General features: G+C 43.7%; 1 protein-coding gene, 2 long non-coding RNA genes and 1 other non-coding gene across 6 annotated transcripts; 3 read left to right on the top strand and 1 right to left on the bottom strand.

Annotated features, from left to right (window-relative positions):
- Nucleotides 1-26,542: 26,542 nt before the first annotated feature.
- SHROOM3 (shroom family member 3) lies at nucleotides 26,543-148,373 on the bottom strand. Of its 3 annotated transcripts, none has more exons than XM_060147978.1 (10): nucleotides 148,339-148,373; nucleotides 88,255-88,386; nucleotides 71,238-71,369; nucleotides 61,701-64,857; nucleotides 54,928-55,001; nucleotides 49,440-50,234; nucleotides 47,880-48,389; nucleotides 45,161-45,311; nucleotides 31,541-31,813; nucleotides 26,543-27,513 (listed from the first exon to the last, which is right to left on the bottom strand). In XM_060147978.1, the coding sequence occupies exons 3-10, from the start codon at nucleotides 71,294-71,296 to the stop codon at nucleotides 27,148-27,150; spliced, it is 5,385 nt and encodes a 1,794-aa protein (XP_060003961.1). In that variant the 5' UTR covers nucleotides 71,297-71,369; nucleotides 88,255-88,386; nucleotides 148,339-148,373; the 3' UTR covers nucleotides 26,543-27,147. The 3 variants fall into 3 exon arrangements, with proteins under 3 accessions (XP_060003961.1, XP_060003960.1, XP_060003959.1); XM_060147977.1 differs by lacking the exon at nucleotides 148,339-148,373 and adding an exon at nucleotides 107,136-107,245 and having other exon boundaries at nucleotides 47,880-48,386; XM_060147976.1 differs by lacking the exon at nucleotides 148,339-148,373 and adding an exon at nucleotides 107,136-107,245.
- On the top strand, nucleotides 26,746-31,850 carry LOC132519766 (uncharacterized). Its single transcript, XR_009540284.1, has 3 exons — nucleotides 26,746-26,935; nucleotides 30,638-30,795; nucleotides 31,724-31,850. It is a non-coding gene; the product is annotated as an uncharacterized LOC132519766 (long non-coding RNA).
- Nucleotides 39,603-42,344, top strand: LOC132519767 (uncharacterized). Its single transcript, XR_009540285.1, has 3 exons — nucleotides 39,603-39,720; nucleotides 39,987-40,141; nucleotides 40,251-42,344. It is a non-coding gene; the product is annotated as an uncharacterized LOC132519767 (long non-coding RNA).
- A 100,136-nt stretch (nucleotides 148,374-248,509) lies between the features above and the next one.
- LOC132520113 (small nucleolar RNA SNORA3/SNORA45 family) lies at nucleotides 248,510-248,637 on the top strand. Its single transcript, XR_009540478.1, has one exon. It is a non-coding gene; the product is annotated as a small nucleolar RNA SNORA3/SNORA45 family (small nucleolar RNA).
- The last annotated feature ends 15,851 nt before the right edge of the window (nucleotides 248,638-264,488 follow it).

The following is a 264,488-nucleotide window of genomic DNA, read 5'->3' on the forward strand; positions in this document are numbered from 1 at the left end:
AGCAAAGCTATACAGACAAGATCTCACACAGAAGCATACACATACACATTCACAAAAAGAGGAAAAGGGGAAAAAATCATAGATCTTGCTCTCGAAGTCCACCTCCTCAATTTGGGATGGTTCGTTGTCTATTCAGGTATTCCACAGATGCAGGGTACATCAAGTTGATTGTGGAGCTTTAATCCGCTCTTTCTGAGGCTGCTGGGAGAGATTTCCCTTACTCTTCTTTGTTCTCACAGCTCCCAGGGGCTCAGCTTTGGATTTGGCCCTGCCTCTGCGTGTGGGTCGCTGGTGGACGTCTGTTCTTTGCTCAGACAGGACGGGGTTAAAGGAGACGCTGATTCGGGGTCCCTGGCGCACTCAGGCCGGGGGGAGGGAGGGGCACGGCGTGCGGGGCAGGCCTGCGGCGGCAGAGGCCAGCATGACGTTGCACCAGCCTGAGGCGCACCGTGCGTTCTCCCGGGGGAGTTGTCCCTGGATCCCAGGACCCTGGCAGTGGTGGGCTGCACAGGCTCCCCGGAAGAGGGGTGTGGACAGTGACCTGTGCTCGCACACAGGCCCCTTAGTGGCGGCAGCAGCAGCCTTAGCGTCTCCCGCCTGTCTCTGGGGTCCGTGCTTTTAGCCGCGGCTCGCGCCCGTCTCTGGGGTCAGCGCTTTTAGCTGCGGCTCGCGCCCGTCTCTGGAGCTCCTTTAAGCAGCGCTCTTAAACCCCTCTCCTCGCGCACCGGGAAACAAAGAGGGAAGAAAAAGTCTCTTGCCTCTTTGGCAGCTCCAGACCTTTTCCCTGACTCCCTCCCGGCTAGCCGCGGTGCACTAACCCCTTCAGGCTGTGTTCAAGCCGCCAACCCCAGTCCTCTCCCTGCGCTCCGTCCGAAGCCCGAGCCTCAGCTCCCAGCCCTGCCCGCCCCGGCAGGTGAGCAGACAAGCCTCTCGGGCTGGTGAGTGCAGCTCGGTACTGATCCTCTGTGCGGGAATCTCTCCGCTTTGCCCTCCGCACCCCTGTTGCTGTGCTCTCCTCCGCGGCTGCGAAGCTCCCCCCTCCACCTCCCAAAGCTTCCGCCCGTGAAGGGGCTTCCTAGTGTGTGGAGACCTTCCCTCCTTCACAGCTCCCTCCCACTGGTGCAGGTCCTGCCCCTATCCTTTTGTCTCTGTTTATTCTTTTTTCTTTTGCCCCTACCCAGGTACATGGGGAGTTTCTTGCCTTTTGGTAGGTCTGAGGTCTTCTGCCAGCGTTCAGTAGGTGTTCTGTAGGAGTTGTTCCTCGTGTAGATGTATTTCTGGTGTATCTGTGGGGAGCAAGGTGATCTCCGCGTCTTACTCCTCCGCCATCTTCCCAGCTGCCTTCCTCCCTTCATTCTTTTTTCTTTATTCTGTTCTGTGGCAGTGATTTCGACCATTCTGCCTTCCGGATCACTTACCCATTCTTCTGCCTCATTTATTCTGCTCTTGATTCCTTCTAGTGTATTTCTCATTTCAGTTATTGTATTGTTCAACTCTGTTTGTTCTTTAAATCTTCTAGCTCCTTGTTAAACCTTTCTTGTATCTTCTTGGTGTGTGCCTCCATTCCTTTTCCGAGATCTTGGATCGTCTTTACTATCATTACTCTGAATTCTTTTTTCAGGTAGATTACCTATCTCTACTTCACTTAGTTTTCTCTTGGGGTTTTATCTTGTTCCTTCATCTGGAACATATTCCTCTGCCATCTCATTTTGTCTAGCTTTCTGTGTTTGTGATCTTTGTTCTGTAGGCTGCAGGATTGTAGTTCCTCTTGCTTCTGGTGTCTGGCCCCTGGTGGGTGAAGCTGGACTAAGAGGCTTGTGCAGGCTTCCTGGTGGGAGGGACTAGTGCCTGCGCACTGGTGGATGGAGCTGTGTCTTGTCCCTCTGACACGTCAAGGGGTGTGTTTGGAGGCTGCTATGGCCTCAGGCTGACTTTAGGCAGCCTGTCTGCTGATGGGTGGGGCTGTGTTCCCGCCCTGCTGGTTGTTTGGCCTGAGGTGGGGCCAGACCTTGGTTTCAAAATGGCAGCCTCCAGGAGTGCTCACCCCAATGAGTACACTCTGGTACCTCTGCCACCAGTGTCCTTGTCCCCACAATGAGCCAAAGCCACCCCTGCCTCTCCAGGAGCCTCCCCAAGACCAGCATGTAGGTCTGGCCCCGGCTCCTTTGAAGTCATTGCTTTTGCCCTGGGTCCCAGTGTGCACAAGACCTTGTGTGCGCCCTCCAAGAGTGGAGTTTCTGTTCCCCCCAGTCCTGTGGAGTTCCTGTTATCAAGCCATTCTGGCCTCCAAAGCCAAATGCTCTGTGGGCTCCTCCTCCCAATGCCAGACCCCCAGACTCGGGAGCGTAATGCTGGGCCCAGAACTCTCACTCCTGTGGGAGAACCTCTGAGATATAATTATTTTCCAGTTTGTGGGTTGCCAACCTGGCAGGTATGGGATTTGATTGTATCACAAAGGCACCCGTCCTACTGACTTGTTGTGGCTTCTTCTTTGTCTTTGGATGTAAAATATCTTTTTTGGTAGGTTCCAGTCTTTTTTGTCAATGGTCATTCATCAGTTAGTTGTGATTTTGGTGTTTTCGTGAGAGGAGGTGAGCTCAAGCCCTTCTACTCCGCCATCTTGTCTCCAACCCAGGACATGTTAAAAAGCCAGTCTACTTCATTTTTGAGGCATTTCAAAAATTCTTTCTCTCCAGTACTTCAGCATGTATATCATAAATCAGAGACTGATATGTGTTTACGGTTTTCTTTCTTTTGATGAAAAATTTATGTGTAGCAAACTGCATAAATCTTAAATGTACATTTGCTAAATTTTAATGAACACATATGCCTGTGTATCTCAAACCCCTGTAAGGTATAGAACATTACTATCACCCCAGAAAGTTTCCACATGCTCCTTCCCACCCAACCCCTGTCCTCAGTTGCCCCAGAAACAGTCACAGTTTTAATTTTTTCCACCGTAGATTGTGATTTGCGGTATATACTATTTCGTGAAAGGCTTGTGTCACATGGTGTAATATTTTTGAGATCCTTCCTGTTGTTGCTTGTATCAGTATTTCATGTCTCTGTATTACTGAGTAGAATTCCATTATATGAATACACCAAATTGTTTGTGTGTTCTCTTATCGGTGGATACCTGGGCTGTTTCCAGTTTGAGGGATTAATGAGTAAAGATGCTATGAACCTTCTTCTACAAGTCTTTTTGTGGACATATGTTTTCATTTCTCCTGGGTAAATATGTAATATTGGAATGGCTGAGTCATAAGGGTAGGTATATATTTAGTTTTAAAAGAAACTGCCAGGTATTTTTCCTAAAGTGATTGTACGATTTCCCACTCCCATCAACAGTGTATTTGAGTTCCGGTTGCTCCACATATCAACATTTGGAATTGTCAGGTTTTCTAAGTTTAGCCGTTCTGATGGCTGTGTAATGATACCTCATGGTGTTTTAAATTTGCATTCTCTGATGATTAGTGATGATGAGCACTTTTTCATATGATGATTGGCCGTTTGTATTCTTTTGTGAAGCATTTGTTCAAATCTTTTGCCCATTTTAAAAATTGGTTGTTTGTCTTCTTATGTTGTAAAAGTTCTTTATGTATTCTGAATATTCTTTTTTTAAACATTTAAAAAATATATTTAATTAATTAATTTATTTATTGGCTGCTTTGGGTCTTCATTGCTGTGCGTGGGCTTTCTCTAGTTGTGGAGAGCGGAGGCTACTCTTTGTTGTGGTGTGTGGGCTTCTCATTGTGGTGGCTTCTGTTTGTTGTGGAGCACAGGCTCTAGGGACGTGGGCTGCAGTAGTTGTGGCATGTGGGCTCAGTAGCTTTGGCTCACGGGCTCCAGAGTGCAGGCTCAGTAGTTGTGGCACATGGGCTTAGTTGCTCCATGGCATGTGTGATCTTCCCGGACCAGGGCTCGAACCCATGTCCCCTACGTTGGCAGGCAGATTCTTAACCACTGCACCACCAGGGAAGTCCCTGAATATTCTTAATATTATATATTTAGTCTTTTGTTAGATATACAATTTGTGAATATTTTCTTCCAATCTGTGGCTTCAATATTCATTATCTTCATGATTGTATGTAATGAACAGAACTTTTACATTTTGATGAAGTTAAATTTATGTTGGGACTTTCCTGAGGTCCAGTGGTTACGGCTCTGCACGTCCACTGCAGAGGGTGTGGGTTCAATCCCTGGTCTGGAGCTAAGATCCCACATGCTGCATGGCCCCCAAAAAAAAAAAAAAAAACCAAAAGACAAAAAACAAACCCCACTATCTGCATTAAAAAAAATTTTATGTTTATTGCGTTTTGTGACCAAAACTTTGCCTACCCCCAACTCACAAAAATATTTTCTTAGGTTTCCTCTAAAAACTTATGATTTTAGCCTTTGCATTTAGAACAACTCATTTAAAATTAACTTTTGTGTATGGTGAAGAGGGGCTGGATTCATTTATTCCCATATGGACCTCTGGTTATTATAGCATTATTTGTTGAAAGGACTTTTCCCCTTATTTAATTGTTTTGGTGACTTTTTTTCCCCTCCAAATGACCATATAAGTGCCAGCCTATTTCTGGGCTCTATTTTGTTCTATAGATCTGTTTGTTGATCCTTAAGCCAGGACCACACTTTCTTGATTCATCTAGTTTTATAGCAAATTTTGGAGTTAAGTAATGGAAATACTTCAAATTTGTTATTTTCCAAAATGCTTTAGGTATCCTAGGTGCTTTGAATTTCCATATAAAATTTAGAGCAAGTTTGTCAATTAAAAAAATGTTTCCTGGGATTACGATTGTATTGTATTGTATTGTATATATGATCAGTTTGGGGAGAGTTGACATCTTTCCATTTATTTAAACTTCTTTAATTTCTCTTAGCAAAGTTTTATAAGTATGGAGGTCCTGCATGTCTTTGGCTAAATTTATTCCTAGTTTTTTTTTCTTACATAATTATAAATTAAATTTTCTAGTTCAATTTTCTTTTTTTCTGAGATATAATTGGCATGTAACATTGTGTAAATTTAAGGTGTACAACATGTTGATTTGATACATTTATAGACTGCATTATGATTGCTGTTGTAGCATTAGCTAAAATCTCTATCATATCACATAATTACCATATCTTTACTGTGAGGAAACAATTAAGATCAATAAGTTTGATGTTTATAATAATACAGTATTGTTGTTTATAATCACTAGACTGTGCATTAGATCTCCAGGACATTTATCCACTAGTTCTAGTTCAATTTTCAATTGTTTGCTGCCAGTTTATAAGAATACAATTGTTTTTGTATATTTACCATGTATCCTGAAACACTGTTAAATTCACTTATTAGTTCTAACAGTTGTTTGTCAATTGCTTGGGATTTTTTGTGTAAACAATTTTGTTAAATGCAAATAGAGATAATCTTATTTCTTTGCAAACTTTTGGCTTTTATTCTTTTTGCTTTGTGGCACAGACTAGGACCTCCAGTACGATCTAAAATAGAGGTGATTACAGTGGATATCCTTGCCTCAATTCCAGTTTTAGGAGGGAACATTCAATATTTTATCATTACGTATAATGTTAATTATAAGATGTTTGTATGAGTTGCATTTTTCAAGGAAATGTTCATTTCATCTATATCGAATATTTTGGCATAGTTGTTCATAATATTCTCTTATTATTCTTATTTATAGGATCTGTATTTATAGGATCTGTAGATCTTTCTTGATATAGGTAATTTGTATTCTCACTTTTTTTTCCTGGGTTGGATTATTGGGAGGTTCCCAATTTTGTTGCCTTTTCCTTTGTTAGTTTTCTCAATTATTTGTCTGTTTTCTTTTTTTGTTGATTTCTACTTTTGCCTTTTTATTTCCTTCTCCTTACTTTTATTATACAGTTGCTCTTTCTTTAGCTTCTTAAAGTGGAAACTTAGGTATTTTAGACCATTCTTCTTTTCTAACATAAGCATTTAAAGCTGCATTTCCCCTGTTCACTTCTTTCAACATGTCACACGATTTTTTAAAATACATTTCATAATAATTTAGTTTAAAATATTTAAATATTTTTCTTATGATTTCTTTTTTGACCCAGCTGTGATATAGAAGTATGTTGTTTAATTTACAAGTACTTGGGGTTTTCATAAGTATCTTATTAATTTCTAATTTAATTCCATTGTCAAAGAACATAATCTGTATGGTTTTAATCCTTCTAATTTTATTGAAACTTGCTTTATGGTCATATACACATAGTCTGTCTTGGTGTATATACTACATGTAATTGAAAAGAATTATATTCCTCTATTGTTAGGTGTAATGTTCTATAAATAGCAGTTAGGTCAAGGTGGTTGGTAGGACTCAAATTATCTAAGTTCTTACTGAGTTTTTGGTCTAGTTTTTCTGTTAGTTGATGAGGGAGAGATGTTATGATTATGAATTTGTATTCTCTCATTAATTATGTCTGGTTTTGCTTTGTGTATTTTGATGTTCTAATAGGTGCATATGTATTTATGATTATTATTATTTTTCTTTTTTAACAGCCTTATTAAAATATATTACATATACCATAAATTTCACCCATTTAAAGTGGACAATTCAGTGGTTTTTAGTATATTCACAGAGTTGCACAACTATCACCGGACACTTTCATGACACCCAAAAGCTACCCATATGTATTAACAGTAAATTCTCATTCCCTCAACCCCCTGACAACCCCTGTATTAATCTACTTTCTGTCTCTATGGATTTGTCTACCCTGGATATATCTTTACTTTTTTTTTTTTTAACATCTTTATTGGAGTATAATTGTTTTACAATGGTGTGTTAGTTTCTGCTTTATAACAAAGTGAATCAGTCATACATAAACATATGTTCCCATATGTCTTCCCTCTTGCGTCTCCCTCCCTCCCACTCTCCCTATCCCACCCCTCCAGGCTGTCACAAAGCACCGAGCCGATATCCCTGTGCCATGCGGCTGCTTCCCACTAGCTATCTACCTTACTACGTTTGTTAGTGTGTATATGTCCATGACTCTCTCTCGCCCTGTCACAGCTCACCCTTCCCCCTCCCCATAACCTCAAGTCCGTTCTCTAGGAGGTCTGCGTCTTTATTCCTGCTTTATCCCTAGGTTCTTCATGACATTTTTTTCCCTTAAATTCCATATATATGTGTTAGCATACGGTATTTGTCTTTTTCTTTCTGACTTACTTCACTCTGTATGACAGACTCTAGGTCTATCCACCTCATTACAAATAGCTCAATTTCGTTTCTTTTTATGGCTGAGTAATATTCCATTGTATATATGTGCCACATCTTCTTTATCCATTCATCCGATGATGGGCACTTAGGTTGTTTCCATCTCCAGGCTATTGTAAATAGAGCTGCAATGAACATTTTGGTACATGACTCTTTTTGAATTATGGTTTTCTCAGGGTATATGCCCAGTAGTGGGATTGCTGGGTCATATGGTAGTTCTATTTGTAGTTTTTTAAGGAACCTCCATACTGTTCTCCATAGTGGCTGAACCAATTCACATTCCCACCAGCAGTGCAAGAGTGTTCCGTTTTCTCCACACCCTTTCCAGCATTTATTGTTTCTAGATTTTTTGATGATGGCCATTCTGACTGGTGTGAAATGATATCTCATTGTAGTTTTGATTTGCATCTCTCTAATGATTAATAATGTTGAGCATTCTTTCATGTGTTTGTTGGCAGTCTGTATATCTTCTTTGGAGAAATGTCTATTTAGGTCTTCTGCCCATTTTTGGATTGGGTTGTTTGTTGTTTTGTTATTGAGCTGCATGAGCTGCTTGTAAATTTTGGAGATTAATCCTTTGTCAGTTGATTCATTTGCAAATATTTTCTCCCATTCTGAGGGTTGTCTTTTGGACTTGTTTATGGTTTCCTTTGCTGTGCAAAAGCGTTGAAGTTTCCTCATGTCCCATTTGTTTATTTTTGTTTTTATTTCCATTTCTCTAGGAGGTGGGTCAGAAAGGATCTTGCTGTGATTTATGTCATAGAATAGTTTGATAGTTTGATAGTTTATGTCATAGAATAGTTTGATAGTTTGATAGTTTCTGGCCTTACATTTAGGTCTTTAATCCATTTTGAGCTTATTTTTGTGTATGATGTTAGGGAGTGATCTAATCTCATACTTTTACATGTAGCTGTCCAGTTTTCCCAGCACCACTTATTGAAGAGGCTGTCCTTTCTCCACTGTACATTCCTGCCTCCTTTATCAAAGATAAGGTGTCCATATGTGTGTGGGTTTATCTCTGGGCTTTCTATTCTGTTCCATTGTTCTATCTTTCTGTTTTTGTGCCAGTACCATACTGTCTTGATTACTGTAGCTTTGTAGTATAGTCTGAGATCAGGAAGCCTGATTCCTCCAGCTCCATTTTTCGTTCTCAAAATTGCTTTGGCTATTCGGGGTCTTTTGTGTTTGCATACAAATTGCAAAATTTTTTGTTCTAGTTCCATGAAAAATGCCAGTGGTAGTTTGATAGGGATTGCATGAATCTATAGATTGCATTGGGTAGTAGAGTCATTTTCACAATGTTGATTCTTTCAATCCAAGAACATGGTATATCTCTCCATCTATTTGTATCATCTTTAATTTCTTTCATCAGTGTCTTATAATTTTCTGCATACAGGTCTTTTGTCTCCTTAGGTAGGTTTATTCCTAGATATTTTATTCTTTTTGTTGCAGTGGTAAATGGGAGTGTTTTCTTGATTTCACTTTCAGATTTTTCATCATTAGTATATACGAATGCCAGAGATTTCTGTGCATTAATTTTGTATCTTGCTACTTTACCAAATTCATTGATTAGCTCTAGTAGTTTTCTGGTAGCATCTTTAGGATTCTCTATGTATAGTATCATGTCATCTGCAAACAGTGACAGCTTTACTTCTTTTCTGATTTGGATTCCTTTTATTTCCTTTTCTTCTCTGATTGCTGTGGCTAAAACTTCCAAAACTATGTTGAATAAGAGTGGTGAGAGTGGGCAACCTTGTCTTGTTCCTGATCTTAGTGGAAATGCTTTCAGTTTTTCACCATTGAGGATGATGTTGGCTGTGGATTTGTCATATATGGCCTTTATTATGTTGAGGAAAGTTCCCTCTATTCCTACTTTCTGGAGGGTTTTTTATCATAAATGTGTGTTGAATTTTGTCAAAAGCTTTCTCTGCATCTATTGAGATGATCATATGGTTTTTCTCCTTCAATTTGTTAATATGGTGTATAACATTGATTGATTTCCGTATATTGAAGAATCCTTGCATTCCTGGAATAAACCCCACTTGATCATGGTGTATGATCCTTTTAATGTGCTGTTGGATTCTGTTTGCTAGTATTTTGTTGAGGATTTTTGCATCTATGTTCATCAGTGATATTGGCCTGTAGTTTTCTTTCTTTGTGACATCCTTGTCTGGTTTTGGTATCAGGGTGATGGTGGCCTTGTAGAATGAGTTTGGGAGTGTTCCTCCCTCTGCTATATTTTGGAAGAGTTTGAGAAGGATAGGTGTTAGCTCTTCTCTAAATGTTTGATAGAATTCGCCTGTGAAGGCATCTGGTCCTGGGCTTTTGTTTGTTGGAAGATTTTTAATCACAGTTTCAATTTCAGTGCTTGTGATTGGTCTGTTCATATTTTCTGTTTCTTCCTGATTCAGTCGTGGCAGTTTGTGCATTTCTAAGAATTTGTCCGTTTCTTCCAGGTTGTCCATTTTATTGGCATAGAGTTGCTTGTAGTAATCTCTCATGATCTTTTTTATTTCTGCAGTGTCAAGTTGTTACTTCTCCTTTTTCATTTCTAATTCTATTGATTTGAGTCTTCTCCCGTTTTTTCTTGATGAGTCTGGCTAATGGTTTATCAATTTTGTTTATCTTCTCAAAGGACCAGCTTTTAGTTTTATTGATCTTTGATATCATTTCCTTCATTTCTTTTTCATTTATTTCTGATCTGATCTTTATGATTTCTTTCCTTCTGCTAACTTTGGGGCTTTTTTCTTCTCCTTTCTCTAATTGTTTTAGGTGCAAGGTTAGGTTGTTTATTCAAGATGTTTCCTGTTTCTTAAGGTAGGATTGTATTGCTATAAACTTCCCTCTTAGAACTGCTTTTGCTGCATCCCATAGGTTTTGGGTCGTCGTGTCTCCGTTGTCATTTGTTTCTAGGTATTTTTAAATTTCCTCTTTGATTTCTTCAGTGATCACTTCGTTATTAAGTAGTGTATTGTTTAGCCTCCATGTGTTTGTATTTTTTACACATCTTTTCCTGTAATTGATATCTCGTCTCATAGCGTTGTGGTCAGAAAAGATACCTGATACAATTTCAATTTTCTTAAATTTACCAAGGCTTGATTTGTGACCCAAGATATGATCTATCCTGGAGAATGTTCCATGAGCACTTGAGAAAAATGTGTATTCTGTTGTTTTTGGATGGCGTGTCCTATAAATATCAATTAAGACCATCTTGTTTAATGTATCATTTAAAGCTTGTGTTTCCTTATTTATTTTCATTTTGGATGATCTGTCCAGTGGTGAAAGTGGGGTGTTAAAGTCCCCTACTCTGAATGTGTTACTGTCGTTTTCCCCTTTTATGGCTGTTAGTACTTGCCTTATGTATTGAGGTGCTCCTATGTTGGGTGCATAAATATTTACAATTGTTATATCTTCTTCTTGGATCGATCCCTTGATCATTATGTAGTGTCCTTCTTTGTCTCTTGTAATAGTCTTTATTTTAAAGTCTATTTTGTCTGATATGAGAAATGCTACTCCAGCTTTCTTTTGATTTTCATTTGCATGGAATATCTTTTTCCATCCCCTCACTTTCAGTCTGTATGTGTCCCTAGGTCTGAAGTGGGTCTCTTGTAGACAGCATATATATGGTTCTTGTTTTTATATTCATTCAGCCAGTCTGTGTCTTTTGGTGGGAGCATTTAATCCATTTACATTTAGGTAATTATCGATATGTACTTTCCTATTTCCATTTTCTAAATTGTTTTGGGTTCGTTATTGTAGATCTTTTCCTTCTCTTGTGTTTCTTGCCTAGAGAAGTTCCTTTAGCATTTGTTGTAAAGCTGGTTTGGTGGTGCTGAACTCTCTCAGCTTTTGCTTGTCTGTAAAGGTTTTAATTTCTCCATCAAATCTGAATGAGATCCTTGCTGGCTAGAGTAATCTTGGTTGTAGGTTTTTCTCCTTCATCACTTTAAATATGTCTTGCCACTCTCTTGTTGCTTGCAGAGTTTCTGCTGAAAGATCAGATGTTAACTTATGGGGATTCCCTTGTGTGTTATTTGTTGTTTTTCCCTTGCTGCTTTTAATATGTTTTCTTTGTATTTAATTTTTGACAGTTTGATTAATATGTGTCTTGGCGTGTTTCTCCTTGTATTTATCCTGTATGGGACTCTCTGTGCTTCCTGTACTTGATTAACTATTTCCTTTCCCATATTAGGGAAGTTTTCAACTATAATCTCTTCAAATATTTTCTCAGTTCCTTTCTTTTTCTCTTCTTCTTCTGGGACCCCTAAAATTCGAATGTTGGTGCATTTAATGTTGTCCCAGAGGTTTCTGAGACTGTCCTCAGTTCTTTTCATTCTTTTTTCTTTATTCTGCTCTGCAGTAGTTATTTCCACTATTTTATCTTCCAGGTCACTTATCCGTTCTGCCTCAGTTATTCTGCTATTGACCTCTTCTAGAGTATGTTTAATTTCATTTATTGTGTTGTTCTTCGTTGCTTGTTTCCTCTTTAGTTCTTCTAGGTCCTTGTTAATTGTTTCTTGCACTTTTTCTATTCTCTTTCCAAGATTTTGGATCATCTTTACTATCATTTTTCTGAATTCTTTTTCAGGTAGACTGCCTATTTCCTCTTCATTTTTTAGGTCTGGTGGGTTTTTATCTTGCTCCTTCATCTGCTGTGTGTTTTTCTGTCTTCTTATTTTGCTTATCTTACTGTGTTTGGGGTCTCCTTTTTTCCAGGCTGAAGGTTCGTAGTTCCTGTTGTTTTTGGTGTCTGTCCCAGAGGCTAAAGTTGGTTCAGTGGGTTGTGTAGGCTTCCTGGTGGAGGGGACTAGTGCCTGTGTTCTGGTGGATGAGGCTGGATCTTTTCTTTCTGGTGGGCAGGTCCACGTCTGGTGGTGTGATTTGGGGTGTCTGTGGCCTTATTATGATTTTAGGCAGCCTCTCTGCTAGTGGGTGGGGTTGTGTTCCTGTCTTGCTAGTTGTTTGGCATAGGGTGTCCTGTAGCTTGCTGGTCGTTGAGTGAAGCTGCGTGTTGGTGTTGAGATGGAGATCTCTGAGAGACTTTCGTCATTTGATATTATGTGGAGCTGGGAGGTCTGTTGTGGACCAGTGTCCTGAAGTTGGCTCTCCCACGTCAGAGGCACAGCACTGACTCCTGGCTGCAGCACCAAGAGCCTTTCATCCACACGGCTTGGGTAATTCACTTATGTGTTCTAGATTTTAGCTTTGTCTTCAAAGCCCAGGAAGTAACATCACTGCACCCATCAGAGCCAGTTCCATAGTTTCAGTTGTTGCTATACATCCTGCGCCAGTTGTGTCTAAAGTACTACTACCGTCTGTTTGATGGATTTACTTTATATCACTGAGGTTCATCTCATTTGGCATCCCTGCTAGTGTTGGAGGGTCTCCTGCAGAGTTGTGGGGTGGCTGTGGCTCACCATGGGGACGAGGACACTGGCAGCAGAAGTTCTGGGAAGTACTCCTTGGCGTGAGCCCTTGCAGAGTCTGCCATTAGCCCCACAAAAGAGCCCAGGTAGTCTATTTATGATTATTATATCTTTCTGATGAATTGACACCTTTATTATTATGAAATGTCCCTCTTTATCTGTGGTAATACTTTTAACCTTGAAGTTTATTTTATCTGATATTAATATAGTCACTCTGGTTTTATGATTAGTCTTTACATGTTTTGTCTCTTCATCTATTACTTTCAAACTTTATATACTTAAATGTGTTTTGCAGAAAACATAAAGTTGGATCTTGATTTTTATAATTTATTTGGACAATTTCTGTCTTTAAATTGTAGTGTTTAGGCCACTAAAATGTAGTATAATTCTTCCTAAATAACATACGTGACTACCATGTTATTTGTTTTCTCTTTGTCTCTTCTGTTTTTTGTTTCTTTGTTCTTTATCTTTCCTGACTTCTTTTGGGTTGTTTGAATATTTTAAAAATTCCACTTTAACTTATGAACTGGCTATATAGTTATAGATTTTAAGAAAATTGATAGTCTAGGGATTACAATTACAGATCCTGATGCTCAGTAATTTATTAAAATCCTTTTTTCCCCCTGTCATTCAAATTGGATCATTTCTACTGATCTATTTTCAAGTTTAGTGACTCCATCATCTCTATTTTGCTTTTAAATTCTTTCAGTGTATTTTTAAATTTCAGGTACTGTATATTTTAGTTTTATCATTTCCATTTGTTTCCTTTTTATAGTTTATCTGATGAGATTTCCTATCTTTTTGTTCATTATGAGCTTTCATTAATGAACATTTCCTTTCTCTCACTGAGCATAGTTATAGTAGCTGGCATGATTTTTTTGTGTGTGCTGATTCCAACTTCTGGATTATTTCAGGACTGGTCTTTGCTGATTGTCTCTTCTCTCGAGATTGTGTCACAAATTCCTGCTTCTTCCTGTGTCAAGCAATTTTAGATTATAACTTGGATGATGTGAATATTATATCCTGAAAACTCTGCATTCTGTTATAGATTCCTCCAAAGAGTGTTGATATTTTTGTTTTCACAAGCAACTAATGTGGTTGGAATCATATTACTTATTTTTCTTATTTATTTTTGGCTGCTTTGGGTCTTTGTTGCTGCGCGTGGGCTTTCTCTAGTTGTGAGTGGGGGTTATTCTTCGTTGCGGTGCACAGGCTTCTCATTGCGGTGGCTTTTCTTGTTGCAGAGCATTGGCTCTAGGCTCACGGGCTTCAGCAGTTGCAGCACACGGGCTCAGTAGTTGTGGCACGTGGGCCCCAGAGAGCGTGGGCTCAGTAGTTGTGGCTCACTGGCTCTAGAGCACAAGCTCAGAAGTTGTGGTGCACGGGCTTAGTTGCTCCACAGCATGTAGAGTCTTCCTGGACCAGGGCTCGAACCTGGGTCCTCTGCATTGGCAGGCAAATTCTTAACCACTGTGCCACCAGGGACGTCCTTATAGTATAGTTGTATTAACTGTAGTCACTGTGTACATTCCATCCCCAGGACTTATTTATTTTATAACTGCAAGTTTGTACCTTTTGACCACCTTCACACATTTTGCTCATCCCATTCATCCATCGATCTATTGATGGACCCTTAAGTTGTTTCCATGTCTTGAGTATTGTAAATAATGTTGCAGTGAACATGGGCGTGCTGATATTTAAGATTCTGATTTCATTTCCTTCTGTTAAATACCCAGAAGTGGCATTACTGGATCATATGGTGGTTCTATTTTTAATTTTTTGAGGAAACTTTATACTATTTTTTGTAGTGGCTGTACCAATTTACGTTCCCACAAACAGTACATAAGTGTTCCCATTTCTCTACATTTTTGACAGCACCTCTTATTTCTTATCTTTTTGGTAATAGCCATTCTAACAGTTGTGAGGTGATAGCTCGTAGTTTTGATTTACATTTCTCTGATAATTAGCGATGTTGAACACCTTTTCATGTGTCTGTTAGGTATCACTATGTCTTTGTTGGAAAAACATCTGTTTAGGTTCTCTGCCCATTTTTAAATTAGGTTGCTTATTTTTTTTGATGTTGAGTTGTATTAGTTCTTTGTATATTTTGGGTGTTAACCCCTTATCAGATAAGTGGTTTTCAAATATTCTCTCTCATTCTGTAGGCTGCCTTTTCATTTTGTTGATGTTTCCTTTGATGTACGGAAGATTTTTAGTTTGATGTAGTTCCACTTGTTTATTTCTGCTTTTCGGTGTCAAATCCAAAAAATCATTGTTGTGATCAATGTCAAGGAACTTACATAGATTGTAAGGTTTCAGGTCTTACCTTCAAGTCTTTAATCCCTTTTGAGTTGATTTTTCTGTGTGGTGTGAGATAGTGGTCCAGTTTCATTCTTTTTCATGTTGTTGTCCAGTTTTCCCAGTACCATTTATTGTAGAGACTATCTTTTCCCCATTGTATATTCTTTGCTCCTTTGTCATAAATTAATTCACCATGTATGCATGGGTTGATTTCTTTTTTTTTTTAATTTTATTTATTTATTTTTGGCTGCGTTGGGTCTTCATTGCTGCATGTGGGCTTCCCATTGCAGTGGCTTCTCTTGTCGCGGAGCATGGGCTCTAGGTGTGCGGGCTTCAGTAGTTGTGGTTCATGGGCTCAATAGTTGTGGCTCGCGGCCTCTAGAGCGCAGGCTCAGTAGTTGTGGTGCACGGGCTTAGTTGCTCTGTGGCATGTGGTATCTTCCCAGACCAGGGCTTGAACCCCTGTCCCCTACATTGGCAGGCGGATTCTTAACCACTGTGCCACCAGGGAAGCCCTCATGGGTTGATTTCTGAGCTCTCTATTCTGTTCCACTGATCTATGTGTGTGTTTTTATGCCAGTAGCATATTGTCTTGATTACTATCACTTTGTAATATAGTTTGAAATCAAGAAGTCTGATGCTTCCAGCTGTGTTCTTATTTCTCAAAATTGCTTTAGCTATTTGGGGTCTTTGTGGTTCCATATAAATTTTAGGGTTGTTTATTCTATTTCTGTGAAAAATGGCATTGGATTTTTTTTCATATACATGTATGTATTCTTTTAAAAATTCTTTTCCGAATTAGGTTGTTACGGAATATTGAGCAGAGTTCCCTGTGCTATACAGTAGGTCCTTGTTGGTTATCCATTTCAAATATAGCAGTGTGTACATGTCAATCCCAAACTCCCTAACTATCCCAACCCCCCACTCTTCCTCCCTGGTAACCATAAGTTCATTCTCTAAGTCTGTGAGTCTGTTTCTGTTTTGTAAATAAGTTCATTTGTATCACTTTTTTCAGATTCCGCATATAGGCGATATCATATGATACTCTTTGTCTGACTAACTTCACTCAGTATGACAATCTCTAGGTCCATCCATGTTGCTGCAAATGGCATTATTTCATTCTTTTTAATGGCTGAGTAATATTCCATCATATATATGTACCACATCTTCTTTATCCATTCTTCTGTTGATGGGCATTTAGGTTGCTTCCATGTCTTAGCTATTGTAAACAGCGCTGCAATGAACATTGGGGTGCATGTATCCTTTCGGACCATGTTTTTCTCTGGGTATATGCCCAGGAATGGGATTTCAGGATCATATGATAGCTCTATTTTTAGTTTCTTAAGGAACCTCTATACTGGTCTCCATAATGGCTGTACCAATTTACATTCCCAACAGTGTATGAGGGTTCCCTTCTCTCCATATCCTCTCTAGCATTTATAGTTTGTGGATTTTTTTTTTTTTTTGCTGTACGCGGGCCTCTCACTGTTGTGGCCTCTCGTGTTGCGGAGCACAGGCTCTGGACGCGCAGGCTCAGCGGCCATGGCTCACGGGCCCAGCCGCTTCGTGGCATGTGGGATCTTCCCAGACCGGGGCACGAACCTGTGTCCCCTGCATCGGCAGGCGGACTCTCAACAACTGCGCCACCAGGGAAGCCCTGTTTGTGGATTTTTTTGATGATAGCCATTCTGACTGGTGTGAAGTGGTACCTCATTGTATTGATTTGCATTTCTCTAATAATTAGTGATGTTGAACATCTTTTCATATGCCTCTTGGCCATCCATATGTCTTCTTTGGAGAAGTGTCTATTTAGGTCTTCTGCCCAATTTTTGATTGGGTTGTTTGTTTTTTTGTTGTCAAGTTGTCTGAGCTCTTTGTATAGTTTGGAAATTAAGCCCTTGTCAGTCACATCATTTGCAAATATTTTCTCCCATAGGTTGTCTTTATGGTTTCCTTTTCTGTGCAAAAACTTGTAAGTTTGATTAGGCCCCATTTGTTTATTTTTGTTTTTATTTCTATTGTCTTGGGAGACTGACTTAAGAAAACATTGGTGCAGTTTACTTCAGAGAATGTTTTGCCTATGATCTCTTCTAGGAGTTTTATGGTGTCTTGTCTTATATTTGTCTTTAAGCCATTTTCAGTTTAGTTTTTGTGCATGGTGTGAGGGTGTGTTCTAACTTCATTGATTTATATTCAGCTGTCCAACTTTCCCAGCACCACTTGCTGAAGACACTTTTTCCCATTTTACATTCTTGTCTCCTTTGTTGAAGATTAATTGACCATAGGTGTGTGGGTTTATTTCTGGGCTCTCTATTCTGTTCCATTGATGTGTATGTCTGTTTTTGTGCCAATACCACACTGTTTTGATTACTGTAGCTTTGTAGTATTGTCTAAAGTCTGGCACAAAGTCCTGCTTTGTGTTTTTTCCTTAGGATAACTTTGGCAATTCCAGGTCTTTTATGGTTCCATGTAAGTTTCAGGATTATTTGTTCTAGTTCTGTGAAAAAATGTCATGGGTAATTTGATAGGGATCGCATTAAATCTGTAGATTGCTTTGGGTAGTATTGCCATTTTAACATTATTAATTCTTCCGATGTAAGAGCATGGGATATCTTTCCATTTCTTTGAATCATATTTAATTTCCTTTATTAATGTTTTATAGTTCTCAGCATGTAAGTCTTTCACCTTCTTGGTCAGGTTTATTCCCCTTTATTTATTTATTTATTTCGTGTGATTTTAAAAGGTATTTTTTTTTATGTTCCCTTTCTGCTATTTCATTGTTAGCATTAAGAAATGCAACTGATTTCTGTACGTTAATTTTGTATCCTGCTACCTTGCTGAAATCATTTATCAGTTCTAGTAGTTTTTGTGTGGGGTTTTTACGGTTTTCTATATATAGTATCATGTCATCCTTAGCTATGTGATTTCTGTTTGATATTTTCTTGTATATCTCTCTCCTTTTACAAATTCTCACTTTGTTCACACATTGGTCTCTTGACCTTGGTGAGCATCTTTATGGCCATTATTTTAAACTCTTTATCAAGTAAATCATTTATCTCCACCTCATGAAGGTCTTTTTCTGGAGTTTTATCTTTTGTTTAAAACATGTTCTTCCTTTTCTTAATTTTCTTCGACTGTGTTGGTTTCTGTGCGTTAGAAAAAACAGCCTCCTCTCCCAGTTTTAAAGGGTTGGCCTTGTTTATCATTCAACTGTGCCCTGGTTCTTGGTTGTCTCTCAGATGTTTGTGATTGTTCAAGCTGCTTTCTTTGTGCTTAGTAGCCACCAGTAGTTGACGGTGTGCCAAGCCCCATCAGTGACCCAAAGGGAGGATCTCAGTCAGCACCTAGATGCAGGCTGACTGGAGCCGGACCCTCAGGCAGTAGCTTTTAAAGTATGCAGAAGTACCTCTTTCAGGGGAAGACTAGGAGACGGACATTTCTGTCTCTTTCCTCTGCACTGAGCCCTGGGGTAATAGCTGTTAAGAACTGTTTCTTGTTTGCTACCATCCTGTTGAACCCTTGAACGGAAGCCCTGCTGGCCACCAGAGCCAGGCTATCATAGGATGTGTCCTCTGGGCAGCAGCCATGAAAGCCAGGATGCCAAGTGTGTGTACAAGATCCTTTTTATGGAGATACGGGCAACGTGGGGCAGGGCAGAGGGAGAGCATGAAACTAGTACCCACTGGCCTCCCTGGTCTCTGGACAGGATTGCAGTAGCACCCCCCCACCCCCACCCCGCCGCCCATATGTGGTAAATTAGAAGCCTGACCCTCAGGCCACAGCTTTTAAGATCTGCAAATAGGCCTCTTTCACAGAAAGACTGGGCTCTTCTGTCTGCTGCCTCTGCACGGTGCCCTGGTGAGGACAGCTACATTGAGTCTGCGCAAGTCCCTTAAGAACTGTTTCTTGGTTCACTATAGCCTTCTGAGTCTTAGGGACAGAAGCCCTGTTGGCTTTCAGAGGTAGATGTTTTGAGGGGCCATCTCTCAGGTGGAAGTCTTAAAAGTTGGGGCACCAGATGTGTAATCCAAACCCTTTACTCCTCAGGGAGAAGCTGGGAGTTATGACTTCCTCCCCCAGTTGTTGTCAACTACACCCAGGGTGGGGTTTGGTGAGATTGTGTTTCAGCCTCTGCAGCCTGTTTTCTTCGTGTTCATCCAATGTATAGGAGTTGCTTGGCTAGTTTCTGGATTTTTTTTTTTTTTTCAGAGGGAATTGTTCTATGTGTAGCTGTAGATTCAGTGGGAAGAGGTGAATTCAGGCGCCTCCTATGTTGCCATTTTGAACTGGACTCTGTTTTTTAAAAAATCTAGTTGTTACAGCAACTTGGGCTACACCCTAACCATGATAAAAAGATCCCCGGGAGTTTCTATCATCATGATCTCCAATAATTGTATGAAGGATAAAAACCAGTTACCTATTTAGTCAGTATCAAATATCTAATTTGCCCTAGTTTCTCACTTTTCCTCATCACTGTTTTTTAAACTGAGGTATAATTAACAATCAGTATTATGCACAGATCTTAAATGTTAAGTTGGATGAATTTTGATGATTTCATACACCTGTGTAACCACAACTCAAAGCAAGATATAGACTATATCTGTCACCCTAGAAAGTTCTCTTTTGTTCAGTTTGAATCAATCAGCTGCCCTGGATCCCCAGGCAACCACTTTATCATTTCTAACAACACAGGTTAGCTTTGCCTGTTCTAGAACTTGATATGAATGGAATCATACAATATATACTTCTTTTGTGTGTAATTTATTTTGCTTAACAGTGTTTTTCATCCATGTGGTTACATGTATCAATAGTTTATTCTTTTTTAAAAAAATGCATTGATAGTATTCCATTGTACTAATGTACTGCAGTTTGGTTATCTGTTTACCTGTTGATGGAGATTTGAGTTGTTTTCAGTTTTTTTGACTATTGTGATTCAAGCTGCTATAAACATCTTGCACAAGTCTTTTTTGTGGAGACATATTTTAATTTCTTTAGAGTAACTACCTAAAAGTGGAAGTGCTAGATCATAGGGTAAATATATATTTTTTGTTTTGTAAAGAACTACCAAACAGTTCTCTGAAGTGGGTTACTCGTTTAGCAGAATGCGTAGGAACTCCACTGGCCCCGCATAGTCACCAACACTTGAGTTTAGTCATTCTAGTGAGTGGGTAACAGAATCTCATTGTGGTTTAAATTTCTGTTTCTCTGAGAAATTTAAGATGTCCATCGCCTTTCTATGTGCTGATTGGCCATTCATAGATCTTCCTTTGTGAAATGTCTCATTGATTCTTTTGCCAAGCTTTTCAAATTGGGTTGTCTTTTTATTGCTGATTTGTATTCATGTATTACGTATATTTGTGTTTGTGCATGATGGACAGAAGTCCTTTTGTTGGCCACCTCCCACTGATTCCTGATCCATTCGACCTGAAGAGCTGTGGTTCTACTTTTGTTAGCAGGCCTATGATATACCTTCTCAATTAGCCATGCCAGTGCACATATTGAAGTTCCCAGAGTAATGATAACCATGCACATTTCCTGCTGTACTTCCCAAAGATGCTTTTCTCTTATCTACCTGTGGAGGCACATTATTTAACCACAACTTGAAATTATTTCCTTAGTTACTTATTCCTAAGCACATTATTCCTTCTTTAGCTTTTAACTGACATTTGCAAGAAGGCCTTATTACAATTTGTTCGTCAGCCTTGTCATATCACCTTCAAAATTTATTGTTCAAAACCAAGAAGTTTTTGGTAAGATTTGTAGAAAAGGTCAGGAAAAAATGGAGGAGGAAAAGGATTTGCATTCTCACTGTAAAGAATACATGTCTATTCAGGGTTTCAAACATGGATTAAAGTAATTACTCCTTGATTTGGGGGAAGTTTCCTCAGAGTATTAAATAATAATATCAAAACACATCTAGTGATGTGTTCTTAAACTGAGTTTATTATTAAACTCATTATTAAACTTTCTGAGTAAAAAGTTTTGGAAAAATGTCTGTTTATATCCTAAGCTGCAATTCACTTTCTGCCCACCTACCTGCACAGAACCCTAGCCTTGAAAGGGATGTCAGACTATCTTCCTGCCTTTTGACAAATCTGCTTCCAAATCATTTCATACCAGGTAGATCTATATTCTATTTTTTTTTCTTTTAATTGTCAGGAAGGAAGATTAGTGTTCTTAAGTTCTCAGTCCAGTGCCTATGAGTCCTCTTTGTTGAGTTGTTCCTTATCCCCTCAATTCCTATTACTGAAAAATAAAGCCAATTCCTATACTCTGTTCTAATTAGAGAAGGGAAATAGCTCTCATTCACTCTTATACATATTTATACACATTGCCAAGTTTGCAAAGTCTTCCTTTACCTGTCTCTCTCTTTTTTGAATGAGCTTGAAGGAGGTGAAAACATTTCCCTAAATGGGAAAAAGAGCATTCTTCACTTTACACTCAGGTCATCTTCCCTTCTAGCTCTTTATTTATTCCCATTATCCTTTCTAAATCACCCCTACCCCCCCCCAAAAAAGAAAAAATATAACTGGAATTATTTGGGAAATGAAAGAACAGAACAGAAAGATGACAGCCCTAGAGTGAGGTAGACAAAAACACACAGAGACAGAAAGGTATGCGTGTGGAGACACATCAAGAGACAGACTCACAGAGGTGTACAGAGGCAGAGCCAGACAGAGATCGACAGGTACAGAACTTACACGTGCTCTTAAATAGGCCTCATTCTAAATCTATTGCTTTAGGTACTTTGAGGAATATGAGTGTGTGAAGCACATTTAAAGAAAACAAATGAGAAACTGCTTTCCTTTTGACACCTCTTTCAAGAGATAGAAATTGTCCATTTGATATGTTTTTTCTTTATTATCAGAGAAAGTTCTTACAGAATCAACAACTACAAAATTCTATATGATACCAGAAGATAATGCTAGGGTAATGATCTAGAAGAATAAATCTGTGCCAGTTATCAATTTATTGCCTCTTAGCTCCACATTCACCCTTCAGTATATGCTCTGTGACAGTGGACACTTGAATCTCCTTCACAGTGAGCATGACGTTAAGCTTTCTCAGTAGAGGGCGCTGGAGGGCAGGAAGGAAGGGACGGACTACCCTGCTGTTTGCGCTGCTGCCTGGTGCAGGAGTGGCGTGGTGTGAGGATATCTGAGGGAGTTCTGCCCCAACCATGGGTCACCTCAGTGACCTTGCAGCCTCAGCAGGGATAACCTTTTCCCAGCTCTGTGGACTTGAAACGACACACCTTGAAGGATTCCTGCTTGCATCTGTGCCCCAAAGGCATTCTGCCAATACCCTCTTCCCTCAGGCCCCTAGCAGATAACCTGACTCAGAGGGTTTTCACTGAGCTGAGCGGCCAGCCCCTCCGCAGGCCTCCACTACCTGTGCACGTCTATGCTCTGGGTTGCCTCCTGCTTGCCCAGGGACTGCAGACCGGCTTCTGGCCTGGGCAAAGAACAAAATTCTCTGCTGTCAGTGGACTGAGTTCTCCAAAAAGCTCTGAACCCCAGCCTTTGTGAGGGCGGCCCTTTCCAAGTTTATCTTTTCTTGGGTACTCTTCCTTAGCTCAAGGGTATCAAACAGAATTTCCTTATATTCTATAGATACTTGTTTATCAGAATACAATAATTTCTCATACTAAACTTCCACTGTGTAAAGCGATAGCAATACTGATGTCTTAGCAAGAAATGCAGCTGCTTTTCCACTTACAGAAGATTTGAGAGGAATTTATAGAATGAGGCAGGACTAAGGGAACCAGTTTCTTTCTCCACAACTTTTTTCCTGCCTAATTTTGATTTTAGGCTTTTAAAATCAGTTGGTGGCTCCTTTCACTTCTCAAAGGAAAGGAACACATTTTTGTTTCATTACCTAGACTGTCAGATCCAAGCCAAGAGAAATTCTAACCCATAGGTAGCACGAGACTAGTGATGAAGCCACAGAAATCTGAGTACGGTCCCCACTGCAAAGGTCAGTCGTGATTTCAGGTGAGTACAGGTATCATGGCAGCACTTCAGATTACTGACATTGTTTGATAAGCTGATTCCTTTGGGGGAGAAATAATTAGTGCACTTAGCCTGAATAAGTACTTAGTTTGTTTAAATTTAAAACAGATCTAGGAGAGAGTGAGCGGGGGCTGGGGGGGAACCCATATCACAACCTTGGGGATGATTTAATCGTGGGGACAGTATTAACTCATAAAAATGTAGTTAATGAGAGTAAATGTGACAGGGCTTTGAATTTCTGGAATTATTATGATATACATTCATGCCAGTCTAACTGTGATCCTAACAATAAAAACTGTACAAACGACAGGGGTAAGAGGCTCTTGGATGTTAGAGTACATCAGAATAAACTGGGGAACTTGTTAAGATGCAGATTCCCAGCCTACTTGTTTGTGTCCCAGCAACTGGCCTTTTTATAACAAGTACCCGTTACTCTGATGCAGATGCTACCTTGACTGTACTTTGAGAAACCATGATTTGAGTTAGTGTCTGAATGAGCTCCCTTAAGAAAAGTAAGGTTTCACTTAGAAATAAGAATAAACTAGAACACTGTTCATGTGTCCCTGATACCAAAATGGCCTTTATCATTTTATTCCATGCTTCGTCCCAGAGAGTTCAGGCAGCAGTGAATACCTTGGCCCCAATAATCTATTTCTGTGTAGAAAGGCCCCTTCACATTCACCTGGCCACGTCTTGCTGGAGATGGAGAAGTTATTTCTCGCTCAAGTTCTTCCTTTTCCTCCTAGCAGTAAGGTGAATAAAACTCATTTTATTCTAAGAAAGGAAAAATAATTCCAATGTAACAGAATAAAGCCAGTAATATCATAGAAAATTAAACTAAAGAGAAAAATTTGGAATCATATAAGAATAAAAAGCCAACATTTTTCAAGTTATCCAGAAAAAAAGCCCAATATTTTAATAAAAGATGCTTGAATAAAAAACAAACTTCGCGGTAGAACTCATATTAGGAATGACTGTGATCTATCAAACTCAGAAGTGACTTTGGATCAGATATTAACAACGGAGTAATAGGAAAACTGGGATTTCCCAGGCTGGTTTCTGCTTTAATATCTTTTTTTTTTTTTTTTTTTTTGCCATGCCCTGCAGCATGTCGGATCTTAGTTCCCTGACCAGGGATCGAAGGCGTGCCCCCTGCAGTGGAAGCGCGGAGTCTTAACCACTGGACCGCCAGGGAAGTCCCTGGTTTCTGCTTTATATGCCCCAAAGAACCTCAGTTAAGCCCTCCCTCCTCATTTCAACAGACTCTTGGGAGCTGACCCAAACTTGCTAATCTTCAAGTCTGAAAACCAGTTGATGGTTTTCATCATCATAAAAGGATCCCCTTGGAGCAAAGGAAAAAAATGTTTGGTTTCGACAGTGCCTCTGGGAGAAACTCAAGACGCGTTGACTGTGGACCCTCCCTGCATTCTTTGGGCTCGAGCAGCCACCGCAAGATGCAAAGCAGCATGAGAAAAGGCTGAGTCAGGCAACATGTAGCAACAAGCCCAGGCACTTCTCCAGGGGCCCAGGAAGTTGGAAGCCTCCCAGTTACGTCGTAGGACATTGTCCTTTCTTGGAACTTTGAAGGATTCTTGAGTGTCAGCAAGCCCATCCCACTCCCACCTGACTTCTCACAGGACGTGGTATCTCTGAAAGGATCATATCCACAGGGACGATTATTGACTGAACGGACATTCCTGGCGATGTAATGCGTGTCCTGCAATCCTGACCAACAACTTGCTCTTGGTCGCTGTGCCCATGATTTTGGCTGAGAATGCTATTCGGAGGGAAAAGGTGGCTTCTACTACGGATGATTTTTTTAATAATTTTTTTAATAGTAGAGAAAGAATGCAAAATAGGAAAGGGATCAAGAATAGGCTTATTATCTAGTTAAAGTTAACGATGAAAATTAGGTTAGTGATTTCTTCTCATCAGAGCACAGAGGTCAAAAGCCCTGTGATAAATATCACATCCGCCTGAGAATTAGATTTCACAGTCCTACTCGGTACCTCATTCATCTCACATAACAGAACAACATTTCAATGGAGCAAAAGAAGGGGTAACTATCCTCAGAGCATCATAGCTTTCAGGTGCTTGTGGTGCCTCGCAGTATATCACCTGCTCTTCTCTGGGGGGTCACTTACTTTGACATGTATAAATTAGAAAAGTGATGAAAAAGACTGAATGTGTAAAACGTTCCCAGTCAAATCCTTAAGGATAATTTAGAAGAGTGTTGGGAATGGGGAGCCCCAGAATCCCCTGAGGAACTTCACTAAGAACTGCTGCAGACATTTGCTGGCTAGCTTCAACCTGCTCTGACCTCAGGGAAACCACTCCGTATCAGCAAGACACACCGATTGGAGTTGATCTCAGGCTCCTGTGTTGGCCTAAGTCTGATGAAAAGTCAGTTGGAGGTACTGTTTTTCTTTACTTCAAAATGACCATGCAGTGTGACTACTGAATGCTGTCCCTGGTTCTACTGATTCCCTGGGAGATGGAACCTCTAGATATAAGAGAGAAGCTTTTGAAAACATTCCTGGGAAACCAAGGTGCCGTCTTATAATGCAGTCTGACAGTGTAAAACCTCCGAAGAATGAAGCAATGGCTTTTGCTGATGGCTCAGGAGAAATCTGTGGGTGGCCTAGTGATTCTAAGTTCATCAAATACATCTGTATTGGGGGTCAAAACTACGTTTTTGAAGTTCTTAACCAGAAAATTTTCATTAATTAAAATGTACTAAGAAAAACGAGCATTTGATACCCTCCTAAGAACTTTACTCTCCCAGTTCTCTAGGACTGGCTGCTATAGTACTTGTAGCCCAAATCAGCACAGTTGGCCACCCCCCCACCCCGCCCCCGAGGATTCAACACATGTAAAAACAACAACAGAACTAAAGCACAGCCTGGGATTCACCACCTGCTTAAAGTATGGGTTGTTGCCATCACCGGCAGCTGACAACATAGCCTGGTCGCTGGCCCATCATCTCCTTCCATCTTCCACTCTCTATATTTTAATAATATTTACATCTTGGGCTCTCGAGTACCCTCTCAGATGTTATTATTGAAGCAGAATAGTGCAAAATCAGTCTTCAGAGGTTAAGGAGGGAGTTTTCAGTGAAAATGTAGTTGATAAGTTTTGACATTTTAGGAAAAGAAACTTTTTTGAAAAGCATCATTAAAACAGCCTGCTAAAATATCTCACCAAAGAAGTTGTATTTAGCTCAAATCTCGTATAGGAGGACAGCATGAATTCAGTTTTGAATTGACTTGGGTTCCGGCCTCCTTATCAACAGGTTGGAGAGTTGTCCTTGTTAGTAAAATTTAGCTTTCTCTCCACCCCAGTGATAATGATAGGAAGCACTAGGAAAGGATACGCTCGCCATGCTGCATAAAGCCTTCTTCCTGGGAAGGCGTGTGTGCTCCCGACTGCTGTGGGAGCACAGTGATGAAGACTGGCAGCAGTGGCAGCCGGGGCTCCCCCATACTCAGCTTAAGACAAGCACTGAAGGTCTACTCACTGTTGAGAGTTTAAGAAAAAAGTCTCCACACTCAATGTGACTGTCTTTGGAATTCTTCGTTTCATTAAGGTTCTCACAAAATACAAAGCTCAAATGTAACCGTCTACGTCCACCACAAAACAGAATCAAGTAAGTGGTTAGCACACAAACAATGATCTTTTTCATTTTTAAAAATATAAATAACAACGTTCAAGGTTTGACAGTTTTCTCCTGTGTGTGTTTCTCTTTAAGGCTTTATGTTGCAGACCCTTAAGTACGCGTACCTGTCGTCAGGATACACTGCCCACAAGCAGGGAAGGCCACTGTGGGTACATTCCTGAGGGTGACACGCACTTATCCATGTTGCCTCAAGCCTGTGGAAAACTAAACAGACACCCTCCGATCAGTTCGCACAGTTTCATTAATTTTCTTCCTACCATGAAGTGACAACAGAAAGGGGTAAGTTCCCAGCAGCATTCAAGCTCTCAGAAGATCAATCATGAAGGGCGAGAAGGAAAAGACAGGCTTTTTCCTGGATGGAATTTTTTCCTTTTATCCAGAAAACCCCCCATAACCCATAGAGTTTAAAGGCTGGCTTGTATTGAAACGTTTTTCAGATTAAATAGTGTTGAGAGAAGGGGTGGGCTTTTCGTTGGGTCCTGGAGAAGAGGTTAAAGTGGAGAGGTTACTGTTGGAAAAATACTGACAGTCCACCCTCCCACGGCAGTCACGTCACCGGCGAGGCCTGGGGGCAGAGCCAGGGCCCCTGCCTTGGGCACGAAATCCGAGGGAAGGCTCTCCAGCAGACACTTGACCTGCTCCTGGCCCAGCTTGATCTTGTCGTCCAGCTCCCGCTGCTCGATGAGGAGTGTCGACTTCATTTTCACAAAATGCTGGTAATCCTGGAGTTGCTCCTTGGAAAGGTAATGGGCCAGGATGTCCAGCACCACGCGCTGCCTCCGGTCCACATTCTCCTTGAGCTCCCGGGCGTCCTCGTGCTGCGCAGCCAGGACCTTCCTCTTCTCGTTGAGAGAGCTCTGCCAGGGCGAAACAAGCAGATCAGCAAAGGGCCAGCAGAACGGGGAAAAGAACCGAACTGCCCGCAGAGACCTTTTTCAGGACGGTGCAGTGTCTAAGTTTCTATTTTGATTGTCGCTCTAAAGTAAGGAGACTCGGTCGTTTGAAAATCAGTTCATTACCCTTACGTTGCAGATATATGGTTCTCTAACTTATAAAGTCATGTGGCGGCTTTAATTTGAGAGATTATGTTAAAATTGGCTGGGGTACTGGCTTTACTTTAAGGCTTCTAGACTTAGAAGAACAATCAGGATTCCATTTATATGAGGTCCTTAGAATAGTCTACAGTCATAGAGACACGAAGCAGAATGGTGGTTGCTAGGCTCTGGGGGAGGGGAGAAGGGAGGGGGAGTTGCTGTTTCAGTGGGTATAGAGTTTCAGTTTCGCAAGATGAGAAAAGTTCTGGAGATCTGTTACACAACAATGTTAATATAGTTAATACTACTGAACTGTACAGCTAAAAATGGTTACGATGGCAAATCTTATATGTAGTTTACCACAGTTAAACAACTGAAGGGAAAAAAAGCCAGTCATCAAGGTACCTTGAGTGTTTACAAGTATTTCCATCTTATAGTGGTTCTCAAAGTGGGTACCAGCAGCATCTCCCGGGGATTTGTTAGAAATGCAAAATTTCAGGCCCCCTTCCACCTACCAAATCAAAAGTTCTGGAGGTGTGGGGCATAGGGGTCTGTGGTTGAAGGAGCCTTTCGGGCGATTCTTTGCAGTTAAAGTTTGAGAACCTCTGCCCCAATCCATAATCAACAATGGGAACATCATATTTACCATCTCCGAAAAAATCAGTTTCCATTTTTCCGGCCTCTGAATCTAACATGAGAGAAATTCTATTTGGCAATGATGGCAATTTCATATTCTGAGAGTTTCTCATACAGACCCAATGGGAAGACAGCGTATTATCTTCAGACCTTATAGAAGTCTGTAATGTGGCCTTTTACTCAACACGCTGACATATAATGTCATTAAAATTTTTAAAAATTTTACATTTAACCAGACTCTTCAGGCTAAAGTGAATGAGAAACTTTAAAGTGGAAATTAATCAAGAAATAAGAATATTTAAATAGATATCTCAACACAGATTAGCTTAGGTAGGGTTATGAAAGGCTCATGTGTCTCTGCCCTAAACTCCCCTTGAACTGGCCTGTCAGGTCTTACCTAATAACGCCTAGAGGAAAAGTGCAAAGTTAATAGGTTAATCTTACAAATATCTCCATTTTCATAGGCTTCCTTCTCCTAATCAGAAAAACACACCTAAAAAAGAAACCCTTAGGGACTGAATTTGCAATGAAGACATGCTTCAAAATACTGTAGGGAAGTAAGTTAAAAAGTGAGAACCTCTTCCTCACCTTTAAAAAACTATGAAATATTTTAAACATCAGTATTGTACAGAGAATGGTATAAGATCTGTGTGCCCATCATCAACAGCGCCAAATCTTAGCTTGAACATGTTTCATATTTGCTTCAGTTTAAAAACAAAATATTCAGTTGAAGCGTTATATATAGTTCTCCCGATGCCCCTCCTCCCCTCATTGGTAACTATAATCCTGAATCTGGCATTTACTGAACCATTTATTCTTCCTTTCCTTATTCCTATTTACACTTGTATTTAACAAAGACTGATAATCATGAAAACGAATACAGATGTGTCTTGCAGGTGAGCAGGCACCTGTATGTACCTGGGAGCGTGTGCGTGCATTTAAGTGCTGAGTGGTTCCAGAACTGGATCCAACTTATCTTCCCACAAGAACTGCTCCAGCCTTGCTTAGCTCACATGCCTGTGGCATCCACCCAAGTGACCGAGCAGGAGACTGGGAATTACCTTCTGTTCTATCCTTCCCCTCATCTAACACGCCCTGCTAATTCAAACTCATTCTCTAAGTCACTCCCTATTCTCTATCTCCATGACAATGGCCCAAATGGACAGCCTAAACCCATCTGGCTAGACCATGACAATAAGCCTCCCAAGTGTGTAACATCATTCTCACCCCTCCCCAGGCTGATTATGTCACGAAATTAGTTCATGGCTCTCCAGGCCTACAGGCTAAAGTCTAAAGTACGACCCTTAGGTCTTCGTGATTATTTTCTGCACTGGATACTGTTTACCCCTTCAGATCCACCCTCCTCTGCCCTGCTCTATGTCTAGGGAAGCTGCACCCTGCTGGCTGCTGGTTTTGGCCAGGGGCAGTCATGGGCAGGAGGCTGGAAGCTGGGAGGGAGAAGAAATTGAGGCCTTTATCCCTGGCTCCCTCCTTGCCAGGGGGTGGTGGCTACAACTTTTCACCCGGGCCTCAGTGCCGCAGGTCAGCTACAGCTAGAGTTCTGATAAGGGCCCCTTCCTCGTGCTGCTCCAGGTCCAGAGGTAGTGATGGCTTCCCCACTGATGCTAGCCCTGGGGGGACAGTGGCTTCATTATCCCTTGTTGGTCTCCCTTAAAAACAAGTAAATCAAGGAAGCACTCTGCTCTAGACATACCAACCACATGTAAGCCAATTCTTAAACACGCCATGGTATGTCTGGACTTTGTCCATGACATTCCTCCTAAATGGTAAAGCCCTTTCCCTCTCAGCCCACCTGGAATTAAGAGAGTCCCCTAGACTCCATTCAAGCGGCACTTGTGTGAAGTCCTTCCTGACCACACCACACCGCATGAGGGGTGCGCTCACGGCTCTGAGTTTATCGCTGTGCTGCAGCATACTAAATACAACTGCCGCTTCTACACTGGTTACGTTGGTTTTCCTCACTAACTGCTGAGTTCCTTGAAGGCGGGCCTGTTTTTAGGCAGCGTTCAGCCCTAGCACGCGGGGCACCTGGCATCTGACAGGTTCTTGTTAGCTGCTTTCTGGATGAAAGGAAGGTGGAAAGGACAACACTTTTGAGTCAAACACAGTCAGACAGTTTGTAGGTGAGGAAGTGAAGGCCCAGAACATTTACACGAGGAGGGCACCCGCCGGGAGAGGGGCTGCAGAAAGTTCCTGGATGCTGAGTCACATTCCTAAATGCTTACCGCCTAGACTTCTTTCAGTCCTTTAAAAATCTATTTGACAAGAGACACCTTTCCTTTTAATGCAGTACATTCGGAGAAATAATTGGGAAATCCCTGACAGCACTGAAAGAGAGAGCTGTAGCTAGAAGGAGCCAGAAAGCCAAGGAACCACTTGACGGCTGCAGCGCTCATCACCTCGGCACATATATGAAAAGTAGCTACGTTGATCACCTGACCTCCCTTGGTAAGTTTGTTCCACGAGGGTGGGGATCTGACTGCTTTGTTCACAGAGTATCCTAAGCGCCTAGGTCAGAAAGTGGCATGTACCGGATACTCAGTAAATATGTGCCGCACAGAGGAGCACATGAGGAATGCTCTGTAGCTCTGGAATTAAGTTCAGTGAGGCGAATAACGCTTGGGGGCTGCAGCAGGACTCCTCCTGTCCTGGCGCTGCTGCCTACTGGCCTGTTGTGAGGATTCTATGAGACTGCACCTACAGTGTGTCTAAGCCCACAGCGTCTGACCCAGAGGGAGGACTTAGATTCTATCTGGGATCGCCACAGCTGTCACTACCAGTTATTCCGGTAAGGGCTGCCATGGACACAGCGGGTGCATCTTCACCAAGTGCCCGTGGCCCCTCGCCTGCAGATTCCCGGGAGCCCTGTCCTCATCCCGAACAGTTGTGTCGTCCCTCTCCCTTGTTTTAATGTCAACCCCCATCATGCTTTTACCTTTCCTTTTTCTGGGATAAAAAGGAAGGAAAGAAACGCTGGCACCCACATTTTTAACTTTCCTAAGTATCCCTGAGGCTGAGGGGTCAGCACGACATCTTGGCGTGCAAGATCCTTCTCCTCTGTTCCCTGTACGTTGGGGTCTCTCCCTGCCCCGGAGAGATGGTGACCGTCTCTAGAAAGGCTCCTGTCTAATCATGCTTCTCTGGGTACATGGGCTCGGGCAGGTAAAGTGTTGAGCGGAATTGTTAGGCCTACCCTTTCCTCGTTACTGGCGTCTTCACCAAGGCCGCTGAGGACGTTCTCCACGCGGGCCAGGCGTCCCGAGAGGGAGAGCAGCAGGTTCACCACCTTGTCCAAGTCCCCGATGAACATCTTGTACTTGTCGATCTCATTGGGCTTGCAGAGCTCACTGATCCAGGCCTCTACCTCTTCCCCCAGGGCGTTATTGAGCTTGATGTCCGTCAGCAGGCTCCCCTTGGCTTCCTGGAGGGTCTCAAGCTTGTGGGTGAGGCTTCCAATCAACTCCGCCTGGAACGAGAGGGGAGACGCATAGCAAAACTTAGCCAGCTGACTGGTAAGTGAGGGCAGGATCCACTTCTCTCAGCTGCATCCTTCCTGTCTCGTCTTCGAGGCTCAGCTGGAGGCCCCCCTCCCCCTCTGCGTGGACTGCCCCCAACATAAGGCCACAGTCTGCCTTCCTTTCCCTGAATGTCTACAACTGCCTTCTCTGAACCTGTTCAGTCCTCACAGGCCAATGCGTGATTACACATTGCCTCGGAATGTTTTCCAGTTGTGTCGTGCTGTGTACAGCGCTCTCTTCCCAACTGGTTTGTTAACTACTCACTTTTAAAAGTCTTTTCAATACGTGTTCTCATTTGATGCTCACAACAATACCGTAGGCAGGCAGGGTAAATATTCTTGTTTAACAAGTGGAGCAGACAAAGTCAAAGGAATTAGGGAATTGCCTAAGATCACAGAGCTGAGTATTAGTCACAGATACCATTCGTGGAGGAAATACCATGAGCCGACCACTGCGAGGAAGTCCATGGATTACCTCACCTGGTCTTCCCGGCTGTCTCGTAGTAGATACTACTTTAGCTGCATAGTGCGCTGGCCGAGGAAACTTCGACTTAGGGAGGTGAAGTGAGGCTAAGACACCTGCGCTGGTGGGTGGGGCTGCCGTGAAGTCAGGCAGCCTGACTTTGGGGCCACCCTTGTGCAACCGTTGTAAATATTCATGAGACCTTTCTTCAGAATTCAGTCCCTTGTTCTGTCCTGCACCCACTGTCTCCAGTGAGCAGGGCTATGTAATCTGCCACCTTACTTACAAACCTCCATACTGTGAAACAGGATTACACAAATACCCAGTATGCTTAACTGAAGGAACGAAGCAGAGGTCTTAATGGCTTCAACTTTGACTTCATTTGTATGAAGCATCGACTCTTACTTTGTTGCAAGAGAAATTAGACTTCATGGCTCTTTAGTCATTTTTCTCTTCGCCTGAGGTAGCCATATGGAAAAAGAACATCATCTTTTTTTGGTTAAAACCTACTTCTTTACCACTAACAAGGTTCCAGCTCAAAATTTATATGTATGTGTGTGTGTGTGTGTACATAAACCCAAGCTGTGTGAATTCAGTTGGAAGAAAACAAAGGGTCACAATTTCTACGTTAGAGTAAATCTTCATTTTAAAGGAAGGAAGAAAAAAAGGGAAAAAGAAATATTTTTGAATAACCAAACTGAAGGGTACTGACAGCTTTGTGTACTGTTTCTGCAACATGTGCACCAGAGAATACAATAATCACAATGATAAGGAAAATATTTATTTCTCCACCATCTGCCCCCACCTTGGAGCTGGACTACCAGAGGTACTTCAACTAAGCAAGGTTCCCAATGTCCTTGAAATGTTCAAGTTCTGGCTTTGATGGTGACATCTTACTGTCTTCTCAACTCGCCTAATCCCAGAGACTGAAGGGGGCTTAAAACATTCCCATCTGCTGCACCGACTCATTATGGGTTATAATCTTTGGCTTTCTACAAGCAGTTAAGACAAAGTGGATACAAAAGACAATTTTAATAGTGGAAAAAAAATGTGCAGTATATATTATTCCTTAACTGAAGAGTCTGAGCTCAGAAAAATGCAGGTGGGAGAGAATATTGTTTAATTTTCCTTATATTCCCCTGGAAAACTCATCATTTTCTAAACAACAATTCTGGCTGGCAGCTATGGTATTTGCCTGCAAAATAACCTGCTAGATACCTCCAGGAAAATGCCCAGCGGGGGTGACGATCTTGCACTGTGCTCTCTGTTCCTATGAAGAGAATGACAGGGATACTGGAATGGAGAGAAGGAGGGAAAATAAATAGTACTTGCTGTTACATCTCCCAATATCCCTGCTGGACAGGGTTCCACAAGTCAAATGTCACCATTCCTGTCTTTCAGATAGACGATGAGAGAGACTGACATCTACGTGAAGTCAGCCTAGGAGATTTTAAGCCTCGTAGCTTGCATTTCCTCGGCTTGCCACTCTGAATGTTACCAGAGGGTACTTTCTTATAGAAAACAGGTTATGCCAAATCCAAGAGCTAGTTAACTAAGCAACAACATTCTTATCACTTCAACCTCAGGAAAAGGCCTTCTGCTTATTCCAACGTTTTGAGATCCATTTCAACCTCACATCCTGAGTAGTACACTTTCTACAAAAGGAATTTAAAAAAACCAAAGAGTAGAAAGAAAAGAAAGCAACGGCTTCATGTTTTCCGTTATTCCTATAAATATGACTTCTTTTGAAACTAATATTGTGTCATTTCTGGAAGAAACTCCATTCTAAAAATCCTCATTATGGCTCTCAGTAGCTGGCATTTTAAGAAATAGATGTGATGATTTTTAATTTGCAAATGACCTTAAACCAGTAAAGGTAAGTCTGTCCTCACATGGGGTGAGTGGTGAAGAGGGGGGAGAACTCTTCCTCTAAGTTTCCACTGAACTCGGTGCACTAATTTTCTCAGGCTCCTTCAGTCTAGGGGTTCATAATATCCTTGAAATGTCCAAGTCCTGGCTTTAATTAAAGGTTATGGGTCAGCACTGCTGGAAGGGCAGCCACCAGGCGAGCAGGGTTTGATGGGTAAGGACGGGTCAAAGAATTTGACACAGCTGAACAGCCATCAGGTTCAGAGTCTAGCCCATTCAGTCTTTCCTCTGGAGACCCTGTTGGGTGTTTTTGGTTTTTCGTTTTAATTTTATTGGAGTATAGTGGATTTACAGTGGTGTGTTAGTTTCAGGTATACAGCAAAGTATTTCAGTTATACATATATTCATTCTTTTTTAGATTCTTTTCTCATATAGTTTATCACAGAATATTGAGTAGATTTCCCAGTGCTATACCAGTAGGTCCTTGTTGCTTATCTATTTTATATATAGTACTGTGTATATGTTAATCCCAAGTTCCTGATTTATCCCTTCCCCCCACTTTTCCCCTTTGGTCACCATAAGTTTGTTTTCAATATCTGTCAGTCTGTTTCTGTCCTGTAAATAAGTTCATTTGTTTCATTTTTTAAAAATTAGATTCCACATGAGTGATATCATATGATATTTGTCTCTCTGTCTGACTTACTTCACTTAGTATGATAATCTCTAGGTCCATCTATGTTGCTGCAAATGGCATTATTTCGTTCCAGTCTACGTCTTTTGGTTGGAGCATCGAATCCATTTACATTTAAGGTAATTATCAACATGTATGTTCTTATTGCCCTTTTGTTAATTGTTTTGGATTTGTTTTTGAAGATCTTTTTTCTTCCCTTCCTCTTTTGTTCTCTTGTGATTTGATATCTATCTTTAGTGTTGTGTTTGGATTGCTTTTCTTTTCTGTGTGTGTTATCTACTGTAGATTTTTGGTTTGTGGTTCCCATGAGGCTTTGATATGGCAGTCTATATATGTGCAAGACTGTTTTAAGTTGCTGGTCTTTTAATTTGAAATGCATTTCCGATATCCTGCATTTGTACTCTCCTCACGATTGCTGGTTTTGATATCATATTTGTGTGTGGATGATTTCCTACCTTTATGTTTGCCTTTACATACCGTGAGCTTTCCCATTCATAATTTTCTTGATTCTAGTTGTGGCCTTTTCTTTACTGCCTAGAGAAGTTCCTTTAGGATTTGTGGTAAAGCTGGTTTGGTGGTACTGAATTCTCTTAGCTTTTGCTTGTCTGTAAAGCTTTTGATCTCTCCATCAAATCTGGATGAGAGCCTTGCTGGGTAGAGTATTTTGGGTTGTAGGTTCTTCCCTCTCATCACTTTAAATATATCATGCCACTCCCTTCTGGCCTGCAGTTTCTGCTGAAAGATCAGCAGATAATGTTATGGGGATTCCGCTGTATGTTATTTGTTGCTTTTAGTATTTTTTCCTTTGTCTTTTTTTGTCAGTTTGAGTAATATGTGTCTGAGCATGTTCTTCTCTGCATTTATCTTCTATGGGACTCTCTGCTCTTCCTGGACTTGAGTGCTTCCTTTCTCATGTCAGGGAAGTTTTCAGCTATCATCTCTTCAAATATTTTCTCAGGCCCTTTCTCCCTTCTCCTTCTGGGACCCAAATAATGCAAATGTTGGTTTGTTTAATGTTGTCCCAGACATCTCTGAGGCTGTCCTCATTTCTTTTCATTTTTTCTTTATTCTCTTCAGCCGCAGTGATTTCCACCATTCTGTTTTTCAGCACACTTATTCATTCTTCTGCCTCAATTATTCTGCTATTGATTCCATTTGGTGTATTCTTCATTCCAGTTATTGTATTGTTCGTCTCTGTTTCTTTGTTCTTTAAATCTTCTAGCTCTTTGTTAAACATCTCTTGTCTCATCTTGATCTGTGCCTCCACTCTTTTTCTGAAATTTTGAATCATCTTTGATATCAATACTCTAAATTCTTTTTCAGGTAGGTTGCCTATCTCCACTTCATTTAGTTGTTCCTGTGGGTTTTTTTTTTATCTTGTTCCCTTGTCTGCAACATAGTTCTCTGCCGTCTCATTTTGTCTAATTTTCTGTTATTTGTGGTCTCCTTCCCACTGGCTGCAGGATCATAACTCCTCTTGCTTCTGGTGTCTGCCGTCTGGTGGATGAGGTTGGTCCTGGGGCTTGTGCAGGCTTCCTGGTGGGAGGGACTGGTGCCTGCCCACTGGTGGGGGGAGCTGGGTCTTGTTCCCCTGGCGGTCAGGGCCATGTCAAGGGGCGTTTAGAGGTGGCTGTGAGCTCACTACACATTTAGGCAGCCTATCTGCTGGTGGATGGGGCTGTGTTCCTTTCCTGCTGCTTGTTTGGCCTGAGGTGTTCCAGCACTGGAGGCTGTAGACTGTTGGGTAGCACCAGGTCTTGATGCCAAAATGGCGACCTCCCAGAGAGCTCAGGCCGATCATTATTCTCTTGGACCTCTGCCACCAGTGTCCTTGCTGCCCGCAGTGAGCCACAGCTGACCCCTGCCGCCCAGGAGACCCTCTAAGATTCGTAGGTAGATCCAGCCCAGGCTCCTGTGGAGTTACTGCTTTGTTTTGTGTCCCAGTGTACGTGAAACCTTATGTGCACCCTCCAAGTGGGGAGTCTCTGTTTCCCCCAGTCTTGTGGAGCTCCTGCACACGAGCCCTGCTGGCCTTCAAAGCCAAATGCTCTGGGGGTTCCTCCTCCCGATACCAGGCCCTCAGGCCGGGGAGCCTGACGTGGGGCTCAGGACTCTCACTCTTACGGGAGAACCTCTGCGATATAATTATTTTCCAGTTTGTGGGTCCCCCACACAGTGGGTATAGGATTTGATTATGTCGCGAAAGCGCCCCTCCTACCATGTTGTTGTGGCTTCTTGTCTTTGAACGTAAAGTATCTTTTTTTGTAGGTGCCAGTCTTCTTCGCCGATGGTTGTTCAGCAGTTGGTTGTGATTCTGGTGTTTCCGTGAGAGGAGGTGAGCTCATCCTTCTACTCTGCCATCTTTTTCAGAAATGAGGAGCTGCTTTTAGTTTGGATGCTTGCTGTCTCTTTCCTCAGCATGCGCTGGCTGTTATCCCCTTGATACGAGGTGTGCAGGTGCAGTGGGCCTTGTGCGCTCCCAGGACCGTGGGGTCAGCGCCTGGCACCTGCTCTGTTTTGGTTTTCAAAGACATCAACAGTGGCAGAAGAACCAGAAGCCTGTCTGTACAGGAGCTGATGTGTACTCTGGGCTTCAGGGGACAAGGAAAGGACAGAATAAGGTGAAAATGTCTAGGGGTGATACAGGGAGGTTTCTGTGGGAAGGACCAATATACATTTCGCGGCATTCTGACTTCCGAAAGCTTGTTGGCTGGGCTGTAAACGTCATACATCACGGCTCGGCATATCTGCTGATACCCGTATTACTGAGCAGTCACACCAGTCCCTCCTGGCTCAAAGGTTGTACATTCGGATGGTATTTGAATTTTTCAAATTTACCAAGCCCTTAAAATATGGAGATTTGGATTTTAAAATGTAGTTAAGAGGGATTTGAGTAACTGAAGGCAGCAAGGGAAAGTTCGCTGTATGAAATAGCCATTTCTATGTCAGGCAGATCTCTTAAAAAAAAAAAAAAAACACGAAAAAACTACCAACTTACACCCATAGAATTCAATGGGGAGAGAGAAGAGGTGTTTCGATTTAAAAAAATAACTAACTAACTTATTAGTCTCTCAGGAGCTAATTAATTTGCAAAATCATTGCCATGTATCCACTTCTTACCTGGCAGAAACTGTTAACTCACCCTATGTGAGCTGCTACTTCTAAGGGTTCTCTCTGTAAACATGGCTTAACAGATCCTCCCTCGCACCCCACCATCTGCATGCAGAAATCTTGCTGGGTCCTGTCCCACCTCCTCCCTGCTCCAGCACCAGCTCAAACGAACACTGGACCAGGAGTCAGGAGACCCAGCTGACAGAAAACTCACCGTCAGGCCAGTCCTCTGACCTTTTGTGTCTGTTTTCTCATCCGCTGCAAGGGCATCCTAATGCCTGCCTAAAACTAATAATAATGTTTAGTTACAGCGCTCTCTGTCTGTGCCAGGCACTATTTAGGGGTTTTCCTATTCACTTGCTGCTCACAACAACCCGATGAGACGGGTACCGTTATTATCCCCCTTTGGCGGATGAGGAAAGGGAAGCGGATGGAGGTTCTGTCGCTTGCCCAAGCCCAGGCAGCTAGAAAGCGGCAGCACCGGGCTTTAAATCCAGGTCCTCCGGCTGCAGGGTTCAGGCTTCTGATCGCTACATTGAAACGGCTCAGAGGAGTGTTGTGAGGCTCAGCTAAGATAAAGCGTGTGCGAGCACTCTGGAAATTATAAAAGTATTATACACATCCAAGTTGTTATTGTTAAGATGAGGCAACACCTGGAAGAACACACACCAGTCATTTGGGTAGATGTCCCCCAACCCGCCCCCCCCCCCAACACTGCTTTGTCTTCTGCTGGGAGGACTTGTGCTCACAGGGTTGCCAGTAACATCACTACACACACAGCTGGCCTCGACGGATGGCCTGTCTTGATCTCAACAGAGTAATTCAGGACCCTCAGCCGCATGGCTAGGGTTTGGGGCCAGAGTGGAGTTCAGGCTCCAGCTGGTAAAAACTGGGACTAGATAAAGACATTCAGTGTGAGGACCCAGGCAGCAGCATGTGACTGTTTTCTTTAGCTGCATTTCACCCCCTAGAGAAGTCAGGGGCAGTTTCTGTCCTGAGAAAACCTGCATCCCACGCTGTGGGACCTATCAAAGCAGAAAGGTTGCGGGGGCCTGACTGCCACTTCAGATATTCTCTAGCACATTCTCTGTCAGGAGTGGTTCTCATTTCCTCTCGGGAAGGCTTGTGACCAGAAAGTTGTTCAGTCTCTTGGTTCTGGGTGACAGGAATCTCTCTCTGACATACAAGAAACGTTATTAAATTTCTTTAAATTCGACAAAACATCCTCCTCCCTCCCCGAATGACCTCCTTGTTTTTCCTATGTCTGGTACCACAGGCACCGAGGCCAGGAACTCGGGAGCCAGCCCTCCTCCTTCCTCTCTCCCAGGCTCCGTGTCCAATCTGCTACCGGATTCTGTCTCTTTCGCTTCCTTTAAAAAAAAAGCTAAATCCATCTGTTTCTCACTGCTCCTACCGCAGCTCCCTTAGGCCCGCCTCGTCGCTTCCAGGCCCAGGCGGCTGTACCTCCCTCCCCACTACCTCTCTTCCTCCCGTCTCGCTGCGTGCACAGCTTTCCTAAATGTAAATCCGCTGCATCTCCCTCCCCACTGGTAAACCCCCGGGAGAGGGACTGATGGTGGCCAGAAGGCGGGAGCCCACGCCAGCCTCTCTCCCCTCCCTCCTACAGCGAACACCCCTGGACCCTGAAGAGGGCTCTGCAAGGTTAGCTGTGGCCGTGCGCCGGGGAGGGGAGCCATGCCTGAAGTACGACCCAGAACAGGGGTGAGTTTCCTGCTTCTCCCCCTTTTATGTTCTGGTTCTGCCCTGGAAACAGCCTCAATGCTGAACTGCACAGAGGGCGTGGCAGCAAAAATGCTGCTTTCTGTGAGATAAAGCAGGTGGGGGAATCCTGTTTCTTCCTCTTCCCTCTCTCCTTCCCGCCCCCTTTCCCAGCCCTGCCCCCCAAAGTGACTCTCCTTGCAGAGTGCACGGTGCAGTGGTGGCACAGGCACTTAACACCCCAAGAGAACACCCTTCTTTCTGTCCAGAGGAACGGGGACAACGACCCCATGGACCGAAGAGTGTGAGGGGAATCCGCACTATTTTTCTCTACTGAGGATAGTCCCAGCTATGCAGAATGGCACGGCCGTGCAGGCTGCCGTGACACCATAAGAACTTGTCCTATTTCTAGCCAGAGGCCCAGGTAAAGGGGCCGCTGGGAGCTGGGAGTGGGGTGGGAGGGTCAGGTGGAATACTGGACAGGAGAGAGCAGGAAAAGGAGACCCCCTAATTCGGTGTCTGAACTGCCTTAGGTCCGGGCTCACCCTCAAGCTGCACGTGTGTGGGACAGACCCAAAGAAGCACGGCAACGGCTTTGAGAACTGAACTGTGACAGAACAACTCACCCAAGTCCCAGGCTCAGCCCTGGAAGGTGCCTGTGTAGGACAGTCACATATAAGGCAGCAGAGGCTCTGAAGACTGAATTGACACTGGAACCAACAGCTAGAGGTGGGACAGAACTTGTAGCCTGAACCTAACTAGGCTGCCTGCTAAAACAAAACAAAAAATCAACCTTCTTCAGAGGATTTTTCACAGAACCCAAGACTTATACCATAACACTCAAAATGTTCAGCTACAATATTACCCAGCATGAAGAGAACCAGTAAAATGTGAACAGCTCTCAGGGGAAGACAACCAACAGGTGCTAACCCTGAGATAACCCAAACGGGACGATAAGCGCCTTTAAAATAGCTTTTGTAGCTATGCTCCGTGGTGGAAGTAAACACTCTTGAAATGAACAGACGGACACTACAAAAAAATGAATGGAAATTTTAGAACTGGAAACTATAATATCTGAAAATTAAAAAAAAATCAGTGGCAGAATAGAGGCAGGAAAGTCAGTGAAACTGAAGATAGATCAATAGAAATTATCCAATCTGAATGAACTGACAGAAGACATTAAAAAACATGAACAGGACTTCCCTGGTGGCGCAGTGGTTAAGAATCCACCTGCCAATGCAGGGGACACGGGTTCGAGCCCTGGTCCAGGAAGATCCCACATGCTGCAGAGCAACTAAGCCCGTGCGCCACAACTACTGAGCCCGAGCACCCTAGAGCCCACATGCCACAACTACTGAAGACTGCGCACTCTAGGGCCTGCGAGCCACAACTACTGAAGCCCGCGTGCCTAGAGCCCGTGCTCCGCAACAAGAGGAGCCACCGCAGTGAGAAGCCCGCGCACCGCAATGAAGAGTAGCCCCCGCTCGCCGCAACTAGAGAAAGCCCGCGTGCAGCAACAAAGACCCAATGCAGCCAAAATAAATAAATAATCAAAAATAAAAAAGCCCTAAAAAAAAATGAGCAAAGTTTCAGAGATTTGCAGGACAATATCAAAAGGTCTAACATTTGTGTCACTGGAGTCCCAAAAAGAGAGAAAGAGATTAGCACATAAAAAAATATTTGAAGACATACTGGCTAAAAACATCCTGAATTTAGTGAAAGACATAAGTTTACAGAATCAAGAAGCTTAGTAAACCCCAACAGGATAAATCAAAGAAAGTTAGGCCCATACATATCATAACCAAACTGTTGAAAATCAAAGATAAAAAATTTGAAAGCAGCCAGGGAAAAGCAACACACTGCATATAGGAGGAACAAGTATTTAATGGCTGTGCGTTTCTCATCAGAAACCATGGAAGCAAGAAGAAGTGGGACATTTTTAAACTGCTAAAAGAAAAAGAATAGTCAACCCAGAATTCCATATCTAGTAAAAATGCTTTAGAAATGACAACAGAATATAGACATTCTTAAATGAAGAAAACTAAAAGAATTTGTCACCAGCAGACAAATGCTTCAAAAAAGAAATGCTAAAGGAAGTTTTTCAGGCTGAAAAGACAGACCAGAGGAAAACTTTAAGAATAAAGCAAGAGCGACGGAAATAGGCAGCTGAGAACCATGTGGGTCACTAATGATCTCTTGGGGAAAGCCAGTTCTGAGGAATAACAGATTTTTTTGCCTTTTGAAATATTCCACTAAGTCTCTAAGCCAAAGCCTTTTGGCCTTCAGAATAGAGAATCATGAGATCTGGTTAAGCAGATTTTTGCCCAATAGATATGGCAGGGTTTAGCCAAAGAATTGAAAGCCCTAAGTATTAAACAGTCTTTAGATTTTATGTATGTCAGAAGTTCAGAGAGTGATTGTTTTATATTTTAAGTAATACTTATATTTACTTGGAATATTACAATTCATCATCTAAGATATATAAATAGAAAGTATATTAAAGTAGAACTGATTGGAAATGCTAGTTTCAAAATATCAATAAATCAGGATTCTAGTTTCCATTCACCCTTAGTTTCACGCGTAGAAATAATCTTAGGTTTACTAACTTTAAACATTAGGCAACAAATTATTACTTTGCAGAAGTTGGTAGAAGGCTACACTCTGCCTTTAGAACCATCTTGATTGACCAAGCATCATGGTTTTTGTTTTTTTTTTTTTTGGCAGTACGCGGGCCCCTCACTGTTGTGGCCTCTCCCGTTGCAGAGCACAGGCTCCGGACGCGCAGGCTCAGCGGCCATGGCTCACGGGCCCAGCCGCTCCGCGGCACGTGGGATCCCCCCAGACCGGGGCACGAACCCGTGTCCCCTGCATCGGCAGGTGGACTCTCAACCACTGTGCCACCAGGGAAGCCCCAAGCATCATGTTTTAAAACCATCCTTAGGGAAAATAAAAGCTTGTTATATATTGGGAAGAGAACTGCATTTTCAACTTCACACTGAATATATTAATAGATGCCTTCAACAACATCAATTAAAGCCTGCATATTTTCTCTCTTTCCAGATCAGATATGTAAATGCAAGTGACACACAAAATCTGTTACACGTTAATAAACCTGTAGTTGCTTAAAACAAAAAATCTCATAGGGTTCTCCACTACCACACGGTAAAATCCAAACGCTTTGGCATTTCAAACAAAGCCCCACGTGACCTCCATGACCTGCCCCCGTGGATCCCCCCAGCCTTGTCTCCTGCCATTCATGGCCTTTCTTTGTTATTCTCTAAATTTGGTAATTTCTAATTTAATCATGAGAATTTATTTTATAATACATTCCCAAATATCAGACCTCCTGGAAGTATCTTTCTTCAATACACATGCGCTCTCCATGTTTTTTCACACAACTACCTCTTCTCCCACGCTGTTCCCTTTGTCTTGAGTGTCCCCTCCTTCTCCTCTTGTCCTGGCTCACTCTGATTACTTCAGCGTAAAATGTGACAATATTGGCGTCAGAGCAGTTTTGTGTAAAGAAGGTAATAAGGCACTAAGTAAAAAAAACCATAGCCCACATCCGGGATTAAGAAATGCTTGACAAATGGTACCTACTGTCATTTCCTGTGAGGACTAATCCTCTTATTCCTTCGTGTTCTCAGGCTAAAAATACTTCTTGCCACATAATCCTCAGAGTGGGAGGGTGATAATAAAGTGATGAAAAAGCAGTTAAAAAGTAAAATTAAGATGGGGAGGAGAAAGCAACAAGTAGTTTGCCACACTGCTACTGTAGAGCAGGGTACGTCTACGTGCAAAAAACAAAACAACAAAAAACTGTAAAATGTTCAGTTAAAGATGTCCTGGCAGGGCTTCCCTGGTGGCGCAGTGGTTGAGAGTCCGCCTGCCGATGCAGGGGACATGGGTTCGTGCCCTGGTCCGGGAAGATCCCACATGCCGCGGAGCGGCTGGGCCCGTGAGCCATGGCCGCTGAGCCTGCGCGTCCGGAGCCTGTGCTCCGCAACGGGAGAGGCCACAGCAGTGAGAGGCCCGCGTACCGCAAAAAAAAAAAAAAAAAAAAAAAAACAGATGTCCTGGCAACTTGGTACTTACAATGGTGTTTATTATAGCTCCCTCTCTGGGATAAATATAGACAGACTATAGCAACGTGGTTTTTTCCCCCCAATCCCATTAAGTGGGAGCCAGGAGGCGTGCTATGAAGCAGGCGTGTACATGGGGAAATTGGGCTGGGAGAGCATGCGTTACGAACAGCAGCTGCATCGTATCAGCATGTCAGCCATGCACCTGTGAGCCCAACGAGGCTGGGACTGTAGAAGGGAGAAGAATACCACTGACGGAGGTGCTTCTAAAATCCTTCAATCCTCCTGCCCCATTGCTCCCTGCTCCCACAGTCTATATCCTGTGGTCTCATTCCAACACATAAACAAGAGAGCTTAGGACACATATTATAGAATAAACGAAACAGAATCACATAAGAAAGTTTCTCCTGGAATTGGCACCACTGAGAAGCCCTTACATTCCCAGCTCAGCATCAGGCAAGCTTTAACAGAGTCCTTTCCTTTTCAGCATGCAGGCCTGAGTTGTATGAAGAGCTGTGAGCACAGTGGCAGGCAACCCATCTGGGGCTGTAGGGAAAGCAGCCGGGCAAGAACTTTCTCCCCTTTGGGCACAGCCAGGCTTAGATCTCCATGGCGTATGATCATTCTTAAAATGCTTTACATTTAAAATTTCTGTAGGAGCAGCAAATGCTAACAACTAAATTCCAATACTGTGCTTTCAAGCTGTTTATTGAGGTATGACAAAGAGAGTTGGAAAATCTAAAGAGGAACACTTCTTTTTCTTGGAAGCGTCTTTTGACAATCGGTCTCTCTTTCCTTAGAGTTTCTAGGTTTTCTAGTTTTCCTTTTGACCACGAAACATGAAATGAAAATTATGCAGACCACTGACATTGGCTGGTCAGCTGCTTAGAACGGTGTTGGGGTCCCTGTGTTAGACCGGGAAGCAGCTATGTGACTTGTACGAAATACCTTAATCCCTCTAACCTTCACTTTTGTCATTTGTAAAAACAAAAATAACAGGAGAGCTGTGAGGCAATTGCTCCAAGTGCCCTGCAAGTCGAGAATCTCGTGATGGTCTGGCGAGGTTGGTGATGTGACAGGCCTTTTCCCCTCCTGCTGTAAGGGGCCAATAACCCTGCTAGGACCTCGACTATCTTTCTGGGGGAAGCAGAACAAAGGCCCCCATTTCTTTTTTTTTTTTGCGGTACGCGGGCCTCTCACTGTTGTGGCCTCTCCTGTTGCGGAGCACAGGCTCCCGACGCGCAGGATCAGCTGCTCTGCGGCATGTGGGATCGACCGGGGCACGAACCCGTGTCCCCTGCATCGGCAGGCGGACTCCCAACCACTGTGCCACCAGGGAAGCCCCCCATTTCTTTCCTTACCTTCTTTTCGTTGATGTCTGCCGGCTCCTCTTCCTCATTCACCTCCTCTGGCATAGCTTTGATTTTGTTCAGAAGCTCGGCCTTGGGAGCAGACACGCTGTAGTAGACAGGACAGTTGACCAACATGCCCGCTGCTTCCTTGTCTTCACTCCTGGGTCAGAAAGAACAAAAAGTACAGCCACACGCAGCTTAATTTCACCATATGTTTGTCCATTCGGAAATGTGTAAAAAAATTATATTCGACATCTTCCCAGAAGTTAGGATGGACTAATAGGTGTTTACTAGTGACTGCCTACTAACGTGTGGGGCTCTTGAAGCCAGCATACTCGGGATGGAAAACCACCAAGGGCAATATTGGGAAGGGGAGTGGGAGTCAGGACTACGGACATTTAACCTCTCTGCATGTTTCTCCTTTTGTGAATGATACTGACTCCCTGTTTCACAGAAAGACAACAGGGAGCCTCGACTTAGTCACTGTGAAAGCATTTTCAAGGTGCTGCACAAATCTCAGGTTTTAGGTTAATTATTTCCTACTCCTCCATGTTGCCCATAATGTTTCTGACGTCTACTATAATTGTTTGGACACCTACCAATTTTCCTTTTCATGTAAGCCTGAGGCTCTATGTAAGCCTGGAATTTGGAGCTTGCTGGTCAACGGTGAACGGATACAAGATGTAAAATCTACTCACTGATTACACAGCAGGGGGATTTCAAGGCTGGAGAACAAACTAGAAGTTGGGAACCTGAATAACTATGCTCTTTGTTTTACTATAGTCAAGCTGCCTTTCATACTCTATAGGTAAAGCCCTACTCACTGAATAGATGACTCTATGGACATAATTAGGTTCTCTAGGAGAGGTAATCTTGTGACATTGTTTAACATCTAGACCATCATTTTACTATGGAATAAAGAACCACCAAAAAGGTGTTTTTACTAGTTTCCCGCTTGCTGGGGTTATTCCTCTAAACAATACAGTCATATTAATCCAGTTAATTGAAAAGATGGGGAAAAGGTCTTCTGATATAGTCCCCCCCCCCAACATATATTCACTGCCTCACGAACAGGCTTCTTGGACATCTATCTGATTAAACCTCACAGTGGCTATTGGCGCAGTCTCATGTACAACAAGGACAGTGCTCATTTTTACCAGAAGATGGCGATGCCATCCTTTTGCAATTCCTTAGGAAGCTCTCAGTGCTGCAAAAGCTACATGACCATTTCACTTCTAAACCTAGGTTCTCATGGATAATGCCAGGAAATGCTTTTCTAAGCATGTGCTTGTAAATTACTTTGGTCTTCCCACAGCGAGTGATTGGAGGACAACCACCCGTGGTGAACCGACTGGCACATCCACAGAAACTCATCTGTGGGTCCCTCGTGTACCCAGTGGATTGCCTTGCACATTGTAGGTGCTTAAGAAGTGTTTGCTAAACACATGACCCTGGATAAGTCACTTCTCCTCAATTAGTCTCTGTTTGCCACATCTGAAAAAGGAGGGGCTGGACAAGGTGACTGCTGAGGGCTTGTATCAGGAGAGCCTCCGATAACCTATCAGATAGCCTGTAAGTACCACGCAGTTCTTTCCTTTCTCCCCTCCCCTGTGTTCCTGTTAGTAATTTAGCGAGGATCAGTTGGACATTTCTAAAATGCAAGCCCAAATTCAGATGGAATGCTCTCCGCTTTTATGTAGTCTGGAAGCCACTAACTGGAGCTCCGGACTGTTGATCCATATGGTTTTCATTGAAAATTTAAAAGAAAATAAAAACCATCCTAAATCTCTCCCATAGTAGCCCCTTAAGGAAATCAAACATGCAAGAAAATATTGCAGTAACCCGGGAGAAATCAAAAGGAGGAAAAATACAGACGGCTCACGTTCCTCTCACCGGCTGTGGGCAGGCGCTGGGATGCACGTTACAGGACGGGAAACGCGCTGCTCAGGGAGCTTCGGGTGCAGGCCCACGGCTGAACAAGACCATGGACGCTCTCCTGTTCAGCCCCTTCCTGATGTTCAGGATGTGAACAGACGCCCACCCTACCTCTTCAAAGGTGAATGTCAGCGGAGTAAGTCAATCTGTTTCTCTAGGCTGTCACGCTTTTTACAAGACCATGTTCACCTCGGCCGAGGGGAGGCCCCTGTGTGCTCACCACTTCCACCTGCCCCTCCCTCAGCACCGACCCGTATGGGGCTCTGTAAGGGCAACTCTGGCAGAACGGGCAGCTGCACGTGTGCTGAGTTTTCAAGGGCACTGTATAAGCACTGAGAGCGCACAGACGCCATCACTCACACGTTCTATGACTTCAGCTGGGCATGGTTCTCGCGAACATTAAATGAGATAATGCTTACATAAAGAATATAATGCCTGCTTCAGTTTCCTCTCTGCTTCAGTTTCCTCATTTGTAAAATGGAGATAAAATCGGTAGCTATCTCAGAAGGTTCTCGCGAACATTAAATGAGATAATGCTTACATAAAGAATATAATGCCTGACGCAGAGAACGTGAACGATAGGTTATAAACAGTAATTACTATTACTACTTGTTGCTGGGCAAACAACTCAAGGTAGGTCAGAGCCATTCCCCTAAGGCTGAGATGGAATGTCAGTCTGGGGTCAGGATCTTTGGAAGTGGGAAAACCTCAGCTAAGCAGTTCTAGACTTATCATCACCCCCATGGAAGGAGTTCAATTTTAAGTCTCTTTGGGGACATGACCGGGGACTTACCTCTTAGCTTCACATCCTGGGAAGCTGACAGTTCTCTGCATGGCCTTCCTCTTTATGCTGTTTTCCTTCAGCAGATTAGCATCTCGTGGAAACAAACCTTCCATCAGGTCCATAGTTGTCTTCATTCTGGAGTCTGGATCCAAAATGTCTGCCAGAGATTTGTCTTGGTGGACAATTTCCTTGGCCAGAGCCTCTGTTCTCATGTCTTCTGAGGTCTTCTGAGGGCCAGAGCTGACATTCTCTTCTAAACTCTGAGTCCCACTGACTGGGTCGTGGCTGAGGCTTTGGGTCTGGATGGAAGGGGGCTGCCCTGGGCTTGGCTGCTTGCTAAGAGACCCGGCAGGCTGGGGCGGAGCACCAGTGGTGGAGGGTGGGTTGGTCTCACTGGCCTCTGAACTCTTGATGGAAGTCTGGGATCTGGAAGCCAGTATCTGACTATCAACCAAATGGGCTGCACCAGGGATGGGCCTTTCCTTGGCAACTGTCACCTTGGCAAGTTTGCCGGAGCTGCTAGGGGTATTAAAAGAGAGTGGTTAAGAGAAGAGTCAGCAGGAGGGTGAAGGAAGGCAGGGAGACGTTTGCACACGAGGGCTGCAGCTTCCCACACACATCAGGAGTTTCTGGGGTTGTTATTCCCCACCAACGGCAGGGTTCAAAAGGGCCTTCAACTAGGTCCACTAGTTGGTCACAGGGGGGTTGTGTGACCTTTTAAGGGGGACAGATGTAGCAGGAATTCAGTTTTGGTGAATGTTGTTCTCGGATTCCAGAGCTTTATCAAAGTGAACAGAGGGTAGTGAAAGGGAACAGGTGGTGTTTAGGGGAAGTTACGACAAGGGTGCTATCAGACAATTTATTTTAGTGCTGTCCTAGGGAGTATGTGTTGGGAAATGCCTCTTCCTCATTCTCCTGGCTTCCAAGCAGAGGTCTTCCCTAAACGTTAATGACCTTCAGCCTTACTCTTTATTCCTTCCTATGGACAGAGAGAGTGACTCTGCAAAGAGAAGCTGACCATAGCCCGTTCCTAGTCCAGCCTCTTTCTTTAGAGAGTAAGGTTACCTCCAGGCTTGCTCTTGCGTGTTCACACGTGTGCTTGCTGTGTGTGTGTCCAGCACAGCCTGTGACTAGGCGGGCACCCCTGTTTAATTTGGGGCTCAGTATCAGGAGGCCCACTTATACTCAGATAGAAGCCATATGCTCCAGGATCAGCTCTCTCAGTAATAAAAGTGATTTTTTTGGTCTTCTGAATGCCTTTTTCTTTTGCCTTATTTCTTAACGGGTTCAGAACTCTGGGCAGGGAAGAGGGATGCTGGTTTATTTGGACTCTTTGAACCTGCCACATCCACAGAAATGAACCACACCTCGGTGCCCAAGGACGACTAAAATGACGACCACCAAGGTCAACAAATGGAACAGTTGTGCCAGTTTCGTGAGCTGGGCTCCTGTTAAAAAACCTCCACAGGGCTCTCCAGTGGCCAGCAGAGGCAGCTCTGAGAAGCGTGGAGCGTGGAAATCTCTTCCTGGGGACGGAGACCCTTAACCTTGGCGGAGGGCTGCGCTCACCTGGCGTGGGGCTCCCGGTAGCCCTCGCTGTCCCACTGCTCCGCGCACACAGCTTCAGGGGGAGGCGGAGGGAAGCTGTCCAGGTTCTGGGCCGGGGCTTCCCAGCTGGGCGGGGGCGGCGCTTCGCAGGCGGGGCCGGAAGAGGCGGTGGAGCCTAGGTCCCTCACGAACACCTCGTCGTCGTCGCCCTCCCGAGGCGGCAGGGAGGCCAGCGGGGCCGACCCAGAGATCCGGAGGGAGACCCTGCCCAGAGTGCCCGGGGCCCCGAGGGGCGTGTCGGGGTCAGTAGTGCTGCTCGGGCTGGGGAGGGCCTGCGGCTTGGGGTAGTGCTTGGGGCTCGCGCACCCAGGCGAGGCGCCGTCCTCGGGGAGGCTGTCCTCTCGGACCGCGTGGGCCCTCTTCACCCAGGGCGGGGAGGGCCGCGTCCCTGCTCCCTCCTCCTTCCTGCGCTCGGGGCTGGGAGGCTGGGCCAGCCAGTGGCCGCCATTTTTGGGGGTCCCGGCTGGGGTGCAGGGCTGGGCGGCGGCGGCCTGTGAGCAGTAGCTCGAGGGGCCAGGGGCAGGCAGGGCTGAGCTCGGCGGTGCAGCCCTGGTGTCCGGGAGGTGCCCTTGAGCTCCTGAGGGCAGGGGCCGGGGGCAAGGCGTTCTGCTGGCCTGCCTTGGAGGGTCCAGCGGTCCCAGACCCCTGCCGGGAATGGAGGCACCACCACCTGCTTTGCCGCCCGAAACCCCGCAACGAGGGCTGGGATGGTGTTGGAGCAACAACATCTCTTCACGGCTGGAACAGCTGAATGGCCTGGAGTGGGATACAGACACATAGGTTAGCTCTGAAGAAAAGGGGCAAACACTGAGCCCAAGGTGCATTACATGGACGGGAAAAGCATTTGATGGGGAGAAGGAAGCCCGGAGAAGCTGCACCCTGTCTTCCCTTGGCTGCTCATACAAAGAACCAAGTTTAAATGAGATGCCAAGTAGGCATAAACTCCTGCAGGAAAATGTCACACGGCAAGCCTGGGGTCACAAGGCATTTCTTTTTATTAACCCTCTCATCACCCCATCTACCTCCCCCCATGCAAGGCAGCTTTTGAGGACAGGCTTCAGGATATAAAAGGCAGGAGCAGGTATGTTTCTTCTGCTCCTTTTAGGACTAGTTTGGGAACCAGCTCCTGCCTCTGGGGAAAAGAATGCTGCCTCGTTCTCCACAGGTGTGAGCCCCACGGGGGAGGTCTGTTTGGAAAGTATTTGCGTGGGCTGCAGAATCTGAAGGGTTTATTTACAACTTTCTCTTAGTCTCCCAGTGTTTTCATTTCTTAAAATGGAAAGTAAGAAGGAAAGGGAGAGTCTCACCTAAGGAGCTAATAAGCAGTTACCTCTGGAGAAAGAGACTGACCATAACGAGCAAATAGGGTGCATGGTCGTTTAAACAGCTGTCCTCTAGGCTCTAAGGAAAAACCCAACAATTTCCAATACGTTTGTTAACGTGTTTGAAAGGAAAAAAAGGAGAACAAAAACAAAGAAAACACGTCTCTAGCACTGCCTGCCTGCCTGCCTGCCATGCAAGAGTTAATGTGAGGATAGGGGCTTCCCTGGTGGCACAGTGGTTGAGAGTCCGCCTGCCGATACAGGGGACACGGGCTCGTGCCCCGGTCCAGGAAGATCCCACGTGCCGCAGAGCAGCTGGGCCCATGAGCCATGGCCACTGAGCCTGCGCGTCCAGAGCCTGTGCTCCGCAACGGGAGAGGCCACAACAGTGAGAGGCCCGCATACAGCAAAAAAAAAAAAAAAAAAAAAGTTAATGTGAGGCTAAAAATATCTCCAGCAAACAACCATAATAATTTGTAAATCCCACATTTGTAGCTCCCTGACTAGTGTGCAAGTGAATCTGGAGAGCAGATGGCATTTTTCATTTTACAGACCCACATCCTGAGAGAGCTGTGGCTCAGTCCCAAGTCAGAGCCCCAGCACAGGCCTGCCACAAAATCATCTAAGTGCCAGGTGATGGCAAAGCAGCATAAAGAAGGAAAAGACCACAAAGAACCAAATTAGCTTTTCTCCTGCCATTATTTTTTCTTTACTATAAATGCAAATGGTTGAGTAAGAGGCCCATCTTCCACTCAGATGCATACCCTCCCCTCCCATCACAGATCCTTTTCATCTAGAAGCAGTTTCTTTACCAGAAGCCTGTCAATATTCAAGAGTGGCTATTCTGTCCTCCTTGGTGGGTTCCCAGATGGGTACACCAGAAACCCAGGGGCAGGAGATGCACTGGGGGGTGCTCTTTACCCCCATGTCTTATTCATTTTGCTATCCCCAGATCCTGGCACAAAGTACCCTCTCAGTAAATGTCTGTTGAACAAATGACGTCTCTTCTGCCCAACTGCTGTTTAGACTGCAGGCCATGAACTATTTTTAAACTTAGCATCCTCTAATAGGACATGGAGTAACTGGAATCTGATGTTTTAAGGACCAACTTAGGTACCTTCATTTTGCTTTTTAAAAAGGGGAGACATTGGGCTTCCCTGGTGGCGCAGTGGTTGAGAGTCTGCCTGCTGATGCGGGGGACGCGGGCTCGTGCCCCGGTCCGGGAAGATCCCACATGCCGCGGAGCAGCTGGGCCCGTGAGCCATGGCCGCTGAGCCTGTGCTCCGCAACGGGAGAGGCCACAACAGTGAGAGGCCCGCGTACGCAAAAAAAAAAAAAAAAAAAAAAAAGGGGAGACATCACTAAAACACACAATAAAATAATATTTATCTTTTAAAGATGTAGCCCAAATAAACTTTGATATAACATTTTTAGTTTATGTTTAATCTTCCTAGTTTACAGGAACCATACTGTAAAAAACTATATTTTTGAAGGTAATAGTTGAGTTAAATGCTTAGTTTGGTTGAGAATACTTCTTCCTGGTAATTGTTTTCCAAGAATAAAGACTAGTATCATAAAGATTTTATTTCAGTCTCTTTTATAATAGAGTGTGAGAGACAAGCATCTATTGACATGTATCCAGGAATCAAGTTTGATTAGTCTCATTTTTTTCCTTCATAGCATTTTTTAATGTGGTTTAAAAAAACCCCACATAACATAAAATTAACTACTTTAAATTCATTTTAATTTTAAATTTAAAAATGTTCAATTCAGTAGTGTTAAATACACCAAATATTGTTGCAAAACAGATCTCCAGAACATTTTCATCTTGCAAATCTGAAACTATATACCTATTAAGCAACAACTCTTCTTTTGCCACTCCCCTGGCCCTTGTAACCACCATTCTACTTCTCTATAAATTCGACTACTTTAGATACCTCATACAAGGGGCATCATAAAGTATTTATGACTGGCTTATTTCACTTAGCATAATGTCCTCGAGGTACATTCAGGTTGTAGCATGTGACAGCATTTCCTTCCTTTTAAAGGCTGAATAACATTCCACTGTATGCATATACCACATTTTGTTTATCCACTCATCCATCTGTGGACATTTGGGTTGCTTCCACCTCTTTGCTATTGTGAATAGTGCTGCCTCGAACATGGGTACGAAAATCTCTCTTCAAGACACTGCTTTCAATTCTTTGGATTTATACTCAGAAGTGGGATTGCTGGGTCATATGATAGATTTTTAATTTCTTGAGGAACCTCCATACTGTTTCCGTAGCAGTTATACCATTTTGTAATCCTACCAACAGTGCACAGGGCTTCCAATTTCTCCACATCCTCACCAACACTTGTTCTTTTATGTTTTTTCGATCGTAGCCATTCTAATGAGTATGGTTTTGACTTGCATTTCTCTGATGATTAGTGATGTGCAGTATCTTTTCATGGTCCTGTTGGCCATTTGGAGAAATGTCTATTCAAGTCCTTTTTGGAATCCAGCAATTATTTTTTGTGGTTGAATTTAGTTTCACCTTAGACTTCAGACCAGCTCTCTCTTTTTTTTTTTTTTTTTTGCGGTACGTGGGCCTCTCACTGTTGTGGCCTCTCCCGTTGCACAGCACAGGCTCCAGATGCGCAGGCTCAGCGGCCATGACTCACGGGCCCAGCTGCTCCGCAGCATGTGGTATCTTCCCGGACCGGGGCTCGAACCCGTGTCCCCTGCACTGGCAGGCGGACTCTCAACCACTGTGCCACCAGGGAAGCCCTGCCATGCGTTCTTATACCACCATTTGTTTGTGCTCTTATTTCCTCCCGACCCCTACAAGTGGACTCCATTATATAAATTTCTAAGTTCACGTCACTCTTTTTTTTTGTTTTTTTTGCGGTACGCGGGCCTCTCACCACCGCAGCCTCTCCCTCCGCGGAGCACAAGCTCCGGACACGCAGGCTCAGCGGCCACGGCTCACGGGCCCAGCCGCTCCCCAATGTGGGATCTTCCCGGACCAGGGCACGAACCCGTGTCCCCTGCATCGGCAGGCAGACTCTCAACCACTGCGCCACCAGGGAAGCCCCAGACCAGCTCTCCTTTGGCAGAGCTCTAGTTCACTGTTAGTCTTCCCTTGTCTCTAGCTTTGAATTAATGCAGCCAAACTAAAGTCCTCAGCCTCACCTTGACCGCTTCACTTTAGGCACAGCTCCAGGAGCAAGACCAACTACAGAAGGCTGCTCTTGGCAGTGAAGGAGGTAACCTAATACCCACTTCCTGACCATGCTGGCACTATTAGGTTGAGCTATCGAGAAGGTGAATGCCAGAAAAAGAGAGAAACAATGATTGAATGAAACAGTAAAAATTAAGGAACTGGCTTGAAAAAACATGGACGGTAGTAGGGAGGGTTTAAATGTATTAACATTAGTAATAACAGATGACAGTAGATAGTCCTATAATGCTGCATTAAAACTACATACAGGCATGTGGTTCAGAGGAAACTCTCTTTGGAAATTTCTACTTCTTAAGCTCCAAGTGAATAGTTTAAAGATTCTAATTCTGAAAAACTGTCCATTATATTTTTTCTACCAAGGAGAAATGATTTTGATGGCAACTTTAAAAACATGAATTTCCTGCTATTTTCTATCTCTAAGTGCCTAAAATAATGATTTTAGAGCTTTATTTTTTACTTCAGGTGATTCCTGCAAGTTTGTCTTGTTCTGTGAAGGCTGTTCGTGATGCTCATTCTTCCCCTAGTGCTTTACTCAGCAGACCCGATCCTCTGGGACAGAGCCAGAAGAGATCAGCCACGTTTAAGAGAGGCCCCACGTGTGAGAGCCAGAGGATAGACTTGAGAAGAGCATATCCATCAACTATTCTGATGCCAAACTTACTAGAAGTCAACCGTTGCCTCAACAGCACACATTCAAAACCTATTTTGAATAGTATCATTCTTAGAGAAAGTCATCTATCAATAAAAAAGAAAGCTCCCCACGGCCTAGACAAACTGAAGAGGTGGCACACGACACTATGAAACATCATAATATCACACTTCGATTTCTGGCAGAGAGGAACAGCAGCATTTAACTCCAGCAGCATTCATAAGGTAGAGGGCATCATAAATACAGATACATACCTGGATGCTGGGCCAGCCAAATAACAGGGATCCTTCACAAGACCAAAGCCATTGTTTTCCCCCAAAAGCACATCCTTAAAACACAAGAGGCACGGCGTTATTACCAACAAACGGGTATTTAAATTTACCAAGGGGGTGGAGGTATAAAGGAGAAGGGACACTTATTGGAGGTCCACTATTTATTATCAGGTATCATGGTGGCACTCTTACATACTAACCCATTTCATCCTCAAAGCCCAGGAAGTACTGTTAATCCCACTGCATTGATGAGGACACAGGCCCCAAGAGGTTAACTTTCCCAAGGTCACAGGTGGCAGAACCTCAGTCTACCTCACTGGGTGCCTCTCCTAACAAAGACATTTTCTAAACAAGAGAAGGCTGATAACAATTATCTCCGGACTTCAGACAACTATACTTGAAATATAATGATGAAATTAAATCAAAAGGCCAAGCTTTCAAAACAGCAATAGGGAAATATGCGAGATGACAGGAAAAGGAGAGTTTATTGGATTCAGCAAAATCTCAAGAATTAGATATGAATCTGGCTTGTAATCAGGTTGAAATACATCCTCTCTGGGAAAAATATCTCACCCACATGTAATGTCAGTAACTCTGGGGACACTTCAAGGGTAGTCATTATTTGTTTTTGTTTTAAATAAGGGTACATATTAGTTTCCTGAAAGGGTTGTAGGTCAGTTTTTGTTAGTGTAAAATCAGTTCATATGTACAGGTCCCTGATGAAGATAATGATGTAGCTATTGATAAAACTCTCAATTATTTATGATAATAGGAGACAGGTAGAAAACAGGAAAATTAAATCCGCATGTAATCCGTAAACTTAATTTCAACAATTTATTTCACCATTTATTCTGTCCAAAGGGCCGATTGCTTTTCATCACCCCACCTCACTCTCTCTCTTTCTTTTTTTCCCCCCAATCATTGGTAGAGGTACTAAGAAGCAATGAAAAGAGCCAAAGGTGGGTGGGAGAAGGTCCAAAGAAGAAACAACCCTGAATATTATTAGTAACTGCAGCTTCCCCCTACTCGGCATTTACTGTGTGCTGGACACGCAGCCAAGCTCTTTAAAATCCTCAAATGATGTGCCTGGAGCTGTGTTAGGCACCTGACATTTCTTCTGTAATTTAATCTATAACAATGGGAAGAGGGGAGGTAACTGCAGCTCAGAGAGGATAAGTATCTTACCCACAATTAAGTAAGCAGCTAGGATTCAAACCATGATTTCCTCAAAGCCTAAGGTCGACCTTTGGAATCTTAAGTTGAATGGTGGCTGAGCTGGATACAATCAGATGTCAGTGCTTTGAGAAAAAGGAATTCCATGTGTCCCTGATTTGCTCAAATATCACTAGAGGGAATGGGAATTCCTACTCTCCGCAAAACCCTATGGTCCCTTTATAACCAACAAGGACCTACTGTATGTATAGCACAGGGAACTCTGCTCCATATTTGGTAATAACCTAAATGGGAAAAGAACTTGAAAAAGAACAGATACATGTATGACTGAATCACTTTGCTGTACACCTGAAATTAACACAACATTGTTGATCAACTATACTCCAATATAAAATAAAAAGTTAAAAAAAAAGTCTTTCCCCACTCCACCCCTTCTGTTGACATGAATGCTCACCTTCGCCAATAATTAACTGGAAAAGCCTATCTAGGTCCCCTTAAAGCTCCTAACCTAGTAACGTTCAAATATATATTTCTACTCTATTATTTCCTTTGAATTACAGTATGAGCTTGATATTTCTGTGGGTGTATATAAACTAAAAGAACTCAGACCCAGCAATAGGCCATTGAGAGAACTCTACATCTCCTGTCAATGGAAATACCATTTGGACAGAAGGAAAATGCCTTCCCAACCTAGCAGAAAGCCCAAGGAGGATACATTCCTGTTGCATTTATTTGCTTAGATGGGGCACGTATGCACTTTCAAAGAAGACTTGATTTTCTATAAACCGGTAAGAAGTATAAACTATTATGACAATTTAGGAAAAAGCAGTGGCAATGGGAGAAATACCAGGTATAGAGTTATGCCAACAGAAACTTAAGTGTCTGTTTTGGTTAATCGTCTCTAACTTCTTTTGACTGACTTAAAAGTACACCAGTTCTTACTCTTCATTAGGCACAGTACAGTTAGAACTGTAAACCTGAATCCCATCCAATTCCGATTCTCACTCTTCCTTTGGATTCTGAATTAAATATCCTAATATCTCTATGACCAATGAAATATGAAGACAATATTCATCTACTTTGTAATATCAGCTTCAAGTATCTGCCAAAATGAATTAGAAATTCAGTTAAAAAAATTTTAAATGTTATTTAAATGTATAACAGTAATTGATAAATGTTAAAATGAAATCAATTCACTGGCTGGAGTTTTCAGATATAAGATGTTTAACTCTCACCTCCCTCCAGTCACCCAGTCTTTTTTGATACCGGGAGGCAGTGTGGTATAGTGACTTAAAACCTCTGGAGTCAGACAGTATGGGGTCAAAACCTTGCTCCCACTATGTTGGGCAAATTTCTCAGCCTTTCTGTGCCTCAGTTCCCTCATCTGTAATATGGCGATAACAACGGTATCGCCTCCTTTGCATAGATGTAGGATTAACTTTAAGCTTATAAAACACAGTACAGTGACTGGCACATAGTAAACATTTGATTATTCGTAGCTAGTTGTAACTTTACATTTTGTGGAAAGTTGATTCTGTTATTTATCCCCAGGCTTGTTGAGAGGTACTAAAAATGACATACAAGTTGCATCCTACAGAATCAAGACTACATCCAACATTGTGGGGTTCCATGCACTGAGCAATTTCCTCAGCAATCAAATGTTTGTCACATCATCACATGGTGACTGTGCTACATATAAGAAATGAAGATCTCTGAAAATACAGTGAGAACCAGAGAAGACTCTAACTCAGCATTTTGAAAAAAAAAAAAAAATACCCCACCAGGAATCTCATTTCTCCAAAAGCTTTCTTTTTATAGCCTCTGCTATATTTTAGATCTATGACAACGAACAGGTGTAAATTTCCATCTCCAAGACAGAAATGTCTGGATTTTTTCCTGCAGCTTTGCAGGGCCTACCTACTTTAAAACAGTTAAGTTTTCTAAAGTCTCACAGAAAGTAGGAAATAGCCAAGAATTTGATGTGCCCTTCAGCTCCGTCACTAATATCCATTTGTTCTGAATTACACCTTTAAAATTAAGAGGAATTGGGGCTTCCCTGGTGGCGCAGTGGTTAAGAATCCGCCTGCCAATGCAGGGGACACGGGTTTGAGCCCTGGTCCGGGAAGATCCCACATGCCACGGGGCAACTAAGACCGCGCCACAACTACTGAGCCTGCGCTCTAGAGCCCATGAACCACAGCTACTGAAGGCCACGCACGTAGACCCCGTGCTCAGCAACAAAGAGAAGCCACCACAATGAGAAGCCCGCGCAGTGCAACAAAGAGTAGCTCCCATTCACCGCAACTAAAGAAAGCCCACGCACAGCAACGAAGAGCCAACGCAGCCAAAAATAAATAAATAAATAAATCTATTAAAATTAAGAGGAATTAAAGGAGAGGGAATAGGAGGCGGCTTGTTCAGAGACGACCACAGATGGCTAAGGAAAGGCCCAGGGGTGCTGAGTGTCTGAGCAGGTCTCAGGCTACAAAAGGTGGCAGCCTTCTACAGTCATCGTTTCAGGCCCAAGAATGATCAAGTTTTATAAACAGAGAAACTGATTTCCATGCTGACCTTGTTTTGGAAGCAAAAACTATCCTCACTAATGGACTTTTGAAAAGGAGCTGAATCCTTGCCCAAAGCTTGCAAAATCCTGCTCTATTAGTATCTACCTGGCAGGAGCAAGCAGCGTTTGTTCCGGATGCCTCGGACTGAGCCAGCACCAGAAACAGACTCCATATTTTGGGTTTAACTCAACCAGATGATTTAGTCGCTACAGGGTCACTTCATTTCTCAGAGTCCTCTAAAGCTGGGATGAGAAAAATTGTTATTTAACACCTTCACTAAAGCTTAATGGTAAAAGTTCCTGGAATTTATTCCAATAAATAATAACATCTTAAAATATTAACCACAATAATTATGTGGAGACTAGTTTTATTTTGTTTTTCACTAGTTCTACAACTAAGGTAGATAATGGGTGTATGAAGAAGATGCGAGAGGCAGACCTTGCCATGGACCAGTCTCAGGGCAGGCACAGTGCAGCTGCTGAGCCAGGGAATGAAGGAGGAAGCCTAAGAACACAGTCTTGATGCAGTTGCAATCTAGGGGATTATAACCTATTTTCAGAATTTGTAGGAGCAAAGCAGCGCAGATAAAGTATTTCACGTTGAAACATTTCCCCCCTCTGGCATCATATTCCCGTTAAATAATTTCTAAATATGGTACTCCCTTTATTAAAGAGAACATAAATAATGTTCTGTATTTAGCTGTCTTTCTAGAAAGTTTTTCAAATAATACCAAATAATTGGGATTTAATTGGGATCATTTCTCTATACTGCCTATATTTTAGCTCTATTTCCCAGTTTACCAGGCTTGAGAAATATCTGGAAGGGCAAAATAACATTCATAACCATCCAACAAATTCCCCAAGAGAGAATAATGACATCGATCAGAAGATGATTTAGTTTTCACCTAAGCATTTCTATTTTCTTCAGGACATGGGGAGAGAAATAGAGAAAATGTTTGTTCTGCTACGCGGTGAGCTTCCGAAGCCCATCAAACTGGCTGAAATGGCATGTTACACATATGGATTTTAAAAGCGTCTTAGGTGTAGGATAAGGACTGGAAATTAGCTCTGTTCTTCACGCTAAGGGGTGAAAAACAGCTACTGAAGGCTTATGGAGGATTGCCTCTATAGACTGTGTGTGTGTGTGTGTGTGTGTGTGTGTGTGGTGTGTGGGTTATATTGGGGAGAAAATATTTCTGAAGAGAAAATATCTGGGAGGGAGCAGTATTTTCTCACAATGCTGTGCGTATGTGTGTTGCAGAAGCAGTGCAGCAGGCAGATGTCTCAGACAGTAATGGCTAACTCTTCTCTGTCCGAAGCTGTTTCCTCCAACTCAATGCCTCCCCCACACAACCTCCAACTCTTTGTCAACATCCTGCTCATCCTTTATAGCCTGGTTCATATCCCTTCTCCTTCAAGAGATGCTCTCTTAGATCCTCTCAGAATTACTATCCCTCCCATAGCATATTATTTATGACCACTCCCAAAGTATTCACTATTCGTGTTAGTTATTTATATGTAAGTTCATAGTCCTTTGCTCAATTGTGAACCCCAGAAAGGCATGACCCTTATTTTCCTTTACGTTTCCTTTAAACCTATAAGCAGTCCTTTTCGTAAAACACACGCTCTACAAATGCTTGCTGAATGATTACATTCTCTGCTGGGGAAAACAGAATCTGAGAAGGGACGATGGAGGGGTATTCTTCCCTGTGGTAACATATATGTGAATTCCTCGCATCTTCTTACCCGGCAAGGGAACCATGAGGCAGGACATCGACTTGCAGTGCACGTGGAGCTTGAGAATGGGCTAAGAATTAGGGGAATTGATAGACTCCTGGAGCCAGAGTGCTCGGATTTTACTCCTAGCTCCGCCTAAAATTTCCAGCGGAAAGCGCCTCGTGATCTTTTCATAGTCTGGAGACTTTATGAGAGAATTGGAAAGTCTGACATTCTCCTATCTCACCACGATAGTACACAGAAAGAGGCAGAGAGACATGGATTTGATATGGATAATATACTCCACCACATAGGATTATTTTGAGGATTAATGAGATAATAAACATAAAAGCATACTTAGTTGAAGGCCTGGAGCTCAATAACCAACAACTATCAAAGTCAATAACTATACTTACTTTGTAAATGCAAAAGTCCAATAGAAACAAAGAAGGTATGAAGCTAACGTCTTTAAAATACTGAGACACAGCCTCTATTGCATGAACTTAAAAAAAGAGAAAAGAAGCAAAACAAACAAAAAAACAAAACGCAAAAAAAACCCCGAAACAAAAAGATATCCCCTAAATTTTCCTAATCTAATTCTTACACTGAGAAGTGGGTGACACTAAAATGAAATTATTATATATATATATGTATATACTATATAATACATACATACTATATATGTATGCGTGTATATATATTATATACACTTGTCTTCCCAGTATCCCCAGGGAATTGGCTCAAGGACCGCCCCCCCAGGGACGGATACCAAAATCCACCTGATGCTCTATACTGATAAAATGGCATAGTATTTGCATATAACCTACACACATCCTCCTGTATACTTTAAATCATCTCTACTTACAATCTAAATACTACGTAAATAGTTGCTGGTGTGCTGGCAAATTCAAATTTTGCTTTTTGGAACTTTCTGGAATTTTCCCAATATTTTCCATTCCAGTGCAGAACCAGGAATACGAGGCCTACTGTGTGTGTGTGTACACATATACATCTATACCCACTGATACACACTCATATATATGTATAGATATCTATATTGGTATACAATACATGTATCTACATAAGACATCTACACAACTGTATCGATATCTACGTACTATATATCTGTATCTCTGTAATGATCTCATCAGACAGGGGCACTGAGAAAGACAGCACCTTATGAAAACGAATGCTACTCTATGGCGTGTAAAAGGAAAACGAAGGGGAGAGGAGGGGTTAGAGAAGTCGCACTAAGGCTTCCAGGATGCAAGGGGCAGTGCTAGGACCCGCTGACTGCACATACCTGGCGCTTGTCTGCGGTGGGAGATGACCGTGACCTCATGTGGACAGGGATGGCCTGAACGCCTGAGCGCTCCAGCAGGTCCTCGGCCGACATGGACTTCCCGGCCCTCCCGGCTGCGGACCCCCACGGGGAGGGCTCCCCAGGGGTCCTGTCCAGCCTCTGGGGGCCCTTTGGACCGCCGTTAGCTCCACTGAGCAGTTCTCTCGGGGCTTGGTCTCCGCGGCGCCGTTCCCCGAGGTGGCGGCCACCGGCAAAGGAGCTGCTGCGATCTCGGGGGGCCCGTGGCGGCTCCCCGCCACCCCCTTCCGCGGTGGCCGGCTGGAGGGCGGCCTCCCTGCGGGGCGGCAGGCTGGGCTCCCGCAGAGAGGAGAGACTGGAGGCAGCAGCGAGGCTGGGGCCCTCGGGCGCGGCCTGGAGGTAGGCGCTCTGGACGCGCTCCCGCAGCGGCCCAGGCTCCTGGAGGCCGCAGCCAGCGGCAGCGGGCCGCTTGCCGGTCTTGCGCTGAATGTAGTCGGCCAGCGCGCTCTGCTGGAACTGCTTCAGCTCGGGCCCCGAAAGGCTGAGGGTGGAGCAGGCCCTGCCGTCTCGCTCGAAGATGCGGCGCCGGTCAGCCACCGAGCTCTCCGCGAACTGCGGCCCCTTCCTTGGCGGGCCCGGGGGCGCCGGCTCGGCCTCCTCCGAGACCCCCACCTCATGCATCTTCTCGGGTTCCGAGTACGAGCGCTTCTTCTGCTCAGGGGTCAGGTGCCGGCGCGGCCCCCTCCGGGTGGCGGGGGGAGCGGGCCGGGCAGGGTCGCCCTCGGCCGGGGTCACGCTGTGCCGCTCGCGCGGAGTGTGCGGAGAGGCGGAAGTCGGCGCTTCCGGGCTCCGCAGCCCCACGTGGGCGGAGGCGGGTCGCAGCCGCCAGGGCCTGGCAGCTGTGGGCGTCCCCGGCTCGAGGTCCCGGCGTCGAAAGGAGGTGGCGCCCAGGACGCGGGACTGCGCATCCTTGATGCTGTTCCGGTAGGCGCGGCTGAAGGGGGCATCCTGCACGGGCGACTCTGGCGTGCGGGGCCGGTCATCGGGCCACACGGCCTCCTTCTCCGCCTCGCTGAAGAGCTGGAAGGTGCTCTGGCTGCGGAGCAGGCGAGCGTCCCGCCTCAGCTGCTGACCACACGGCTGCCAGGAAACCTCTTCCGACTTCGGCTCCCCGTTTTTGCAGTGCGGCTCCCCATTGCCTAGGGGTTCAATGGATTCGGAAAAACGGATATGGGCCTTTGTCTCCTCCAAGTCATTCCCCAAAGTATTAGAAGTTGGGAGTGTCCGGTTGGGCCTGTGGTTATAACCGTAACTAGAGCTGCCCGCACTCGGGGGTCTCTGGCTCCCTTGCTCTCGCTGCTCAATCTTGGAAACCTTCTCCAGCACGGAGCAGTGGGGCTTCCCATACTGAAAGCCCTGCAGAGCCGAGGCGCTGCTGGAGCTGAGCCTCCTTCGGCCCAGACTGGATGTCTCCTGCGGGGGCGGGGAGGGCAGCTCTTCATACCTTGGGTCTGAACTGTGGAACGAAGCCAAGGCACTGGTTCTCCCCTCAGGCCTGGGATAGGAAACTGACCTGTCCAGCTGGCTCCTGTGATCAGGAACAACAGTCCTTCCAGAGTCCTCTGCCTTGGTGCCGACTGTACAGGTGGATGTGCCTTCCAGGTAGATCTCCTGGGCTCCCCCTCCTAGATCCAGGCTGCTTTGCCTTCTTAGACTCTCAGGAATGTTTTGGAGGGAGGAGAAGGCAGATGTGGTCTTGCCAAAGTTGCCTGGCATGCTCTGGCCCAGGCTGCCTCTGTCGAACCTCCGTCGGAGGTTGGCATTGTGGTCTTCATGGAAATCCCCCTCCCAAGGCTCTGAGGGCAGGAAAGATCTCTTGTCTTCACCCACTTGCCAGGCCTGAGCCGGAGGGGATTGGAGGCTGTGGTAATTAGAATATTTGTTGCCCTGGGTGCTCTTTCTCTCACTGGGATGTGGGCTGTCGCCTTGGAGAGGTGTGAGAAGTCTCTTCAGGGAGGTCTCCTCCTCGTTTTCAGGCACTGAGAGGAAATGGACTTTGTAGGGGACACATTTGGCTGAAACTTCAGGTTTCCACTCTCCCGGGGACACTGAGTCATGTTCTAGGGGCTGGCAGAAGGCAAAGCCAGGCCTGCTAGATCCACTTTGGTTCCCATTCTCATCAAGGGCGGTCGTCTTGTCGCAAGCTCCCTGCGGAGCTGGATACCCGCCCTCCTTGGCCAGCGCAGGGTAGAGGGTGCCGTTACCACTCACGGAAGGCCGGGGCACTTGGGCAAAGTGTGGCTCCAGGGAAGGTACCGGGTAGATGCCAGTCGGCAGCAGAGGTTGGCCAGGTTGGGCCTTCTGGGTGTAATTATGCTTGGGCTTCACTGGGGGGCTGTTTTCTGGACTTTTCTCCAGCACAGTATGCAGCTGTTCCTCTATGAAGGGAGATTTCAGGGTGCCTGCAGAGTTTGCCTGAGGCCGGCAGAACCGTTTCTGATCAAGGCTAGACCAGGAGCCAGGCCGCTCTCGCTGCCGAAAGGCCGCATAACTGTCACTCCGAGCCGGGGGCAGGGGCGCACCCACTTTAGGAGGCAAGTTGTCCGCGGTGGTCTCCAAGGAGCTGGGGCAGTGCTGGCTCCAGGAGGGGGGTGGTGCTTCCTTGCCCCGAGGAACACTATGCCATTTCTCATAGCCCTGACCATCTGCCAATGCTCGGGCCTCCTTACCTTGCAGGAGCAGGCCTGAAGAGTTCACCTCATACTCTGCTGAGACCCCCCTCCGGGGATCATAGACTGTCTTAACATAGCGAATGTCTGCCTGCCTCATCCCTTCTAGGAGGCCGCCTCGAGCAGAAGTGGTGTCCACGGAGCCTGAACGCTCCCGGCCAGAGGTGCCGGGGGCCGGATATTCGAGGATGCTAGAACTGGCGGAGAAGGAGCTGTAAGCCGAGTCTCTCTTGTTATGGAGGTGGCCAAGCTGCTCAATGCTGCTGGTAGACTTGGCCGGGGAGAGAGGGTGGCAGGGCGGGCATCCCCCGCTGGGCTCCAGGCTGTCCGTGCTCCCCTGGGAGCTGCACCGGTCGGGGCTCCGCCTCAGATAAGCATGGTCATAGCCAGAGAGGTCCCTGGTAGAGGAGCTGGAAGAAAGGGAGGCAGAGCGGTCAGCAGGGAGTCTGTATCATTCAGCAGGCTTACAGGCACGGGACCCAGCCTATAAACGTACCCTCGGGAAAGATGTTTGGTTTCTGGAAGGCTGGGGGGAAAGGGCCATATTTGGGCCTTGCTCAGCCTCCCTACGTGTCGTCACTAGGAGTAACTGCCCGACGCCGCAACCCATGTGCCGCTCATCAATCACCAGGCTCGCCGGGGGAGAAGCGGGCAGCACGAGGAGGCCACTTGGCCCTTGGACACGGGCGGCACACTGACGGGATGTGCTCCATGCCAGGAGTGACATTCTGCACACGCCAAGAAATGAGAGAGGTGGGCGAAGAAGGAGGAGGAAGGGTGACGGAGACCGACATTTTATGTCCCTTGGGGCGTCCGCGGGGAGAAGGGGAGAGCTTAGTAAGAGACCAGGCACGTGAGTGGGTGAGGGAGACTCTGCACGTGTCCTTGGTTTTAGTTAATATCTTTCCTTTGTACAGAATTGGAGGGCTACTCCCTGGCCATCTTCCTGGAATCTCAACTGTACAAGAGACAGTTTGTTTGTGGGGAGAGAGCCAAACACAAAACTGAAAGAGAGAAATACTGAGAGAATATTATAGAGTTAGAAGAAGCGGATGAGAGAGAAGGAGAGGCAGGCTGGATAAGAAGCTTTAATCATAGGAGACTCTTGGGTGCTGGGAGCCAATCACCCACGGACCACTTCCCAGAACCTGGGCAAAGCCTCATACACCGGAGGGTAAAACCTCCTTCACCAGCTCGTCCAGGTGATTTTCAGAGCCTGCCTGGGGGAGGGGGAGTGAGTCTCACTCCTGGCATCATACACCCCAGAACGTTGCCATAAGACAGAATTACTTATAATTAGATTTAATTATAAAATCAAAATAGACTTCACCCCAGCATGTTGGGGGAGAGAGGACATGGACATAGGAAGGAGTAAGTAGCTCAAAAATCAAACCGCAGTCTCAATAGTTCAACATTTGGGACTCACTATTCTCTAAAGAAGAGAAAAGAAGAACTGAGCGTTCTTGCCTGAGGTTTTCCATTTTTACATGAATAGGCATTTAAACACTATTAAAATTCATGGAGCTGTTATTATATTTCTAGATCTCATGTAAGTAAATATGGTGTCTTAATGGCTGAGTATGCAATAATGCTTTGTGGCTGGACTGTCTCCAGAGTATATGGGAAGAGACTATAGAAGGATCACCTGCTGAGTCAAAACTGGTGCTGGAATTCAAGGAAAAGAAGACTAGATTTTCAGCAACTCACCCTAAGAATAATTTTCTCTATCAAGGGAAGTGAACTTACTGAATGGAGCATCCTGCTTTGGGAGGGACAGGTATAAATTCAAGGGAGAAAGGAAGGGAACAGCTCCTGAGCCAACCAGATTAGGGAAGTCAGTCCTGGCACCCAGTGGCATGGCATATGTCACTGCCAGTTTTTACTCCCACTCCCCTCTAAATGAGGAGGCTGTGTTGAAAATGCACATGACACGGCTCAGTTGAGGATAATCCCATATGACCCGCTTGTGCTTCCCTTTATCTCCTCTAACAGAAGACTCAGAGCTAATACTCTGAGGGCACATGGAAGCAGTAGACCCCACAAGGGCTGTTTTGCTCATCAATTCCATGCAGGTGGTAGACACTACCTAATCCTCCTCCCAACTGCTAAGAATTTTAGCAGTCTTTCACTAAAAGGGTAATTCAAATCTAATTTAGGAGCATGCAGAAAAAAATCAAAGTGAATAAACTGATGGGTTTACTGTAACACTGTTGAGTGGGAGGAAATGCCACCACCAACATATCTCAAAATACAGATGGTGGGCTTCCCGGGTGGCGCAACGGTTGAGAGTCCGCCTGCCGATGCAGGGGACGTGGGTTCGTGCCCCGGTCCGGGAAGATCCCACATGCCGCGGAGCAACTAAGCCTACGTGCCACGACTACCGAGCCTGCGCTCTACAGCCCGCGAGCCACAACTACTGAAGCCCGCGTGCCTAGAGCCCATGCTCTGCAACAAGAGAAGCCACTGCAATGAGAAGCCCGTGCACCGTAACGAAGAGTAGCCCCCGCTCGCCGCAACTAGAGAAACCCCGTGCGCAGCAACAAAGACCCAACACAGCCAAAAATAAATAAATAGAGAGATAAATAAATAAATAAATAAATGACCCATGAAATACATTCCCACGTCAGGGTCTCAGGGCCTTTGTACTCGCTGTTCCCACAAAAAAGGAATCCTCTTCACCTGGCGCAATCCCTTTCCCTTATTCAAGTCTCTGCATCAGAGAAGACTTCCTGCTACTCACTGAAAAGCACCTCTTCTGTCCTTACTCCCTGTTACTTTGCTTTACTTTCTTCGTGGCACTTACCACTACTTGACATCACATCACCTCTGTTTGAAAGTATTAATATTTTCTAAATACTTAAACCACAGCAAAAAGCACAAGTGTATGCAAACATTTCCTAAAGTGTACTCCCAGAATATTAATTGCTTAGGTGACCAAATATGTTTGGAAAATACTGGGCTAGATGACTTAAATAATTGTAATTACTTTAAGACTCCTGAGTCCTTAATAAACTCGCTCATGTGATGTTCTTAAAGGAAAATATACTAAGCAGTGTTTTCTAAACTTATGTGACCCTAGAAACTTTTTCCCAAGGAGTATCTAATGGATTATTATTCCATGGAACACACCTGGGGAAACAAATACAGCAGGTTGGGGGCTTTTTATGTCTCGTTCAGTCTTGTACCCTCAATAATCAGAACTTATCTGAGACGTAGTGGGTATTCCACACATATTTGCTGAAGGAGTGAATCAATGAACACATACTGGTTCTTTAGTATTTTGATACTGTTATTTCAGCCTCTTAGGAGGGGACCAGACTACATGACTTCTCAAGGTTTCTTCTAAAGTACATAGGACTTTAGAAGTCCTAATACTTTAGGACCATTGTGAGATTTCTGTATGACAGCAAAAAGGCAGTGACAAGGACCTGACAGAAAGAGGCTGAAATACAATTTCGGTGGAATTCCAGATCCAAGCTAGCTTGCGGGCAGTGAAAATTACGTCTCCAGTCTCTCTGAACTTCTCTCTCCTTCTCTCCTCACTCCTGCCCTTCCCCAACCCTAGAGCTCCCTCTTTCTCCTGCTTCTTAATGAGAAGCAGATCCACACATTTAGGTAATATTCCTGGTTTCTGGAACTGTCAGAAGGCTGTCAGAGGAATGCCGCCCACCAGACCACTAGATGCCACTGTGTTCCTCAGAAACGCGCCAGGAGAGCTTCTCCGTCTACAGCTGCCAAGGGCTGACCCTCTGAGCAGAACTCAGAGCTGCAAGACCGAGGCATGGAATGAACAGACCACAGGATGCTCTGGGCTGCAGTAGGAGCTGGGTAACCCGAGCTTCCCTTTCTCCCTCTCTCTTCCTCCACAGAGCTTTTGTGCTGACAGTCATTGTGTCAGCGGGAGGCTGTGCTGAAGCTTGAATTAGAGGACAGACTGGTAGGTACAGTACAAGATCCACCTGCCTCTGGAGGTTGGGATGAGGAGGAAACAGCAGGTAGAGAAGCAGAACCTTCAGAATATTGCACTTCTGATGCCAACGCCATCTTTCTCCTGAGGCCTCTTGGAGCTCACCTTAGTTACTGTGAGCACTTATTCTAAGCACTGATTGCAGTCGTCTTATTTCTGCCTTTGGACAAGCTTGTATTTTAGGTCACAGTATGACTTCAGATTTCGGGCCTCCTAAGGCTAGCGGTTAGGAGGCTCCAAAGGGCCCCACCGTTTAGGGGTACCCTGTTAATACACTCGTGCATTTTGTAAGTGTGTGCCGGTTTATGCCATTAACCTAGTCCATTACTAGGTTTCACTGTACCTCTGACAAGTCTTCAGCCTAATTATTATAATTAGTTTTCATAGTTACTGAGTGCTCACTATGTTTCAGGAACTACACTAAATGTTTTGCATATGTTATTTTGCTTAATCCTCACTACGAGCCAATGAGATCTGTATTATGAATTTCATTTTACAGACAAGGAAACCAAGATCAAAGAGGTGAAGTGATTGGCTCAAGCTCATGCAGTAGGTGGTGAAGTGGAGATATAAACCGAGGTCTCACTTAGGAGCCCAAGTAGCTCACCACCGTGCTGTCCTTCCTTCACACTCTTAGGCCCCTGCATCTGACCTTCTAAAGGCCTTCAACACCGCTGTGCCCACAGAGCAAAAGCACTGTGCCCGCATGGGGCGTGGGCACTGCTGGCAGCTCTGTTCCCAGAGCACACATGGCTCAGATGGTGAGAAGAAATTCTTTCAGGGTTATTGGGAGGGACACGGGCAAGGGAGAGGAGTGCCTGTAACAAGGAGGGTAACTAGGAAGGTATTCTAACGTGGAGGGAGCCATGCCCACCAGTCAGAGCTCTAGGATTTGGCCTTTGGTTTGACCAGACATGAGTGTTAGGGGTTCTGAGTCCTCGCCAAATGCGTACCCACCGCCTGGTAGTTAAGGAATCCTTCCAGAAACATCCTCCACTCCCTGACACAGACAAGCCCTTGCATCTCATTTGTATGCGGGACCCATATTACCTTGACTTTCCTACCTCCCTACCATAACCTATATATCCAAGTACTTCCAAAAAAGTGGTAAGTGACAGAGCCTGCCTCCCTGGGCTCAGAAGATGGATTCCAATTTGCATGGCTCCAAGTCTGTAGTAAATGTAGGGGCGTCCTGACTTGGTTCTTTTTTTTTTTTTTTTTTTTGCGGTACACGGGCCTCTCACCATTGTGGCCTCTCCCCGTTGTGGCCTCTCCCGCTGCGGAGCACAGGCTCCAGACGCGCAGGCTCAGCGGCCATGGCTCACGGGCCCAGCCACTCCGCGGTATGTGGGATCTTCCCAGACCGGGGCACGAACCCGTGTCCCCTGCATCGGCAGGCGGACTCTCAACCACTGCGCCACCAGGGAAGCCCCTGATTTAGCTCTTTAATATAAAGAACTAAGTGGGTGGTCAGGCTTGGCTCCCTTCTCCCCAGTCCCCTTCACTTGTGTAAGGTCTGATTACTATAATAAATCCCTTCTCCTGTAACACCCATGATGGCTTTGCTTTTCCCTGACTGGACCTTGACAGAGTGACTAGAAAAGCAGAGGAAGAATAACTAGTATAACTGGTGTAGAGGAAGTATAGGAGATTACATGCAACGGCTTTGAAACCTAGCTTGGATTTGAGTCTTGACTTGGGTACTGATCAAATGTTTGACCTTGGACAAAGCCATCTTTCCAGCTTCAATGTCCTGTCCTGCGAAATGGAGTTAAGAACACTGTATCTGTTTCAAGGGCATATAGGAAGGACCACACGAGATGATGTATACACTGAGCAATCCTCAGTGTGTTAACTGCTTCGACTGGAGCTAAGCTGGATAAGTGGCTTTAACAGAAGGAGAAAAACCAACTGGGGAGTTCAAATACTGAATAAAATCATTCAGATAAAAATCAGATACAGAGGAATGGATAAAGAAGATGTGGTACATATATACAGTAGAATATTACTCATCCATAAAAAGGAATGAAATTGGGTCATTTGTAGAGACGAGGATGGACTTAGAGATTGTCATACAGAGTGAAGTAAGTCAGAAAGAGAAAAACAAATACCGTATGCTAATGCATATATGTGGAATCTAAAAAAATGGTACAGATGATCTTACTTGCAAAGCAGAAATAGACACAGACATAGAGAACAAACATATGCATACCAAGGAGGAAGGGGGTGGGATGGGAGGAATTGGGAGATGGGGAATGACATATATACACTATTGATACTATGTATAAAATAGATAACTAATGAGAACCTACTGAATAGCACAGGGAACTCTACTCAATGCTCTGTGGTGACCTAAATGGGAAGGAAATCCGAAAAAAGAGGGGATACGTATATACGTAGAGCTGATTCACTTTGCTGTACAGTAGAAACTAACATAACATTGTAAAGCAACTATACTCCAATAAAAATTAATTAAAAAAACCAGATACATATTTGAAGAAAGGACATTAAGCACTGAGGGAGGGAGTTGTCAGTTTTTCTACTATAGTGTTATAACGTGTAATTGAGAAATGTCTGACTGAGAATCAACAGGCCCCATAAATATCTCAAATGAGCAGTCAGTGCTCAAAATAATCCTGTCCTCCCTTCATGCCAGTCTAGCCCAGGATATGAAGATGACTCGTACACCATTAGGGGTTTTAAAAGGATGAGGATAGTGGGAAGAGAGACTTAATACTCAAGGTAAGTATAAGAAAACAATCTTTTCTGGGAACAGGACATTTGAAAGTAAGAAGCCCCTGGGTCTCAGCTGTGACCACTTACCTGGAATGGTAGCTCTGGGGCCAAGGAGTGCCAATCGTGCCCTGAGATATCTGCATCATGCTGGCATCGGGTTGGTTCTCCCCAAATTTGGTTGAATGCCAAGAATGAGGTCGGCCCGCAGGTTCACTGCGCCTGGGGAGACACAGGAGAGGGACCCCCAGCGTTAGGAGCAATCTCAGCTGATCGCTTCACCAATGAGATTTATGGACTTGGAAGCAGAGACTGCTGTATCCTCAGAGATGGAAAACAATCAAGTAAATACTGGAAAATGGATCTTACTGCTCACTTCTCTTAGTAACCATTGGTTTTTTTCCTGCTTTATTAATATGTTTATTTTCCCTTTCATTTTGACATGATTTCAGTTACATAAAAATACTGCAAACTTAGTTTAAAGAATTTCTGAATAAACCCTAGTGCACTGTTGGTGAGAGTGCAAACGGGTACAGCCACTATGGAAAACAGTATGGAGTTTCCTTAAAAAAATTAAAAATAGAACTAACAGTGTGATCCAGCGATCCTACTTCTGGGCATATATCCAAAGAAACTGAAATCAGGAACTTAAAGATATATCTGCACTCCCATGTTCATTGCAGCATTACTCACAATAGCCAAGATATAGAAACAACCTAAGTTTCAGTGGATGAATGGATAAAGAAGATGCCATATATACATACAATGGAATATTATTCAGCCACGGGAAAGAAGGAAATCGTGCCATTTGCAACAACTCGGATGCATTATGCTAAGTGAAATAAGCCAGACAGAGAAAGACAAATACTGAATGATTTCACTTCTATGTAGCATCTAAAAAGGACAAACTCAGAAAAACAGAGTAGAGTGGTGGCTATCAGGGGTTGAGGGGGTGGAGGAAATGGGGAGATTTTAGTCAAAGGGTACAAACTTCAAGTTATAAAGATTAACAAGTTCCGGGGATCTAAGGTACAGCATGGTGATTATAGCTAATTCCGTATCATATACATACTTGAATGTTGCTAAAGGAACAGATTTTAAATGTTCTCACCAGCTAAGACAGAAATGGTAACTATGTGACTAGATGCAGCTGGTATCTAATACAGTGGTGGTAATCATTTTGCAATTTAGAAATGTATCAAGATGTTCTACACCTTAAACTTGCAGTGTTATGTATCAATTATATCTCAGTAAAGCTGGAAAAAATCCCACATAACCTTCACCTAGCTTTCCTACATGTTAACGTTTCATGCTTTATTAATTTAAGGCACATGGAGTTGCCTTGGTCTTTCTTTGCACTACTTGTCCATATATAAATATGGGAGCAATAATTCCTGCCTACCTCTCAAGGGACTTTCTGGGGATTTTGAAGTTCTCTGTGACATTCTGATGCTGGATAAATGCTATTATTTTAATATCTTGGTAAGAACGACATAAAAACTACCAGCTACCTTGGTGTTAACACACTCTGATCTGCGGAGTATAAACAAGATGCTCTCCAAAACAGTTTCTCATTTTGCAAGTCAATGACTTCACCTTTAAACTTCCTGCCCTTATAACACAAAGAACTGACAAAGCCAAAGGGGAAAAGTGGGTGTTCTTCAGACTGCAATACTGAAGGATGGACGAATTTGGTAAGGAGGATTACACTACTATAGAAGGTCAGAGTCAAGAGAGAGTGGCTGAACTTTATTTTTGGCAGAAAAGTGAGATAATGTTTACCAACACCTTCAGGGATTTCTAGACTGAAATCTCAATGGAGAGAAGAGAGGAGGTGCCCTGAAGCATTGACAGAATGTAGCTACCTAGGCTTAATATCAGTTGGTACACCTCCTTCATGAAGGATCAGACACCTTGCTGAACGTTCTGAATCAGACTCTGAAGTATAAAAGGGGGCTGTGCAGAGGACAATGGAGATACGCTGTTTCATCTAGGTTAAGTGAAAAAAAATTTCCCTTTGTGCTTTAAAAACAATAGCAAGGGGCTTCCCTGGTGGCGCAGTGGTTGAGAGTCCGCCTGCCGATGCAGGGGACACGGGTTCGTGCCCCGGTCCAGGAGGATCCCACATGCCACGGAGCGGCTGGGCCCGTGAGCCATGGCCGCTGGGCCTGCGTGTTCGGAGCCTGTGCTCCGCAACGGGAGAGGCCACAGCAGTGAGAGGCCCGCGTACTGCAAAAAAACCAAAACAATACAAAAAAAACAATAGTAAGGCTCCCTTTTAAATGTAAGGTATCCAGACCTTTCCTCAATTTCCTTCCCATTCATTCAAGGGCATCCATAGAGACTTTCTACGTGGCAGCCACTATGCTGGCACTGGGGATCCAAAGAAGAACAAAGTATCACTAGACCCAAATAATTCACAGTACAGAAGAGACAGCCACGTAAACTGCTATAAGACACTGAGATGGGTTCCGTAATCGAGACTTGTACCAGGTGCTCAGTGAACTCAGAAGAGGCAGTCACCGAAAACATGAAACCATGAAAGATCTCTCCAGATGGCAGGGGGCGGGAAACGGAAGGGAAGGACAACCAGGTAGAAGAAACAGCGCGATGGGCTTCCCTGGTGGTGCAGTGGTTCGGGGTCCGCCTGCCAATGCAGGGGACACGGATTCGTGCCCCGGTCTGGGAAGATCCCATATGCCGCGGAGCGGCTGGGCCCGTGAGCCATGGCCGCTGAGCCTGCGCATCCGGAGCCTGTGCTCCGCAACGGGAGAGGCCACAGCAGTGAGAGGCCCGCGTATCGGAAAAAAAAAAAAAAATAAGAAGAAGAAACAGCACGACAAATGCATGGAAATGCAGAAGAACACGGTACAAGCAACTTAAGTAGGTGGAGAGGAGATGACGAGTGAGAGAGGAAGGCAGCAGATGAAGGTGAAGAGCTAGGAGGGTCCAGGTCTCACTGAAGGGTATGAATAGTATCCTATGGGTTTGGAGGCCACCGAAGAACCTTAGCCAAGGAGGGCCATGTTCAAATTTGAGTTTCAGGAAGATATTGCCAATAATGAGAATATATTTGAGAGAGACAAGATCGGAGGCTATCGTCTTGGCCAGGGTAAGAGATAATCAAGACCCGGCACTAAGGCAGGGGCAGTGACCTTAAAGGGATGACAGATCTAAGAACCAACCACCGAGGAGGCGAAATGCCCAGCCTAGTGAGCGCTTGGATGTGGTTGGTGTAGAAGAGAGTATAGTCAGGAGGAAGGACGGTCTTCATGTTTGTAGCTTGAACTAGAATGGTAAGAACTATGAGATGGAGGGACGGGAGCGAAGGGAGGAAGGGGGGAAACAGAGCGGGGAGGCAGATGGCTCACTTGGGGCGTGCAATGTGAGGGGCCCTGGGGACTGCAGTGGTGGACAGGAAGCAGTGGGGCCCACAGGGCTGGAGTCTGGGCTGCACATACACATTGAGGAGTCATAAAACACATGTCCTCTGAGAAAAGATAAGCTGCTTGGGGAGAGTGCATAGGAGACAGAAAGGAAGTGCTTTCAGGATGGGCCTCCGAGAACTATCACAGTCCGGGGGTGGAATGGGGTTGGGGAGAGTCCAACAAGAGAGTATGGGAGTTTCACAGCATCCTAGCGGGGAGGAGGAGGAGGAACTGTCAATCATTCCAACTGCTACCGAGAGGTGAGTGTGATGTGGGTAGATGCACGTCCACTGGATTTGATGACTGATGAGTCTTTGCAATGGAATGACAGGGGCAGAGGCCTGATTAGGATGGGGTAAGAGGTGAATGAGAGACAAAATGGAGACAGCAAGGACAGATCATTCTTTCAAGACCTTGGCTCTAAAGGGGAGAAAGAAGGTGGTAGCTAGGAGGCTAGAGGGGGCCAGGGAGTGAAAAGGATTTGTTCTTGCTGTTTTGTTTTAAATAATGAGAAGTATGAGCAAATCTGTATGAGACAGGGAGTGCATACACGCACAGCCCAAGACACCGGATGAGGAGAGGCTGACGCTCCGTAAGACTCATGAGGAAGTAGGCAAGGATGGGATTCTAGAGCACACGACCTTAGGCAGGAGTAAAGGCAGGTCCACCGAAGTAAATGAGAAGAAAGGAGGAGGTAAGATGTCGATGCTCATATGAAAGGGAGTGGCTGGGAGGACAGCTGGAGGGACTTCACTGTCCTCTGTCTTCATTAGGAAGCCCTCTGTCTTCATTAGGAAGCCTCTGTCTTCATTAGGAAGCCTAATGTCCTCTGTCCTCTGTCCTCTGTCTTCATTAGGAAGCCCAGAGGGAAAGGTGAGGGGCTTGATGTGGTGGATGGGGCTCATGGGCACCACAGATGAGGACTGAAGAGTCAAAACTGATTAGAGATACTTAAAAGATTTAATAACTAAGATATGGTCGCTGCCCTTAGGGAGCTTACATTCTGGTGGGGAGACCAAATGAAGTATTCCTCTAATAAATAATAAATCATAAAGAAATAATTCTTAAAGATAAAGTAAGTGCCCAAGACTTGCAATGCCAAGACAGGACACCCAACTTGCGGAGCTGCTTCTCCGGAGTAGATTGTGGAGGTTAATTCTTTGTCCTGGGGTAGAGGAAGATTTCATCCCAGGTGTAACATCGATACATTAAGAACAGGGTGCTTGTGAAACAAACAAATCAGTAGGCTCTGAAAAACATACCCCTTTCTTTTGGATGCAGAACATATGTTGGGAGGTTTCAGAGATAAATCTTTGTTTTATAAGATTCTTCCAATATGTACAATTAAGTGATGAAATGAGGACAAAGAACAATGAAAAAGATGACCAAAATATAGCCCACCAACTCTCAGACCTTGCTGGAGCAGGGTGGGTGTGTAAATCAGTGCACCTGAATAAAGAGCAGTTTGGCAACATTCAGCAAAATCATTTTAAAAGAACATATCCGTCAAAAGATTGAAACACAACCAAAATACTCATCAGTAGCAGACCAGTTAAGTCAGTGTGGTACCTCCACACAACGGAATATGTATGTGGCCATTAAAAGAACTGAGTAGTTCTATACATATGGATATGGACAAATCTCCAAAATATATGGTTAAAGGACAATTGTAAGATAGAGAACTGTGCGTACAGTATACTGCTGTATGTGGGGAAAACCATACAGAATCACTTACGGTTATTAATGTAAAGAGTATTTCTGGAAGAATACTTGAGAAACTAGAACCAATGACTGCCTCTGGGGAGGAAAACTTAGTTTTCACTGTATTTCCTTTTCTAACTTTTGAATTATGTCTATGTACATGCGTTACCTATTAAAAAAGCCAAGTATTTTAAAAATAGCCTCTCATTTTGAAAATATAATTCACTGTACCTGGAGATAACCAAAAAAGTCGAACAGCTGTTTATTGACTTTTTCAATGATGCAAATAATTTAATAAGCATTCCTAAAGAGCACAGCATGCCTTGACATTTTAGGATCACTCTGATCTTAACGAAGATAAGGAAATATTTTCCTAAAGCATATTACATCATGAGCATACCAATAAGAGTCAGAAGACAATTTAATTTTAAAATTGAGCCAACTAAGTTTTGTGTGTGCATGTAATTCAAACAAAGCCCTTTTGTTGCATTCCTAACCACAAACAAGGAAGCTTAATTGCATGGGATGGGTAGGCTGATGAAACTGGAACTAGCAAGTGGCACGATGTCCTTCTTAGATGATTTTGCCCTAACACACAGAGAGATTCAGGAATGAAAGCATATTTTGGAGAAATCTACAATAAAGCAGTTCACGTCTTTCGAGCAGTATTCACTGATCACCTACTATGCGCCTTCTACCCTGCTGAAGTACAACTGGAGCTCTGGGAGGTCACAGATGCCCTCAAGGAGTTTATAATCTTGTTGGGGAGCCTCAGATGCAAGAAAAAGTATTAAAGAGCATCTAAGTATTACTCATTCACTCGAAAAATATCTGAGTGCCTACTGAGTGCCAAGCATCATTCCAGGCACTTGACACACATTTTCTCACTTAACCTTTAAACTGTATCTTTATGACATAGGACCATTAATGAGAAAATGAGGTAATCAAGAGAGACTAAGCAACCCATCCACAGTCACATGGGTTTTGAGGAGCAGAGCTGATATTTAAACTCAGGCATCTGTCCCCGGAGCCTGCATTCTTAACTTCTGAGCAATGAGCAGTATAAAAGAGGTGAGGTGGGCAGAGTAGAGAGACGGACGATTAACAAGTAAGCAAAGAAACAGGGAATTTTCATGTAGTTATAAGGGCTCTGGAGGAAATAGAACTGGGTAATGTGAGAGTGTGACCGGGGATCAGGGACAGCCTCTTTGAGAGAGTAACACCCGAACCAGATCTAAATGATAAGAAGGAATCAACCTTGCAAAGAGCTGGGGGCAGAGTATTTAGCGCACAAAGCAAAAAAGAAACACAAAGGCCTTGAGGCAGGAATAAATGTGCGGATTTCAAGAAGCAGAACAGACTGTAGCCCAGAGCCTTGGGAATGAAGAGCGGATGGTAGGAAAGTCATGAGATCATACTGGGCCATGCTAGCTCCTGAGGATTTTGGTTTAAGCACCAAAAAGCTCCCTTGCTGCCAGTGATCGAGAATGGGGTCTGAAGTTGGCCAAAAGGCCTGGTAGTAGAGTGGGACTTCGGATGACCTTGAAGCATTGGTATGCTTTGGATAAATGGAGAAGGCCACAACCACCACTTGGATAATAAAAAATTCTAAGAGTTGGAGTTAATTTTTTTGTTGATGCTGTTCTTTGATGAGCTGTTATGACTGAGACTTTGCTTGGGCTCTTCTGGGTGCACTAACTTTATAAACCATGCTAGTTATCAACTGGACATGAGTTGAACATGTAAAAATACCAAATACACTCAATACCGGCACTACCAAATAAAACATCATGTTTCTTAATTCACTTACTAACCCCCATCTGCCATCATTTGTTTAGTGCTATAATAGACACAATGCTATAATAGACAATGAAGTCCATCATAACAAGATTCTAGTCTTACCCACTCCCCCCAAAAAAGAAAGAAAAACACTAATATCAATGTATTCTGTAAATTAGGTTTATCAGAATTAACATATCATGGATTTGGGTTGAGAGCCTTCATGATATAATTACTGAACACTTTGAGCTTAGCAGGGGATAAAACATGTTTCTTAAGGTTCTTTCGTGTATCACCGTTATTTCTTTTCCTATTTTTCCTCATCTTTTAAAAAATTATGAAATACTTCAAACACACATAAATGCATTCAAGTGAATATAAAAAACACTCATGTGTACTCATTACCAAAATTTATCAAATCTTAATATTTTCCCCAAATTTACTTCAGGTATTGTTTTGAATAGGTAATTAATTCACACAGTTTAAAGAAAAAAGATCAAAGCCATTAAGAAGTCTTACTCTCCTCAGCCCTCTCCACCCATATCTCTTCCCCCAACGGCAAACCTCTGTGGTTGATTTCTTCTGTATGTTTTCCAGTGCTTTGTTATGCAAGTATAGGCAAATATGAACAAATCTCTTTTCACCCGCTTCACAAAAGGAAAGCTATGTGGTGTTCTACTCCTTGCTTTTTTGAACTTAACAACATCTGTTGTAGATCATTCTATATCAGTACTTACAGAGCTTCCTTGTAGCTTTTTTTTCCCCCCTTTTAGCTGCCTGGTATTCCATCGTGTGCATATAACATATTTCTTCAACCAGATCCTTTTTTGTGGACACTTTTTGATTTCCAGTCTTTTGTTATTACAAATAATGCTTCAATGAATAACCATGTCTACACACTGTTTTCTGTCTGTGTCCACATATCTGCAGAAATTCCTAGAAGTGGAATTGCTGGCTCAAACTAAAATGCACTTGCAATTTTGGTAGTTATTGCTAAGCTGCCCCTTTCATGCTTTAAAGGGGAAACAAACTTAACATGAATAATTAAATGTCATCGTGCAAGTGATTCTTAGGGGGGATATTGGGGATATTATAATTACACCTTCTTTAGTATAGAAGAATAGATGATTCATATTGGAACAACAATGCCTTTCTAGGCATTTCCTGTTATAGGAAGATTATGTGCCCCAAACACTGACGATAAAAATATACAGCCACTGAAAACTAAGACCAAGTTAAGATGCACTGGGCTGTACTCATAGCACTGTTTCATTCATAGATCCAGACGAAACTCTCTCTGGAATAAATGAAGAATCACCCTATGTTGAGATATGTTTTTTTTGTTGTTGTTGTTTTTTGTTTTGTTTTGTTTTGTTTTGCAGTACGCGGGCCTCTCACTGTTGTGGCCTCTCCCGTTTGCGGAACACAGGCTCCGGACGCGCAGGCTCAGCGGCCATGGCTCACGGGCCCAGCCGCTCCGCGGCATGTGGGATCCTCGCGGACCGGGTCACGAACCCGTGTCCCCTGCATCGGCAGGCGGACTCTCAACCACTGCGCCACCAGGGAAGCCCTGAGATATGTTTTCTACATGTTCACAGGAGACGGACAAGCTCTCAAGAACTTTCAGGGTTGAAAACACCCATTATCTTCCAAAATGTAAAAAAAGGTGTAATTGTCCCTTAGCACATGGTTGGCAAAGACATTGCTTTTGAGATATCCTTTGGCCCTTTTCAGCATCCCTAACCTCTAGTTTCTATGACTACTGGGCTACTCAAGGCTATACTTCGACTTTTTGGATTCACAGAAAAATCTAACAGGCAAACATTTCTGAGGCTTTTATAATGGCCTAATGTCTGTGTCTTTAAAAAGTGGGCTTCCCTGGTGGCGCAGGGGTTGAGAGTCTGCCTGCCGATGCAGGGGACACGGGTTCGTGCCCCGATCCGCGAAGATCCCACATGCCGTGGAGCGGCTAGGCCCGTGAGCCATGGCCGCTGAGCCTGCACGTCCGGAGCCTGTGCTCCGCAACGGGAGAGGCCACAACAGTGAGAGGCCCGCGTACTGGAAAAAAAAAAAAAAAAAAAAAAAAAAAAAAAAAAAGTGGTTCAGTGGGTAGAAAGGTATGCATTAAGTAATATAACCCCATGGCAACACACAGTCCTGTCTGGAAAGAGAAGTTCTTTTCAAAGGTCACATCCTGATAATATGCCCTGGGGACTTTTGGCTTTGGCAACTGAATCACAAGTAAGAGTGAAGTCGGCTAACAGACAGACCACGTAAGACTCTAACATCTAAAATTTGCATAAAAGGTAAAAAAAAAAACCTTTTCTTGTAAGATACTTTTTTACCCCATTCCTCCACACCGGCTCCAACATCATTTCACCACTAGTTAATCTCCTCCTCACTCTCCATTTTGAAACATTTTTTTAGATTAAATTTTATTGGGGCTTCCCTGGTGGTGCAGTGGTTGAGAGTCCACCTGCCGATGCAGGGGACGCGGGTTCGGGAAGATCCCACATGCCGCGGAGCAGCTGGGCCCGTGAGCCATGGCCGCTGAGCCTGCGCGTCCCGAGCCTGTGCTCCGCGACGGGAGAGGCCACAACAGTGAGAGGCCCGCGTACCGCAAAAAAAAAAAAAGATTAAATTTTATTGATGACCACACAGAACTATTACCATAAAAAAGAGGGCATAGCCATGGGGGTGGGTGTTTTTCACTTAGCCACCAATGGGTGATGATGTTGAAATGCCTTTTTTCTCAATATGCCCCCCTTTCTTCCCTCCTCCCCTCAACTTTGACATCTACAGAGTAATCAGAATACTCAGATCTCCTCCCCACGCTTCAACATCTGCCTATATGTCACGGCAGAAATTGACACGAACACTATAACATCTTTGCCCTGTAACAGCATTCATGTTTGTTTTTCTTTGATTTTCAAATTCAATTATAATAGAATCGCATAGCATACGTAGACTAGCATAAGCGCTAATTATCAACAATTTCTTCTTGTCAACTCTCAATTTGCAACTGGGCATTTTATTTGTTGGAGGAAGGAAGGAGGGACTGGTTTTTACTGATTTCTTGAGATATCAGATATTATGATTTAAAATTTTTCTCCTCTACTACTTCTCTGTGTCATAGAATATGTTGCCAGGGCTGAAAGAGAAATCCCTTTCATGCTGTTTGTTTTTATCTTCCACACAGAGACACATGCAGACATCCACAAATATATGCTCACGGATCTCAGAGAGAATGAGATAGTTACTGTGTGTGCCCCAGAATTGTTTGGAGGCTCTCCCAGAGGACCGCTGTTGGGCAAATGGGGAACAGCTCAGCAGGACACGATGAAGGTGCTCAGGGCTCTTGCCCTCCACCCAGGGGGCTGCAGGGCTGAGGGCAGGAGGCGCAGGGTACCCACCACTATGGCTGGACACCCTCCTCCTCCGTGTGTAATCCCACAGAAGATTGTCCTTTGAGGGTTTAAAGGATACCCTTTACACCACATACCAACCAAGACATTTCAAAATCAAGCTAATTAACTTTTATGCAATGCTTAAAGTATAAGCTAAATTTCATTTGCCAAAACAGTAACGAAAAGTTTTTGTGAGGCCGACGCCTTACCTTTTGGTAGTGCCTTTTTTCTAAACACCATCCCATTCAACAAAAACAAATAAATGCTCCCCAAACTTCTAACACTAAAGACACTGAATTCTCTTTTGGAGTAAGTCATGCATTGTATCATGTTTTTCTCTTCTCTATTTCACTTTCTCCTCATTTAGAGGAATAGGTTGCAAGTGAGAAATTAAAGGCAACGACAACAAAAGAAAACAAAAGAAAGGACAGAAAGCATTAATTTTAGATAGGGACCTTAAACAATGGTCAAAAGAAGGATCCATATTTTAAAATCATACCAGAAAAGACCCGAATGAAAAGAATAGTGAAGGTTTTAAGGCAAAGTGGATGAAAACTTTATGAACACTTGTTCCAGCCCCTCAGTTCCTACCTGCCAGCATTTCCATAACTAATTTCACAACAAGGAGGAGTTTAACCACCACCACGATTCACACATAACCTGACACTGCTGGGGAGAAAATTATAAAACTCAGAAGAATGCTCTCTCTTATTCATTCGCCTTCAAGTGAAAGGATGCCAAATTAAACTTGAAATACCAGCCCTGGATGCCTCTCTTTATAGATGTGTTTTATAATCTAAGCAGTTCCTATTTTCTTTTTTACCTTTTACATGGTATAATAACAAAATGAATGCCCGTAATAATAAAATAAATATTCAAGTCACCTGGAGATCCAGAACATTACCACTACTGGTGCAGCCACCGGTCCTTGGCCATATCATATTTCCTTTTAAGTAAAAGCATCTAGGGATGCAACCACTGGCATTAAGTATAGCTCTGAACAAAAATTTCAAATCAAAGATTGTATAAGGATAAAAGCTGAATTCAAATTATTGTGAAAAAGGGAAAAGATAATCAAGTATCTAAACCTTCAATTGTGATGGAGGTAAACACTGTACACCCAGCAATCTCAATACGCACTTCTTTTCATGTAAACTCAAATGAGAAGACCACACCTTTTCTTTAATCCTGAGACTACATTTGCAGGTTCCTTTTCTTTATACAAACGTTGGCAATGAGAATAGAGAATCTGGCTACTAGTACATAGATAAGTAGCCATTCCTTGTGAGAGAAAGAAATTGTTTATTTGAAATTCCCCGGGGAAATGGGGAAGCAAAACCATGAAGTACACAACAAAGAGCAACTGCTAATCTGAATGAGATAAAAAGCCACTCTAAATACGTACATCATAATATGGTGACTGTATATATAGGAGAGAAAATGATTGAAAATTCCCACACAGAAATATTAATAGTACACTGAATTACCCGAGGTGCTCAAATAATGAGAATTTTCATGACAATTTAGAGAAATGGGCTTAAATTTAATATGTCATTGATTATTAATTTTTCTTTATAAATAGACATAGCACAACATCAGAAAGATATCTGTGAAAGGCTTATCAGTTGAGAATCCTGCAATGCAAGATTCAAAACCTCATTCTAACATAATAGTGGGCTTACCTTGTGGCAAAGAGAATCATCCTAGATAACAACCCTCTGGCCAACTGCATGTCATATTCAGGAGAGGGATAAAAAGCCATTTCACCCTGTTAACTGCCCTTTCTGCTCCTCCCTGGGCTGCAAAGGCTTCTCAACGATTCCATGCAACTCCCATCAGACAGCCTGAACCGCCTGGAACTCACTAAGCTCCATGCAAGTGGGAGGGACTCATTCCCAGCCACCTCTGTAGATTGCCAATAAAAATTCAATTCCTGCTCTCTAAGAGGGAAGAAGAGAAAGTGACCCTTAGTAACTTTCCCGGAGAAGAGCCACCATCTTAGACAATAGCACACAGCTTGGGAATGCCAGAATGCTATTCCGTGGGCAGGAGGAGGAGGGAAGCAAGGAAAATCATCTGCTGATAACATGCATCAAACTGCAATCAGGAAGTTTCCTTTTTCTTTTTTTTTTTTTGCGGTACGCGGGCCTCTCACTGCTGTGGCCTCTCCCGTTGCGGAGCACAGGCTCCGGACCCGCAGGCTCAGCGGCCATGGCTCACGGGCCCAGCCGCTCCGCGGCATGTGGGATCTTCCCGCACCGGGGCACGAACCCGCGTCCCCTGCATCGGCAGGCGGACTCGCAACCACTGCGCCACCAGGGAAGCCCAGGAATTTTCCTTTTTAACTGCTCTTCTCTGATAAACCTGCACCCTCCTCCACGTGCAAAAATGCCGCTGTCTGCAAAACTGCGTGTTGATTGCTTTAAGCTTCCCACCCTTTGGAGGCTACTGAAAGAGGTCCTACAGCAACATCCACTGAGGCTTCCTGAGACACACTGTCCTGAGCTCACTAAGTCAGGAGGACGAGGACAGAACTCACTGCCAGTGGAAGTGCAAGTGCCAGCTGCTAACCCTGCTGCCCAAATAAGGGTGAATGAAGAGTCAAAGCCTGAGCGTCTATGACCCATTCATCTCAATGTACTTTACAGAGCACATATCACCATGTATGGTAAGTGCTTACTGATTAGATGAGATGGTCATTATAATGATGGCGGTGACTGGTGGTGGAGAATGAGGATGGGACAGGAAGCTCATGGAGGAAAGCACTGGCTTGGAAAATCTTGAGTCTTAAGCTGGAACATTTTGTCTCTTGAACTAACTCATTGAACTACCCTAGCCTGAGGCTTGACAGATTTTAGGGAGAAGTTCTGCCGAGATAAGTTAGATCATAGGACTCCTACTGACAAGTCAGACAAGAGAGAACTCAGGGATCCAAGCACAAAAGGAAAGGTGGGATTGGATGTGTGCGAACATTAAGCCCTGGACCACTAAAAGCTTCTCTCTCTCTTTACCTTGGTGGTTTGGCTGGTCTCTGTATATACCTGGAGTGAGGGTGGAGGGGAGTTTCTTCCTTTTGCTCTTTCCTTTTTCTTATAAATAAGTGAGAAAATCCTTTCTGGCTACTTTCTCCATGAAAAAGGAGCTACACATACCCATGACCCACTGGACTTGGAATTAGCTCATGAGGTGATCCCAGCCCTTTTCAATTTCAAAATCCGTGTAGGCTTCTGTGACCTGTCATGAATTAGACTTGCTCAGTGCCCACTACTAACCTTCCACCTCAACACCTGTGAGACTCCTCAGATGATAAGCACATCATGTCTGCTCTGTCTAAAGACATCAGCACCTCACCCCTTCCCATATTTCAAAACAGGACTTAGACCACAGCCAGCTTGGAAGAATTCTTAGTGGCCAAAGCTGGAACAATTTGAGCAATAAAATAAATAACAGTATTGGATTATAACCCACAGAATAAAATAATAGGAAGGAGTCCTTACTGATATAAATAGTTGGATAAATAAATAAGTGGAGGAAAGAGACAGCTCTTCCTTACAGAAGACTTCCAATTAATAAATGTGGAAGGAATTAAGGAAATACAGACTCACCTTTAGAACATTACAGTAATAACTGTCACAGACAATATCCGTTGATAGATGCTAAAATCAGTGGGAGAAAGTTTGAGGAAAACCAGAATATTTGTACAGCCTCAAAGCTATCTTCCCCCTCAAGATATGTGTTCGTTTACAAGGAGACAAACAATAACTTTACAGTGAGGAAACCTGGCAACTTCACCTTAACCAGGTAATCAAGGTTAACATCACCAGTAGTAAAACACTGACACCATGTAACCCGGGAGAGGACACACTAAGAAGGACACATCACTTCTCTGGTATTCTTGCCAAAAATGCTCAACCTCAATCCAACCATGAGATAGTATCAGACAAACCAAAATAGAAGGCATTCAACAAATTAAGTGGCCCATACTCTTCAAAAGTGTCAAGGTCATAAAAGACAAGGAAAGACTGAGGAAGTATCACAGATTAGAGGAGACTAAGGAAACATGACAATTAAATACAATGTAGGATCCTGGAATGGAAAAAGGACATTAGCGGGGGGTGGGGGGTGGGAGGGAAGGTGAAATCTGAATAAAGTCTATAAAGCCTTATAGTCTGTTGATAGTATTACACCAATGATAATTTCTTAGTTTTAATATTTACACTATGGTTTTCAAAGATGTTAGCATTAGAGAAAGGTGGGTGATGGGTGGATGGGAAATCTCTGTACTATTTTCACAGCTTTTCTGTGAGTCTAAAATTATTTCAAAATAAAGAAAAACAAAACGGGCAGGATTTGGGATCCGAATAAATTGGATGAGAACCACACCAATTTCCAAGTTTAGTCCAACGTCAGTAAGACCTGGGTTGCAGAGACCTCAGAGCATAGGGAAGAGTTATGAGATGGACTATTGTAGGGGCTTATGATATACTTTTGGAGACAAGACACACACAAGTAAAAATCTTAGAGTATAAGTAGAGTAAAAATTCCAGCCAATAGGACATGAGCGGGCGTGAGGTATGCAACATCCAGGTCATGACGTTTTGAAAAGGAAATTGCTTGCCTATCTGCTCCCTTACAGTCTCCCTTCACACAGACACAGCATCATGAGCCAGTTTCGACCACGCTGATGAGGGCAACCCCAGCTTGTTTTAAAGATCATCGCTTCATGGTTCTAACCACAATCTCTGCGTGGTTAGGATGCCAACTGGACACACATTGAGGTTCATTTGTTTCATCCAACTGTTAAGGATTGTTTTATGAAATATTTCAATTGTTTCAAGCTCAAACCCAGGTCTGTGTGATTCCACTCTTCATGCTCTTAACCTGCTCTTGATCTGTCTCCTAAATTCAAACCAAATCTGTTTCATCTCTTGTCCCACCACCACTTGCTAAGTTCAAGCCTCGATCATTGCCCACCCAGGCCAGGGCAATAACTTCCTAACTAGGACTTTCTGGCCTAAAGTACTTTGGCACTGATGCTACATCAACCTACACACCTCAGTGGCGTCTTGTTAAATAAAAGGCTCTGACCCTCTACATTTTGAAGATCCTAGGAGGCTGAAAGGAATAGCAGTAACCTTGGGGATTCTTCTTCTTCAGGCTGTCCCTGGAGCAACCTTTTGCCAGCTGCTTCCCTTATAGATGGAGTTTTCTGCAAATCTCAGCCTGTCCTCAACTGGTATGTTCAAACTTCTTTGGAATCCTTTTTTCAAAGAAAACCTTACAGAGAATCTTAATGTAGATACCATATACAAGTGTTGTTGGATTATAGGAAATACAACAAATACTTTAATGTATATTTGCATATCCATAAACATGGGTAATTGCACAAATCTAAGTTTATAATGTTTATTTATTTCTAATCCAAGCCCACGTGTCTACATGAAAGAGCCACGACCCCCAAACTGAAATCAGGATAATTGAAAACAATGATAACCAACATCTACTGAGCGCTTATGATGGGCTAGGTACCACTCTAAGTGTTTTATGTATATTAGCATTTTCAATCCTTTCAGCAACTCTTTGGGGTAGATTAGTTATTAAACTCATTTTATAGATTGGAAACAAAGTTTAAATAACTTGCCTGCAGTTACCTATTAAGTGGCAGAATCAAGATTTGAATTCCAGGTAGCCTGATTCCACAGACAACCCCCGCCCCCACCTTACTCACTATATTATACTGCCTTTCATGCTGGCGCACAGACTTATGTGACAGTGATGAAAGGCATGATGAGAATGATAACCGGAACATCATTATACCACCACCTAATGTTTACTTCACCTGACATTTATTTCTTGTTCCGCAGGAGCGGGGCTCTGTGCTAAGTGCTGAATACCTTATCTCATTGAATTCCCACAGTTGTCCTAGGAAGCAGGTTCTGTTATGCTGATTGCTGAGGCAATAGGGTGGAGTGGCTGTGAGCTCAAACTGCCTGGATTTGAATCTACTGCCTCCTAACGAGATGCCTTTACACTAGTGCAAACCTCACAGCACTGGTGTGAGAATCTGATGAGGTATGCAAAGCCCTAGCACATAGAAAGCACAGATAAGTAGCTTCAAATTTTTTTTTTTTTGCGGTACGCGGGCCTCTCACCGCTGTGGCCTCTCCCGTTGCGGAGCACAGGCTCCGTCCGGATGCACAGGTTCAGCGGCCATGGCTCACGGGCCCAGCCGCTCCGCGGCATGTGGGATCTTCCCGGACTGGGACACGAACCCGCGTCCCCCGCGATGGCAGGCGGACCCTCAACCACCGCGCCACCAGGGAAGCCCGCTGCAAATTTTTATTAGACCAACTTTGTAATCTCAGGACATGCCTCAACTAGAGATAAGACGTGTTCAGTGAATATCAGTTCAGAGATGAATCAATCTTGTTGTACAATGTAACGCATTAGTCATTTCCAAAGAGCAAGATGTTGGTGTATCTCTTTTAGTGTTTTAAATTATAGCTTTAAATACAGTTGCCAATGTATTTTAAAAAAGATATTTTCATCAAATGATTTGAGGGACCCCCAGATTACCTCCCAGGAACTTGATGCTCCTTCGGAACCTAGTTTGAAAACTATCATTAGGTGGTTATCCTCCTGAACCCTGAGCTTCCATCTGACCCCCTCGTCTGGGCCCTCCTCAGCTCTCTCACTCGTCTGTGCTCTCGACCAGCCTTGCCCCCCAATTCCCTCTTCCAGCAGCCAAGTCCCTCTTCCGAATCGCTCAGTGCAGCCCTCCCTGCCTCTTACCTGTGCTTCAGTCGAAGTTTAACCCCTCCTGACCATGCTGCTTTCCTGTGCTGGGGGTCAGAGGTCAGGTGCTCCGGGCTGAAGGACTCAGAGGTGCCTGTGTCTGCAGGGTCCGGGTCTGCACACGCATCTCTGGAAAAAATAGGAAAACAGGAAGTTGAGCATGATGGTGTTCCTGGGCAGGGGGCACAAATGAATCCGACCTGGAAAATGTATGAGAATTAACCCTGGGGTTAGAGGAGAGCAGCACAGCTGAGCGTAGAGGTCTAAGCCTGCACCCACCTAGGCGCTCTGCCCGAAGGAAGGCAAATGCGCTCCTGGGGGTCTTCATCCTCCCCTATCTGTGTTCCTGTGAAGCAATAACGTGTACTTCCCAATCTTAGAATACCAGCTTTTTCCAGCCAAGGGGGAAAGAAATATATATTGACTGTTATGAAGATGAACCCTCCTATAACTCAGTAGCCACTGGTAAGTAAGTGAAAAACTGGCCTCACTGAAGCAAGCTGTCCAAGAAGGTGGTTCCCTCAGACAAGTCCCCACGGCCTCCTGTCTCGGTTTCGCAGGAAGGAGCGCAATCCTCCAGTGCAGCAGCCCTCACTCTGTTCAGTGGGTGGCAGCTCAGGGGCACATGCCAACTCTTGAGGCCGAGCTATTTCACATTGTTTAGATTCCACCGTGCTGCAGGCAAGCCTTCTGTGTGTCCATTTAACCCCACCTCCCACACAGTCCCTAACACCATTCCCATAGCTGTTTCCCTCCATACTCCCAGGCAAGCAGAGAAAAATGTTAAGCCCCGAGCGCCCAGGGCGTCCCACCATGGGAACACAGGTATTTCTTCTCCGGAGGAGAGTCTTGGCTCCTGAATTTCCAAACTCCCTGACTGCACCTTCAAGGCCTCCTCTCGATCAGACTGTCTGTCCCCTGCCTCAGGTGCTGAGGAGGGCTTGCCACACTGGGTACCAGTGGTGTGTTTTCATGTCTGTCTCTGAGAGCCGACTGGTAACCCCCTGCACCACGTCCTCTGGAGAAGGCGCAAATGCCTGCTGTTTCTCCTCTGCGTTGGCCTTGGCCGAGAAGGGGTGGGATCACGAATGGTGGTGATCTCTTTGTATTTCAGGACAGGGAGGGAGATGACCAGGCAGTTGGCAGGGAGCTTCTACTTCTAAGCTAAAGTTTTCATCTTTAGTTTGATCTAAGCATCATTACCTCCTCTGTTACTTTACTTTTCTCACCAAACTTAAGATTCCTGGCTTTGAATATATTCGATATTCCCCTAGACTTGAAGTCTGAAGACCTGGTTGAGGTTCTGTCACTTGTGAGCTGAATGACATTGGGAATGTCAACACTGAGCCTCAGGGAATGTGAGAATAAGAGGCAGAGCACACGATGTAGGAGCCTGGCCCTGGAGTCTGCTGCTGAGTCAGAGTCCCGGCCTTACCCTCTGACCAGCTCGGTACCTCGTCCTCTCTGTGCCTGTTCTCTTGTCTCTGAAATGAGTGCAAAGGACCAATGGCTTTCATAGGTTGTTGAGAAACTTAAACGAATTCAGATAAAGCACTTAGGATAGAGTCTGGTACATATTCGGCCCTCAGCAAATCAGCTCCTGTTATTGTATGTATCCTGCAGAGTTGCTATAAAGTTTCTAGATAACAACTATTAACTGTCTAGCATAGTGCCTACACATGGGGTATGTGCTTAATTAACGAATCATTTTCATTACCGTCTTCAACAGCACCTTCATTTTAGAGCACCTTTCAGCTAAGATGTCATGTAAATTAGACACAATTAAAAAGACCTAATTTATGCTGGAAATAACAGCAAAAAGAGTTTTGTCCAGAGTTAGCATGTCAGAGCCTTTTGCAGAATTCACCATGTGGTCTCCAGTTAGGATTTCTACAACCCTCAGAGGCACCAACCCCAACGGCCATCAGGCTTAAGCTGAGATGGAAAGTATACTCAAAGGCATCTCATCATCACAGGAACATAAAGGTGACACAAACATACACAGCACATCCAAGACCACCCATTGGTAGAATCCATTCCGACAGCAAGCTTGCCTTTCCAGCTCTCCTCTAGACCCTGACGTTGTCTGCTGGGGAAAAACAATAAAGACCAGGCCTGAGCTTTCAGAAAAACATTGTGGCATTTAATAACCTCCTCTTTTTTTTTTTTTTTTTTTTCCTAAACCACAATTGCTGGCTCTGTCCTTTCTGCACAATGGCTGAGCCCTTTTCTCTCTCCTTACCCCCTCCCCCCTCTCTGGGAGGCACCAAGGGACGGGAAGTCCAGGGTGAAAGCTGTTGGAGTAAAGGGCTGGCAGGAAGAGCAGGCAGATGGGAAGGAGATGGAAGCAAGAACACGAGACTGTCTTATCTTTTTAAGGATTTTCAGTGCGTGATCCTTTTCAACCCTAGCAGGGATGAGCAGCCCAGCAATGCCCTCCAGGGGACCAGCTGACGTTAACAACTGGGTGCAAGGGTTCATAAAACCAGGGCTGGGGTTGATTGTTGCTGATGGCGGCCCCCAGGCTAAGTCACAGCACAGCCTCCCCGCTAATCTTCACCTCCCCCCACCCTGGATGGGCTGGCTCCTGAGTGACCTGTCTGGATGCACAACACCAAGGAGGAAACAGGTGGGAAGGAGCGCAGGAAGAATCACCAGCACCCAGAGCACTCCTTTTCTGGAATCACCTCTTTCTGGAATCACCTGGACAACAAATACACATTTTTAAACTCACATGTTCTAGTGAAAAGAAATTCCATAGTGAATCTTGTTGGCAAAACTTATGAGATGTTTTTGAAGGCTCTTTTTAATATTGTTTCTTGCTGTTCTCCAGTCTCAGTATCACCAGCTATGAGTGAGGAAACAGGAATCCGAGCTGACTTGAGAAGATTTAACGGGGGCTAAAAAAAAGACTGTGGGGCTTCCCTGGTGGCGCAGTGGTTGAGAATCTGCCTGCCAGTGCAGGGGACACAGGTTCTAGCCCCGGTCTGGGAAGATCCCACATGCTGTGGAGCAACTAAGCCTGTGCGCCACAACTACTGAGCCTGTGCTCTAGAGCCCGTGAGCCACAACTACTGAAGCCCACGCACCTAGAGCCCGTGCTCCGCAACGAGAAGCCACGACAGTGAGAGGCCCACACACGGCGATGAAGAGTGGCCCCCGCTCGCCGCAACTAGAGAAAGCCCTCGCACAGAAACGAAGACCCAACATACCCCAAAATAATTAATTAAAAAAAAAAAGACTGTGATCCACTATCCCAGTATCATCTTTCTTTGCCAGATAGTTAAACAAAAGATCCATGCCAACCACCTACGTATTTCTACTTTCTATGATGAGTACATTCATATTCCCAGCCCTCACCAGTCATAATTCATGAATATATACGGACTGCTTTACTATTTGGTATTTTAATAGAGTCCTTAACTGCTTTCTGAACTGAGTTTCAGCCAATACTGAAGAAAAGGTTCTGGATCGTTCTGTTCCTGTAGCTCTCTTGAGCACCATGAAAACTGGGGAGGGTCCGGGAAAGCTGGAGAGAAAGACATACAGAGCTGGGCCGGGCCCAATATCGTGGTCTCTCCAGATCCCTTGTGCTCCTGGTTTCTACTGCGTTTAAATGGGGATGGGCAGGGGGGCTCCTATCTCCTTAGCATGGACCGTTACAACCTTAGGAAGAGCTTGGTTCTCAGAATCAGCAGTTTCATCCTTTTGGTTGTGTTTTATCCAGGAACAGCTTCCTTGACAGTCACATCCATTCCTGTCCCCACCAACCCAGCACCTACCCAGCAGCCAGCACTACGTTTAAAAAATAAGTGGATTACATCATCTCTAGTAATAAAACTTGTGTAGCTTCCCCATGCACTCTGGAGGAAATCCAACTTGGCTGTGAGGTCTCCAGTGACCTGGCTCCTGCCCACCCTTTAACATCTCCCCTCTCATTCACCCTGTCCTCACTGGCCTGGCCTGGGCTCCCCAAGCCTGCCAAGCTCTCCACTTCACACATGAGGTTCCCTCCACCTGGAACAGCCTTCCTCCCAATTCTCTGCTTGGCTGACTCCTCCTCAGTCTTCTGGTCCCCGGTGGAACATCACCTCCTCAGAGATGGCTTCATCCACCTCAAAGAGTCTCTTCCCGGCACCTGGTCTTTCCCTTGGTTGCACGTGGAGCCGCATGTAAATGTTCATTTGCACACGGTATGTACTGGACAATAAGTGCAACAGGGCCCATGGCTGACTTTTCTTCAGTTTTGTGCTTTTAAACCACTACATACCCAGGGCCTGAGACAGTGGGTGGGTCATGGGAGGCACACAACACAGACTTACAGAATGAATCATAGTTGATTGTAAAGGGAATAATTGTGGAATGCACCCAAGGTGGGGCTCTCTGCCCTTCAACCCTTAAAGGCATTAAATTGTTTCCAATACATGTTTGGGGGAAGGTAGGGATCTCTTTTCTTGTAGTCACTTTCTACATAAGGTTGTGAGTCGATTTCTTTGTGAAAGTAGAATTCGGCTCTAACTCTTGGTCCCTGTCATCAACAGCTGCTTTCGTGGAGTCGAGAGCAGTGTTGGGGGACCACGGGCCAAGCCCTTCGACAAACAGTTGGTGCAGCTCAGCGCAGTTTCGCTGCCTTACGTTTCGAAGCAGCCAGCATGCCTTTTGAGATTAAGCAGACAGACCTGCATTTATACAGGGCTAAGTTGTCCTCAGAGCCCTCTAGAGAAATTCCTTCGGATTTAGGCTAGGTGCTTCTGTGTATTCATTTTCACGATTTGCTTCATGAAAAGTCGTGTTCGTGGTTTCCTGGGTTTCTATTTTCTCTTTGTGCCACTCTGTATCCATCACGCGGGAAACTGGTCCCACCGTCATCTCTGCATCCTGTTAGCAGGCCTCTTGTATCATCACCTCAGGCTCCTCAGCACTCTTCCCTTCAGTCTCTGGGAGGCGGAGAGGGCCTGGATTCTCGGCTTCTTCAGTGTGCAGAGGAAGATTTTAAGAACTGATGCCCTTAGGTTCAGGTTTGTTTCTTAGCCTAACGTAGCTGTTCTTCATTTGCTGGCGACTGGGCACTTACCAAAGATTTCACAGACATTCTCAATGAATTGCCCTTTCTTTAAAAGCTCCTTGGGCTTCCCTGGTGGTGCAGTGGTTGAGAGTCCGCCTGCCGATGCAGGGGACACGAGTTCGTGCCCCGGTCCGGGAAGATCCCACATGCCGCGGAGCCGCTGGGCCCGTGAGCCATGGTCGCTGAGCCTGTGCGTCCGGAGCCCGTGCTCCGCAACGGGAGAGGCCACAACAGTGAGAGGCCTGCATACCGCAAAAAAAAAAAAAAAAAAAAAAAGCTCCTTGTTTCTGTTGCTGGCCTTTTGGTACCTATGTATTTAGACTTAACCTTTCGGGTCACTGTCCCTTCATTACTCTCCTTTCTTGTTTTTTAAATGATGACTTACCATCTAGGAAGCTGTTCACACTGCACTCTCTCAGGCCTGTATCCTACCCAGTGCGTTCCATCATAGGCATGCCTTTTACTTGTCCTCAAAAACCCTTCTGCTCACCCACCTTGGTTCGGCAGCATGGTTATTACAGGGGGGCCATACCTAACCCTTCAGCCATGCATGGCTGTGCTCTGTATGTCTCAGCCCTGTGTCTGTCTGTACCTCCTGTTCCTCTTGCTGATGCTTTTTCTCACTTGATTTCCCCTAAAACCTCCCAAATGGATCAAGTGTACAATTTATACCACTGACAGTCAGCATATTTCTGACTCTTTCTGAAACCATAAGCCTAACTATCTCCAGATCTTAAGCCCGTGACCTCTATGCCAGCCTTGCACGGAGACTGGAAAAGGGTGGGTAGGGGAAAAAAGCCAAATGATTAGCCAGATCTTTTAACCTACCTATTAAATATTTAATCTGCTCTGGATTTACTTTTGACTTCAGTTCCTCCACCCACTGGGCCCTATGACATAGCTAGACCAGGGCAAGTGCATAAGAAAACCAAGGGCCTGGGCTTCCCTGGTGGCTCGGTGGTTGAGAGTCTGCCTGCCAATGCAGGGGACACGGGTTCCTGCCCCGGTCCGGGAAGATCCCACATGCGACGGAGTGGCTGGGCCCGTGAGCCATGGCCGCTGAGCCTGCGCTCCGCAACGGGAGAGGCCACGGCAGTGAGAGGCCCGCGTGCCGCAAAAAAAAAAAAAAAAAAACGAAAACCAAGGGCCCTCATGCAAGGGCTTATATTAAACTGGTGATATCTTTACCACTGGAGCATCTGGCCCTAGCCGTAAACACTGAGTCTGGTCTCAAATCAACTCTAGTGAGTAGCAGGCTATAACTCTGCTTGGGTTCCTATTCTGGCTCTGTCGCCTAGTAGGTGTTTGACTTTGGGCAGGTCACTCAACCTCTCGTGTCTCAGTTTCCTCCTCTATAAAGTGAGGATAATCTTAACACCTGCATCAAAGGATAGTTGTGAGGCTTGAATGAATTAATATGTGTAACGCACTTAGAACAGTGCCTGGCAGCGTTCGCTTCTTACCAATAGAAAGGAAACTTACATTTCTTGGGCACAGAGTACGTACCAGATACTGTGCTTTAAAAAGTTATTCATTAATCTTATCATTTGAGACAGCAATGATCCTCATTTTATAGATAAAGAAAGCAAAAAGAAAGAAAACAAGTAGAAAGAAGTCTGGCCGGAGACCATGCCACCCCTCATGAAATGCCTCTGAGGGTCCCGGGACTTTGCTTACTTTTTTCTTAGGCATCAGCCACATGCCAATCCACACCTGCCTGGCATTTCTGCCACATGACCCTTTTTCCATTCATATGAGACAAAAAGATCTAATGAAGACAAAAGACCAGCAAAAGTACCAGAATGTTACTACTGGGTGATAGGATCATGGGTGATATTTTTCTTCTCTTTCTCTAGACCTTGCAAATAGTTTACAATGAACATTTATTATTTTAACTATCAGAAAAAGCAAAACTAGCCTTATTTTTTTTCCTTACTAGAATGGGTCTCATTTCTCCGTAGTTTTAAAGGAAAACCTTTGTCGGGAAATGGCAGTGGAGCTATCTACCCTGGGAGTAAATCTGGGCAGTGAAAAGACTTCATGCTGGTGGAGGGTTTACTTTGGGATCCCTCACAACCATGGAAAAATACCTGGAGGAGGAAGCAAGATTTCTGGGAAACCAGTATCAGTAGAAGGTGATGAAATCGTCTTAAGAAAGTGAGGCCTCTGTCTTTCTTCCCTCCCACCCTCTCCTCTCCCTAGTGTCCAAAGAAACATAACAGTTCCATACTTTAATATTATCCATTATAGCTTGAAAGTACCTTCTGTGCATGAGTCCATTTGGCCCTCATAATAATGCTAAAGGGCCAGAACGGCAGGTATTATTTATCCCCACTTAACAGATGTAGAGACAGCCTCAGACAGGGATAGTTACTTGCTTGAGCTCAGGACTTGTAAGCTCCATGAAGTCAGGGTCCCTAACTCTAACTTTCATGCTCCCTCTTTCATATCATATTGCCTTTAGAGTCTACAATCCTAAAAATCCTCTGACACAGGTGACAAACAATACCAAAGCTTCTTTAAAGGGAAAGCTTCTTCAGAAGAAAGTCAAAAGTTACTGATGGCTACTGCTCAGACGGGTCCCCTCTCTGGCCCTAGCCCAAATGTCCCTAGATCTAGAGAAATGATGAGACCAGATTTTGGAGGGCTCCTCCCCCATGCCACCCAGACTGCACCTTGACCCGGAACTTCCTATTGATACAGGACACGCTTCATGGTGAGACTCAGAGCACACTGCTACACCCAGCCCAATCATCCATTCACTCAGTCAACAATCGCTAAGGTTCAACCAGGGACCACACAATGGATTAGGCATCAGGCTTGCAATGGTGACAAGCCTATTTAGACAAGAAAATCTCCCAGTCCAAATGCCTAAGACCTCCCTCTCCCAGACCACACAGCACGGTGTAGTACCAGTTACGACCTCTAGGAGAGCATGTTGGAGAGGATCTACTAGAGATGAGAAGAGCAGGAAAGAGAACAAGAAACAACATGGCGGGGGTCCCAGCAGCTTGGGCAGTGGCCAGGCAGCCCAGCTTTGTGAAGGCTCTCGGTGCACCTGGCACATGCCCACCCTGCCTCCACGATGCCCAAGAGGAAGGTCAGATCCACCCAGGGCTCAGCGAAGGAGGAGCCCAAGAGGAGACCAGCTCCTGAGAAAGTGGAAACAAGCTAAAAAAGGTGGCAGGAAAGGATAAATCTTCAGACCAAAAAGTGTAAACAAAAGGGGAAAGGGGAGCAAAGGGAAAACAGGCCAAAGTGGCTAAACAAGAGACTAAAGAAGATGGACCAGCAGAAAACGGAGAAACTACAAACAAGGAGAGTCCAGCCTCCCCGATGAAGCAGCAGAGAAAGAAGCCGAGTCTGATTAATATCATACACCCGGTCTTATCAGTGGTCCCTGTCTCCCTTCCTGTATACTCCAGAGGAATGTTTTTATCAACTATTTTGTAAATGCAAGTTTTTTAGTAGCTCTAGAAACATTTTTAAGATGGAGGGAATCCCACCTCATCCCATTTTTAAAGAGGTGAAATCAGTTGCTGACTGTTTATTTTTCAGTACAGCCAGAAGATAGTGGGATATTGAACATGGGAGGCTTTGATTATCTTGGGTGTCAACTTAACATTCCATAGACGGGGGTAATTTTTATATCCTATAATACAAAGCATACTAATTTGGAGTCAGTAGTGCATGTAATATGTCTTGAACACTTTAAATTACGTCTCTTCCCATGTTGTTTTTGGTAGAATTGTTTCCTAAAGCAAACCACTCCTTGATCTTGGCTCTCCTTGTCAGAATTCTGTGCACTCTGTAACATCTTCGGTCATGGTCATCCAGTTTTCCTAGTAACTTTGTAAACGTGCTACGAACAACTGAAAATTTAAGTATGTGGTGTATATGGTATTAAATCATGAATTAGTGCAACTTACGATATAACAGCATATCAAAGTTTAAACATATTGGTATTTGATATCCTGTTAAGGAAAATTTGCCTCCGAATTTTAAGCTGGAAAGTCGCCGGAATAACTGTCAGAAGAGAATCACAACTACACAATCTTTTAGATTTTTGGTACATATATTAAGAATTGTGTGCAAACTGAAATGTCTGTGTACTCATCCTCAAAACAACCAATAAAATCTCAATTATGAAAAGAAAAAATAAATCGACACAGTGGAAGTAACACAGGAAAATAGATTTGGTAATACTTCCTCCCTTATTTCCACAAAACATTAGGGAAAAGGAGTTTGGATGGCTAAGTAGACACCAAAAATGGCCATATATGCACGAACTATTATAGAGGGAAATAGTACTGGAGCGGCAGCCAGGAGGCCTGCACTGGGTTGGTACAGATGTACTTTAGGGTTCCTTTTACCGTTAACAGTCTACAAACCAAGGGGGGAAAGGGGCATAAATGACAAATCCTGAGTGAGAAAACGATTTCTCAAGTATCTCCATCCACAAGTAATGAGCACTTTCTACACGCAGATTCCAAGCTGGAATCTATGCAGAATAGAAGACAATTTCTGACTTCCAGCCTTGCTGGAGAGACACACAAAGAATTTGAAGCCAGATCAACTTGGGTTCCAATCTGAGCTCTGCCACTATTCTGTCTGAGCCTCAGGGCCTCTTCTGTAAAAAGGGGACAGAGTATGATGTGCCTGGTGACGCGGCTATGGGACTAGTAAGCCGGGCATGTGATAATCACTACAAGACAGGAGCTATTATCATTTGATCTAAGTGACCTACATGAGAGAGGTGAATATGGGAAGTCACCCAAGGGGTGTGACAGGATGCTGCTATAACGATCGGCTCTTTAATTCCTTAAAAAGGGCAACAGCAAATGTCCAAAGCCTTTGGCGAGGGATATAAATATTTAACGCCACAGTAGAGGTTTTTGCATATAGGAACAGGAAATATGGGGCATTACCTGGGCCCCTTAGGAACAGACTGGCGCAGAGGACCCAGCAACCAGTGTGAAAGAAATGGTTCCTGGAACATCAAGGCAGAATTGGCCTAAGGAATTCTTCTGGAGGCCTCTTCTCACCAGAGGGAGCCTCAGGCAGTGGGTAGGGATGGCACTCAGCGAAAGTGTCTGCATGGCTGTTTTAAAAACATGATGAGCTTGGGCCCAGTTTTTTTTAGCCCCTGGAGTCCTCCCACGTCAGGCTCTGGGGAGAGAGACTCCTGCCCTCCTGCAGGCAGAAGTGGGTGGAGGGGCTCTGGCTCTGGAAGGTCCCTGGGATGGCAATGCGGTCTGTGGGAGACAGGGTCTCTCTCCCATCTACTTGCAAATAAGTTGCTCCTGTCCTAGACCTGCCTGGAGAAGAGGGGGTAGACGTTAAAAATGTAAATGGACGTGGTCATTCATTGGGAGAAAATAGGTCCCTGGCTAAATTTGGCAACAGCTGAGGAATCTTAGCAAAAATGAACTCACCCCCTTGTTTGTGAGGGAGGCCTAATCCTTACTTTGCCCAAGAGGATTACTGGGTCTTAGAAAGAAGCTCACATGCACTTTTTTTAAGCTCATGCCAACTGCATTTGTGTCCACAATATCCAAGATTCTTTCTGCTTTTTAGGGTAGATAATAGACATTCCATGCTATTTAAATGCCTCCAAATCTCAAACCTAAATGTTTCCAACCTTTGCTATTATCCAAAGTAGGACTCTGTCTCCCAAGCTTTCCCCTGGCTGTTGCTTTATATTCTTTGGAAGCACATTTTAAATGGAAGGCAAGGTACCAAATTGCAGTCAATTTGTGGAAAAGTAATTGTTTGTGGTTTACAATACACCTTTTCAAGGTGTTTGTAACTATGGTTCCACTGGCTAAGTTTCTACTTATCCCCACCATTTTTCCTTTCCTTTGATGACTATAGGGTTAGTGTAATACAGTCCAGAGTTCTTTTTCTTTTCTTTTCTTTTTTAAAATCCGGTGTGTCCCCACTCACCCCCAACACTACCCTATCCTCTCCAGGGAATTGTGGACCCACTGACATACATAACACAAAAGTGGGACTGACATAAATCTGTCTTTAGCTTAGCACGGCAGTCTCAAAACATCATTAAAAAATATTCCCAATTGACACCTGTGTTGGACTTTACCATTTACGAAGTATTTTTACATAACAAATGCAATCCTCATAATAACCCTAAGGAGTGTCCTCCCTCTTCACAGAAAACGAAACTGAGGCACAGGTAATTTAAATAAATCGCTCGAGATCACAAGTAGAGCGGTAAAACACGGACCCAACACACTAAAAGGCTCCAAGGCACGCCCTTGACCACGACCTACAACAGCCATATCACCTCGGGGCTCAGATATCTGCAGACGGAACAAACTCTAGAAAACAGAGCTGCCTGATCCCAGGAAAAGCACAACAATTCCTCCAGTGCTGGCTTCCTCAGGAGCGACGATCTGCGGTGGCTTCTATTGGTAGCCACTTCTCCTCACCTTGACCACCAGGGCTGGTTAATTTCCACTCGTAGTTAACAATTCCTGTTTCCGCTCTGGGGCCAGTGGAACCCTAAATGAGAACGAATTTGGGCCTCAGATGGTATCTGAAGTGACAGCTTCAAGACAAACTCTGAGCTAGTCATGTTCTGCTCTTGAACCTCAGGTCCCCACATGATCCCCCAGTTTCCTGTGCCCACCTGGTCCTCCAGGCTGGAGGAAAACTGGCCTTGGATACCAATTCCTTCCAGACCAGAGCCTGGTCTTGTGAATGTCAACTACGCATAAACAGGTGGTACTGGGCACAAAAGCCGAAGCGAAAGCAGGTGGGAAAGTGAGTGGTCATCTTTATCTGACTGGGCAGAGCAGGTCCTACCCCCTCCCCTGGGCACCAACATACAGGAGGCGGCAGCCGGCAGGCCAGCCGAGGGCAGGAAATACCCTGTGAGCCGTGCATCACCCCTGGTCTCCCCTCCCACTAGAACGCCAGCATGCCAAGCCTGGGAAAGGTACAGAATCCACGACAAAGAGAAGGTACCGGACTGTGACCCCATGTCATGAACCAGTGGTGGATCAGGGGGCCTCCGCCCCAGACAGACCTGGCTCAGAGGGGAGGCGGCCTCCTCCCAGTGTGGAATTCCAGCTGCTAGTGGTGAAGAGGTAACCATGGGAACTGATACAAAGGGCTTCAAGTTGAGGGAAAGAGGCTGGAGGCGATGGTGAACAGGCAGAGTGGGACTTCAAGGGACAGTCCTGCGATTCTCCTAACTTTAGCTGAGCACAGTTACTGTGGATCAGACTAGCGACAGGTGGAGCTTGCACAGAGCCAAGCAGCCTCGAGGGGTCAGCGACAACCAGAGTGCCAAGACCCCTGTAGGTTCTTCCTCCAGATTTCTTTTCTCCCCTTCAGAGAGCAGAGCCCCAGAAGTCTCGTCTGCCAGGAACTTTGCCCTGAGATAACGTGGCTCACTTGGGTGGACAAAACTGGTACATGGTGACATTCCTTCTAATACAAGCAGCACTTTGCAAAGGGGCTCCTCCTCATGCCCCCTGGCCTCAGCCCACTGCCCCCAGCGGCACCCACTCTGCTTGCTGGGGGGCTTTCTGGCGTGTCTTAAACAGACGTGGGCGATTGAGGAAATGGTCCTGAGATGCCGGCTGTCAAGCTACGCTGCAGAGGAGAGGCATGGGTGTTGAGAACATTAATACAGAGCATCTTGCACAAAAACCTGTACTCTGGTGGGGCAGGGTGGGGATTAAGTGAAAAGGCTCATATCTAAACAGGGAATCGTGTCTGTAGAGATATTTAACGACGCTTCCCCCTGAGGCATCCACATGTTATTTTAATTGGCCGATGTGACTTTGTATGTCTGCATTAAATCAGTAGGGTTCTCAATCTACCACTTGGGATTTCTTCTTATTTAAAGTTCTAACTCAGGGTTCTCCAGAATCTGGCAGTTGAGGAAAAGCCACGAAAATGGGGAACACAAAATATCCCGGGGGCAACAGTTTACTGTTCCTCTTATTTTTTTGAAGTATAGTTGATTTACAATGCTGTGTTAGTTTCAGGTGTACAGCAAAGTGATTCAGTTATGTGTATATATGTGTGTGTGTGTGTGTATACGCATATATATTCTAACAGGTACACACTACTATACATAAAATAAATAAGCAACAAGGACCTACTGTTCCTCTTACTTTCAGGGCTCTGGAGCACGCTTCTCACCCTGCCTTCCGGTGGAGACCAAGATAAGATCACACCTATGTCAATCCCTACACGGGCTCCACAAAGTCTAGGCCAAATCCACATTTTCCGTTCACAGGCCAGAGAGGGCCATTCACAGGAAGACTGCTGAGGGGCTGGGGAAAGACCCTGACATGTTTATGAGCGCCTCTGCTGTAAGCCCCGCTCCACAAAGTTGAAAGTAGGTCCATCGACCACTTAAGAACATACCAATTCTCCATCACCAGCGTTCACCTGCATACAGCCCATAATGGTCGCCCCAGCACCACTTATTGGTGTAACTTTCTCCCTGCAATCATGAAATCTTAAAATAATTTTACCTAAAAGGGAAAAGTAACTGACATCTATTATGAACCTCCTCAGTTGAGAGGCGAGATCTTGTGGGGTTCCAACCCTGGCACCTCCATGCCCTCAGCAAGCTATTTAATCTCTTCTGTGTTTGGGGGTTTCCTCACCTCTAAAGGGGGCAATAACAGTGCCTACCTCATTGGAGTGCAAGGAAGATACTAGAAGAGCTTCAGACAGTGCTTTACTCTTAGCAAGTACTCGATAGATATTAATACCCACCAGGTGCCAGGCTAGTTATTTTTACATGTATTTTGTCATTTAATCCTTATAACAGCCTAATCTGATCTATATTAATACTTCTTTTATCACCATTTTGCAGATGAGGAAACTGAGGCTTAAAGAATTTAAGAACTTACCCTAAATCACTAGTAGGTAGTAGAGCTCAGATTCAAACCCAGGTGGTTCTGTTTCCACCTTCTAAGACACTTTCCACGACACTACACTGCCTTTATAGGAGACCATTTTGTTGTTATTTTTAGTAAGGATAAGAAGAAGAAATTCTGGTGTTTAAGAAAATAGTACCAATGGGGGTGAAAAGACCCCAGGATTTTAAACCTCCACCTTAAGCAAGAGGCTTTTAAAAAAAGCCAACAAAACTAGCCTAAGAGAGTCCTCTGCTCTGAAAAAAAGTCCAAGAGAAATGGACACACATTCACATTCACAATCAAGGCAGCTATGAACCCTTGAGTATAAAATGACTTATTATTTATCATTGAATTCCCAGCGGCTAATATGTTCTCAGTAAACGTTGGATAAATGTTTAGTGAATGAATTAAAACAACCTAAAAACAAAATGCCTCTGTTGGAGTTGGCAAAGTTTATATCATCTTTCCCAAACACTCTGTTGAACCTAAATAATTGAAGCTTAATAGATTAAGTAAACTAGTATTATATTTACCACTCTGTGCAAGGCATTTTACTGAAAATTCCAGTTATACAACGTGTCCCTTTAAAAAAAAAAGCACATTATACAGAGATCGTTTTTTCTTTTCCCCCTACATCGCTGGAAAGAGTTTATAATATGTAAACCTTTCACCTGGATTCTGTGAATGCTGTGAGCCTAATCTGGGAGTTCAGCTTCAACTGCTACCACTAAATCAGTCCTCAGAAAAAGAGGGATTTATGGGACTTCCCTGGTGGTGCAGTGGTTAAGAATCCACCTGCCAACGAAGGAGACACGGGTTCGATCCCTGGTCCAGGAAGATCCCACATGCTGGGGAACGACTAAGCCTGTGCGCCGCAACTACTGAGCCTACGCTCTAGAGCCCGCACACCACAACTACTGAAGCCCGTGTGCCTAGAGCCCATGCTCCGCGACAAGAGAAGCCACCGCAATGAGAAGCCCGTGCACCGCAACGAAGAGTAGCCCCGCTCGCAGCAACGAAGACCCAACGCAGCCTAAATAAATAAATAAATAAAGAAGGGTTTGCCTAGTGAGTATCTCCTCTCTTTGAGGTTTACCTCTGTTGGCAAAGCAAAGCCCCACTGGTATTTTGATCAGATAAGCAAGAACTTTAAATTTAAATTCCCTACAACCTCGAAAAAGGACCCATTAAAATGAAGACACCTACAACGCTAAGGATATCGGTTAATATGTTACGTAATCTTAAATAAATGAGATGGCTTTCGCAAAAAGTGCAAATAACTTTATCATTAACACCAAAACCACATATTTATCACAGTACATGGAATTATTAGCTGACACTTATTGAGTCCTTAACTAAGCTAAATACTTTCATTATCTAACTCAATCCTTACAACCACCCTATATGAAGATGTTTTATTCCTTTCCAACGTTTCCGGGTTCAGAGGCATTTAATAACTTGCCCAAGGTAACGTAAACCTACAAGCAGAGATGGGATGCATACCCTTGTCTATCCCTAGGACTTAAGTTCTTCTTGTAATTGAGCTAATGCTTCTCATACAATAAAATACATGTCTTAAGTGTTCAGTTCTATGGAGTTAGATACTGTGTAACCATCATGCAAATAAAGACACAGAACATTTCTATGGCTCCAGAAAGTCTCTTCTTACCTCTTTCTAGTCAAACTCTCCCCCACCCCGCCACCTACCCCAAGCAACCACTAACTTCTGCGGTCACAGATTAGTTTTGCCTATTCTAGTACTTCATAAATAGAACTGTTTGTGTATCCTTTTTGTGTCTGGCTCCTTTCAGTTTAACATAGGTTGAGATTCGTCCTGGCTGTTGTATGTATCACAAGTTCATCCCTTTTGATTGTCAAGTAGTATTCCATTCGTATGGCTGTACCACAGTTTATCCATTTTCTTGTTGATGGACATAGGGTTGTTCCCAGCTGCTGGCAATTACGAATAAGGTTGCTATGGCCACTCTGTCCAAGTCTCTTAGCGGACATTTGTTTTCATCGACTTGGGTAAACAGCTAGGCGTGGATATGTTGAGTCACAGGGTCGATGTATGTTTAACTTTACAACAAACACAAGTTCTGTACTCTACTCCCTGCGAATGACACTAGCTTATTAACCTGTTTGATTTCTCCTTTAATACGACATGTTCCCTGAGGGCAGAGGACCCATCTCCAGTTGCTGGGCTACCTCCCACATTTGTTGAACAAATGAAGACCACTGTTCATACTCCTATTCCGTCTTGGGCGTTACCATAGCATAAGAAAACATGCTTGGCATGCATGGAGAAATAGGACAAGCTGAAGGGTGTGAGGTGGAGTGAAAAACTGCCCAGCCAGGAGACTCTTGACTTCCCATTTTCTTTTTGACATGACCTTTCCTAGAAAGTGAACCCTTCCCACTGATCCTGCAGGGAGGGCGAGGGGGGGGGCCGTTCCTCATCAAGTGACCACGGAAAGGGAGGAAGGTGTCACTGCAATTGAGGTCACACAGTGGTTAGAATTACAGGATACTTCTGTCAAACAGGAGGGCGGAGGAAGCAGCAACCCATGAAATCCTGACCTTCTGAAAATCACCAGCAATACAGCAGCACAGCTGGAGCTCAGGGGGGCAGCCTCCAATAGAAGTTACAGGAATACTTGGTTTTGGTGAAAGCACTACATAGTTTCTCCATTGGAAATGGAAAGCCAAGAATAAATTTTGACGAGAAAGCAAGATGTTGATGTAAAAATGTAACCAGACTGAACACACAAGATAGGAGCCTGAAAAGAAGGTTGGGTCCAAAGTGGAGAAAGCTCTCAGGCACACCAACCTTAGCTCCACGGTTTATTACACACACACACACACACACACACCCCTTCCGGCCTTGGGAGGCAGAACTTTTAATTCCCATGAATCAATTCATTCATTTACTTTAAGTTACAGAACTTACACTATCCTCAACCTAGAACTTCTTAGAAAGTAAATAAATCATTGTTGATTTTCTATCCATCAATAGAAAAGGACTGGCAAGTCCTGAAGACAATTTACAATCTTTCTTACCAAAGGAGAATCTTTGTTTTACATCAAAATCAAAACAGGGCTTCACCACATCCTGGGCTCAGGTGTTTTCTTTATTTCCTTTGGTCCCAGGTTATCGAGGACTGAAATTTGTTTAGAATTCCTCAGTTTGGGGGTTCTGAGAGGTGACCGAGCCTTCCTTTATCCAAACAGTACTGCACTGAAGCCATCCTAGGCAGATGGATGCCTATCCTATTCTTAAAATCTCCAGGGAAGTAAATTCTCTACAACGTCCCTTGGTAACCTTCTCCAGGGTTTTATCAAGCGTACGGTGAGGAAGTTCTGATGCAGAAACCAATAAAAATATTAACTCTATGAGCCTAGCTACAAGCACTGGAAAGGGGTATGTGTCTGGGCACTTTGCCTTCATGGTAGAGATGTATTTACAAAACAGGCTATACAAACAGAAACCATTTGTCTGGAGCAGATGTGGAAAGTTGATTCAAGAGAAAGTGCCACAATAAATTCTGTTTATTTGAACGATGAACCATGTGAATAAGTTATTGTTGATTATAACATTTTCTAAAGTACAAATTTGTTTTCTTGTCAATTCCTAATTTAAGCTCCTAAACCAGGTTTGTTAGCAGTTTTAAAAAGTTCACAGCTGCAAAGTTTTCAAATAACTAGGCTTCCATGAAAAACTAGGCCTTAGCAAATAGACCGTAAATGTTATTGTTATAAACAGTTTACTTCCTTCTTAGTTCTGTATATTCCACCTTTTCTGCAGCAATCATGTAATATTTTTATAATGAAAAAAAGATTTTAAAAGACAAACATTAACCATCAAAATTAATTAAAAGGTAAACCACCTTCTGGTGAGATTATTTGAGGGAAGATTTAGCCATATGTCTGACCAATGTGCTTTTAATTGGAAACGATAATTTAGCCTTTAAATATTAACTAGGTAGAAATAGGAGACGCATAGAACTATCTTTAGAAGCCCCTGTGCTAAGATTTCCTGCTGCACTCTGATGTCTCACAGCAATCTCTCCATGGAGATTATACGCATGTGGGCTCCCATTCCCTTCCTCTCAAAAGCCTCCATGCACAGAAGTGCACCACAATACTACGATTAAAATAAACAAACAAATAAATAAGTAACGCCGAAATACATCGGAGAGAAAGAGATGGTCAACACCCCACCCTAACTCCCACCGGATGCTGGATGTATTGAAATTTTATAACCTCTCTCCCACTCCTCAGCAAAGCACTTTTAATCTCTCTGGGAACTCAGGGTAAAGCATGTGTCAGGTATAATTTCATTTTCATGATTTAAGTTTTGCTGCATGACAGTAGAACACAACTTTAAAAAGAAATCGCCTTAAGATCTGGAACAAGTGGAAGGGGGGAGGGGCAGGCATGCCCCTCAAAAGCACACTTGGGATCTTTCCTACGGAAACAAATCCAGTAACATTAAGAAAGGCAAGTCGTTCTAAACTCAATAGGAGCCCTCGTGGGAAGCAATTTATCAAAATTAAAATATTTCACAGATCATTTCTTCTGAAAAGTTTTCGCGCTGTCAATAATCTGCAATTCTCTTCCTCTTGGAGTGGCACCTTCTGCCTTCCTAACAAAATTTTTAAAAAGAAGAAAAAGGCCAAGGCCCACGAGTGTCAGGAGACCCTCGGAGCGCGCCACCTACCCCGCCATCAGGCCGGCAGCTGGCAGAGAAAGCCCGCCCGGGGACCCATCCTCACAGGCAGGATTTTCCAGAGTCGCCGCAGGGACCGAAATAGACACCCTTTAGAAAACAGACGGCCGGGCCCCCGCCCTCCCTCCCCCCCCACCCACCCTGGGCCAGGGGAATTGGACCCGAGCCCCGCACTCACCATCGCCGCTGGCCGGGCCGCCGCCGCCTCCCCCCGGGGCCGCGCTGGGCTCCGGGCCGACGCCAAGTTCAAACCTCGCCGCCGCTGCGAGGAGGCGGCGCGGGGCATAGTCGGCTGGGCTCGGCCGCGCTCAACAATGGGCGGCTCGGCCGCGCCCAGCGCGCTGCGCCCCGGCTACAGCGGCTGCTGTGCGGCGGGCCCGGGGCGGGCGGCTGCTGGGGGTGAACCCGGGCGAAGGGCCCGGAGGGTGCGGGGGGAACCCGACCACTAGGCCTCCCCGGCCGCAGGGGCCGCGCCGGAGGATCCGCGCTCGCTCGGCGCTCGCCACCAGGTAATCCCACAGGAAGCCTCCCGGATTGGCCCGGACGCTCAGGACGAGATTTGCATTTCAATGGCAGCGCTGGCTCCCTAAGGTTTGAAAACGGATTCTGGGCTGCGAGAGTCGGGCTCCGCTAGCCCCTCCGCAGTCAGCGTCCTCGGGTCCTCGTGGTATTAAGGGGACCGACGCACACACTCTCAGGCCCTGCTTTATCGGTTCACAGTCAGAAAGGTGTCTTAACTCCACCTCCCCGCCCATTTTGAAATGAAGAGGGAGCCAAAAGGAACAGAGCCGCTTCAAGAAGCCCGCGCTCGCTTTTCAGGGGCTATATAGTTAGTAATTGATCAAATGAAGCACGAATGAAGAAGCAAGGTAAAAAGTTCACTTTTTTTTTTTTTTTTAAAAAGCACCTCACATTACAAGGAAAATAACCATCCACGGAGAGTGTGTCCTTTTTCAGTATAAATCAACCAGAGAATTTCAGGTTGTTGCTGAACGCTAATGCTGTTGAAACCTCCCTTCCCAGTTCTTTTGTTTCCAGGAGCATCTTCTCTAGATGAGAGACAGGTGATTATTCAGTGGTTATGACTGTGATCTTTCAGATTTTGGATTCAGCTTTGCAAACTTGGGGGTCTTAGGCAATATGTACATTTGCATTTGTTTTGCATTAGGATAAGATAGGGGTGCCCATTTAATATTCTTAAGGAAGCTATGTGCTATTTTCAGCTTCATCTTCAAAGGCTTTTCCAGCCTCTTTCAAGAGAGGTAAGATTTTCTTTTTTCCTAGAGAGTACCTTTCTTAATTGCTTTCACATGTCATCTCCAGCGATTAAAATAACAGTAAGGTTTGAGATTGGCTTTATTACTTCTCAAGCAAAATGCCTGTTAAAATTTCAGGTTCTATATTTAAGGCGATACACATATAGACACAGAAAAGAGAATGCTTAATTAGGTAGGAAGTAGAAGCCTCAGTTCCCATAGAGTTAATATTATTTGCCTTTACTTGTCTGTGTTCTTTGTAATATACCGGCAGAATGCAGAAGCCATTAGGGGCTACAGCAACAACTAAATAGGCCTCTTTACAGATATCTTCATGGACAGGCTCCCCCTCCCCAAGGTATTATCTCCCTTAAAATTGTATTTTGGGGCTTCCCTGGTGGCGCAGTGGTTGAGAGTCCGCCTGCCGATGCAGAGGACACAGGTTCGTGCCGCGGTCCGGGAAGATCCCACATGCCCGCGGAGCGGCTGGGCCCGTGAGCCATGGCTGCTGAGCCTGCGCGTGTGGAGCCTGTGCTCCGCAGCGGGAGAGGCCACAACAGTGAGAGGCCCGCGTACCGCAAAAAAAAAAAATTGTATTTTGTTTCCACTATGGTATCACAAGCATGTACAAATATATATATACCTGCCACACAGCCAGAGAGGTACCCACACACATTGTTGCTAGATGTAAGAAGCAGGGAGGCTAATGTTGCCTGTCCTGTGTCCTAATGTCCTGTAGGAGTCTAGTTTTAGGTGGAAGCAGGTGATAGTCAGAACTTAAGCTTTAAACAACGTGGTCAGTCCTTACAGCTTAGCAAGCATATTGCCGCTGCCACCATGTTGAAGTAAGAAGTATCAGCTGAGGACACAGCCAGGAGCTCGGTAGGCAGAATAGATAAGACCTCCTCTCCTGCTGCTGCTTTATCTTGTTTTCTAAGTGCTCAGGGTCAGGTGAAATCTCATAAGGGTGGACCAGATCCCTCCACTCCTGCATGAAACATCACTTTAAATTGGTGATTCAAAACACACTTTGGCCATAGAAAATAAACTTATGGTTACCGAACAGGAGAGTGGGGAGGGATAAATTAGGAGTTTGGGATTAGCAGATACAAACTACTGTATATAATAAAAAGATAAACAAGAAGGTCCTACACTATAGCACAGGGAACTACATTCAATATCTTGTCGTAACGTATAACCTATACAAAACAGAATCACTTTGTTGTACACCAAAAACTAACACAACATTGTAAATCAACTATACTTTAATTAAAAAAAATGTTTTAAAAGTACTTTGGATCCAACTTTTAGCTCCTGCACAGCCTGTATTACACCAGTGAAATCCATCACTACCATGGGAAGTCCCTGGGCTTCCACTGTACCGCAGATTCTGGAAAAATACTTTTTTTTTTTTTTGCAGTACGCGGGCCTCTCACTGTTGTGGCAGTGAAGCCCCATGATTCTTTTTTTAAACATCTTTATTGTGATATAATTTACGTACCGTAAGATTTACACTTGGAAAGAGGCACATTTTTGCCCTTCCCCTCCCCAAGTCTTCTCTGATGCTGGAGCAGGTGGTGGGAGGAAAAGATCAGAGACACGGGAACAAGTCCCTGGCAGCGTGGGGACCACAGCGCTCACCTACACAGAGACATACCAGACAGGGGTGCGTGGAAGGTGCAACCAGGTGGTGATGGGAGAGGGGTCATGAGTCGAAAGGAGGGCTGAAGGGCTTCCCTGGTGGCGCAGTGGTTAAGAATCCGCCTGCCAATGAAGGGGACACGGGTTCGAGCCCTGGTCCAGGAAGATCCCACATGCCGCGGAGCAACTAAGCCCGTGCACCACAACAGCTGAGCCTGTGCTGTAGAGCCCGTGCTCCACAACAAGAGAAGCCACTGCAATGAGAAGCCCACACGCCGCAACGAAGAGTAGCCCCCGCTCACCACAACTAGAGAAAGACCGCAACAAAGACCCAGCGCAGCCAAAAAAATAAAAAGGCTGGAGACAGGACTGGCCCCTTAGGCAGCCAGCACGGGCACTGTATGCAATCATCGGCCAAATCATTTTCCCCCCATCTCACATAAATATTTCAACCTACAAACCCAAATTTAAGTTTGAGTTAAATATGATAACCTAAAAATATTTAAAATCAAATTAGACTATTCTAATTGAGGACCTGGCATAATTCAGAATGACCTGATTCATACTGTATACACATTTAGAAGTTTGTTTTTCCACTATAATTGTCAGGTCTTATTACTAAGGAGAAACTGTGAGAATGAGTATCTTTTTCAAATAAAAAGCTTACGAAATTTAGGATGACTTCCATATGCTCTAAATTCCAGCTTCAGCGGTTATTCTTTGAATTATTTAATTTCAATTAGTCTAACACATTTAATTAATTATACCTTGAAAGAAACTACATATAGAAATCATATACGTGATTCAGATTTTGAAATTTTTTTCACAAATTTAGCTTCTTTTCTATATTACGGTAGTAAGTTTTATAATATATGTTGTACTTTATTAAATTTCATTTAGAAATAGTCTACCATTTTATACTTTAGAATATGAAACTAAATTTCACTTAGAAATAGCCAACCATTACTTCTTACCAATCGTTTGGCCTTATTTCTATTATTCCAAATAAATAATGTTTTATTGTGAAAAATATAACTATTTGAAACATAAGAGCCTTTGCTAAATAACAACAACAACAACAAGCTCTTGCCACAGCTATACAATAAATTCCCTGGTTCATCTGTGCTCTTCTTTTGGTAGTTGACACCTTAGAAAAACAATGTCAACATCTGTTGAATATTGAAAATCAGTTCTAGGGACTATTTAATGGCCAATATAAACACAATCAAGAAAAAATACACTTGAAGGACTTCCCTGGTGGTTCAGCAGTTAAGACTCTGCCCTCCCAATGCAGGGGGCCCAGGTTCAATCCCTGGTCAGGGAACTAGATCCCGTGCATCACAACTAAGAGCCTCCCTGCCGCAACTGAAGATCCTGCATGCCACAACTAAGACCCGGCACAGCCAAATAAATAAATAAATAAATGAGAGAGAGAGAGAGAGAGAGAGAGAGAGAGAGAGAGAGAGAGAGAGAGAGAGAATACACTTGAAACACAGATTATTTGCTTCAGAGAGAAAATATTAGGAAGAACATATGGTGTGCTTCCTTCTCAAGTGGGTATTTGGGTTTAGTGTGAAATTTTTATAACTTCTAATGTAGTACTCACTTTGATAAATATTTTGATTTTTTTGAACTGCTCACAGAAAAATGTGAAAAACAAGTGAATAACCATCCTACTGAATAAAATGTTAAAATGGAAATTGAAAGTAAGGAAATGCATTTAAGACTGCTTCAAACCTGGGAAATAATTTATTTCATGAAGTGATGATTGTAACAAGAAAGGGGAAAACCCTATAATTTCTTTCAGCTTCTCAGGGTTAGTTACCCCTCTATCACAGACCTTTCTCATAAATAGCCCACTGAGCCTGCAAGTCCTCTGTGCTGACACCTTCCTTTCTCTCCTTATTTAAGGCATCTTCTGCTGCTAGCAGCTGATTCATATTGACAAGGGCACTTCTGTGTTTCCTGCTGTTCTTTTAGCCCCAGGACCAGGGTCCCAAGGAAAGGCCTTTATGCAACCTGGTTATTACCCATAAAGTTACTTAGAATCTTGCAAAGGTCAGGACCCAAGGAAAAGAGAGAGGAGGACTAGTTAGGCAAATGTTCAGTCACTATTTGCGTCGCTGCAAATGCATGTTAGTACAGCACTCAATGGCAGCGTGCATGGCTTTGTGGGTCAGATTTGGGATCCAGCATCAAAACTGTATAGGTCTAAATAGAAGCAAAAAGGAAGAACAGAACAACAACAGAACTAGCAGAATAAGACTTGAAGGGATAGCTTTTGACAGTGAAGGTAGTCAGCAAGTATTTGTCCTCATGGAAACATACGAGACAAAGGCCATTTTCAGTGTTATGGGGTGAGGGGGGTTACTGATTAAGTAACAGTCACTTAGGTCAGCAGCTTCAAGTCATCAAGGAGACAAGGATTGACAGCATCCTCTCTGGAAGGCCTTGGTTGAAAGATTAGAAGCACATCCTGGAGATTGGGAGCAGCCCAAATATTCATATAGAAAATGGTTAAATTAATTGTGAAGCATATCATGCAGCATTTGAAAGAAAAGAGGTGGACCTATAGGTAAGGATGTGGAGAGAAGTCCAGATCGTTAAGTGAAAACCTCATCATAGAGTAGGAGTCACAGAAACATCTATGTGGTGCACCTAGGTGGGAGACAGGCTCATGCTTTCAGCAATCCTCCCAATCCAGAGTGATCCAGGAGAGGCAGAATGTTTCTGGTAAAGCCAAGAGGGCATAGATGCTAGATGGATCTGAGGAGGCTGCAGACACCGGCATCCCAGCTTGGATGTGATCAGACATGTCAGATACCAGCATGCGGAGATGGTGACATGGAGACCAAGGTGCAACTTTACTCGACTTCCCTGCAACACACACATGGGTGCATGCACAGACACACTCAGACACACACAGACACACAGACACACACACACCTGGACCCTGCCTAAGCACCTTACAACTCAGCAGCAACCCTAGGAGCTGGAGGAAACGGACTGGCTGATATTGTTTCTGTCTCCTTGCTGAATGAGGTCTCAAAACAGAAATTATAGGGCTTCCCTGGTGGTGCAGTAGTTGAGAGTCTGCCTGCCGATGCAGGGGACACGGGTTCGTGCCCCAGTCCGGGAAGATCCCACATGCCGCGGAGTGGCTGGGCCCGTGAGCCATGGCCGCTGAGCCTGCGTGTCCGGAGCCTGTGCTCCGCAACGGGAGAGGCCACAACAGTGAGAGGCCAGCGTACCGCAAAAACAAAACAAACAAACAAACAAACAAAAAACAGAAATTATAGTCAGTCTTTTAAAAAATGAAAGATATTTTCTCCCATAAGTGTGTCTATGGCTCAATGACGCACTTAGAACAATGCCTGGCATAAAGTAAGTGCTTATTCAATGTTAGCTCGTATTAATTAGGCTGCTCTTATAATCACGATTAACTTTGTATAGAGGAGAATGATGATTATGTCAGAGAATTATGGTAAAATCTTCAACTCTGGGTATTCATTTCAATTTTGGTCACCAAGCAAAATTTCAGGGGAGAAAATCCACTTTGTAAATTCACTTGTAAAAAGTACAGGTCAAGCACAATTCAAACAATGAAATCTCACTGGCTTAAAAGTGATTGTAGTTGTTTGTGCTGGCGAAAGGGTTTTCCCTTTTCAACCCCGAAGCTCTGAACGGGGATGATGTGAACTGCAAACAGCTGCCGCCTCCCATCAGCGGCAGCAACCTTCCGGAAGAAGGTGAAGTGTGCTTGGTATGTGAAGGGCATTTGACTCTGGGAAAAAGACATGCAATCTAGGTGACAATGAGGACTGACGGCCCAGAACCCTGAAAGGTAAAACTCCAGAAGTGACAGGTCCTTAAGAGCATGGGTTGAACTGGAGTGCATTCAAATACCGGTATGTCCTTGTCACCGGGAAAGTGGAGAGGTGGCATGGGCAAGGGCATTCAGGGCAGAGCCAGACAGCATTCTCAGCCTAACCTGGGCCTGCGCAGAGGTGTGAACATTATTTCCCGTCAAGGGAACTGAGTGCTTGAATTGATGATGGTCAAGAAGCATAAGACTTTCTGGGACATAATCCAAAATGTTATGATGGAAGCTATAAACTTTTTTTTCTTCTTTCCAGAAAAAATATGCCTAAGTGTCTGAAGATATAGATGAAGATAAATAAGGAGTTGGGGGAGGTGTGAGGAAGGGGAAGCATCACCAATTTAGGGACGGAACTCAGTGCAATTTCTGTCATTGGTTTGCAGCTTGTATTTTAAGAAGAATTGCTTCCTCATCTGAGAGCCTGCACGGTGACCAGGTGGGGAGAAAGAGCCACTGAGATAGTGCAGGAGATGAGGGATAAAAAGGAAGAAAGATTGGGCAGAGTAGACGGGATGAAAACAGCTGCATGCCTAGGGGGCCATAGGTGGAGGATTTTAAGGCGGAGTTGAGGTATCTGAATCCGATCATATGTAATACATAAAGAGAAAGCAGAACTGCAAACAGAGACAGGTGATACTGTCATAAACTGGCATACAAACTGAACAAATGGTTTACAGAAATCTGTCTTAATGTCTAAAAGCATCATGTTATTCCACTGCTTACAAACCTCTGACTTATTTATCGTAAAGAGCCGCTTCTCTGACCAAGAGAATTCATTAAAGAAACCAACAGTGATTTCTTCGTAACGGTACAAAAATCAACAATTACTTCTTTTTTTAATTGCTCATTGATTTGGCATTTCTGGTCTTTCCATTATATCAGAATTTTAGGCCTTTCAAAAAGGACATCTCATGAATCTTATTCATAGCATCAAGACATCTATTCTACTAACTAGGTTTTCTTCCTAAGATTGTGTTATATGAATCTTGAATACACATAAATATTTTAAATATTTAAATGACATCAACATTGCCATACGCTGCTTGAAGAACAACCCAAGGTGCTACAGAAGTGTAACTTCAAGAGATAAAAACAAGAAAAGTTGCTAAGGTAAAACCAATTGGAATTTTTGAAATGTAAATGACTTGCTTTGATGATTTACTGCTACTGAAATTTAGACAACATGGTATTTAATGTCTACATATTTTTCAAAAGGAGTTCAATCCTATTCGGTGCTTAAAGTTTAAAAAAAAATCACCTTATCCTCATTTGTAAACTTATTTTCAAAAATAAAATTTTCCACTAGCTAATTGGCAGCTTCGTTGGTCTTGAAGTATTAGCATCTTTGGCTCTCAAAATAAAAACAGAGAAATTAAATGTAGCTGCTGTTTACTTTTTTGGCCGTCTCACTTTAACTATTGACTGAAGCCAATTCGTCTCCTCTTATTTTTTAAAAACCTACAACCATGTGCTTTAAGAAAAGATTCTAGCCTCCAAACACCATCAGAGTTCATTTTCTAGGATTTTTCATTTGCCTCAAGTCACACAGTTTTATTTTATACTTTCATATGTAGATTCCAGCAAGAGGAAAATTTTTCTCTACTTTGCAGCTTATTTGCTTTTAAGCACAACTTTCTCCCAGTAGCTATTCATGAAACTGTTCTCCAAGCCGGATGTCAGCGTATTCTTATTCCGCAGGCATTAGTGCTCCTGCCTAGGAACTAGAAGATAAGATGGGAGAGAAAATTTATTTTTAAAGTTCTTGGAATCAGCACCTTTGGGAGGTGTCCAAAGTGTGGTTTTATTGGCCAAAGGCAATAAGATAGCAGGGTCCTGGGAGGTTCTCGCAGGCTATTGGCTGCCATTTCTCAGTGGTAGACCAGAAAGAGCTGAGCGTAGCCTATCAGTGATAGCAACAGTCACCATTTATTTTGTGCCCAGTATTAGTTTTACACATGCCTCAGGATTCACATAATTTATTTCTAATTTTTACAATAATGCCTCAAGGTAGCTATTACTAGTCCTTTTTGACAGAAGAGAAAACGAAGCTCAGTTTTATATAACTTGCCAAGGTCAACAGTGTAGAAGGGGCAGAATGAAGAATCAAAGCAGTTGCCTGACTCCAAAGACCAGGCGTTGTTCTCACCATCCTGCATGACCAAGAGAATGCAGGCTAAACCCCTTTAATCAGAGGACGAGGTTCTGCTGTCTCCTAGAGGATGAAGGAAAGTGGGCACATCTATTCTCTGGAGGCAAAGACTTTATTGCCATTCAGAGCACCAAGAAAAAGAAAACTACTTAAAAATGCTTTTTGCCTATATGTCTAATGGAGGATGAGCAAAGCCCCGGATCTCTCCAGAATGATCTTCTTTTTCCTGGGTAAATGGAAAGTTACTATATTTTTCCCTTAAAAATTGTTTTTTTTCCCAAACGAAGGGCGCGTAACTTTGCCTGATTCCATCCATACTTATTCGGCTGTCAATGAGTTCAATAATTACCATTTTGCAAGCACTCCTTGGTTTCCCCCTTTGGCACTTTACTCACATTTTCCGTTGTCTGGGTGGAGATTCCTTCCTCAACCCCAATCTCTACTAAGGAAATTCTAGCCAACCTCGCAGAACCTGCAAAACGTATTCCTTTCTCAATGAAACGTCTCTGATCCTTAACCAAAAGCAGCTTCTCCCTCCTCTGAATGTTCAAAAATACATCATTCAGGGCTTCCCTGGTGGCGCAGTGGTTGAGAGTCCGCCTGCCGATGCAGGGGACACAGGTTCATGCCCTGTGCGGGAAGATCCCACGTGCCGCGGAGCGGCTGGGCCCGTGAGCCATGGCCGCTGAGCCTGCGCGTCTGGAGCCTGTGCTCCGCAATGGGAGAGGCCACGACAGTGAGAGGCCCGCGTGCCGCAAAAAAACAAAAACAAAAACAAAAACCATCATTCAATCATCTTCTCTAGCTCTTATCACATTTTACCTTGAATAGAGCTATTGGTGCCATTTAACAAAAATCTTCCCTCCTAGACTAGGTGTGTCAGGAAAGGGATTATGCCTCCTTCATCTCTGATGCCCGAGGTGCACAGCACATGTTGATACTGGGTGAATTAATGTTTCCAGGCCATTATACCCATGCCTGTCATCTCATTTTTATGAGTCCAGGTTGTTTTTGTCCCTCTTTGTTTATGTAAGTCTTAGTCTTTTAAAACCTTTCCCCGACCTGTCTAGCTTTCCCCCCAACTCCTGGAATTTATGAACTAAATTTTTGGTGCCTATATATGGCTTTGAAGCATTATTTGTTTTATTACGTGTATGCCCCATATTATATGTACTCCTGGGGCTAATGTCTATCTATGGTATTATTGATATTAATAACGATTTTCATTTAATGAACACTATGTCTCAGGCGCTCTGCTGAGCGCTTCATCTATCTTATATCCCTTATAGAACTTTCAAAAGGGTCCCCTGACTTTGTTCCTTAGCCTGTATCAGCCCTCAGCCTTCTCTACTGTAATATACTCCAGGGTTTTTTTTTTTTTTTTTTTTTATACTCCAGGGTTTTGACAACCAGACAGACAGTAAGACTCTAGAAGGCAGGGACCACATCTTTCTTACTCATGTCTATTGCAGTGCATGGTAGAGAACAGATCCCCAATACATGTTCCATAGAGTTTTAGAACTACACTGACTTCACAAAACAAAGAATGCTTTAAAACTTGTTTTTAGAAATACCAGTGGAAATTTCATATTACTAATTATCAAGTGAGAATCTTTTCCCTATCAGTGCTGGAACTACCAGATTAAGAATTCTACTATTAAAAAAAAAATCCAACATGAGATCCCAACTCTTCAATAAATGGATGAGCTTTAGGCAAAAGAATGAAAGTCTGTGCTAAGTGTCCTGACTTCAAGCTTCCCTCTGCTCCCTGTCTGCACCCCACCTTGTTTATCTCTGGTCTATATTTGCATTTGTGTCTGAAGACAGCATTGGTCTCCTCTTCATGTGCTGGAATGAAAAGATCTGATGGGAAAAAAGGTTCCCCCACAGGAAACTGTCTGAGCCAGAGATTTACATCCTGGTTTTCTTATTAACTGCCAGGCTTCAGAAAACTGGAGCCAACCCAAGTGGGGACCCTGGCAGCTGGTGTGAAGCGTGAGACCAGTTGCTAGAGAGTGGGGGAAAGGGGGAGGATGTAGGTTGGAGGGAAGAAATGGCTTCTGGAAATTTACGTATGCTCCCAGCAAGGAGGATGGTTCTATGTGATTAGAGGCCAACTCACCCTTGATCCCCACGTTAGCGGAAAGTCAGAGAGGCCAGTCTGCTGAGGGTTCAAGGATAGGATTTGTTTCCTCCTTCACCTATCTTAGAATGTGTAGGAGAGAGGAAAAGATGAGTAACCTAGAGAAATGTAAACAAGTAATCGCTGTTCATGGAAAACAGGTATCTCTTACATTACATAAGAAACACTTAAAAGTTTTGACTTCCTGACATGTGAGGTAATGAGGACATCATACAGAATCAGAAGACTCCATCATTTTAATTCCAATTTAAAAACAACAGTAAAGGGGGAAAATGCAGAGTTGTCGTTTCATGGGTATAGAGTTCCCGTTTTGTAAGATGAAGACATTCTAAAGATCTGTTGCACAACAATGTGACTATACTTAACACATTGAACTGTATACTTTATAATGATTAAGATGGTAAATATGATATCATGTGTTTTTCTTTTTACCACAATTAAAACTTTGAAAACTTAAAAAAAATTAAAGAACAAAAAAGAAAATAACCAAATATATTCCAAAGTGAAAAATACATTACTGCTCCTTGAGCTGCCCTCTCCCCCTTTTTTTCTCTTAGCAAGCTGCTTCGTAATTATACATAAATATTCTTTCTCTTTATGTGGACAAAAGGGAAAAAAAGAAATACATAAGCATTTGCAGAAGCAGAAAGTAAAACTGTGGATCTTCCTCTTTCTTTGGAGAAATATATCTTTTTGAACCACCGGCCAATAGGATATTTTAAAAACTACATGTGTATAATGGGTAATGGCAAAGAAGTTTTTTTTTTTTTTTTTGCGCTACGCGGGCCTCTCCCGTTGTGGAGCACAGGCTCCGGACGCGCAGGCTCAGCGGCCATGGCTCATGGGCACAGCCGCTCCGCGGCATGTGGGATCTTCCCGGACTGGGGCACGAACCCGTGTCCCCTGCATCGGCAGGCGGATTCTCAACCACTGCGCCACAGGGAAGCCCCAAAATCTCTTTTTAAAGAGAATGATAGGTATTTTTCAGTTTCAACCGTGAAACAGTTCTTGATTTATCTCTTTAAAATAGTTTTTTTTTTTTATTTTGCCAGAACTAGTATACTAAAACAGTCCATTGTTAAAACAGAGTATTCAAACAAGCTCTTACAGCATATTCATTCTTAGGGAACCCGTGTCCCCTGCATCAGCAGGCAGACTCTCAACCACTGCACCACCAGGGAAGCCTGGCAAAGGAACTTTTTAAGTCCAAAGAACAGACAACATTAAGCCCTTACTACTCAATTCCAAATCAAAAGTCTGATACTCATAGAGCTAACAACTGAGGACACTCAAGCCGACAGGCAAAATAAGGAACCCAACTCAATTTCCTTCCTAATTCTTCTTCCTATCCCCCAACCCCATCCTGTTTTTTCCTTTCTTATCCAGTTGGGAGGCTAAGCTGTTTATATTGACTGATGTAATTTAGGGAAGGGACTGTTTTTGAATCTGGCCTGGCTTGTAGTTTTTCTTTTGGAGATGGGTGTTTGTTGATCAAAGCCACAAAAAACAATGTTGTTTTAATTTATGCTTCCTTTAGTTCTGCAAATTTGGGGAGGAGGGTTTTTTTTAATAAGAGGTAATGAGGCAGAATCCTCTAATGGCAAGGATATTTTTCTCACCAAATGAAAACCCATGTATGCTTTAAAAAAATTAATGGGTTCAAATAAAAGTAGCTTTTCTTCAGAGAGTAAATAAATTTTAAAGTAGGAAACTTCCCACACAGTTTGGGCTTACTGGTCCTATCAATACAGGCTGGGGAAGGGAGTAAACAGGATATTTCCTTTTTTTCTTTTTTGTCCCTAACTTGAAGTGACAGAATAATTTACAGTAAGAAGAGTCTGATGAAAACATTTAAGATGTATGCCTGCTAAAGCAATAACCTTAAATGCCAGAAGCAGGGATCGAATTTTTTCTGTTTCATTTCTCTCTGAAAATATATTACCTTAGTTTATTTTAGCTAAATGAGCTCAGAACTTTATACAAATACCACTTCATTAATATTAGTACCATGTATACAATGAGACCCCAAAATTTTGCTATGTTTTATTTTTTTAAGAGGGAAAAATCATCTTGACATTCTCATGGTATCCTTGATGGAAATAGTATATAAAGCTTATGCTTCCCAGATTAGAACTCTGAAAAACACTCTTTCCCTTAAGTGTGGAGGCCATGGCATCACACAAATAAGAAAAGTCAACACCAGCTAAACCTGTCTCTCCCTGATGTTCCTTTCTGGGTGTTCATGCATCTAAAATGCATGTTTTATTGAGCAAGTAGTACACCATGGGCACTGTGTGATGGAATCTGTGGCGGGCTGGAGGACCACAGGGAGGCATCCTAAACTGGAACTGAGGGATTATGACAGGATTCTAAACTGAGGTCTAGCGAATGAATGGGACTTAGCTGGGCAAAGAGAATGGAGGGAGGAGAGCCCAGCAAGACCAAGGAATGGAAAGAAATCAGTATGGCTGGAGTAGAGCACAAAAAAGGAAGTGGCAAAGGGGGCTGGATACAAAGGCCTGGGCAGGAGTTTGAAGTTTATCCAAGCAGTAATGGGAAGGCATTGGAAGATTTTAAGTAGAGGGATGAGATCAGATTTGCATTTCAGAAGGATTGCTTTGCCTGCAGTGGCCACCAGTGGGAGGGGGGCAAGGCCAGTGACCAGTTAGGACACGGCCGCAGGAGTATAGCCTGAAGGTGATAGTCCTGCCACCCCAGAATGTAAGCTCCACGAGGGCAGGGCTTTTTGCTTGGTTTACCTGCTATATCTCAAGCACCTAGAACAGAGTGTGGCACATAATAAGTGCTCAAATATTTGTTGAACAAACAAATAGGCTGAAGTAGGATAATGCAGAGAGGATTCAAGAGAGGGGTCGATAGGGAGAACAACTAGGAAGCAGAGTGAATAGGACTTATTAATCTTTTGTGAAACCTTTAAAATCTTTTTCCTGGTATAAAGTCATGCTTCTTTGCCTCTTTTCCATAGTAAATCTATTTGATTCAATGCAAAATATCTAAGTTATTTCCCAAATAAAATGCTGTTTTTTTTTGTTTTTTTTGTTTTTTTTGTTTTTTTTTGTGGTACGCGGGCCTCTCACTGTTGTGGCCTCTCCCGTTACAGAGCACAGGCTCCAGACGCACAGGCTCAGCGGCCATGGCTCACGGGCCCAGCCGCTCTGCGGCATGTGGGATCCTCCCGGACCAGGGCACGAACCCGTGTCCCCTGCATCGGCAGGCGGACTCTCAACCACTGCGCCACCAGGGAAGCCCAAAATGCTAACTTTTTTAAAGTGTGTAAATCAGTGATTTTTAGTAAATTCACAGAGTTGTGAATTTACTAAAACCATTGCCATAATCCAGTTTTAGGACATTTTCATCACCTCAGATCGTTCCCTTATGCCTAATCCCTGCTCTTACCCCCAACCTCAGGCAACTCATGATCTGCTGTTTGTCTCTATAGATTTGCCTTTTCTAGATATTTCAAATAAATGGACTCATACAATATGTAATCTTTTATACCTGGCTTCTTTCACTTAACATAACGTTTTTGAGGTTCTGCTATGAACATTTGTATACACGTCTTTGAGTGGACAGACAGAGGCCCTGTTAATTTGGATTACGTGTAGGAGGTGGTGAGAAAAATGAAGGACTCAAGGAAGACGCCCAGACTTCAGGCTTGGGCAACTGGATGGATAATGACACAATTCACTGAAATGGGGAAGAACAGATGAGGAACAGCTCTAACCGGAAAGATGACCTCAGTTTGGGGCAAATGCCTGGGAGAGAGAAGTGGGTATGCCTAGTAGGCAGGCAGACACATGGGTCTGGAAGGTTAGCTTCCTCAAAATATCTATCAAAGGCCCTTTTTTTTTTTTTTTCTTTGGTATGCGGGCCTCTCACTGTTGTGGCCTCTCCCATTGTGGAGCACAGGCTCCGGATGCGCAGGCTCAGCGGCCATGGCTCACGGGCCCAGCCGCTCCGCGGCATGTGGGATCTTCCCGGACCGGGGCACGAACCCGTGTCCCCTGCATCGGCAGGCGGACTCTCAACCACTGCACCACCAGGGAAGCCCGGCCCTTTTTTTTTGAGCAGCCTGTTTCATGTTTAAGGCTTATTTCTCAGGCATAATAAAAGCAATTCTCTGTAACTTTGGCTCTTCTCTATATAAATCTGACCAAAGAAGAAATTCAGAAAACATCGCATCAAATACTCACTTTGCATAATAATTATAATAATATCTTCTATTTGTTCAGCATTTTTTTAATTGTGGTGAAATACACATAAAATTTACTATCTTAACCATTTTTAAGTGTATAGTTCAGTGGCATTAAGTACATGCACATTATTGTGCTGCCATCACCACCATCCATCTCCAGAACTCTTTCATCTCTCCAAACTGAAACTCTGTACCCATTAAACACTAATTCCTCATCGGCCTGCCTCGCAGCCCCCGGCAACCACCATCCTACTCTCTGTCTCTATATGAATTTGACGACTCTAGGTACCTCATATAAGTGGAATCATACAGTATTTGTTCTTCCATGCCTGGCTTACTTCACCTAGCATAATGTCAGGGTTCATCCACGTTGTAGCACGTGACAGGATTTCTTTCCTTTTAAAGGCTGAACCATATTCTGTTACATTTTGCTTATCTCTTCATCTGCCAATGGACACTTGCTTGAGTCGCTTCTACCTTTGGTTACTGTAAATAATACCCCTATGAACGTGGGTGTACACATATCTTTTCTTTTTTCTTTTTTTTTAACATCTTTATTCACATATCTTTTCCAGTCCTTGCTTGCTCAGCATTTACTTTCAAGAAATTTCAAGATATAAGAGTTGGAAGATCTTTGCTAGCCTTTAACTCAGGCAAGCTGTAATACACCATCACTTGATAACAGGTGCTCACATGATCCGTTTAAGATCATAATTACAAATATCTACCTGCATTGAGTGAGGCCACCAGAACGTTCTCCAGCTTTAAGAGACACTGGGTTATCACTGGACTTTTCTTAAACTCTAGACCTACAGTGCAGCAAATTGCTTTTTTTCCTTTTTTTATGATTTTGGTGATCACTTTGAATCAACCAAAACTTGAGATCCAAGTCCCTTATAAAATTCTTTCTTTTCCCACTCATCCATGGGGTCCTGAAAGTGACCCAGTTCTCTTTGCTTTTGTGATAAAAGTGTTCAGCGGGAGCTTCGTAATGCACTTAAAGGTTTCTGTGGTTCGTCAGGTCAGGCAGGTCTGCCCAGCTACAGTTGAATTTACCAAGACAGCACTTATCAGGGAATGAAGTTATGACATGGGGTCAGGATGTCATACCTGATGGCAGAGAGAAAGATTAGACACACATCAGCCAACGGCAGGGAGGGCTTTTGAAGGAAGGGGTAAACATTGTCCTAGTTCCATTAACTCGTATCTGTCTCTCAAAAACACCACTGCTCTCCAACACAAACAGAGAACGCGGCTCACAGAAAATACCAGAACAGGGCAATATTTGCATTCTAGCAGGCTCATGAGAGGCTGCTGAGAATTGCCAGGAATTAAGTTAATAAAATCAGCAATCTTAAATAGCCATAAACATCAGAAAACACCATTTTAATTGTAAGAGATGTGGCAGAAAGATGCCAAATCCATAGAACAGTCCAGCGCTCCAGGGAAGGCCCTGAATTTCGCCACTGCTGGAAAAGGAAAGCCACATGGGTCTGGGCCTTGGGAATATGCTCCTTTAAATGGCTGTTTCTTCTATGGGACTCCAAGCTCTACGCCCAGGGTGCAGAGGGAAAGCCACAGCTTCCTGGAACACCTTCCCAGATGCCCCACCCTCAACTGGTATGGAAGGTGGAACAAGAAATTAAACACGATATCAATGGCAGAGAGATAAGGGATTAAAAAACAAAACAAAACAAAACCCCTGGATCCCGGCCAGGCCACATGCATGAGTTAAGTGCCTCATAGGCAGAGCTGCACCACTTGCAGACTTGAGGGGTCCCACTAATATGAGGCCCGAGGGCAGAGGCTCATTTTTACCCAAGGCCTTAAGAGGTCCTGTTATATAGGCAGTAAACTTATCCCACCTATTTCTGGACAGCACGGGCAGCTGTGGAATCCCAGGTGAGAACTGCAGAAGCCTAGGCCCCTCTTTAGGGAGGCGGATCCTTCCCCTTAAGTCAGTAATTCTCACTCTAGGCTGCACCTGCAAACCACTTGGGAGGCTTTTAAAACCAGAGGCCCAGGACCAACCCCAAACCAATGAGTCAGACTTTTGGGGGACCATCTCATTGTTAGTTTTAAAAGCTCCACAGGTGTTTTTCACGTGCAGTTAAAGAATCACAGCTGTCAGTCAACTCAGGATTCTAGTTGCATAAACTCAAGAAGAATTATCAATTAACAACTTGCTGCATACATTTCATAAGGTGACACAGAGGTTCCTCCAAAGAAATACAACTTAGGAAGCTCTATTAGTTAGCTAGGGCCGTCATAACAAAATACCTGGCTTAAACAACAGAAATGAATTTTCTCACAGTTCTGGAGGCTGGAAGTTCAAGATGTCAACAGGTTTGTTTCCTCCTGAGGCCTCTCTCCTTAGCTTGCAGATGGCCGTCTTTTCATTGTGTCCTCACGTTGTCTTTCCTCTGTGTGTATCCCTAGTGCCTCCTTGTGTGTCCAAATTTCTTCTTATAAGGACAGGAGTCAGATTGGATTGGGGCCCACCCTAAGGGTCTTGTTTTAACTTAAGCATTTATTTAAAGGCCCTATCTGCAAATACAGTCACATTCTGAGATATTGGGGCTTAGGGCTTCAACATATGAATCTGCGGGGTCTGGGGGGTGGGTCACAATTCAGTCCATACGTTTTTTAGATGGCAAGGTGGCTTTCCTAAATAAATTCTTTGACTTCACAAATACCAACTGCCTCATTTACATAAAGTTGGAATTTCCTGATGATTAAGCAAGCCCACTGAAAAAAGAGTACCTTTTGAAATTATGCGAATGCTAGCATCCCACATGGTAACTGACTAAGGGCCTACAGAGAAAATGCTCTTTTAAATGGCCAGAATTAATGCCAGGAAGTAGCTCACCTATTTCGAAAATCTCGCTCATTATCGTCAACTGATCGGAAACAAGGGCCAGACATATTTGGTATGTATAGCCCAGATAAGAATTTGTTTGAACAGTCAGACAAGGTGTCTCAAAATGGCAGCTTGGGTGAGAGAGGTGTCATGACTCAGATTCCTATAGAAACCAAGAAGGTAAATGGATGAAGTGAACCAGGGGGATTGGGGTGCCTGGAGTGCGCATGCCCTGTCTCAAGGGCCTTGTAGAAAGTGGATCCACTGTTCCTTGAGCTGACAATTTCTAAGAAAAACGCTGGACATCTGCGTTTTCATGTGAAAATTTCCAGTTTTTAAATGTTGGAAATGAATGCAAATTTAAAAAACCCCACCATTCTGTGGGCCAAATAAAACATAGCTTCAGGAGAGACTGGGCTGGTTTGCTGCCAGTCATTGCCTCTGGCATAAAGCCACAGGCTGACCCAGGTCTTAGTCTTGACTTGGCAAGTTGTGTGTCTTTGCTACCAGCTTGTCTGGAATTCACGTTGAAAAATATGGGGGCTTTATGAGAGTTTCACGGAAGTCAGGTACACAATTCTTTTATTCTCTACGGGAGGAAATGCAGCGTCCCCAAGTTCAATGAGATTTCAAGCACAGACTCAAGGACTAAGACCCTAGCACCTAAACAGGAGCAGGTCAATTCCACTGGCTCCTTCCCTCCCTCAGCTAGTTTCAAGCTGACAGAAAATAACTTTTCTTGGATGGATTTAGCTAGCTTAAAAATTTTTATTTGGAACTAATGAAAACACTGTAATCTATGCATTATTTTCAATATTTCAATAAATAAATTATTTTCAATAATACATGCATTATTTTTCAATAAGATTGCCAGAGATTTATATGGTGACTTAAATCAACAAATCCCAAAGTCCCCTTGCAGGATCAGATACCTCTCGAGAAGCAAGAAGGCACTAGAAGGTAGTCAACGGTGCTCTACCGAGGAATCTAGGGACATGGCTCTGAGCTCATCTCTGAGTAACCAACTCTGTGAATCAATTTCTCTGATCTTCAGTTGACCTATAAAGTTCTTGGGTCTTTTCATCCCTAAGTTCAATTATTCTAGTTACCAAAATTAAAATATTAGTTCTTAATTCTGCAACCAGTTATAAGAGGCACCAGGAAATGACAAAAATCAACTTGGTCAAATCACTTCAACCTGTGGCCAAGTGTTCCAGTCTTAATATTGTCAGCTAGTGAATTTGATCACGTTGGATGGGTGTCAAACCCAACGCTGGGGAAGCACCTAGATGTTTTCAAATGCAGGGAGTTTTATAAATGCATAGAACACAAGTGGTAAGGGATAATTATTGAAACCACAGTAAGTATGATTCTTTAGGAGGAAAATATTTTTGAAATCTCAAGCTTTGAAAGCAACTGGATAATGAAAAGTGATTTTGGTTTTAAAGTTTCACCATAGGCTGTTGTGGTAGGCAGAATTCTAAAGACGGCCCCAAGATTTCTGTCCCCTAGTTACTCAATCAAACATTAATTTAGGTACTACTGGGAAGGAAGCCTGCAAATGCAATTACAGTTCCAAGTCGAATGACCTTAAGATACAGAGATTATCCAGGTAAGTCTGACCCAACCAGGTGAGTCTTTTTAAAAGCAGTAAGGAAGACAGAGAGATTTCAACCACAGGCATGGGGGTGGGTGTGGGGATGGTGAGGAATCAGTGTGTTTTGCAGGCTTGAAGAGAGAGGGGGCCATGTGAGAAGAAGATTCAGGCTGCCTGCCTCTAGGATCAGAGAGCTGCTCTAAGTGACAGCCAGTAAGGAAACCACAGGAAGTGAAATGAACCAACAATCTGAACACGTTTGAAAGTGGATTCTTCCCAAGAGCCTCCAGAGAAGAACCCAGCCTAGTTGATACTTCATTTCATCCTTGTGACCTTAAGCATAGAACTCAACCGAGTCACACAGGACTCCTGACCTGGAGAACTAGGAGCTAATACATTTGCGCTGCTGTAAGATGCTATGTTTGTAATAAGTTATTACACAGCAATAGAAGAATGACACAGCTGCCAGCAACAAACGTTGAGAAGGTTGTGAAGCAACTGGAACTGGACTGTAAGGTGGTACAACCACTCTGGAAAATGGTATGGAAGTTTCTCATTAGGCAAACGTACATCTACCCTATGATCCAGCATCTTACTCCTAGGTATTCACCCATGAGAATGAAAACATAGGTCTACAAAAAGTCCTGGACACTAATATCCATAGTAGCTCTATTCATAATAGCCCCATACTGGACACAGCCCAAGTGTCCATCAACAGGAGGATGGATAAACAATAAATATAAGCAACAACATGGATAAAGTTTAACGACATTATGTTGAGTAAAAAATACCACACAGAAGAGTACATACTATATTATTTCATTTATAAGAAGCTCTAGAACAGGCAAAACTAATCTGTGGTGAAGTAAATCAGAACACTGGATGCCTGGGGGTGGGGGATGGACTGGGAAGGGGCACGGAGCTTTTGCAGGTGATGAAAATGGTCTAATATCTTGATAGAGGTATAGATTACACAGGTATATACAACTATCAGGACTCTGATAATGGAACTGTAATACTTAAGCGTACATTTCAGTTTGTAAATGATCTCTCAATAAAAATATATTGAAACACAAATTTTAAAACCTTCAAGCCTGTATGTTACAGACTAGTTGTCACTAAGGTGTTCATGACTCTCTCTTAGGAGTATCCATTTAAAAGTACACTGGGTGAGAATTAACCCAGAGACTGGGGCATATGAGCCCCTGAACAGCTGGATGAAAAATTGTTGGACAGTGAGGACTATGTAGAGGACCTCAAGTCACTCCACATACTTACTCAAATCATCCTGCAAAAAACTACGAGTTTATTTTACGCGCAGGTCCAAAAGGCTGAAAGGTGAATGCCAAAGATGCTGATGAGGCTGCAGCGACCCATGCAAGAAGGGCTCTGGAAGGGAGCTGGGTGCTCAGGGGCCAGTGGCAGTGCCCTGAGACTCCCATGTGAGGGAGATGGGGCAGGAGCTTCAAGCTCTCAGATCTGATGGCCAAGGGGGCAGCAACCCACAGGGGTGGCCTCCATGTGACAGCCAGCAGACTGAGCCCTGAAGGTCTCTGGGGATATTGCTGTGCAGCTACATTCCTGGTTTCTTTAGCATTAACACACTGGGGAATACATAATACACTGGGGATGGGTTGCTACAGTTGAAATAAACTCTTCTTTTTATTGAAGTATAGTTGTACAATGTTGTATACGTTACAAGTGTACAATATAGTGATTCACGATTTTTAAAGGTTATACTCCTTTTATAGTTATTATAAACTATGGGCTATAGTCCCCGTGTTGTACAATATATCCTTGTAGCTTATTTTATACCTGATAGTTTGTACCTCTTAATCCCCCTATATCGCCCCTTCCCCCTTCCCTCTCCCCACTGGTAATCACTAGTTTGTTCTCTATATCTGTGTAAACTCATCTTTTCTTACTTGGTGGAAAGGGCTTCTCAAAGCCCGTAGAAATTTCACTGGATTCTGCAGACTTATGCTTTGGTACTTGGGAAAGGACTCTAAACAGAGCCAACAATTGTAGGCTAAAATGTTCTCAGTTTGACTGACGTGAGTCTAAACCAAAATGACCAATACGAGAAGCTGTGCTTTAAGATATGGGCTGCACTTTTTCTAAGGCGCTCTAATGCTTAGACAGTGGTATGGGGGGAGGGAGGGGCGTGGAAAGTAGTGGGGCCACCTGTTTGGCAAGGTGTCTTGGGTCTGTTGGCCTCTGTCCTTAGAAAGTTCCACTGGTAAACAGGAAGTGATAGGTACTTGGCCCTCTCCAGAGGGGGAAAGTCAGCAAGGTCACATGGGGAGGCTGTGGTTAGCCGGAGGAGAGGTGGGCTGAAGGAGCCTGGAGTATTTACAATGAGAGTTAAAATAATACGATTTAATAAGAGCGGGCACTGAGATTGAACCTTCCTGTTAGGTAGTCAACTGGAGAGGGAGGAATGGAATCTCAATGAGATTCTTCCTTAGGTGAGGTGTTTTCTTTGGTTTGTTTAATCATAACAATGATTTGAAAAAGCTTTACCAGTGAGTCAGTAGTGGGTTTGGCTACATATATCAGAAATTAGTTACAAATCCCTTAATTATTTCTAAAAATGTTTTACTTGTAAATGATACAAAGCGCCGCTGAATCTATAGATTTTGTCCTTTTATGTAAGTGATAACGTATCTGACTTGTCAGTTTTGCAACCTGCTTGATTTTTTTTTAATTGGAAAATATTAGTTTATTAATCTACACCATTTAGATGCAGTGAAATATGTTTAGAGCCAGTTTCTATTACTAGTTTTTTATTTCTCCCATATGCTACTTTAATTTTTAATTTTTTTATTTTTAACATCTTTATTGGGGTATAATTGCTTTACAATGGTGTGTTAGTTTCTGCTTAACAACAAAGTGAATCAGTTATACATGTGTTCCCATACCTCTTCCCTCTTGCGTCTCCCTCCCTCCCACCCTCCCTATCCCACCCCTCTAGGTGGTCACAAAGCACGGAGCTGATCTCCCTGTGCTATGCGGCTGCTTCCCACTAGCTATCTATTTTACATTTGGTAGTGTATATATGTCCATGCCACTCTCTCACTTTGTCACAGCTTACCCTTCCCCCTCCCCATGTCCTCAAGTCCATTCTCTAGTAGGTCTGTGTCTTTATTCCCGTCTTACCCCTAGGCTCTTCATGACACTTTTTTTTCTTAGATTCCACATATATGTGTTAGCATACGGTATTTGTCTTTCTCTTTCTGACTTACTTCACTCTGTATGACAGACTCTAGGTCCATCCACCTCACTACAAATAACTCAGTTTCGTTTCCCTTTATGGCTGAGTAATATTCCATTGTATATATGTGCCACATCTTCTTTATAACCTGCTTGATTTTGATACTGAGAAGTATTTGATATCTTGGCTTTGAGTGGAACTGAGACTATTCACCCATTTTTCCATCCAAAGGTGCCTACGTTAGCACCATTACTTGGGTCCTACCAGTCCCACACACACGGGGGAGGGCAGTGGGTGGCTTCGAAGGGATTCCTGCAGGAATGCTTAACATAACTCCTACCACATCATTAGAATTCACTGCTCCTAGTTTGTGTCCCTCACTTGAAAACAAGGTCTTTGGGGGCACACCATGGTTTGTCTTATTTATCCTTTATTCTTAATGCCTAACAGAGTATCGGACACATAGTTGGTAGAAATAAAGATTTCTAGTCTTGCTATTTCCTGTTACGTTCTCCGTGGAGATGAAAAACAGCCCTGTTTTTTCTTTTTCTACATGAAGGCACGCACTCATTGCTCAATCTCAAATCCAGCCACATAACCTTTCCTTTGCTTTTCTAGCTTTAGAACCTCCCTCCAAGGTTCTTTCAGAAATGAAGCAAGAGTTTCTGAACAATCTGGTGAATTCTAACTAGGGCAGGGAACACAAATCACCAAGGCTGGAGGTCTGAGAACCTGTCGTTTGGGTGGCCGGCTTCCCATCCCCACAGTCTGCTCGGTGTTAAGCAGATGTGATTTGTACTTTCCTAATTTTCACAACTAGGAAAATTGTGTGCTTGTGGGGATTTATTGTCAAACGTGTGGAAAAGCCCTTGGTAACTCCCAGACAGGTATAGTCATCAGCTTCACTTCATCTGTGTGGAAAAAGTTCAGAGTTGAAGGGAGTTGCCCTGGCTTATGCATTCAGAAGCATATCTGAATCCCAAACCAATGGTTTCCCCAGAGGCCCATGAATGTACTGAACTCTACAAACATAGGACTGATTCCAGGACTGCCCCACACGACCACAAGAGAAGACCCAGGTAGCAGTGATCTGAGGACGCGTGTCCTTGGAAAGGATCCTGAAACCAGCCCAGTCTGCAGGAGGCCAGGTGCTTGACTTACCTGTTGGGCCCGGAGACAGTCTGTTCTCTTCATATGTCTGTCTGTAACTGGAAACCCAAGAGTCACAGAGCTGAGAAACATGTTTCCTCTATAATTAGCGCAACAGGCCAATGGATGTCACTGTTGCACCATAGAAACAGAATCTCAACCCCAATGGGGCTTTGAACAGCAACACACTCACTGCTTGGTTACTTTAACAGAGCAGAGCGCACCTTGAACCAAAGGGAAACTATTTCAAGTGGATGGTACAATATTGTGATTTGTATATATATTCTATCATTCAGATCTTCGACCGAAGTTCCTGGCTCACAGCTCCCAAAGGCTTGGAAATTTTCTAAGTGATGGGAGCTTAAAGTTGTCTCTTTTTTGGTTGATGAGGTGACTTTTGGAAAGCACCTAAGAGTGGGGGCTGGTTGCCAGTGGAGAAAACCTTGTGATGAGATGGATGGAACTCTCGGTCCCACCCCCAGACCCAGGGGGCCTGGAGGTTGACTTCAATCACCAATGGCCAATGATTTAATCAATTGGGCCTATGCCATAAAGCCTCCATAAAAACCTAAAAGGATGTGGGCCAGGGTTCAGAGAGCTTCTGGGCTGGTGAACACGTGGAACTTGGGGAGGGTGGAGCACGTGGAGAGGGCACGGAAGCACCATGCCCTTTCCCTGTACTTTGCCCTGTGCATCTCTTCCATCGGGCTGTCCTGAGTTATATTCTTTCACAATAAACCAGTGATCTAATAAGTAAAATGTTTCTCTAAGTTCTGTGAGCCACTCTAGCAAATTAATTGAACCCAAGGGGGAGGTCGTGGGAACCTCTGATTTCTAGCCAGTTGGTCAGCAGTACAGGTAACAACCTGGACTTGTGATTGGCATCCAGTGTGGGAGGGGGGTCATCGAAACCTCCAATTTGTATTGTGTAGGTCAGAAGCACAGGTAACTACCTGGGCTGTGTCTAGTTCTGAAGTGTGTGTTCAGTCTTGCAGGAATGAACCTACGGAATCTTCCCTTAACCTACGGAATCTGATGCCATCTCTACATAGTGTCAGAATTGAGTTGAATTCTCAGACACCCTGGTAACAGCGAATTGCTTGTTGGAATCCCCGTCCCCCATACATATTGGAATTGGGGTCAGAATGTCAAAAGAGATAGAAATTAATATTCCATTTTTAACTTTTAGAGCTAGTAATGAGCAGGTACATTCAGGTTAAGTTAAGGCAAATAGCTTTGAATAGAGTGGGAAGATATAGATAAATGTGTCTGTCACCTATCAGGGGAAAAGCTGACAAAATGAATCAAACCACTTCAAATATTGTGTTTCTTCCACTCTAGATGACTGCCTTTCACAATTAATGTGCAAAATTATTTAAAAAATACATATGCTGATACTTAGAGTGAGACCTCTCACCACATCAATGGCCTAGCAGAAATGTTTTGGAAGGAACTTCTAATCCCCAAACTGTATAATGATCAAAGGCATCAATAAATTTATTAACCAAGAACTGTGTTAGACTTTTCACAACTCTTTAAGGTAAATATTATTTCCATTCTTTCATATGGGGAAATTGGGGCTGAGCAAGGTAAGTGACGTTTCCAGTTTATAGCTGACAAGGGACAACATGGATGCAAGTCCACAGCCACTGGCCAGCAAAGCCCCCGTGCTTTCCAATGGCCCGAGAGTCAAATCCCAGTGGCATTCCCTGGCAATTCTTAATGCCTTTAGAGCTGTCACAGGTCATAGGCTATAATCATCCTTGGATTTTCTGACGATGAGACCTGTCACTGCTGTCAGACAGGCTTAACTGGCCTTTTGGGACACTTTCTTAAAATATAAGTAAATTGGGCAACTAATCCTATACTTCTGTGTGTTGGTTCTTCTAGGAGCCTTGAAGTCTAGATTTGGAGAAGGAAAGGTTAAGGGAGCAATCCTAGAGAGAAGTAACACAGGAATTTCTTTGTGTTTATCTTAACAACATCCATAAGATTCAACATTTAGTCCGGTAACAATCATCCCCCTTTCCTGCCCAACAGTCTGGTCTTGGTCACATTTAATATTTTCAGATAGAAATGACAATAGGACTAGAGTCCTCTCATTGGCCCAGAACTTAATGGTGATGCCAAATATATATACATATACACATATATATTCAGTAAATACTGAGCACCTCCCAAGCATAAAAGCCAAGTCCACTTCTTTCTGAGTGAAGTCATTTTCACCAGTTTAATCCACACTCAGGCTAAAGCCACACAGTAGGATAGGGTAGAAGTTAGACAATCAAACAGAGCTCAGGTTACTAGCTACCACTTTTTCCCTCCGAGCTTCAATTTCTCATCTGCAATATGGGGATAAGAGGTTGTTGATATGATAGCATAATGCAATGGTTACCCTCACTGAGTATTTCCTAAATGCTAGACCCTTAGAGTGGCACCTTGGAACAAGTGTGGCAGGCAGTCATCCTGGCTTGCTCCCTCTTCTTCATCTCTCATATCCAGAGTCAAGTCATGCCATCTTATCTCTGAAAGATTTCTCAAATCTCTCCCCTCCTTCCATGGCCCTAGTTCAGGCCCTCATTATCTCTTGGCCTCCTAAGTTGGTCTCCCTGCTTTCACTCCTGTGCCCCTTAACTCCGTTCTCTGCATAGCAACCAAAGCAATCGGCTTGCCACTCCCTCACTTAAAACTTAAAAGCATGCCACTCCCTCACTTAAAACCCGCCAATGGCTCCCCACCTCCTAGAACAAAGCACAGGCTCTTAGACTGGCAAACAAGGCCATCCTGTCTACCTACCCAGGACTTAGCATCTGGATTTTAGCACCAGGATTTTAGCACATGACCAATACACACACTCTCTAGGCTTCTTTTCACCTCTGCACATGGAACACCTCAATATGGGTGGGATTCCTGATGCTGGCAGCTTAGTGGCATCAGTGACAGAAATGATAATCATGCTTGATATAACATCACGTAATTGTACAGTATACTGTTTTCAGTTTATTGAGCAGTTCTGCATGATATTCACTCATTTAATGGCATTAGACCTGAGGGAGTTCGGTTCTACTTTTATACTCATACTTTACATAAAGCAAAGGTCCTACTCAGGACCAACAGAGTATGACGGGTGGCCCTCTCCTCCCACTTCTCTCCTAGCACACACACGATCTACCTGCTCCAGGTCTGTGTCCCTGAACAACCAGCTAGAATGCCTGAATCATACAGGTAAATCTGTTAGTTCACCAGCTGTGGTGTTGTTGAAACACACACACATACACACACACACGCTCTCAAATGTATTTCACACCTTGCATGAACTCATAACTTGAACACCCTCTCCAGGAAGGCCTGGCCTCCCTGGGATCATAAGGGAAATGTAACGATTAAAATTTTTAAGCTGTCAGGTGAGTTTTTTTATTAGCCATTGACACAGCACAGTTGAGGCAGTAGCCTGTGACACGGGACACAGGCTGACGCACTTCTCAGGGAACTCGTAGTCCCATCAATTACAGAATACCTATTCATCCTGGGCAATTCTTTTCGACCATGCATATCCCACCACCTAATGTCTGGAGATGAGGTGCACGGTGAAGGAGGCTGCCTAGAGGTATCAAAACCAGGATGCAAGTTCTAAATTCACCAGAGTGACCCCTGCCTATAATTCAGCTGCACGACCCCCTGTCTGAACGCTGAGGCAAATTTATGATCAGTTTCTCCTGGTTATCTTCAGCTCCTCTCTCAGTTGCCCTCTTATCAGTCCAGACGTCTTTTTGCTTTTGAGAAGAGCCATCTTTCTTGTCTCGGCACCTCCCTTTTTTCTTTATCTACTCCAATTATTAAAATGCTAAACCGACTGCCCACACTGGACATGTTTGCCTCTGTTTAATACACACTGGCACAGAAGTGGCCGTGTCATTCTTTTTTTTTTTAAACTTTTTATTTTATATTGGAGTATAGGTGATTAACAATGTTGTTTTAGTTCCAGGTGTACAGCAAAGTGTCCTTCCTTTTTGTAATTAAATTTAACACTTAATTCAACCTAGGATTTCCAAGCTGAGGTGTTTCCCCCCAACACACACACAAATTCATATGTTGAAACCCTAACCCCCAATAAAGTAGCTTTGTGAGTCCTAATATAAGTAGGAGTGATCTGCTTTATTCTAGAAAACCTTTTTGATTCTAAAATAATGGTTTTGTCCACCATTAAAACCACATCCAGGTAGAAGTTCAGGGGTGGTGAAGTTGGACTCTGCAAAGCTTCCTTTGCCAATGCCCTGATTTGCTGGATAGATAACCAACGTCCCAAAATGATGGGTTATGATAGAAAATTTCCCGTTGGCTACAGTACCGTTAAACATATCTTAAGGGAGTTCAAGTAAATGTGCCATGAAAAGGCTTCTGCTGGTCATGCCAAGCAGTTAGTTCATTTAGAATTTAAACAAACAGCAAATGCAGCACTAGCCTGCTCTTAGGTTTCCTGATGGCTTGCCAGTTACCCACCCAACTATCCTCTAAGTGGCAAAGGCATTACCCACTGATGTGCCTATGCAGTACGAAGCCTAGCCCCTTTTCAAGCTCAAGAGTTCCCTGACCTCTTAGTTATTGCTACGTGGTGCTATAGACTGAACGCCTGCATCCCTCACCAAATTCATATGTTGAAACCCCACCCCTCAATATGGCTGTATTTAGAGATAGGGGCCACTAAGAAAGTAAGGTTAAACAAGGTCATATGGGTGAGGCCCTAATTTAAGAAGATTAGTGTCCTTATAAGAGACACCAAAGAGCTCATTTTCCCCTTCTCTTCCTCCTACACTTCTGCATGCACTCAGGAAAGGCCATGTGAGGATACAGAAGGTGGCCATCTGCAAGCCAGGAAGACAGCTCTCACAAGAAGCCAAGCCACGCTGGAAACTTGATCTTGATCTTGGACTTTCCAGCTTCCAGAACTGTGAGAAAATAAATTTCTATTGTTCAAGCCATGCAGGCTGTGGTATGCTGTTATGGCAGACTGAGCAGACTAATACAGATAGGGTTATTATAAACTGTATGAAGAAGTGAACAACCTATCAAGGTTATAATAATTACCATCCACAGCAACCACCTAATGACTGATTGTGTACATCACGGGTCATCAAAATGCTAGATTTTAGAAATTAAGAAAATAATCCCATTTACAATTGCATCAAAAAGAGTAAATTATCTAGCAATAAATTTAACCAAGGAGGTGAAAGACCTGTACACTGAAAACTATACAGTCACTGATGAAAGAAATTGCAGAAGTCGCAAATAAATGGTAAGATAGTCTGTACTCATGGACTGGAAAAATTAATATTGCTAAAATGTCCATATTACTCAAAGCAATCTACAGATTCAATGCAATCCCTATCAAAATTCAATTGGCATTTTTCATAGAAATAGAAAAAAATTTGTATGGAACCACAAAAGACCCCAAATAGACAAAGCAAGCTTGAGGAGAACAAAGCTGGAGGCATCGTACGTCCTGATTTCAAACTATATTACAAAGCTATTACTATAACATATACTATACTCTAATCAAAACAGTATGGTATTGGCATAAAAACAGACACATAAATCGAAGGAACAGAATAGAGAGCCCCAAAATAAACCCACACATATATGGTCAATTAATTTATGAAAAAGAGCCATGAATATACAATGGGAAAGGAAAATCTCTTTAATAAATGGTGTTGGGAGGGACTTCCCTGGCGGTCCAGTGGTTAAGACTCTGCACTTCCACTGCAGGGGGCATGGGCTCGATCCCTGGTCAGGGAACTAAGATCCCGTATGCCGTGTGGCATGGCCAAAAAACAAACAAAAAGAGGTGTTGGGAAAACTGGACAGGCACATGCAAAAGAATAAAACTGGACCAGTATCTTACACTGTACACAAAATCAACTCCAAATGGATTAAAGCAGGGCTCCCCAACCCCTGGGCCACGGACTGCTACAGGTCCATGACCTGTTAGGAACCAGGCCGCACACAGGAGGCGAGTGGTGGGCAAGCGAGCAAAGCTTCATCTGCCGCTCCCCATCGCTCCCCGTGGCTCACATTACCGCCGGAACCAGCCCCCGCTTCCCCCCGCCATCCGTGGAAGAATTGTCTTCCACAAAACCTGTCCCTGGTGCCTAAAAGGTTGAGGACCGCTGGATTAAAGACTTGAACATAAGACCTGAAATCATAAAACTCCAAGAAGAAAACATAGGGAGTAAGCTCAGTCTTGGCAGGGATTTTTGGATTTGACACCAAAAGCAGAAATAAGTAAGTAGAACTACATCAAACTAAAAGCTTCTGTACAGCAGAGGAAGCCATCAACAAAATTAAATGGCAACCTACGGGGGCTTCCCTGGTGGCGCAGTGGTTGAGAGTCTGCCTGCCGATGCAGGGGACGCGGGTTCGTGCCCCGGTCCGGGAGGATCCCGCATGCCGTGGAGCGGCTGGGCCCGTGAGCCATGGCCACTGAGCCTGCGCGTCCGGAACCTGTGCTCCGCAACGGGAGAGGCCGCAACGGTGAGAGGCCCACATACCGCAAAAAAAAAAAAAAAAAAAAGGCAACCTACGGAATGCGAGAAAATATTTGCAAATCATACATCCGATAAGTCGTTAATATCCAAAATATATAAAGAACTCATACAACTCAATAGTAAATATCCCAAGCAATCCAATTAACAAATGGGCAAAGGAACTGAATAGACATTTTTCTAAAGAAGACATACAGATGGTCAATAGGTACATGAAAAAGTGCTCAACATCACTAATCGTCAGGGAAATGCAAATCAGAACCACAGTGAGATATCACTTCACACCTGTTAGAATAGCTATTCTCAAAAAGACAAGAAATAACGAGTGCTGGCAAGAATGTGGAGAAAAGGGAACCCTCATGCAGTGTTGGTGTGAATGTAAATTGACGCAGCCACTATGGAAAACAGTGTGGAGGATCCTCAAAATGTTTATTATTCATTTATTTATTGACTTTAAACAACATTTACTATCTATCTATCTAACTAGTCCACGCCACACGGCATGCAGGGCCTCAGTTCCCTGACCAGGGATTGAACCTGTGCCCCCTGCATTGGAAGCACGGAGTCCCAACAACCGGACCACCAGGAAAGCCCCCCTTAAAAATTTTAAATAGAACTACCTGCACTACCATGTTCATTGCAGCATTATTTACAGTAGCCTAAGGATGAAAACAATCTATGTGTACACCAACGGATGAATGGATAAAGAAGTTGTGGTATATACATACAGTGGAATATTATTATTCAGCCAGAAAAAAGAAGGAAAACCTGCCATTTGTGACAACATGGACGGACCTTGAGGAAATTACGCCAAGTGAAATAAGTCAGACAGAGAAAAACAAATACTGTATCATCTCATTTATGTGTGGAATCTTTAAAGAACAAAAACAAAAAACCCTCATAGATACAGAGAACAAATTGGTGACTGCTATACACAGGGAATGGGGGATGGGGTGTGGTGAAATGGCTGAAGGTGTTTAAAAGGTACAAATGTCCAGATATCAGATAAATAAGTTCTGGAGATGTGATGCACAGCATAGTGACTTAGTTCACAATATTGTATATTTGAAAGTTGCTAAGAGAATAAATCTTAAAAGTTCTCACCACAAGAAGAAAATTGTAACAATACGTGGTGATGAATGTCAACTAAACTTATTGTGGTAATCATTTCACAATATATACATATATCAAATCATTATGTTATACCCCTAAAACTAATACAATGTTATATGTCTATTATACCTAAATTTTGAAAAATGTAAAGTTTTAACCCTAGATTTATTTGATGTCAGATGAGGATCAATTATAAATTAATCCTATATGTACACTACTTTTTATTGTTATCATTTTAATATCTTCCTGGATCATTTTATTTAATTTAGGAGAAAAGCTAGTTCATCTTTCATGACATTATCTCAAATTTATGTAGCACATTTTTCCCAAGAAGTTCAAAGGATTTTACTCAAAACTTCTCACTGGTTTTGATTGAAGTCCCAGGATCTAGGCAAAAGGCTGCTTCCATTGCCCGGGTTTTCATTAAAAATCATTTTGCTTTCTCTTGGTATTTGATGAGAGAAGCAGCTCTTTGATTTGGGGATCTTTTTAAAATTGACTTTGTTCTTTTTTAATCCCAGCTGCTCCAGGCATCATTAGCTCCTCTTAATAGAAGTTTCAATTTCCTTTTATCCCTTTGAGCCTGGGTTCCAATGTCCTCAAAGCAGCACCTTTTAATTGGCCTGGAAAAGGTCACTGTTTTAAGAAGAGGAAGCCATATCATACATTTTACAGGGTCAATGTGGGTCTTTGAGATCAGAAAGGGATGTTTGTAGGGGGTGGATTCATCCCCCAGCAAATGTTTAGGTGGTATGTGATTACCTCCTAAATATTTTCAATATAATGGTCCACGTAATTACATATACCCACTCTTATCCAACACATTCCCTGCTGTAATTAGTTGGCCTTGATTTAAAATTCATTTGTCTTTAAGATTTTGTCCTCCTTTTTAAATTTAACCAATGGCTGAGAGGCAGTGTTAATTTTGACAGTGGTTTCCTTATATGTAATAACTCTTGGTGACACTCTCCTATGTAAACACCCCAATCACGTGTTTTTTAGAAAATGGTACAAGGGCATCTAATGTATTCTCCCACCTTCAGGTACCATTCCACCACACATTGTCTTGTATATTCTAGCGGTAGTTTCTCCAAAGAAATCTAAAGTGTAATAAAATCTTACGTATACATGGACACAGTTTACAATCAAAAAAAGCTTTTTGAGGGAAACCTACCCTATTACTTTACTTTCTTCTAGTGTTACAAACACTAATCTGGATCTGGAGTGGGTACCTAAATCCTGAAGTGGAGGAGGGAAGCCGTAAACCTTTCAAGGATCTGAAAGAATTCACAGAAACTTGACTCCACCAGGGCAGCAGTAAGGAGGGGAGGGGGAGAGCTGCTAAAAAATTCTAGTCTTTTAGGGGTTAGCCTTCCACTTCAAAGAATCACTGATATAAAGAAATACTCTACAATATTTCATCTCTTTAATTACCAAGACACTTTTAAGAAGCCTCAATGTTTGGTACCTCAGGAGTCGTCACTCAGGCACTTATGAGAAGTTAAGCATTACTACACAATTATTTCCACACAATTCCTATCTTATAGATGGACTGTGGATAAATATTATGAAAAAAATGGCATATTAGAAAGATGCTACAATACACAAAAAATTAAAAATCTAGGTCCACAGGTTTCTTTTTTCTATATTATTGCTTGAAGAAAAATAAATTGATGAAGGGATTTTTTTTTTTCCTACAAACTTTCCAGAATAAAGTTCGTTGGTTTCCCCTTCTCTTGAAGAATTGGGTGAAATCCTAAGTTTAATGCACCTAATGGAAGTAGACCACCAAGAACAAGGTAAGCAATTGTCCTCATCTAGTTTTCCCTGAAACACTGTGTTCTGTGTTACATGTCACCCACAGAAGAGAGTGATGTGGACAATTTAGAACACTATCAAGGAAGAAGGACCTTAACAGCCCAGGTCTCTAGAACCAACATGGAAATAAGAGGTGAAAGAATGAAAGATTAAGTAACCTGGAAGAGATCTGGCAGAAAAATGTTAACTGTCCTCAAAAGATTGGAAGGTGGTGAAGTGGAAAAAACCATTCAGTATCTTCTATTTTGTCCAAGAAGGATGAAAGCGCTGAAGTTATGATAGAATTAGTATAAAGGAGAACATCACTGTAATTTGAAGTGCTCTGAAAATGAAATAGTCTGCTTTGGTACTTAGGAGTTCACTTTCCCCAATGGTGTTTGAGTGGACACTGGCGGACCACTCTAGGGAACTGTTGTAAAATGCATGAGAAAAGACACTGAACCGCTTGGATTTTCAGTTCCCTTCTAACCCTCAAGTTCTATGAAAACGCCTGCCCTGGGGAGAAATCACTGATGCAACAAAATTAGGTACAACCAAATAATTCAAATATGAATGGTTTCAGGGATCCAGGACGTAGGATTTATCTTGTATTGTCTTGGTGTAGGCTTTCCTAGCCCAAAGAGAAGGAAAGAGTTACTTTATTCCACTAAAAGAGACTGTATGTTAAACAAGTCTAGTTCACTTAGACAAAAGACAAAACAAAACAACATAGTCCTTTTAAGGGTGCTCCACGAGATTGTTTATCTACACTCAACTACTTAAATTGACTCTTCTGAAATTTCTGTGTGGGTTGTGCTGGGAGGATGGATGCAGGCTTTCCGCAGCCATCATGTCACCCAGCTGGGATGTGGAGAAGGTTCCTCCACTCCCCCCGAGGAACCTTCAGCAGCTCTCCCTTCATGGCCCCCATCAGCAAGGGAGAGACTAAATGAGGTTCGAGCCCTGGAAGGCATCGTCTGGGATTGTTGAGAGGCAGTGGGTCAAACCCAGACTAACTAGTGACCTACAGGGAGGGGATGGAGAGAGAAACAGCAGAAAGGAAGGTGTTTCTTCCAACAACTCCCTTTTCATGCTGGTATTTGTAAAGTGTGTCATAAAGAGAAGGAGCAGAGCTCATCTTTACCAACTAACTCTTACTCAACAGTTGAATTCCACATGATGCCATGGAGACCACTTCATATTAATCCATTTAGGTAAAAGACTTGAAAAAGAGATAAAGAGATGGCATGGTGCTAAATACACAGGCTTTGAGTTAAAAGAGCCAGGGTTCAAGTTCTGACTTTCTAGTTTCTAACTGTATGACCTTGAGCAAGTAGGTTACTTAACCTCTCTGGGCCTCAGTTTCCTCATCTGTAAAGTGGGGCTAGGAATAGTGGCTGGTTCATCCTGAGTACTAGAGAAATGCTAACTTCTGTTATGTTCACAGAAACAGAAAACCGAGTCCCTCTTGAGCTTGCTTCTCCTTGAGTCCTGTCTAAGACACAAAAGGAACAAAAGCGGCATTGAGGTAAGAATCTAGGTCACATCAGACCTGTGGCTCTGCTGATTGGAAAGGAACATGAACCCAGACTGGGGCAGCTGAAAGTGAAAGTGAACCCTACACAACTTTTAAAGAAAATAAAATGAAAGGGTATTTTCTGACATGGAGAGATGTCCAAAATTATTAAATGAAAACACATCTTAGAAAACAGTGTGATTGGGACTTCACTGGTGGTCCAATGGTTAAGAATCTGCCTTCCAATGCAGGGGATGCGGGTTCGATCCCTGGTCGGGGAACTAAGATCCCACATGCCACAGGGCAACTAAACCAACGCACCTCAACTACTGAGCTCGCACGCCTCAACTACTGAGCTCACGCGCCTCAACTAGAGAGAAGCTTGTACGCCACAGTGGAGGATCTCAAATGCCCAAGACACGATGCAGCCAAAAATTAAATAAATCAATCAATAAATATTAAAAAAAAAAAGAAAACAGTGTGATTGGGACTTCCCTGGTAGTCCAGTGGGTAAGATTCCATGCTCCCAGTGCAGGGAGCCCGGGTTTGATCCCTTGTTGGGGAACTAGAGCCCACATGCATGCCGCAACTAAGACTTCGCATTGCTGCAACTAAAAAAAGATCCCACATGCCGCAATCCCATGACTAACGATCCCGCGTGCCACAACTAAGACCTGGCACAGCCTAAATAAATAAATATTAAAAAACAACAACAACCACAGTGTGATCACCTATGGGCAAAAAGGATTACTATTAACATACATGATGGTAACATGTCAGCATCTATAAAAGAGAAGAGCTGGAGGAATTTCCACCCAACAATGGATAACGATTTGGGGAGCAATTTAGGATTGTATGGGACATTCACTCTATATTTGTTATTTCTGTAATATCTGGATGTTTATAAAGAATATTATTCATTTTTAAATTAGGAAAATCAATGTTTAAAAAGAAAAAGCACATTATCCTATTACAGATTTTACATTGTACTCTATACTGCTCACCTTAAACTGGAGTAGGCAATTAATAATGACAAGAGATAAGCAGATGCAGGAAATGCTTCTCTATTCTCCTTTCAAAATGACAACACACATCACATTTTAGAACCTCTTTCATACATCTGCCCATGAGCCTGCTGAAGTAGGTATTTGTGGTTAACACTTTGTGGGGTGCGGCCTTACGTCGTGGTTTGAATCCTGGCTCTATGTCTTACTAACTGTATGACCTTGTGCAAGTTTCTTAATCACTGTGCCTCAGTTACTTGACCTGTCAAATGGGACTAATAGTAGTACCTCAAAGGGTTGTTGTGAGTACGAACTGAGATACTGTATGTAAAATGCTTAGAACAGCGACTGGCATATAGTAAGCACTAAATAAAGAGTTTGGCCGTCATTTTATTCTTCATTTAGAGAAAACTGTGGATCCGAATGATACCTTTATCTCAAAACAACAAACGCCCCAGAATCTTGAAATTCATTCCCACTGCCACCTCTCTAAGACCAGAATTGTATCACTTAATTCGTAGATTGTTGCTATATCTTCCTACACAGGCTTCTCACTCCAACTTATCTTTCCTGGAATTGCTGGATTCAGCTCTTTTGAGCTTTCCTTTAATCGCTTACAGTTTGGCTTAAATGGCTTCAGTAGTTTCCCACTGTTGAAAGGTTAAATGTCAAACACCTTCACCTGTCCCTTCATACATTGGCTTCATCCTACTTTTTTTTTTTTAACTGAAGTAGAGTAAATTACAATGTTGTGTTAGTTTCAAGTGTGCAGCAAAGTGATTCAGTTATACATATATATATTCTTTTTCAGATTCTTTTCATTACACCTTATTACAAGATATTGAATATAGTTCCCTGTGCTATACAGTAGGCCCTTGTTGTTTACCTATTTTATATATAGTAGCGTGTATCTGTTAATCCCAAACTCCTAATTTATCTCTTGACCTCCCCATGCCCCCTTTCTCATATGTGACGTGGTATGTCAAACACAGACCACAGTAGCTTCAGCTGCACTGTTCCCCGAGAACCACAGAGCACCCCCGATTCTGAGCCTTCGCCTCAGGCTATCGCCCACCCCCCCATTCCTAATCCCCTCAGGGCAAGATCCCAGTCAGTAATACAAGACTCAAGAAAAGCTGTCTGACCACTCAAATCCACAGTTACCTCCATTTTGAAATCCTAGAGCATCTGACATCCTGGCCCAAGCTCTCATTGGAGGTTCCATTACAGTCACTGAGGCGGGTATCATGTGTAAATTCAACAAGCATTTATTGATCAGGCTTTGGGAGTTCAGAGATGAAGAATACAAAGTCCCTGTCCTCATTGAGCCCATGTTCTATCAGAGAAGACAGAAAGTAAGCAAATGATAGCTTGGCTACGGCCGCCCACGTGCTTTGTCAGAGGCATATACAAGGTACAGCGGTGGCCCAAAGACAGAGACCACAAACGAATGAATCAACATTAAGGGCTTGAAGTGTTGTTGAAGGGCTTCTCTTTCTTTCTCCCCACCAAATTTGCCCTTCCTCTGGTTGATCAAAAACACGGAGCTGGATCTTAAATATTTTAAGACCCTGTCCTACTTAAGGGCTCAAAATGACAGGCTCTGACTGGTTTTCCCCTCTCTGGCACCAGCCTCTCCCTGGAGTATATTTCCACCTTCCCTGCTACTTAGTTCACCTCTATCTGCCTATCTACTTGTTTAAAACGAGAACCAACTGGTCAGGTACAGTAATCTAATTCTGCATTTGGTTTGAGGCCAACGCATTGAGGGCATTCAATAAATAATGGTGCCCGGTGCGCCTTTCCTGGATCCTGGCTGCATGGGTCTGAGACGAAGCTGGGATCCTAGGAGGCAAGCCCGAGAGACAGTGAATGAAGGGTGGTAGAGCTCTGGAGACCACAAAGGCAAATTTGCTCTGACTGCCTGCCCCAGAGATCATAACACCTGCGGGACTTGCCGCAGTGAAGCCTACACATGCAAATAGTACACCACTGAGTCGGTTAGGGTGTGAACTTCTTCCTGACATGATTTTCCCAGATTCCCTCTGGGTAAAAGTACGTAAGGGCTTCCCCACTGTGAGCACACAGGCCCACGTTTACTTGCCTTCATTAAAGAAATTCTCCTTCCTGCGAGTGGGTGGTTCTAGGAGGGGTGAGGCAGGAGTCCCTGTTGGAGGATATGGGCGTCCCAAGGGAGGAAGAACACGGAAAAGACAGGCAATCCTTAAAATAAAATTCCCTGGACAATGTGTGTCCACTTATCCGTCAAACCGTTCACTCATCTTATCTATCTACCACGGGATAGGCGGTGAGGCTACAACGATGAATATCGCAGGACCTGGCTCAAGGGTGACATTCAAGAAATATTTACGGAATTAACGACTTAAGCTTATGTATTCGCTTTACCTTGATTACCATTTCCTACTGGAGAACATTCTTTGCTTTCTGTATGCCAGATGTTACCTAGCATATTTCAGCCCACAGTTAACGGAGGCATCTCGGCCTGCATAAAAAGGATCTTCCAACATATTCCCTACATTCTTGAACTTAGATCCCCAAATGCCTTATTTTTAACCTTCTTCCCTGCTGTCTTCTCCCCTTCTCCATTTAAGATTCCACTGTTTGCCCCACTGTTTGGTTTCTCCTGGCTTCTGAATGATAATTCAAATACTGATTGCTTTCAGGCTACACGGGCGGTTTCCTCTTCGCCTCTAGCTCTCTCTTCCAAGTTCCGCTGTCTCAGAGAGCAAGGTGCTGGACGGGAGTCAAGGGGATTGGCTCCCCGTTCTAGCGAGATCTCCTGGCTTGGGGGCAATTTGGCTTGTCCAGCTGTATCGCCCATTCTCTGTCTGTAGAATGGCAGGGATGCCAACTGGCCCAGGGATAGAACAAGGGTTGGTGAGCTCATAGCTGGAAGGGATGATGTATCCAAGAACAAAGCAATATTATGAGGTGAACTTCTGATTTTACGGTCTATCAATATCAGGCCTCATACCGTTTCTGGCTTTTCTGCTTCTGTGATTTTGGCGCATGACTTCTAAGGAAGAGGTCTGGATAACGAGCATGACTCGTCTTCTCAGGCACAGACCCCCGTATATAGAATGGACACTTGGCACAAGTCAGAACACCCGGGTGTAGCTGGCTGCTAATCAAACACTGCCAGCAGGTGAGCACGAAGAACACCTGGTTTGGAGAAGCACTTCTGATGCGGGAGAGCATTTTCTAAAGTGTCACTCAAAGCTGGATTCAATTAAACTACAAGTTTGAAAAGAACTCATGTTACAAAATGAGAAATCCGTCTTTCTGCTTAAAGATGCAGAAACTTTGTAGATTACAGCTACCGAGAAAGAAAGAAAGAAACCACACATACACACAAAGACACCAATGAATCATTTTTTTCCCCTGCAGAGCACACAAAACAAATTCTTTGAGCATGAACTGTGGAAGTCCCTCTAGAAGAAAACTCCTTTTTATATCGGATTGTAATAATCTGGCAGCTGACAAATATGTTAGCGATGTACACAAAAGAACAGCTAAAATCTAAAACAAATACTACTCTCATAAGCTGAATAAAAAATGGCAAAATAAATGTCCAGTAAAGTATGGATAACCATCATTGTTCTTATATTTTAATGTTCAAACATAGGAATGAACAAGCAGCTGTTATTTCTATTTAGAAAAAGAAATTTGCCAGAAATAGGATTCTCTTGGAGAAATGAGCCTCTAACCTAAAATCATCCCCCAGGTCACTGGAAGACGCATTCAACACCCACGTCGCTCTTGTGTGCCACACAACACTTCTGATTTACCTAATGGAAGAAGGAAGAGTAACTTCTGCTGTATTACTGCCTTCGCACCCGCCACCTCTCCCCAGAAGCCCTCGTGCAGGAACACTGGCTAATAGAAAACACAGGCCAACGCCGCCCTCACTTACGGATTTTGCTGCCTTCTCAACTTTGGGGTCCCAAGCCCGGGTAACATCAGAGCCAGGCAGCTGCCCTTGCTTAGCACCATATCCGAAACAGGCCAGCAGCAAGACTGGTACGGGAGGGGAGGACAGCCCAGAGGGAAGAGGAAGAGGCTCTTACTCACCACCCACTCAGAGCTGGCACTGGTTGTAAAACTACAGCACACCCCCTGCAGGAACACCTCTGGCCACCTTGCCTCAACGCCAGTTTGCAGTAATAGTCTCTGCGTGGGCGTGAAAAGGAAATGAGCTGGACCAGGGGAAATGGCCAGCAGGTGGGAAACAAACCAGAGGACCCCCTCTCCCAAGTACTCCTCAGAGAAACATTCATTTCCCCCCGGGGGCTTGGTGATTCCGGGGGCTCTTCAACAAAATGCACACCCCTCAAGAGTAGGGACCATGGAATTACACATGGATTTATTAGGTACTCAGTACAGGGCTATGGGCTTCTGTTTAGAATTCTCCCTCCCTATAACCAGAACCTTCTGCCAAAGGTGTGAGCAGTTCTTTGAGACCCAAGTTAAGGTAGTTCCTGAAACCCCCCTCAAAGATCTGCCTCTGGTTGCTGCAAGGGTACTGCCTTATAAATATGTGGGCGATGGTTATTCTCTTGCCCTCCCCCTCTTCCCCTAGAGCCCATTCCAGTTTCTACAGAGGCAAGGGCTCCTAGGTCCATGGGAGTTCTGGGTGGGTCTATGTCACTCATGACCTAATGCCCCCCTTCCTCAAGAGGTTAGGTCACTTTTTGGGTGGGCAAAAGCTAGAGAGTCTTCAGAAGTAGTAAATATACCATCTCTCTTGATCTGACCCATGGGGACCCATTCCTATGATCAGACTGCAAGGGAAGCACAGATTTGAAGGGATCATTTCATGTCTATCTTTTTAAACTTGTTTTAAAAAAAGATTCAGACCTTATTCCTCAAGGTCATTTAAAAGTTTTGTAGATGATGACTCAGGAAAATGAGAAGGGTCTTCATGGATGACTCGTGGTATTTAAAGTGTCAAACCCATTTGGCCTGGTCACATCGTATGCTAGACAGTTACGCTTTAAGTACGTCCCTTGAAAGAAGATTTTGACTAAAAGTATTTTTGATTTCTTTAACACTTTTGCAAAGAGTATAAAGGCAACCCAAGCACGGAAAATCACTAGTAAGCCATCAACCGACCAACCTCTCTTTTTAGGGGTAAATATAAACGTGCAGTATCAGACAATTCGTTTCTGAAGTTTCTATACATTCAGTATAGATTAGGCTAGGCTAGACACATCTATAAATTAGATTTGTAAAATTTGTAAAATTAGGCTAGACAAAAGTAGAGCTTGAAGTCTCTTGTTGACTCACCTGACAGGCTTGGCCAAAGCTTTCTCTGACGTTCCCAAGAAGACAGCCTCTTAGGTGTCCGACTCCCAGTCACTCCACCCAACCTCCAATCCCAGTGCAGGTTGGGTGGTGTTGCCTAGTTCCCCTGGGCTATCCGGATGCCACTCATTGCAGAGATTCGGAGTCATTAAATCCTGCCATACCTGACCTGGAGCCCTGGGAGGGATAAGGCATTATAGAAGAGGCGCTGAACCCAGAACCTTGCATACTCCTTTCAAGGCTCAACAGAACACACAGACTTAGCAAGGTCCAGTCCTTGGCTTTGACTACATTATCCCTAGGCCTCATAATGAGGGTGTTTCCCGAGTGCAAACAACTGAAAGGGCTTTGTCTTACTTCTGACTGAGGACATTCCCACAACCTCTAAAGCTCGGAATCACCCTTAGAATACAGAGATCCGTCATTCAGGGCAGAATTTTCTACCTTCATAGTTTGTTTCTCCTTTAGCAAGTCTCTCATTGGTCAGGGGAGCCAGTGACTGTGAGGCTGCATCAGCTTCTAAAGCCCCTGAGCATAAGCTTCTTCTCAGAATGACATCACCCTCTGTAGAGGATATAAGGAGAAAGGAAACATTGAATTTCACACAAGAAAAAGAGAAAAGGAGCCTGAGTTCTTCAGAATAGTCTCTCTTTTTTTTTGAGATCTTTCCTTCCCCTAAACATAATGATTCTTCTGTTCTCCTCATTTTTTCTACTAAGGTTCCGTTCCTGACTACATTACCAGGCTGAGGCCAAGCCCTCAATCCTCATGTTTTCGTTAGACCTAGAAAAACAATGCAAGACAGAGAGGTTTTCTCTATCTAGTGCACGTGTGTTTGGGTTCAACCCTTCCAGGCCCATCTTTCCATGACAGGATGCCCGTTCGGAAAAGCACTGTAATATCTTTCTTTTGAAAACTACTGGTTACTTAAATAAAATTGTATATTATGCAGAACTATCCTTCCTCCCATCCAGGAGTGAATTCAAAGACTATAGTTCTTGGGAAATTATAGGCAAATGGGATGGCTAGGCACATTAGGAAAAGTGACTTTAAATTAGTAGTAATTTCAGGGATGAAGTAAAAGCCTGTTTCTGAGTCTCTACACACACTTTCTGTGAAAAAAGCTACACAGGATGCCCATTAAATAATTACCAAATTGTTTCCCCTTGGGTTCCTAATGGTTGGGGTTAAACAGGTAGACAGTTATGAATTGCCCCTCAAAATCAAAATGAAATGTCACACATCTAAACTTTCCTTTGGAAAGCTCTTTGGTATTTTTCTACCCGACAGCTAAATTGGATGATTGATTGATTGGTTGCTTTTATTATCTTTAAGACAGACTCTTGGGTGTGGTCAAAGTGAAAATACGAGGAGTAATCAGCCCATAGGAGGAGTGCTTTTCCTCTAAATTAGAACAACCTAGCAGTCATTGGAGGTGCCCTAGCCTGGAATTGTTTTTGTTGTTCGAATCTGAAAATGACAACATAGAATACAGTCAATGGCACGCAGCATTATGGGTGATGCATCTTTAATTGGTATGTAGAAGGCATGCCTGTGGAATTAGTCCTTGGAATATTGGCCAATCAGATCACTTTCAACATTTCTCAATGTTTAGTTTCATCTTATAATTAAGTAACAATGATCATTTCCTGGCAGCTAAGGACTGGCTAGAGGAGTAAGAAGCCTCATTAGGTTTATAATTTATCAAATTCTAAGCTCTTCATCTGCAATGTGGCAAAAAGAGAAAGCATTCTCAAATTCCAAAATGATTAAAGACAATCTCCAACCATATTTCATATGTGTGTTCACTTGTTCTTCAAAGGCTGACTTGTTACTTTCCGAGTTTTTTTTTTTAATGTTTATGTTATTTATTTTCATTGTTTTATTTTTTGGCTGCGTTGGGTCTTTTTTGCTGCCCCTGGGCTTTCTCTAGCTGCGGTGAGCGGGGTCTACTCTTTGTTGCGGCGTGCGGGCTTCTCACTGCAGTGGCTTCTCTTGTTGCGGAGCACGGGCTCTAGGCACACAGGCTTCAGTAATTGTGGCACACGGGCTCAGTAGTTGTGGCTTGCGGGCTCTAGAGTGCATGCTCAGTAGTTGTGGCGCACAGGCTTAGTTGTTCCATGGCATGTGGGATCTTCCCGGACCAGGGCTCGAACCCATGTTCCCTGCATTGGCAGGTGGATTCTTAACCACTGCGCCACCAGGGAGGTCCCATTTTCTGAGTTTTTAAGAAACAACTGTGTATTATTATATAAGCAGGAAAAAATGTTGATGTTGATGTGACTTTAATAGAGATGTATTAAACTATGTTAACACACACACACATGCACATGCTAAAACAAAAGTAGAGTTGACAGTCCATGTTCCCTTTTAGACTCTTTTTGGAACAATTCCAAACCCTTGACTATTCATCAATTCTAGCAATAGCATCCTCTTTCATTTCTAGCCCAACTTTTATGCATTATAACTTTTATGTGGTTTTATACCAACACTGGTTTAATCAAATGTCACCTGCTTTTACTCTCTGGAAACTCCTGTCCATATGCCTTGAGATAAAGGACGTTGGTTGAAGAGGAGGTTCCTGGAGCTCCCAGACTGCCTGAGTTCCAAACCAAAACTGCCATGTAAGCATGGTTTTTGGTATTTGGGTGAGAAGGAGAGAGACAACATTTAAAATTTTGCTAAAATACAAGCATTTCCCAACTAAGTACAAACTGTGCTGCAAGATTTCAGTGATAAGTTAATTACCTAGATTTTATAGAATGTAGTGTGACCTTATATAAAGGGATTATGACAGTCCCTACCATGTGAGGTCAGGATTAAACGAGTTATTACAGCTCTAAACAGCACACTAAGTGCTCCATAGATGCTGCCTTATGTTCTACTTGGGTTCCGTTACAGGAAACAGACCCAAGGAACTAGTGTCAAAGGATGATTCGGAGGATAAACATCAGGGTGACTCCTTGAAAGCTTAATCCCCCCAAGTAGACACAGTAGATCAAATTTCCTAGGAACGTATATTAGTTTTAATTCACCATTCTAAAACTAAGATTAGGAGACTTTCTAGCAATCTTGGTAATGGTCCTACCTCATTACCAAATCCCTAGCTAAAATGGTGATAGAAACCACCCATGCTAATACACTGTCTGCCCTTGTCGTCATTTTATCATCACCTGTTCTCTCTTCAACCCACTGCATTCCAGCTTTCATCCCTATCACTCCTTTGCAACTGCTCCTGTCAGAGTCACATCATTCTGTATTTGCCAAGGTCAGTTGTTTGTGACCATCTCACAGGATCCCTCAGCAGGAGCATTCAACACACGTGACTGTTCCCTCCTGAACAAACACTTTCTTTTCTTTTCTTCCATGACACCACACCCTCCTGGGTTTTGCCTCCCTCCCCCAACTCACTGACAGTTACTTCTCAGTTGCCTTTGCTGGGGCTTCCTCCTCTCAAGGTGGCTACACCCTAGGGATCGGTCTTCACATCTTTTCTCTAGTTACACTCTCTCTGGTGAGTAAATCAGTTCCTGTGACTTTAAATACTGTTTATATGTGGATGACACTCAACTTTCTCTCCCCAGCTCTGAACCCTCCCCTGGACTCCAAACTCTTACATACAACTACCTATCCAGATATCTGATTGGCTTATCAACAATAATAGGTTTGAAATGGAACTCTTGCTTCTGCTATTCCCTGGCACCCTACACCCCTACCCCTACCCTCCAAACCTGCCGTTTTCCAGTTTTCTCCACCTTAATTAATGGCCCCATTATCCCAGTGGTACAGCCCCAAACCCAGCTGTCACCGTCATTACTCTTACCCTTAAGCTTTTATTCAATCCATCAGTACGTTAGCTGATGCTGTCTCAGAAATCTGTCTCAAATCTCATCACTTCAGCCATCTCCACGGCCACCATCCTAGAACAAGCTACTAGCACATCCTTAGGTTAGTGTAATAGCTTCCTCATTGGTCTCCCTTCTCCTACTCTTGCCCTTATATACGCTAGTCCTTAAAAAGGAATCTCGGTGTTATTTCGAAGGAGTAAATTTGATAATACTGTTCCCTTGCTAAAATCCTCCAAAGGCCTCATGCTACATTTAGACCACAATTCATTTCCTTACTATGGCCCATGAGGCCCTACAGGATGTGGCTCTAGCCTACCTTGTTCCCTATGCTTCAGCCACACTGGCCTTTCATTTGCTTCAACGTCCCAAGATTGTTCCCACCTCAAGGTCCTTGCTCTTGAATTCTCCCCCTGCCTGGAATGCCCCACACCTTCATGTGGCAGGCTCCTTCTTACTATTTAGGTTTTAGTTCAAAAGTCACCTGACCTTCTCTGACTCTCCTACCTAAAAGTAGCCCCCCAAATCTCTATCTTATGACCCTGTTCTATTTTCTTCATAGCACATATTACTATCTGGAATTACCCTCTTCACTTATTTGTTTACTTGTTTATTATCTATGTGACCCCATGAGAAGTAAGGTCTATGAAAACAAATACCTCACCTATCTTATTTACCACTGCATTTCCTATATAGAGGGAAATGCCTGCCGTTTGGTGGGTACTCTATAAATATCTGTTGAATGAATGAATTATCTTTTAAGTGTAATAGTTCGCAAATTATATATAATGACCAGCTGGAACTCAACAGCCAATCCAAATAATTCACCAATACGTAAGAAACGGCTAGAACCAGGAGTAAATTGAAGTGCAGTATATGACTACAGCCCACAATCAAATAAAAATTATGTTCAAGTCTATGTTCCTTTGGCCCTTTCTAGGCTTTTCCTCCAATTCACCATCAAGAATCATCAAAAGCTGATGGCAGAGTTACCCACATTCTCTTTCTTCTCCTTCCCCCTCTAGTTCCTAACAGGAAAAGAGTACTTTACTGTGACTGATTAGATGAAAAAAATTATTCCTTCTGCCCCCCAGCTCCCTATAATCCAAAAATCATGCCCTGTTTTATTTGAAACCTGGCCTGAGCAACTCAGAAGGCACTTTCCAGCTCTCTCTTCGAGAGCAGTCAGCTGAGCTTCACTCTGTGGCTTTTTACACTTAGGGATGCAGGTGCTGCTAGAGCTCATGAACAGGACAGCTCCACTCCCTGCTTGTGCTCTGAAGGGAACACTCGGTGGCAGAAATGACCTCTGACTTTACCTCACTGTTATCACCTTTCTTGTTCCATCTAATGAAATTGTAAAGAAGAGTACTGGGCTAGAGGCAAGCTTACTCCTGCCTCTGTTGTAACCATTTACTATGATTTTGGGCAAATCATTTACTTTCTCTGGGCATGCCTTTGTTATTCATAAAATGAGAAACTTTAGTTGATGATCAATAGCTCTAACCGTCCGTGGTGTGGAAATGTTTTGCTTCCAGTACGTACAACACAAATTAATTGGCGTACCTGGTTATGAGTGATGTTGTGCTACTATAGTCAAAAGACAACAGAAGGTGGGGTTAACTTAGCCCAGAGGATTGGAACGAGTCCTATGTCATGGCTGCAGCTTCTACAGATGCAATTTCCAGGAATTAGTGACTTTCCATTGGATATTTTATAGTTTTTAAGACCCATACATGAGGGACTTCCCTGGTGGTCCAGTGGTAAAGAATCCGCCTCACGATGCAGGGGATGTGGGCTCGATCCCTGGTTAGGGAACTAAGATCCCACATGCCATGGAGCAGCTAAGCCCACGCACCACAACTACTGAGATCGTGTGCCTCAACTAGAGAGCCTGTGTGCCGCAAACTACAGAGCCCACGTGCTCTGGAGCCTACGTGGCACAACTAGAGAGAGAAAACCCGCATGCCACAACTAGAGAGAAGCCTGCGCACCACAACGAAAGGTCCCGCATGCCTCAACAAAGATCCCACGTGTCGCAACTAAGACCCGACGCAGCCAAAAATACATTAAATAAATAAATAATAAAATAAACCTTAAAAAAAAAAAGACCCACACTTTCACCAAAGACCCCCAAATTTCTATCTTCAGCCCAGCTCCCAATTCTAGACACCAGATTCATATACCCAACCACCTAGTCAACATCTTCATCTGACGTCAATAGGTATATTTAATTTAAAATGTTTCAAATCGCTCCCCAAAGCCTGTTCAACTTGTCACCTTCTCCACCTCGGTTGATGGCAATACCATCCATCTGGTGCTCAAGCCTGAAACCTTTACTCCTTTCTTTCTCTCCCTCCACATCTAATCTTCCAGAAGATCCTGTTATGTCAACCTGCAAAATAAACGCAGAATCCAACAGCATCTCACCATTTCCCCTGCCGTCACCCAGGCCCTAGTATCATCTTGTCCCTGGAGTATTGCCAAGTCTCCTCACTGGCATTCCTTCTGCCCCTGCCTCTCATCCCCAGTCTTTTCACAACCAGAGTGATTCTTTTGGAACATGACTCAAATCATGTCAATTATCCGCTCAAAACCCTGCAAGGGGGCTTCCCTGGTGGCGCAACGGTTGAGAGTCCGCCTGCCGATGCAGGGGACGCGGGTTCGTGCCCCGGTGCGGGAAGATCCCACATGCCGCGGAGCGGCTGGGCCCGTGAGCCATGGCCGCTGAGCCTGCGCGTCCGGAGGCTGTGCTCCGCAGCGGGAGAGGCCACAGCAGTGAGAGGCCCGAGTACCACACACACATAAAAAAACCCTGCAAGGTTTCCTCATTTCCCTAAAGTTCTTAACGATGGTCAGCAAGTCCTCATGTGCTCTACTCCACCCCACCTACCATCACTTCTTCAGCTGATCTATTACTGTTCTCCCTCACCCCCAACTCTGCTCCAGCCACAGCGGCCACCTTGTTATTTCTCAAACACACCAAGCATGCTCCTTCCTAAGGGCCTTTGCACAGAAAATTCCCTTTGCTCAGCGTCCCCATGACTACCTCCCACTCCGCCTTCAAATGTCACTTTTGCATTGAGGCCAACCCTGATCTCCCCCTTTAAAATTACAACCCGCTTCCCTCCTCCCTATCCTAGAATTTCTGATCCATTTTCTCCCCATGCACTAATCATTTAACATTCTTTATAATATAGTTAAGCATTATGTTTAATGTTTATTGCCTATACTCCTGCTCTAAGTATAATCTCAATAAAGGCAAGGTTTCTGGTATGTTTTGTGCCTGCCACAAATGGACACTCAGTAAATACACGTTGAGTGAAATGAAGAATGAGTATCACCACGGGTTAGGAGTATCCCAATGTCTGTGCCCTTACTGCACCCACTTCCTAGAAAAGCTTGTCTAAGGTTTACTTAGCACAGTTTACTTATCTCTCTTAAGATCCAACCTGTTCACTGAACCACAACGGCGCATAATGACAATCCTTGCTTTCTTGGATTTTAAGCCTATTTCCTCCATTGAACTATGGATTTCAGAAACAGGAAAAAAAAAACCAGTGATCCATAATCAATTAATTTGCTAATACTGAAAAAGAAGCCAAATATCGTGCTAATGTAAGATCTAGGCTTCCTTTCTCCTTTCCTTTCCTCCTCACATCAACTTTAACTCTACAATTTTTTTATATCTCACCTTCTAAAATTTTTTAAAGCCATTTATACATTTCTTTGGGTAAATCATACCTAGTTTTTCTTTCTTTTTTTTTTTTTTTTGTGGTACTTGGGCCTCTCACTGCTGTGGCCTCTCCCGTGGCGGAGCACAGGCTCCGGACGCGCAGGCTCAGCGGCCATGGCTCACGGGCCCAGCCGCTCCGCGGCATGTGGGATCTTCCCGGACCGGGGCACGAACCCGTGTCCCCTGCATCGGCAGGCGGACTCTCAACCACTGCGCCACCAGGGAAGCCCCATACCTATATTTTCAATACCTTTTCGCATAGACCTGTTTGCCCAAGTATCATAAAGCAGGATTCGTAATTCCAAAAGGCCCGTCTGGTAATCCAATACAGAGAAAGGAAGTGAAATCATTTGAAAGGAGATTCCCATCAAAGGGGAGTTGCCAGTGTCAAATTATAGTAATTCACTTGGTTCGAATATTTACAGCTTCTATAGGTTGGAATCAATACCCCATCTTCTGAATCACCTTTGTTAATGAAAAGAAACAGTAAGACTTTTGCAAAGCAGAGGAATGTATATTCCCTTACATTTTTGATAATCACAGGCTATGATAATCTTAGGAATTGCTGATTTTCTTGGCAGTTGACCTTCAGAGAGCTTGAAACAGGTATTCTCCCTAAATCCTTGTTACCGCCATCATCAGGTACAGAAGGCAAACAATGGAGAACACTACACGGGAGGGGCTCTCTGACTGGTGGAGGTCTCACTGGCATAACTGTAAAACCTGAAACTTAAGGTTTTGTTTTTGTTTTTTAACACATTAGAACTAATTCAGCCACAAGTCCCTGAAGACATGGCTCTTGGGTTGTATCTTATTCTGGAGGGTCTGACTGAGGCCCCAGGTTTTAGACTGTTCTTAAGATTTACATGAACCTGAGCCTCTCCCCACTGCAGGCTGCTCTCCAGAAGCTCCTTGATTTACCTCCTGGGACTAGTCAGGAAGTTGGGAGAAAGTCCGAGAAAAATGTTAGAGAAAAAGTCCACGCCAGCATCCTCCAAAGTGGTGTGAACCTAACAAATAATAATAAATAATATAACATGGACAAACATGGCTTATATACTGTGACGTGTCTATAGAGTTCTAGGAACCACAATCATAGACTCATCAGCATGGCAATGACTAATCATTTGAGCTTTTTGGACAGACTCCCAACAGTCTGAATTAAAATCCCAAAGTTCTACAAACACTGTCTGTGATTACAAATTCAAGAATGATGAGACAATGCTGCTCTTGGTGGCCACTGTCAGCCACTGTGCCATCATGGTACATACAAAAGACAGTATTTTACAGTGATATGGGCAAACATCCAATGCCTGGGAAAACAATGGTGCTCTTATTATAAAGCAAAAATATATCATGAGAACAGGGGATTTGGGGCAGACCAATCAAATTTCGAATCCCAGATCTGTCATGTACCATGTGATCTTGGAATCAAGGCGTTTCACTTTTCTGAGCTTTAATTTCTTCATCTGTAAAGAGGGACAGTACTATCTACCTATGGACTGTTGACATGATCAGATGTTGCATATAAAATGCCTGACATAAATGGAAGCTACTTTAGGTAATTCTACCCAGGTTAAATTAAGATTATATTTCTAAATTCCAACCATTTCTTAATTGCCATTCCTTAACTGCAAACCCTGTTATCAGACATTTTTATTGTTAGTGCAACTTGGAGATGAATGGTAAGCAGTATCTGAGACAGACAGTGGGTATATGCATATTTAAGAAGGATCAGTTTAAGGATGAACAGTTTTAAGTCACCTTTTTTAGTGGAAATGCAGCAACAAGCAGCATTTGTGAAACTCAACTTATTTAAATACCAACAATTAATGTTCAGACAAGTAGGTTTACTTTTAAGGTAGCGGATGATCCTTTCTCACTAAAGATGAGGCAAATTTTAAAATAATCTCAACCTAGAGATGGAAAATCCCATGATCATTTTTATCACTAGAATCACCGTTCACTTGGAGGGAGTGATTTTTCTTTCTTTGGATTTCCTAGCATTGCAGGTTACGTGATTGAGGGTTAGCCTGATGAAATGGCCCTACCTGCTTCCTCGTTACAGCTCTCCTATGCTTTAGTCTGAAGTTTATTATTTTTTAAATAGTTATTTATTTATTTGGCTGCGCTGGGTCTTAGTTGTGGCATGAGGGACCTTCACTGCGGCAATGCAGAGTCTTTAGTTGCGGCACATGTCATGCAGGATCTAGTTCCTTGACTAGGGATCAAACCCAGGCCCCCTGCATTGGGAGCGCAGTCTTAACCACTGGACCACCAGGGAAGTCCCAGTCTGAAGTTTATATAACACCATCCCTCCTACACAGTTATGAAACATTCGTAGGTACACTCTGCCCCTCTGTTCCACTTCCTTCATTAATAAAATGAAAGGTCAACGGTAAAGCAAGCTGAGTGACACCCAGACTCAACGGAGCCTTCAACAAAGATTTAGTGACCACCTACCCTATGCCAGGCACTGTGCTAGGCTCCGAGAGGTACAATGGTAAACCAAAGGGACACAGCCCTTGCTCCCAAGTTGCTTAAAGTCTAAAGATAAATAAGTGTACGATACCATGTAGTTGGTTATGGGGTAAACAAAGATATGATATTATGAGAATACTCACCAGCTTTAGGGAGGGAAGGACGAGCATTCTAGAGAAGTAACGTGTGCCAAGGTAGGGGGAGAGAGAAGGCATGGTATGCTCAGGCACTGGAAGTGGGCTGGAGTGTGAAGCAGGAAAGGAAGCAGGGCCTGGGCCCTGGTCAGGTACGAGGCTGGAGAAGAAAACCTTGCATACTGTGTATAAATCTTGACTTTTATCCGGAAGGCAATGTGGAGCAATTAGGACTTTAAGTTATTCAAGAGAGGACAGACCAGGGGTCCCCAACCCCCCGGGCCACTGACCGGTTAGGAACCGGGCCGCACAGTAGGTGAGTGGCGGGTGAGAGAGCGAAGCTTCATCTGCTGCTTCCCTATCGCTTGTTATTGCCTGAACTGTCCCGCGCCCCCCTCACCGTCCCTGTGCCAAAAAGGTTGGAGACTGCTGGGATAGACAGAAGGAAAGGGAGGAGGGGGAGAGAGAAGTCTTCACTGTTGAAAATGGAAAGATTTGCCTCAGGTCCCCCAAAGAAGAACGTCCTCTTGTATTTCATCTTGGCACAGCTGCATAAACAGTAGCTAGCTATTTGGGGTTATTTGGGTTTTGTTTTATTTGAAAACAAAAAATTTAAGGCCTATAGTTTTTCATCAGGAAGTTTGAAACCATATGTTTGATAGCACCTGTTAGAACTTACTTTGGGGTGCATGAAGCTGAAACTGTAACCATACTGCCACTGTAGTTTGGAAATTATTTTGGTCTCCTGGGGAGGCAAGGATTTGGCTAATCATCTCATTTAATACAGGAACTGCATCCCAAAGGCAATGAATAAACTAGGAGTGTGACATTAAACTATTTCTTTTTTTAAAATTTTATTTTATTTTTGGCTGCGTTGGGTCTTCATTGCTGCACACAGGCTTTCTCTAGTTGCGGCGAGTGGGATTCTCATTGTGGTGGCTTCACTTGTTGCAGAGCACGGGCTCTAGGCGCACAGGCCTCAGTAGTTGTGGCGCGCGGGCTCAGTAGTTGTGGCGCGTGGGCTCAGTAGTTGTGGCGCACGGGCTTAGTTGCTCCGTGGCATGTGCGATCCTCCCGGACCAGGGCTCGAACCCGTGTCCCCTGCATTGGCAGGCGGATTCTCAACCACTGCGCCACCAGGGAAGTCCCATTAAACTATTTCTGCTGTCCTTATACAATTCAAGGATGCCTGAATTACTGAGCAAGGCTTACATGTCAGCTTTGCACATGAGGACCTTTTCACTTCCAACAATAATGTAATATGTAGTATCATTGTACTGAGGTTAGGGAGGGGACAAGAGGTCATAAGGGGAAAAATTATAAATCATATACTATTATTCCTTTTAACTCAGAAAACTATTAAAATCCATTACAGACTACCTCAACCTTTTTTACAAATATGCCAACTCTCACCTGGCTTTAATTCAAACAAATTTTCCAATGTTCGATATTATTATTAAATCCAGGAAGGATTTGAGGCACGTCTGAAAGATGTAACATATATGTTTACTCCATATTAGTCCAGATGTGCTTTTAATACACGGATTCGATGTCAGACACTTTGTTCTCATTTCTGCCTGGCTTCTTCAAGCACAGCCGCACTTAAGAAACACCATGTAACCACCTTTTATAAAAATGTGACGGAGGAGGGACGCAGGGCCCCAAATTTTAACATGTAGTGGAAATGGCCCTTGCTGGGAATTCTCATGCCCCACATCCTCTCTTGCAAACCTGAATAACAAGCCTTCCGAAGTGAGTTAGGCTGGAGCAAACGTGGCTCGTGCTTCATCTCCCAGGAAACCCAGAAGCTTTCCAAGAATGAGGTTACAGCAGCAAAGCGGGCAGCCGAGTGAACCTTGGAGGCGTAATATACTGTCTTTTGCAGACAACGGTGCTTCAGTGTCAAAGCCACAAGACCAAGGGCAGGCGCAGCATCCAGTAGAAAGCCTCTATCTGGACGCACAAAACTGATCACAGATAGGAGCGCCCGGATGAGAGGGCAGCAGCACAGCCCGCTGAGACGTCTGAATGCAGAGCATCTCCCGCAAGTGTTTATCACTCTGGCATTTTCATGAGAAATAAGAGGGAGGTGTGAAGGTTTTATAGTAATTTTATTTACGTGTTAAGACTACCGAATAACTCTTTTAGAATGCCCATTTCTCTCCTACATAAATGGATATTTAAAAAATATTTGATTAGGAAAACGGACATAAGCTAAATTTAAAATCCATGTACATGAATTACAAATATTAACATTCTGGGAATTAAAAGCAGAACAAAACTAAACAAGAGTTTCTCTCAGAACTGGACCTAAACTCTCTCTACTCTAGAAAGAAAACGCAGAATCCTCAGTTAAGGTACATCTGAGGTGCAGGGAACTTATTTGCTCCCTTCCCCCCCCCCCCCGCTACCAAGGTCTCTTATTTCAAATTCCAAGAGTGTTCTTTCGGTTTCATACTACCAGCTAACACTGCTGAAAAACACTCTGTGTTTCGTGCAGATCTGAAGCTAAACAGGAAAGATGCAGAAAAAGAGTTTGACGTATAATTTCGAAGACCATAGTTTGGTATCCCGCTTGTCAGTTATCAGGAAAAAAGGCCTTTATTTAAGAAATGTTCAACTGAATAATAATTTTTAAAATACCATCTTTCTTAAAAGAAATATTTGTGGTGACTTCCCTGGTGGTCCAGTGGTTAAGAATCCGCCTTCCAATGCAGGGGACGCAGGTTCTGATCCCTGGTCGGGGAACTAAGATCCCACATGCTGCGGGGCAACTGAGCCGGCCGGATGCAGCGAAGACCCCATGCAGCCAAAAATAAAATAAATAAATATTTTAAAAAGTAAATATTTGTGTCAGTTGGATGGGAAAATGTAGAATGTTCTTGCTAAGTCCTTGAAACGGTCCAGGTCGTCGTGTGGACTACATTGTACGTGAGCAGTTCTGAGCTGGGGCCCAGTGCTTTCCTTGGGCCCACTCCACCGCCCCCGTCACCCCCCCATCAATAAGCTCTCTAGCTAGGAGTTAAGTTTTATAAACTGCTAAGTGACCAGACAGACAGACTGGCTCTGCAAGCTAATGTTTCCAATTTGATTCATGCTTATGGTCTTTGACCTTAGCAGTCATTTGCGGTCCAAGTACCATCAGACATTCTGAAGGGTGGTGCACTGAGTGATAAGGTTAGACGTTCAGACGTGGGTTCAGACTTCTTGCCTTGCTGTCCTCACACTTGGGAAAGCAGGAGATACATGTTGTAGAAAAGGAAGGAAAGAAGAGCAAAGGGGAAGAAGAGAAACAAACCAAAATATATTTCTTGAAGGCAAAATATCCCCAACTTGGGTCATAAAAGAAGTCAAAAGCAAAAATTATCTTATAGAGAGCTCTTTCCCCTAAAATAAACAAATATAGCGCTAAGGGAGTAAACAAAGGTGAACTGTAAATCAAAATCTCCTGCCTGATGCTTTCCTGGAGTTTCTTCCTGAGAACAAATGCCAGTGAGAAATTTGTTCAGGAACCCAGACACGGCAGAGGTTAGGGCAGCTGAGTCGAGTCATTTTCATTAGAGAGATAAGATCACCTGGGCCTCTTCAGTAGCTTTAATAGCTAATGGCCCTCCATCTGATTCTGATTCTCAAAACCATAAACTGAGAAGGAAATACTCCTCTGCTTGTAGCCATCGCTACCCACAATTTAAGCAAAGGCAACACAGGGAATGATAAAAATATTCAGTCATCAATAAGATTCACCATTGCATCCATTCTTTGCTGGCAGACTTAGTTCTCCAAGGCCTCCTTGCCCCCACCATGGGAAAAATATGCCTTTCAAGTCCCATGTTTTTGTTCCTTCTCAAACCAGACTCCCTGAAATATAATCTCTATTTGCTTAAAGAGGGTTCTGGAAAACTAGAGAATCTTTATCTGCCTGTGGGAAATGGAATTAGCTGAAAACCTAATGGAAACTTCGGTAGGAGTACCATGGTGAATAGTTAAATATTTACAACATAAGAACCAGTTCATTTGAAAACAAATGTACAAGTGCCTGGCTTCGTTCCCTGCCTCAGGAATCAAGAATGTTCCCTTGCTGAGAGAGTGTCATTTTATTGACATTCAAGCAACAACTGACTCCAGGAAAAGAGGGTAGCAATGAGCACAGGAACTACAGTTCTGCAAACCGGTATTGTACGATACCAGATGAGTTCATTGTGACATAGCTACCCTTTAAATGGCAAATTCACAAAGAGGAAATGTCTAGGGAAAGCAAAGGATTATTCTGACATCAAGTACAGGAGTGCGCCCATGAAAACTCACCAGTCTACTCACCCACATGTCCAAAACTAAATAGGATACAAAGAATGTAAGAAGATCTAAATTATATCAAACCAAAAAAAAATCTGGAACTATATTCTATAGGCAACTGGGACCTGTATCCCACCTAAGGTGGAGGGAAAAAGAAATAATGGGGGAGAGAAAGCATCACTGAAACCACTGTATAAATAAATAAACAACCTCCAAGGCTCAATGTCCCAAGTTGGCTTTGGTGCAAAGGTGGTGGTTCGGGGACTAGGAAAGTGAATAAAATCATTCTTATTAGAAATCCTTTGTACTGTTTGTGTTTTGTCTCATTCAGTGTAAGTCAGTTCGACTTCTCTGAAGTGAGCTTTTGGGAGCGTCAGTCGGACGTCCTCAGGTAACTTTGCCTGCAACAGATCACATGAGCTGGGGGTTCCTAACTTCCTGGTGACAGGTGTAGGCCAAGTGTGAGGCTCTCCATGGTGCTAAGACTCTGCCCTTGATTGATAGGAGGCTTTTTTAAAAACCTCAAACTTGGCAGTAAGAGGCTCTTGGAGCTGGAAAAACAAAGGAGAAAACTAAAAAACCTCACTGAAGTCAGCTTCACTTTCCTGGACTTTTTCCATCATAAGGGGCTGCCTTGTGTCTTGCATTCCCTTTCCAGGGCTGAATGCCTGAGAATTTTCCTTTGGGTCATCCCTTCAGATCACATAATGGTGCAGGTAAGGTGCTGTTCGCTAGCAGAAACTCAGCTATGAGGCCAGAGAACTGACCCAGGGAAGAGCCTTCATTCTCTCATCTGCTTCTGGGATAGAAGTGACTTTTGAATGATTTCAAAGATTCATTAAGGGGCTTCCCTGGTGGCGCAGTTGAGAGTCCGCCTGCCGATGCAGGGGACGCGGGTTCGTGCCCCGGTCCAGGAAGATCCCACATGCCGCGGAGCGGCCAGGCCCGTGAGCCATGGCCGCTGAGCCTGCGCGTCCAGAGCCTGTGCTCCACAACGGGAGAGGCCGCAACAGTGAGAGGCCTGCATACCGCAAAAAAAAAAAAAAAAAAGATTCATTAAGGATGGGGAAATGCCTCCAGGCTATGATGAAGTACTGAGAGTTATATAGTTGTGTGGTCCCTCATCCTGGTGACCTGAACTCCCACCTTCTCACTGCCTCTGACGCTGGGCGTCCCCAAAGAGTCTTCTGCTGCCCTTTCATCCCCTGCCTCTTTCTCCACTTGCATTTATTAACCCCTACAGGCAGGCTTTGGAGTTCACACTTGTCCAAACTTCTCCACCTCAATTGCCAAACCCAGCTGCCTCTCCTCAGTGTCCCCCAGCATCCCACTTCAGTGTCAGCATTGCTAACCACTCCCTCCCCTTCTAACTTTCTCCCTGGCCCTTCCAGAACAACGTGTTCTCATTTTCCTCCCTGTGGCACCTTTGCTGTACTGTTTCTTCCTCTAAGTACCAAGGTACACAGCCCTCCTCTCTCTTCCTCTCTCCACTGCTTCCGCTGCCTTCCTCAGGATCTCATCATTCTCATCTGTAATGATAACCTTTATGTAGATCATCTCCAAATCTATAGCATTGCTTCAGATGCCTTCCCCCCCACCTTTGTCTTACATTTCCAACGGCCTATTGGACACCTTCACAAGCAGAGCCTAAGACCAGTTCAACAGCCAAATCATCACCTTTTTCCAAACCCAAAAGTCCCAGATCCCCATCCTGAATAGCTTATTTCTACTAACGATCTCATAATTCCGCAAGTCAGTGGTTTCCAATATCCCTGCCAATTAGGGATCAAATCCAGGGCCCATTCTGACCACCCTGTGCCTTCCATTCTTAGTATCACCACGCTAATTCAGGTCTTCGTGCCCTTTCCCCTAAACTACACGTCTTTATCTTACGATAAAAATACTAGCTTGTCCTCTCACTGCCGTTCTTCAACGGCATGAATCCCCAAGTTTCCAATAAATTTCTTTCTACACACTTCAGGTCTCTCACCACCTGCTCTCATACCTCTGCTAAAGTAACTGAGCAAGAGAGGATTATTTGGTATTTTGGAAAATTTAAAAATAGAAGAATGCTTTCATGTTTACAAATTTCACTAAGCTGTGAGGACCTTTGGTCGGTGGCTTCATTAAACCTCTTTAAGGGCAAGCTGCTCACCCAAGACTAGATTGGTCCGTATAGAAAAGTCATACACCAGGTCCAAGCACCACGACACAGGGTTTCACCACGTGATCACAGGGCTTGGCCTGAGAACTCAACAGAGTAAATCATCCTTCCTTCAGATACAATGTAGGTCCCAAGTCCAGATGAAGGGCCCTCAGTATCCTATTTAAAAAGAAGGAAGATTTGGATTTCCCTGGTGGCGCAGTGGTTAAGACTCTGCGTTCCCAAGGCAGGGGGCCTGGGTTCGATGCCTCGTCAGGGAACTAGATCCCACATGCATGCCACGCCGCCTGCCACAACTAAGACCCAGTGCAAATAAATAAATATTTTTAAAAAATAAAATAAAAAAAGGAAGATTATATTCTTCAAAATGACAATTTCATTAAAGACAAAGAAAGGCTGTGCACATGATCCATAGAAAAAGACACGCTAACTAATTGTCATCCCTGGACCAGGACTAGGTCCAGCACTGGAAGGAAAAAATAAGCTGTAAAGGACAATATTGTGTCAGTTGATAAAACTGAAATACAAATAGTAGATTAAAGTACTGTATCCTTGTTCCAATGACTAGAGTTGATAATTGTACTGTAGTTACGACAGAGAATATCCCCATTCTTAGGAAATATACACTGAAGTATTTAGAAGTCAAAGGGCCATCTGTAACTTACCCTCAAGTGGTTCAAAAAATATCAGAGATAGATGGCACATACGATAAACAAGTGGGGTAAAAGGTCAGTAATATGTGAATCTGGGTAAAGGATACCTGAGTGTTCTGGGAGCTATTCTTATTCTTGCAAATTTTCTATAATTTTGAAATTATTTTCAAATAAAAAGTTAAAAGATTTTAAAGAATTAAGTCCTTAAGTCCTTAATATATGTATTATTCATAAGCAGGGGAGCCCTGCACATTCCAGAGAATCAAAAATATTTGAGGAATGAATGTCCAGTTCAAAAACCTTCTTTATTTATGTTCATGACATTCACCTTTCCATGCTTTCCAACATCCTGTTCCTAAATTTAGCTCAAATTACACTAACGTGAAGATAAATTTGTGGATTGCATAATACAATATATATGTATACATATATATATATATACTATAAGCAAAATACAATATATGTGTACAAACACATATGTGTTTATTAGTGTCAAGTTGTCATTCTAACATTTTATATTTTAGCACTAAAAAATCAGTGTTCTACAGGACTACCCAAGTATTGTAAACTTAGCTTCTCTTTCATCTTTTAAACCACTTTTTAATTGAATTATACTTAATTTACAATGTTGTGTTGTTAGTTTCAGGTGTACAGGAAACTGAGTTAGTTTTTTATATATATATATATATTTATATAAAAGCTATCATTTTTTAATTAAGATTCTATGTGTTAATTGCTGGTTAAACAAATAGAATAAATGTGGGCCAATTCCTATAACTCAGAACACCTTAGAGAACTAAATTCTTTGATAATCAACAAAGACCCCAAATAGGTTAAATTCCATTTCTGTAATGCAGTGAGGTAGTCAAACATATTAGTACAGGTCTGTAAGGTTGACATCTATTTAAAAATATCTGACTGTGGTCAAAGGTAAATTTCCTTAGGTAACAAAATCTTTCTTTAATCCTTTTATCAATGGATCATTATTCTAACAAAGAGTCCTCATAATGTCACCAGCTTGGACAGGAAAACATTCAGTTAAAATATTTAAATGCTATTCAAACACCAACAGGGGCTGTTATTTGAAGCAAACAAACTCTTTAGGGAATAAGGTAAAATGTAGTCCATGAGGTCAGCTCTGCAGACACAGCCTATCATTCTGCTGTATAATAACAACAGCAGCAGCTGGCATTATGGATCTCACACTATGTGCCCTGCTCAATTCTCAATGTTTTATATGGCCTCAACCCTCTTACTCTTCCCGTAAATTCTACGAGGTAGGTACTATCATTAAGTCCATTTCACAGATGATGAAATTGAGGCACTGAAAGGTTAAGTGATTTGCTCAAGGTCTAGTCTAAAGCAGAACTAGGTCTTGAACACCGGCAATCTGGCTCCAGAGTCTGTGCTCTTAACCACTAGTTGTATTTATTTAGATGAAACACAAGCCGCTCGGATTCAGCTTTCAACTGTGAAGGTGATTTTTAACTACGCATTCGCCTAGCTTTTACTTCCTGAGATTTCCTCCCGGTTCATGTTGCTTATATTACCTATTTAACTTCACTATCAGTTGTATGTTAATTTCTGCATTAGGGAAACCCAATTGGTAGGCAAAGACACCGGATTATTGTTTTTTAAAACATGATTTATGATCCAGGAAGCAGGAAATGCAGGAGGGTTGATCCTTTCAGGATTCCAAGCCAGATTATTAGAATCATAGACTCTCACGGCCCCATAGGATGCCTGAATCTCTGTAGTTTGACCCTGACTCAAGGCCCCTTCTATTGTCCAACAATCCTAATTGTTAGAAAAGTCTTCTTAATGTCAAACCTGATATCTGCCTCCCCTTAGCGGCCCTCTGGAGTCTAATCCTGCTTTTGCATAATAATCCTTGAGGTACTGAAAGGGAGACACAACCCCTGTGAGTCTTCTCTTCGCTAAGATAAATACGCCCAGCTGTGACGACCATGAAGCTGGAGACTTAGATTAGTATGAGGTTCACCAAGTGAAGGCTTTGTCTTCCTCACTTGCTGCACCACTCACATTTTATTTTATTTTTGGCCATGCCGCATGCCTTGTGGGATCTTAGTTCCCCAATCAAGGATGGAACACGGGCCCCGGCAGTGAAGGCGCTGAGTCCTGACCACTGGACCACCAGGGAATTCCCACCACTCACATTTTATATACGTATTTGAAACTGAGAGACCAGACTGTTCTTTGATTCTGTCGCCTGATCAAAACTCCAAATCTCAGCTAATCCTGCATTTTATAGATTCAACTCAATTCATTTTACGCACCCAATGCCTTTCAACTGGCTCCATAATTATTGGAAGAAGGCTTCGCCTCTTTCAGGACTTGGCTATGGGCACCTATCCTTGGTTAAGGATCCTACACACCAGGGTGCCTCCCCGTGGCCCCCTCCCTTTGCCCCTTCACATGCACCACCAATGGGTTGGTGCTCAATCACCTCTAAAATTCTTAGCTGTAAAACAGCCGCAAAGCAGCAGGATGATGATTTATTTTCAACTTCAAACGGGATTTGTAAACACTGTGATAAATGAGGAGAGGCCCCAAAGCTGCATTCGTCTAGCAGGTCCTCTTAAAGGGAAACACACTGCGTTTCAGCATTAGTTGGCACAAATCATTCATTTCAAATCAGGGCTGAACTTCGCCAGCGTTTCTGTCAGGTGCCTTTCTCATCTGAGCCCCTGAAGAGCACATGTCAGTTGAAATTACAGGCAACTGGCCAGTCACTGTGCCCCAGAAGACTAGACAGCACAGATTTCAAATCCATGAACTATGCTTTCGATTGAAAGTGGTACTTGCAATATGCACTAAATAAAGGGACTTTTTTTAGGAAAGAGAAAAGTTTAGACGTGTCTTCAAATGTGCTTGACCTTTCTGTGGTCTCCCTTATTGAGTTTTCACTGCCCACGCTGTTTCCCTTCTCAGCCAGTTTCCTCCTTTGCACCCTGATAAGGTCAATTGATCCCAGAGGGCAACTGGGCATTTCTCCAGGGGTGACACAGAGATTAACTCAATCTTTGATGGAGAAGGGGAGGCACTGGCAAAGGTCAACTGCAGAAAACCATCTGGATCCATTCACAGCCCCAGTCCTTAACGGCCCCAACACAGGACACAAGCCATCCATGAGCTTCCCAAACCCTAGACCCGTATCTGCAAAGAGAATTTACCTCATGGCTTGTTTCGGTTGGCCTGGCCTGTGCTAGTGCACACAGTGCTTTCAGTTTGATCATTTAATCATTTGAGATCTTTCACATAAAAATCCAGATTTCTGGCAACACTGGGTCTGCATTCCTTCATAATAATAACCCATTAGACTTGAGAATCCACTGCTCCCTTTCGATAGGGCGTGTTTACCCCAGTCCTCACATTCCCCATTGTGTTCTGAGAGAAAGGGCTCTTTACACTTTGTACCTTGCTCACTTCATTCATTTGTGTTTCTTCCTTGGTTCTGTAGCCATTTACGTTTGCAAACCTGGTAGATATTCTGTCAAAGACTATTAAATCTGTCTTCCTGTCTGTAAAATACTGGGGTTGGCCTTCCACCTCCAAGATTATATAATTTAGTGGCTCGCTGAGCAAAAGTGATATCGTGTTGTTCTTGATCCCATTTCCTCGGTAGTCAGGAGGAGGACACAGCACGACCAATGACAGCTGTGACCGAGTGAGCATCTACTCCCCCAGCCCTCCTCTCAGGTATGGCCCTCTCTTCCTCACCATCAACATCATAAGAAGAAGAGCCAAATGGAAGCTGAAGATGAAGTTCAGGTTTGAATGGTGACTCCTATCAAAGTCGTACCTGGGGGCTTCCCTGGTGGCGCAGTGGTTAAGAATCTGCCTGCCAATGCAGGGGACACGGGTTCGAGCCCCGGTCCGGGAAGATCCCACATGCCGCGGGGCAACTAAGCCCGTGCACCGCAACTACTGAGCCCGCAAGCCGCAACTACTGAGACCGCGTGCCACAGCTACTGAAGCCCACGCACCTACAGCCCGTGCTCCGCAACAAGAGAAGCCACCGCAATGAGAAGCCCGCACACTGCAACGAAGAGTAGCCCCCACTCACCACAACTAGAGAAAGCCCGTGTGCAGCAACGAAGACCCAATGCAGCTAAAAATAAATGAAAAAAAAAGTCGTATCTGATTTTTCAAACTTCCATGCCAACTCACCCATCTGTAGTATGTTCCCAGAACCACCTGAGGGCTTTTTAGCAAAGCCAAGGAAGGAGACATTAGTGAAATGGATAAGACATTTCTCATGCAACGCTGCTGCATGAGTCCTTGCAAGGTCACAACGTGCTGAAATAACAGTCCGTGGTAAATGCTTTATGTGAGTTACGCACATGTGTTCATAAAACAGCATCAAATAACACCTACCTTGGCAAGGAGGATGGTCAGTGGTTACTTAAGGTAGAGAGTCGAGAACTCGTAGATTCAACTTGCGAACAGTGAGAGCCATGCAAGGAGGAATGAGCTGACTTGTCAGGTACTGACTTCCCTGACCCTGAAACTATGCAAGGAGAGGCTGGATGAGCTCTGTCCTAGATACTATAGGAGTTTCCTGCATTGGACACAGGGGTGGGGTGGAGGCTGGCAAAGGGTGGGGAGTCTCCTCCGACTACATATGCTGGGAATTCTCCCTGTGGGTGTGTGTTTTTTCTTTTCTATAACTTAGAAGCCCACCGATTTAGTGTTTACCCACCTCACAAGACGCTAGGATGACCGATATTACATGGATTAGGCTCCAACTTAGTTGGTTATCCAAGAGTGTTTGCTTTAAGAAGAACTGAAATTTGTAACTTTGTACTTTTCAGAGTATGTGACACGTGACTAAATCTTGCCTGAAATAAATGGCATTACTACACTGAATTACTTTTCAGTATAGAAAATTTAACAATAATAGCAACTGGTATAAAACATGAAGCCCACTAAAGGTCTGGCGAAAAGAAAACATTTTAAAGCCTGACTATAACCCCTTTAGAGGCTCCTTAACATCTCACAAGTCGAGCCCTGGGACTGATTAGCAATCATAAGGAAAATTAAAACTCACTGGCTAACACACCATTAGGTTTTCAGTGTGTCTCCACAAAGCTTGAAGTGTTCCTACAACACGAGCACTGTTTTCATTCATATTTTTCATTTTCCACTCATAGTTTGGAACTAAACAGACTAGTTCCATACCTAAGATTACTGTCTTAATTAGCCAGAGATTTAACTTGAAAATCCTGCCTTAGGACACAAGATGTGTGAGCAGCCGCACAGAGATTAGAATCCTGCTGCTTGTTTCTGATGTAATATTCCTAGACACAGCCACCCCTGGAAGAAAAAATACTTGCAAAACAAAATGCAGAATTCCCCCAGAGAGGGTTTAGAGCAGAGGAATAGAAACGTGTGGGGTGAACAACAGTGAAGGGGGAGGCAAAATCACCTTTGATCCAAAGGTGTTTGGATCAAAAAGAAATGTGTCTGAGCAAGTTTCTCTTGGGCCAAATGCAATTAACTTGTTCCAAGAATATTCCAGGAAGCAAAGTGTGTCTTTATTCAATGTGTGACTGATTCACCCTGTATTGTACAAACACACTTCCATGGCCGATAATTTAGACACTGGGTGAAGAAGATAATCATTCCTTCAGGTATCCCCTTGAAACTCCAGAAGTTGGGAGCAGCAGAGGGGCGCCTATAAGGAAATCTTCCCTCGTCAGGTGGAGCTGGAGGCTGGGCACGTTTGTGTATCTCCTGTAGAGCTGCTGGTATGCTGTGCACGCTAAGTAAATATTAAAGAACTTCCCTCCACCCGGTTTAATGGGAACCCAAGGGCAACATGACCTTAAGCAGTGCTTATCAATGGAGAGCAAATAGAAAAACACTAAGGAGGTTGCCCTAAGGAACAGCCAGAAAGCTTCCTAGGTAAAAGCTGGGAGTCTCAGTTCTTTGAGAATGCCAACATGCCCCTTTAGCACTCAGAATATATTGATATTTCCAGGAATGATTTAATGTCACCTCACCAGTTCCTCTTTTTTGTTAAAGTGACTCACAGAAGAGATGTCTCCCTTTTGTCCCTTCACCTCAGCCATCATTCTCAGGAAAAAATTCAGCATTCCCGATGAGAAATAACCCAAACAACAAGATCCGTTTGAATTCCGCAGAAACCAATTCATCGTGTAGTGTTAAAAAAATAAACCCTTCCCGCTCTCCAAGTAAAATAATCAGGACAGGAACACAGACTTTGAGAGAGAGAGTGCGGTGCAGTTAATTGTAATTAGGGAGCTGAGGCCAGAAAGGACTTTAAAGATCACCTCGAAGTTCTAGAGACAGATAGCAGTGGTGGTTGCATAGCAACGTAAGCATGCTTAATAACAATGCATTGTACATTTAAAAATGGTTAAAACAGCTGACTTTATGTTACGCATATATCTTAGTCTATTTGGACTGCTATAAAAAAATACTATACATTAGATGGTTCATAAACCAGAGAAATTTATTTCTCACAGTCTGGAGGCCAGGAAGTCCAAGATGAAGCCACCAGCAGATTCTGTGTCTGATGAGAGCTCACCTCCTGGATCACAGATGGCTATCTTCTCCCTATAATGTCACATGGCAGAAGGGACGAAAGAGCCCTCTGGGGTCTCTTTTATAAAGGCACTAATCCCATTCATGAGGGATCCACTCTCATGACATAATCACCTCCAAAGGCCCCACTTAATACCATCGCATTGGGGATTAGATTTCAAAATACGGATTTGGGGGCGGGACACATATTCAGTATATGTCAGTATACTTTATCATGATTTTTTTTTTAATGGGGAAAAAAATCACCATCAGGCAAGTCCTTCTCCTATCCCCACCCACAGTGTTGGACAAACTGGTTGAGGTGGTGAAGCCACTTAACAGTTTTTCATTTGAACAAGGGCTACTGAACTATGGTGGGAGCACCACCTCACATCACTGATGAGCAGAATCTTAGCCCCATCTTCTCTGGGTCTGGAGCGGACGCATCCACTAGTGAGAAGTTGCTCGCAGCATCCCTGACCCACCTTACAACCTGGATCTCAGTCAACAAAGAGGGAGATAATCTTGCCATTTGGCTTGGAGAGGAGTAACACCAGGATCCCTCTGTAGGGACACCAAGATCATTTTAAAATAAAACCCCAGATTACAAAGGATAACACGGGAAAGGTAGGGACGGGTTGGAGTGCGGGTGGATCCCACTGGAAAAAGCACACATACAAACAAAACAAGAATCACCGCAAGAGTGTATCGAGATACATGGTTATTTGAAAAATACCGAAAAGTGGATGACATAAAACAAGGGGGTGCAGTTACTTCTGCAAATGAGGATGCTTAATCTCCAGATTTCACATTAATACATAAAACACTAACGACTCTACTCTTTTTCTGATGCTTCAATTTCCTCATCTTCAAAGCAGAAAAATCCTCAGAACTTCCTGCCACCTCGGGAAGCCAAAATTACCAAAAACGAACACCCGTGAGACTGCTACGCAAATAAAACCTTTCCACAGAATGCTGTAACTTAATTCATACCTTGATGGTACACCACTCAATGAGGACAGAAAAATAAACCTTTTCCGAAACGAGCGTGGTTTTATTTGACTAGACAACTACCATATGGCGGTTGTTTTCTGTCCTCATTTTACAATAACCAAAGACTGCGCTGGCTTATTTGCTTTGGTTTGACAGATGATGGTCAAGTGTAGCATTGAGATTATATCCTCCGTGCCCTTTGTAAAAGGAAAACAACGCGCCATCGACTTTCCTTGCAGAAAATGCTTCTCCTTGCTTGTCTGGGGGATTCTTCAAAGCCCTTCGCCCTCTGCCCTCCAAAAGATAAATAAAAATAAAGCAAAATGAGTACCAGGTGGCAAAAGCTGCCTGAGACAAGTTTGAGAATCTAAACTCAAGGCTAGGAAGAGATGCGTATAGCTCAGTGGAATCTACTGAAAAAGTAAAGCAATGCTGTCTCTTCTGTTGTTATCTTCAGTCAGACTCTTGAATGATGTGGGTATAAGATAATTCTACACTCTGTTTAGTTAAGCGTTAGAAAGTCACAGATGGGCGCAAAGCCTCACTTGCCTGCTAACACTGATCCTACCATCTATTCCCATCCTGATGGGGCCATTTGAAAGGAAAGGAAGAGTTTACAACACTCTTTGGCTTTGCACATATTAAAAAAAAAGGTAGGACTGTGATCCTAAGGACAATAGTGGCCAGAACCAGATTCTAGAAACGCTGTATATGGACTGGTGGGGTCCTGAGAGCCTGGAAAAATGATTCCGTAGCTTCACAAGGCTGAACATGTCCTCCGGAAATGAAGTGACTGCCCTTCTCCGTTCAGCTCTCGGAAAACTAACAACACATAAAGCTTTCCTAAATGTAAAATGCTAAGGGAAGAGGAGCGTTCTCGATAATTGCATACCCTGATTTACTTAGTAAGATTTTCCAGACACAACTAAGTTTCAAAAATTAGAATATCAGGAAGTATATTTTAAATCAAAGTCTATTGAACATCATTTATATTTTACTGATGAATTTATAATGATGGTGATAACAACAAAAACTATTAGTATTATCACAGCAGCCACCATTTATTAAATGTGTGCTCAACATCAGTGTTTCTCAGACTTAAGCAAGCATCAGAACTCCCTGGAGGCCTTGTTAAAATCTTGCAAAACTGAAACTCTATACCCATGAAACAATAGCTCTGCATTTTTTCCCCTCAGCCCCTGGCAACCACCTACTTTCTGTCTCTATAAGTTAGACTGCTCTAGGTACCTCCTATAAGTGGAATCATATAGTATTCGTCTTTTTGTGTCTAGCTTATTTCACTTAATATAATGTCTTCAAGGTTCATCTGTGTTGTAGCATGTGTCAGAATCTCCTTCCTTTTAAAGGCTGACTGAGTTTCCCCCGCATATAGAGACCACATTTTGTTTATCCACTTACCCATGGATGAACATTAGAGTTGCTTCTATCTTTTGGCTATTGTGAATAATGCTGCTAAGAACACAGGTGTACAAACGTCTCTTTAAGACCCTGCTTTCAATTACTTTTGGCTATACACCAAGAAGTGGAATTGCTGGATCATATGGTAATCCTACGTTTACTTTTTTGAGGAACTACCATACTGTTTTCCATAGCAGCTGTACCATTTTACAATCTCACCAGCAGTGCCCAAGCATTCCAATCCTCCATCCTCTTATTTTTGTTTTTTTGATAGCAGACATCCTAATGGGTGTGAGATGGTATCTCATTGTGGTTTTGATTTGCATCTCCCTAACGATTAGTGATTATATTAGTGATATTTCCATGTGTTTACTGACCATTTGGATTTCATCTTTGGAGAAATGTCTATTCAAGTCCTTTGCCTTTTTAAAACACCAGATTGTTTTGTTTTTGAGTTCTGGGAGTTTTATATATATATTCTGGATATTAACCCCTTATCAGATACATGATTTGCAACTATTGTCTCCCTCGTCCCTGAGTTTTTTATTTGAGGTCTGAGAATCTGCATTTCTAACAAGTTCCTAGGTGACGCTAATCCAGGGGTCCACACTTTGAGAGCCACTGCTCCAGGGCAATTATTGTTAAGCACTTCACATATTTCATCTCACCTAAAACTCACATTATCGTTTTTGTTTTACAGAAGATGAAACGGATACTCAAAGAGGTAAAATTTGCTCAAGCTTCTTCTAACAAGTGGTAAAAAGCAGGGACCGTCACCCAGCCCTCCCAAGCTGACATCGCACTGCACCATCTCTGCCACGATAAGTCAAATAAGGATCACAGAGAATACACTCTAATGACCAAGGCAATGGACTTGAGAGAACAGGTGATGCTTTGCAGGCTCCGTCTCTCTTTGTTTAAGTCAGGACAAAAATTCTGGACCCCCTTCCTTGGATGTTATGTTCTGGCTTCATTAAGATGAATTGAGAAAACCAAAGGATTCGTGCTTTATGGCACATGGAGGAAAATGGCGGCACGAGGTGGGGATGAGACACGCCGCCAAAGTACAGCCAGACCAGACCGACCTGATGAATGAACTTGCTCAAAAGCCACATGTTTGGCTTTGGTAGATTAGGCAAGTGTTGTGCCTTCCTCCCAGAGCTGTCTGTGTTTAGACATTGCCCTGATAGCAGCCTTCAGTCGGGACCACAAGTAGCCCAGATGGGCCCTTCTTTGTGTGCATGGAGAAAAGGCACCCCCCAGACACACAGTACCTGGCCAGGCCCGCCACGATGGTGGGTTTCGGTCCCTGTGTCCTCTTGAACTGGGCACTGCCCAGCGAGCAGCCAGAGGTAGTGTGATAAGGTGGAGAGAGACCATCCTGATAAAGGTTAGTGTTACTATTGGTTAACAGGGCGTGTATATAGATATATAGATAGAGAGGGAATATATGGCCTCCTGATTACTCACTTCCATGGATAACCAAAGGCTGGTGGTAACCTAATATCCATGACGGTTTTCAGTACTGAGAGTAAAAACAATTCATAGTTTCGTGAATTCGTCAACTTCGGTGTGTACTTCATGTCATTACACCCAAATCAGTGCCCTATTCTGATGTAAAGCTGGCTATTTAAGGCCAGCCTTGAAACTCTATCCCTTATTAAGCAATTTTTTAAATCCACCCCTCACAGACACCAAGCCCTACAGTATTCTTGCAGAACCTGGCGCGTTGCGTTGGACTTCACGGCTGCAAAGCAAAAGCGTGGTGGTTCGTAGGCACTTCTAAACAGAAAATGTGGGGAAACCAGGATGGAGACGGGGGCTTTATTCGTCTTCAGATGTTGACATTCCCCAGATCCACCGCAACAAAAACAGAATTAAGATGCAAAAGGAATTCAGAACCTTCTTTTGCTACCCCAAGCCTGGGAATCTTTTCAAATTTAAATGAATATCTGTCAAACTAATTAAGAGAAGATGCAATGCTCTCATTCTGTGCTCATTAGAGGACAACTTGCAGGTCATAAATTCCTCAGGCAGTGGGAGTGAATAGGTCTCTACACCCTTGCTCAATATTCCCGGCTTTGTTTATTTCCAGTTCAGCCTGTTCATCTTCTAGACCCAGAAAGACCACAAAACATGTCTTGAATCAAGTTTTAATTCGGTAAGACAGAAATGGATAAGATTATAATGAGATGTTGCAATTGGTGCTTTTAGTCAACAGAACTGGAGGAAATGACGAGTAATCATTTATATCTGAGTGGCATCTTTTTTTTCCAAGACATTTTATATTTATGAGCAGATTTCGAATCTCAAATGTTTCATACAAATACACACACTCACACAATTCCCACCCCCCCCCATTTTTGCAGATTCTGAAACTGAGACTCAATAAACTGATTTGGTAAAATACATGCACATTGTGTCAGAGTCTGGGTAGAGTTTAACATTCCAAAACCACTCCCTGCATGCCCCGCCAGCATTTATCGGACCCTTGCCAGCTACCCAGTCCAATACTATGTATTTAATTTAATGTATATGCATGTAATTAATGATGGGGGTAACTCTGCAGGCAAAGATATTTACCCCCATTTTATAGATAAGAAAACTGAGATTCAGAGCAGTTATCTTGCATCACACTGGTAAGCAGCAAACTCAGTAGAAAGCATGACTCTTTAAAATATTTGCTTATTTAAAATATATAGTATCGTGCTTTTGACAAATTCTTGGAAATCTGAAATGATAAAGAATGAGTCTGTATCTAAATTTTTATTATTAGAAAGAAATTTAACTGGAGCTTTTAGAATTTCCACCAAATGTCTTTGAAGATGCATTTAAGAAAACAAGGATTTTCCATCTATTTAAAGACTATACCTTTTCCTTATTTTTTTCTGTGCTCTGGGATTTATGCCACTAAAAATACAATTTTCCCTTCTTCAGCAATTCCATTAGGCTTTCCCATTAGCTGAGTTGCACAGTGCCTCAACCACGTGGGCAGTTCTATTTGACCATTTCCTTAGTATTCCTTCCTTTTGCTATTTATATCTTAAATCAGATTGTTATAATTTCTGCTTACCCAAGTTAGAGAGATGGGTTACACTTACTTGCTCTCTGACAGCATACTAATAGTTTAATGGGATACACAATAGCTAATGAGATACAGAATTTGAGGCTACAATGCCGGTCAAATTCAAATCTAATTTATGGTGTTCATTATTTTTCCAACACTTCTTAGAATTTTTGTAATGAGAACTAGTCTCTCCCACTAACAGGCAATAAAATGGGGCTTCAAAAACCTCTTCTGAGCTGAATGTCACTGACACATCGTTGTTTCCTGGGTAAATCTCGGCTCTCCACCTCTCCACTCATGTTTGTAATTAAGGTTTACCATGACGATGTCGTCCAGGCCGTCATCTCCACGGCAGTGCCCACACTGCTGAAGTCAACATGAAATAGACCCAAGTTACCTTCATACAGCGATCTCTCCACACGTAACTTCATACTGATGCTCTTAGCACCATGGGGACATTACTTTTACAGCCCACGTTTACGTTGTAGAAGAGGGTATTTAAATCCAAATCAGTTTACTGGCAAGGCCTTTTTAGCACTGAATCAAATGTGCCTCTACTTTGCCCCTTGAGGAATTCAACCCAAAAGCCACATTACATTGATTTTGACATTTTAGAGACAAAATGCACCTGAGACATCAACTAGTTCATATTTTTAATTTATAGATGAGTAAACCCTCAGCTTTACATATTCAAGTACTTCATCATTTATTTGAAATTCAATCTATAGAATGAATAGAATATAATTCTTAGATCTCTTATTTTGAAGGCACTATCACTTCTGTCTTATAAAACTTACAGTTTTAGTGTTTCTACATCCTTATTCTTCTCCCTTCCCACTACTGCTTTTAGGTGGTTATGACTTCAAAAGTTTCAGACACTGTCCAACAATTACTAACAGGAATCCTTGAAAAATAATGATGTCTAATATTTTCAGGGCATTCCTTAGATGGATGGTTCTTATTTTAACATTTTAAGAAGAAAACTTAGACTTCCAAGAGATCATTTTGATAAGTGCCTTTGTTTGCTGGAATAACACACAGGCAACTTAGATACCACGCTAAAAGGGAGGTACGTACCTAAATGATGTAGCTAAGCTCAAAAGCAATCACGTGTCTTTACTAAGGAGGGCAAATGAGATATGTTTCTAGGAAATGAATTGAAAAATCAAAGCTACGAAACCGTCTCCATCTATTTATGCACAACATTTTGATCCTATCCTGCTTTAGGGACAATAAATATAACATGTCAGCAACTTGGCATAAATGGGGCCAGAACATATGTGATATCAACATCCCTTACAGCACAATCATCCAAACCCCCAAGTATTACACAGGCTAAAAGAGTTGAAAGCATCCTCTTTGAAGGCAACCAGAAGCTCACATTCTAATATGTGTCCCCTGTTGCCTGAAGACTAGGATACATTGGAGGCTTGGGAATCCAAGGTGCCGATCTTATTCCAATGTTTCACATGGTCAGACTGCATAGAAAGCCAGAGGATTTGGTGATAAACCAATAAATCTCTGTCCTGTTAGTTCCAAAGTATGTGTTTTTTAAAACACGACTGTCTCAAGGACCACGAGCTGATCAAGATTAGGTACATTTACACCACATTAGATTTAGGCAAGCTGCAATGGTCCCATCCATCGGTCTCCCAATTAGTACAAATGCAGAGTAATAGAATACAATGCAACAACGATAATGGGGACAATAAAAATAACTAACACTTATTGAGCACTTACTGTGTGCTAGTTACATGCATTGGCCCATTTAAGCCTTCTCTGAGGAAAATACTATCATCCTCATTTTGAAGATAAGGAAACTGAGGCAATGGGAGAGAAGTGATCTGTCCAAGGTTCCAGAGTCATAGAGTCAGTGACAGATCCAGGATCTGAATCCAAGCAGTGTGGCTCAAGAGGCTCCTCTCCAAACTCATGTCACACTTGCACAGTGAGCTCCACTGAAGAATCTGAAGACGTACTAACATTCATCACAGTGAAAAGTAATTTGTTTTCCTGCAGGCCGACCAAGAGGGATTCAACTTAAAAACCATTTCCTATCACTGACTGAGTTTATTATTGTAATTAAATTTACTTTTCCCAACTATTTACCAATCTCCCTCCACTAGTAAGCCTGGGTACTAGTGGGTGATCTTTCAGAGCAAAGCAAAAGCTTTTGACAGAGAACAAAAGCAGGAAAATTGACATAGGGCTGCAGCAGTCATTTAATCATGAATTTATATAATTTTACAGCTTTTGATAAAGACAAATAAATGCAGAGCAAAATGTGGATTAACTTTATACCTTGCAGGATAGAAATGCATAAAATCTGGGGGAAAAGCCCTTTGTCCAACTTTTTCTTTTTGAGATGGTGCGACTACCTATAGGACTTTGTAATTTTCTTTTAGGTATTCTAAGTCTCATTGAGGCTTTTTTCTATCATGAGCAGCACTTATCACGGGGGTTGTGTTGGAAAGTACTCCATCAATAGTTTGTGAAATAAAGATAATCAAGGAGAACAGAGAAGAAAGAGCAAAAGGAAAGTTCTATGATTCCTCCCGGATGGCTTCACACTTGACAAGTATTGGAAAGGCCAACCTTCCCTTTCCCTGAAGAAGAGTGTTGAAACGTGAGGCATTTCCTCACCCAGGCTCTCTCTTCGGCTCCTTCCTCTATCACCACAGAACAGCTGTGTGTCCAAAGAGGGCTAAACGTCTCTAGTTGAAAAGTGAACACTTAGTCAATCTGGTGGTTGTTTTTTTTCCCCACCCACAATCTCCCAAGCAACTGGCCTGATGATTTTTTTGGACTGAAGTGTCTGACAATTTGAGAGTTATGTAGAAAGAAGCCAACCCAGACTAAACCTGCAAGAACGATTAGTAGTTGTTTCCCTATACAGACAGGAAATAAGTTCAACTCTCAGAAAGCAACTGGAAGGCGAATTTCTCACTGAAAAAGACAGTCCAGTATTGGATAATAATCACCTGATGCTCCCAAGAGCCATTATTTAACTCGGGATCTCTCAACCTTGCACCACTTGGGCCAGATAGTTGTTTTTTGTGCGGGCTTCCTGGGCACCGTAGGACCTGAGCTCTCTCCACTTAGAGCCAGCCAGTAGAAAACCTCCCCAGCTGTGACAACCAAAACCGTCTCCAGACCTTGTTAAAGGTCCCCTGGGGGCAAACCACCTCCAGTTGAGAACCGCTAATTTAGATATTTAACTGTGACCGAATTTTCTCCCTTTTCTGTCATAGCAAACAAATTATGGATGGTTCATTGTCAACATTTTAAAGGCTTTTCTCTTTCTTTCTCAAAGGCATGATAGAGTTCAGCGTAGTATAAAGGACAGACTTTACGCTCTTCCTGGTCTCTCACTCTAATTCTCATGGTTGCTTCACAAAGATTCAGTGACAATCAAGAACAATAATAGCTCATGCTTAAATGTGTGTTTCTTACCCCAGGCACTTTAACAATGTGAATTCTCACCACTCCCCCTTTTACAGGTGAGACAGAAGCACGCTAGTTGTTTGGTTTCAGTTACAGGGCAGCATAAAACATTTTTAATTTGTGAAAGCATAAAACGGGGGCATTTACAAAAATATCACACCTATGGGCAATGAAAACTGGCATGGCTATCAGTGACATTCCAGAGCAATGACTGTCCCTGAGTATCTTATCAAGACCGTTTCTTGATAAGGAAAGTTAAGCACACTTTGGGTGCAACTGGCTAATGAAATCACATGCTAGTAGTTAACAAGAAATATTCTTCACTGAATTATTAAATGTAATCTATCAAGTGTAGCTTCAGTGGTTGATTGTATCCTAGAAAAACATCTCAGTCACTGGAAAATCAAGAGTACCATAGTTCTCTGCCTTGTTTCCAGTGGTTTCTATAGTCTAATGGTATGCTTCTCTATCCCCAGCATGGTCAGCTTAACCTCTGAAGGCACTCAGAAAGGAGCAGGCAGTCTATGGAACCCTCCCTCTGATTCACGTAGCATGCACATTTTTCTCCTTGGGCCAACCCATTAAGAAGGCAACATTACATATATGCACCACCTAACGGATGGCAGCCCAAGGAGTGATCAAAGTCTGCAAAAGCAAATTGTATCTCTTCTTAAGGTCTGAACACTGGCATTAATAACGAGAACAACAACGGCCATTGATACCACCACCTGTGACCAGCATGCTACCTGTCAGGCTCGACGCCAAGCACTTTGCTTTCATTACCTCTTAACCCTCACACAACAGCTCTGTGAGCTGAGTCATATTTCTCCCATTTTACAGATGAGGTTCATAAAGGTAAGTATCCTGCCCAAAGTGATGGAAAATAATGACTTGGCATTCAAACCCAGGACCATTCAACTCCAAAGCCTGAGCTATTATCCCATCATGACAAGCACAGGGAGACAGAAAGAACCCTGCTCGCGGGTCCACTATCAGGAAACGAACAAAAAAAAAAAAGCTTTCTCCAAAGGAATGGGGAAAGGGTTTATATCATTTTACTCTTGAAAGAATAAGGGTGAAGAACTAGCTGTCTGCAGCTGGGCATTACTATCTTGTAAAGACTGGTTATCCACAGCAGGAGGTTTTGCTGTACTTGAAAGGGGAAGTGACCATTTTCTTTAATATCAGCTAGCCATTCTCTGAACGGACACAGCTCAAGACCAGGGTGTTTTCCCTCTATCTCAAAAGCAGCTATGAAAACCTTCCTTTTAATCTTTAACTACAGGCTTATATAAGGAACTTTTTACTGTTACTCAACAGTTAACACCTTAGTACATACTGTGTCAAAGTTCTCGGGTTTATCAGTCTTTTCTGGGAAGCCAGAACTTGCCGCTGAACTGCTGAAGTTAAAAACCGGGGAGTCATCCTAATCACCTCTTCCTCCCTCACCCAGAGAGCCAGCCTGTCATCAAGTCTACCTGTTCTACCTTCTAGATGTCCAATCCACCACTTCCCCCCCTTCGCCTGCCATAGCCTTGGTGCGGGCCTTCACTATTTCTCACCTGGACCAGTTGTTGCTCACTAGTTTCTGCTCCTCTAGACCTGCCATCTTCAAAACCACCCTCCAAAATGTAGCCAGAATGGTCTCTCCCAAACATAAATCTGATTTTGCCCCTGATCTACCTTTTTTTTTTTAATTGAAGTATAGTTGACTTACAATACTTCAGGTACATAGCAAAGTGATTCAGTTTTGTGTGTGTGTGTGTGTGTGTGTGTGTGTGTGTATTCTTTTTCAGATTCTTTTCCAATATAGGTTATTATAAGATATTGAATATAGTTCCCTGTACTATATAGTAGGTCCGTGTAGTTTATCTATTTTATATATAGCGGTTTGTATCCACTAATCCCAAATTCCCAATTTATCCCTCCCCCAGCCTTTCCCCTTTGGCAACCATAAATTTGTTTTCTATGTCTGTGAGTCTGTTTCCATTTTGTAAGTAAGTTCATTTGTATCATTATAGATTCCACACATAAGTGATATCGTATGATATTTGTCTTTCTACTTACTTCACTCAGTATGATAATCTCTAGGTCCATCCATGTTGCTGCAAATGGCATTATTTCATCTACCCCTGATCTGCCTTTTAAATTCTTCATTAGCTCCCCATCACCTTCAGGGTCCTGTTCAAACTTACGAGCATCCTCACATATGTCCTCCAATCAAAAACTACCAAATGTATTCAGACAGAGCTACCCCCAGCCCACTCGGCACCTTGTGCAAATTAGACAAAGGCACGCCTAATCCAGTGGGTGAAGGTGCTCCAGGGAGCAAATCCTGGGCCGGATTTCAGCCCTGCTCCCACCCCCTCTCTGCCCGTCCTCTATGTGGGTCACAGGTGCACAATCAGCCCTACAGCCTTGGCTTAAGGTTCTCTTCAAGCACCTCTTCGTTTACTCTGTCTAGAACACTTTTACCTACTAATCTCTCTACCCAACTCCTATTCATCCTTGTGAACATCAAGACAATCCTCTTCCCCCAAGAAGCATTCACCTATCCTATGCTACCGAAAAACTTCGTCCTAATGTGCCTGTCCATTTCCCCCACTAGACGTTACATTCTGTGAAAGCAAGGACTCTGTCTTTCAGATCTGCCTGCTTATAGAGCCTAGCACAGTGCCTGGGAGACTGCAGACCAATAATTGCTGAATGTCAAATGAACGATGCCTCTTGCTTTCCTTGTCTTGTCACCGTGTAAGACCCCAGCAGTTTGGAGATTAGGCCACAGGGGGGGTCTGCTTCCTCAGATTACGTAATCCCTACTCAAAAAACCAGATCTCACTTAGCAATCATTTCATTAACCCATGATTAAGAAGAACAAACATCTTAGATTTCGACTTCCTGGCCCCTCCTGTGACGTTTGCTAATACAACTGTCATTGACTATTTCGTCTTACACCAGATTCTCTCCCTTCTTTTTTCATCTCCCCCTCCCAGACTTCTTCTACTTAACGAGAGCCATCCAGCTGGATGGTGGATGTGTGTGCCGGGGTGCATGGGGTAGGATTTGTGGTACTCTCTGCTTTCATTAGTGTTTGGATGTTTCCATAATTTAAAAAAAAGTGAAAATAAATATTTAAAAAAAATAAAGAGGGGCTTCCCTGGTGGCGCAGTGGTTGAGAGTCCGCCTGCCGATGCAGGGGACGTGGGTTCGTGCCCCGGTCCGGGAGGATCCCACATGCCGCGGAGCGGCTGGGCTCGTGAGCCATGGCCACTGAGCCTGCGCGTCCAGAGCCTGTGCTCCGCAACGGGAGAGGCCACAGCAGTGAGAGGCCCGCGTACCGCAAAAAAAAAATAAAATAAAATAAAGAGTTAGCCACACTTACTGGACCACAGGCTCAACTTTTTGTATTTCTGCCTTTCCTGGGGTCTTCCCCATTGGTCCTTTATGGCTCTCCCAGTCAGTCTGTCCCTGATGTCCACACTGACTTCAGTTACGACTTTGCTCAACTGTCCTACTCACTCCTCCCTCAAACCCCTCACTAATTCCCTCCGGATACAAATACAGAATTCTCTTCTCTATTCAAGTCAGGCCACAGGAAGCAGAGCCTCCAGACTTTTAAGTCCCTGTCAGAAGCACTTGCATACCTGAAATCTAGCTATTTGACTTGTGAAAAATGTACTTTTCGATTGGGTGTGAGCCATTTTAGGAAGGACTGGACAGCTATCACACAGTTTTAGTCAGAGGTGTTATTGTCTCCCTGTTCACGACTATTCTAAGGGAGCATGGCCCTGACCAAGCCCCAGCTGCAGAGGTGAGGCTGGACCAGATCTTCCTTGGCTACAAGCAGAGTCATTCAGGTTGTTGCCCACGGAACGTGGAACTGGGGGCCAGGACCTGAGTTAATAAGGTGATGAAAGCTTGAGAGCCAGGAGGACACGTGGTGTAGGACCCATGGCTGCGTGGTGAACCAGTACCACACACAAGTGGACGTGGGAGGACAGAAACCCAGAAGTTGGGGGAAATGCATCAGACACGATTTTGTGGTTGTTATTGCAAATGATACAAGTGACATTGAACCTACAGAGAAATTTAAGCAAAAATGGGGATTTCTTGGGAAGGCCAAGAATGGAGATAGCCTCAGGGATTGAAAATATTTTCAGGTTCTCTCCCTCATCCTTATCTCTTTGGGTGTGTGTGTGTGTGTGTGTGTGTGTGTGTGTGTGTGTGCGCGCGCGCGCGCGCGGTAGGATGGTGGATGGGGATGCAGAAAACAACCACGGAGCAGAGAACTTCAGTTTTATTTCATCCCATATTAGCCACTTCAAAAAAAGAAAACTCTGCCTTCTCTTAGATTGTGTATAAAATCTCAGGGAAGAACTCTGATTTGCCTGGCTTGGACACAAGCTTATCTAAGACAGGTCCTTATGATTGTTTATTCAATGGTTACTGTCCCCTTCTTCCTCACAAACAGAATTCTGATCCCACTGTGGCATCAGGTGACTATGTACCCAGGAAGGTGGATCCTTCCACAGCCCCAAGAGATAAATCATCTTTCATGGTACTCTGACTCCCCTGCTGGTTACTAGTCCAGGCATGGGTATAGGACAATGCTAGCTAATGGGCTCTGACCCAAAGGAAAGTTTGTAGGAGAGTTTTTGGAAAGTGTTGCTCATTCTTACTAAAATACACCAAAGTGGGACTCCTTCCTGCCTTTAGACAAAGTTGTTCGAAGACATGATGCCTGGAGTTGCAGCAGCCATCTTGTAATCATGAGGGACAAATCTGAAGATTAAAATCATCATGCAAAGGATGGTAGGATGGAAATAGATAAACCTGGAGCCTCGATGACATCACTATGCCATTCAATTAACCCTGGAACGACATCCTTCAGGAAGCCAGTCTACAGGGAGAGTAATGGAACCAATGCTCAAAGTCAACTGAAATGAGGGACTATGTAGTCCAAGGAGAAAGTGAATAGCTGCCTACTTGCTAAGGTTGGTGGTTCCGGACCTCTTACTATGTGTCAGGCAGTGTTCCAAGTGCTTTATATGTATTACCTCATTTAATCTACACAACAACCCAACAAAGTAGATACTTTCCTTATTCCCTACTTTTCAGATGGGTAAAACAAGGTCCAGAAACATGGAGGAATTTATCCAAGGTCACAAACACAGCAATGCCAAGGTGGGAATTCACTCACACTTCTGACTCCTTCTGACTTAATCATCAGGTTAAACTTGGAAGTGTTCCTGGCTTGCTACAGTTGGATTCCTCAAGCTTCCCTCCTACTCTTTCAAAGAACCCTCCTTTTATTTGAGCTGGTCTGAGTTGGTTTACTTTTACTGCACCCAAATGTTCCCTCAGGCCCTGGCATTGGCCAAACTCAGGCTTCCTTTCTCAGTTCCTTAATAAGCCCGTGAATCTCAGTGTCCATTTGTTAAATGCACTGAGTCCAAATCCCATTTTAAAATCCTGATTTGGTGGGATTCATGGTTCCCTGGTTCGCTCCTTCCCCAATTGTCATGTGGCCAGTGTTAGTCTGGGATCTTTTAGGGGTACTATTTCTAGTGTGATAGGACTTGTTAATTATATAGAATATTAATGAGCACTTAATAAGAGAGGAAGATGTTGACACTGCCCCATTATATCCTCACCTGTAATTTTACCTGGTTTTTAACTTTTCAAAGTTTTTGCATTGTGACATCCTGCATTCACATATATCTCTGTGGCTCTGTGAGATTAAGCAAGGCATTTCTATGGCCTTACTACTGTTTATTCATGTCACACCCTTACTTCCTCATTCATTCAACAAATATTTGAGTATCTGCCCTGCCCCAGGCACTATGCTAGGCACAGGGTATCAACAGTTTTCATTCTTTGCCCTCACAGAGGGCAATAAAGTGTAATGATATGCCAGATCATTGTGTCTCTAGATCAACAGGAGAGCTACCACAAATGAAATAGGTTCATAGGACTAGACACAGCAGTTTACGGGGACATCCTGCTGGCCGACTGCCTGGGTTCAAATTCCAGCTCTTTCACCATATGACCTTGGATTAGTTACTGAACTGGTATCTCAATTGTTTAATAACCTGTTAAATTGGGATTAAAATTGTAGCCTTGTCAGTAGGCTTTTTAGGAGAGCATTGTTATTAATCATTTAGAACGTAAATACATTCAAGTATCTGCTCAAAAGGAAAAGCGAGCTATAGGCTATTCCACCCACTGATCATGACTAAGCAACTTCACAGCAAGTAGGGGCAATATGACAACACGCTGATCTTGGAATCTGCTAACACGGAGCACAGCACAGTCAGTGTTGGGAGAATTGGGGCTCCAGGCACCAGGACCAGGGTCACCATTGCAGGAGGATGACCCATCTGACCACCCCCCTAAATGAAACAGAGCTTCTACAATCAGTTGTTTCTTGCTCTCAGAATCCCCAATTTAAGATGTCGGTTAAAGAAAATTTAAGGTGGGCTTTCCCTGAAGAACTTAGTTTTCCATAAGCATATCTTGGAAGAAAGTAGAACCACAAATCTGGAAGAGATCTTAGAAGCCAAGCTGTTGTCCAAATGTTTGATAACCCCTCTGCCCACTGGTTGCCCAGCCTCTACTGGAAGATTTCCATTGACGAGGGTGCACTCTTTTACTTAGCCTTTCCCTTTATTGATAATCTCTAGTTATCATCAAGCACTTCCTTTTGTTGTCCCCAGACCACTTTTCCTGGTTCTGGAGCAGGGATAAGACAACACTGATTGTAAATGATGTCTTCAAATGCTTGGAGAAGAGCAAGCATTAAAGGATGCTTTAATCTCTCTCCTAGTTTCTGAGCTAGTCACTACTTGACATGAGTTCCTACCAAAATCCTTCAAATTCAAAGGAGGAGACTCAGAGGGGTGTCCAAGAAGATCATTTTGAAAGAGGGCTCTCGAAATACCCAGGAAAACCAATCTTGCTTCTGTGCTCAGGAGAGGAGAAGACATGGATTCCTTGTTTTCATTATATCTGCAATAGATTCCTCCTCACCTGGGATCCTGTGGCCTGGAGAAGGGGATCCGTATCAAAACTCAAACATGAGTACATTGTGATAGCATGTGAATTCAGTGGAATTCAACAGGACTTTTATAGCTGAAACTTAAACCAAATGTATCAAAATACACCTGGCCCTAGAGAGTATGGACTTCATACTTTCCTAATAGAGACAATGGTGTAGCTTAAACAAGGCCAGATTTTAAAAAGTAAGCTTTTCCCTTGTATGTTTGAAGATACAGAATTAGGACCTTCTTAGGTGATAGAATTGAATAGCTAAGGGGCCAAGGTTGGGAGTTTAATTCTCATATGAACAATCAGCTTTAATCAGAACAAAACCTTCTTCTGTATGCTCACATCGTCCTATCTTTAAATCCTAGGTAGTGGTAATAATAAAGAAATGAACAATGGCTAACAGTTATTTATAGAAGATTTTTTATGTGGAAGGCACTATACTAAAGGCTTCAAACAAATTATTTCATTTAAACTTTGCAACAGCTCTGCGAAGTAAGTTCTCATAGGGTTCATTCTGAGTAAATGTCAAATGCCTTCCAATGGCCCAGAGGGCCCTGACCTTTGACCCCGCTGCACTCACCTGGCTCTTCCTCACACGTGCCACCTACACTGTCCCCAGGGCCTCTGCACTTGCTGTTCTCTCTGCTTCTAGCCTCTTCCCCAGCTTACCCCAAGGCTCAGTCTCCCACCTCCTTCAAATCTTACTGAGTCTTCCTTCATCACCTTCCTCAAGGGGCCTTCTCTCACCACCCTTTAGAAAATTGCAATATTCCCTGCTTTAGGTTTTTCCATAGCAGTTATCATTTTATAGCCTACAACGCAATTGACTTATTTGGGGGGTTGTTATCTGTCTCCCTTGACCAGAATGTATGCAAGGATTTTTGTCTACTTTTGTTCACAACCCTAAACCCAGCACGTAGAAACACAGCTGGCATGTGGTAGGCACGCCATAAATACTTACTGGTTAAATTTTACACATAAGGAAATAGGGACCGAGAGGGTAAGTGGTCATGCTTTTCATAGAAAGACTTCATTAGGATCCCACGTACCAGAAACCAAACTCGGAGTATACATACTTTTCCCAAGAGTTGGTGACATTATTTTTAACCATTGGGGGCAATACATTCATTCTGAATAATATTTCCAAGAAACACTAGCAATCAAAAATGTAGGGCTTCCCTGGTGGCGCAGTGGTTGAGAGTCCGCCTGCCGATGCAGGGGACACGGGTTCGTGCCCCGGTCCGGGAAGATCCCACATGCCGCGGAGCGGCTGGGCCCGTGAGCCATGGCCACTGAGCCTGCGCGTCTGGAGCCTGTGCTCCGCAACGGGAGAGGCCACAACAGTGAGAGGCCCGCGTACCGCAAAAAAAAAAAATAATAAAAATAAATGTAAAGAATATTCCACATGTGTACTATATTCAAGAATTATATACGTGTTGGAACAATCACTTGTCAGAATATTTTTTGACTCTACAGGAAAATTTTATTTGATGAGATTTGAGGATATATATTTTTATCCTCTTCAGTTTTTTAAATGAAAATATAAATATTTAAATATATAACAATTTGTGTGTGTCTGTATATGCATATATATTCTCATGAAAACATTTCCCAGGAAGATGGGAAGATGTTTCCCAAGAACAGCAAGGATGACAGCTTATAACACTCCTTTATAGATGTCACTCAGATTCGAGGGCCATTTCCCCAGTTCCTTTTATGGGATTATATTTAACCTTCCTAATAATGCAGAAATCCAATTCGCACATGAGGAACCACGCTTTAACAGGTTGTGCGCCTTCCTGAAATAGCTCGGTATGGGGTAGAAGTTAGAACAGAATACAATTCTTCTGTCTCCATCTAGAGTACCCATCCCTGTGCTCTCAGCTGCTGGTTAGGCTTCAGGTGTTTACCATTTTACAGGATCTTCTATCCTGAGGAAGGAACTCAGTTACTATAAATGGCTAACTTAGTGCCCCATCAACTGAAAAATTAAAAGATACAAATATTATTAATACTCGGCCTCTCTCTTTTTCCAAGGTCTGCTCTTACACAGATTTGAGCGACTCACAGTGGAGCCCGTACATCGTCACAGTGAAAGCAACGTCTTTGTCTGAAGTTCATTTCACTAACTAAACATCCAGGTTTCTAAAGCTCACATTATTACAGAGGGAAAAAGAAGGCAGCTGCTGACAGGATCGCTAAGAGCAACAAATACCAGGAAAATCTCAAAACTCTGACCACTTTTTCCTTAACCAGAATTCTGCCAGTGATTTCTCCACAGCTTTGGAAACTTGTTTTCACCTCTACGCTTTTCCAAAAGAGAATTCTACCCCAGGGGGAAAAAAAAATTAAGACCTCAAACCAAGTTACAAATTGCTCATTTAAAGAACAGGAATTAAGGATGTGGGGGGCTTTTCTTCCTTAAAAGCTCATCACTCTGTAGAAAGAATCCGAACCCTGTCCTGATTCTTCCTGAGCAGTGGAGCAGTTTTTGGTTTTGTGTTAGTTAATTTTAATTAAAAAAAAAAAAAAGGCACCATTCTTGAGAAGCTGTTGCTATGAGACTTCCTGGGCCTCAACAGATGGCCACAGAGCAGTTCTCAGCCCCAGCTCCGGGCTCTGAAGCCCTCCACTCAGGCATACCATTAACATTCCTGAAATACTTTCGGAGGCGAATGCGGGCCAGCCGCCTTCAGACTAGCTCACCCGCAGCTCCTGGCCTGGCCTCCCTGGCCATGGGGCCTGGGTTGAGATTTGTTGTAAGTGAATGATCAGGCCTCTCTAGGAAAAGGCCATAGCACAGATGTTGCCTCCTCCTCAGATGAGGCTTTGGACAAACTTTACCAACACACCCCTGGGGTTTTGAGTCCTTCTGGTGAGCGGGGTGGGGGTGGGGCGCACGTGTGTGCAGACATACAAACACGTGCACACACACACACATGCACACGCAATCCATACCCAATTCATTTCATTGTCTGTAAGCTTCTGAGCCCTTCCTGTTACAGTGATCCAGTTGAGAGCAGCAGAGTTTTGGACTGAAGCCTTTTTAGTGCCCAGAGTTGCTGAGGAAGAGGTTTAAGAATTCCTGATTTCTCTTTTGACAGGAAGACGGAAAAGAAAGGAGAAAAGCAAGGCATGTCAGATTCTACTTTCTCACTAACTTCTTGATGCTGTTGGACAAATCATTCCACATCATCACTTCTCTCCCTCTTCCAGACTGGGATAATGATACTGACCTACATGCGTCAGATAGAGGAATTGATGAACCATGAGTAAGAAACAACTGTGAAATCACTGCCTAAATATCAGGTTCACAGGACCAGTCTCCAGTGCTGCCAGGGAAAAGGTAAGGGAGGAACTTGGAGACGGGCACATTGGGGTCTAACTGCAGGGACCACCACCCCTGGAGGGCAGGTCCGGATTGCTGACCACGGGGATTTGGTGGAAAAGGTCTACCGGCAGCTTTATCGGTCACTAAGGAGCTTTGGGACTTGGAAAAAAACAAGTGATTCTAAAAGCCATAGCTTTTCAAGGTGGGGCTCATTTAAATTCCATCCCCTGAGTTGTCTCTGCAAAACCAGGCCCAGAGCGTACGAGCAAAGTCCTACTTAAAGTGTCTGACGCCAGAACTCACTGGATCACTTGACAGGCCATCAGAGCAATCCTACCAGTTTCAGCTCACAGACGTTCATCTGTGCTTTTCTCCCCATGATATCAGATGATAGGTCACTGCCACCATCATTTGACGTTTGTTTTTTAATCCAATCTGTGCAACTAGAAGCAAAATGACTTGAGACTACTTAGGTTCCTGCCTTCTAAAATCACCCATTTGTTCTGACGTAAAACTTCCCTCCCTTCTCCAAAATACGAACATTAGGGTTGCTGGAAGCAATTAAAACCCAAAATAAAACAAAACATGCCTTTGAGAGGTGTGGCCTAACAAGGAGTGCCCACTTTTTCCTATTAGCCAGGGACATTTTAATGAAGCTATCTATAGTGTGGGGATGAGGAAACTCCTTCCTTTTCCATTTGTCTAGGGCTACGGAAGCACAACCAGCAAAGGGACATTTTGCCCAGTTGTTCAGCTTCTGAGCTCACAGCACCCCTACCCTCCATCCGCCAGTCAGAAAAGTCTGGGGCAAAGGCTGGAATCTGTCTTGAGGGAGGAGAAAAGAGAGGGAGAGGTAAGGGGAGGGCAGTGTCTGACGTGCACGGCTTCATTTGCATAGCTGACCCTTTCAAGCAGAGCCAATGGGGCACACACTGTGCATCTGGGAGGGCAAGGCTGAGTGCGCTCTATTGTGTCCCATTGTGTGCTACCCACGACACCAGGGGGACCGACACCACGCCTGCCGCAGACGAGGGAGCCTGGCAGGCATTCCACAGTTCCAGAAAGGAGACACTGGGGAAAAAAATAAATATAAGATACTTATCCCCCTGTCTCAGTCTGACTCTAATGATACTGTTCTCGGGATGAAATGTGTGTGTGCGCGCGCGTGTATTAGTTATTAACAATTGTGTTAAATTACACATTTGTGGGTCCCCTTGTACTCTGCAGACAGGTACGGGGTTTTCTACACTCAATATGAAATGTGCGGTTGTCGTGACTTTATTTCCTTTTTAACTAGAGATAGAGGTTTTTCAACTAGCTCTCTCTTCCTTTCTGTACCTTTTTAGGACACTGAGGTTTTTATGGACTGTGATTTTTTTTTTAAGATAGTGATTAGGGCTGAGATGGAATTTATCCCTTCATATATAACAATGACTTATCCTTAACCCAGGAAATCATCTTTGATTTATACACTCTCTAGGTTGTAATTCATAAGCAAAGGTAGAATTTTGAAATTTAAATCAATGCTAAATATTCAAATTTATTTAGCTTTCCAACATTCATTTCTCCTTTAACTCCCTCAACATTTATAAATTCACTTAGTATCTACCTACCAACGGATCTAATTTTTCAATTATCGCCAGCCATCTGTACTATTTGCACACACATTATATTTTAAATGATTTCTTTAGACTTGTGTGATGATCACATTTCACCCCACGGGCAATGTCATTTCTGATGCTTCTATTCATCAGAGCGGTCATTTTTACTATTTATATTTAGTATTAATACGTTGATCTTATTACAGGAAAATGTCTTTCTAAAGAAGAGTTAGTTCACAGCTGAGAAAGATGGAGATTTCCAACTGGCTATAAATAATGGAAGAAAAAAACATATTTCAGGATGCTTAACATAGATCGCGAGCACGTGGTTTCTGAATGCTTACCCCTGTTTTTCACCATCTCTGTTCTATTACTGTTTACTACTTAAATAGAATCATTCAGAATTGGGGAACACCTTCCTACTATCTTTGGAATATGGTGGGAAAAGTAGTCTCAGGACGTCTTTGGATTTAGAAATGGACCTTAACCCATTTAGAGAAAGTTTTCATTAAAAAAATAAAAATCGTTTCCTCCCCGTCACGACAAACAGACAAGAGTGTAAGCATTCGTCTGAACCACTAGTCTTTCTACCAACCTTGGATTCCTGAACCCTAGAATGAAAGTATGCTCACAGCAATCCAACAGGAGGTCCCCAAAGTATTCGTCAATCCACTTAAAAGCACATAAAATGAAATCAGAGTAGAGCTTAAGCTTAACCGGAATCATGGCTTAATATTCCTAAGAGTCTCACTGTTGCTCCAATAAGTGCTTCCCTCTAGGATCTGACTTTCTCTGGAACGTAAGGGTGGAGAAAAGCGAGCCGAGCAGTACAGTCAAACCCCTGCTGCTGACTCCCCCTTGCTGAGCAAACCTTAGAAAGAAAAACTGCTTTCCCATCACAAGAGGAAAAAGTTAAAGATAGCTTTAAAAATCAGCAGTAATTAGAATTAGTAAATCCACGGCTGGAAGGAGCCTATGGCCCAACATATATATTTGTTGGCCTCGATGAAAAGTTTCTTTTCATCACTCGAGCTTCTCATCAAATAGGAAGGAGTGCACGGTGATTTGTCAAGTACCCCTCTCTCCACTTACATCTTTATTTCTGCCTTGGTGTCATTTTGCCGACACATCTGACAGCCGAATCACTTAGGAATTTCATCATAAAGGCCTAAACTAAAATAACTTCCTCGCCTCTCTCTAGTTTACCTTCCTGATACTGGCATTTCTGTCGAGGTATACATAGAAATCACGTCGAGAAATACCTGGTTTCAAAAGGACTTACCTTAAGGAAGTCTAAGCCGGCATTTCCACTGACCTCAGCTATCTGTTGGACGACTCTGTCCAGCATGACACTGGGCCAAGCCGGCCGCCGAGGGGCCTCAGTGGCTTGGGGCAGGTGGCACAGAGGCACGATTCCGGACCGGAAAGAATCCCCGGGAAGCAGCCCCGGAAGGCGAGGGCTAAGACACAGGTGTCAGACACCACCCAGGCACCTCCGCTCCGAACCTGCAGTCAGACGGCTGCCCTGATTAGCCAAGTACAAAAGGCAGTTCGGATTACTGCCCTCCTCCCAACCAATCGCCGGCCGGCCGGCCTGACAGCAGCGGGCCCCCTGATGGAAGGGGAAGTACACGCGGCCAGAACCCGAGAGTGGCCGTGGGCACACAGCCCCGTGCGCTCTGCAGAAGCTGCTCGTCAGCCTGTTGCAAGCAGAGCCCGTGGCAACGGGTAAGCCCTCTCCTGCCAAAGGTCGCTCTAGGGTCCTTTGACTCACAAAAACTCGATGCACCGTGATGACGGTTAAATCGAAACGGAGGACAACAGAATGAATGGCGCTGGCAGCTTCACTCATGGGGCTCCCCTGCCTGCTATTCCTCCCTCCCCTTGCTGGTCCCCACTAGGGCTTCTGTGCAGCTGAATAAGTTCAATTTTTAATTAGCTATGGTTTTTGCAAGCAACAGTTTCTCACAGAAACTAGGAGGAGGGGAGGGAGACTCAAAAAGGACAAACTTTCTACAGTCATTGTTTCCAGCGATCACGTTCAATATTATAACCACCCCCACAGACACAAAAATTTATAAAAGTAGTGCTTGTAAAAAAAACAAAACAAAACAACAACAACAAGACACTGCATTTGAAAATTCAGCCCAGTGGAGTGCCACACAGCTCACCTTTGCGCATGGAATCCTGACAGGTTTTCTGAACTGCGACTGTGTTGAAGGAATTTCACTTACAACTATCATCTTAGCCTCTGAAACGGCAGGCCTTTGCAGCTGTATGGAGAAGCAGTGCTTTCTTCAAGTTTTGGTATTTGCCCCAGACTGTAAGGGTCAGCTTAACAGTAACCACAGACACACACACAGAGAGAAAAGCAATAGGGCACACAGAAAGAAAGCAATTCCAAGTGTGTCTCAATTCGTGGGTATGCGAATGCATTTTCATTAGTTTACGGCTGCCACGGTGGGAAAAAACAGATCACGGGATCCACGCAGAATCTGTAAACCTCCTTGCTATAGAAGCTTTAAAAGACTTCCAGATTAATTTTTTAAGATGTGGAAAGAAGGAAAGGGAGCACGTACACACACACACACACACACACACACACACACACACACACACACACACACACACACACACTGCAAAATTCTGACATCACAGGGGGCGTTATACTCTAAACACAGCGGTAATTTCCATTCCAGACACCAAGAAAGTCTGAAGCATCCTTGAGGATGTTAGTACATTTCAAAGGTGAAACTAATTGTATTTAGAGATTGTCCCTGTGTTGACTAGCAACGCTGTCTCTCCAGAATGCTCCCCTTGAATTCCAGAGCCATCTCTATGCCTATAACATGAAATCTAAGGAAACACGATTGAGGCAAGTGTGGGATAGGAACAGTGGTGGTCGGGGTGGGGGTGGGGCAGAGAACCCTCTTTCAAAAGAGGAACCTCCACTGGATCTTGCATCCTGGATGCATTCTATCAGAAGTAGCCTTCTTTCCTTGGGGAAGGCAAAATTCTTGTCCCAGCTTTGTGTTTTCCTCTCCCACCCTATCGCCTTCCCACACACCACAACTGAGTTGCGTGTCCTTCCGTCACAGGCTACTCCCGCCAAACCAGAGTTCAAGGGCAGCCGGGCCACAAAATTCATTTTGAATATGTCAGATTTAACAACCTCCTGCCGCTGACCAGAAGCTGGTTTCCACAGTGCACAGTGACAAATGGTTCTGCTTGATATCTGGTTATCACAACCAGCCATCTAGTATGGGAATGCCATTCCTTCAACCAGCGGGACATGACCACCGGTTTAAAGGAGCCAGGCGTCTATCCCCTCTTCATTTCACCAGTCATTTCCTAGTCCAGCTCTGTGCAATCTAAGCTCGCTTTATATCTACTCCCGTCCGAGCTCCCTATGACAACATCCTCAAGGGATTAGTGGCTCCAGGAACTATATCACTGTGTATGTTCTCATGGGTGCTATGTTACATTAGAAGAAAAGATATCTTTATGTGGTTCTTCAGAGAAACTAAAATGAGCAGGCAGGTATAGAAAAAAAATTGTATTGAAGCAATCAAATCACCTGTCCTTTCACAAATTATGAGATGAATAAGAAAGTCATTGTTATGTTTACAAAGAGTGAATGCCTATGTAGTATTAGATTGAACCACATGAAATTGTCAATATTTGACAATTTTTGGTCGACTACAATAGCAGGTTCATGTGATCCAACCTGTAGCTGAACTAGTTATCTACTATACAAATACTAATTAACTATGTGTCAATACGCAGTTAGTATGTTACATTCTCTAATCGCCACAATTCTATAAGGTAAATACTATAATTATTGTTACAACTTTAGAGCTGAGGAAAGGGAGGCTTGGGGAGGCTGAGGAATGTGTTGAACACCTCACAGCTAGCAAGCATCGGAGGGGGGGATTCCCAAGCTGGCAATCTGACCCCAGAGCCCATGCTTTGAACCACTGCCCTCTACGAAGGACAATTTGAATTCTGACTTTGGCATTCACTAGTTTTGTGACCCCGAGCTGATAACTAAATTTCTCCAAGCCTCAGTTTTCTCTCCTCTGAAATGGGACTAATAACAGAACCTATCTGGTGTGAGGACAGAACATGATGACGTAAGCAAAGCACTTAGCACAGTGCCCGGCCCAGGGGAAGACCTCAACTGTTACCTCATAGTGGTGGTATCAGCACAGTCACTCTGCCACCTTCACCAGGACCTCAAGTGACATCCCACGGCGTGTCCCCATCACCCTTTGGTAGTGCAGTGGCCACGCATGGGCAGAAGGACAGTGAAGCCTGGGTCCTTAAGTCTGGAAGCACTGCCCTTCAGAGTCAGCAATGGTTATTTTGGCGCATGGAAAGTTCTTCACACTGGAATATGCAGCACCCCGCAACCCCTTCATGTGGAAGAGAGACTCTCCTTGCCACGCTGCCCCCCAAACCCTGCCCTCAGCCCCATCTTCTATTTCCTGCTTGCTCTACTTCAGATTTCTACTAAGAATCTGGAACACTTTCACTGACACCTTAGATTTCTCGTTTATTACCTCCTAGCTTCTTTGGCCATCAGCTGCAGACGGTTACTCAATCCATGTTTGAAGAAGCACTGACGATCTAATCTGGAAGCAGAGCTGTGGAACCCACAGCGCTGGCCCAGGAGGTGGTGGGCCAGGCTTCCTTCTGATTCTGCCACTGACCTGCTAAGTGACTGTGAACGAGTCACTTATAGTCTCTGGGCTCAAGTCCTCACTAATCTAGAACATCACTAAGTTTCTTCCCAGTACTAATATCTGTGGTGAAGAGAAAAAAAAGAATATACTAGATGAGCTTTTGAAGAAACGTGGAGTTTTTCTTTTTCCTTTTCTCTAAAAGCTAGTAGCGCATCTACTCAGGCACATCCTGTTTCCTTCTGATCACCTTTTAAACACCCACAGGCAGGAGAGTTTCATTTTACTCTGTTGATAAACTGCAGACCAAGATAGATGGCCTTGATTTCAGAACACCAGACTTCCATGATATTTGTCCTTAATGATTTGCACATGCCCTTGTAGGGTGCTTGTTTGTGGTTAGAGATGGGGGTCTATGGAGGGAAAGCCTCACTAAATAATGAAGAAAATGTGGTTCCCTTACTTACTTTCAATTTCTTTGTGTCTGTGTCTGTGCATAACAGTTGCACTGTTCTCCAGCAGTTGTAAGTTACACGTCCACTGTGTAAGGTAGACTTGGATGCCTGTAGAGCAGGGGTCCCCAGCCCCCAGCCCGGTTCCTAACCGGGCTCCACAGCAGGAGGTGAGTGGAGGGCGAGCAGCGAAGTCTGGCGCTCCCCATCGCTCCCCCTCGCCCGCATTAGTGCCTGAACCATCCTGCCCACGACCACCACCCTGGTCCGTGGAAAAATTGTCTTCCACAAAACCAGTCCCTGGTGCCAAAAAGGTTGGGGACCGCTGCTGTAGGGCACTTACTTGCCTGTATTTTTATGGCACACTCCAGAAGCTCGAAGTACTTTCACAGAGTATGTTTTTTAAAATTAAAAGTTTGTCCTCAATATCCTGTGATAGTCCATAATGGAAAAGAATATTAAAAAAGAATGTATACAGACTTCCCTGGTGGCACAGTGGTTAAGAATCCGCCTGCCAATGCAGGGGACACGGGTTCGAGCCCTGGTCCGGGAAGATCCCACATGCTGTGGAGCGACTAAGCCCGTGTGCCACAACTACTGAGCCCGCGAGCCACAACTACTGAGCCCAAGTGCCACAACTACTGAAGGCCGTGTGCCTGGAGCCCGTGCTCCACAACAAGAGAAGCCACCGCAATGAGACGCCTGTGCACCGCAACGAAGAGTAGCCCCCGCTCGCCGCAACTGGAGAAAGCCCGCGTGCAGCAATGAAGACTCTATGCAGCCAAAAATAAATAGATAAATAAATTTATATTAAAAAAAAGACTGTACACATACGTATAACTGAATCACTTTGCTGTACAGCAGAAATTAACACAACATTGTAAATCAACTACACTTCAATAAAAATAAATAAATAAATAATATAGGCACTTCCCATATCCCCCCAACAAAAAAGTTTGTCCTCAATACTCCCAGGAGGAATTAAAAGAATTTTATGGGGCTTCCCTGGTGGCACAGTGGTTGAGAGTCTGCCTGCCGATGCAGGGGACACGGGTTCGTGCCCAGGACTGGGAAGATCCCACATGCCGCGGAGAGGCTGGGCCCGTGAGCCATGGCCGTTGAGCCTGCACGTCCGGAGCCTGTGCTCCGCAACAGGAGAGGCCACAACAGGGAGAGGCCCGCGTGCCGCAAAAAAAAAAAAAAAAAAAAAGAATTTTATGAATGGAGGAGATGGAAATAGCCTCTTGGCCTCTGATCTACTTTCTTTCCATAGAGCACTCACCACCTTCTAACATACTGGATAACTTACATATGTATTACGTTCATTATTCATTTCCTCTCCTCACAAGGATGTCGACTCCATGAGGACAGAGATGTTTCAGACCATGGCTGAGTCCCAAGCACCTAGAGCAATGACTGGCCATATATTAGATGCTCAATAAATAAATTAAACTTTATAAAATCATGTAAATGATTCAGGTAGACCTGTACCCTACGCATCTCACTTTTAGAAATCATACTGTGTCATCAAAAATAAGAGGTATTGTACAAAAGATCACACCGGCAAGGATAGTGATAATGACCGAGGTGATGATAAACAAACATGTGGGTTCAGTAGTTTAGCCCAACTCTGCAAATTCCCACATAGAGGTTCCAGGCTGAAAGAAAACTGGGCAGTGAGCCTAGAGCAAAACAATAAGCTCAGGTTCTCTTTTCTAGTCCATTTTCCTTCAATTTCATGGGAAATTGTATTTGGTAGAGAACTCCAAGTGTGTCTAAAGGAGTCAGATCCTTGAGGACACTCCAAGGAAAGTGGAGACAGAGCAGTTGAGCCATGCTCACTTTGTACTCAAGGGAACATTTTTTTAATCCCAGTCTGAGCACACGTTGACATCAAGGTTGATAAGTAATGCCTGTAGTCCTCTGAGTGTCATAAAAGATGTCAATTAAGTCCAAAGTATTATTACACAATACCTTTCCTGTATAATCATTGCAGGACATAAAGCATTTATGATACATCTGAAAGCATGATATTTTCTCATTGCTAACATTGCTGACGACAGTCACAGTTCTTCAGTTTAATTCTGCTCGTATTATGCCGTCCCCGACCACAGAGACCAACAGGCCTAAAGTAATCACATCACTCTTGTTCTTTTTCTCTCTTTACATTCTCTAATTCTTTGGGGAAACCAAGGGATTTATTTCTTCAGAAGAATGTTAGTGGCCAGAAGGTGGCAAATAAAGGCACGGGGTTCAGTCATCCCTTCAAAGTCCCAACATCCCCAGTGGGGAACCCCAAGTTACCATTTAGTACTAAGAATAACAGGTAGAGGAATTACGTTTGGGTTCACCTTTCACCCTCGGGGATGAAAAAAAAAACTCTGGAGAAGGAGCATTGCGGAACACAAATTACAGTATCCTTAATGCCTCATTTCAATCTCTAGGAAAACTACACAGCTGATATAAAAAATGAGTAAGGTGTGCCGGTAACAACAAATACCAGTTACATTTATAGACTTATATTTGTATTTAGTTTCTTAGCAGGTGCTTACTCTGTGTCAGGGAGGATACCAAGTACTTTACATATTTTAACTCTTCCAACAGCTCAACTAGGGAGCTACTATTATTACACCTACTTCACAGGTGAAGAATCTCAGGCACAGAGAGATTAAAAACTTGCCAGAGATCACAAAACTAGCAAGTGGTGGTAACAGGATTTGAACCTGGGCAGTCCGATTTCAAAAAATACGCCTTTTTTAAAAAAAAATTTATTCATTTTTGGCTGCGTCGGGTCTTAGTTGCAGGTGAGGGCTTCTCTCCAGTTGTGTGCAGGCTCAGTAGTTGCAGTCTGCGGGCTTAGTTGCCCCGAGGCATGTAGGATCTCGGTTCCCTGACCAGGGAGCCCACTGGACCACCAGGGAAGTTCCGCAAAGAACACGCCCTTAAACACTACTGTCCATGCCAGATCCGCTGCGACTTAGAAATGGGTTGTGTATGGCATGTACAGTGAGGAGGTATTTTTCCAGCTGGCAGACTTTTCCTTAGGGAGAATATGCCACACAGCCCCCAGCCACATATCAGCTGAGTAGATCAGTTGAATGGCGCCAGCCAGCAGTAACGAGAGAGGTTGTCAAGCAATTAGCCTGATGATAATTTGGTATAATAAAACCTGCTTCAAATCATAATTTAAACGGACAGTGTGGAGGACATTCTTCCTTTTGCTTTCCTAACCCTCCATCTTGTCTACAGTTGAAAAAGGCAGTTTGAATCACAGCGGGGCTAGCAAACACACGTTCCTTGAAAAGAAATGTGACAGGAGACCCACACAGACAGCAGTCAGCCCAGTATGTGGCATTTTCACCCAGGCAGCAAACATTTCATGAGTGCATTTGCTATGGTGGGCACTGGAGAGATCAAAGTGGGTAAGACACAGCGATTTCCTGCCCCAGGTTAGTGTTGGAAATGGCCAACCATCCCTCTACTGGAAAAGACTCAGTCTGGACAACTGGTTGGAGATGAAAAATGATAACTGGGCAACCAGTGTTTGAGCTACCGGGCTGGGAAACTCAAATGCCAACTGGGCCAGGCAGGCAGGGTCATTGGGCAGAGTGGGTCAGATCATAGGAAGCACCGGCGCCCCAAAGTAGACGGGAGGGGGTACACCTCACCTGATGTGGGTATACCCGGCTCCAACCCACTGCTGTCATATCGTCTGATTTTTCCAGAAGCCAGATTCTTGTGTCAAACTCCCACATTTTTAGTGAGGATTAAACAAATGTTTGCAGGCCAAATGCTTCTAGATCAAACAAATGTCTGCAGGCTAAATACTTGTGAGATGTAGTTTTCAAATTCTGTTTTAAAAGTTCAATCAAAGAACTTTATCAAATTCACTGAGTCGACAAGCTTTCATAGTGGATTTGGTATATGTTGACCTTCAGATCCTTATGTACACCTAGTTTCGATCATTTTAAATTTTTTATTGATGTAACATACACAGAGTGTATCAGGTGCACTTATGTAAACAGCAAAAATGATATAGGCTATGTCCAGCATCCGCGTGAGGCTTCTTCCAGACTTTGCAGCCTATTCCAGACTCCCTGCCCTGACTTTTGACCTCCATCATCAATTAGCTTTGCCTGCTGTTGCCTAGTTCAAATCTTAATCACAAGAAATTGATACCAGATGTAGTTGCTTCAGGTCTGAAAGAAATAAAACTGGGTTTTAACAAATAAAGGTACAACCAAAACAGAGTCCCGGTGGACCCAGCCCCACGATGGAGACACACACTTAGCCCAGTGCTTTTCAAGTTCTGATGCTTCTGACTTACATGCACCTTCGCTTTCCGAAAACTATCACTTCCTGTGCGAATAATATAGGCCAACTATGTACTTGTCACTCTGCATAGAGTATCTCATTCAAGCATCACAAAACCCCTCTGAGATACAAATTTAGATAAAATGTATTCCAACCGTACAGCTAAAGAAAACCTGACCGTGGTAGGTATGCGGCTGGATCCACACAGCCAACTTGTACAACGTTTAGGTTCAAAGAAAGGGCTATTACAAAGCCCAGGTACTTTTCCACTGCACCACACGGCCTACCCATAAAATTACCAAATGGTGTGTTTTCTTAACTCTTCCACAAGAATATGATAAATTTCAGTTCTTAACCAGGAACATAATGAACCTTATTGAATTTAGCATCTGACTAGGAGTTCAGGCTTCACTTTATAAGGATTGGTGGTGGTGGTTTGAAAGCTGACCTTTATTATCTAGGTACTTTTATTTTTTAAACAACTTAATGAGAATATATATATATGTATATATATATATAAATTTAACACATATATATAAAAATATATCTGGGAGGGAGGGAGACGCAAGAGGGAGGAGATATGGGGACATATGTATATGTATAACTGATTTACTTTGTTATAAAGCAGAAACTAACACACCTTTGTAAAGCAATTATACTCCAATAAAGACGTAAAAAAATTAAAAAAATATATGAATCACTTTGCTGTACACCTGAAACTAACACAACATTGTAATTCAATTATATTAAAAAAGAGACTCAATTGTCTGACACATAAAAAAAGTCAATAAATGTTAGTTATCATGATGATGATGATGAGACGTTTAAAACAAACCTGATTACGAGGCCCAACAAATTAACTTCCCAGGATATTGAAACAATTTGAAGATATGATGCTGGAACCATTCTGGGTGAACAATAGTCAAGAAATAGTGGAAAATATGAGAGTCTGAAAAAAATCATGATTTTTTTTAAAGTGGAGGAGTAGAGGGCAATAGATTCTAGAAACGGTGGACAGGTGGATTTCGTATAGACCTCTGGAAAAAAAAAATCTGTAGGAGATTAATTTGATGGTTCATGAACACCCAGAAAGTCATCTGTGGTCACTAGAAGCCACCTTGGGCTTGCTGAGAGCAAGTCATGCTAACATCTCATTTAAGAAAGAAAAAAATGGGGCTTCCCCGGTGGCGCAGTGGTTGAGAGTCCGCCTGCCGATGCAGGGGACACGGGTTCGTGCCCCGGTCCGGGAAGATCCCACATGCCGCGGAGCGGCTGGGCCCGTGAGCCATGGCCACTGAGCCTGCGCGTCCGGAGCCTGTGCTCCACAGCGGGAGAGGCCACAACAGTGAGAGGCCCGTGTACCGCAAAAAAAAAAAAGAAAAAAAATGACATTATGATTTCATAATCGGTCCTTCCTTTGTGCTGTTGTATTACTCACAAATTTGATAAACAAATCTTCCTCTGTTAAAATAAAATAACTTAATGAACACAATGGTAATATATAAATAAATATATATATTTAGCATAGATCTTATTTATCTTTATTTACCTAAACTAATTTCCTGGGGCTTATGAGAACATTGTGTTGTATGAATATGGTTCTGAGACAGGAGGCAGATTTGGATGTTTCAAGACTTTTCTCTGTCCCAGGAAATTTGTGTAGCACGAAAATGGGATTAGAATAGTGGTGGCTACAAAATTTGCTCTAAGAGGGGCTCCCTGGTGGCAAGGGGATAGTGCAGGAGTTACAGGGCACTTGTCTTGAAGCTGTGCTCCGCATAGTAAGTTCACTGTCTTCACTTAGACCAGAGCCATTTTCTAAAGATGCCTTCATTCATTCTTTAACAAGATTGAGAAAACAACAATTGTTTATAGCAAAGAATATTATTTTATTGGGTGGGCAACTAATGCATATTATTGGGAGGTGGAGAGAGGAATTAAAAGCCCCACTGTCTGCCAACACCACCCCCGTGTTGCTGCCTCTAGGGAAGATGGGCTCATTCACCTCATGCCAAATGACAATAAAGGGAGCTAGATGGTTGACGATTCAAATCAAGAGACAGAGCTCTCCCGGTGGCTCATCCTTTCAACAAATTGGGAGAAGCTTACCAATACTTCTCATGTAGAATGATATAAGCCACTAGGAGTTCATTCACGCCCAAAGCTTTTTAGTCTGATATAGGCAAAAATTCCAAGTACATATATTACCTTTTACCTCAATGGCCGCAGTGAGACCACCTATCCTACTTGAACTCTAGAGTCAGAGCTATTGAATCAGCTTCTTCTACTTCAGGTAGCTCAGAAACTCAACTAACATCTGGTGAAATACCCACATTTATGAGGAGCACCAGTTTCAAAATTTAGCTCTGAACTCTAATGCCCAGGATCGCGGTCCATGGATAACCAGCCGAGTCAGGTATGCGACCTTTCCTCAAACCAATACCTGTTGCTTAAGAACTTAAGCCATTTTTAACTCACAACTTTAATCTTTGCTTTAGTCACCAAATTTGTTTGCTAATTTTATTTAAAAAAATTTTTAATTGTGGTAAAATACATATAACATAAAATTTAACCATCTTAACCATTTTTAATGGACCCTTCAGTGGTTTTAAGTGCAATCACGGTGTTGTGCAACCAACACCACCAACCATGTCCAGAACTCCCTTCACCTTACAAAACTGAAACTCTGCACCCATAAAACAGTAACTCCCCGCCCCCCTCCCCCAGGCCCTGACAACCACCATTCTATTTTTCTTATTTCTGAGTTTGACTACTCTAGGTAACTCATCTAAATGGAATCATACAGTAATGGTCTTTTTTAAAAATTAATTAATTAATTAATTTTTGGCTGCGTTGGATCTTCGTTGCTGCGCTCGGGCTTTCTCTAGTTGCGGTGAGTGGGGGCTACTCTTCGTTGTGGTGTGCGGGCTTCTCATTGCGGTGGCTTCTCCTGTTGCAGAGCGCGGGATTTAGGTGTGTGGGCTTCAGTAGTTGTGGCTCATGGGCTCAGTAATTGTGGCTCGCGAGGTCTAGAGCACAGCCTCAGTAGTTGTGGCGCACGGGCTTAGTTGCCCCATGGCATGTGGGATCTTCCCTGACCAGGGCTCGAACCCGTGTCCCCTGCATTGGCAGGCGGATTCTTAACCACTGCGCCACCAGGGGAGCCCAGTATCTGTCTTTTTGTAACTGGCTTATTTCACCTAGCGTAACATCCGCAAGACTCCTCAGTGCTGCAGCATGTGTCAGAATTTCCTTCCTTTTGCAAATTCCTTTTCTTAACCATAAAATGTTTCAAGTTTATATAGCACGTTAATCCATCAACTAGATCGAGGGGGAGTATTTGGTCTGTTTAATAAGACTTTAGGGCTTGGAAACCATAAGAGAGGGAATGAGATAATCTGCTGAAATCTTTAAAGCTGTGGTGCTTTAGGGTGCATCAGAACCACCTGGAAAGCTTGATAAACCGTCAATTACTCAGCCAAAACCCTAGGGTTTCTGATACAGTAGGTCTAGAGGAAGGCCCCAGAATCTGCATTTCATGGGAGGGCCTGGTCAGTGAACACACTTTTGAGAACCGCTGTGATCCACTCAGGGTTAAGCCTTGAGGATTTCAATTACCAAAGATTTCCTATAGTACAAAGTAGTTGAGCAATAATATATATACATGTCACATCACCTTAATCCAGTCGTCTGTTGATGGGCACCGGGGTTGCTTCCACGTCTTGGCTATCGTAAACAGTGCCCTTATAAACACTGGGGTGCGTGTATCTTTTAGAATTAGTGTTTTCCCACCTAAGACAGGAGACTTGCAGTTACAGAAGAAGGGAAGCATAGAGCAGAGTAAGAAATAGCGAGAAAGTCCAGTCCTTGCCATTCCAGGGTATTGTGGGAATGATGGAGAGACTGGTGGCAAGTCACACTGTCAGAACCAAGTTCTGGTTTCACCTGTCTGGCCTCAGGGAGAACAGGGCAAGCATGCAAGGAAAGTGAGGGGAATGTCCAGGGTGTCAGCGAATCTTGGCTCCATTGCTCTGCTGGAGACTCCAGGAGGTCACTGTGAGGAGGGCCTGGCTCAGCTCCATTTAGATAGACATCGGACGCCAACCAGTACACGTGGAATGAGGCAGCTATGATGGCTGAGATGATCCTGGGGCGGACCCCTGGATCAGGGGTTGTTGGGATGGAGAACTTGGTAGACGCTAAGGTGTCTGAAGCTAATGGGAGCTGAGCGAGGGCCGAGTCTGCCAGTGGGAGGTTGCCAGGGATCCCCAGGGGCACTGCCCAGGCCAACGCTGACCACGGAGGCACTACCTGCAGAATTCAGTGGTAGAGGCCAGCAGTGACAAGGAAGACCAAGGCAGAGCCTAGGGACCAGGGGATAGTGCGTCCAAAGACCTGTACTCACCACTGCCCAACCCCCCAGACAGTATTTTGGCAAAGCAGTTGGACAGTGAAGACAGTGAAGACAGAAGACACTGAAGACAGAAGATTACATCTGAGAGAGGGTGCATTTTATATTAGAGACTGAGTATTGCCTCAATGGACTGACTGTTCAAACGATTAGACCAGGCTAGCTTTTTACTTGGCTAGGACTGAAATTTATTGTTTTGTTTCCTTGCTAACCAGCAAGTGTGAGTTTGTGAGGAAGACCAGATTAAGTTTTGGCAGAATAAAAGGGAACATTCATGCACAGTTGGTGGGAATGTAATTTGGTGCAGTCACTATGGAAAACAGTATGGAGGTTCCTTAAAAAACTAAAAACAGAACTACCATATGATCCAGCAATCCCACTCCTGGGTATATGTCCGGAAAAAATGAAAACACTAATTCAAAAAGATACACGTACCCCAATGTTCATAGCAGCACTATTTACAATAGCCAAGACATGGAAACATGGAAGCAACCCAAGTGCCTATCAACAGATGACTGGATTAAGATGATGTGACATATATATATATATATATATATATTTACTCAGCAACAAAAAAATAATGAAATTCTGCCATTTGCAGCAATGTGGATGGACCTAGAGAATATCATGCTTAGTGAAGTAAGTCAGACAGAGAAAGACAAATACCATACGATATCACTTATATGTGGAATCTAAAAAATAGTACAAATGAATGCAAATACAAAACAGAAACAGACTCAGAGACACAGAAAACGAATCTGTGGTTACCAAAGGGGAGAAGGAGGGGGGACGGACATATTAGGAGTATGGGATCAACAGATACAAACTACTATATATAAAATAAATAAGTAACCAAGATTCACTGTACAGCACAGGGAATTATACCCATCATCTTGTAATAACCTCTAATGGAATATAATCTGCAAAAATACTGAATCACTATGCTGTACACCTGAAACTAGCACAATACTGTAAATCAACTATACTTCAATTAAAATAAAAAAAGTTTAGATAAAGAACCTGCATTTTTTTTTCCTGTATCTAAGCTGTCATGTGACTAGCGTTGTTAGATAAAATCCGGGACATTCTTTCACTAAAAAATTATTTGCCAAATTCAAATATAACTCAGCATCCTGTTTTTTGATGTGCTAAATCTGGTAACCCTACATGGGACCTACTATTGCATGGGTATACATGGCGATAAAGTTATTAGTGTCCCTGCATTGCACTGCCTACTTCAGCCCATACATCTCAGTCACTAACAGTCTCATTACTGTGCCAACTGAGGGCAACTGACAGAGCTAAACCCCAATCTGCACATGCTGGGTTTCAAGCATGTGTTAATATTTCAGAAACCAGTAGCAGAGAAAAATTAGTTCAGGTTAAAACCTGTCCCGCAGACAATGCTACAAAGGGGCAAATCCATACCTGAAACATACCTATCACTTTCTTTACACTACATTCAAAAGTGGATATTCACATTCAAATTATCACAATACACCTTTTGGATGATTTCCAAAATTGTGAAACGAGCATTTTAATTATACCGTCAAGATAGCTGATGTATCTTCTAACCCTCATCCCCAGGGTCCCCCATCCCTGGCCACTAAGGCTCCCCTGCTGACTGCACCGGGAGGAGTCCTCCGGGGGTCTGTGTCAGCCACACTGGCTGAATGACCAAAGTCAGCCTTTTGAGGCTGAGGTCACCTTCTGTCCATGACTTGAAGGCTTCTAATGACAAGACCCCCTATCCACAGATAGCTCCAACCAATTTGTCACAGTGATAGCACCACTGGGAACACATTCCTTAATGGTAAGATACTGATAACCTGCAAAATCACTTTAAAAAATATGAATAATAGCTTTATTACTGCCATTTTATATTAGTGTAAGATTGTATTGTTCTCAAAGGACTTCAACTATTGTTGCCCATGTCTTTGGAGATTTGCAAGTCATCCTCCAGCAAGGTTCTGAGGGAACAGGAAATGGAAAGGTGAGTTTGAATGAGGAACCAGGAAAGAGGCAGGTGTGGAGGAACAATTCCTAGGAAAGGAGAGATTTGAGAGAGATGGGGTAGGGTGTGCAGAGAGCGCTGAGAGGTACTGAGATGCGGAGAAGCCCGGGGGTTTCATTCGGGTGCTGGCCAGAACAGACCACAAACACAAAAGGCATCTTCTTCAGAAGTTGGATGAGTCCATCCTGCCATGGACAAAGGGCCTTCTAGGGCTTTGGGTGAGTACTCATAAGTCTAGGACTTAAATTCAACATCATTTATCAAGCATCTACTATTTGGGAGAGAAGTGATAAAATCTCAAACATTCTCTTATAAAACAATGGATGTTCCAGCATCTCAATATTCATCACGTATTTCAACCATTTAAAAATTATAGAACGAACTGTGATTGGAATCAAGTTGTGGGGCTCTTTTGTCTTGTTTGGGGGAGAATAGAAAATGATGAGCCTGTATTCATATCTTAATAACCATAAAACCCTCTGTCACGTCTCCCTTCTTGCTGCGCTGTTTCTCCTATTTCTATTTTTATTGGCATGTAGACTTGCTCCCATCAAATGAGTTAGACAAGATGGGGGGTTAATTTATTTAAGGGAATGTGGACAACACTGCTGGAAAAACAAAAGGCACCAGTGAGTACTATCTTTAAAGCAAAACAAATGAAAGCACTGACGGAACCCAACTGTGTTGCCCAGGGGCTGAAGAACCCACACTGGTTTGAGCAACCACACCAGCTCATCTGACTCAAAAGCCTGGGCTTTTTGTGTGTAAGATAGATCGGAGTTCAAATCCACACTTAATAGATGTGTCCCCTTGGCCAGGCTACCCTATTAAAAAGTCTGTTTCCTCATCTGTAAAATAGAGTAATAATAATACCTATTTCATGGAGTTGTTGTAAGAATTAAATGAGATAATGAAATGCTTAGAACACCCAAAGCTAAGAGGTGAGAGCTTACAAGAATCATTTCTTTAGTGCTGGCAAGCTAACTCGTAAATAAAAATTGATTCCTAGAGATAACATTCTGCATTTGATGCAAATCAATTCACTTCTTCAGAACCTAATACTACGAACCTTATGAAGGCCCAGTGGGCCAGTTCAATCACATCACATATATTCAATGTCAAGTGCCCCATTCTTTTATCCCATGTCCTTAATTTTAGAATGTTAATCCCAAGCAATTTTCATTCTATTGATAATACCAGTCATGTCATCTGCAATTATGGGACAGGTTAGGGGTACCATGAATTATTGTACAAAAAGAGAAGACCTCTCACTACCGCAGAGCTGTTCCAAAACAAATCAAAGACAAGCTTTTTCTGAACATTCTACTGAAAGGTCTCGAAGTTACATTTGCAACTATATGATGCTTTGTAAACTCACAAGTGTGCAGAGAGGAAAAATGCAAGACGGATTAAACGAAACAAAACCCTGTGGGTCTTACATTCCTGAACGTGAGCTTGTTTTTCTGTTCGTTAGGATCTCGTGGAATGACTTGGAGTTTCTGACCTCTGCCCCTGACTTTGAGACAGTGATGGAAAGAGGATGAGGAATCATGAAGCAAAGGTTGAAAGGGCCCTGAATCCAAACACCGCTGGCCTCGTGGGGATGCTGCCCTCACTAAGAATTCCCACAGACCAAGGAGGGCCCTTAGGCCTCACCAAGTCAGTATTCTTGTTATGAAGGTGTCGAATGTAAAACTGTGTAAACAGAGTGACACAGAGGCCATTCCTGCTTAGTGACCTGGATCAGAAAGGTCTATTTTTAGAAACTGCTGCAAGCCATCACGCCCTTGGAAAGAAGGCAGGCCACACACTGCTGCTGTTTTTGAACCTTTCTGTGCATCGGGGTTGTGTTCTAAAATGTTTGTGAAGGAGTTCCGAGAAGACGAGAACCATACCCGATCTCTGTTTAAAGCTGAAAATCTGAATTTTTAATTTGACTTACGTATCGTGGCCAAGAAGATGTGTGGAGCTAGTCTTTCATTTCAAGGAATAACCATGGAATTGCTCAGATCGACGCTGATCCCATCCTTTGAGCCAACGTGGGCCAAAGAGACAAGGAAAGATCCCTAGGAATGACCTCCCAGCCAGAGGAAGGCGGAGGCGCACCTTCCAGTGCTGCAAGCTGTGTGCCTCGGTGGGCATTAGAATCCCTCGGCAAGTTTGCTACAAAGCAGGCTCCCCCAGCAGAGAGTCTGATTTAGGGGAGTACAGGGATTTACATGTTAAACAGGGACGACAGCTGATCTTGACGCAAGTTGTTTAAATGTGTTTAAACGTGTTTCATACGTTGAGTGAGAACTGTTATAGGAAGATCACATGAAACGTGAAAGATGCTGAAGAGTGAGAAGGGAGATTCATCAGATAAAACATAAACAAACCAAATTACAGTTCCTGCCACCCACGGAGAAAGGAAAAGCCATAAGATGAAAGGAAAGAAGAGCCTGGCCTTGGAGTTGTGTGCCCTGAAACAGCTGACTCATGTTAGCAAACTTGGCTTCTTTTCCTAATTCTGTGTTCCTGGTCCTGGGACCTATGGCTAGACCTTCCATTTCTGGGTGCTTTGACGTCCATAAAGCAGGCAGCAGTTTCTCCAGAATTGCTCCTCAGGGGGTCAAGAGAGGGGCTTTGCCAGTGACCTCTGACCCCTACCTCCATACTAAAGTTCACTTACATCTACAGTCATCAGCAGGTCACCTTTTCCCACTGCTTTCTTCTTCTGACAAATTTGATTTCTGTCCAGTTTGAGTTCTTCCCTGGCAGGAAACATAATCCGCATCCTCCTTGAATCGTGCTCTCTCACCACATCTTTTGGGCTTTGGGGCAGTAAAACTAGGCGAGACGTAGGGTAAAACTGTGCGAGACGTAGGGAAGAAACCACTTCTCTTAATGAAAGATGGAAATGCCTCCACTCACAAGCATTTGCTGGACAGCTAGTCACTGACTGAAGGGAGGGGCAGCAAACCCAGAGTCCAGGTTTCTTCTTCACCCGTGTCATCTTTATTGTCACAACCTTCATACAAAGTAGGGATGAGTGTCTTCACTTCCCAGAGGAAAAGAAAGGAAGGTGGGAGGTGAAAGCAGTTGGCCCAGCCCTCCCAGTAAGGGGCAGGGCTGCAGACCAAGTCCCGGCCGACTGGAAGTCAGTGCCCGCAACCAGTGCACAGCACTGCCGCTGGAGCGGGGCTTGGAAAGGGATCCCAGCCTCCACGTGACAGGTGACTGCAGAGGCCCCGGCTCCAGCGAGGCTCGCAGAAGCTGGGGGCACAGTGAAGGGCGGGCCCTGCCACTGGGAGCATCCCGAAAGCCAGGCTCACAGGACCTAACCCCCAAGGGAGGGCTGGAGATGGCTATGGCACCGAGGCACGGGGCTGCAAAGGGAGGAGGGATCCGGTCGATCTCATTTCACAGAGGGGAGAATGCCTTCAAACAGGATCCTTCTTTGGTGAAAAGCGTGGTCTTTTTTTTTTTTTTTTTTTTTAAAGCATAGAGGAGGTTTACTGGCTCACACAACCAAAATGACCAGGGTCTGACTGGATCTGACTGGGTCCAGGGTCTCAAACAATGTCATCAGGAATCCATCTGCATCCTTGTTTTGGCATCCTTCTGGATTGCCTTGACTCCCAGATAGGGGTCACCATGTGATGGTAAAGGTGGCTCACAGCCAGCAAGCTTGCATCTGACCAGCTTTAAAACCTCAGCTGATAGTGGGAAGCAGCCGCATAGCACAGGGAGATCAGCTCGGTGCTTTGTGACCACCTAGAGGGGTGGGATAGGGAGGGTGGGAGGGAGACGCAAGAGGGAGGAGATATGGGGATATATGTATATGCATAACTGATTCACTTTGTTGTACAGCAGAAACTAACACACCATTGTAAAGCAATTATACTCCAATAAAGCTGTTAAAATTTTTTTAAATAAAAATAAAACTAGACTTATTAAAAAAAAAAAAAAACCTCAGCTGAGAGCCAGTGCCCCCAGCGAACTCTTAACGCAAAGCACAAGGACTAACCCCGTCCAGTGACATAATTCATAACAGCTGATGTTTATATAGCAACTTACAACACCAGTGAGGGAGATATTATTACACCCATTTTACAGATGATGAAACCATGTTAGAGGTTAAAGCAGTGGACGAGCAAATGCTAAAGCTGGGATTCAAAGTCAGGCAACCGGGCTCCGGGCCCGGGCTCCCGTCCACTGCGCCACGCAGCTGCTGTTGGGTACGCTTTTGTTTTCACTGGGTATGTTTTCCTTCACAAATATTCAGTGAGTATGTATCATGTGCTAGGAACCATTCCAGGCACTGGGGACGCCACACAGAACAAAATCTCTGCCATTAAGGAGTTTATAATCTAATGAGAGGAAACGGAATGAATAACTTTAGGAGTGTATGTCTCACAGGTGAAAAGAAAATATAAGGAGTGTTGGGGACATGGTAGAAAGGGGGCGGCAATTTTCAACTGGCTGTACAAGGAAGGCTAATATTTGAGCAAATACTTGAAGGAAGCAAGGGAGGAAGTCAAAAGGGTTTAATTGATTTAAAAAATTTTAACTTACCTTTTGGAAGAACTTAAGTCATATGCAGCCACTAGTGAAAAACAATAATTCTCTTTCCTCTTTTGCTCCTTTAAGTTATGAGGGTGAAGGACGGAAGGTTAGGAAACACATCTCACTCCCGTGACAACTCCGTGAAAGATTGTTTCAGGTGTCCAGGGCTCGCAAAACAACATAGCAACCCTCCCACATAAACAATAAACGCACTAATCAAGCAACCGACCCGAGGATGATTTCACACCTCCCACCCACCAAGCCAACGCAGCATCAGACAGGAGTTTGACAGCAGAACGAGGGGCGAGTGGAGAAGCTGCATTTTTCAAATGCACCGACGAACTGTACACAGGATCCGGCAGCAAGTGGAGACAGTGACGTGGGGCTCTAGACCAGCGGGCAGTGGAACAAACATGTTAGGGATAGAGACAGAGGCATCCTAAGGCTGGTCTTAGAGGCATAATTTTACCAAGGACACACCAGGCTCTACACGCTAGGATGCCAGAGGCGACAGAACCGTGAGAAGACAGGTAGCAACGAACACATATTTGAAGTGGCCACTTTAATTAGCAATGGTCAAAGGAGAAAGAGCCTTAGGGGTCATGTCCAGTCAGACAGACCCAGGGGGTTCCCAGCCTTTGGAAGGCTAAGCCCCTGACGTTCTTAGAGTTCCCAAACCTATACTTGAAGCCTCTTGCCAGGACCTCACTAGGATACCTGTGATCTTGGAGCAGTTCTAATTAAACAAGACATAAAAATATATAATCCAAAAGGAAAGGGGTCAGCAAAACAGTGGAATTATCCAGAACAGGACAAAAGTGCCAGGACCTTCAAAGCTCTGATGTACCATTAAGGACGTATGTAGTGGGTGGTTTTTAGCAATCCTTTCCAGAAACCATTTCTCTACCCCTGGGTCTCAAGAAATGGGGGACTGGTGCTAAGGCTACCCACAGTGTGATTTTTAAAAACCGGGGACGGATGAAGTAAAGGAAACAAGCTCATATGCTTCTTTCACTCGGGACCTCTTGACGTCGTCTTCACGTAGCGCATCCCATCAGATTGAATAAGTTCAATGGCGTCAAGCCATCCTTCTTGCATGGTTTGTTTCATGGGGGCACCATCCAGAGACGGCATGTAGAGTGAGCACGGCAACTGCAGTGTCATGGGTATGGGTCTACCCGCTCTAAATGGCGGCCCCAACACCTGCTGGTAAAAATGAACTCCTGGAGCAATGGCACGTGATAACGGCTCGGGTCACAGGTGTTCCCAGGGAAGGCCAGACAAGTGCTCCCCTGCCCACGCCCATTTGTCAGTAGTAACATCACTTGATGAGCTTTAGCTAGTGGGAACCAACTGCATAGCACAGGGAGAACAGCGTGGTGCTTTGCGACCACCTAGAGGGGTGGGATAAGGAGGGTGGGAGGGAGACGCAAAAGGGAGGGGGATATGGGGATATACATATGCATATAGCTGATTCACTTTGTTATACAGCAGAAACTAATACGCCACTGTAAAGCAATTATACCCCAATAAAGATGTTAAAAAAAAAAAAGCGACACCTCCATATAGCAGTAATAGAGAAACAGATCTCATAGAAATGCTAGACCAGGAGCCACTGCTGCAGCAGCCCTTCCCTGCAGGCCTCTCTGGGTCCCGGATGGTTCAGAGACCTCAGCAGGGGCTCTGTTTTTGCACCTTAGTTGCCCCCATTCTCAAGGCTCTGCTCTACTCACTGCCTCTCTTGAGCTGCCTTCTTGATTCTCCTCCCGCTACTATCCTTATGACCCCTTCCACTCTGCCTTTCTTCTCCCTCTCAATGGGACCCCTTCTACTCTGCCTTTCTTCTCCCTCCCTTTCTACCAACTCATTGTTTCTCTTTTCCACTTCAACTTGCAGCTTAAACCAGCAGTTCTCAAACTTCACTGCCCATTAGAATCACCAGGGCAGCCATAAAAATGTCCAAAGCCAGGCTACACCCTATGACAATTAAATTAGAGTCTTTGGGGGTGGGAGCCAGCCATCAATTTGTTTAACTCCCTAGGTAATTCCAACGTGTAGCCAAGTTTGAGACAGACCAGCTTTAAGCTGTTTTGATGCAAGGATGCAGAATCATAAGTGGGCTCATATTCTAAATCAGAATCACCCAAACTAATTTTTTTTCTAGCTAGCGCACCCTGATCTAGAACTGGGGAAAAGGATTCCACCATAACTTTGGTGTGATCTCAGGACTGAGACTGCATATCCTCTACGAAGGCTCAAACAGAGCCCTTAATGGCTGGGCACGGAGGAGTGACTCCTGCTTGGAATACATTTGTCTGAAGTAAAACCATGTTCCATGTTATCCCAGGAATGAAACCAGGTCTTTTATCATCAAACCTCCTTCGCGGGGAACAATACAGCATTCCTTTGTATGTGGCTAGTGTTCAGTGCGTAGCCAGTGAGCATATGTAACCCAATGAAAAAAAAATAAGTTATCATTATGTGCTACAGGAAAAATGTCCCTTTTCTCGTTACAGTAAGGGAGTCTTATTGCATACCTCTTAGGAAACCTAATAATGTGTTACATGAATTTTCCACGGGAAGGAACAACTGGCTAGGAAATCGAATACTATACTTCTAGACAGTGACATTCAAACCTACGACTCCAGGGAAGCCAAAAACTGCTCTGAGTCTGCTCCCAGCAGGATTGAAATACCTCCTCAAAGCATACTGAGCAAATTCCCATGATGCCAGGCCTCTTGGAAAAGTTTCTGGGGGTCGAAGGCCACTGCAGCTGCCTCCTTCCCCTCCTCTCAATCACTTGCTCAAGTGGAAAAAATGTTTAAGGGGTAAGTTACCACAGTTCTCAGTTCTCCTGATTTCCCCTCTGGGCAAGTCTAATCCTGGGTCTTCAGATGGGATGCAAACCGTACCGCAGCCGGGGATCTGTATTCACGTCCCAGATATTTGCAGCCTTTGCACAAGTGAAAAACTGAAGAGGGCAGAAGAGCGAAAGGACAAGTGAAGTACCAGTGTGGGCCGCGGGGCTGAGAGGGTCATCACAAGCGTTAGGGAGGCATGGAGGTGGGAGGTACCATACGGGACGCTCAGAGCCATGCTGCCGCCATACTGGGGACCACCACAGCTCAGGGATCTCGTCAGAGGGCACTGGGACTCGCACACCCCCTACCTGCACCTCCACAGAGGACTCAGACATGGAACACAGCATGGGGCCCTCTTTTATATCTTGAGAGACAATTCTTGGAACTTACAGGGGACAAAAATCTTTCTCATGTGGCTTCTGTGTCCAGGCGAGGTAGAAGAAGCCACATTTGTTGTGCACCTGGTGAGCACTTGGAGCTTCAAGAACAGTTTTGCAGCTGTCTGTCAAAAGATTATTGTTCCTTTTCTGAGCCTTGTCCTAGGCTCCTGCCTGTCCACCTGAGAACTGTTTTGCGACATCATAATTTCCCCAAACGCCGCGTATTGTGCTAAAGAACACGATCTTTTCCAATTGCTCAGCCTGTGCTACACACATGTGCCCATAGAACCTGACCATTTAATTCAATGCACCAGGAGATGAAAGACACTTGCCCGAGAACCCCCTTCTGCAGGCAGAGGGTCCTATTCTGTATGCAGTCTCCCGCCAAGGAGCTTTGACTTGTTTCAGAATCAGAATGCTTCCTACTGAAGTTCTCCAGAGCACACGTGGTCTTTTTCTTTAAACCCTCATTCTGAACTTGGACCTCGTTGGTACGATCTTTAACACTACACTTCCTCTTAGCGAAAAGGTTATAATCAGAAACTTTAAAGCCCTATGTTCTCATCTGCACAAACAAGTCAAATGAGTGCATTAAATAAAACAATCATAAGAGTATGCAGTCGGGTACATTTTCTTGAGCTGAGACTACAACAGAAGCTTCTCATGGAATAATGACTCAATATTTTATTCCAATGAACCGTTTTCATAAACACTATCTTACTTTCCCCTTACAGCAACTCAGTAGGGAAGATATTATTACTGTTCTCTACTTTAAGAAGAAACTTCAAATCTCAGAGGGATTGAGCTATCCTCATGGTACGACGGCCAGCACACAGCCGAGCTCCAACTGGAGTCCCCATGATACAGACTTCTCTTCCCGTGCTGTTTGCCATCTCACATCTGAGAACCAGGAACTTGGTGCTGTGCAGGCTGGTTTAGAGATTGCCAATTTATGAGGAAAAAAAAAAAACCCAGATGCTTTTTATGCTCTAGAAAAGTTTCCACCCTCCCTTCAAACTTTGCTGTTTTAAAAATAGGGAGTTCTGTTCAATTTACTTTTTAAAGCTGTTAATGAACTATTTCTTTAAATTGCTTTAAAATAGTTAAAAAGAGACATTAGGTGGTTAAGCAGAGTAAGATTAAGATGATTTAAGAATACAGCTGCTTTTTTAAGGAAATAGAGTCAGGCAGGTGTGTGTGTGTGTGTGTGTGTGTGTGTGTGTGTGTTTTATAAAATGTAACCATGAGTTAGAAAAGGAAATGATTTGCAAAATCCTTTTTTTATGAATAGTTCATTTTGCATTCTTCAAAAGGCCTTTAAAGCATTCCGTTCATTACCAGATACTTCTTACAAGATCACTGACTTGCAAATCCTGGGTGAGCTACAGTCTCACAACTCAATCTAGACATAAAAAGGTCAGAGAAACCTAACACGGAGGTAGCAAGTGTGTGAGCCACCCACCTCATTCCATTCCGATAATGTCATCTCACCATGCTAACCCTCAGAAATGTGGGATGGTCTCCTCAGGGGGAGCATGGGCTGAGGGCGGTGGTGAACTTAATTTCATCACCATTTTTGTTACGAGGGAGGAAGCAGCTGTAAGGCTACAAGTAGTTTTATTTCCAGAGGCTGATGGAGGGCCTTGAGTCAGAGAGTCAGTGGGGTGCACAAAACAGTGAGGTGCATTTCCTCTGAACTCCCCAGGAAGTTCAAGGTCAGTGGGGAATCGCCTCTCCTTTCAGTTTTTCCTAGATGAATTAAAAATCAGTCTATTTGGGTTTTTCTCGGTTATGTTTTCTGCCTGGTTTTCTTTTTAATTAATTTATTTATTTTTGGCTGAGTTGGGTCTTCGTTGCTGCGCACGGGCTTTCTCTAGGTGTGGTGAGGGGTGGCTTCTCTTGTTGCGGAGCACGGGCTCTAGGTGCGTGGGCTTCAGTAGTTGGGGCTCGCGGGCTCTAGAGTGCAGGATCAGTAGCTGTGGTGCACGGGCTTAGTTACTCCCCGGCATGTGGGATCTTCCCGGACCAGGGCTCGAACCCATGTCCCCTGCATTGGCAGGTGGATTCTTAACCACTGCGCCATCAGGGAAGCCCTTTTTGCCTGTTTTTTAAGTATCACGAATATTTCTAAATGAAGGAGGCAGCTGGGTGGAAAGCACTAGCTCACTGCTCGAGATGCCAACACGCTCCGAGACCTGCTTCTCAGAGACCTCCATCCTCATTTTGGCTCTTCGCATGTGGCCCTGGGCGAGTCCCTACACATCTTTGGGTGCAGTTCCCTCATTTCTACCTCTAGGCAGAGCCGTGGGGTGAAGTGACAAAACCTAGATTCTCAATCTGGCCCCTTCTAATTCTGACGATCCGATTCAGGACAGAAATCTCAGTCTGAACACAGGGCAAGTCACGAAGCCTGGGAGTACACATATTTTAGGCAAATGCTTATTGTTTGTTTGTTTGTTTGTTTGTTTTTACGAATTCAACCCTCCTTTCTCCTCAATTTCACTTTTCCCAGTAAAATGTGATCTAGTTTTACCCCCTTCTTCTCCTCACACACGAGCACATATATTCAGTCAAATAAAAAATAAACGTTCCCTTCCAACACGTCAACTCATAGACTAAATGAATGGGAAGGGGAGAAGCAGTATCAAATTTGCAGGGATGGTGGGAAAGTTCAGGAGTAAGATTTCATTTTAAAAAGGGGCTCATGTTTCCCCACCCTCTGTGTACTGTTCTGAATCAGACATGCTGCCCCCTATGCCTAGAAAGACCATTTCCCCACACAGCCTTCCTATTCACTGGGACCTCCAATCTTGTGCTGTGTTTTAGAGATTAAAATGGGCTTCTTTCAAGAGGTAACTTATTTCACAAATATGCAATTTATTCTCAGGAGAGTTTATCCTACACCATATACTGAACATACATATTTTCACTTAATTCTCACAATAATCCTTTGAGGCAAGAATCAAATTAAATGACTGTTTTCCAGGCAGCGTCGAACTTGCATCACCATCTCATGCACCCTTTCTCCTAGAAAGAAAGAATCTGACTTTCAAGTGGCTTACATGAGCCTTGTAACAAGAGTACAAAACAGTTAACATGAAATATACCCCCAATGTTTCTTTGCCAAACCAACCATTGATACCAAACTTAGGAGTAGGATAGTATTTGGCAAAAGTAGCAACTTGATGCAGAAGGTTGAGAGGTTGGATTTACCAAGAAAAGTGGGTGGTTGGGGGCATTCTTATTGGGGTTACAATGCCCCATTGGTTACAGTGCCTTTCTGATGATCTGAGTCAAAACAGGAATTAGAGTCCCAACTCAGGGTGAAAACATGAGGTTAGATGCTTATCCAGCAATTAACCCCAACAGTCTGTTCTGAAAGGGAAATGTAGCCTTTGATTTTTTTAATTTAAAATTTAGGTTTTCTGCAAACAGCAGCGAGTACTCCCTGTACGAAAAGCACCTTGCAATCACCCTCAGGGATTTAAATTAAACCTGCAGACCCTTTCCTTTGTCTTTAGTTTCCATTCATTCTAAATGTTACTGGCTCTAAGACATGCATTTTACACCCACCTGCCAAATAAAGTCTCTGTTGATTTTACAGAGGGTTTGGAGTATTGACTCTTATTTGTGTAATGTCTGCTTTCTTAATTTACATCCTTTGTACTGTCCTTGCATTCCACGAAGGTTTTCCTTCTTCAGTTTCCCTTCAACTGAGAGATGTTTGTTTTCCTTTTCGAAGGTCTTTTCTCTGGCTCACTTCTCATTTTATCGTTTCTTCTCCGTTTATCCACCACTAGCTGCAGACCTGTGTACTCAGCAGCAGACACATTCTCTGTCCTCATAAGTACCCACATCACCCCCTTCACTCCCTCCTCCCAGAGGACTAAATGCTGCCTTCTTTATGGGTCAGCAGATCTTCTAAGGTCACTGACCCACAACTCACTTGAGACTTTGCCTTTCTCTTGTCACTGTAGCCTTTTAAGAAGGTGTTTTTACTTTTGATTGTTTTTGGTCACTGGGTAAGACACCCTCAAAACTTATATAAACACCACTACCCTGCTCTGCATTCCTGGCATATTTATGATGGATGAGGAAACCTGCCCAACCTGAGGTGCTCCCCTCACCCACCCAAAACTAACTTTAAGAAAAAAGGAGGCAGGTACAGATGGAACTGCTGATATATATACACATTTTCACTAGGCAAATGATTTCTCCAGGAAGCAGACCTCCCAATCACGTTTCCTGGAAGACACCTCAATCTTTTTTAAAAGTATAGAGATCACTTAGGAAAAAAAAGGAAATCTAGTAAATGAAATAACAAGTCACCCTGTTAGAATCAAGTGTAAGGAAATGAAATCTCTGGACATGGCATGGGCTAAGATATAAAGGTAAGACTTCTCAGGAAAGTGACAGCTCTACTAAGCATAGAGCCAGATTGATCCAGAGCATGGGGCTTCTACCCAGTTCTCTGTAATGTAAGGGAGGAATGTCTATCCATGTCCACCAAAGCATGTTTATAAATCCCCATCTCTAAATATGTGTGAGAAATAAAGACTGCCTCCTTCTCCTCAAACTCAGAGAGTTCAGCTATAAAAATCAACACATAATAGATGAGATAAGACATATTCAAAAGGCATCTTAGAGACAAAATGTTTCCCACAGCAGAAGCAGAGAGTGCAAGGACTCTTCAGTAACCTTATCGATCCCATTAGCATATCTAAAGAAAGAATGTGTCAATCAGAAAGGGGATTTGATGTGGAGGGCAGAGAAGAAATGGGACTGGAGAGGAGCACTTTGGCAGAAGGATTCCCTGCGGTCCAGAGAGGAAAGGGCTCTGATTCAGCAGCGCGAACGTCTGGCCCGCCTGGCAGACGCGCATCTCCAATGGAAAGATGGGCCATCTGGCCATCAGCGCGGATGCCAGCACACTCTGGCGCCTCAGACCCACTCTTTACTCTTGAGTCTGAGATCAGCACGCAACCTCCTGACCTAATTATGGACAGACTTCCTATGGTCCTTCCTTTCTCCTGTGGAGATAAAGTTTACTGATTCTTGGTCCCCTTGGGCTACTTATTCCACTTACAGCTGTCTTCTTCAAAATGAGTTAATGCGTTGACATTCTGGTGCATATCCTTCAATTTCCTATGAGTTTGGATGATGTGAATTAACATTCCTAAATTCCGTGAGATCCTGGGCACTGTCATGACCAGTTCTGTACTTGTCATGACCAGGTCTGTAAGGTTGGGGACCAGCCCCTTAACGGTGGTAAATTCACGAAGGGGATAAAAGGGTGAGGGTGGGAGCTTCTTGATAACCAGGCGTCCAGCATATTTGGTAATATGGCAATAGTCCATATCGCCACATGCCTCTCCAACCCAATTCAGGATAATAATGAGCAAATACTGCACATCTACTATGTATTTATACTTTATACATTAAATCTTCAAAATGCCCTTTTGAGGCAGGAATTATTATTTCCTATTATTATTTTATAAATGAGAAAATTGAGGCTTATAGAAGAGGCCCAAAGTCACACAATTTGCGAACGACAAGGACAGATTTCAACCCCAGGACTGTCTGTTGCCTGTTCTGCTGGAAGAAGTGATTCAAATCTCATGTCACCATCAACTAGAAGGCATAACTGGAAGCCAGCATGACTACTTTTCATAGTTGGGAACAGGGCAGCCCTCTCCGGAGGTTAACCTATCACCAGAGTCCCATCGAAACATACCGAGAGTGTGGATTCCGCTGTCAATCCTCAGCAGACAAATGCCAGTGTTCTCAAGTTGGACTTTGGGTTCCAGTGCCAAAGTGAGTTCAAAAGCTTCAACACTCTTCTGGGCACATGGAACAGACCTAATGGTTCTGAGCCTTCCAAGCCATCTATTTGAGAAATCGGCCACTGTGTTTGGGATGACTGCTTGCTTTCCTCAAACCTTGACCCACAAATAATGGACCTGTGCCTCGAGCTGGCCAATAATAATAAAAGTAATGGCAGCAGCGTCTGTTTTTACCATGAGTTACCACGTAGGGTATTTCATTAAAGCATTCTGATCACCTTGTAAAGTAGGTATTTTAATCCCCAATCAAAAATAAGGAAACTGAATCTTCAATAAGGTTAAGTAATTTGCCCAAGATCACATAGCTGGAAGATGGCAGCCCTAGAATTTGAACCCAGGCCTGATCTGACTCTGGTGCCTATACTTTGAGCCACTCTGCATCACTGGCCACCAGAGAAGCAAGCCCTGAAGAGAAACCAGACACAGCCCAGCACACTGCGGAGAGTCACTAGAGCCTGGGGATGTGGTGGGACCACACCCACGGCTGTGTTTTTGTGGTTGGGAGGAGCTGCTGTTCCCCTGAGCAAGGGCTCACATCCCTGAGGAGTGAATGCACGCAGGCGCAAGTGGTCCCCTAAGAGACTATATGAGACATGATGAGAAGACCAGCTTACTGTTCACATCTTAAAAACGGCATGGGGCTTCCCTGGTGGCGCAGTGGTTGAGAGTCCGCCTGCCGATGCAGGGGACACGGGTTCGTGCCCCGGTCCGGGAAGACCCCACATGCCGTGCAGCGGCTGGGCCCGTGAGCCATGGCCGCTGAGCCTGCGTGTCCGGAGCCTGTGCTCCGCAACGGGAGAGGCCACAACAGTGAGAAGCCCGCGTACCGCAAAACAAAACAAAACAAAACAAAAAAACGGCATGGTTTGGTTAATGACTCCTGAAGTTCCACCAACTTAAACATTCTCGAGTATTATAACATTTATTTGTCATGTGATACAGCCAAAACCTGATTAATGAAGAAATATCCAAACATATGTAAGCCCAGGACCTAGTAGGTCAAAGTAATAACACTCAGGTGGCCTGGTGAAGCTCAACCAGAAGCATCTAGACTCCTTCGTCGCTCTTCCACTCACCAGCCCTGCCACCTTCAGTAACGTACTTAACCTCTTGCGTACAAAGTGAGGATAATGCTAGCTATCTCACCAGGTTCTTGCGCAGGTTCAATGAACATAGTTACCTATGTTAATATAAAACATCTCCAGCAATGCTTGGCTTGTAATAATGATTGAAAAAAATGTTTAACTTCCTTTCCTTTTCCATATGTAATTCCTTCACCACGAGTCGTTTTCCTGGAACTAAGAAGCTTCTTACTCTAAAGCATCATAACCAATCACAAGCTAAATCTTTTCCAGCAGAGGAACCACCACTATAACGACCAGAAAAACAAAACAAACCAAACAAAAGCAGGAATTCACTTGTTTTGATGACCTACCCCGCAGACCCCCGGGTGGGTGAGGCTAATGGAATGCTCGTAAGGCACCAAGCCCATGCTTTCTCCTGTCCCACAGGGAGACGACACCTCATAGAGTCTGACCACATCAGGGATCAGGGTCACGTCTCATCAAGCCCGGAAATGGATAAAGTACAGTGAACCCTGGCAAGCCAGCCCCTGCTGGGAAAGCCAGGGTTTCACAAGACCGTAGCGTCTGAAATGTCTTCACAAGCTGCAAGATGGGCAAGGAAAATTGCGCGTGGGCTAGGGGCGGGGGGCGCCATAAGGATCCACGTGGCGAGGTTTAAAGAACAAGCTCTTTAGGGCGGGGGGAGGCGGAGGAGGAACCTGGCGCGCGCCCAGCCTACCTGCGCACCAGCAGCCGCAGGGTCTTGTAGGATCCTTTCACCAGGGAAACGGCCTCCCGCCGCGAGCTGCTCAGCACCACCGCGTTGATGCGCACCACCTCGTCCCCGGCCCGCAGTTTGGAGCTCACCAGGTCCGCTTTGCCCCCTTCTTCGATCTGCTCGGAAAGATGAGGATCCACAGGTGAGTGGCCCGGGGCCCTAGCCTGGACTCCCGCAAAGCCCGCTCCACCGGCTGCAGCCACGCCCTACTCCCATGGCCAACTTCAAGAAGGCGGGGAAGGATGGCCTCCTGTCTCCACACCTTCCAGCCCTCAGCCTGCCCACAGAGGGCGCTCGGAAACCTAGGCTGAAGGGATGAAAGAACTCGGTTTCCATCCACAACCACTCACGACCTCCATCCAAAGTCCCTCAAAGCAACTGTTATATTCCTTTAGAAGTTGCGTTCTTCTTACCTCATTTATTTTTTATTGTCTAAAATGCTAACTCATGGGGTAAATAAACGGTGGTACCTCCGGACAATGGAATATTATTCAGCACTAAAAAAGAAATGAACAGTCCATGCAAAGGCATGGAAGAACTTTAAATGCACGTTATTAAGTGAAAGAAGCCAGTCCCCAAAGGCTATATATGGAACGATTCCAACTCTATGACATTCTGGAAAAGGCAAAATTATGGCAACAATAGAAAGATGAGTGGTTAGATAGGTGGGAAGAATTGGCAGAGCACATAGGATGTTTAGGACAGTGACACTATTCTGTGTGATACTATAAGGTTGGATACATGACATCACACCACAGAACATACAACACCAAGCGTAAGCCCTAACATAAGCTATCAACTTTGGGTGATAATGACGTGTCATTGTAGGTTCATCAGTTGTAACAAATACACCACTGTGATGGGGATGTTGGTAATGGGAGAGGCTATGCGAGGCAGTGAGGGGCAGGGGGTATACGGAGATACTCTCTACTTTCTGCTCTGTTTTGCTGTGAACCTAAAACCACTATAAAAAACAAAGTCTATTGAAAAGTGGAATTCATTCAACAAAGTGATTCAACACTTGCTGTATGCCAGAAATTGTTCCAGGAGCTAAGGCTGTAACAGTGGACAAAACAGACAGAAACCCTTGCTCTTCTGGCGCTTAGGAAGCAAGCACTAAACGTAATTATCAGGTAACTGCTGTGTTATGTTAGAAGTTGGTGAAGTGCTTTGGAAACCAACAGAGCGAAATAATGTTTGATCCCGTGGCGTGTCAATAATGATGAAAGGGAATAAAAAGGGAAAAAATAAAACAAAAACAAAAAGCAAGTAAACAAACCTGACCCGTATTTTTTCTTTTTTCAATAATTACTCTCCAGAATTGCCCCCATGTTCAAAAACCTTCAATAGGTCTCAATATATATAAAATAAACCAAATTCCTATAATAATTTTGTGAATTTGGTCCTCACCAGCTTTTATTTTAGCTAAAACTAATACTTTATTTTTAAGATAATGTTCACTAATTTATTATTAAATCACTATATATTCATTAGTTTATGATAAAGGATGAAAATAATTCAGAAAGTGTGTAAAGGGAAAGGGAAAAAGTGAATCTTACCCTGGCTCCATGTTACTCTCTATGTTACCCTCTAAAGGTAACACCTGTTTACAGTGTAGCTTATGAATTTCATATACAGATGGTCCATGTTACTCTCTAAAGGTAACACCTGTTTAGAGTGTAGCTTATGAATTTCATATACAGATGGTCCCTGACTTCCTATGGTTCAATTTACGATTTTTCTACTTTACAGTGATGTGCAAGTGATATTCATTCAGTAGAAACTGTACTTTGAACTTCTCCTGGACTAGCGATGTGTAGTCATGATGCTGGGCAAGCTAGCAGCCACAGCTCCCAGTCAGCCACGTGGTCACCAAGGTGGATGACTGATACACTGATAACCATTCTGTAACCTTACAACCATCCTGTTTTCACTTGCAGTATAGTAGTCGATAAATTACATGAAATATTCAACACTATTATTAAACAGACTTCGTTTTAGATGATTTGACCAACTGTAGGCTAATGTAAGTGTTCTGAGCATGTTTAAGGTGGGCTAAGCTAAGCTAAGTTCAGTAAGTTAGATGTATTAAATGCATTTTCGACTTAACGATATTGTCAACTTACAATGAATTTATTTTGACGTAACCCCATTGTAAGTCAAAGAAGACCTGTATATATATTTTTTTCTTTTTACAGAAACACCACACTATACACACGTCCTCAACTATCTTTTGGCATTTAACAGAGAGGCATTAAACTGAGGTGGTTAAGAGTCTGAGGAGTCAGACAAATAGCCTAAAGGAGGAAGTCCCTTATTCTCTCCAGGCTTCAGACGTCTCCCTTATGAAGCAAGGATAATAACAGCACTGCCTCACAGCTCTGCAGAGAGGATTAATGAGATGAGCCACATGAACTGGCAAACACGGTTCCTGGCTTACGGTAGGATTTCAAAAGTGGTAGCTACGGTTATCAAAAATCATGTATCATGAAGATACTTCCATTTATATCAGATTCTACTCTAACATCTTGGTAGGATTCCTTTAGCTCTTCTTTGGCGTTGGTCATTTCCCCCTGCTTTTCTATTCATTCTACTGTCCCTGCCGACCTTCTGTAAATTCACCTTTCCCCCAAACACACCGGGCCCACTCTAACCTCAAGGCCCTACACCAGCAACTCAGATTTCCCTCCACCTGGATTGCTCCCCGCTACCCACAGCACCCAGGGACAACTCTAAGAGCTGCAGTGTACCTTCAGGCTTAAGAGCTGGGGCTCTGGAACCAGACTATCTGGCTCTGTCGCTTCCTAGCTGTGTGACTTTAGCCAGGTTATTTAATCTTACTGTGCCTCAGTTTCCTCTTCTGTATGAGGATAGTACTTACCACAGAGACTTTCGTGAGCATCAAGTGAGTTTATGCAAGTAAAGGGCTTAAACAGTGCCCAGCACACAGTGCCCATTCCCTGTCCATAGTTCCACCCCATCCCCAGCTTGGCTGTGAGCTCTGAAGATAGGAACCTAGACTCCATCTTTCCTTACCCCAGAATGCCTCCCCAGAGCTTTGTGCACAGGACCTCCTCGTATTGGTTCACTCATGCAACAAAGATTCACTGAGCATCTACTGTGTGTCAGGTATGGAGCTAAAAGCTGAGGGGGCAATGACGAACACCACAGATACAACAGTCCCGTTTAAATTCCAGTGTGTAGAATTGAACCCCCTCTGTATTGTTTGCTAACGTTTTCAATAAGATGAGAATGAAATGAGACCTAGGAAATGACCAATTTCTTACATAAAAAAGGAAGTCAAGGGCTTCCCTGGTGGCGCAGTGGTTGAGAGTCCGCCTGCCGATGCAGGGGACACGGGTTCGTGCCCCAGTCCGGGAGGATCCCACATGCCGCGGAGCGGCTGGGCCCGTGAGCCATGGCCGCTGAGCCTGCGCGTCCAGAGCCTGTGCTCCGCAACGGGAGAGGCCACAACAGTGAGAGGCCCGCGTATCGCAAAAAAAAAAAAAAAAAGGAAAAAAAAGGAAGTCAAGAAAAGCTCATTTGTGTAGTTTATATCATGCTCTTCTCATGACTGATTTAATGTGAAAGCAAATGTTACGAGGAAGAAAGGCATAAAGAGTGTCATTGTTCACTGTGCTGATAAACTATTTCCATAACACTTTGTATTTACAGAGTTTCTCATAATCTCTTCACTTTGTACGGAATTTTGAGGCTTGAAGTGCTTATTTTCAACAAGTCAGGAAATTCCCTGGCAGTCCAGTGCTTAGGACTCGGCGCTTTCACTTACGGGGCGCTGGGTTTGATCCCTGGTCGGGGAACTAAGATTCCGCGAGCCACGCAGCGTGGCCGAAAAATAAAAACAATTATTTATAACTAAAACTGAAAAAAGTGGGGGCTGGGATGATTTTTTGGTATGGTATTTTTTTACCAACCATCAGCTGGGCACCTGCGCTACGAATTGATTCTCAGATCTCTCCAAACTCTCTCTGATTGATTCATGCCGTCTTCGGGTTTTAATTCCTACCAGAGATGACTTTTAGATATTTCCTCTAACACTAAGCCCTTACCCTATATTTTCAGTTTCTTTTTTCCTTTTCCTCCTTTTTCCTCCAAAGACCCTGGCTCCATCATGAAACTTCTCCTTATCAACCCAGATTGAATCTCTCTCTTTCTCTTCTGAACAATTTCTACCTGCCTGGAGACAAGCCATAGCACTACCTTTGTCATGGGTATTTCTGACCATGCCCTCTCCCCTCTTCTAGGTTTTAAACTCCTAGAGGTCAGAAACTCTTTCATCCCAAATATCTTTTGAGCATCTACCATGTGTCAGGTGCTGTTTTAGGACTGGTGAAATGTCAAGGAAGGGAACAAACTTTATGTTCTCCTTTCTTGGAGTTTACATTCTAGTATGTTCTTAGTATATTTCATACCTTTGTATTAAAATACTTCCACATTCACGGAGGCAGTTCAGAGAACATACGGTGATCCAAACAAGCTGGGTTCTTTCTGTTCTTTGGGTGTTTCAATTCATCCATAAACACAACTGTCCCTGGGAGGCCAGGCGATTTCTAGTGAATCACAGGAGTCCTAGGAGGCCTGTTTGGTGCTAGGATTTACCCAGGGGTTCTACCCAATAGGCCCAAGTGAGCCTGGAATTGAGCCGGTTGGGCACGTGTAGACCCCTCATGTAACTCCTTTCAGCTAACCACATTAGTCCGCCATATTAGTCCGTGGATTACCTGGGACCCCCACGTTACCCCCTCCTCCTCTGCCGCTGGCCCTTCTGCTGCCTTCCTATCTGGAAGCATCAGTGTCAGTGGGTGTTCTACTTGTTGGTAACTCAGATAGTACACCTGGTTGCCAAGAACATTGAAGCTATTGGCTAAAACAGGGCTGTGACTCACCATAACCTATATTATTGTCTCCATTTATTATCACAAATGAGATATTGAGATGCATCTGCTGATGCAGTGGTAACACAATTGATTTCAATCTATTGTGGCTAATTAAATGCATAAATCTTTTGTTTTTTTAAATCTATGAACCAATCAAGATTCATGAATTTCTTTATTATTATTAATTATTTTGGCTGCATTGGGTCTTCGTTGCTGCATGCAGGCTTTCTCTAGTTGCAGTGTGCAGGGGCTACTCTTCGTTGCAATGCATGGGCTTCTCATTGTGGTGGCTTCTCTTGTTGCGGAGCGTAAGCTCTAGGCATGCAGGCTTCAGTAGCTGTGGCACACGGGCTCAGTAGTTGTGGCTTGCGGGCTCTAGAGTGCAGGCTCAGTAATTGTGGCACACGGGCTTAGTTGCTCTGCGGCATGTGGGATCTTCCCGGACCAGGACTCGAACCCGTGTCCCCTGCGTTGGCAGGTGGATTCTTAACCACTGCACCACGAGGGAAGCCCTGCTTAAATCTTAAGTTTATGTCGATTATGCACACTGTTTATCTAAAAATCATTATTAGAACTTTTTTAAACAATTCATATTTACAAAAGGTTTAACAATAATTCTCTTGAACGAGTCATCAAAAAGGATTATACCTCTAACCTCAACCTCTGCTGATACTGTCCACCAACAAGACCCATTGAAAAATGAAGCTTATTATTTTAAACCTTTGGACCAATACTTGAGCAGCTAAAGAGGTCACTGGCGTTGTTTGTCCAATTTCACCTGCAGAGAATTTACCCATTCCAAGAATGTGATTGTCCACAGGTTAGATGACTTCAGATAATACACCATGTACACCTGGGTGGGAAATCCCTAAGCTAACAAACTAGGGAGAAGGCGATTATACAGCTGGACACTAGCACACTTCGTCCCTTCTCAAATCGTAAGTGCATCCACACATGTAAGATTAAATTGATTTTGCTCTTACGACCATGTGAGGGGGTGGTTTTTGAATCCTTTATAGTCTTTCACATTGCGGGACATTTACCACCTAACATAGCGCCTGCACATAATTAGTGATTGATAAACATGTGTTGAGCAAATCTGGGGAAGCCAACTTTAAGGAAATACAATACTGGGTGATACATGCCATGATAGAAATGTATTCAAAATATAGGTATAGGCAAAAAATAGGTAAAGGGGAGAGTCGTCTGTCCGTGTCAGCAGCTGGATGAGGCATGTGAAGGGGTAAGGAGTCAGGCCCATCTCCTCCCTTCTCTCTGAACCCTGGTAGCCCAATCTAAATGCGGAAGCACAAAGCTGCCATGGGGACGGGTCCTGTGTTCTGCTTCTCCAGGCTTGTGCCCTCCAAAACCAGATGCCTCGACTCTCTGCCCCCCAGTCCTGTCCTGCATCTTATCACCACAGCAACAGCTGCAGCATCACCGCAGTCAGAAGCACGTCACGGGCAGCAACCTAGCGACCGTGTTGCAACTTCGATTAGATCAGGTCACGCTGTTCCGCATGACCCTCATCTCCACACTCAGAACAGAAACCAAAGTTCTCCCTGTGCACCGCAGACCCTGCTGGATTTGGCCCCTCACCTTTCCACTTCCTTTTGCTCTCCTCCTTGCTTACTCCACACTGGCCCTTGGTCTCCTGGTGGCCTGTGGAGTTTGTCAGGCGCACTCCCGCCTCAAGCAGGCTCTTGTAGCTGCTTTTCCCTCAGGTAATCGCTCGCCCTTCTCCCTCGCCTTCTCCAGGTCTTTACACGAACTCAGCTTCTGGAGGAGGCCTTTCCTGACCACCCCTCTAGAATTACCACCTCTTCTCTTCGTTCCCATCTTTCCTTTCTTTCTTTAGCACTTCAATCATGATCTAACTCACTATACTTTTTACTTACGTGTCTTGTTGATCACCTGTCTCCCCAACAGAATGTCAGCCCCGTGGGGGCAAGGGCTTGGGTCTGTTTTGTTCGCTGCTGTGTCCCCAGTGCTCAGGACAGCGGACAGCATGGGGCACAGCACTTGCTCGATATTTATTGTATGAGCGAATGAGTCCTCATCATCATTGCTATCAGTTGTTGAGTGCCTTCTGCGTTTCAGTAACTTTACTGCATCATCTTAAAAGTCACAAAGCCTCTGTAAGATATTATAATCTCCTCTTTCTAAACAGTAAGGCTCAGAGGGGTCAAATGACCTGCTGAGGGTTGCAAAGTCAGTAGAAGAGCAGAGCTGAGGCTGCTAGTCAAAGGCCACGCTCGCCAGCCTGCTGCCTTGAGAATCCCCCAGGTCTTTGTCCTCATGCGAACACTTCTTCACTTGTAGGCCTGATCCTTCATGTGCGCCCGGGGAAACCTGACACCCAACACGCCTGCCTTCTCACCCTCCTCTTTCAGGGATCCTAAGAGCTCCAGAGCTATTACATGAGCTCACAGGTTCAACAGAATTCACAGCTTACACGTGAGAAACAGTTGGCATTTCAGTGCCACTGGGACAAGGAGAAGACCCGGCCAAGTAAAACTGAACGTGGAATGGTTTCCATTTATAATTCTATCTGGAGCTTTAATTAAAATCAAACTCATTCTGTAGACATCTACCTCAGTTGAATTTCACCTGCATTCTAATGTCTGAATTCTTGAGTGATTGCTTTTCCTTTCCCGACTACTTTCATTCCTGGATGATCCCAAGGGAGGAGTATGGGGAGGAAAGGGTAATTCAATAACTCACAGTCAATCCAACGAAACATACAATTTGTTTGCTGTTTTGTGCGATTGGTGATTTGAGGAGAGATACACTCTCCATAACTGCAAAATTATATTAAAGGAATAAGAAAATACAGAAAGAATTAAAAAAATAAGTAGATAAAGAAATCTATGGGGCTTCCCTGGCAGTCCAGTGGTTAAGACTCCATACTCCCAATGCAGGGGGCATGGGTTCAATCCCTGGCTGGGGAACTAAGATCCTGCATGCTGCGCGGTGCGGCCTGAAAACAACAACAACAAAGAAATCTATTAAAAATCTTTCAAACAAAGCTGTTGGAGAGCTCTTGCTTTTTATTCACTTGGAATTATCGTTATAACCTGGTGGGCATTCTTGGATTTAAGCTGTACATAAAGTAGGGACAATGAAATAAAGTGAAATTGATAAAAGTTCCTCCAAGGAACTATATCTGGCTCTCGGGTCCTATGAAATGAACAAGCATTTCTTGGACCCCAGAACTAATCGCTGGACTTTAAACAAAACAGAGAGACATCCCTACGAGTTGCACTGAGTGACATGAGGATACAGGGATGATGCCTCCCTTTCTCATCACCTGCTTCTTGTCTAACCCCAAATCATTCGGTTTATACTGTTGAAGACTCCTTTTTCAGGTCATAAAATGATGTGTATTGTAGTGGAAGAAAGAACACTGGGTGAAGAGTCAGGAATCCTGTGCCCTAATCCAGACTCTGGCCCTTTTTATCCGTAGGGTCCCGGATGAGTCTCTCATCCATAACATGACCTGTTGGTCATCTATTCCCACTTAAGATGACCAGCAAGGAAAATTCCACAGTTTTATTTTAAATTGGAATACATATACAACAGTTACTAGTTAAAATTATATAGTCACTTTCTTTTGCTATTTTCTAAATAGGAGGTATATTATTTCTTTTTTTAAAATAAATTTATTTATTTTATTTATTTATTTTTGGCTGTATTGGGTCTTTATTGATGCTTGTGGGCTTTCTCTAGTTGTGGTGAGCGGGAGCTACTCTTCGTTGGGTGCACGGGCTTCTAATTGCAGTGGCTTCTCTTGTTGCAGAGCACGGGTTCTAGGCATGCGGGCTTCAGTACTTACAGCACGCGGGCTCAATAATTGTGGCTCGCGGGCCCTAGAGCACAGGCTCAGTAGTTGTGGTGCATGAGCTTAGTTGCTGCGCGGCATGTGGGATCTTCCCGGACCAGGGCTCGAACCCGTGTCCCCTGCATTGGCAGGCGGATTCTTAACCACTGCGCCACCAGGCAAGTCCCAGGAGGTATATTATTTCTTTTCTGAGGCTCATAACCTGGATGGAAAGCCCAAGAACAGAGGTGGAAGCAGTGTGGTGTGTAAAAACTGGGGGCTCGAGAGCCAGACCACGTGGGTAAGAATCTCACTTCCAATACTGAGTGTTCTTGGGCGAAATATGCATCATGTCTGAGCAACCATCTCTTTAGCCTCAATACGGGAACGAGAAGACTAACCACACAGAGTTAGTGTGAGGATTACATGAACTAAAACATTGACGTTTCCTTACACATAGCAAGGGCTCCATAAAAGTGTTTCCTGAATTACGGGGTTTTGTGGTTTCATTTAATAAGTTTAATACTTTTCTGACTGTTTCCACCACAAGAATGTGGTGGCAACTGCAGAGACCAAGGGGAAGAAATTTGCTTGCAGGGGAAACAGGATTTACTTAAAGTCAAAGAACAGGAGTTAACTTGATTTATAAGTGAAACAGGAGATAGTCTTTCCTTTGGAGGGAAGATTTTATTTCAGAGAGTGGTCCCAGGGCAGGAAGTTATTCAGTGACACCTAGCCCATCCAAATGAGCTGCAGCCCCTGAGAACCTAGACATGCCCACCATTCTTGATTTACTGCTCACTGGGCAGAAGGATCTGATCTCAAAGGCAGGATAAAAGTCAAGCTTCACCTCAGCCACTCAACAAATCATTATCTTGCAGTTGTGGAGGTCAGAAGTCTCAATCGTGTCTCACTGGGCTAACACCAAGGTGTTATCATAGCTGTGTTCTTTCGGGGGCTTGAGGGACGAATCCATTCTCTTGCCCTTCCTAGCTTTTAAAGGCTGCCTGGTGGCTCGTGGCCTCTTTCCTCTATCTTCCAAAGCCAGAGATGGCCAGTCCCATGCTACCTCGCTCTGACACTGACTCTCCTGCCTCCCTCTTTCCTTTATGAGGACCCTTGTGATTACGTTGGGCCCACCCAGATAACCTAGGAGAATCTCCCCAATCTCAAGGTCAGCTGAATTAGTAACCTTAATTCCACTTGCAATCTTAATTCCCTTTGCCATGAAATATAGTCCTTGGTTTAAGATGTAGACACCTTTGGGTTGGGGGCATTATTCCACCTATCATAACCACTAACTAGCTGTGTGATGATAGGCAAAGTTATTCCTTTCCTCTAAACCTCAGTTTACTTTCCAGAAAAACAGGGAAGGTGATGATCATAGCACCTACCCCTGGAGATTACTGAGAGAATGAAAGTAAATTATGATAATGAATGAAAAGCTTAGCACAATACCTGACACGGAGTAAGCGATCAATAAGTTAGCCTTTATCTTTATCATCATCATCATCATCATTTACAGGGGGAAGTAGGTAAAGAGGTTATACACACTTATTTATTTATACTTATTTATTATACACACTTATACTCCACTCCTTATTGCATGCAGTAGAATGAGCATCACCATAGAGGCCTGGACCCCTGCCTTTCCCCCAACCTTCCTTTGCCCACCCCTGTTGGGACACTGAAGTAGGGGAAAGCCCAGCAAACACGACTGACAGACAAGGGACCACTGCACTCCAGGTTGAGCCCTTGAGCTCCTGGTGTCTGAGCTCTCTAAGTCAGCTCTCATGTCTTAGAAAGAGACATGTGAGGTTGTTCTAGCCCCACACCAGTTTTTCAGAGTCCCCTGAGTACGTGGAGGAGCGCTGGGGACCCCTAGGCTGTAACATGAGCAAAACTCCCCCGTTCCTGGGGGGGGTGTCTATGTGCTTGTGTGTGCCCACCGTGCAGACCCCTGCCTTCTCAGAAAGTATGCTCCTATTGTCTTCCCTCTCAGTGGAGTCCCTGAGCCCCTTCAGTCATTCTGTGCCAGTGAACTCCACTGAGCTTCAAAAAGGGGAGGGGCCCGGCCTGCAGAGAGAACAAGAGGCCAAGGCTAACTGGACCCCAGCTAGCCCTCTTTCTGCTCCATTCAGATCAAAGACTTGGGCAAGTACTTTCTTTAAATCTACAGGCGTTTATTTATATTTTATTCCATTCCTCAAATAATTTCAGGCATCTTAGTTAGCATGGTTATTCCATGTTCCTAAGAAAGATCCTTTCAACTGCCCCATTTGCTTACATTCAAGTTATAGTGTTTCCATTCATTAGACTGATTCTGCTGTATTTATTCATGGAAATATACCATATTATGTATAATATACATATATGTATAGAACATCTATTAAAATGCACATATACAGAGAATATATATATAAACCACTTTTCAAAAATGAAAGGAGAACTTCTTTTCATTAGCCACTTCAATGGAAAGCTAGGATCTTCGGAAAATAAATAAAATCTACAAATCACATGTGTGTTTCATGTATTTCATAAGTATTCAGAGGAAGTTCACTTCTTGTTATCAATAAAATAGGAATGGGAATCACAAGCCAACAAGCATATATACATGGACACACATATGAAACATACATGCTTTATCTCATTTTAGATAACAATTTCCAACTCTTCCTTTATCAAATTTATATCGAACTTTCTGACATACTCAAATGATTAGGCTTTAGTTTCATCTTCTCTTTTTTTTCTACTCGTGGGTCTGGAAGAAATTCTAGTGGTCAAAAACTAAAATCAGGGGCAGCAAGAAGAAAAATGACAGATGTCTAGATGTTTCGAAGCTTTGAGCATCCACTCCTAAAAAAAATGCCTTAGCTGTCAGATCTCTAGCACTTAGTAAAGAGGCCTTAGTTCTACTGTTCTAGGATGAGTTTCATGGGTGCCTAATGGTTCAGTCTTAGGCCAGATATCCTTCTGCTTCCTAAGGAAAAGTCCCCCTGAGCCAGAGAAAACAGTATGACATTTATTTTAACCTCATGAACTTTGTTTCTCAAAGATTCCTCTAGGTTTTTAGATTTATGATATTAAGAAAGCTTTAGCAAAACTAAATAAATAAATAAAAAGTAAAAAAAATAAAAAAGAAAGAAAGCTTTAGCTTGCAACAAGCAGAATGGTAGGGTGACAAGGGTGGCTATTCTTATTACGATTATCTTGTCTCTGCAAAAGAATTCTCAGGGGTGGCTGAGCTAGAAGGACACCGGGTAACAAAACTCACACAAGCTCACCTCCTATACAAGATAAGAATAATATTCTATTAGTCACTGCCGTGAACTACCAACATTTTCAAGCTGCGTGGCACTCCGAGGCCAGACTGATGCCTGAAAAGGAACTAGCCAAAGGATTTCTTCACTCAGGAGTTCTGAACAATGATTTATTTACTTATCTTCCACCAGAGCCATATAGTGATTAAGCCCTGGAACCATACTGCTCGGGTTCAAATCCTGCCCCCAAGCTTGGAAGCTATGTGACCTTCAACAAGTTATTTGACCTCTCTGTGCCTGTCTCCCTGTCTGTGAGATAAGGTTAATAATACCCTTCATAGGATGGTTGTGAGGATTAAGTTAATGCATGTAAAGTGTTTAGAATAATGCCATTCAGTAAATACCCAGTAATTGTTAGTTTCTCTCAGTACTTTATATTCTCTTCTGAAAATTAGGAAAACTAATATCTCTTTCACATACCTCACAGGTTATTTTAAAGGTTAGGATTAGAAAAGTTTTTAAAACACTTTGAAACACAGAAGGTAAATTATTAGAGTGCCTCTGCACCAATCAGGAAGTTGGCTCGATAATTTCCACCATCCCTAGAAGAAGGCTTCTGATTAGAAGCCAGACACTAGAACTGCTAAAAGCTGGAAATAAAACAGAAGAAGCAACCTCAGCAGAAAGGCAAAAGAAGGAAAAGAACATCTTCGGTCTACCTACTATCTGTTAGGAGCTTGACATGTGTAATATCGTTTAATTCTCACCAACACTTATGAGGTAGGTATTTTGTTGACAACAAAACTAAGACCCAGAAGATTAAATAAGCTGCCCAAGGTCACAAAGTTATAAATAGCAGAGCCAAAATCCAAACCCAGATCTGTCCAAAGCCAAAACCCATCACACGTTCGCCCACCCAACTATAAAACAAGCAGCACCCTACGCTTTGAAAAAAATAAAGCTGTCGTTGTGTTCGTGTAACGAAACAACAGAGAAGGCCAATGTGGTATCAGTGATCAAGGAAAGTTACCTACTGATCACTATAGCTCTCCACTTGACTAGTGAGCAACAGATTCTGGGGAAACTCCTTGAAAGGACCCCATCATACAGCAGCTGGAACACTGCAGCCCTCCTAAGAGGTAGCTCTGCCGTGCTTGGCTACCACAGAGATGGCCAAATGAATAGATAAAGGTCCAGAAAAAGTATAAATATGTGTTGCGTGAATGAATAAATGAATGAAGGAAAAGTACAATTGTCCCTTAACACTTAAGGATATTTTTGTCCTTCACAAATACCCAAATTCCAGTACAGTCTTTCTAACCCCACCACAGCCAACCCCAGATTTGAACTGCCTGCCACCAGATTCCCACCTGCTATGATGCTTCCTTGTTGCCGTCATCTGCAAACCCTCAGGTCCCTCCTCCTCATTCCCTGAAGATCTTTAGCCCTGGCTCACAGTCAGCCTCTCACCAACATTACTCCTACCAGAACACACGATGCCCATAACCTCAGACGATCCTCTGTCCTCCTTAACTCCCTCCTCCAAGCCATCGTGGCTACTGGCTTCCACGGTCAGACCCTAGCTGTGTCATTACCTATATGCAAACCCTCCATAATCCCAACTTCAAGCACCCCACTCTCTGACCACCTCCTCCTATCTTTTTTTTTTTGTAACAGCTTTATTGACATGTAATTCATATCTGTAAAATTCAGTCTTTTAAATTGATCAATTCAATGTAGTGTATTCAAAGAGTTGTACAACCATTACCACAATCAACTTTAGAAGATTATAATCACCTCCTCCTCAAAAACACCAAACCTATTATCCTTCACCACCACCACCCCCAATTCCCCAATTCTCCCATTGATCCCAGTCTAGGCCACCACCAATCTACTTGGTGTCTCTATTTATTTGTGTATTTTGAATATTTCATATCATGGTCTTTTGTGCCTAGCTCCTTTCACTTAGCATGTTTTCAGGGCTTATCCAAATTGTAGCAGAATGAAGTATCAGAACTTCATTCCTTTTTATTGCCAAATAATACTCTGTTTTATTTATCTATTCACCAGTTGATAGATATTTGGGTTATTTCCACTTTAGGGCTCTTATGAATAATGCTGCAATAAACATTTGTGTAAAACTTTTTATGTGATGTATGCATTCATTTCTCTTGGGTCTGTGCCTAGGAGTGGAATTGCTGGGTCATATGGTAACCTACGTTTAACATTTTGAGGAACTGCCAGACTGTTTTCCAAAGTCACTGCACTATTTTATAATCCCATCAGCTGTGAATGAGGGTTCCAATTTTTCTACATCCTCCTCAACACCTATTGTTTGTCTCTGTTATTACAGACATCCTGGTGGGTATGAAATGCTATCTCGTGTGGTTTCGATTTGCATTCCCTCTCCTCTCTTTTCAGTTCATTTGTTCTAATACTCTGACTCCAACAGTTTTTTTGATTCCATTCATTGTTCCTATGGCTCTTTCACTGTTTCTCACCCATTTCAAGGAAGTGATCACTTCCTTCCTTATCCATCTTAATGTCCGTGGACTATCATTATAATCAGTTATTTTCATAAACTATCAACTTTTTTGCTCTTCTCTTTCTTCCTCATACTCACCTGGCAAAACCCCAGACTTGGTTGAATCAAGCTCCCCATCTATGCCACACTTTTATCTGCACAGTTGAAAGTAGCTGGTCTCAGTTTAAACCCATGACCTTCAACCTCAAGTCAGCCCTTAATGCTACCTGGCAATTCTAAATCCATTCACTGGACAATCCCCAAAGCCATACTTTCTTCCACTCCCCTGGTCAATTTCATAGCTTTGTCAGCTTCAACCCTTCACCACCATCCTGACACTGACTTTGCTTCCTATTTGGCCAAGAAAAGGGACGTAATCAGAAGACAATGCCCCAAACTCATACCACCACATGGACTTCTCTATTTACTTTATCATCTTTTCTGTTGCTAGGGCTGGACCAGCTATAGCGATGGTCACTTTTGTGCCCAAGATCACCTCCTTTATCACCTACTCATAAGCTCTATTCCAACCATTGTCCCCTCTCAGGCGTTAACACATTTTCCCACTCTACTGGATTATTCTCATCACTGAAAAACATTCTATTATTTCTCCCATGTTAAAAAAAAAAGCAATCTTCCAATCCAACATCTTCCTCCAGCTATATTCCCTTTTCTCTCTATAGCCTGCATCTCATCTGAACTTCAGGCTCCTATTTTTTTAATAATTAATTTTTATTGGAGCATAGTTGCTTTACAATGTTGTGTTCGTTTCTGCTGTACAGCAAAGTGAATCAGCTCTCTGTATACATATATCCCCTCTTTTTTTGGATTTCCTTCCCTTTAGGACACCACAGAGCACTGAGTAGAGTTCCCTGAGCTATACAGTAGGTTCTCATTAGTTATCTATTTTACACATAGTATCAATAGTGTATATAGGTCAATCCCAATCTCCCAGTTCATCCCACCACCACCACTTTCCCCCCTTGGTATCCATACGTTTGTTCTCTACATCCGTGACTCTATTTCTGTTTTGCGGGCTCAGATATTTAATTGCCCGCTGTTGGATATTTATTTGGCATCTCAAATTTCACAAAGGCTAAAATTAAACTCCTGGTGTCCCCCCGAACCTCTTTATGGCAAATAGCATCACTATCTTCCAATTTCTCAGACCAATCACCTCAAGAAGTCTCTTTCACGTTAGACACTGAATCTATCAGCAAAGCCTAAATTACTACCTCAAAAATATGCTCACAATCTGACCACTTCTCACCACCTACACTGCTACTGACCTGCTCTGACCTGCCACCATCTCTCACCCGGATATTTAGTGGGATCCTAACTGGTGCTCCTGCTTCCGCCCTTGTGCACCGTCTACTCATTCCACACCCCTACTCCATAATATATTTTCTTTCTTCCTTTCTTTTTAATTTTTCCCAGCTTTATCGAGATATTACTGACATACAACATCTGTAAGTTTAACGTGTACAATGCGGTGATTTAATATGTGTCCCATAATGTATTTTCAGCACAGCAGCCAGAGTGATCATTTTAAAATTCAGTCAAACATGTCACTCTTCAGCGTAGCACCATCTAATGGCTTCCCAACCCACTTAGAGTAAAAGCTCAAGTCCTCTCAACGGCCTTCCAGGCCTTACACAGTCCTACAACCTGCCCCTCTGTATCTCCTCGACCTTTCTTTTATCACGCTCCCTTGGGGTTACTCTACTTCAGCCACCCTGGTTTTGCTGAGATTCCCTGAACTGTCCAAGAACACATCTACTACATGGTCTTGGCACTTGATTCAAAGTCTCGATGCAGAGACCAGGCAGCCACACGGTTTGCTCCCTCCCCTCCTTCAGGTCTCCTGCATGTTTCAGAAGTTTAGCAAAGCTTAAACTGATTCTGACTTTCCAAATCAGAAAATTGCTGGGGCAGGGTTAGGGGAGGTTGGAATAAAAGAAAAAAGGGAAAAGAAAAAGGATATTTAAACTTTGAGGTTCTCCTAAAGGCCAGGGTCTAGTTGCTTACTAGTTGGCTTAATCCTCAACCTACAGGATGAGGATGATTATATAACCATTTTACAGATGAGATAACAAAGGTACAGGGAAATTAAGTCATAACCCTAACAAACCTCTAGTAAATGGTAGAGCTTGGTATCCAATCAAAAATCGAACCTCAAAACCTGTCCTTGGCCCACGACATCACAGATATCCAGCTTCCCATTTAGTTGAGAACGAGTTGGGAATGGATGCCCATTACAAAATTCAAATATTTGCAATAGTAAGAAAATCAATATGGCTTATTTTTACAAATTCTTCACCTTGACTCTACCCTAAAATGAAACTTCTTCTGTGTGCTCAACTGTAGGTTAATTAGATTCCAGAGATTCCTGGCAATCTCTCAAGTAATCATCTGGGATCACTTTTGCATGATAAAAATTCCATCGAGTGGCCCACTGCACCCAGATGTTTGTCAGCAAATTTACTCCTTCCAGTTGCTAAGGAGGCATAAACAGAAGATCCTGTCAGTGAAAGAAATGGAAGGAAAGTAATTTGTTAATGGCTTTACTCAACAGTGCCATTTCCAAAAGTCCATGCTGGGTGGCCCAAATATTTAGAAATCCACGCTCCATAGACCTTTAACGATGAGTTGTAAGCCTGGGCCTCGCACAGATGCCTAAGGAAGCTTGGGGTGTGTCCGGCTCCCCCTGTTACTAGGCTGCTATAACCCATCCCCACATTCATTATCTTTCAGTTCTCAGCTCGGCATTTCTTCCTCGCCCCAGCCTGTTCTTCTCCCCTGACCTCTGACTTACGTATTTGCTTTTTCCCTGTTTGGAATCCTTGCTCAAACTAACTTCAATCACTCAAAAACTGTGCTGTGAGGATGGAGGTGAATGCGGGGGGCGGGGGCAGCGACAACCAAGAGACTTATACGGAATTGTTTGTGCCATGCCTCCTGGTCAAGCTCTCCCTCCTGATTTAATGGCGATGGGTTATTCATTAAATGGCCATGACCCATCATGGAGAGGCCGGTTTCTATTGTAGGCCAGTTTTCTATAAACAGTAAATCAGCTCAATAAAGTAGCCGATTTAGAATGTCTTTTCCATGCTGGTTATCTCCGACAGTTGAAGTTTGGGAATTAAATGGTGGTCAGGATATTATGGAGTAGCCCCCTGAGTTTTATTAATTGCCCTCAGTAGGGACTTCCCTGGCAGTCCAGTGGTTAGGACTCTGTGCTTCCACTGCAGGGGACACGGGTGCAATCCCTGCTTGGGGAGCTAAGATCCTGCATGCCCCGAGGTGCGGCCAAAAAAAAAAAAAAAAATTACCATCAATATAATGATAACTTCCAGTTGGAAACGCTTCTCAGGTACTAATTCATCTAAAGTTAATCAATTTAATGCAAATAACAATCTTGAGAGGTCAGTTAGGATTGCACCCATTTTACAAAGGAGGAATGTGAAATAATTTGCCCCAAAGTCCAGTATTAAATATGGGGGATTCAGACTCGGTTTAACTCCAAATCCATTAGGCAACACACCTTCCGATGGCTGGCAACATCCAATGAAAATATTAATTTCTTTCTACATGTACTGGTCCATATATATATATATATATATATATATATATATATATATATATATATGGAGAGAGAAAAAGAGAGAGAGAGAGAAAGAGAGGGAGAGAGAGAGAAACTGCTCTGTCCTGGGCTCAGAACATACAAAAACATTTGATTTTCACTCCCCTGTGATCTAGTTGAAAATGAAAGGCCTATAAAAAGAAAGATAACTAGCATTGCAAGGTGGGTAGTATATCCAAGTGTCAAACATGAATTAGAGGGCTTCCCTGGTGGCACAGTGGTTAAGAATCCGCCTGCCAATGCAGGGAACATGGGTTCCAGCCCCGGTCCGGGAAGATCCCACATGCTGCGGAGAAACTAAGCCCGTGTGCCACAACTACTGAGCCTGCACTCTAGAGCCCGCGAGCCACAACTACCAAGCCCGTGTGCCTCAACTACTGAAGCCCGCGCACTTAGAGCCTGTGCTCCACAACAAGAGAAGCCACCGCAATGAGAAGCCCACTCATCTCAACGAAGAGCGGCCCCCGCTAGCCACAGCTAGAGAAAGCCCGCGTGCAGCAATGAAGACCCAACACAGCCAATAAATAAGTAAATAAAATTTAAAAAAATAAACAAACATGAATTAGAAACAGGCAATGCAGTGTGTGTGTTCAGAACAGAGAGAAATCACTGAGGCCAGGCAGGACCAGGATGGTCTTTTGTGGGGAGAGGATATTGACCTGTACCTGAAAACCTCCTAGGCCACTTGCTATAGGGTTCTTGAATTATATAAAACTTGGGCCAGAGAGTAAGTCTTTTCCATGGTCCCCAGGGAGGAAGTTGAAACAAGGACAATGGAGTATGTGTCATATTAAGGCCCAATTTTTCCTTTTAGAAACAGGTTGATGGGTCATGGACTGTGTGTGCATGGCACAGACTTCAAAACAACTGTCCTAATGTGTAGACATTATTTGGTGTTTATCTGAAATTCAAATTTAGCTCCATCTCCAGTATATTTGCTTCCTAAATCTGGCAGCCCTACTCTCACCACCACATCCTGTTCAGGACTGCCTTCCTTGAATGTTTTCATTGACTCTGAAAAGAAGAACCTTTGGAAATGGGAAGGAGATGGTTCAACTCTGCAGGCCAGGACCTTGATTTGGTCATTGCAGCCAGAGGTGAGTTCAGGGGAGAAAACCTCACATGAATCAGACTCATAAAAGACTGACACATATATTCAAACCAACCAGACTTGTGATGTTCCAAGCCACCAAGCTTTTGCCCAGTGCCTGGAATGCCCTTCTTCCCATCCCTCACCATTTGCTTAGTAAACTCATTCATCCATTATTTATTTATTTATTTACCTGCCGGGTAACAGTGACAAGTTGTCCTTGGGTGTCCCATCGTTGTCTAGGCTCCATGAGGAGACCACTCTTCTACCAACTTACTGTCTCTCCAGGTAAGTCTAAATTCATTTGGCTTGGCCTACATCTTTTTTTACGTTTCAACCAACAGTGACAACAATACACAGTTATTGAGTGTCTGCTTTGTGTCAGAAGTTTTGCTAAGTCCCAGGGAGATAGAGGCTCCGATAGTGGGACACCCCATATGGCAAGGGATCCTCAGGGGAAAGAGACAACTAAAAAGACAATTCTTCTGCCATGTGGTGCGTGCTGTGATCACAGTAAGCACAGATATTTGAACTTGGGGGCTCCAATGAGGGTCATGCCTTACCCCCAATAGCTTGGAAATGCAAGAAATAGATTCATTCATGAGCGTTTAATCTATAGAATCAATGCACAAGGGGTCAGAGTAGACAAGCAAGGACAAATGAAGGAGATGGAATAACCTCTAAGGCACCACCCAGCTGTGAAATCCTGGGACTCTGTGTTCTACGCTCACACCAGAAGACTATCTTATGCTGCACCTACTGCATACCACACACTGGGCCAGGTCTTTCTATGCATAATCTCCTTTACTGGATCCCCAGATCTCTGCATTTCACTCCATGGATTGAACCTTATAAATAATAATTTTACAGGTAGATAATGATGCAAGATTTTCTTCATTTTCCCCAGGGTCATAGAGCTAAATAGTTGCAGAGTAGGCATTAGAAAAGCAGTCTCCAGATTCCCATCTCTGCCGTAAGACACTAACTACCCAGACACAGGAGTGTGGTCTGCAGTTGCAAAAATAAAACTTGGCTAAAGTAAGACTCGCTTACCTGCCACTTAACTGACACCTTCCCAGATTGTGTGCAAACTGCTTTTAAAACAATTAAGTGCGTATATTTGGTTATTATATTCTACATACAAGCAGACAATTGGGTCAAGAAGAGAGGTGGTGGTTTTATATGCTTATCACTTTGTTTTTTAAATACAAAACCTGTGCAGGGCGTGTTACTTTTAAACATCCTGCCCCAGTTGTGAGCTCACTCTTGGCTTTTCCACAACAGTGTTCTTTAAGGTGATGCCCAGAGACTCTTCGCCTCTGTCTTTTGCCCACAGTCACCTATCTGCTGAGCTACTGGAGAAACCAGCCTCTTGGAGCCAATGGGAGCAGCCTGAAAACAGGCTTTAGCATCAGGGGAACAAGGGTTTCTGACTCCAGTGACATCTGCTTTGGGTTTCTCTGGGAAATCACTAAACCTCCCTTAGGTTTTTAAAGTGTCCATTTCAAGTTAACTATACTTCTGCCTTTTATAGATAGACTTGCCACCTCTCTGACCCGAGTAATACCCCTGCAGTCAGCACAGAATAGTGAAGTATATTATTATAAGTTGTCCATAAGTAAAATAAAACGATAGCTCATCAAGACCTGCTATATGAGGAGAGATAAAGCCTGGCTCTGATTCTTCCTATGTATTAAAAATCAACTGCAGCAGACTCTCATATTTGAGGAAATTATTTTATTCCCAATGGAACAGGAGGTTGAAGTGTTTATACTTTCCAGCTACTTACTGTAAAAGAAGGAAGCCTTCAAGAGCAAGTTGACAGAGAGAGTGGGGGTTGGTTCCAATGGCCATCAACATTGACCTTCCTGGAAAGGAATGATTTCTTTGATGGCCTTGCTCATGGCTTTCAGGGTTCTTTTTGTGCAATGGAGTGGGAGGTAACTACCTTTTAGACGTTTTTCAAACGCTGGCTGAATAGGATGGCTGGGCAAGGACTGTGTGGATAGGGCAATGCTGTCATTTGTTAACCACTTACTAAGTGCTCTACTGAACACATTGCGGGGGGGTCTGCATTTAATCCTTAAACCAGCCCCATGAGGATAAAACAGTTATGACTGATAGATGTGGAAGCTCAGATTATGGCGGTGTTTCCAATCTTCTTCCCATCACAGCACCTCCTTGAGGGCTGAGAGGACCAGTCTCCTGGCTCACGGGTACACCTCTCATGGTGCACTGGAGGGAGAGCTCGAGTTTGGACAGGGTTAAGTATCTTGCCTGAGGTAAGAATGAGGCTGAGCTGAGTTTAATTTTGCTTTTTTAATCTTATTTTATTTTTCTTAATATAGCAGGTTCTTATTAGTTATCTATCTTATACATAGTAGTGCCTATATGTCAATCCCAATCTCCCAATTCATCACACCACCACCACCCTGAGCTGAGTTTTAAACCCAAGGCTGTGACTATAAAAACTGGGTTCCTAATCACTACCCTGTAATAGAGTGTACCATCAAATTATATGTATGGCATTGTAAAATTCTCACAAACATCCCCAAAGGATGGATTATACTTGTCTTTATCTTAAGAGTGAATACAGCTGAGTCCGTCTATGATGCTGATGTTGGGACATTGGGCAAACCCTCACTTTATTGGGTTATCCTATTAGATTATATTTTCAATGTTCAGTGCTCTTAGGGTTACCATTTGACTAATGTTTTAATGGAAATCTCATTGGCTACCTTGCAGAAAGGTTCCACTGTATGGTCACTCTGAGTGGGAGGATATTGGAGGTGGGAGCAAAGCCAAGCAAACAGCACAGCCTCTACTACACTAAAAAGATGGGGAAATCACTCCTTCAGGCTAATTTAATGTACCCCAGGGTCATCTGGGAAAGGAAGTACATTCCCTGGCAATTTTTCCTTTTTATACATCTGAGTCCACTGAGAAGCTGGTAGGAGGATATTCCTCCAAAGACCAGCTAGTCAGTATCTAGCCTCCCGCGTGTCACCATCCCGTCCACAGGACACAGATGCGACATGTGAGCAGGGCTTCTCATCTGAGTGTTCCTTGTTAGTCTAGTCCTCCCTGCTCTGTGTTCAGTTGACTAGAAGCTTGTATGGGTGTGAAAGTTAAAGATCTCATGTGCTTTGTCCCTCTACCTGGAGACAAAATCTTTCCCTGGGTTTTCTTCCTCCAAGTTATATTTTTCATCTTGTGAGTGTTTATTGCTTACTCACCTAGAACGTTAGATTCAATGTCAACAGAGGAAAGAGGAAAAGCAACTAAATATGTTAAGGATAACAGGACTCTACACAAGATTTAATCCTAAGGAAACTCCTCCCATTTCAGTGGTATTTACTCTCAGTTAAGCATTGAAGGAAGCAAGAGGTGTGTACCTATTAACAAGACCATGAAGGATGGAGAGTCAAGCTGTGGCTGTGAGCTGCCCATCACAGCAGCTGACCTAGGCCTTGTTCAAGGAGCCTAGAACTTGGACGTGCCTCTCCATGAAGCCAATTCCCCAGCAGAAAAAGGGACATGGACACAAAGTTGCAACACCCCACACTAAAAGTATTTAGTCAGACTTTACCCAATGTTTACCCAACTACTCCTTAACCTGTGCCTTAGAAAACCGGCCCATTACTGGCAGCAGAAACAGTTCTTGTTTACTACTACATGCCTTCTGGTTTGTCTTGAAAGCAGGGGCTTTTTCAGACAAGGCCATTTTTTTCAATGTTGAAAATGAGAATCTCTGAAGAGAAAAGTGAATATCCGATCTCTATATATCACTACTCACCTCAAGAGAATTGGACCAGGAGCCCCACCCAGCAAAGGGGAAATTGTGCCAAATGTGTTTCCAAGGACAAAATCAGTAGGAACTAAAACTGAGTATACCATTCTGTTCAGTTTGTGAGAACGTTCCATTGCATTGTTAAAGCTGAGAAGATGGTTCCAAGTCACATGACTATAGTCAATGCCCAGACCTAGAGCAAAACCACTAAACAGTAGGGTTTACACCATAACCAAGAGATTTAAGAGAATGAAAATTATGTAAATATGCCCCTCCCTCCAAACTTGACAGAGAGGTGATTTAAAAAAAATAAAACAAAGAAACTTTGCTTTTGCTGGGCTGAAAGAAACACAAGAAAAAGAACAAGAGAGTAAATCATTGGTCAGGATGGCTGATGGAAAGTCCAACCCCAGGGGTAGGAGGGAGAGAAACCCTCCAAAGGGTTTGAGGATCTGGGAGTAGGAAGACTTGTGTCTCCATAGCAATGGAGAGTCCTGCAAGAAAACATTCTCACAGAGAGCCCTGTGGCGACATACAGGGCCATCCCAGAATAGCAGTGGCCACAGGGCAAGTCCAGCCAGAGGGACCCTCTGAGATGGACGGCCACCTCCCACATTTCTTTCATCAGCAGAGCAGCTCAGAAGAGCAGCAAACGTCTTCCCATGGCTTCCCTCCTCCCCTTCTCCCTGAGATGGGGCAAGAGTTTGGCTGAGAAAAAGGCAATGGACTAAGAACAGCCTTATAGTGGATAGACCTGGAAGCCACAGGAAGACTACAGACATCAGCAGTGGGTGGCAGTGAGGACAGATACCCAAAGCCAAAGCCAGCTCAGAAGAGGCTCTTCCCAAGAAGGACCTCTCAGTTGCTCATCCCCTAAATGTTAAGGTCATGCATAAGAGTGACAGGAACCAAGATCATTCATAGGGAGAAAATTTAAAAAAAAAAAAGAAAAGTGGGAAGAGAAGAAAAATCTTGACTAAGAATTTACTCAAGGACTGGGTTTCCTGTGTCTAGAGTCACATCCTGACGGCTCTCGCCATGGTGTGCTGGGGCCTCGGAGAGCATCTGCTGGTCTTGGTTCACTGGCGAGGGCAATCAGTGCCCCCAGTAGTGCCCAGATCAGAAACGCCCTTGCTGGCTCCTAGATGGAGTGGGCTGTCAGGCACCTTTCCTCAAACACCTCAGGAGGTTGGTACCTGCCATGGTGTATTAAAGACCCTATTCTCTTTCTTCTACGGCTACTACAAAGTTCTGGGGAAGGAAACACTCCCAAAGTAGACTGCCACGGCAAGGGGCAAATTCTCCAGCAGAAGAACTGAGAAGATTAAGGGTATGTATGGGGGCTTGAAGTCACGTGGAGGGAGGTTTGTTTAAATGCTAACCTGTGGCACTTCCCTGGTGGCGCAGTGGTTGGGAGTCTGCCTGCCAACGCAGGGGACACGGGTTCGAGCCCTGGTCCGGGAAGATCCCACATGCCACGGAGCAACTAAGCCCGTGCACCACAACTACTGAGCTTGCACTCTAGAACCCACGAGCCACAACTACTGAGCCTGCGCTCTAAAGCCTGTGAGCCACAACTACTGAGCCCACGTGCTGCAACTACTGAAGCCCGCGCGCCTAGAGCCCGTGCTCCACAACAAGAGAAGCCACCACAATGAGAAGCCCTCACACCGCAATGAAGAGTAGCCCCCACTCGCCACACCTAGAGAAAGCCCGCGCGCAGCAACAAAGACCCAACACAGCCAAAAGTAAATAAATAAATTTTTTTTAAAAAGCTAACGTGTGTTTTATTTTTTTAAAAAAAGGCTAGGATTTAAACCAGAAGTAATTGAATTTATCTTGAATTAGAAAAATTTAGTTTTCTATTACCAAGTAGAAATTAGGGCTCGTGAGTTGATTTAATTCAATTATAGAGAATAAAATTACTCCTCAGGCCATTGACATGTGTGTTAGTAAAAACTTACTCTCTCAATATATTTTAATGTCAATTCAGTTACTGTTTCAATTTTATCTCAAATTTCAGAATGAGAGGCTTGATGTCCTCTTAAAGGAGTTTTCACCCTCAGTGCAGGAATCAGAGGGACCTTTTTAGAAGGTGTAGTGGTGGGCATTGCAGTTGTCACCCCAGGATCCACGCCATCCTTCCCTCACTGTGAAGCAGCTGTGGTGATTGCATCTCCGGGTGAGCCCACCTCCACACTGCAGGGACCGGTTCAGAAAAGCCAAGCCTCAGACAGCGGGCACTTGACTTCTCCCAGGTCAGAGGGGCTGGTTATAGGCGACCAGCCAGCCCCGAGGACTGGCCTCCTCTCTCTGGAGATGGACGCTGAAACACGGAGCCCGTCTCAGTTTGAAAGTGTCACCATAGTTGGTAAAGAAAAGATGTCTGACAAGTTACTAAATCAAACTGACTCTGAGACCACTGTTTCTGACCTTTCTAGCGCCGAGTCAATCTATCTCTTTTATTGTTTAACCCAGTCTGAGTTGGGCTTTGTGTTACGTGCAACCGAAAACCCCTGCAATGTTGCAGTTGGAGAGGGGACTTTCTCAGCTCCTAAATCTAAATCTGAACGTATGAGTAAGGCAGGGCCTCACAATAGTTACCTCATACTTTAATGCCTTTTTTCTAGAAGAGTATTCAGTGAGAAAAAAACAACAAAGGAATAAAAGCAAATTCTATGAAGTGAAAACCCCAGGGTATCCCTTGTCTTCCATACCTATCTTCCCTCCAACCTGTGGCATAATTCTCCCAGTAACCTCTGCGCAATGGATCTATCTTGCGTTCCCTTCCTCCCTCTTCTTTTCTTCCTTAAAGACAGGAGGGGAGAAAGAGAGAGAAAGAAGGCAGGTCAGCAGGCAGTCAGGCACCAGCTTCCTGCTTCTGATCGGGTGCATGGAACATTCCTTATTAGCTCTTACATAAAACTAAGAATGTGTACGCCCATTGTTTGGGGGTATTGGGTGACTCCAAGAGAACAATCCATTCCACAAATTCCACCAACAACTCATGACCAGGTGATGCAAGCAGGGCAACACAATGCACACTGATTGTTCCATCTGTCAGGGATATCAGGGCTGGTGGCTGCAGGATTATTATATTTCACTCACCCGGTTTCCCTCTCACACACCACTCCTAGACTCTTCCAGTCACCTCCCAGGCCAGAGTTTAGAACAAGCCACTGGACAGGACACTTATCAAAGTGCAAACATTGACTTTACAATGTGGCAGTTAAAAATAACCTGCCAGACCTCTGAGTGCGTCAAGGAAGGCCGTTGTCTTGTGTGGTGTGCCCAAGACTTCCTCCTCAAGGCCTCCTCTCCCACATTCTTCTTCTTTTCTATTCATTAAAAAAACTTTTTTTTATTGAAGCATAGTTGATTTACTATGTTGTCTTAATTTCAAGTGTACAGCAATGTGATACATACATATATTCTTTTTCATATTCTTTTCTTTTACAGTTTATCACAGGATATTGAATGTAGTTCCCTGTGCTATACAGTAGTACCTTGTTGTTTATCTATTTTACTTATAGTAGTTTGTATCTGCTAATCCCAAACTCCTAATTTATCCCCTACCTTCTTTCCCTTTTGGTAACCATAAATTTGTTTTCTATGTCTGTGAGTCTGTTTTGTAAATAAATTTTGTAAGAAAGTTTTGTAAATAAGTTCATTTGTGTCATATTTTAGATTCCACATATAAGTGATACCATGTGATATGTGTCTTTCTCTTTCTGGCTTGCGTCACTTAGTAGTGCACATTCTTCTATTTCCTTTCTGTGGCTGCAAACTGACGAAGGTCAAAGGGGACCACTGTCTTTAGGATGTCAGATTTTTAAGTTTCTGTCCTTTCCCATTTACTCTTTGCCTTTTTGGGATAGCAGACAAATCCCAAACTGCCTGGGGCACAGAGTAACAATGCACAGGAACCTACTAGCATTTATTTATTTGTTTGTTTGTTTGTTTGTTTACTAGCATTTCTTTATTTCTTTATTTTTGCATCCAGAGGCATGTGGATCCTAGAAAAGAGGTACAATTCTCCAGACTTGGTTTCAGTTCCAAAGCTGACCATGAGGTCAGGAGGACATCTGAGGCTAAAGTAAATCAACTTTATAAAAATAAAAATTAATAAATAAATTAATAAAAATTTTTTAAAAGTAGCCCATAACTGGAAACAACCAAAATTTCCCTCAATAGCTGAGTGGTTAAACACACTGTGGTACATCCTGTAAAAAAATTAATAAACAGAAACCTCAATTAAATAGAATCCAGAAGGGGGAGCTCTCATGCCCCGGATGACAGCCACGCCCCAAGGGAAGAGGAAAAACTCCTTTCTTTCCTGTCAAGGACTCAGCCAATGAAAAGCCATGGACTCTCCGTTTACTGTAGCCTTCCCAACCTCCTCTGCCTTCAGTAAGTATTCGTCCCTTGCCTGGGGACCTGCACGTGGCTCACCGAGGTTGCAAACCCCAAAATGCAATTCTCGGCTGATACCAAATAAACCCATCTTTGCTGGAGAAATAATCTGGCTGTCTATTTCTTTAAGGTCGGCAATCCATACCATGAAATACCATTCATCAATAACAGGGAATGATGTTTATAGAACATTCTCAAGATGAGAAAATTAGAAATGGAAAACATTAGTGGTTGCCAGGGGTTAGGGACGGGGAGAGTGATATGACATGCATGGGTAGAATAAGGGGGATCTTTGTGGTCATGGACTAGCCCTGTATCTTGACCGCACTGGTGATTACATGATTTTATATATGTGATAAAATGGCATGGATTTATACACATGCATTTGTACCAATGTCAAATTCCTGGATTTGATAATGTACTATAATTATGTAAGATGGGGGGGTGACTGGGGGGAGAATTCACCGGATCACTTTGTACTATTTTTTGCAACTTCCCGTGAACCTATCATTTTTTCTAAAATACATTTTTGTGGCCTCTCCCGTTGCGGAGCACAGGCTCCGGACGCGCAGGCTCAGCGGCCATGGCTCACGGGCCCAGCCGCTCCGCGGCACGTGGGATCTTCCCGGACCGGGGCACGAACCCGTGTCCCCTGCGTCGGCAGGCGGACTCTCAACCACTGCGCCACCGGGGAAGCCCTATAATTTTTTTTTAAATACATTTTTTAAACCCTACTAAGAGTTCCTGGACCTGAGCCAGATGCTGTGAATTCTGTAGTTTGGGCTACCCAACGCCCCTTTACCAATGATCTCCTGTTCACTGTGTCAGTACTTCCCTCTTTGCCACTCCCAGCCCAGGGTTTTCCAAGTACCTGAGGGATAAGGCAGGGAGAAGTCATGTTTCATTAATTAAGGGGCAACACTGATCCCCTGAGTTGATAACACGTAGGCCCCCATCCCTCCCTCCAAGTCCACATTTCATTTTGACTTTTCACTTTCACGTTGTATTTGCTGATCATTTTGCTTCCAAATGCCCTCGTGTGTAGCCCTGTTTTCACCTCCTTTCGTTACCCCCTCCGCCTTTTGTCTCCTGTCCGCTCCAATCATAGCCTCCAGGGGTTCTGACTCGGCCTGGTCTCCATCCTCCTCTCCCTTGTCGCTCATGAGGCCCCGAGGAGATCCCAGGCCCACACCTCCCCTCTCCTCTGGCCCCCACCTCACCATCTCAGTGAGAACGGGGTTCCCTCCACCTGCGCCCCGGGTGTGAGTCCCCAGCACTCGCTGTGTCCGTGATGTCTGCTCTCTGCTGTCTTCAGCCTGACCTCCCTGCTGGCTTCTCCACTGACACACAGACTCAAGTTTCTCTCCTCTTATAAAAACGAACATATGCCCCAACGCTTTGCCTCTTGCTAACCATTGCTCTATCTCTCTGCTCTTGTCGGCCAAGTTTCTGGTAAGAATATTCTGCCCTGTTTGGCTCTGTGCTTCCTCCCCTTTAATGAAACACGCGGTCCTCGGCCATCTGACCTCTGCCTTATTGAAACGTCTGGGATTCCCGATTGCAAAATGGAAAGGACTCGTGTCAGTCTCATTACCCTTGGGCCCTGTGTGCTGTCCCACGCTGCCGTCCATTCCCTCCCCCAAAACACTCTCCTCTTGGACTTCCTGCCGTCAGGCTCCTGGCCTTCCTCCCACCTCTCCGTCCACTTGGTCTCTTTGGCTGGGGCTTCTCCTTCTGTCCTGCTTCTCAGGATCCATGCCCAGCCTTCTACTCGTCTCTACACTCTAACTGGGAAATTTCAAAATCCATGATTTCACTCATGATTTCACGGACCAGGCTAGGTCCGTGTTTCCTGGGCTTCAGGCCCCTCCCTGAGGCCTCCGCCTGGCCCTTCAAGTTCAGCACGTCCAAACTGAGCATAGCCTTTATCCCCTCCCCCACCCTCCGTCTGCAGCCCTTCCTTCTCTTCCTCCTGTATCCCCTGAAGGGAAGGGTGGCACCAACCAGCCAGTCGCCCTGCATCCCTCTTCCTCAACCTCCATTCAAACTAAGCCCTTCCGGTTTTAGCTTTCACAGCTCTCCCACACCCTCCCGTACTCTGACACCCCTTGTTCCACCAGACTCCCAGCTGGTTTTTCCCCAGGCTTCTCCACACTCCTAGCCCCCAGACAAAAATTTGGTCTGGTTATACTTGCTGAAAATCTCGCCTTGGATTCTCCTGGTCTTCCTGGTGAAAAACAACTGTCTCGACGCAGCATCCTCGAGGTCATGCTTCCTGCCTCTCTCCAGGCTCCACTCCCATCACACACATGCCCTTGGCTCCAACCATTCTCACCCACTGGCAGTTCCCCAAGTGCACCCTCACCCCTGCCACTGACTCCTGCGCTGGCCTTCAGACTCGGCTCAGTTGGGTGTCGCTTCTCATGGAAACGCTTCCCAAGGTGCCCAGACTGAGTTAGCATCATTGTCCACAGGTACACTGAGGTCGCAGCGATGCATATCTCCACTGTGTCGTCCATGACATTGAACTAGACTCACGGGCAAGGGTAATGTCCCCCACCTTTTTTTGCATAGCATTTTTTCCCTGGATTTTATTTTATTTTGAAATACTTCAAATCGTTAGGAAACTTGAAGTAATGGAACAATAAACTTTCATATACCTTTCACCAAAATTCACCATTTGTTAACATTTTGCCCCATTGTGCACGCCTCCTTCGTCTCCCTCTTGTCCTACCTCTATAAAGCCTTTATAGACTGTACTGGGTTGAATAGCATCCCCCCAGAATTCATGTCTACCCAGTACCTGTGAATATGACCTTATTTGGAAATAGGGTCTTTGCAGATATAATCAAGATAAGATGAAGACATACTGGATTAAGATGGGCCCTAATTCAATGACTGGTGTCCTTATAAGAAGAGGGAAATTTGGACAAAGACACACAGAAAGAATATCACATGAAGATAGACGCAAAGATATAGCTGCAAACCAAGGAATGCCAAAGATTGCTGGCAGCCACATGCAGCCCAGCCGGAAGACGCAAGGAAGGACCCTCCTCTACAGGATTCAGAGGACACGTGGTCCTGTCACCACCCTGATTTCAGACTTCTAGCCTCCAAAACGATGAGAAAATAAACTTCTATTAGCTAATAAAATAATCTTATATGTGTATACACCTATATATATACAATATAGATATTAATATATCTATTAGTATAAAATATAAAATCAATGTATAAAGAAAATAGATACTACTATATTAACAGATATACATTTTTTTTTTTTTTTGCGGTACGCGGGCCTCTCACCGTTGTGGCCTCTCCCGTTGCGGAGCAACAGGCTCCGGACGCGCAGGCTCAGCGGCCATGGCTCACGGGCCCAGCCGCTCCATGGCATGTGGGATCTTCCCAGACCGGGGCACGAACCCGTGTCTCCTGCATCGGCAGGTGGACTCTCAACCACTGCGCCATCAGGGAAGCCCACATTTTTTCTTTTACTGAACCATTTGAAAGTAAGCTTTAGGCATCATGACATTTACCTCGTAATACTTTAGTAATATGTATCTTCTAAGAATAAAAACTTATTCATATAAGTTACAATATCATTATCATACTCCAAAAATGTAACATTTATACAGTTATATAGAATATATGTAATATAGAGAATATATGTAATATAGAGAATATAATATATAATAATACGATATAGAGCAGATATTCAAACTTCCCAAACTTCCTAACAATGACATTTATAGCTTTTTACAAAAAATTCAGGCTCAATCAGGGTTCATTCATTGTATTTAATTATCACGTTTCTAGAATCTCTTTATCCTGCAATAGTTCCCTGCCTTTTTTCTTTTCTTGACATTGACATTTTTAGAGTGTCCAGGTCAGTTTTGTACATCGCCCCCGAATTTGGATTTGTCTAATTGTTTCCTTGTGATTAGATTCAGGTTAAGCAAGTTTGGCAGGAACTACCAGGATGATATGGTGCCCTCTCTTGTGCATCACATCAGGAGGGACATGGTGACATTTGATTTGGTTAACAGTGTCCACTATTGGAATTGGTAAGTTTGATCATGTGGTTAAGGTGGAAGACGGTGTCTTATTGTATTCCCAATACTTATCAATAGGCCTGTGAGCCCTTAACTCTTCCTTAAATGCATGAATGAGACTGACGGATTACAGTGGTCTGCACTGAAACTAAAAAATTTGAAAATTTGGCAAAACATGCAATTTCTTATTAACCATCTACATCACCTCTTATTCGTGGACATCACTGGGGCACAGTGACTTTGCCATCCCCACTGCTACAATGTTATGTTCTACACTAAAATGTGCAATCTATTGTGCAGGCGGAGTAGTGTTGGCTTATATAAAACTCAACTGTGAGCTTAGGAGCCTTGGCGCGTAGCTCTCAGGATGGCTGCATGAAACACTCAAAAATAAAGCAAATGGTGTCTTACTGACTTGAACATCATTATTTTCTTCCAAGATATTTTATTTAGGTCCCAGCCATTTAGGCCAGTTTCCAGAGTGACTTAATATGTTTGTAATAGCAACATTTTGAAATGTTAATTCTGAAAATTGTATGTGTCTCTTTCAATAAACATCCAGCCTTGCTTAAAACCCCAGGGCTTATTGCCTGTAACTCTGCTTCTGTTCATTGTATTTAATCATTGGTCACTATTTTCACAAAGATTCTCAACTTTAATCAAATCCTTAAAGGGAATGTCAGACATTAGGTCATGAACGATTTCAAACATAAAAGGCTCTTGTTATAGAACCAAATACTAATGAAGCCATGCGATTTAGCCAACTCTCCTGAGTTGAACGGCAGCTCCAGAAAGCTACCCGGGATCCAAAAATGATGGATCCTGACTGCTTTAATAGAAGTGGTCGATTCTCACACACACGAGAATGTTCTTCTATGATTTGTGGTTCCTAGTTTTAGGTGCTCAGATATGGGGGGAAAGCTGTAGTGATTGTTCTAATTGGCTTGGTCTGAGTTAACGTCCCACGTTGAATGAGGCACAGGCATAACCACACCGGTAAAGACAGTTGATGAACTCCCCTCTGCTTCAGTGTTTACAGGGTACCGCACGCAGCTCATGGAAGATTGGGTGGCGTTAATAGAAATTTACTGAGTAGAAAACTGTGATCCAGAGACAGCGCCTGTAGCACCGTATCCGCTCCCGGACATCATTCTAACAGAGAATGGGGACAGCCTGGATCACTTTAGAGGAGTGTCATCTCGCAATGGTGTTAAGAGGGAAGTCTTAGGAGCCAAACCACCTGGTTCAAAGTCAGGGTCTGTTACTTACCAGCTGTATAACTCGGGGCACATTACTTAACCGCTCGGTGCCTCGTGTATAAAATGGGGATAATACCAATACTTACTTCATAGGTTTGTTATCAGATATTTATGAGTTAATATATATAAGCTGCTTAAAATGACACCTGGCATATAATATGTAACCAATAAATGTTGATTATTTATTATTTCTAGTGTCATCATTATCATCACCAGCATCATCAGGAACAAATGGTGAGAAGAAAGCAGGGGACGACGAGACGAGTAGGGACATAACTTGTGTCTTCAAAGGCTTGAAATGCTATCGAGAGGAAGAGGGATTAGATGATTTCCATGTGACTCTGGGAGCACATATACTACATCAAAGGGTATAAATTACAGGAATTCAGAATCATGCTCAGTACATGGGGAACATCGTTTCAGTGGTTGGAATTATCTGAAGATCAGAGGCTTGCTCTTAGTGAGAGGTGTCCTAGGTCACTGGGGTATTCAATCCCACCCTGGATGGTCCTTTGGGATTTAAGAGTTAGCTGGAAGAGTAAATCAGATGATTCAAAAGAACCTAGCCTTGTGAATCTATCCTTAAAAACACCATTACAGCATCAACCAGAATTTTAAAGAATGAGTAAAATATAAGAAACTCTACACAAATGAAAAACTCCTCTGTTGCAGTAATGTCACACCTTACATCTCCCAAAGCCACTCTTTCGTCATTCTTCCCGTTTCTACCAGATACCCACACAAACAGGAAAGAGCTGCAGTAAAGAGATTTCAACGGAATAATACATTCAGATGCACCTACAAAAACATAAGAAGCACCTTGTCTCATAGGAGTTTAATTTCTAAAATCCATCAGTGTATATGGTAAAAATCACATATAGACAAAATTGCCCAGAGAAATCTAGGAAGGCACCACCTTGGCAACTGCCTCTTTCGGTTTCCCTCCAGTGTTGGAAATGACGTCTGCTTTTCTGACACAGCATTAAATAAAAGAGTTGGCTTGAATTCAAGTGCCAAGTTCTATGAAAAACATATATATTCAAAGAGTACACTTAGTCAGGGGGAAGAGATATTTGTTCTGTGGGGAGAAGAGACCAATGAGACTCATGTCACCCACGCATTCTCATGTTAGGACATATACTCAGTAGGTGGGACGTCAAGATGAATTCATTGCCCCATTTATATTGCTATTTTTCTATTTCTTGGCTTTTTTTCTACTTATCCAAGTGCACAGAGTTGCAGTTGCTGAAGTTAAATGCATTCCTCTGAACATTTAGGAGCAAGCCAGGGCTTCTTAGTCAGCAATCACTCTCTTTCAGTCCACGGTTTCTGTGGCTACTCCCTGGTCCCTGGAAACGCACTTGATTGCTAACCAGCACCCTCCTTTCTTCCAGGAAAGGCATCCCTTCTTTGAGGGGGACTGCCCCTTCCCCACTGCAGTCGGTGATTCTAGGCTGCCACCAACCATAGTGCCTCACTGGCCACCTGAGAAGGCATGTGACCCAAGCTGGTCCAATTAGAAGCCTCCCCTGGGATTTCTGCACTTGCAACCAGAGGCTAGTTCTCAGTCTATGGGTTTTAGGAAGACAAAGAAGCAGAGAGAGACAGTGTTGAGAGATGGAGAAAGGGTTCCTGGCTCCATTCCTTGCCCTGGTCCCAGTAATCGCTATGGTCCAGCATGCCCCTGCACTTCCCATGATGACCCAATAAAAATCTTTTTGCTTAACTGGGTTTACATTACTTCCAATAAAAGGAGTTTCAATACAGCCCTCAGGAATTTGATTCCTTGATCGGCACTGATCTCAATATTCTCTAGGTAAATGAGAGAGTACACAGAAATAGGCTTGGATGCCTGGTCCCATACTTGATACAGCACATGTTTGGAAATGTGTTCATTTTTAGGCAGGTTTCGTAGAGCCCTGCCAAATATGAAGTGTTGTTTCAAATCCTTTCAAATTATTTAGAGTATCTAATACATGGAAGGAAGGAAGGAAGAAAGAAGGAGAGAGAAAGAAAAGAAAGAAAGAAAGAAAGAAAAAGAAAGAAAGAAAGAAAGAAAGAAAGAAAGAAAGAAAGAAAGAAAGAAAGAAAGAAAGAAAGAAAGAAGAAAGAAAAGAGAGTGAAAGAGAGAGAGGAAAGAAAGAAAGAAAAAGAAAGAAAGAAAAAGAAAGAAAGAAGAAAGAAAGAAAAAGAGAGTGAAAGAGAGAGAGGAAAGAAAGAAAGAAAGAAAGAGAAAGAAAGGAAGGAAGAAAAAGAAAGATAGAGGGAAAATGAAAGGAAACTGTGGCTTAATGAGAGCCCACTCTGCCTTTGCCTCTGTCTTTCAAAGTCTTCAGAAAAAAAGGCTCTTATTTAACCACAACGAGCATTTCCTGGGTGACTGTTGTGCGCAGGTGCTGACGTGGGCTGGAGGAGAGCTATCCACATGGACACACGCAGTCCCTGCCCTCAGGGGGCTCAGCACCCAAAGGATCCTTGAGCTTGAGCCTCCTCACATTTACCTCTAACAGGTTCATTCATTCTTTTCCCCCTATTTATCGGAAACTGAGATAATTTGATATGATTCTTAAGAGTCTAGCTCTCACTCTTCAGTAGGAACACACAATAGCAAAATAACCATCGTGCAATTTCTGAGAATTATGTGAGTAGACATTGCCTTAAACTAAATAAATCTCCCACTTTCAAAGTTGTCTTTCTGGATTGAAAAAATACAAAGCTGAATTAAGGAAACTTACCACCAAAAGTTCACAGCATTTACTTTGGAAGGAAAAAGGCTTCACATCCCCTTCCTACGTGCAGTGTAGTAGACCGTTCGGTCTAATTCCTTTTACAGAGGCCTTGGTTCCACAAGTGGTCCAGGCTCACGTGGTTACAAGTTCCTGGCCCAGGTCCTACTCTGCAAACCCCTGGTCTTTTCCTCTCTCTGCTAGTGAACACAAACCCTCATGGATCTTGGAATTCACAGAACAGATCCCAGGATGTTGAAGAAATTTCCAAGCTGACCTCAGCCACTGACTGAAGCCTTAATGTCCAAAAAGAAACCCTAAAAATTCTCTAGTAAATCAGCAACTCAACTGAGAGAAATGCTTGAAACTTCACTTGCATGGACAAGAATCCGAAATCTTATCTCTCCATCTAGCACATCATCTGAAAAAACGTCAAGTCAGCCAGAGAGGAATTCTGAGAAGCCACCCAGTCAGGGCTTAGACTAGCAGAGCCGAGTACAGTCTACCAGGCATGCAGGCTTAGGAATGTTCTGTACTTGGGATGCAGTTTTACTGCTGGGGGTGGGGGAGGAGGGAGGGAGGGAGGGAGGAGGCCTCTCAGGACATCCTGTCTTTAATAGCCCAGGTAATTTGCCTACACCTATTCAATGCCCACTGCGAGTAAACTGGGGTGACTTGCCAGTTCCTAGACAATAAGGGCGTTGTGCAGGATAGGCAAATACACAAACTCTTCTCTACCTGTGCCCATGGCAGGCATGTTCAAAGCTCAGACTTCTTTTATACCAGGGAAGCCCAGGCACTTGACACTTAGAAGAAACCTTATTACTACCTTTGGATTTGTCCTTTGGGCACTGAGTATCTAATCCCTTTGTAAGATTGGGGGTGAGAAATTTACCAGTTCTGCTGTGTAGCACCAGGAATCCTGTTTGAAGACAGTTTTAATGATAATGAAATGAACAGAAGTCTCACAGGGTGGGAGAGGATTTTCTCAAGTGAGGACCTCAGTAACTCATCATTGAATGCTGGGTATGATGAGAGTTTGGCTAGAAATACACCTGCGTTGGCTAGCTCAGAGGTGGTTCCCAAGCCTCCCCGTAAAACTTTTTTTCACAGATTTCCCTTGTGTTTGTGGGACTGGGACCGGCACTGGAGGTAGCAGATGTGATTCATGAAAGGACCAGGACCAGAACCTCAGAGAACCAGGACTGAAGACCAAACTCAAGTGCATTTATTGACTGGACTTTCCCCAGGGAAGGGCACTGAGAATGTACACTGAGACTTTGTATTTCTGTGATGTGCTTATTGCATAATATCTATTGGCCAATGGTTTGGTTTCCTTTTTTAAAAAAATAATACTCTTGGGCTTCCCTGGTGGCGCAGTGGTTGAGAGTCCGCCTGCCGATGCAGGGCACACGGGTTCGTGCTCCGGTCCGGGAAGATCCCACATGCCACGGAGTGGCTGGGCCCGTGAGCCATGGCCGCTGAGCCTGCGCGTCCGGAGCCTGTGCTCCGCAACGGGAGAGTCCACAACAGTGAGAGGCCCGCGTACCGCAAAAAAAAAAAAAATAATAATAATAATAATACTCTTTTGTTCATATAGCGTGATCAAAATGCTGTTACTGGAGATGACGCTGACCCAGGCCATTCCGTGCAGGGATTCTTCCCAGTGCCCAGGTTGGGGCTCAGGTAAAGTAAAACCTGATGGCCTTGCAAGGGAACCCCAGTCCTTCACACCCCAAGCATCTCAGCTTACAGCTTCATCTACTATCAACACCGGGAACCAATAGGGCAAGGACATAGCATGATTTGGACTTTAGAAATATCATTTTTATAATAGGAGGGATGGATTTTACGGGAGCATAATTAGAGACTAGAAAATTTATTACAAAGCTACTGTAATTGATCAGGCTAGAGATGAAGAGAGAATGAGCAAGAGTAAAGATTTGTTCTCATTTTCTTTCTTGTGCCAGGTGTTTTCTGTCTTTCCTCAACGCTTTATTTTAATTGTAATTGGGTTATATTTTAAAGGTTTCTTTTTTTTTAATCTTTTTTTTTTTTTTATAAATTTGTTTTATTTATTTGGCTGCGTTGGGTCTTCGTTTCTGTGCGAGGGCTTTCTCTGGTTGTGGCGAGCAGGGGCCACTCTTCATCGCGGTACGCGGGCCTCTCACTATCGCGGCCTCTCTTGTTGTGGAGCACAGGCTCCAGACGCACAGCCCCAGCGGCCATGGCTCACAGGCCCAGCCGCTCCGCAGCATGTGGGATCTTCCCAGACCAGGGCACGAACCCGTGTCCCCTGCATCGGCAGGCGGACTCTCAACCACTGCGCCACCAGGGAAGCCCTAATGGTTTCTTGAATAAAGTTTCAAGCTTCATATTTTATTGTGATATAATTTACGTACTATAAAATTTTTTAAATACCAAAAATTCGCCCTTTTTAATTGTACAATTCAGTATATTCACATTGCTGTGCAGCCATCATCACTATCTAATTTGGGAACATTTTGATCACCCCAAAAGAGAGCCCATATCCACTACTGGTCACTCCCCATTCTCCCCTACGCCCAGACCCTGGCAATCACTAATCTACTTTCTACCTCTATAGATTTGCCTATTCTGGACATTTTATATAGATGGAGTCATACAATATGTAGCCTTTTGTGTCTGGCTTCTTTCACTTAGAATAATATTTTCAAGGTTCATCCATGTTGTAGCATGTATCAGTACTGCATTCCTTTTTTATGGCTGAATAACATTCCATCATATGCGTATACAAACTTAGGTTATCCGTCAACAGTTAACAGACATCTGGGTTTCCCTCCCCACTTTTTGGGAATTATGAATAGTGCTGCTATAAACATTCATACGAACATTTGTGTGGATATATGTCTACATTTCTCTTGGGTATTATTTCTAAGAGTGGAATTCCTGGTCTCAGGGTAACTCTATTAACTTTTTGAGGTTCCAAATGATTCTCCAAAGTGGCTGCAAAATGTTACTACGCTTCATATTTTCTCCTTAAATATTTAGCCAGTGAATGGCTTTCAGAAATTAAAAAAAAAAAAACTCAATTAAGTTGCCCCTTGCTTCCCATCAACCCTTCATTGATTTTTTTTTTAACATCTTTATTGGAGTATAATTGCTTTACAATGGTATGTTAGTTCCTGCCTTATAACAAAGTGAATCAGTTATACATATACATATGTTCCCATATCTCTTCCCTCTTGCATCTCCCTCCCTCCCACCCTCGCTATCCCACCCCTCTAGGTGGTCACAAAGCACCCAGCTGATCTCCCTGTGCTATGCGACTGCTTCCCACTAGCTATCTATTTTACATTTGGTAGTGTGTATATGTCCATGCCACTCTCTCACTTTTTCACAGCTTACCCTTCCCCCTCCCCATATCCTCAAGTCCATTCTCTAGTAGGTCTGTTTCTTTATTCCCGTCTTGCCCCTAGGTTCTTCATGACCCTTTTTTTTTTTTTTCTTAGATTCCATATATATGTGTTAGCATACGGTATTTGTTTTTCTCTTTCTGACTTACTTCACTCTGTATGACAGACTCTAGGGTCCATCCACCTCACTACAAATAACTCAGTTTCGGGGCTTCCCTGGTGGCAGAGTGGTTGAGAGTCCGCCTGCTGACACAGGGGACACGGGTTCGTGCCCTGATCCGGGAAGATCCCACATGCCGCGGAGCAGCTGGGCCCGTGAGCCATGGCCGCTGAGCCTGCGCGTCCGAGCCTGTGCTCCGCAACGGGAGAGGCCACAACAGTGAGAGGACTGCGTACAGCAAAAGAAAAAAAAAACCAAAAAAACCCCTCAATTTTGTTTCTTTTTATGGCTGAGTAATATTCCATTGTATATATGGGCCACATCTTCTTTATCCATTCATCTGTTGATGGGCACTTAGGTTGCTTCCATGTCCTGGCTATTGTAAATAGAGCTGCACCTTCATTGATTCTTAATGTGGGTCATTGGTTCTCAATCCACTCAAGTGTTCTCCCCTGCTCCAGGAGCTGCAGCAGTGGAACTTTGTAAATGATCGGTTAATGACTGTACAGTAGTGGATCATTTTTCAAAGATCAATGTCTGACCCAGATAAGAAAAAGCAAAGTCCCCAAGTCTTCTAAATTTCCCCCTTATCCTTAGCATTTTCTCAGTGCTTACCAGGTAAGGTCAGAGATTTGTCTCTGTGGATGTTTGCTAAAGACAATGAAATCATTTTCTCTTAAAGCCTTTACTTCAGCAATTACCCAGCTCTCCTTTCCCCCTTGAAGTAACTGCCTGTAAATGTGATCAACAAGATAGAAATATTGTCTTTCCCCTGAACGTTAGAATTGGAATCAGCCACCAGCTTCCCCTTCTCCCACAGCCAGCCTGAACAGATTTTTCTTGTGTTTAGCTGGGATTCTCTCCCTTAGAGGGTACAGCACACGTGAAAACATCTATTAGGGAGTCATGAAAGGCGTGGCAGTACAACAATTCCACGGAGGGTCCTCTGAGGTCAATGGGAATCCAGGATGAGCCTT

This window comes from Lagenorhynchus albirostris, chromosome 4 (genome assembly GCF_949774975.1).
Source record: "Lagenorhynchus albirostris chromosome 4, mLagAlb1.1, whole genome shotgun sequence".
In the NCBI taxonomy this organism is placed as follows: Eukaryota; Metazoa; Chordata; class Mammalia; order Artiodactyla; family Delphinidae; genus Lagenorhynchus; species Lagenorhynchus albirostris.

Excerpts from the sequence above, each read along its gene's own strand:
- SHROOM3 (XM_060147978.1), bottom strand. The coding sequence starts at position 71,296 with ATGATGCAGATATCTCAGGGCACGATTGGCACTCCTTGGCCCCAGAGC. Across the intron at positions 31,814-45,160 it reads CAGACATCAACGAAAAGAAG|GCGGAGTTGATTGGAAGCCT; the intron begins GTAAGGAAAGAA and ends CTCTCGTTCCAG. Across the intron at positions 27,514-31,540 it reads ACGCCAGTAACGAGGAAAGG|AGCTCTCTCAACGAGAAGAG; the intron begins GTAGGCCTAACA and ends TCGCCCTGGCAG.